At 47.7% G+C, this 288358-nt stretch overlaps 1 protein-coding gene, 1 long non-coding RNA gene and 1 pseudogene across 4 annotated transcripts; 2 read left to right on the top strand and 1 right to left on the bottom strand.

Annotated features, from left to right (window-relative positions):
- Positions 1-47524: 47524 nt before the first annotated feature.
- LOC144783116 (uncharacterized) lies at positions 47525-177926 on the bottom strand. Of its 2 annotated transcripts, none has more exons than XR_013601410.1 (4): positions 177849-177926; positions 118444-118521; positions 71545-71619; positions 47525-48358 (listed from the first exon to the last, which is right to left on the bottom strand). It is a non-coding gene; the product is annotated as an uncharacterized LOC144783116 (long non-coding RNA). The 2 variants fall into 2 exon arrangements; XR_013601411.1 differs by having other exon boundaries at positions 177855-177923.
- Positions 177927-178053: 127 nt separating this feature from the next.
- On the top strand, positions 178054-275631 carry LOC144783115 (F-box only protein 17-like). Of its 2 annotated transcripts, none has more exons than XM_078662261.1 (3): positions 178054-178626; positions 206550-206664; positions 272966-275631. In XM_078662261.1, the coding sequence occupies exons 1-3, from the start codon at positions 178431-178433 to the stop codon at positions 273063-273065; spliced, it is 411 nt and encodes a 136-aa protein (XP_078518387.1). In that variant the 5' UTR covers positions 178054-178430; the 3' UTR covers positions 273066-275631. The 2 variants fall into 2 exon arrangements, with proteins under 2 accessions (XP_078518387.1, XP_078518388.1); XM_078662262.1 differs by lacking the exon at positions 272966-275631 and adding an exon at positions 262856-263008 and having other exon boundaries at positions 178083-178626.
- Positions 182670-185662, top strand: LOC144782137 (elongation factor 2 pseudogene; annotated as a pseudogene).
- Positions 275632-288358: the final 12727 nt, after the last annotated feature.

The following is a 288358-nucleotide window of genomic DNA, read 5'->3' as shown; positions in this document are numbered from 1 at the left end:
CTGGAGAACTCTAGCCTTGCAAGGATGAGCCACTTCCCTGCATCCTGCACATCATGGATTGTCTGGTCCAGACAAGCCGAGGTCCTCCGTGACTGCCAATAACATTCCATGACCCTCAGAGCATGCATGTACCTTTAAAGGCAATACACCACATTTATGGACCCAAGGGTCACACCTGCAGAAAAAAACATCCTTTTACCAAAAGCCAGAGTCCTTTTGGATTCCCTATTTGGAGTTGTCAGGAAGGAATTGGGATTGACCACACTAGTTGAGGCCTGCACAGTTAGACTTGCTGGTTTGGGATGCTTCGCTAGGAAGACCAGATCACTAGGAGCAGGCTACTTCACAAGATACAGGCCGATTGATAGGAGGGCAAGAACAAGGCTTGGGCCGTGCTGCAATAGATGTGGTCACCATTAAATAGGAAAAGGGATCAGAAGACATAAGACCTGGTTGGGGGATTTCTGTCAGAATGTTTTTGTGTCACTGGACTGAAGCTGCAGATATAGCACCTCAGCAGTCCCTGACCATTTACTTCAAAAAAGGCACCTTCTTCCATTGGTGTCCCATGTGGCGAGTCAAGCTTTGTTTTAGGGAATGTGTCTAACCCACTTTCATTTTGGCAATCCAAGTATAATTCATCATCAGTATAATGAGAAGGGGAAAGAAAACCTTCACCCTCCTCTTCCTCATCATCTTCATCATTAGTTCTGGGGGACCCTGTGTATTTCTTGTACAGGGCCAGTCAGAGTCAAATAGAGAGTGGACCCTCTGTTGAGAGTTGCATCATGGCATAGACACCAGGTTAGAATTAAGCTGCATACTTGCTGTATTTTTGCGATTTAGTTGCATGACATTGGTAGAGCTCAGGTAAACTTGGGTTCGGGGAACGCCATGTTCATCGACACAGAATCATCCATTGGCACTGGTGGAGTCAATATCAGTACTGTTGCTGTTGGAACCAGTGTGAATCTTAGTGACGTTACCAACCACAGGGGCAGTCCAACAGACCTGAACCAGGGACAGTCAGTATATACACCTAACAAATGGTTCAAAAGAAAAATTGTTTAAAACATACAATTCAACACATCAATATCCAAATTACAAACATTAGTGAATCAAAAGATAAAGTAGAAATAGAAGGAGAAGAGGAAGAAGCCCCTAAATCAAGAAAATTATATATCAAAAATTATTATTTATTACATATGATAAAAACAGCCAGAACAATTACGCTCAAGACAAAATGCTGGTATACAAACAAAATATCCATGGTATATATGGATCTTAGTGACAGCATTAAAATGTAGCATGGTTGGTGCATGCCTTGTAAATGGTCAGAAACGGAGAGACTACATAGGAGAGGGCCCACTGATGGTAATCAGGCTGGAGGCTCGTGGAACTCCCTGTGGCCCAAAGGTGCATCACAGGGGGCCGAAATCACACCACAGATGCCCAGCATGGCCTTCTTGAAGGCTGCTATCTGCTGCGCGGTCGACGATGGCCAGGAGAACTTGGGGAGTATCAGGACGAAGCCAAGAATTCAGTTCAGAAACCGGGGAAGTAGAAGGAGTGCAATGTTTATCTTGATGCCCATATGCCTTATTTTTCGACCTATAGTCCCAGATGAGGTTGAGTTCTGCATCTTCTTTCAATGTTTTTGTTTGGACTTCGAATTTGACTTACTTGAAGACTTGGAATGGGAAGTGGCTTGTGTGACTTGGAGTGGTAGCAAGAACTGAGTTTTGACCAGAAATTCTTCTTGTGTTCATGGATGCATAGCTTCACCTCCTGATCCAGACTCACCTTCAGGTGGATAAGGGCGTGAAGTTACAAAACTTAAAAAGTCATTACTGGTGTCCAAGCACACCTTCTGAACATCCATGAACTGAAATCATCTTCTGTGCAGTTTTGGCACAGTTTGAAGCCTATAGTTTTCAGTGGGGGCATGGGTCTCCAGCACGCTGCCTTTAAATTTGGAGACATTCTAGGAACACCAACAGTCGAGTGCAGAACTCCAGATCCATGTAAGGAGGCACAGAAAGAAAAAAACCTGAAAACAGCGTACAGTGGTGGCACTTATATGCAGCTCCATCAAGTCTAGAGTGTAATGAAACCCAGTGCTTTATTTGCCTATGGTTGCAGGTGGGGCCCACAGCACTCATTTTTGGAGACCGGAACTTGTTTTTCCTCATGAGATTTTGTCCCGGAGAGAAAAAAACAAAGAAGGGCAAAAGAAAGAGGAATAGAAAGATGGAAAAACAGAGAAAAGGGGAGAAAGCAAGAATAAAAATGAACCTGCAAAAAAGAGGCCAAGGGGCAGGGAGTGTCTGGTGGTGGATGACATAGGCATGAGGTAGAATCAAGACTGGGGAGCCTTGGTACTTGGTATTCGTAGAACTGGTCATGGGTTTCTGAGCAAATATTTCATCCCCAGCACAATTTGTTTTACAGCCTAAACGGAGCAACAGGCTGCCACCTACCGGTGCATGGGAGCACTGCTGCTGAAATCCCCAGATCCAGTCTGTTTCCTTGGGGAAATTATAAATGCAAGGACTCGGCTAGAAGAATCCATCAGAAATATTCAGATTAACAAGCGATTGAAAGGATATGTAACTCTCAGAGCCCGTCTCCTTGTTCTTCTTTCACCCCTTTCTTTCCTACTTTTTTCTGTCTCCCTTTCTCTCGTTTTCAGTAAATAACGTGATGTGGGTTTAGCTAAGCAAATGTGTCATAATGTCTCAGGACACTGTTGTATAAACTGCAACTGGCTAACCTTGTACCAGAAATGCTAATGTATTTGCATAAAAAATAAATATTATGTATGTTGCTTCACAGTGCATTAAGGCAATATCAGTTATACCCACTCTAACTAGGTTGGCTCTCTGTACACTACGAGTTCACATTATACTCTTTTCAATACATTGTACTAGGATTGTTATTCACCATGTACTTGTGTGATTTGTGTTAATTTACTTTGATTTTTTTTTTAAATAATTTTTATTGCGGAACTGATACACCCCCACAACCACAACCCACAACCCGGGGGTCGGGCGGCAATTTAGACACAACGTATACATGTAGGCCCAACAAAGGCCCAATGCGGATAGTTATCGCCCTGTAGTCAGTTACGCTTTCACTTTAGTATACGTAAGAAAAAACCTAAGGTAGAACAACCCATGAAATCAAAGCAGCCTCCCTCCCCCCCCTCCCCCAATGCAGCATGGCCCACACAACAAGTCAAGGGCATGACGACACAGATATGGGATCCAGTGTTCATGATGTGAGCAGCATGTGTCGTCTGTGCATCAGCCCCCCCTCCTCCCCCGCCATTAGTGCAGCAGCAGATCAACTGTACGTGTAGGAGGAATCTACCTGGAGTGTGAAGGAGTACATGGTTAGTCTATTATATTACAGGGACGTAGGAAGTTCTGCAGCGTTACTGTCCGTGTCGCTGGGGGAATTGTGATCCCGAAGGGCTTGCACCAATGTATCCCATGCCTGCACAGCGTCCAGCGCCTTTTCATTCTGTTGTCGCCTCACCAGCTGATAACGCAGGGTGCTCTCTCCCTCTGCCCATTTAAGGAACTCAGTGCGCCATTTAGTGCCCGTCGGACCAACTCGTGCCTTCCAGCGCCGCGTTATTTCCCGTTTCGCCAGGATAAGTCCCATATCTATAAACTCGCTGGTTACCCGCGTCTTAGGGGTATGCAGGAACCAGTGCAGAAGCGCCACTGCAATGTCAAACTGGAGGGTACATCCCGTTACCTCCTTAAGGGTGTCCCCAACTGTCGTCCAGTAAGAGGCCAATGCAGAACAAGACCACAACATGTGGGCCAGGTCCGCTCCGATCGTCCGACATCTAGGGCAAGCCGCGGTGTCAGAGGCAAAGTATTTCCGAATTTTCTCCGGGGTGAGATATGCACGGTGCAAAATATAAAAGTGAACCAGTTGGAACCTAGCGTTCCGCGAGCTCTTCCAGGCCCGACGCAGCAGCTGGGCCCATGTGGTCTCCGGGATGGGCTTCCCTATGTCCGTTTCCCATTTATCCTTAAGCGCCTCCAATGGAGTCATCTGCTCCTGGGTCATCCTAGAATATAAGCACGTCACGGCTTTAACCGTTCCGGCTGCCATCATCACATATTGGCACGTCAAGGATAACGGTGGCTCCTCCATCCCAGACCACCAATGCGTCTGTAGCGCCCTTGTGACTGCCGCATGCAGCAGGAAGTCCCCTCTGGAGATGTCGAAGCGATCCAATAGCGTCTGGAAGGGTAGGAGCGTTCCATCCTCATACAGGTCCCCCATGACCTGAATACCCGCCTCCTCCCAGGTGCTTAACTGGGACCAATAGCCGCCGTGGGGGAGCTCAGCATTCCCAGTGGGATCTCGGGGGCGTATGGGTGGACTATACCCAACCTGCGCTGAACACGATTCCAACACAGTCTAATGGTGCGTTCCTCCTGCGTGAGGTCCCTCACCATCAGTCTCTGCCGCAACGCAATATAGGAGAGGACGTGCCGGGGGACACAGAGGCCTCTCTTCTCCTCCGGTCCCCGGAATTCCCTCGCCAACTCCTGAGTGTAAACCTGTAGCTGGGCAGCTAAGTAATACGTCTCAAAATCTGGGACCGCCAGCCCCCCCTCCGCCTTTGGCCTCATAAGGGTCTGAAGAGCCACCCTGCGGCGGCCCGACCCCCAAAGGAACGCGATCACGAGTGATTTCAAGTGTCTGAATTCAGCTGGCGGGATCCATATCGGTAACGTTCTGAAGTAATAAAGGAGTCAGGGGAGCGCCACCATCTTGAGCAGCGCAATTCGTCCCGCCACCGACAACGGTAGGGTAGCCCAGAAGGACATGCTGCCCTTCAATGCCCGGATACAACGGGATACGTTGCCCTCCAGGACATCGGCGGAGGAGTGGTAAACATGGACTCCCAAGTATTTGAAGCAGCTGGGCGCCCATCGAATCTCCCTAGTCGTGTTAGGCCGGGGTTCTCCGGTACGCACCGGAAACAAGCAAGTTTTCGACCAGTTCACTCGCAGGCCCGACAGCGCCCCGAAAGACGCGAGTACTGCATCGGCGGCGGCCAATGCCTCCCCAGCATCTTCCAAAAATAACAGTAGGTCATCCGCATAGAGGGAAATGAACTGCTGCCCCGTCACGGTACGTAGTCCTCCGTAGTTGGCACCGGTGCGAAACGACATCGCCAGGGGCTCCACTGCCAGTGCGAACAGCAGAGGAGATAGCGAACAGCCCTGTCTCGTGCCGCGCTCTACCGAGTATTGCCGGGAGATCAACGGACCCGATTTCACTCTCGCCACCGCCGAGGCATAAGGCACCGCAGTCCAGCGCAAGAAACCTTCCCCCAATCCGAACGCACCTAGCACCCTATGGAGGTAGTCCCATTCCAGGCTATCAAAAGCCTTCTCCAGGTCTATCGAGAGAATCATGGGCTGGGAGGCCTCTACATGACTATCCTCAAGCAGATGAAGCAAACGGCGGATGTTCATGGTGGTGTTACGCTTGGGGATAAACCCCGCCTGGTCGTCGTGTACCAAGGAGCCCATGTGGCCCAGCAACCTCGACGCCAGTATGCTACTCAGTATCTTATAATCTACTGTGAGCATCGATAGCAGTCTATAGGACGCCGGGTCATTAGTCTCCCTGCCTGGTTTGGGCAGAGGCACCACTAGGGCCTCCCTCATCGATCCCGGGAGGTATCCCCGGTGCATCGCCTCTTTGTATACCAGCAGCAAGCGCGGGGCGAGGAGGTCCATGTAGGCGGCATAAAACTCAACCGGGAGTCCGTCGAGGCCCGGGGTTTTGTTGTGTGCCATCCGCTTGATGGCGCTGCGGATCTCCCCCAGCTCCACCTCCCTCCCCAATGCCTTGGCACTCTCGGGCTCCAGGACAGGGATAGGCAATCCCTGCAAGAAAGTGTCTATGAGGTCAACATCCACGTCCGTCCTACTTTGGTATAGTACCTCGTAGTAGTTCGTGAAGCAGTCCATGATCTCCGGCTGGGTGTAGACCTCCATTCCCGCCGCATCGTGCATGGCCACCGTGGGAGAGGAACGCCTCGTGGGATTAGACAGCCAGGCCAAGAGCGCCCCCGACTTATCACCCTCCGCTAACGATCTGGTGAGGAATGCCTTGTAATCAAAGCTACGCAGCCTTTCAACCTCCACCGCCACCGCCTCTCTCGCGGCCGCCATCTGCTCCCCGAGTTCCGGTCTGCCGGGGCGCCTCAGCTCCAGGTCTCGAAGGGTCCGGTCAGCCTTTTCTAGGTCCTCCAATAGGACCCGGCACACTCCCACCCTCGCAGCTATGCAGTAGCCCCTTACAACCACCTTGAAGGCATCCCATTCGGTGGCCCTAGCATCAGTCGAACCCTCGTTGTCCCCGAAGTAAATGCTAATCCTGTCCTCCAGTTCAGTCCGAAATACCTGATCCTCTAATAGCTCGGGCCTCAATCTCCACGTAGGGACGCGTGGTGCACCCGGGAGCCACCTAAGGTCGGCCAGCAGGGGGTTGTGGTCGGAGATAGTCCTCGTTAGGTACTCTGATCTCACAGCCGCTTACATTACGTCCGCCGATCCCAACAGAGCGTCCAGTCGCACATGTAACTCGTGCAGTCCAGAGTAATGAGAATAGTCCCGGGTATGTGGGTGTTGGGCGCGCCATATGTCTGTCAGCCCCCATTCAGCCTGCCAGTCCAGTCTGCCCTTAGCCACTCGATATGTAGGCGAGGTCCCCAGGGGGGGATGAGATCTATCAAGATCCACATCCACCACCGAATTGAAGTCGCCCCCAATCAAGAGCGGTCCCGTCATGTAGTGGGCCAGCGATCCGGAGAGCGCCACAAAGAAGGCTAGTTGGTCCGTATTGGGCGCATAGACACAGCAAATGTTCAGCTCTCGTCCCCCCAATTTACCCGCAATGGCGACAAATCTCCCCTCTGGGTCAATCGTGTGTTTCGTCACCTGCAGTGGAACCCCAGCCCGCACCCAAATCAGCGCCCCCTATCATAAGCCGATTATGTGGTGTAATATAACTGTCCCCTCCATCTACGCTGCAGGGCTAAACCCTCCGCTTTCGTGAGGTGCGTTTCCTGAAGCAGCGCAATCTGGACACCCCTGCGCCTCAGGTAAGCGTGCACTTTATGGCGTCTGGTCATAGTGTGTAGCCCGCGCACATTCCAAGTAATGCATTTCAGGTTGGAAAATTCAGCCATTATCCCACTGCTTTCCTGTTTGTCCCCCCCCCCGTTTCCCCCAATCCAGAGAAAATACCATAATCGCTCTGCACCAATGGCGTCCCTCCCCTGAAACCGAAACAACAGAACCCCCAACCATAACGCCCCCCCTCTCCCCCAGAATAGGACCCAGAGATTGCCCCTCAGTTCCCATCCAAACTGTGTTTCAAAACCAGAAAACTAACCTGTCGGTAGTCACCGCAGGTGTGCCTTATGGGCAAAGGAAGGGGCAGAGCACCGACGGGAGGGCCCTCCCGCACTCAGGCCACCTGGTGGCAATCGAGCCCGTATTACTGGCACAGGCCCTGGGCTTAACCCCAATCCACGGAACAGTCAATCATTCAGCAGTGTCAGTAGGGGTTGTATCAGTCCATACCGCACAGTTCTCCCAGCGCCGCCAGGAATGACTCACCCAAGCTCACCCTCGGCCATCAAGCAGTTCTTCCGCTGTGTTTGGGGTGACCACTGGGAGGGTCACGCTGTCAGCCTGAGAGTCCTCCGTGTCCGAGTGTTCTCCACCACCTCTCATCTCCGGTTCCTCGGTCAGTGGTTCTCCCTGGGAACCCGAGATGCTGGACAGCATCTCAAGCACTCCACGCCGTTCCGCCGTAGTCACCACATTAGAAGGTCGGCCAAAACCACCTCGACGGTTGCGGACCCTCTTAGATCTCCGTGGAAGTCCAACCTCTGCAGTGGTTTGGAAAGAAGAGGCAGGGCCGTCCTTGCCAGCCCTGTAGAGCTCCAGCCAGCTGCACACCTCGTCAGGGGTGTCGAAGAATTTGGTCCTGCCATCCAGGATGAAGCGGAGCCTCGTGGGAAGAGCAAGGAATACTGGAGACCCTCGTTGCGCAGTTCACGTTTGATTGCCAGGAAGGAGGTCCGTTGACGCTGAGTCTCATAGGTGTAGTCCGGGAAAATGTTCACCTTGCTGTTGTCCACCTGGTAGGGCCCATTTTTCCTGGCGTTGTGGAGGAGCAGGTCCCTATCGCGAAAATGCAGCAATCTCGCCACCACTGGTCCCTGCTGAGGCGGTCTGGCCGGAACTCTGTGCGCCCGCTCCAGAGTGTAAAAGGAGGATAGCCCCTCAGGCGCCACCACCGTTTTGAGCCAGGTTTCAAGATAGGATACCATGTCACCATCCTCGACTTTTTCTGGCAGGCCCACCACCCGGATGTTGTTCCTTCTGTTGCGTCCCTCTGCCTCCTCAGCCCTCCTCTCCAGAGTATCTATTCTCGTCAGCGCATCTTTCATGACGACTGCCAACGTCTTCTGCGCCGGTTCCAGGGTCCCAACCGAGTCTTCCACCTCTTAGACTCTGTCCGAGAGCTTGCCATGGTCAGCCCTGAGCAATCCCAAGCCCGACACCATCTGGGCGATGTCCTGCTGGAGTGCCGACCTCGTGTCCGTTATGGCCGCCAAGATATTGTCCAATTGCCGCTGAAGACTCGGGTCAGTCGGCACCTCCGGGTCCATCTGGTCACCCCTGTCCGGCAGTTCGGTGTCGGAGGTGGCCTGCGCGTTTCCCTTGGCGCCCTTCGGTTTGCCCATGGCTGCCCCAAGCACCAGCCACGAGAAGTCTGGCTTTCCAAGGAATGTCCCCACGCAACACCCAGGCGGCTCCGCGCCGGTCCACGATCCCAATCCAGCCCCCGCTCGAGTTCCCAGTCAGCGCCAACTACTCGGCCAAAGGCGACCCAGCCGGGCCCGGTCCAGGTCAAGCAATCAGCGGGCAGCCCGGTCGGATCTCGTCGATCAGGACCAGGGACACTTTGGCAATCGACCTCTCGTTACGCCATGTTCAAGGCCACCTTCATGACCACATGGTTCGGGGCTCTCTGTGCGCGTGGACGTCTTCGCCCCAACCAACCTCGCAGAAGTCAGGGGCCTCGCCAAGAAGAAAGACAGCCACAGAGGGAAGACGGGCCCTTCACTGGGCTCTCTGCACAGCTAATTATTACTTGCGCCTCCAGCAGCCACCGCCGCCATCTTAGGGCTCAGGCCTTCCTCTCCGCCCCGCCGGTTCGCGCTCTTCTGGTGGCCAGCACGAGCCCACCACGCGCTCACTCCTTTGCTCCTCAGGGCCGGTCCGTGTTGTAGGCCCCCGGCGGGTGCAGAGTAGCAGGCAGTAGAATCCCAGTTCCAGTGAGGGTGCAGGAGAGTTCCCCCGTCTCCGCCGTGCCCCGGGGGGACCCACCGGGTGAGCACCGCAGTTAGCGAGGTCCGCTAAGCGTTGGAGGCCGCCGGCAATTCAGGCGACCGGCTCTCTTTGTGCCTCGTCAGGAGCAGGGGGCGGCGAGTAGGACCCCCCGGTTCCGCGACCCGCGAGGGCCGCCCAGCACCTCACGATCTCCGGGCCGGGGCGGACGCCATGATGGAGTTAGCGTCACTCGCTCCCCGGCCGCCCGGCCAGGTCCCCTCTCTGCGCCTCTCGCAGCACCGCAGCGCTCCAGCCGCGGATCACCACGTAGCGCCCCCTCACCGACCCCCGGTGTAGGATCGGGGGAGCCCATGGAGCCGATATATCAGGATGAATGCGGCTCGATCGCGGAGCCGAGCACTCAGGTGACCTCCGCCATCGGCGCCCTAGCCACGCCCCTCCAGACTCTTAATTTTTTTTTTATTTTTTTTTTTTGTTGCAAAACACATATAGTACAGTTAAACATCATCAGTCACTTGATCACACACAATCGTGAACAGACTCTTAATTTACTTTGATGACATTCTTATATTGTACTGTGCATCCAGAGAGTGCAGTGATTTGAAGTGCCTTTTTATGTGCTCATGTTTGTAGCTCTATCCTTGAGGGAAAGCAAAAACCTGTTGTTAGACCTGTCCCCTACAGACTTTATGGGGGAACACCGCCCTGGGTCAGACCACTCCATTGCTGATGGTCTGTCCAGGTTCTTTCGCCTTAGTGAAGAGAACCTCCAAGAGGTTGGGTAGTTCTCAGCAGGGCGAGGACACATTTTAGACCGGTCAGCCTTAGGATGGCCTTCCTCCAAACTTTTTACCTTCTCCCCTCCTGTTTTGCTGAATTCGTTTTTATTGGCCTTAGGACTTTATGAACTTTACCACTGATAATCGGTGCTTGTGCTCACTCCCTAAAACTTGGTAAAATTGTCTCATACCTGCTTGGCATATTTAATCTACTTATAAGTCTCTTGTGAAGGGGTATTCTATACACCCAGGGCTGGTAAATTAAATGCTACTAGTGGGCCTGCAGCACTAATTGTGATACCCACTTAAGTAGTCCCTTAAAACATGTCTGCCTTTGCAGCCTGTATGCCATGTTAAACTGCCAATTCAACCTGGCAAAATAAACCCCTTGCTAGGCCCAACAATCCTTTTTACTATATATGTTGCACCTATGGTAGGCCCTAAACAGACAATAGGTCAGGGTGCATTGAATTTAAAATGTAGGGAAAACTCACAAATTATTTTTCACTACTGTGAGACCTACCATTCCCATAGGATAACATTGGGTCTCCTTATTACATTTAATAAGTGATAATATTTGTTTGGAAGCAGGTAGAAATACCTTGACTTTAGTCTTCCAGTTCCATCATTATCTGCTTATTAGACCATGGGAGTAAAACTGCTTTGCCTGTCCTTTTACAACTGTTGTGACACCTGGGCATACCTTCACCAAGTGTTTGGAGAACTTTTTGTCTAAGTTGTCCGTACCAGCCACATTTTGTGATTTGATCCAGTGGCCCCAGTTTCTCTTTGACAGACCCTGTTCTAGGGTCATGGGCAATCTAGGACTACTGGACCTCAGCCATGCAGCCAGGGAAGACTTTTTAAGTTATGTAGATTTCCAGAGTACATTATCACCCCGGAGGGTATCCTGGTGCTAAGCAGGTGTAAGTGTAGTCAAACCTAAGGCCTAGTGCAGGGGTCTCCAACCGGTCGATCGCGAGCTACCGGTAGCTCGCCAACAACCTACCAGTAGCACTCGGTGTGATCCTCACTTTTGTACCCTGTCCTTGTCATTATGTTTATTTTTAGGCCTTTTTGTCTCTTATCTGTTCTTGCCGGTGTTACGTCAGCTCTCAGACTGCTGCCATTGGCTATTAAGTTAGCTAGGGCGGGAAGAAGTGGGTGATGTCAGATTGCTTACAGAGAGTCGGAGACTTAAAATGCACAATATAATTTGTACACGCTGTGGCCTTGGCGCTGGCTGCGTGCGTGATTCAATCAAGCGGAGATTCACTCAGTCCTGCTGTGGCCTCCTTGATACCACGGGCATGTCACAGCATGACCATCAACCAGCAGTACCAACACATGAATTGGAGGGGGGGTGCTTTGCCATTTATTTATGGCAAGGCGCGCTTTTCCTCCCATGAACACGCAGAGTGTTTGCTGTGGACAATGGTGACAGCAGCCTACATTTCTCATTCCTGGTGCCGCTGCTGCTATGCTCAAGTCAAGTAGCACCTTTCCACCGTGTGGGACAGAGAAACTTGTGCTCTTTGGAGACGCATGGATTAGGCGTTGGAAGATGTATGTTTTAAAATGTTGTTTTTAGTCTTCCCCCAAGCGCTGGCAGACAATGATTGCCACCCAGTGAAACACTGACCTGAGCCCTCATGTGGGAGGTGGAGTGTGCGTAGGCTGTAGGGCACAGCAGAGGCACCCCCACATGGTCGCACCACCCGAATCCCAATAACTTCAGACCACACAAGTTTTTGTTTTATGGAAGAATTGAGGCCGCAGTTTATTAGGCATTTCCAACTTACAAGCGATCCTTTACACACCATTATTTTTGTCTGGCGAGCCTGTGTCCTTACCCCATCAGCTCTGCACTGTGCCCTACATCCAGTGCAGCTGTCTTCGCCAAGGTGACCTATCACCGTCCTTAACCCCATTTGCTCTGCACTGTGCCCTACATTCAGTGCAGCTATCTTTGCCCAGGTAACCCATCACCTGTGGACACACCCTTTCCTTTCACTCCCGGCAAGCTTCTGCTTCCAGCCCGACCGGGTAACCTTTTACCTCCGGTTGCCACGCACTACTTGGGTAAGTGTCTGCTTTAACCCAACCGGACAGCCCCTTTTGCTTCCGGTGTGCACTCACTCCCGGGTAACCATCGGGTTCCCACCCGGCCGGGTGACCTTTCACTTCCGGTGTCCACACATTCCTTCCGGGTAACCGTTTGTTCCCACCCCCGCCCGGTTCCTCTTCACTTCCGGTGTGTACCCTCTTTGTTACCTGGGCAAGCCGATGTGCTTCCCGCCCGTCCAAACTGATTTCCTGTTCCCCCACCCATCTCTGCGAGGTGACCCGGTAACCGGTATCCCCACTTCCTCATGCCACAGGCTCTGCCCTCTGTTGGGTGATTAATCGTTTACTTCCGAACCACTATACTATACTTGCGACCCACTCCATTCGGATGGTGCCTTTAAATTTGTTCTAGTGGCTGTTAATTCTTTTTCTAAATTTCTTTGGGTGTGGCCAAAGCGATCAGTTGATGTTCAAACTGTTTTTAAAGATTTACAAGTTTTTGTCGGTACATATGCAGTAGCAGAATTCCATTCGGCCCACGGCCCAGTTTTTGCCTCTAAAACTTACTGGGATACTATGGGCACCCTGGGTGTTCCACTCCCTATCATCCTGATGGAAATTAGATAGTGGAAAGGAAAAATTGTGACTTAAAGCTCTCCTTAACAGCTAAAGTATTAGGTTCAGGCCGTAGTTGGATCCATCACCTGTACAGAGTCCAGAGAACATTAAATAATCTGCCGGGAAGGTTTTTGGGTGACAGGACCCCGTACAAGATTCTCTTTGGGGTTCAGATGTGTGTTCCACATTTGGACTCCTAACAGAACAACTCTGACAGAGTGGCTGGCAATGCACCCTTTGTCATTAATGGACGTTTTGCTGTCTTTCAGGAATTACAAGATTTCTGAGATGAGCACTCCAATTTGAATTCTAAACGTCCTGCCACTGACAACATGAAACAGCAACCAGTGACTTCTGGCTAGATTCCTAAAATTGGGGGCCTAGTCCGAGACACGATTACAGACAAGAAAGAATTTGACCTGTTCTATCATGCATGGGTGCTTGTCTTTGCTGATAAAGGTACTCAAACTATGATTTTACCACAGCTCGCTGGTTGTAAGCACAACAGACTTGTTATAATAGATGTGATTAAGCTCCACCATGTGGCCAGTCCTACACAGCAGGTTACAGGGGTTTTGGGGTAGTTCCTTCACACCTCTACCTACTCTGCACAAAATCCCTTAACATGCTTTAAGCAGGCCAAATCTTTCTGTACCCAGGCTGGGGTCTACAGAAGCTGAACGCTCCATCATACAGGCTAATAATGATGACAGAGGATGTGTTTCTGATGAGAGTTTACAATTTTCCAGTACTACTCCTTGAAATGAAGTGATATATTATCAAACACCTTTTGAGGTATTCACCTGCTCTCCTTTGCCCTATGAGGTTCCTGGTTTTCCTTAAAATGCCTCCAATATGGCCGATCCTTCTCTCGGGCTATTCGTCCCTTTTCTGTTTTCTTCCTCTATTTCTCGTACGCTGTCCTCACATCCGGTTCGCCGCAGAGACTGCTTCTGCGACTCTAACTACGCGAACAACGGGTTTCTTGCGCGCCGTGCTCTTTCTAGACACTGGTGAGTTATCTACCACATCTCTTTTTTTAGTTATCGCACGTCTAGTTGGTATCACAACCTTCCCTCATTGCCTGGATTGTCTTTTCAGTTTGATTGTGTTCACCGAGAACATCCAGCATCGCGATTCTTGATATAGCGGTTAGGTAAGCCCCAGTTTGTTAGTGCATGTACTTCACTTTCGGAAGCTTGAAGCTATCAGTTAATTTACCTACACGCTCCTCTATTTTAGCTTCCCCATTGACTACGCTGGCCGTCGATTGTTATACCGGCATTTATTTATGAGCGCTTTGCTCATATGGGTAAGACACCTCACCCTCATGTACTCTTTACGTCTTGCATGACACTCAAGGAACTATTTATAGCTTTCGTCCACTTCTAAGCTATACTTGGCACTACCATACCTCGCATGCCACTTTAGGGATGTTAAGGTTTTCTTGATTCACCCCTTTCTCACGAATTTACTTTCCGTCTCTGATTCACTTAATTTCTTTCTTCGATCTACGTCTTCCTCTGCCCCTTTGAGCTCATCCATGTTTGCATCTATCGAATTTTGACTCAATTACTGTATTGTTTCTTTAGATTCCCCTGATGAAGGGCTGTCCCCGTAGCCCGAAATGCATTGGGATTTTTTAAGCTGAACTGTTTTTGAAGATTTGTTTGAACACTTCACGTTTTGGATTTTGTGAACTTTGAACATTATCCTTGAACATTTTGATTTCCTATAAAGACTCTACGTTGTTTACTTTCTTGTATTTTGTATCACTATGGTTAACAACTGATTGATTGGTTTAACCCTATGTTCAATTGCCCAAGATTTAGCTATATACACTCAGCTTGAGTGATAAGGCAGTGCATTAGGTTTCTCAGATCATCGTCTGACGAATTCTTTCATTGTATGATTACAGGCTTGCAGGGCCTGTCTCCTTTTGCACGCAACTGTATATATTGTCTAAAATAGTATTTATTGTATTATCTTTTAGTCGAATATTGTGTACTCGAGTGCATATAGGTTGCTTTCTGTCCTTAATGTGGTTATTTTATTGACATTGATGATTTTTCTTCTGATTCTTCACATACCTCTATTAGTGGTACACATGCTGTTTTCCTTTAGATGAAACAGACTTATCTGGTTTCTCCATGGTCCTATTGTTGGATTTTTATTTCATTACATTTCCTTTTTCTCTGGATTGGATTCATTACAGTTTTCTTTTTGCTTTTGAATGGACACTGCCTTCCAAATTGTGTTTCACCTGAACTTATACCTGAAGTGCTTATGTCCTCTTCACGTAAGGTCTGAAGAGACTTGTCCCTGGTGAACGTTACTTCAATTCCTTTATGTGATGTTATTGTTTGGGATAAAGTTCAATGTGACATTTTTGGACCAACTGAAACTTTGGAAATTCCATATTTTTGAAATTGCTATGAGTGACTTTCTCTTTCCAGGTTCTGTTTCCAATGAGTGGAATATTGAGACTGTTTCTAATATCGTATCTAAATTGGAATCGTACACTGTATTTGAAAATGAGGATTTTTATTTGAATTCTGCAAATTATGGTGACATATTTTGTTACCAGCATTATATAGATCACCATTTACACAGAGCTAGTACTCCACGTGCTGTTTTTAACTATTCACAGTGGGAACACTGTTTGACACCACCTGTGGTAGTCCTAAAACATATGTGAAAGAAAATCCCTTATTTTTCTGGTAATGTCCCTACAAATCCGGTTTCTTATTATTTTAAACTTACATATTTGCCTGCGAAGTAAAATATGCTCATGCTAAAAAAGTTAATCTATTTCAATTCATTTATTTCACTACTAGCCATGCATGGTTATCAGGGATCCAAAACCAGCCCAGGCAAAGTGCTCGGCCGCACCCAGAGGGGTTGGGGGGGACGGCAGAGCTGTTTGCCAGGGCTGGTTTCGGACAATGTTTACCGAAAGCAGGGCAACCCCCCGTGTATTAATTCACAAATCTCAGGAGTGATTAATACATATAACATAGGAAAATTATGTCAGCAGTGGTTAGAACATTTCATCTTGTCCACAGTGAAAGATCATTTATCACTTCTTATTGATAATATGAGTTTGCAGGATGTTCCGTTTGTTCCCAGAACACCTAGTTTTATGTTTTAAATCTCTTTATTGAAATTTCAACATACGCAAGAAATAATCATGCAGGTTTAGTCATCATGCCATTAACATTGCTAAGCATATGACCTGGAAGGGTCAAGCCGGGTCCGCTTGTACGACACTGAGTCCGTAGCAACGTAGGATAACCTTACATGAAATAAAATTAGGAGACAAAAATAAAAAAACATTGTACACCCCCATCTCTCCTCCCCACCGCTCACCCGAGTTCCCTGTCCACCACCTAGGCTGTCTAAACAATATTAGGTCTCAATCATTGCTCCATCCGTGGTACATCAGAGAGGCGCAGTAAGCGGAGATATCGGGGACAAGTAACTTCCCGAAATTCCAAGGCTAATAGAGATAGAAAGGGTTGCCACAATCGGTATATTTGGATCCTTCTCCCGCTATCGTCAATGTCAGTTTCTCCATGCCAAGTACATGCCACAGGCGGTGTAGCCAGCCCGTGAATGTTGGAACATGAGGAGTACGCCAGTGTGTAAGTATATTTTGCATCGCCGAACCCAATGCAATTGCTATTTGTCGGCCTCTACGGGAGCGCAATGGTAAGTCGGGGATTTGGAAGGCCCAAGAGACCATATGCCGGGAAACGTGGAATTTCTGTATCGAAGTGTTTATCCACTTCGTCTATCACTTATTTCCAGTAAGGCTGGATGTGATCACACTCCCATAACAGGTATACTAAAGTGCCTACTTGTTTGCAGCCCCACCAATATGTCGTCTCTCGGGTATGGTCCATTGAGTAGAGACGCTCTGGAGTATAATACCAGTAGGTCACTACCTTTGTGAGGGTTTCAGTGAGCCCCATGTGGTAAGCTGAGTGGCGGGCCCTATAGTATATCCCCTCCCACTGTTTGTGGCTGAGTGTCCTGCCTCATTCCCTTTCCCGGAGCTGTAAGTGTAAGCATGTCTGGCCTGCAGCATGTTATATAAGTCTGATATGAGCTATTTTTCTGACGTGCATGTAATAAGCTACCTCTCATAGGGAAGGAGATGTTTGTCAGCCAAGGAACGGACCTGATCATCAAGTGCCCAGTGCCGTACTTGCAAATACCGAAGTCTCTCTATTTCAGGTAACCCATATTCCTGTTTGAATTGATGGAACGGAATAACTCCATCCTCGGCATACATATGGTATAGGAGGTGGCACCCAGTGGGCCGCCATCTTGCAAAGGGTACTGCGTCCATACCCAGGGTGAAATCAGGATTATCTATCAGCGGAGTGAGCGGAGACGGGAAAGTGGTAAGTTCGTGCTTGATATTGGCTCGATCCCATACCTCTAGGGGGACTCGTGTAATGTATGATGCAAATAAATTAGCTGGCTATGGTGTTTGCGTAGAAAGGGGATTTCCTGTAGGGGTCAGGCGGCTACCGCCTGGTCTTGGAATAACCAGTGTTTCTCCAACTCCCAACAACTCCACTCAACCAGCTGGTGCAGTTGGGCTGCCTGGAAGTAGAGTTGTAGATCAGGGTGCCTGAGTCTACATTATTCCGGGGGGAGTGTCACTAGCCTCTGCTTCAGGCGTGGCTTCCGGCCATTCCAAATGAACTGGACAAGATCTGATTGTGTCTGCTGTATCCAGCCTGGAGGTGGCCAAAGAGGGATAGTATGAAATAAATAGAGGATCTGGGGTGAAATGGTCATCTTGACTGCTTCTACTTTACCTAGCCATGAGAGAGGGTTGTGCTTCCACTGTCCCAAATTTCGCCGGATTTTCGGACTCAGGTGTCTCTAAATTGATTACCTGACATTAGGTACACTCCAGATTTGGTTACGGGGTTACCCTTGTGAGTCCCTAGTATATGGCACCTTAGGTACCAAGGGCATAGGTACCCCAGAGGCCAGGGGATGAAGCATGTATTATGCCACCCGTGAGAAGCCTTCCAAAATGGCACCACAGGTCTGCACTTGCAGCCTGGGTAAGGTGGTGTAAGCAGCCCTTACTTAGATATAGTATACCTATTTCTACATATATATATATACATATATATATATATATATATACATATATATATATATATATATATATATATATATATATATATATATTGTCTAGCAAAGAGCCCTTGAGCTTCGAGAGGGCACACAACACCGATTCGCACCTTCCAGCAGTGCATGCCTCGCTGTAACTCTCGAAGCTCAAGGGCTCTTTGCTAGACAATATTTACTACACGGCTGCCCTGGCCGTGGGGAGGGGCACCAGTTTCTCCTCGGACGAAGCAGTCATATGGGAAACGGCTTTGGAGAAGAACCTTCTTTTCCCTTAAGCACACTGACTCGATGGCGATAATATTTGGTTTCTGGACTGTCCTGCCTACTCAAGGTTTGAAAAACAAGCGCAAATACCACAGGGGGACTGAGCCTACTACAGGTATCAATTAACTCTGTGCACTATTGGACTTCAGATACCAGCATGCCAACCGGCATCCAGAAGGCCACACCCACTCAGGGCGTTTTTAGTTCAATAAATGATGAACAATTCAAGCACAGAGTCGTCATTCCCTCAGCGAAAGCGAATCCATGAATACGGGGCGTTCTGCCTCGAAACGCGTCGGATCAGTATCAATTTTTCAAGGAATGCCAGGAATCAAGTTACAGCGAGGCATGCACTGCTGGAAGGTGCGAATCGGTGTTGTGTGCCCTCTCGAAGCTCAAGGGCTCTTTGCTAGACAATATATATATATATATATATATATATATATATATATATGTAGAAATAGGTATACTATATCTAAGTAAGGGCTGCTTACACCACCTTACCCAGGCTGCAAGTGCAGACCTGTGGTGCCATTTTGGAAGGCTTCTCAGGGGTGGCATAATACATGCTTCATCCTCTGGTAGGCCTCTGGGGTACCTATGCCCTTGGTACCCAAGGTGCCATATACTAGGGACTCACAAGGGTAACCCAGTAACCAATCTGGAGTGCACCTAATGTCAGGTAATCAATTTAGAGAGAGAACAGCTAGGCTGTAGTCCTGATTAGCAGGGCCACAGCCAGACTAAAGTCGGAAACCAGTGAAACACAGCAAAAAGTGGGGGTAACCAAAGGAAGCAGATCCTACTCTCCTACAGGATAGGAATATGAAAATAGGTGTCCTGCAAGCCCAACACTACCATCAAATCTCCTGGGTCCAGTGCAGACAATACTCGAGCCAAAGTGAGCATCTTGAACTCCTCCTTTTTGAGGAAGAGGTTGAGGATTCACAAATCTAAGATAGGGCAAAGCCCTTGGTTATTTTTGGGGATCAGAAAGTAGCGGGAAAGCAACCACTACCTACTTCCAACACTGGAACCCTCTCTATGGCTCCCTTGACCATTAAAGCTGTGCCTTCCTCATGGAACAAGGACAAATGATCCTCAGTCAGCTGATCATGAGTGGGAGGCAAAGGGGAGGGGAGGATTCAAATGGAAGGGAGTGGCACCTTTGAATAATTTGTAACACCCACCTGTCCGATGTTATGGAAAGCCAGTGGTGGTGGTGATGATGGCCAATTCTGCCACAAACTGGCTGCCCTTGATCCTGTAGGGAAAGATTAGGAGAGCGTAGAGGCTGTGGCTGCAGGGGGATTGGTGGCCGTGGCAGGACTCTGGCTACCAGACCCCAAGGGTTGGTATGAACCTCGTCCCTGCTCAGACTGGGCAGATTGTATGGGGTGGTGGCTGGAGTAGGATTGGTGCAGTTAAAAACCCCTTCCATATCCACGAAAGGGGAGACAGGCAGACTGGGGTTGACTGGGGTGCAACTGAGAGGCCCAAGGGCTTGGCTGTAGCCTGAGAGTCCTTAAAGCGATCTAGCGCCGAGTCTGCCTTGTTTCCAAAGAGACAGTTGCCATCAAAGGGCATATCCACGAGGGAAGCCTGGACATTGCCTGAGAAGCCAGATGTTCTCGTCATTGAAACCGCTCTGCCCCGTGAGTCGGTCGTATCTAAACCACACCTAATGGGAAACTTTGCTGCATCTCTCCCATCTTTAACTGCTTAGGAGAGCCTCCTAAAGGACCTGTGGCAGCACTTGCGCAACCATGTCCCACAGAGTGTGGGAGTAGCAACACAATAAGCAAGCAGTGTTTACCAACCACAATGCAAGGCTGGTGGAAGAAAACATTTTCCCCAAGCTGTCCAGCCTCTTGGATTCCTTGTCCGGGGATGCAGGAGGGAATGTGCCATGGGATATAGAGGTTAGACTACCAAGCTCTCAGGGGTGGGTACTTGTGTAGGAAGCTTGGGTCCCCAGGTGTGGGGCGATAGAGGGCAATTGTCCTGTCTACAGGAGCCCCTATACTGGGCTCTGACCAAGTTCCCAGTAGGACAACAGTCAGTGCTTTATTAAAAGGAGCAAGGGTTCTGAAGATGAAGTTTCAGGCTGCAACACTACAGTCAAGATGTTAGTCTCGACTGCCACCAAGGGCAACTCGAGATCCAGGACCTCTGCTGCCCTCTTCACCGCCATGGAATAAGACACTCCCTCCTTTGAAGCCATAGTCGGGGAGAAAGCATACCGGTGCCAAGGGATGTGTTCAGACTACTGGCATCTCCGAGTTCCTCACACCAGTCCATATCACCATATAACTGGTATTCTTAAGGGTCCAGTGACCCCACCCACTCTTCACCCATGCCTAGCCCTTCAGAAAATGGCCCAGGCTCCAACCTAGGATGTAGGGGTCCTGTCAGTGCCGGCTACGGCGTTGGGTCGACACGGCTCCGTGTTGGATATAGAAAAGGGGCTGGCACCACTGGTGGGCACCAGCCACGCAGGGAGCATCAGCACCAGGCAAGGTCAAGGTGGCACTGGTCCGAATCCATGACCAGATCCATTGGGCCTGTCAGAGCAGTTGGCACAGATTCCGATGGGGCACACTCCGACCCCACAGGGCTCGAAGGCACGCTGCAGGTCCGGCCAATCAAATACTTGGTGCATGGCCTCATAAATTTCTTTAACTTGAGCAGGGTAAACTCCAACTCCTGGAAAGTGTGTGAGAGGCTTGGATTTGGCCCAGGCAATGATTCCCAAGAACCATATCTCGAACATCTATGCTACTTTGTTGCATCAGCTGACAGGAATTCAAAGTATGCTTTTTTTTTTGTTTTTTTTTTGTCCTCATCTTGCGATATCTGTATGATTACGGAGTATCAGGTGTCTACCTCTGGATTCTTTCCGAAACTGCCCCTCGTTCTCTCTTGCCTGGGGAGTTTTTTTCTACCTCTTTTTGGTTTAGAGGAGTTTCCTTTGCCCGTTACATACCATTATCTCTGGTTTGGAGCGAGGGGAGCTAGTCAGCTTGACTACTCGGCAAGTACCATACTTGTCCACCAGAAGATGTATCGCGTTAATCATTGGACTGATATTTAGATCTTATGTGGGGTTTAAGAAACTTTCGAAACTTTCCCAGAACTGGTATCTCTTGCATGCCTTCCCTTTCCGATCAAGTTTATTTATTCTTATGGCTGAATTCAGCCATTCTGCATGAGTTGGGCTAGAGGACCCTATCCATTTTATACAAATTTCTTGCAAGAGCTATTAATACGAAAAGGAGATTTTCTTGCCCTTTAGTGAGCCCCCCTTTGTATCCTGGGTCTATAATCCCAAAGAGGACAAGAGTTGTACTTACGATTAGTTGCTTGGTCAAGATCGTACTCAGGGTCTTACCAACTTGGTCCCAAAATTCTTCCAGTTGGGGGCAGTTTTTGAACATATGGATGTCGTCTGCTCTTTCTTCTCCACATTTTGGACACTTCTTTATTCCTGCGTTCTTAAATTTGGAGAGCTTTCTTGGTGTCCAGTATGCTCTGTGGATTGTGTACAGGTGATTCCTTTTTAAGGCCGCGGATTTCAGAGTTGACCAGCATTTCGACACAGATTTTTCCCAAATTAGGTCTAAGTCTGCTATTGGTAGATCTTTCCCCCAAATTTGTATTTCAGTGTTGGGGTTTGTGTCATTGGCCTTTATCAGAGCCCAGTACCATTTCGCTACTTCTTTTGGTATTTGTGTTGTTACAACCATTTCCTTTTCCATTTTGTCACTATCATTGTTTATGTTGGGTAAAGTCTTTGACCAACTTAGAATTTGATAGAATTTGAATTTTGATAACGTGTTGTTTGTCAACTCTTGTAGCTCTGACCATGTTTTTAGATTCGATCCATTTAGTATTTGCCCCCAGTAATTTATATTGGCCCTTTTTAATGGAAGAGCAAGATTCCGATGGGGCACACTCCGACCCCACAGGGCTCGAAGGCACGCTGCAGGTCCGGCCAATCAAATACTTGGTGCATGGCCTCATAAATTTCTTTAACTTGAGCAGGGTAAACTCCAACTCCTGGAAAGTGTGTGAGAGGCTTGGATTTGGCCCAGGCAATGATTCCCAAGAACCATATCTCGAACATCTATGCTACTTTGTTGCATCAGCTGACAGGAATTCAAAGTATGCTTCGACTTCTTTTGGTTCTTATGCTTCTTTCCCGAATGTCCCGAGGACTGGCAACGGGAAGAAGACCAATGGAGAGTTCTGCAAAATCCCTCTCGATCGGGATCTCTGAAGAGTTGCGCAACACAGTGGCACCTGCTGGGCTGCTAGCAGCTTCAGGGATGACTCCCTCAAAGCCTTCGGTGCCATGGCCAGGCAGTCCAAGCACGACTTGGAGTCGTCTCACTGGAGACATCACAGACACACTAGGTGTGGCTTGTAACTGACATGAGGCGATGACAATCACCACACAGTTTAAACCCTTTCTTCCTTGACAACCTCCCTCGATACACCATGAGGAAGCATTTCCTCAAAAAAGACAAGTCAAATGTTGAAAAAAGTGTGTCAAAAACCAAGAGGGGTGGCATTTCCCCAGATCATCAAGAACTGGTGCAGAAAGAAAATAACTGATGTCAGTGCGCCGAGGTGGTGCCTATGTAGGTGATGCAGACGTCAATTCCAGTGCGAACGCCGTTGGGTGTAGCCAATTGATGCCACCTATTGGCATGCAGGGGTACTGCTCACCCAAAAATCTTCCAGATCCAGTCTGACGCCTGGGAAATTCAAAGGTAAGGAATCTGTGGCTAGATCTCGTCTTTACCAGATAATGTATTATCGAAGGTAAGTAACTTGTTATTCATGTTCCTTTATAGCTGTGGAGCTAGATGTCTAGCAGATCAAGTTTTCACACTGAAGAATGAAAAGAGACATAAATGTGCCCCTCAAAAAAACGTACAGGCTTAAAACAAGTTCATGAAAAAGTCTTCGCCCATCAATTAGGATTGAAACAGAGGAAGGTTTACACAGTACAAAATGAGAGGCATTTGGATTATAGGAGAACATATGAAGGTCCAGAGTATGGTGACTTGGCTCCTGTCACCTTTTTCTGCCCCGTATTTTGGTGTCCTGGCATATACTGCCTCGTTAAAGGAACCAATACAAATGATAACGTGTATAGACAATAACGTACTGTGTAATCATTATAACATATGAGTCTTTCTATGATAACACGCTATTACTATTCAGATTTTCTAAATCTGTTTGATTTTAACACTTCTTCTCGATTGGATGTGTTGCAATCTTTCCTTTCTTGCAAAGTGCTAAAGTTGAATGATTCTGATGCATCTTTCCCTCAGAATCTACTTAAGGGGTGAACATGCGAGACCTATACAATAATGATTTGCACATTTTCTTAGGGCATTTTATCACACGATAATATGTGTGTCTTTATAATATATCTAAGGTTCATATACACAGGCAGGCCACTCGCACATGCCGACCTACTTGGGTGGACGACCAGCGCTTCCGCGCACAGTGGGCATGCCAAAGGCAAGCCTGTCTGCACCAGGACATTGATAAGTGCCAGAGCCCCTGGTTGTTTGCCCTGCTATACCAGACAGGATCTTCTGGACATTGGTCAGAGCTGCAAGTTCGAGGGCTATGAGCATTTTTAATGCAACATGACCACTAGTAAGTTTAAACGCCCTCGATGTTGTTTTCTTTTGGGACCAGCTCTTAAGGATAGCCTGGATCAGATAGGTTCGACCCCTGTTAGTTATCGCCCACAACTGTCGGGGAGTCTTGGCATCCCCTCAGTTGTATACTTCTGAATGTCAGATCATTGGTAACGAATAAACAGAAGCTCACTAATTGTATATGCTCTCACTCAACCGATCTTGTATTTCTCACTGAAACTTGGTTGGATACTTCCACTGACCTCCACTTGGTAATTACTAAACTAGATGGATACAAATATCTTGAGTAGATAGGCATGACAGAAGGGTGGAGTGGGGGGGGGGATTGCAGTGGCTTATCGCAGTCCTTTTAAATTCTCCTAGTACGGCCCCTCATTTCTGCGATAAAGCCCTGCTATTCACCTACAGCTTCAATGAGGTCTCTACTTTTCATGGAGCAATAGTCTATGGCCCACTTAGTTCTCGCAGGTGTTTTTTTTCTCGGCTGTGCGAAACTTTGTGGAATCTAGTATTAAGTTTCCTAACTTTTTGTTTGAAATCGTTTTTTTTTCCAGATGAAGGGTAAAACATAGGTCTAGACGTACACATGGTTAAGCCCACAACACATTTAGGGCCGGCCGCGTTTCATCAAAGTGTCTCCAATAATGTGAAAAGGGGCCAGCAAACTATTTAGAACACAGCATGTCGCCTACAACCCATGGTGGGCCGGCCCCGTGTCACAGTACATATAGTAATATTAGCTTGTCGTGGGAAGTCTCAGGACCTTTTTTTTTTTTAAACCAATAACATTGAGAACACGGGCAAGGGGCCCATATAAAGTGGACAGCAGTGAGTGGACAGGATAAGGTCGAGAAAAGAGAAAATAGCAGAGTTAAGAAGTGTACAGCAACGAAAGGGGCCGGGCAGGTGGACGGGAAGAGGAGCGCGCAGTGGTGTATGGTGTTGAGAGCTAAGGCTCCAAGGCATGTCAAGGGGAGTGACGCGCAAGGATGTTCCGATTACATGAGGAGCCTGTTGGGATCTGGCGGGAGTATAGCATCTTCGAAGAGTCGCAGCGCTCTAAGCTTGGAGGGAAGATTGGCACATGTTCTATTTTACAGAGGTGTTTTACTAAGGGGCGCCAAACAGCGGTGAAGCGAGTCGCATGATTGCAGTCGCGCTGTAAAGTGTTCCATGGTTATCACATGCCATAGGCGCATGAACCAAGAGGCAATTGGGGGAGTCTCCGCTTTTTTCCAATACTGTGCTATACGTTGTTTAGCCGCCCCAAGCATGTGAAGTGCTATAAGGCAATCACTGCGGGTGAACGCTTTGAGGTCACCAGGTTTAATGCCCAAAAGGATCGTGGTTGCGGACTCAGGCAAGGGGAAGCCCAGTCCCTCCTTGATATGACTAAGGACTTCTTTCCAGAGCAGGGTAAGGAATGGACAATCCCACCAAATGTGAATGAAGTCTCCAGATGCATTCGAACACCTCCAGCACAAGGGGGATGTAGTAGGGAACATTTTGTGCAATCGAGTGGGCGTGTAATACCATTGTGTCACAATTTTGTATGCATTTTCCCTCTGCGAGATGCTACGATAGACCCTAGGGATTTTCCGCCACAGGCGATTCCACTGCGTAGATGTGATTTCTGTTGTTGATGTCAGCTGACATTGGCGTTGATATGGGTATGTAGTTGACACTGGAGGGTGCTGTAGGATCTGGTATGTCCGAGAAATAAGGCCCTTCGATTCGTCGAAGGAACGGACCAGCCGCTCAAATGGAGTGAATGGTCATACAGCAGCTTGTTGCATTTCTGGTCAGGACACCTAATGCCGCAGCTGTGCATATTGTATTTCCGCTCCCAGTGGAAGACGAAATTCCTCCCTGCACTGGGCGAATGTCTTAAGTGTTCCCCCCTCGTACAAGTCTCCAATCACTCTGCATCCCCCATGTGACCATTTGGTGAATGTTTGTGGGAGGAGGGCCGGAGGGAATAGTTGGTTACTTGCAATGGGAGTATGGGGGAGGGAAAGGTCGTTAGTCCCTTATGCACAAATACTTTGTCCCATATATCTAGGACCGTTTTAGTAGACACTGCGATATAGGCACTGTGGGAGCGTGCTGTACAATGGAGCCACGTAAGATCCCAGATGGTGCGCCCAGTTACCATCCTGTCCATATGGAACCAGATCTTCTCCCCTTCAGTGGTTGTCCACTCCGAGACGAAGCGGAGGTGCGAGGCCCAATAGTACTCCAGAAGGTTGGGACATGCCAGGCCCTCCTGTCTCGTGGTTTCATAAGGATCTTGTGGGAGAACCGTGGCTTACGGCCGCCCAATATAAAGTTAATGAGATCTCGTTGGAGGCCCTGAATCTGGTGTTACGGAATAGGGGCGGGAAGACATTGGAATAGGTACAAGATTTATCGGAGTATCGACATTTTGACGGCGTTGAGCCTACCCAACCAGTAGATAGTTAGGGGTTTCCACCCCCTAAGTCATCCAAGACCGTTCTCTTGCATTCCCGCCAGTTTACCTGGGTCCATGTGTCCAAGGAGGAGGTCAGTTGAAGCCCCAAGTATCGGATATGATCCGTGCCCCATTGATAGGGTGCGAGCATCTTCAAGACTGGTATCTCCCTTTCCGGGATCGTGAGGTTTAAAGCCCAAGATTTGCCATGGTTAATTTTAAGGCCTGAGGCCCGCTCAAAGGACTGTAGCGTAGTGTGAAGCGCCGGAAGAGATATATGTGGAAGTGATAGTGTGAGGATAAGGTCGTCTGCGAAGAGTGCTACCTTGTTCTGTCTACTTCCAAGAAAGAAGCCATGTATGTCCGCAATCTGCCTAATCATCTCTTCTAAAGGCTCGATCACCAGGGCAAACAGCAGAGGGGACAAGGGGCAACCCTGCTGCGTACCCCTATGTATGGAAAAGGATTCTGTAAGCTGCCCATTGACCCGAACCCTAGCTTGCGGGGAGAGCTAAGGGGCCATGACTATCGAAATCATGATATGGCATAGTCCGATCTTTTGCAACACCGTGCGAAGAAAACCCCAGTACACCCGGTCAAACGCCTTCTCCGCGTCAAGCAACAAAAGACAGGCCGGTATTTTCCAATGGTGTGCTTTCCCCACCAGGTGCGCGATTCTATGCACATTGTCTGCCCCTTGTCTATTGCGAATGGACCCAACTTGGTCCGGCTCCACAAGGCCAGGCATGTGGGGATATAGGCGTTTAGCAAGCATTTTGGTGTAGATTTTGAGTCCGTGTTCAGCAAAGCTGTGGGGCGATAGGATGCACATTGCGTGGGATCTTTTCCCGATTTGGGGATGAGCGCTATTTCTGCTATACCCATAGAGGGCGACGACCTTCTGTGTCCAAGAAGGATTTTATATAACGCAAGAGGTATGGCTGGAGTTGCGCTATGAACATGCGATAAAAGACCAGTGGTAGGCCGTCCGGGCCCGGTGTCTTCCCGAGGGAAAGGTCTTTCAACGCTGCCATAATTTCCTCTGCAGTGAGAGGAGCTTCCAGTTGTTTGGTGTGGTGTGGGTGTATTGGGGTCCAGGGGAATTGAGTCAAAACGTCATCTATGTGGGCTTGGGAGGGCGCTTCCGCTATATAGAGGCACAAAAGGGGGTGGTGATGGACGGAGCATCTGAACCAATCAAACACTCACACCCAGTAAACAGATCTGGGTTTAATCCATCACCGTTCTTTAGCCCACTCTGCCACCCCAGTTCAGACATGGCCATATGAAAATCAGTCTGACCCTGTGCCTCATGGGAACAGTCCAGCCCGAACTGCCAAGCCATGCCTTCCCCGGACCGGATTCAAGCTTCCTAGGACCGGTTGCTAGCACTACAGCCGTCTTCAGCCAGGGTTGCTTGAATCCAGTGGCAAAGTGAGCAAGGGACTCACGTCTGAGCATACCCTGCCAACTTATGGCGGCCAAAGCGGTACAAAAGCGGGTGGTGATGGACGGAGCATCTGAACCAATCAAACACTCACACCCAGTCAACAGATCTGGGTTTAATCAATCACCGTTCTTTAGCCCACTCTGCCACCCCAGTTCAGACATGGCCATATGCAAATCAGTCTGACCCTATGCCTCATGGGAACAGTCCAGCCCGAACTGCCAAGCCATGCCTTCCCTGGACCGGATTCAAGCTTCCTCGGACCGGTTTCTGGCATTACAGCCTTCTTCAGCCAGGCTTGCTTGAATCCAGTGGCAAAGTGAGCAAGGGACTCACGTCTGAGCATACCCTGCCAACGTATGGCGGCCAAAGCGGTACAAAAGCGGGTGGTGATGGACGGAGCATCTGAACCAATCAAACACTCGCACCCAGTCAACAGATCTGGGTTTAATCCATCACCATTCTTTAGCCCACTCTGCCACCCCAGTTCATACATGGCCATATGCAAATCAGTCTGACCCTGTGCCTCATGGGAACAGTCCAGCCCGAACTGCCCAGCCATGCCTTCCCTGGACCGGATTCAAGCTTCCTCGGACCGGTTTCTGGCATTACAGCCGTCTTCAGCCAGGCTTGCTTGAATCCAGTGGCAAAGTGAGCAAGGGACTCACGTCTGAGCATACCCTGCCAACTTATGGCGGCCAAAGCGGTACAAAAGGGGGTGGTGATGGACGGAGCATCTGAACCAATCAAACACTCACACCCAGTCAACAGATCTGGGTTTAATCCATCACCGTTTTTTAGCCCACTCTGCCACCCCAGTTCAGACATGGCCATATGCAAATCAGTCTGACCCTGTGCCTCATGGGAACAGTCCAGCCCGAACTGCCAAGCCATGCCTTCCCAACAAGCTTGATTCGGGTCCAGGGAAGACATGGCATTGGCAGTTTGGGCTGGACTGTTCCCATGAGGCACAGGGTCAGACTGATTTGCATATGGCCATGTCTGAACTGGGGTGGCGGAGTGAGCTAAAGAACGGGGATGGATTAAACCCAGATCAGTTGACTGGGGGGTGAGTGTTTGTATTGTCAACGCTCCGTCCATCACCCCCTTTGGTTTTTCTTTGTTCGCCCTAAGTTGGCAGGGTATGCTCAGACATGAGTCCCTTGCTCACTTTGCCACTGGATTCAAGCAAGCCCGGCTGAAGACGGCTGGAATGCCAGAAACCGGTCCTGGGAAGCTTGATTCCGGTCCAGGGAAGACATGGCTTGGCAGTTCGGGCTGGACTGTTCCCATGAGGCACAGGGTCAGACTGATTTGCATATGGCCATGTCTGAACTGGGGTGGCGGAGTGAGCTAAAGAACGGTGATGGATTAAACCCAGATCAGTTGACTGGGGGTGAGTGTTTGTATTGTCAACGCTCCGTCCATCACCCCCTTTGGTTTTCCTCCGCTATATAGAGGGCAGTATAATAGGTCCTAAAGGACCTGCTCCGTGGTGACCCTTTCTCCATCCGTCAATTGAATGTTTGCTATGTAGGCCTTTGCTGCACATGCTCGCAGGTGCTTCGCCAACAATCTGCCCACTTTGTCCCCCCTTAAAGTATTGCTGTTTTAAGGTTAGCAGGGACCGCTCAGCTTTATTGGTGCGCAGGGAACGGAATTGACCCCGGAGGGTTGCGAGTTGCCACCGATATGCGAGCGAGGAATGGCTCTGGTCCCGTTTCTCCAGTTTTTTAATGTCCTTGGCGAGGCTATCCTCCAGGCTGCGGGCTTCCCGTGCAATCGATATAGATGTGATGTGGCCGTGGAGTGTAGCCTTGAAGGCATCCCACACCACAGGGAAAGGGGTCTCGGGTTGATCATTACTCGCAAAGTAGGAGTCAATGGCAGCTCGTATGCTTTCAACATCAGCTGGGTCCCGCAGGATATGCGGCGGCAGGCTCCACTGGGGAGGACCGGTGGGGCAAGCGGACGGATCCTGCAGGAGAAGCTCAACATGGGCATGGTCGGACAGCGATATGACGGACATAGACACCGCTAACGTGTCCCTTACAAGGGCGAGGGAGATATAAAGATAATCAATGCGCTAATACGAACGGTGGACGTGAGAATAGTACGAGTAATCCCACACCTCAGGAGAGTGGTATCACCATGAATCCATCAAACCAAGGTCAGTTATCTGCTTTCGGAGTACAGAGGACATGGCCCCCGACCCGTTCAGAGGCTTCACTACGGTCCATCGCAGGGTCCCAGACCAGGTTAAAATCTCCCCCGAAGAACAATGAGGGATCGCCCCGTGGCACATGTTCCCGCAGGATCATTCGGATGTAGGAGTCCTGCATCTGATTTGGCGCGTAGACATTATTTATTATTTATTTGTGTATTTTATATAGCGCGCAGCTACCCCAACGGGGTGTCCCGGCGCTCATGCTCAGACGACTAGATCAGACCAGAAGAGGCAATTTAACAGAAGAGGAAGGTTTTTAAGGATTTACGAAAAACCAATTCATCTTGAATCAGGCCAAGGGAGATCGGAAGTTTATTCCACCGGGTGGAAGCACATACTTGAAATGTCTTTCCCCCTGTGCGCACTTTTTTAAATCTGGGGATGACGAGTAGCAGTTTGGAATTGGAACGCAAGTGTCAAGATCTACTGTAGGGTAGAAGGCACGATGAAAGATAGGCGGATCCGAGGCCTTTTGTAGCCCGGTAAGCCAACATCATGGCTTTAAACTCGACCCTTTAATGGACAGGAAACCAATGTAACTTTCGCAGATAAGGGGAAATGTGTTCTCGGAGAGAAATGCCACTGACTAGCCGAGCTGGGGCATTGTGGACTATCTGGAGTCTGTGGCATAAGCCTGATGATAAGCCAAGATACAGGCCATTGGCGTAATCCAAGTGAGAAGTTATCAGGGCCTGTACTATTGTTTTCCTGGTGTTACTGGGTAAGTAATTAATAAACTTTTTTATCATTCTGATTTTTGAACAACAAGCTGCCGAAACCGTGTGGATTTGATTATGAAAGGAGAGACACTTGTCCCATCTATCACCCAGGTTTCTGACAGAGTCCTTGGGGAGAGGAGCAGGGCTCAGATCCACAGGCCACCAGATATTGGAATCCAAGGGAGAGGCTTTATTGAAAAAGAGAACCTCAGTCTTTCCCGCGTGGAGTCTCAGGAAATTCAGATCCATCCAGTTTGCAATGTCTCCGAGACAGTTTTTCAGGGGGTCAAACGTGTCCATATTGGAATCATCATACGAGAAGAGAAGCTGGATGTCGTCAGCGTATGATGTCATCTTAACTCCCGTCTGGGATATTAACTCGGCCAGGGGGGAAAAATAGACATTAAAGAGAAGTGGGCTCAATGAGGAGCCCTGCGGCACTCCCCATTTGAGTGGGCGACTGGGAGATGTGAAGGGAGGGGTATACACTTGTTGTGTATGGTTGGTCAAGAAGGAAGCGATCCAATTAAGGGCTGTACCCTGAAGGCCTATAGCTCGAAGGCGGTTGAGCAGGATCGGGTGAGAGACGGTGTCGAATGCTGCGGAAAGATCCAGCAGCACCAACACCGCCCTCGATCCTCTGTCCAGCGTCCACCGCACGGAGTCGGCCATCTCTATCAGGGCCGACTCGTTGCTATAGCCAGACCGAAATCCATGTTGGGTATTATGAAGTAGGCCATTAGATTCGATGAAGCTTGTGAGCTGTTGATGCGCGAGTCTTTCAAGAATCTTAGCCGGAGCTGGAAGTAAAGAAATGGGTCGATAGTTAGCCGGGTTCTCAGGGACAGCATTGACTTTCTTCAAGACAGGGACCAAGAGGGCATATTCCATGCCTCAGAATAATTGCCGGTGCTCAAGGAGGAATTCCAGATGCTGTTAAAGTAAGGGTTAAGAAATGCTGCTAAAATTTTTAATTGTTTAGCCGGCCAAGGGTCATTGGGTGATCCTGACTTGCATTTCAGTAGTTCCTGAAGGGAACGGTCTACTGGAATTTCCTGAAAGTCTGCAAAGACAGGGAGTGAAGTCTGGGAGACAGCTTCCGTGGAGTCATGACTATCTTTGTTAGAAAAAGAGTTATAGATTAAGGCTATTTTCTCTTCGAAGAAATCGGAGAGCTGAGTGCAGAGAGTCTGAGACACCGGAGGACGGCGATTATGAGCCTGAGGATCAGTAAAGGTTTTAACCGTATTGAAAATCTTCCTGGAAGAACCGTGAGCCTTGTTAATTCTTTCCGTTAGATAACATCTTTTATGATTTATGATCATTTTTCTGTAATCTTTAAGAGATGCTCTGTATTTAAGTTTACTTTCTGCCGAATAAGTCTGTCTCCAACGACGTTCTAAAGATTTACAGACAGACTTGCATTTTCGAAGGTCATCTGAGTACCAGGGTGCGGCAGGGGCTGAACGATGGGTTTTAATGGGGCGGAGAGGGGCAATGGAGTCCATGGCTGAAATCACCCATTTGTTGAGATGATCTATACGTTATTCCAGTTCCATAGCTCCTGGAGGATCAACAGAGGGAAGATGTTCCAGTAGGCATTCCGGGGAGATCTTGCTCCAATTTCTGCCATACTCCTTGGCTAATATCGTGGGTCTATCCTGGTGGGACGTGAGAATAGAGAATGGAATAATGTAGTGATCAGACCATACCACTGGGCTTGGGTCCCTAACTGTGATGGTCAAGAGATTAGAACAGATAAGGTCCAGCGTGTGTCCAGCTCTATGTGTGGGAAGAGTGACCAATTGAATTAATCCACAATCGGTCAGGGTGGATAAGAAATTCTTGCTGGGTGAGCAGAATTCATCTTCCGCATGAAGATTAAAATCACCTAGCAGAGTGAAATTTACGTAGCGAGAGCTGGATTGAAGGATGAAATCCGTAAGGCTGGGTAAGTGCGACGGGCTGGATTTAGGAGGGGGGTATACCAGTAAGCCTGAGCAAGTGATAGAGGCGGTTAATTTAATACAGAAGGGGAGTGCCGCTATAGAATCAATTTGTTCATAAGGAAATGAGGAAATTGTCCAGCGGGATTTATAGATAATAGCAATCCCGCCACCCTGTTTGCCACTCTGATGGTTAGCACATAAGATGTTGTATCCCGCAGGAATGGCTAGACTCAATGCTGGGTTATTTTCTTCACCTAGCCATGTTTCAGTTAAAAAGAGTAAATCCCAATCGTTATCACTGAGAGTCTGAAAAATGTCTAGGGAGTGTTTCACTAAGGAGCGGCTGTTAATAAGGCCGGCATTAAAAGTGAGTGTCATTTGAGGGGTCTGGGATGCAGTTTGGGCGATCGGCAAAGGGCATGTTTGTACAGAGATATTATTATTCCGCCGAGAGTCACAGGCTTTACACGGGTGGTTGCTGACAAACAATTCAGGAAAAAATTACTGAAGATGGAGGCACCCCAAGGGTATGAGAGACAGTAATTCCTGCTGACTGTAAATGATGTTACCATGGGGACTGAAACCGGCAGCGTTTATGGCCCCGGTCGCGGAAAAGTTGCAGACGGGCGCAGAAGGGCTTGCCTTAGGCGCGCCCGCTGCGCGGCCGGATGGAAGTGACCATTTGAAGCGGATGAGGGTGGGAGGGGACAGGCTGCTGCACCGCTACCCGACTAATTCCCCCAAGATGGCGGCTAGAATCGTGAATAACCCCGTGACAGCACCTAAATCGGCTGCGGGGGGGCCAGAGAAGAGGAAAGCAGGCAAACACTCCAGTGAGCGCTGGTAAATGCAAATAAAGTGTACAAGTAATAAAAACAATCAAAGTTAAAAGCGTCCTCTATACTTCCCGGCTTTTCGCCTCAGGAAGGGTGGTCTAAGCAAAGTGTGGCGTGCTAGATGACGCGCTATTTATGCGCGACTGAGGGTGGGAGGGGACAGGCTGCTGCACCGCTACCCGACTAATTCCCCCAAGATGGCGGCTACAATCGTGAATAACCCCGTGACAGCACCTAAATCAGCTGCGGGGGGGCCAGAGAAGAGGAAAGCAGGCAAACACTCCAGCGAGCGCTGGTAAATGCAAATAAAGTGTACAAGTAATAAAAACAATCAAAGTTAAAAGCGTCCTCTATACTTCCCGGCTTTTCGCCTCAGGAAGGGGGGTCTAAGCAAAAAAATAGGCGTTTCCCAATCCAGACCCTTGCTCTGACAAAACGTCCATCTGGGCTGTGAAAGACTTTGGGGTCCCCCTGCCTGATACCATTTCTGCATAAAATAAAATAGCTACTCCAGCCGTTTTAGTGGTCGCTGTGGCCCAAAATTGAAGGGGATATTTAGGGTGTGCCATGCGAGGGGTATCTATTTTCACCAGCTGGGTTTCTTGAAGAAAAATAATGTCTAGACTGTGTTGGAGTAGATAGCGCCACAATTGCTGCCGCGTATTGGGAGAGTTAAGCCACCCAACATTGAGGGATAATACCTTTAAAGGGTTAGGGAGGGCCATAAGTATACCTGATCCCAAGTTAGTCCCTCATGCCACTGTAGAAAGCAGGTCAGGGCAAGGCAAGGGGGTTCAGGAGTGGGTCTTCCCTGCCCTTCCCATCCGCAAGACCTGGAAGACTAGAAAAAGGAATAGAGAAGATTCAGGCAAGTAGGAAAATAGAAGAGAGAAGGGTAGATAACCAACATCGGCCAACCGGGCCACATTGTTCTGTTCCAGTTGCGGGCCAGCCTGCACCCTGAAGTTTGGATGGACCCAGAGACGTCACTCTCTCAGGAACAGATGGGGGTGGGTCGTCTGCTGCTCTCAAATTCATCCAGGTGGGGCGCTCGGGCACCGGCTGCATTGCGGTGGAGGAGTCGGGGTAGTGCCTTGAACACAGCAGCACATATCAAGTTGGACCAGGATGAGCTATGCTCCCAGAGGCAGGACCCAAGGTCCGATATGGGCACAGGAGCTGTCCATCAGGGGAGTGGAGCGTCAAGCCTGCTTCTGATTTGTCCCCCTCCAAGGACCGAATGTGTTCAATAATGTCCTGTTTCGCCTGTGAAAAAGGTTTGCTCATCAAGGGGTGGTGAGCGTCTGCGCCTGCGCACGGTGGACCAGGTCGGCTTGGCAAGTACCCGCGGAGGCGGAGTAAGGGTGGGGCTGGTGGGCCAGGAGGAAGGAAGTCTGAGTAGTTGAGCCGCTTCTCTGTAGGACCGCATCACTCTGCGTTTGGACTCCCATGAAAAGATAAGGGCGAATGGGTGGCCCCACTGATAGGAAATGGCCATGCTCCGCAACTTGTCTGTCACAGGTTTAACGTCATGGCGGCGTCGCAGGGTATTAGGTGCTAGGTCCTGAAAGATCTGGATCTTGTGCCCATCGTATGTGAGATCCTGCTTGGCTCTCGCCGTCCGAAGGATAGCTTCCTTTTCTGTGAAGAAGTGGACCCTGGTTAAAATGTCCGGAAGGACACCAGGCCTGCCTGCGGGCCTGGAGACCCGGTGAGCCCGGTCCAAAGCCAGCGGGGCAGCGTCGTCGCCCCCCAGACCTCGTGGAGTAGCTGTGCCACATAAGTGATAATGTCTTTCCCCTCCGCCCCGAGAGGGACACCCTGAATGCGGAGGTTGTTCCGGCGACTTTGATTTTCCAGGTCCTCCTGCTTTAGTTGCAAGTCTATGTAATGATCCTCCAGGGCGGCCAGGCGTTGCCAGAGTTGCTCCTGTTCCTCTGTGCGGGCGTCAACCGTCTTTTTCAGCCCGTCCACTCGTTCACCTAGGTCCGTAACTTCCTTCCTGAGTTCCCAAACACAGGAATGCACCTCAGCGCGTAGAAAGCCGATCTCAGTCTTCAGCTCAGACAAGAAGGATGCCATAAATGCTTGTGTTACGGGCGGCGAGTCTCCTCCAACCTGTGGGGCCACCTCAGCGAGGGCAGACGGGCCCGCCTTACCCCATATTGCTGCCACAGAGTTGTCTTTGGAGGAGGGCACTGGAGCGTCTTTGCCTCTATTGGTGAGCGTCATTATTGAGTCGTAACCATCCCGCTTGACGCCGGTTCGGAAGGGCTGCGAGGGTCGGTAAGATTGCTTGCAAGGGCGTCCAACAGCCAGAGGCACTCACCGCACTTCTGATGTGCTTATCCCCAGCAGAGACAGCGGTAGTTGGGATGGTAGTCGCCCGATCCCTCTTAATGGCTTGTGGAGCACCTGCACAGTGCGGTCGCTAGCGTCCAGAGCCAGCTCACCTCTCGCAACCCACACAGACCAGTAGTTGGGGGGACCAGCGTAGAAGGCAGTAGAAGAGTGTGAGAAGTTGGCCTGGTATATGATGTCCACAATTCTGTGGGCACCTTGTATCAGGCCAAACAATCCCTTATGGTGGTGGTTGTAAGTCAACCTTATAGACAAGCTATCCTAGGGGTAGCATGGACTAAGCAGCCTTAAAGGCTTAACTCCAAAGGACATGTGAAGCCAGCTGTTGTACCATATGCAATCCTGTAATATCAAATGAAAGGACACCACACAAGTTATATATTATCAAAATATATGTATTTATTCTTAGAATAATCCCCACTACTCTTCATGAGCAATGAAGCACAAGCGTTTAAATAAAAGCACAGTTAAACATAGAAAAGTTGCACGTTTTGGATGAGGCTGGTGGCCACTCAAACCATATATCAAAAAAGTGGTATAACAATCACTAATCGATCTGGGGTAAGGCCTAGGGCCTTGGGAATCGCTGGGACTACGATGCACTAACCACAGTTAGGACGGGAGTAGCCCACGGGATTCGGGAGCAGTGCGGGAAGCACGGCTTTCACCAATGTAAAGTCAATGGTGCGTAAAAGTTACAATGTTATTGCAAAAGGAGTCTTCCGACTGGACTAGGACTACCAAACATTAGACTTAGGCACTAGAGGTGTGTACCAGTGTGGGAACACTGGCGCTAGTAAGTTACCTCACCCACAGGACGCAGGTGCACAGGTGCCAACCTGTGTCGGGTTTCGTCAAGCAGTTCGATGGTGCCTGAGGATGAAGATGCTGCAGGCGTCCAGAAGAGAAGTGTCCGGTGCGATCCAAGGGTGGATCGAAGTTGAAGGGTACCTGAAAGCAGAGGGGACAGAGTCTGGGTCACTAGCCAGTGACCAGGAAGGAACCAGGAAGGAACCAGGCAATGTCGGGCGCAGTCAGGTCGATGTCGGGTGCCTTGTCTCCGCTGCCACGTGGACTCTGGGGCACCGAGGATGTCCTGGAGTGAATCACGAGCTGTCCCACGAAGGCTCTCGCTGTTGGCGGTGTCGGCTTCACGATCGGAGTCAACAAGCCTTGGCAAAGGCAACCCACGCAGGATTCGAAGAAGGCTTAACACTCGGACCATTAAGGTCTGAGCGGGTGCTCCTTTTCAGGGGAGCGAGTGCCAATCTGGAGCAACCAGATCAGCTGTTCAAGTTTGAAGGTTCGTCGGTTCTGTGGCCACTAGCCAAGGGGCAAGCGACCGGATCAACGAGTCGAGCAGGAAAATGCAAAAGGGCCCCACGCAGCACTCGTCGAGTGTGGAGGGGTGAGCTTCGGTGCACAAGCTGCTCGGGGCTGGAGCTTCTCAGACTCCAATGCACAGCTTCGAGGGAACCTCGGGTGCTGCACGGTCAGCGCTTCGTTGTTTATTCAAGATGGCCGCTCCCACGCTTCAGGTCGCCTCCACGGGTCCCAGCTCTGCATGGACTGTGGATCGGGCTGTTGGAAGGCAGGAAAGCTGACTCTTGTCGATCTCTGTCGCTCGAGTTCCGGCAGGAACTGCAACAAAGCAAACGTCGAGGTGCTGGATGGTGCCTGTTTGCACAGGGTGGTCACTCCTTGACCACAAGGGAGATTCTTCAGTCTTCCACGTCGAGTGGGATGTCGAAGGGTCCAGAGTTTCGTTTCAAAGTTTCAGTCAGGATAATCTGATTTGCATTGGCACTGCTCCCACCTATATTCCAAATCTGGGGGCTGGATTACCTGCTAGGTCCCTCCTATGGGTGGGACCTGGGAAGGGGGTGGTTACACCCCTTTCCCTTTGTCCAGTTTCACGCCAGGACTGGGGCTGGATGGCCCCAGAACCAGTTTGACTGGAATCTGCCCAGGGACACCTTGTGCGCCCCAGGCAGTGTCTAGTCTCATTCAATCCTCCCTGCTACGATCCACTATCTCCTGTCTGGGGTGGTGTGACACCTCCCTGTGACAGGAAACTCTTTGTCCAGGAGTCCTCTGCCAAGTTTCAGTCAGCAGCAGGAGGTCGGACATGTGTCTGTGGCAGCAGCATCCATTTTGTGATGCTGGGGCTCTGGTTAGGATTAACCGCGTTTTCAGTAAAGTAACATGTCTTCTCCCTCTAGAAGGGTGGAATGCTACCCCCGTTGCCAGAACTGGCAAGGGGGTAGTATTAAAAAATGTATGACACCAAACACGACCTGTTTTGATAAAGCCAAACCAAAGTTAGCAATAACCGCGAGGATTATACTGCACTTAAGAGTATATGGTATGGCAGTATCACTGGAACAGCAGTAAGGAAATGGTTCCGAACACTGCAGACAGGCTCCGCTCATGCTAGAGCACCATCTCACATAAAACCAAGCACTCTGCCTCCAGGATTGTTCAGGCCTGCCATAGGAATGATTTATAGGTATATATGTGTCCAGATATAGGTTTAGACATAGGTATACTATATCTAAGCAGGGGGTGATTACACCACCTTGCCCCAGCTGTGTGAACAGCCAGTTGTGTCGATTTAAGTACCAGCCCCTGGTAGGCCTTGGATGCACCTATGCCTATGGCACCTATAGTGCACTGTATAGGGGCTGACAAGGTGTCCAGTACCAAATTGGTTATGCACCTAGGGTGCATGGAGTCCATTTTAAGAGAGAGCAGATAGCCTGGGGACCTGGTTAGCAGGATCCCAGGCCAACTAAGTCGAAAACCAGCTAAACACAAGGCAAAAAATCTAGGGTAACCATAGTCAGGTATCCACCTTCCTACAAAGAGCTTTCCCAGTCGGTTCCACCCAGCCCTGTGCGGTCACTTATCAAATATCTGCACCACAAGGTCGCCAAGGGGGGTCACCGTCTCTTTGCAACAGGCCACCCGTGGGTCTTCAGGCCCCCACACCAGTTTCAAGCGGGTAAGGCAGCGCAATACAGAGGGCTTAGGCTCTCAGGAAATCGTGGCAACTCAGAGTCTGGCTGCGGCTCTTATGTCCGGCTTCTCCTGCCTAGCCCACCGGCATCCCCCGCCTAGCCCACAGTGTCCCTTTAGTGCTTGCGGTGGTCCTGTAGGGGCAAGCGGTCGGGCCCTCCAAGCGCAGTACGACGCCCAAACCAGGCTCCACACCCGACTCACCTCAGCTCGAGAGGGTCCAAGAGGGGTGACCCAGTCCTGCAGTAGTTAAAGTTCCACACAGGGACCCCCGGCCGCGGCTCAGCTTGGTGGGATCAGCACAGGCCGGACAGGCCTCAGGTAGATCCCTTCACAGGGGCTTCTTCAGGCTGCTTCAGGGGGGTGGTCGGGTGAGGGGGCCGGGTGAGTGGCTACGCTGCTGGTCGCCTCGCAGGGACAGTGGTAGGTGCACCTGTGCCAGGTCAGGCCCTCCGCAGTCTCCGGCCGTGTGGCCCAGCACGTCGTGGCCTGGCGTGGCCTCCCCACAGGAACGACTTCAGGCTGAGGTAGAAGAGTAGCTGGGGATGCAGGCAAGGTGTGTGGCCTCAGCGATGAATGCCTCTCAGGGGCAGCGGTAGGCACGCCGAGGTCAGTCCCACAGTACCCGGCCGTGCAGTCTGATGCGGCGCGGCCCAGTGTAGCAGGTACAGGTCAAGAAGCTTTCAGGCACGCCTCCACTTGGGGAGATCTTCGTAGTGTTCAGGGAGGCGGCCAGGTATCCAGGCAAGGGGCGCGGCCACATTGCAGCCTTCCTCGCAGGGATTGCGACCCAGCTCCCCTTCGTAGTCAGCAGCAGGGGCCCTGCGCGTCAAAGCCAGAGCGCCAAGGTCGGTCCCACAGTACCCGGCCGTGCAGTCTGATGCGCGCAGCCCGGTGTAGCAGGTACAGGTCAAGAAGGCTTCAGGCACGCCTCCACTTGGGGAGATCTTCGTAGTGCTTCAGGGAGGCGGCCAGGTATCTAGGCAAGGCGCGCGGCCACATAGCAGCCTTCCTCGCAGGGATTGCGACCCAGCTCCCCTTCGTAGTCAGCAGCAGGGGCCTTGCGCGTCAAAGCCAGAGCGTGTTATGACCATGCCGAATCTGGGCCTTCCCCCGCTGGGACTCCCCCACAGACCGCCTCCTGCCAGCGCCAGTCACTCTGCAGCGCCACTTACAGCAATAGCTTCAAGCCGCCTATACTGCGCCATGCTTGCCATCCACTCCAGGCTATCTCCGCCGCGATCAGGTCCGCGCCCGCTCTCAAGATGGCGGACAGTCAGTGCAGCCGGAGGATCCCCAGGCAGCTCTCGGCACCTCCGGTATGTCTGCCGCTGCTGATGCGCCCCGGCGCCTTTGCCAGGGCAGCACGGTACTGATGAGGTTCGATGAGGGGCAATGCAGCGCTCGATGCTCCCGCGGGAGACCCAGGCCAGAGTGTCACAAGATAGCAGCTGCCCCGTTCGGCGGTGGGGAGCCTGGGCTGTGCGGCCATTTTACCGCAGCAGGTGCAGCCTCAGCGTCGTTGGAGGTCGTTTTCGGGCATGCTGCGCGGGGTTCTCAATGTCCAGGCCAGGAGATCAGCCAGCAGGGCCCGCCGCGCCCACGACAGCTCAGGGGACAGTCTGCTAAGGTGGGTCCAAAAAACAGGCGTAGCGCAGAGGGTCCACGAGGCGCAGGGGCCCAAGGGGGAGGCGCAGGAAAGTGATGCGGCAAGGAGCGTCCCCTCCCCCTACACCACACCTGCGCTATGCTTCGTTTCTGTCGGGGACCAGTGGGGGGCAACACGGGTCCGGCGGGGGAGGGCAAAGTACTGCACCAGTTCGTGGGCCCACCTGACCAAGGAATTGCCACTTCCAGGCCCAGTCGCCGCCGGAGCGCTGGTTACTCCTCTAGGTACCCACTTCTCGCCTCATGCCAGCTCCAGGGGGCAGGGGGAGGCCCAGGCCACCAGCCACAGCCGTTCAAGGCCCCTCGATGCTCCTCAAGTCAGGTGAGAGGGCAGCGTCGGAAGTCCCACACAGGACCCTCCGCTTTCTTGGGGGCACGCGCTCCGCAGGCCGAGTCTACTGCCCGCAGCACCGAGCGGCCCGGGACAGCCACGGACAAGATGGCCGCCGCCTCCAGACGTTAGCTTCAAACAGCAGGGGTCTCGCACTCTCGGCCGGGTCAATCCAGGTCGGGTCCTGCCCAAATCCAGGTGCCCCCAGCCACTCCACTGCACCGGTGATCAGGCTGCCGGTCTGGCAATGAGGCAGGGGGCCGTGCAGTAGGTCGGGGAACTTTAGGGGCTCTGCAGCCAAAATGGCGGCCCACGTCCGATCCGGGAGGGCCAGATGTCTACTCTCCTGCACCAGTTGGACCCCGAGCTAACTCTCTCCCCCGGAGGCACCCCAGTCACTCTGCAGCTGCCCCCATGGTCGCACAGCATTCAGTGGGTCCGGAGAGCCCCAGGACAACTCTCCTCAGGCACAAGGGAGGCCCAGGGCCGAGCGCCTTAAGATGGTGGCCGTCGTAGTCCAGGTCGGAAGGCCAGGGTGCAACGGCTGCTCCGCCACGTCTCGTCCGCTCTCCTCTCGTCCACAGATGCCCCCCACCGATGCGCCCCGTGCTACGGCGCAGACGGGTCCCCAGCTCCTCTGTAAAGGCTTCAAGAAGCAGTGAGTGTCCGGAGCTCCCGCGGCATGCGTCCTATTGCATGCCCAGCAAGACCATGCCCCAAGTTTCCTAACTTTTACTTTATTAGGAGACTTCAACTTTCATTTAGAAAAGTTTGAGTACCAAAACACAGCTCAGTTGCTCGGTTGTTTATAGAGCTCTGATTTGGATCAATTAGTGAACTATCCTACACATACAGCCAATCACACACTGAGAGGCATTTTTACGAATAACAGGGAGCTGTGTTTTGATAAAGTAATTCTCCTGGTCTGGACGGACCACTATGCTGTCTTGTTTAACTTGAAAATCCCCAATAGTGATAATGGCACTTCTAATTCCTGAAAATTACTAATGAACGCCTTTGGTGGAAAGTGGATGGCATAGCTTTTGGTTGGCTACTGAATCAACAAAAACTTGACCTTAATGGTAATATTGATGTTGGTACTGACCATTTCACTAATAGGCTACATTCGAAACCATTAAGATGGCACCGTTAAATACTGTTAAACATTTTTGGAAAATTCCCACTGCTCCATGGTAGCTGAAAAACGTAAACAAAATCGTGGGGCTCTTTAAAGAAAATTGAGGATTGACTTCGAAGAGGAGAAAAAAGTGCAATATAAAGCAGCATTGGCGGAGTATAATATTTCCGATTCAAGGTGCCAGGGATATATGATGAATTCTCTATAAGTTCTAAAAGGTCATATTAATATATGGGAGTTGTCCCTTTTTCCCTTCTCAAGGCAGTCAATCCAGCCAATCATCGCTGAATCACTTTACTCCCTTTTCTGCGGAAAGGACCCTGGGTCTTCTTGGAACCATTAAATCAGGGTCTCCGTTTGATCCTTGCCTTCCCTCAGTTTTGCAATTGGCATCGGGAACAGTGGCTAAACAGCTTACCATTTTACTGAATCAAGTGCTAATATAAAGGTATTTTTCCACCTAAGTGGAAGCTGGTATCAATTTGCCCACTGTTGAAACAACCTACCTTGGATCCTAACGACACTAAATGTTATCAACTTATATCCAGCCTACCTTGGTCTGCTAAAATCCTGGAAAAGGCACTTAACTCGGAATTAATGTCATTCATTGATACCCAGTACATCTTGGATCCTTCTCAACATAGGTTTAGGCTTCTAAGAGCACTGAATCATCATTTCTGGTTGTTACTGAGGAGCTTCATAGCCAGGTGGACTCAGGTGGATGGGCTGACCAAATTCTCCTTGACCTTTCAGCCTCATTTAACATTGTGAACCATTCTGTGTTAATCAATCGGCTTGGGCGGAACAGGGTGAAGGGCACAAGTTCTTTTCTTTCGGGTAGGGACCACAGTGTGGCTCTTGGAGACTATCTCTGGTTTGTTCACCTTGACTTGTGGGGTACCTTAGGGTACACAGATGACACTCATTGTAGTGCATCTCATCGAATGTAAATGTAGTAGTTACCAAATGCAAAGAATGCATGCTTAACAGTTATCTGGGAGCAAGACCACTATCTAAAATTGAATTCCGAAAAGAGTGATGTTATTCTTTTTGGTTCTAATCTTTCCTTCTGGAAGACCTCGTGGTGGTTTTCATTAATTGGCAATCTCTCATGTCCAGTCCAGAAAGCAAAAAATCTTGGAGTGTGGTTTGATGGAGGTTTGCTTTTCAGATCATATGAATAAGATCATATCTTCCTGGTTCCATCTCCTTAGTATCCTGAGGAAGGCGTTGCCTTTCATTCCAACAGACCTGCAGAAGACTGTTATTGTTGCATTCGTTCTATCTAGAATAGACTATTGCAACTCCCTTTATCTAGGCATACAAAAAAAGTTCCAGGCAAAACTTCAGTCAATTCAGAATGCAGCTGCTCACTTGATTTTTAAAATCCCCAAGTTCAGCTTGACCTTCAAGGGCATTTGTGACCTGCATTGGTTACCAGTGACCGATAGGATAAACTTTAAAGCCCTCTGAATTTTTCACAAGGCCTTGTACACTGGAGGTACTCCATATTTTCAGCAGTCCTTCTCTTGGCATGTGCAAAATCGCAATTTAAGATCTAGCAATGATAAATTAGTAGAGGTCCCCAAAATCAAGAGATCAACATTGGGAGAAAGTATTATTCCTTTTTTGGCCTGCAGGTTGTGGAATTCCTTACCCATTGTTTTCAGATCGCAATCCAGTATATCTTCTTTCAGAAACTTTTTAAAGACCTGGCTCTTCTCTGTACATTATCAGTAGATTTATTTTAGTCCTCTCCAGCAGGAATGCTCAGAGCGAACACGCCCTGGCACTTGCGCACTTTAAATTTTTTTTAATGTAATATATGTAGGATCCGGTCTTGGAACAGTGCAAACAAAACTTGTATGCTGTTGTCTACATTTTTGTCGTCTAGATAATTTCACATGGATATGATTTTTTTTTTAATTTCAATCATTGCATTATTTGACCTGTACTGGACTTTGGTGTAAGCTATATGGATCATATGGGAGAAAAATTCCCTGTTTCTTCACTGAGAGTTATTTTCAGCTCTCCTTGCACCTATTACCCAATTTACCACCCTTAATTTAGTGTGCATGTTTCTGCATTTATAAGGGAAAAACAGTTTGTCTTTCTTTCTCTCACTCCTCTACAAACTTGATTTTATCAACTATGGGAACTAGGGCAAAAAGCACAGATTTTCTTCCTCTTGTCCACTTAATTTCATGGATTACTGGTTTGCCAGCACCACTATTTTCTTTTAAGTTCTGTCTAATGTCATTACATGACGGGACTATGCAAAATCTTGACAAATATCTCCTTACTACAAATAATGAACCAAGAATTGAACACAGATACAACCTGCTATTCAACACATATCACTACTGTTCAATAATCCATTGGTGTCCCGCACTCTTTTTAGGTCGAGCTGGAGTTAGCATCCGAAGGATGCGTCCAGCTGGAGACCTAATGTTGCCTGTCTCGGGGGAAGGAGGGACAAAAGGGTGTTACAAGCGTTTCTACCAGATTTGGGTGCGCGCGTTCCGTCCCGCGCCGTGCACATGCGCGCGCATATACACAGACAGACACACACGCATACCACACACACGCATACACACAGATCCAAGACACATACACACACGCTCACACACATACACAGCCCCCCGCCGCCGCACGCGCGCACACACACATGCCCCCCGCCCTCGCAGCTCAGCAACAAGGCGAAGCCCCACTCACCGGCTTCCTTCGTGCGGCGGCTCTCCTCTCATCGGCAGCTGTAGGGCCCGGCAGCAGGACTCTTCTTCCCTCCTTCGGCACCGGGGCGCAGGGTAGGCTCCCGCCCTCCTACTTCCTGTTTCCGGTTGTCGCGCCCGGCCTGCCTGACTTCCTGGTCGCAGGCCGGCGGCGATGTTCGCATTCAGGTATGGACTAGCTGTACTGGCTAATGTTATGTAATGTTCTGTAAAATGTTGACTATGCCATTGTTTCCTGTCGCTCAGTGCAGCCCCATGCAAGGCCATGTCCAGCACGTGCTTAGCATTAAGTTGTGGGGGACGCGTGACCCGGTCTTTCCTCCCTTGCTCTGCGGATGGGCCGTGTAGATACATGACTGAAACATGCCAACAAGGAGCGCACCACTCTTTGCCGCCGACACACTACACATACCCACGCCACAAGTCAGTCTGACAAAAAGTTTGTAGCCCGCGGTAGGGCAATACAGTTTGGACGAACCTCCACTTGGAGCTCGCCTTCATGGTTTTACTCAGTTTAATTCACCCACGTCCCTCCCGGTTGAACTGAGCTGGAACACGTCCCTGCAGGACAGGATCTGTGACATTCAGCCCCCCCAATGCCGACCTAATCAGTGCAAAGCAGAAATATGACACAAGTTAATGTAGTTACATGGAACGTGTGCAGTATACACACCCCGTCACGCAGATACTAGATTTATGCCTACCTACGTCGCAGTGCCACCGATCTAGTTTTGCTGGGTAGAAGTGCAGGTACTTCCCTTTAAAATTAAAGAAGTACGTGTACTCGGGGCATGAAAGTACCTGCCTGTGTAAAGCCCTCCGCGTGCCCTATACAAGGGCCTTCGTTATAGCGCCATATCCCGATTTCGGTGGTGACCGGACTTCTCACCCGAGTTAGGATTGCAGAAAATAGGGTTAACGTCCATGCACATTTCGCCAGTTAAAACCTGACCGAATATGTCCTCAAAAAAAGTTCAGAATGTGAGAAAGCGTGGACACCGTTTTGGAAACTCTAATTTCTTGAATAATTCTCCATTCGTCATGGTCAACCCTATAATAGTGTGGTACTACTGCACCTAGGATTTAATGTACTCCACAGGATGAGTAATTCCGGATATTAACAATTCCGTTAAGTAGTATATGCAGTACTGCTTCTGTGAGGTCGCCTGGCGTGGCATTTTCTAGTCAAATTATTATTTATTTATTTAAAGGATGTTGTGTTACTCTGATAAAATACGTCTTTGTAAAGGTAAAAGACCCTGTAGTGGGTTACCTATTTGGTTTGTTTTACTGTGTTCTTATGTAGTACTTGCTATTAGAATACTATGTATGTAATATAGAATGTGTTGATTTGAATGTGCGATATGGAGCCTTCTCCGGTTTGGGGTTTGTTGGGCTGAGACAGTTGCTGATTGGACTTCGAGCTGAGGAGACGCTCCTTGTCATGGGTGAGTCTCACAAGTAATGACTTAGTGAATAATTACAAACCCTAATATTCAAATTTCACTAAAGGTGGTTGCTTCGTGTTGGGATTTTAAATCGTACCGCTCTTTGACCTGTGTTTCTGGGTAGCTGGATTTTTAGGGTAGGCCAGGGAACCCTTCATAGACGCAGTGTTATACTGAAGGAACTAAAACAGATGATTCAAGCAGAGTGCCAGAGCTAATAAATAACCACCGGGCTCTCCTCGACATGCTACAGTACCCACGAACCCCATTTTCAAAAGGACTGAGGAACAGTCCGCTTGTCTCTCTGAATTATTTGGTAATCTGTTGGCAGGGTCAGGCGCAAACCAGCTTGCGAGCTGGCAAGGAGCAGTCGGTGGGCCAGTTAAGTGCAACTGTGGTTAGGGTAGTGTTCTCCGCTGCATCAATATTAGAACGAACACCAATTCTAATGAATTTGCAAACTAAAAATAGATGGGACATGTGCCCTTCTTTTTGGAAAGTGGAACTTTTAGTACGGTGTAGGATGTTATAATAAACAACCATTTGCAATGCAATAGGTCTCGCATTTACGCGAGTTTAAGTTATTGACTTTGCAAATAACAATGACTCTTATTTTTGTTTTTAAAACATAAATAAAAGGCATTGTCATTTACAATGCCAATAGCTTAAACTTGTGTAAATGCGAGACCTATTGCATTGCAAATGCTTGTTTTTAAGGGTATTGTCCAACAGGAAGTGGGTGCTGGACCTTAGAGCCTACTACTATAATATATTTATATACATTTATTGGGGGAAACCGTGGTGTTTAACTGTGATTTAATTTCAGTATTCCTGTTGTTAACCAGCATTCAAACAATTATTTCTTCAAACACTAAATGGTAGTAATGGAAATTAAAAAATAAACATACAGGTGCATTGTGTTAGCTGCGGAGTAAGGAAGTGAGTGGAAAATAAATTCAGGTTTTGGTGCTTACTATTGAGGACCATTTCTTGAGCCATTGACAGGTCGGACAAGGCAAGATAATTGATGGAAGACAGAAAGAAGTGGTGGAGAAAGCCTGACATACTGGAAATTAAATTTTGGGAGCAATGGGGACACGCGAGTTAAGGAAGAAGCAGATGTAACAGAGAAAGACAGATTGTAGAGGTTAAGTTGGGAGGGACAGGATAAAGGATGATTGCAGTCAGGATGGGGGCAAAAAAAACACAGTTAAAATGTACTTGGTATATGCTTTTATTTAAAAATGCTCACTTTCTGAACGTGATTCAATGTGGACGACTATGGAGAAACAAGTTCCTGCAAATAACAATGATTATTATTTGTCAACAGGCTTAATTATAAACTAGCCGTCTGTGAAAAACACAAGTATGTCATGTATGAGCATCTAGTGACATGATGTGCTCTTGGAAAAGAAAAACAGCAAGTGCTCACTTTCCAAAATGTCCTCAAGTGGTTAAAGGACAATAATCCAGATCTTATGAAGACAAAGCGTTACTGGCAGCACTCTTGTCAGCTCTTAGCAACATCTAAGAATCCTACAATGCCATCCAAAACTCAAAAAGTGCGTTGAAAAGGCACCACTCCCCTCAAATGGACCTTGGAGCAGTTAATTCATGGTCACAGTATTGCACTTCTATCACTTCTTCTTTTGAACATGAGCACAGTCATATTTCCCTCTCACGACTTTCAGCTTGACCCCAGGCAGATCCTGAGTCCGACCTCCCTCAACTAGTACAATGTTGTGTTCCTGCAGGTTGTGACCCTCGCCAGGAATGAAAACAATCACTTCTTTCCCATTGCTGAGCCGTACCCGGGCACACTTGCGGTTAGCAGAGTTGGGTTTCTTCGGTTTGCGGATCATGGTTTTCAGAACAACTCCTTTCAGCTGGGGGCAGCCAAATGTCGGGCCAAGCTTTGGCTGTGGAACTTTTGGCCTGCCCTTGCGGTGCATCTGGTTCAGTGTAGCCATGGACCGGGCCTCTTGGTAGGTCACTGCCTGGTGCAATAAACCGGTTCTTGCCATGAAGGCCTGCGACACCATGGATGCACCTGTAGGGAAATAAATATACATCACTTATTTTGAACGGATTCTCAGCGGACATTATAATGATTCCTCAATATCCCAATTAGACACTCTGTTATAGCTATGCTGGTGAAACCCTCTAAGCAGTGGCTCTCCAACAAAGTAGGACTGCCCATAAGCAAAGATTTTTCAAAAACATAATTACTTCTTGGCATAATGCACCAGTGTGCTAGTCACTTCAGCTGGTGTTTGAGTCCAAAACGAGTTTTCCCCATGCAATTTCCTGCAGGTATTTTCGACATGGCTACAGACCGAACCGCTGAACGGAATTACACCAAATTAGGCAGAAAGCTAGATCTTGGCCAATAAAGAGTGCTTTTTGTAATCTGGTGTAAATCCGTTCAGTGGTTTTTAAGTAATAAGAATAAAAAAACATTATGTATATCCAGGGGGAGGAACCGACAGATCTCATGGTGAGATCTGATTGGCTGCCACCACTTCATCCAGGAAGTGGCGACAGCCATCTTGGAACTCGGCCTGAACCCCAAGAAAAACATTAGAAAATAAAGATAAAAGGGCAGGGTATGAATAACCTGACCCTGTAGGCCTGGCAGTTGGGACTCCAGATAGCCACAATCTCTTGCGCTCTTATTTAGGTTTCGCCTAGGCAGCACTTGTGCGGTCTCTTTGAGATGTGCTGTATTCAGGCATGGACTTTAAGCTCAGCCCACTTTCCGCAATCTTTTCAATTGACTCCTGTTACTATCCTGTGTAAATGATGGCTTTTGATTCGTTAATAGGCTTAGTAGTCCCTCCTTTTTTTTTCCTGCTGTAACCTCCCTTGAGGACTGCCCGTTACATGTGTTGTTACTCAGTATGTTTTATTTACTGTTCATGAGCATTATTTTCTTAATCACTTTTTCCTATCTGCTGTTGCAGGCACAACAGGCTTTCTGCTCTCCACTTCAGCAAACCAGAGTCCACATGTTTTTGTGGCTCAGCGTGGCACCCGATAATGGACACCGCGATTTATCTTTTACAGACACAAGCTCCCTTCCAGTCCCACACTGGCTGCCTCGTTTTATGCTTCCTCAGATTATTTATTAGTTGCTTTCGCTTTAGGCATGCCGACCCCCTCACCCCTCCCACAATACTGCTTGCCCACCCCCAGGACCCCTCTGAGATCACTTCTCTTTTTTAGTTAAATTAAAATGAATACCCTCTCAGGGGTTTACAATGTGTGTGTCATGGCACCCCAGTGCGCTGTAAAGAGTAGCCAGGGGTGCCGAACTAAGCACACTGTTTGGGAATCAGATACGCTTGGTCACGTAAACAAGCTAAATCTGCAGTAAAATGCTCCCTCCGCTTCCCTTCCCTCCCCTCCCCGCTCTAAAGCAGGCAATTGGTCCAAGGCGGGTGCATGTCCCGCCTTCTCGGTCCCCTGGCCTAGGCTGCGCGGGAGTGAGCAGCAGCGCCATCTGTTTCCAATTATCTAATTGGAAACATATGGCGGTCAGCGCTGGTCATCTTGCTTTTTGGGGTTACTTGAAGGTATGGCAGGCATTCAACCTCTTCTCTGCGGTGCAGTCTGTTGTTGTGCACATTTTCTGCACAAATTGATTTATCACTTTCTTACTGCCAGAGCCTTTCTTCTGGGATGTGGAAGGAGGCCCCCCACACAATACCACTCAGTGCCACATAATTACATGCCACATAATTGCACTCTACTGAATGAAACATACACTCTCGACACAACACCCCTCAGTGCCACATAATTACACTCTACTGAATACAACATACACTCCCCCTAATACCACTCAGTACCACATAATTACACGTCACCCAATTACACTCTACTCAATGCAACATAAATACACTCCACATAATACCACAGTGCCACATATATGCCACATAATTACACTGCACTCAATGCAACATACACTCTAAATAATACTACTCAGTGCCACATAATTAGATGCCACATAAAACACTCCACTGAATGCAACACACTCCACACAATACCACTCAGTGCTACACAATTACACTGCACTCAATGCAACATACACTCCACACAATACCACTCAGTGCTACATAATTACACACCACATAATTACAGTCTACTCAATGCAACATACATACACTCCATATAATACCACTTAGTGATACATAATTACACGACACAATTACACTCTACTGAATACAACAAACACTCCCCATAATACCACTCAGTGCCACATAATTACACGCCTCATATAATTACACTCTACTCAATGCAACAAATACACCCCACATACCACTCAGTTCCACATAATTACAAGACATACAAAGATACTCTACTCAATGCAACATAAATACACTCCACATAATACCACTCAGTGTGACAGTTACACACCACATAATTATACTCTACTCAATTCAACATAAATACACTTCATATACTACCAGTCAGTGCCACATACTTATATGCCACATATTGACTCTACTCAATGCTACATAAATAGACACCATAATACCACTCAGAACCACATAATTACACTTTACTCAATGAAACATGCACTCCTCAAAATACCACTCAGTGCCACATAATTACACGCCATATAATTGCACTCAATTCAATGCAACATAAATACACTCCACATAAATGCACTCTATCCCAGACACCACCAATCAACATAAATGCACTCCACACCATGACACAATTTCACTAAACATAATTTCTCTCAACACCACAGTTACAGGCCACACAATCCAACTCCACACATTTCCAATACACACCACATATTTACACATCAAACAACATATTTCAACTCCACAACCCACAACGTACCTCCAATCCACACCATATAGTGTCACCACCTGAGCACCAAACATCATTCACCACCACCATTTTGTATCAGTGCACCACCTAAGCATCACGTCAGTCTGCCCTTGGAATCTGGCATCTGTTGATGCTCCCCTAGTGTCTGTCCGCTGTTCGTGTTCTAATTAAATTACTGTTTTTTCAACCTCCACTCCCCCGTTATTAATGTCCCGCTCCCCCACAACAACAAAAATGTATAACAAATAAGCATGAGAAGAGGCAGGAAGAAGTTGCCAGCAGTGCAAGTACAAACAAAACTATAAGACATTTATGTTAAAATCTTTTTTTAGTCCGGTTTTTCAGTTTTATATAATGTCGTCTTCGTTTGTATAAAGGTAACAAAAATGCTTAACACTTTTTATTATAACTTTTCAACATAATGAACAGCAGCCACAATGCTCTACAACATAGCCATAAGTTTTGGCTAAACACATAAGGTCCCAAAGGCGAGACCCATTGGCTATGCCAATTCTTGGTATTACTTGCTATGGCTACTATCAACAAGCATGATTTGCAGTGGGCGGGGCTTTAAACTGATTCACTGCACAAGTGTGAATCCCAGACTTCCTATGAGCAAATCTGGTTGATATATTACGGCAGTCCTGCCGTGAGGACTGCACCACCAACTAAATGGAATATCAGGCCACTGATTTAAACTGTTCTTATCTAGGAGTGGCACTTGCAGGAATACGTAATTAGAAAACTGGTGTCACACTGGGAGGGCCAAGAAATATTTTTTACTAACTGGTAGAACGGCGCACACCTACTGAAAGGTAAAAAGAAAAAGGGAGCACTACATGTCACAGCATGCTAGTTGAATTCCTGTGCGGCCCACCGGAGGGCGGGACTTGTAATAAGCATGCAGTCTCAGAACAGAATTGCAGTTTGAATGCCAGTTTCCTGTCTTGAACATTAAAGTGCCGTTTTTGAAAAGAGTTCACCTGCAAGTGAGTGTGTCTTCGTCCTATGGGCAAATCTGATATTTTTTCCAAAACTTGCGGTCTGCCTGCCTCCACCAAATCACAGGTGGTGCTTGGGTAAGCGCTGCCACTAGGTACCTATAATTGTCACTGCGCCTTGTTCAAAAAGAGACTGTGCACTCCAAGTGGGAGACAATCCTAATTTTATTGCATTCCACTTCCATGGTAAGAGAGACGCATTTCAGCATTTGCTGCATTTTTCAATCTTTAAGTTCAAATCGCCATTTTGAGTGCATAATTTACACAAATCTCGGTCTTCAACAACATGGAAGAAATATTTAATCGTTAAAGTTCAACACCATGACCGCGATATTAAACGTAATGTTTCTCAAATATCCAAGGTTACATTATTAGCATTTAAAATGTTCAAAATCACTTCAAAGCACATCAAAACGTTAGCTCATTGTGGAAAGCGGCATAACCTTTTCATCCATTGACAACTTAGTTAGTAGCCAATATACATGCGTTAGCCACCACATCTACTTTTTGGACATTCCAAGATGAAATGGAAAGAGATCAGATTGTGCACAGGACAAAAAGTTTAAAGGATTTAAGGAAAGTTATCGTTGACCAAGAAACTTACTTTAGAAAAAGGCATTGAAATTGTGCATCGCTTTGACAAAACCAATAAGGGAATAAAAGAACTGGAGAACAAAACTAAATAGCATACAATTGTTCAGTCAAGTGAATAGAATGGTACAGGCAATAGGCAAACTCAAAAAAAGGAACGTACAAAAATGGTGAGGCTGCAGGAGGTAGTAAGAAATGCATGTGTTACAGATGTGGATTAAGTGGCCACACGAACAATGTTAGTGAAAAGCGCACACTGTTACTCAAATGAAACTGTGTTTCTCGATATGTGTGCTATGTTGAGAAATATGCCTGCGGAGCATATGGAATACAACTAAAAAAGTGGCCTAGTTCCAGGGTGGCAACTAGGACTACAACACGCACTACGAATTGTACAGTATGAACTTTAAACGTAAATTTAATGATAATTCTTCTGTTTATTTTCACACAATGTACATTTCAACATCAAATATTTGCTTATTCTGATTTGCAAGAAAACAAACTACATTATAACAAGGTTGTAGTACAACAGACTTTTCTGTATGACAAATTGCAGAACCCAATGCATTTCGGGACAATTAGTCCCTTCATCAGGGGTATTCTGTAAGAAGGAAAGGAAAACAATTCAAATAATGCACATTTATACTGTACAATTGGTAGTGCGTGTTGTAGTCCTAGTTGCCACCCCGGAACTAGTTTTTTTAAGAGGCCACAAGGCCACAGTCAACATATGTCCCACCATAAGACAACTTTGTAGAAAATGCATGCGAAGGAACGTTATGTGAAAGTCTGCAAGGTTAAAATATTAAGGGGTAGGGGTGTCCGTGGTAACACACAAATTGTGGCTATAAAGAAATATAATGATCTGGAAGAAGAATCATACTTGAGGCTCGTGAAGTGAGGCAGTTTGACATAAAGGGCTTGTCTTGCACCATGAAAACAGATTGGGTGGAGGTGCCTGTTATAGTAAATTCAGGTGCCTGATAAAACGTTCATTGGGGTGATCAAATGAAAAACATTTATTGACTAAGTGTTACTTCACCTGGATATGAGATTGAAATATATCGAAATAAGCCTATCAATATCTTGGGGTAGATTATGAGGAGAATAGCATTAACTCCCTAGTTTAAGCAGCTCGTATGGGATCAGTTGTATTGGGCTGGTTCCAAAAAGGGGATCTCATGATCATGCTGGATCTCAATGATCCAAGGAAGAGTTAAATAAGCTAGGTAGGGCAGGTGTAATAAAAGTGATGGAATGCTTAGAATGGTTGTGCCTATAGTTTAGCTCACGAACCACATAGCAGAGAAATCAGACTGTGCAGATTTACAAGACTTCAATGTAATTAGGCAGAATGCCACCCTTTGTTAAACATCAGGGAAATCTGGTCCACGATAAGTGGTGCAGAATTATGTAGCATGCTAAACCTATCATTCCGCAAACCTTCAAATAGCTTTTCATGATCAATCAAAAATGGTAAGATCTTTTACTATGCAAGAGGGTGATTTCAGGTACAAACGCATGCCTTTGGGGGTAATATCGGCAGCTACAGTCCTCCAGAGATTTAGGCACTCATTTTTAAGGTGTGTCAGACATTTCGTCTTTTCAACACAATATTTTAGTTTATTGGAAATGGAGTAAAGAACATGATATGACACTAATAAGATTTTTTTTTTCAAATCTTTTGATTGAAAACAGGCTTGACATTCAAGAATGGTACATTATTATATACAGTGGCAACAAGGGTTGTGAAATAGCAAAACAGAACAAAAATCACAGTTCGAGCGTATTAAAATCTCATGCAACAAACCGTCTCTCGCCCTCAGAGGCTCACAGATACCTCCCCTGTAGGTGTTCCATTAGTCCCATATCTCAGTCTACTTGGCGGGCACCCCCTAGCTTCATATATGGTTCTTTTTTTTTGCCATACACTGCTGTATAACATTTTAGGACCCTATTGTAATTTTCCCAATTCATGCCCTTATATAGGTATAAATCACCATATCCTTATATAGGCATAGAAATCGTAACCATATTTAGAAATAGCTCATGCAGTCCACATACGGCAGGGCTACTTCCACTTGTTCCGAAAATCCACAACGATTTCTTGGAAAACTTGACTTCAGCAGCTAGGGACTTCCCCTTGCTCGAATACTGACTTGTCCTAGAACTCATGGGGTTTTCAAAGAACTGAGACTCTTTGATGACGTTAGTATGTCCACCTTTACGTCAAACTCGGTACCTTCTAGGTATAAATATGCCCACACTTGCCATAGCAAACACACGGTGGTTTGGAGCAGTTCGACTATCTACTTGCTCGACGCACCCTGCTACTGCAAGTGCTGAAGGAAGCAGACCCTCCAGCAGACGCACTGAGAAAGACGCCGTCTTTTCTCCTGCCAAGAAATCCAGCTCCAGTGTTTCCAAGCTACCCTTGCCGGTTGTTGGGAAATCGAGTCCTGACACTGACCGTCTTCATTCTACACCAAGATACGGAGCTGATTAAACCCTTAGAGAAATCTTGGATAGATTCTTGGCAAAAGAATATTACATTTATGCTACACCTCACTTACTCCTTCCCTCGTACTAAGCTTAGGTTAGATACACCGGGGTAGGCGTATTTTAGACGCACCAGTCGAGTACTTTTTAGCCTCTGTTATTTATGTATGTATTCATCTATGGTCTAGGAACCATACAATGCTCTTACAGTATTATTTTATTCTACTCTTTCTACTGTATGCATTATATTTTGCACCCAGTAGTACGATTGTAGCAGTTTATTTCTTATGCTTGAGAAAGAAGACTGATCAATAAATACCTTTGTTTTGAAAACGCACGTCTCTCTACTTCTCTGCAACTCTGTTGAAACGAAGCATGCACGAATAACTGAGTAAAATATCTATCTATTGTTTCCACGACTCTGAAGATCAGTTTTATCTTGGGGAAACAAAGTTGTCATGTTTATGCGATTGTCAGAAACTAAATCCCTTCTTGTGAACTCGAGAAAGTTTCTAGTGACCTCTGAGCTAGCTGGCACTCACAATTAAGTCCAATATGTATGTATGTATGTATGTATGTATGTATAAATCGTTTTATAACGCGCTCTGTTACTTGGGAGTATCCTGGCGCGATGGGAAAGAGCAAGAGGAGAACAAACAGGAATCAGCTTATGTCACACTCTTAAACAGATGGGTTTTGAGATTTTTCTTGAACTGGGCTAAACATTGACTGGAACGCAGGTGAAAGGGAAGGGCATTCCAGGCTCGGGCTGCTACTACTGCAATGGACTGGCCTCCTAGCCTGGTTCGCTTAAACCGGGGGAGGGTCATTTTAAACAGAGAGGATGATCTAAGAACTCTTGTAGGGGCATAGAGAGTAAATCTCTTCTTCAAATATGCAGGTCCTTGGTCGTTAATAACAAAACAACCAGTTACTGGGAGGCACAGCTAGACACCGCTCTGACCGAACAAGAAAGACACACCCTCTGGATGGCCCTTTAAAAAAATATGATCTCCCCGGTGCTAGCCCAGACAAAATTCTGGCTGCTGCACAAAATCTACTGGACCCCGGCTCGCTTAGCGTCCATGGTTCTGAGGGAACACAACCGATAGTGGAACTGTGACACAGAGCAGGGGGACCTGGCACACCTCATCTTCCACTGCACAAAGGTCAAAAAATTATGGGACAAAATATTTACCTTCATAAACAAAGCCTTAGGGTGCACACTTAAAGAAAGGTTTGCCTCAATCACCACCGCATTTATAACATCTGATCTAGACACGCAACACAACAGACACCTCATTGACCTCCTGCTAACAGCAGCAATTAAAATAGTACTCACCAATTGGAAGGACACCTCCAAAGCCACCTTCAAGGAGTGGCTCAACTGGGTGACATTCTTGAGAGGTGCCGACCTCACAACCCTACGTAATACACCATGGAGAAACCCCAACAGGGGTATGTGGGCTTCCCTGGACAGGTTCTAGACCCGTATGAACCACCTTGAAGGTGCTGGTCCGTACCAGTGGCATAGCCCTGCACCTCTCCTCCAATTAGAGCAGGACACCCCCTTCCCCCTAGAATCTTCCCTCTCTCCCCCCTCTTTACTTTATCCCAGAGTAGACAATTGAACAGGGGGCCGATCAAGCTCATAATTTGCTACAACCCGACCAACCTTACGGACATCCCCAGCACAAAGCGTCACCGAGTATATGTTATATGTTTTACAATAGTTTTAGCAGGGACGTTCAAGCCTATGTAAACCATGCTACCAGCACCTATGTCAAATGGAATGTCACCCTGTATGGACAAAGCGAAGATGACTACATGTTAATTGTCATATGTGTATGTCTAAAAACCCAATAAAAATATTTTTTTTTAAATAAAAAATAAAATCAACATAGAATTGGCTACCCCCAATTGGCATAAGCTTGCTTTCTTACAAGTCCCGAGTATATGGTACCAAGAGCACCCAGGGCATGCAAGACAGATTATAGGCGCTGAAAGCGTACACGTTTACGTTTTAAACAGTGAAACACTGGACTCTAACTTATCATATTGTTGCTACAAGCACATAGCATGAAGAATTGTACATTTACGACCTGCATCGATCAGCCTTGGGATCCCATTCCGTGTGCGGACGGCTGGCTCTATTCTAGCGGTGGATTACCATCCTTGCACAGAAATAGCTGCCGCCTCTCTGCGGTCCCACTCACCCTTCTTTTTACATGCTTCAACTGCTACATAACAGCTGTCCTTCAGTATTTGCCAAGGTTTGCATATGAATTTTATCTTTTTAATGTGAAATAACTTTGAATTAAGAAGCTTGCAAAATAGCATGTAGAGTTACCACTTTTCACCAGTTCACTACACAAGTAGTTTACTGCCCTAGACTTTTGTGTGACCCAATAGAGCATACTGGATGTTGTAGTTGTTTGAATTTTTAGACCCAATTGGATTACCATCTCCCAAATCATTGATTTCTAGATGGAAAGTTCAGGACTGGATATCGTGCTGCCTTCATTCGATTTCTTGCCATTACCATTCTTTATTTTAGAGTTGTAGCAAGGGATTGTTTTTATTTAAGACTGCTTCTCCAGCAAGTCCTTCACAGCCACCTCCATTGCCTTGTTTACCTTGTCTGTATTCTTGACTTTTAATGGCGGATTTATGGACCTTGGGTCAAAACATCTCATCTTTATGGCCATTACCAAGGGAAATCTAAGTAGTGGTGGTGTTTGTGCCGTGTGCGCCTTCCAAACATTTGCGGTTGCATTAAGTTGTTTGCGTGTGTAACAGAGATTGTTCTTGTTTTAATCAGTGCTCCATTCCTTACCTTCTCGTCCTTGTTGTTTGTAAATTTGCCTGTTCACCGTCTATATTTTCTATCCTATTTCTCCACATATTTACTATCCACATAATTCCTCTGCACACCTTTCCATATAATTCCATTACACACATCCGCACCAGACAAGTACACGCCACACAATTTCACAACTAATAATTGCAATCCAAACCACATAATTCCACTACACACCACACACACACACTCCATAACACATAGGTAAAAGACATTGCAATTTACAATGCCAATAGCTCCAACTCAAGCAAATGCAAGACCTATTGGATTCCAATGCTTGTTGTAAATTAGTGTCAAGTTTCTTTTGTGTTGTGTGGCTTTCTTATTTCATCGTGTGCTACTGTTAAATGCTTTCCACTAAGGGCCTAATTACAAGTTCGGCGGTCTGATGGACCGCTGAACCCGTGGTAGCGGTGTGGCCACCACCACACCTGTGGTCCGACCGCTGTATTCAGAGTTTGGCAGTCGGACCGCCACAGGACCATTGCGGATCATAGATCCCACTGCAGTGTTTAGAGGCCTTAATATGCTGGCGGTACCGATGCGGCACTGGCAAGCATATTATGAGTTGCTTCACTGCAACCCTAACTACTTACAGGGACCCGTGTGCAGGGGGCGCACATGTTGTGCCCACTGCATGTGTGCACCCCAAATTCCTGCACAGGAAGACAAGCACAACATGGTGCTTTTCTTCCTGTGCAGGAACGTGCTGCAGCGCTCTCAAGGCATTGCCTTTCTATGTCTCTGCTTTGAGCCTTAGAAAGTCATAGTCGCAGTACAGCCAGTCAGGATTCAACTCTTAATCCGGCGGGCTACGTGTTTGGCGGTCTCGCAGCGTGGTGGCCTGCTGTGAGACCGCCAAACTTATAATCAGGCCCTAAGTTCCTTTGTTAAAGCCTTGCTGCTCGAAAGCCATAGCTATCCAGGCTTTAGATTAAGGTTGTTCAAACAAGCCTGACTGGACCCAAGACAGTTTTTGCAAGTGTATTCCAATGTAAGGCAACACAGCCGTACCATATAATATACCAAAATTCTCACACCAGGTATTTCCGGGACATTCAATTTTGGCAGGTTTATTTTTATACATTATAAACATATTAAGATTATTGGCGTACTGTACAGTTATTATGCTTCCTCTTTATCACTCACTTATATAAAACAGCACATCTTCTCCTGATAACATTTACTTGCATACAATGTAATATGAAAGTACAGTACATGTTATAAATCAATCCTGGGTTCGTGAAAAAATTTCTGTCCAAGACATTCTTTGTAGGTGCATAAACTTAGAAACAAATGTTATGACTATTTAGCTCTGGTGGTTCCCCCTCATGTGTGGAAAATATCATGTTCCCTCCATAAAGCAATATACAACCGGACTGGATTTTCTATTTGAGGAGTGAAACCATAGCAGGTTACCATCAATTCCAGGCAATTCTCTAGATTGTTGGACTCAACAGTGTATGGTTAGTAAAATCGATATTTAAAGAAGGCTTAATAAGTCTAATCTGCAACTCAGACTTCCAGCAATGATTTTTAAAATGTTTCACTACACAAGTCTTTTGTACAAACCCTAGCACTAACTAGGTGGCTATCCTTGTGTTTTGGAACTAAATGTTTTAAGGTATGAAACACGGTTCAGCACAGAAGAGGTACCTTACAACAAAATTTACATTTTCTTTATGAATATTTTAAGTAAAATATTTTATATTTTTTCTTATATGCTTAAAATGAGTGTTGTGCTTTTGTTTTTCATTTCCTTATTCCATATTTGTTGATGTTCTCTGGAAAACAATCTTAAATTAAATCTACTGGAAGAATTTCATCAGTATTTTAATCCTATGCGTTTTCTTCTGTTTGCGGTGTTGGATAACAACTTGACAGAGTATAAATACACTCCAAATCTAGCAGCTTTTAGCTTTCATCGACCACTTAAGACCATGGACTCTAGGGACACGGTGAGTAAAACCTCTAGTCCAGTAAAATGTAATTTTTGTCTTTATGCAGAGAACATATTTCCTCTGCCTGATCCTTTCAATATTGCCTTTTTGTAGCTTGCATAATGGAGGCTCCTTAAGAACAGAAATCTTTGAAAACTAACCACTGGGTTCATCAGTCTTTTACTTTAAATTTTGTTAGTGAAACAACTCTTTTTTAATAAAATTGACAATACTGAAAGGAAATTCTATCAATGCTTTTAACAGTTAAACAATGTAGGGGCATTTATATGAAATACTGAAGAATTATCATGTAAATTCGTAAAAAAGGCACAAACGCTTTCCATTAATGATTCTTATTACTTTTGTGATTGGGCATTTTTTTTAAATTATTTCTTGGCTTGGAATATTATGAGTGAAAATACAAATCATCTCTTGGTTGGCCTTCAATCCTGAACCAGATGTAGTTTGACCATTTTTATCATACGGTTAAAAGACTTGTTCAGTAATGTTAAACCATCAAATTATAAAATATGCATCATGTATGTACAGAGTAATTTTAAAACAGCAAGTAGTTTCGGATACTTCCATAAAACATTTGAGTGAGTAAAACTACTGCGGAAGGTTTTCTTAACTATGATTTTTTTGCATAAATATAAAGCTGTAAAAACTGGTTACAATATAGTATAAAAGGACAGATGCTGCCCAGTCTTTAAAACTGATGCAAATATGAATTCACTCACAGAATGCTTTAACATTTTCAGCTGTACATTTGGATTCCTTAATAAAATACACTTTATTAATATTATTTAGTTTTCTAAGCAGTCGTGCACCACCCCAGTAGACCTTGCGGACACCGAGGGGGTCTCCGGTCCACAGGTTAAGAACCACCGTTCTAAGTGATTCTCAGATATTTTGGTGTCCTGACTAGTCAAATTGTAAACTTAATTTATGGAACAGTGTAACATCAAACATTTTACGCTGGGCTCATATTTAGTGTTTAATGCCCAGTAAGGTGACAAAATAGTGTTGTTATACGGTCTTATAACTTTGTTAAATATGGATTCAAAAACGTTGGTTAACGTTTTGGCAATTCAGGTGTCTACATGGATACACCTGGAACAAAACAGGTGGCAGGTATACTAAAATTTATCCAGGTTAAAGGATTAAACTTCAGATAAATGTTCTTAGAGGTGAATGAAATGCTGATACTCTGTTCCTTATCCTCTGGGAATGCTGGTTGTTGGAGGAGATCTAGATGTACATTTTTGTGTTATGTTGAAGATTGTGTTATTTATTAATTTGAGTTTATGATTCAGACCAGTTGTTCTTAACCTGTGGTCCGGCCACTCCTGGTAATCTCCGAAGCCTACTCAGGGGGGTATGCAATAGCTTACAAAATTAAATAACAGATTAATAATGTGCTTATAAATAAAAGAGTAAAATTGACAATTTTAATACGTTCTGTAAATATGAAGGAATTTGAAATTACAGGCTAAAATGTAACTTGGTATCCTCAGATGGATTCTCGGGAGCAGTGCAAGTGGATCAAATGGACTGTAGTATGGACAACGGGTGGCTTCAACTGAATTTCAAAAAAGCTCCAACCTTCCCATCAAAATGTATATTGTTTTTAATATTTGTTTTTGAATTAAGTAAAATATTTTATCATTTGAGTGTTTGTTTGACCATTGCATGTTTTCGATATTTGTGTATCATTTTGTCATCTAAATTGCTTAGGGCAGGGATGGAGCACTGCAGGACTTGAAAAATCTACTCACCCACTTGCTATGGCGAATCAAATTTGATCAGGTCGAGCTACAATTAGGACCTACTCACCCGTTCTGGCGAGTTGACAAAGAAAAGGTGTTCTGTTCAGTAGGAAAGTGAAGGAGCAATAAAAATGCCTTTAAATCTTGTTTTCATCTGGTCATATTTGCTCAGTGTTGAGAGACAGAGGTCAGAAGTGAGTTTACAATTACTTTTCCTTCTCTGACTGCCGAGTTCCAGGATTTTGTAAAGTGACTGTCTGCCAGCTGTACAAAGTGTGAAGTGAAAGGCTGTAGGACAGTGGTCTTCAAACTTGTTAATGCAGCGAGCCCCCAGTGTAAAAAATAAAATTAAAAAAAACTTTGCCCTCTACCCCCTTCTGGAATGTTTAAATATGTCCAGACTTATTTAAAAATTGCAGTTAAGTATCCCCTTTTAAAACTGAAATCAAATACATGTTTGCGGAACAAACTATTGTGGTTAGCTGGGCCTTACTAACGTGTAGAAGTATTCACAGTGTAATTATCAGAAATGGAGAGGGTTGAAGAATATTTGGAACGCCTTTACATTTGACACATACTACTAGCCAGATATAAATGAGAAACAAGGTTAATGATGGCCCATTACAGAGAGGCTTACTACCGCTCTTAAAAACAAAACATCAGCCTAATGCTTCTTTCAATGAGAGCCCCCCACACTGGATCAGTTAAGGCCCGCTCCCTATGTTGAAGACCCCTGCTGTAGGGTTTTTCATAACACACGTTTCAAAATATATTTCAGTAGTTGTGAAAGCCCATTTTTGGTACTTGTGTGTGATGGAAAAAATATTTTAAAAGAATGAAAAACAAATCAGAACACTTCACTTGGTGATATGCAAATGATAAATGTGTTTTCAGAAACCCAATTTTCACATATTGTTTATACGCTATATAGTTTTTACAGTAACGCAACAAAGTAGTGGAAATGTTTTGGGCCATTTCTTGGAAAATGTACTGTTTATAGAGGATAGTGCACTACCACATCATGCTTTAGTAATAGTGAATGCTTACACATGAACTGAGAAACACTCCTGCACCTGCCCGGATGGCAATGCTTTTAGTAAACGGAGAGGCAAGTCGGGGATCATGTGTACCCTATATGTGGGCTAGATTCTTATTACACATTGAGCAAACATTTAGTCTATTTAATCAAACAAAAGAATTTTGTACAGCAAAAATGCTGAAAGCACATATTCGAAGGTGCACTTCTATGTGAGAATGGCGAATAATACCTTCTATAACATAAAATATTTGCCAATGATCACACAATTTGAGGCTGTTTACAGGTCAAGTACATTACAGTTAGGTCAAGTAGATTATTCAAGTTACTCGGCTAGCAGGTCTATCAACATTTTTAGAACTCTGAAGCCTGCACTGGCACTTATTTTTCCATATTAAATATTTACTGAGTGCAAGAGAGGGGAAAAAACTCACAGATTGGTAAGAAAGCACAAGAAAAAGACTGCAAAACCATCACAAACAGAAAGCAGGACTCTGAAAGGGCGAGAAAAAGAGGCAGGCAGTGCCTGGTTGTGGATTGAAGACTACTGGCCTTTGTATACAGCATGCCAACATTGAACTGCACCGGTTGCAGACTTCTTAGCAGAGCTTCGGCATCAGCACTCTTTCTTTCACAAATTAAGCACTGGTCCCCAGATCTCATTAATGATTCAGTGGGGGTACCCGGATTCTCGTAACGCTTAAGTGAGGTTCCACGTAAGTCACAAACACTAATCTAGACAAACTCACTGCTGGGCTGTGGTTACACCGCTGCACATGATGTGTAGGGAGAAATGCTGTGATCTTAGATTGTATAGACTTTAGACATTTGCAAAAATCTTGTCACCTATCATATCTGAGGGAAGTTGCGCCATCGGACATTTTTAGGGCTCGTGGCGTTAACCGCGCGAAGCGCGGTCTCGCCAGAGCCCCTATTGTCAGCGAGTCTGCTTTCCAGGAGAGGGGACAGGAGCTGGCCGCGCGCTTGGAATTGAGCGGGCCCCGCGCACGTGAACGCGCTCGCTGTGCCCAGCTCCTGTCTCCTCTCCTGGAAAGCTGTACCACACAGCCACACCTCCCCCCTGCACGCATGCACACACACACGAGCACACCTACACACAAGCACACGCACCAATGCATACAGACACCCCCGCCGTCGCACACATACCCACACACACACACACACCAGCGCACCATACACACATGCGCACCCCCCGCCCCCCAAGCCCCACTTACCGCCACTCCGGACTAATGCATCATCCGCTTGGCTCTCCCTCGGGCATGGGAGCCCCGCGTCACCAGCACTGCTTTTCTGGCCAGCCACTCCTTGGGCGTGGGCTTCCGAAGACGGAAGTCCCGCCCCACGGCAAGTTTCGTTTTTGCCCACGGTTTCGTTTTTGCTTACGTCTTAACTTCCTTGCAAGACAAAATCACTAACAATCAAAATAGGTTTTTAGGGCGAGGCCTCCGCCCACGTAAGTGGGAGGAGTTTCGAGATCCTAATGTTAAAGAAGAGAAAAAAAAAGTATCTCCTAGGGCTTTGGCGAGACAAATTCCACACATTCCTTAGTGTGTTCTGTCATCTGGCCAGTGATTCGTCTTCCTTGTGTTGTCGTTTTAATAGGCTTGAAGTGATAGGGTAAATGTAGTTTTCATCCGCCATGTTGGGCATTTTTCGTTCGTGCTCGCGCAAAGAAGTACATTAATTATAATTAGGAGCTGTCAGGGTGCCTCCGTAAGTGAATCCAGATGGCCGGGCGCGTTCACCATTCAGCAGCGCTCAGCGCGCAGCTGCTCCATGCCAGGCCGGGAAAGGGCTTCATTAGCCTCACTCATCCGGCGCTGAGACAGTCCCCCTCCCTCTTCTGTATCGGCGAAACAGGACAACTGGGGGGGGGGGGGGTTGCCTAAAATATCCTGTTAAACGAGGTTGCTGAACTTGTAATAAACTGCGTTTTGCTGGACCCATAAAGGAAATGCAGTTGTTTACTATTCCATGGGTGAGTGTGTTGAAAAACATGGATGTAGGTTCGTTGTTATAAAAAATCCTGCTTGTGCAAGACTAATGTTTACTTGTTTTTATATGGTGTCTGGTGCCCTGGGGTTTAGATTTGCATCGATATAAATACTATTTGGAATTCCCTACCAATTCGGACTCCGTGATTATCGGCATTGACCAGAATGGAATGGAAGATGGAGGCCGCCTGCTCTAACTCAAACCCAAGGCACCCCAAGTCATCTTACCACCCTAACACTTAATCCTCCTATTATGTTGACATGGGTACCGGAAGCCCACTTGGCTGGGAGAGGCTCGTTAATGGTCTCTGGCATCTCCAAGACTGACCGCGCGGCCGGCCCGAAGCCTCACAGTAGCGCTCCAATGGAAAGCGCCTGCTTCAAAGCGCCCGCTCTTTCTGAAATGTTGGCCCCATAAACTCGCTTGGTGTCACATGTTTGGGGTAATAATATATGGCTGTAGTTTGTAAAGGCAATGCCTTGTTTACAGCACAGACCATCAAAGCCCCCCCCCCCCCCAAACCCCCTCGGGGGACTCCCCACTCCACTGATGCCAGCAATAAACAGATTGTATGATCGGCTCTCCCCCGTTTTGTGTTTGTGGCTGCAGCGCTTGACAATGCTGATCCCAGACGCTATCGGGGGCACCGCACCACAACAGAGGCGCTTGTTATGGGGGCGGGGGCGTAGGGTCAGCTGTCTGAGACGAATGGGGAATCGAAAGGGGGCGTCTCTGTTCCAGTCATGAGACCGAGCCTGAGGGGCTTCACCTTTAATGTCGTAGATCGCGGTCACTGGTACATTCACCCTCTGTGACCTCCGTCGAGAACCAATGGCATCCTTTACAGCCCGACACGTCACTAATAAGAGGCCCCATTCGCATGGATCTTTAACTTGTACACGTTCAACCCTGTTGCCTCGTGAATATACAAAGATTGCAGCAACATTAACCAACTGAGCTATCTTACCCGGATACGAGGGTGTGATCTGCAAATTAAACACGGAGTTTAGAGAATGTACAGTCGCTCACCTAGGTTTGTCCATTGGATTCTTCCCTGAGACCTGCAGGCTACACCCATACCTCAGCAGCAGGAGCATTAACCCTCTGGACTGTTTTACCAGCTAGTGCGCTTCCATTTGTTTTCGGGCATAGCCGCCTGCGTGTGATGGGACTACGGGCAGTGCAGAGTGCAGAATCAGAGTGCAGAATCAGAGTGCAGAATCAGAGTGCAGAATCAGAGTGCAGAATCAGAGTGCAGAATCAGAGTGCAGTTTGAGAGTGCAGAGTGCAGATTGAGAGTGGAGAGTGCAGTTTGAGAGTGCAGATTGAGAGTGCAGTGTGAGAGTGCAGTTTGAGAGTGCAGTTTGAGAGTGTAGTTTGAGAGTGCAGAATGAGAGTTGAGAGTGCAGATTGAGAGTGCAGTTTGAGAGTGCAGATTGAGAGTGCAGTTTGAGAGTGCAGTTTGAGAGAGCAGAGAGCAGTTTGAGAGTGGAGAGTGCATATTGAGAGTGCAGTTTGAGAGTGCAGTTTGAGAGTGCAGTATGAGACTTGAGAGTGCAGATTGAGAGTGCAGATTGATAGTGCAGTTTGAGAGTGCAGAATGAGAGTGCAGAGTGCAGATTGCAGTTTGAGAGTGCAGTTTGAGAGTGCAGATTGCAGTTTGAGAGTGCAGTTTGAGAGTGCAGTTTGAGAGTGCAGAGTGCAGTTTGAGAGTGGAGAGTGCAGTTTGAGAGTGCAGTTTGAGAGTGCAGTTTGAGAGTGCAGTTTGAGAGTGCAGTTTGAGAGTGCAGTTTGAGAGTGTAGTTTGAGAGTGCAGTATGAGTTGAGAGTGCATTTTGAGAGTGCAGTTTGAGAGTGCAGTATGAGACTTGAGAGTGCAGATTGAGAGTGCAGATTGATAGTGCAGATTGAGAGTGCAGAGTGCAGATTGCAGTTTGAGAGTGCAGTTTGAGAGTGCAGAGTGCAGATTGAGAGTGGAGAGTGCAGTTTGAGAGTGCAGATTGAGAGTGCAGTTTGAGAGTGCATATTGAGAGTGCAGAGTGGCAGTGAGTGCAGACTGAGTGCAGAGTGACAGTGAGTGCAGACTGAGTGCAGAGTGACAGTGAGTGCAGACTGAGTGCAGAGTGACAGTGAGTGCAGACTGAGTGCAGAGTGACAGTGAGTGCAGACTGAGTGCAGAGTGACAGTGAGTGCAGACTGAGTGCAGAGTGACAGTGAGTGCAGAGTGACAGTGAGTGCAGAGTGACAGTGAGTGCAGAGTGAGTGCAGAGTGACAGTGAGTGCAGAGTGACAGTGAGTGCAGAGTGACAGTGAGTGCAGAGTGACAATGAGTGCAGAGTGACAGTGATTGCAGAGTGACAGCAGAGTGACAGTGAGGGCAGAGTGACAGTGAGGGCAGAGTGACTGTAGAGTGAGTGCAGAGTGAGTGCAGAGTGACAGTGAGACACACAAACCACACACCTCAGTCTCTCAACACCACACACTTGTCACCACTCAACACAACACACTCACCACCACACTCACTCCCCAGGCTCACCCCCACAGACTCACCACCACACAGAAAACAACACACACAACAACACACCCCCAGCCGTCAATGAATGCTTTCACCATGCACAAACACCAACAACCATCATCCATCTGTGCACGCTTTTACCAAGCACACACCCACCAGCCGTCAGTGCACCCTTCCACCAGGCACACACACCTCCAGCCGGCAGTGCACTTTTCCACCAAGCAATCGCAGTATGGTACACTTTACTTTTAAACATATTCATATAAAGCACAGCATGCCACCATTGGTAAAATTACAATTCAACCAAGATACTTCCACTACACACCACATGCACACACTCCATAACACATGGCAAAAAGACATTGGCATTTACAATGCCATTAGCTCAAACTCAAATAAATCCGAGCCCGATTGCATTTCTAATGCTTGTTTTTAAATGCCAACTTTCTTGGACTCTTCTCCCCCAGATTAAGAAAGAACAATTCAGACCTCGCCTAAGCCAAATTTGGTTGACACCCCCGTAATATTCAAATCCTATAGTTTAAACCCAGGCCGATGTCTGCTGCCGGCGGATAATATATACGGAGATGTCGTCTGCATGCAGCGTCCCTTCCTGCTCCGGTAATCCGACCAACGATCCATTTATCTCCACATTTCCCCGTTATCATTTGAGCCGCAAATGCCACATAAATAGCAAACAGCAAAAGGTGACTCTCTGCCCGCTTGTCTGGTGTCTCGAGCTGCGCCGCAATCATCAGTAATGTCCCTGTTCATTGCCTCTTGAGGCGGATGGTCAGGCCCATTTAGAGACTAAGAAAGGAGATGGTGTGTCAGCGGGAAGTTCTATGCGGTCGTTAGTGTGAGAGAGAGAAAAATTTGCCAGTGGGAAATGGAAGATGCGCTTTGTGTCTGGGGCCCTTCTCACCTGCCTGTTCCTGTCCGGCCTCTTGGCCCCTTTGATCTGCCCAGGAGATCTGTCACTGCTCTGGGCACACCCCTGGGCTCATTGAAGTAATTACACCGCATGCCCCCAACGGCGCAGGCCTCCGGCGTTGTGTTGGCTTTTAGCATATCACGGCCTTGTCCACCTGTTGCAAGGACCCTGCCCGCTCACACCGCTGCGTGCACAGGGGCGGCCATTATGTTACTGGTTCCACAGTTACATTGTCCGGCCACACGAAGGTACCATCACCCTTCCCAGCGCAAAACACCGACCATTTGTTCACGTTTTAAGATTTTGCAGCGGGCCTGACATACTTAAATATAACTTAACATCAAACTCTCTCTAATCATACTAACATGGCCTTTCCATGTATTTTGAATGTAATCAGAACTCATTAATGCAGCCCTTAAAAGCTTGTTAGTGCTTTCTTTAATTTAGCATAGAAGGTATATTCTGATAAAGGAAAAATACCAACTGGGGGCGAATTTGTTAAACTTTTGTACAACCAGGACGCTAAAATATTGGTCATGGTTGATAGGGTGTTGGTAGTGGAATTTTGTATGTGCCATTAGGATCGATTGAGGAGCTTTACCAAACTTCAGATGGTTTTTAATCTTTAAGTAATAGTAGCAGCTGAGATCCGCTCTTGCGCCGCTCAGCCATTAGGTTGGGTGGGGAGTTTTGTTTTCAGCAGAACCCTTAGTTATAGGAAAGTCGGAGGAACTTCTGGGTTTTTCTAGTGATGAAATTATGTAATTTAGGGGCATTGTAAAAGAAGGTTATTTCACGTACAGCAAATGTAGGGGCACACGCTTGTCTTTGTTACATCTTCATGTACTTGTCATCTGGGACACGTTGAGGAGTTGTTTGTATTGCAAGGTTTCCATGCATACTAAGCGAAATTCATAGAAAAGCACAAAAATACTAGTTACTGCTTAGATTTAATTGCAAAAAAGTGTCACTCGATAGGTAGTGAATGCCACTTATATGCACACTGAAACCACCAAAATGTCACACATAAGCAAGCAGTCTAAAAACTTGGCAGCTATGCTGGTCAGGGTGATATAAGAATTAAACACACTTACTGCAGTGTTTGATTGGTTTATTGTCTATCCAACCACGTGCTGCTTGCTACAGAGGAATAAGTGTCACTAGTACCTTCTCCAATACTTATTTAATTTGCTTTTAGCGCGTCATGCTCGTGAGCATAAGTAAACTGGGCACTAGGTTAGTGCCCTTCCGTGTCTGGTGTTTGGCAGCAGATATAAGATATTCTTTCAGTTTCTCGTTGCTCAAATGGGAGCAATTCTTGATATTTATGTTTCCCTCATCTTCATTGCTTTATTTTGCTTGCGAGAAAGTGTCACTCATACTCGTTGAAATGTCACTCGTAATTACACTGAAATTACGAAAATGTCACACATAGTAATTTGAAACCTTGGCAGCTATGTGTTTATATAGAACCAGAAAGGCAGCTGCCGCCCAAAACACTAACAGCACAGCTCCAAACAGCAGAGTTCCCATTTTGTTTTCTTATTGCAGATTTATTTAGCGCGAATTCGACCAGAGGGTATTGGAGTGTTTTGCATGCGCACCAGTTATGTTATACAAAGACACATTCATTGTTCGTATGATCAGGGAGTTAAGTGATTGGCCCAGAATCACAGGATGCTAGGAACGTAGCTCCCCAGCTCCTAAGTCGGCAGCTCTGGCCATTAGGCCACACCCTCTCCTCATTACCCTATCCAACAACTTGTTCTGATCACTACAGGTTCTTCCTCCTCCCATTCACCAAAACAACTTGACATACTCCGCCCCAATCTCACCCAGGGACAGTGCAACAGACAAAAAACAGGCACCACCACTCCAGCAAATGCACACCTCAACTACCCCAGCGACCTCCGCCACTGCGACTTGAGCATTCGCTGCAGACACTTCAAAGCAAATAATACTTGGGTGAGGGGGTGCGTAGCAGAGACGTTAATTTACCAAAATGTGAGGTGTAGAGGAAGTGACAGCACACGCCATTTGACCTTTACTTTCACTCAAAATATCAATTGAGGAGAGGGCTTGGGCAAAAAACTATTTTTGTAAATGGAGCGCATTAGCAATAGCCAGGCCCAATGAAAAGATATGATTGTGTGTCTGCTGCAATTTTCGCATAATCATAGACTTGCTGCATTTGCCACATAATCGACCATCTGCTGAATAATCTGCAATTTTAGCAAAATAAAAGAATTTTCTAGCGTAAATTGTTCAGAAATTACTAAAAGTGCAGTGCTATTTCCAAACACATACACTGCCTGCACACACACTTACTATGTGCACGCTGCACAATGCTTCACTCTTCACCCTCACACCTCCTCGCCCTCAAACACCCTCACCCTCAAACCCCCTCACCCTCTCAAACTTACACACCCTCACTCACCCTTACACCCTCAAACGCCCTCACCCTCACACCCTCACCCTCACACACCCCCTCACCCTCACACACCCCCTCACCCTCACACACCCTCACCCTCACACACCCTCATCCCCCCTACACCCTCACACCCCCCACACCCTCACACCCCCTCTCACCCTCACACACCTTCACACACCCTCACACACCCTCACTCACCCTCACCAGCATAGCATAACAAAACATAGCATAACAAAACATAGCATAACAACACACAGCATAGCATAACAAAACACAGCACAGCATAATACAAAAGCACAGGATAGCAAAAGATAGCATAGCATAATTATTGCCAACTCTCCTTATAATTGAGCAACATATGACAGTTTGCAAATCATCTTTATACACCAATTCAGAGTTTTCGGAAAATGTATGCAACGCATTGTCATACACAATGCCAATAACTCAAACTTTAATGCTGCGAGCCCTATTGCATTGTAAATGCTTGTTTTAATTACCATGTGTTTCTTTATATGCACGTGGGGGGACCTTAAGTTAAGTCAGTCCTTTGGTTTTTTAATTTGGAAAATGATTTTGAAATGAAGGAGAAGAGCAACTCGTTAGGAGTACCCGATAGCAGCAGGGTTTGAATCTCTGGTGCAAAATAAATAAATACACAAATAAACTGAATACCTTAAAGACACATGCAGCAAATCACTAAACTGTCCAGAGTACAGGAAATGTTTCCATAACCAACATTGCTGTTCAAGGGGGCAAGGGAGTAAGTCACAGAATTACTTAAAATTCACAACAAGACACTTACTCCACTTCCACGAAGCCGCTAGTAATCCAAGTAAACCGGCACCAGACATTTTGTTTGTTCTGTATCCAAATTCTACTGTTAGGATTCAAGAACAAAGCATAAGAGACAAAAAACAAAAGAAATTAGCAAATTGGGAGACACCACATAGTTCACTCTAAATATATAAGCTTAGTACACATAACACAACCTAATCTCTTCCCATTCTAACAAAGGGGAATTGCACTGAGGCCTTCCCGTTTACAATTCCCTTGGTGACAGAAAATTTAAACATACAAGGCACAACACATATTTATTGCCCGTTACACAGTAAAACGAGTGACATTAGTGCAGCCAAAAACAAATCATGGCCCAAATGTAGTTATGATAAGATAGTCTCAGCAGGGCACTGATAGGAATGAGTATGAATACTAAAATCTGCAAGGCAAGGAAGTGAATAGGAGAAAATGAATGTATAGTGCCAGAAGGTATAGTGCTAGAGAAAGCAAACGAGAATGTTAGTGAGGTACCAGTAACAAGTGCACAGAGTAATAGTCTGCTTTGATCTACAAAGCGTGTGCTGTGAGAATGACAAAAACTGCATTCAAGTGCATGAGGAAACTACTGTGGAAACTAGAAAAAGTGAATTGAAATGAATGAGGCAACACGCATAAAAATAGTTGCAGATCTTTTCCCACTCTGCAACTTTCTACATGGTGTCTCAAAGATCACTGAACGAGCTCTTCATGCAGAGTTACTAGAGAAAAGAGACACAGCGACAGTTTGAAATAAAGAAAGATGGAAAGGAATTGAGAGAGCAAGAGGACTGAAGAAGGGGCTGGGAAAGAAGAATAGGCGTGAAGTGGATAGTGGGCAATAACTGAAAGCAATGCAACAGTCTAATAAGAAAGATTCAGATTTGGGAGAGAGACAATGAACAGAAGAGAGATACATGACCAAAAGGACAGAAAGAAGAGACAGGGAAAAGAGGTAAAGGGTGGAGAGAAAGTTATTCACATAGCTAGCCTGTCTGCTTTCAGACACCAATATCAAAGGTTCTACATTTGTTATAAAACAAATTTCCACGTCTCATTTTAATCAGGCAGCCTTTGAATTTCCTCTTGGCAGACCCCATCCAATTCATCCTAAGTCTTAATCATTAATTGGTAGGAAGGAGCAGACAAGTGAAGGTGGACAGCAAGGGACGCACCTTGAGGCAAGTCAGACTACAAGGGTCCCTAAACCCTTATTCCATGGGGCACTGAAGACCCTACGTTGGGGCGTTACATCCAGCCCAATCTGGCTTTCGTGCAGCCTATAGCACAGAGACAGCGCTGGTAGAGGTTACAGAGGCAATTAGGGGGTGTTTGGACAGTGGCGGCAGAGCGGTCCTGATTTTATTGGACCTCTCTGCCGCGTTTGACACTGTTCCGCACGCACTTCTCTTGGCACGGCTGGCCGATATCGGCATAGTGAGTTCTGCACTGGAATGGGTGAAATCCTTTCTTTCAGATAGGTCTCAGCAGGTCTGGATTCCTCCTTACTCATCCTCGACTAAACCTCTTACTACAGGAGTACCCCAGGGCTCTACTCTGAGCCCCCTCCTTTTTAATGTATATCTCACTCCTCTTATTTTTTTAGATGAACAAATGGGAGCAAAAATAATAGCGTATGCGGATGACACGCAACTCCTGTTTACGTGGCCAGATGCGAATACTAATATTGAGACCGTGCGTTCATGCCTCTCCGCTGTGTTCAACTGGTTAGCAGCAGCACAGCTGAAGTGCAATGAAGATAAAACAGAAATTTTGCTGTATGGCCAGTTCTCGCCTAACTTCAGAGAAACTCTGTGGCCTTCCGATTTTCCCCAGCCAGGCTCCGTCAATATTCCTGCTAAAAACTTAGGAGTCTGGTTCGGTGAGGATCTGCGATTCGAGGCACACATAAAAAGACTCACTGGGGTGTGCTTCGGGTCCCTAAAAGCCATGAGGAAGATCTTTCCTTATTTACCGTCTTCAGCAAGGGAGTCGGTTGCGAGGGCCCTTATTTTATCACGGCTCGATTATGCCAACTCTTTGCTGTGCGGATCTCCGGCTTTTTTAATCGCAAGGCTTCAGATTATTCAAAATGCGACTGTTCGCCTACTGTGCAATGTGCCATATAGAGAAAGTACTCGGACTCACATGAAGGAGCTACACTGGCTGCCAGTAGTGCAGAGGATAACATTTAAAATTCTTACCATAGCCTTTAAAGCAATTCATGATCTTGGCCCTTCTTATTTGAGGGAAAGATTTACCCGCTATGTCCCTACTCGGGCCTTACGTTCAGCTGACTGTAACTTTTTAAAAATACCCCGATTTCAGCGAGTTCGTTTAGGAGGCCAATCACTTGCTGTCACCGCGGCTAGGACTTGGAATACCCTCCCCCTTTCCCTGAGATTAACTGAAAATTTGGCGATATTTAAGAAGGCTCTAAAAACTTATCTTTTCAGAACGGCCTATTAAAATACTAATGGCAAAAAAGAAAATTAGATCTCTACTCTTTTTCCCTCCGGCCACTTGCTTGTTTCTTTTTTACGCGCCAGGACACTCTGGTAGTATATGAGCGCGCTACAAAACAGCTAAAATAAAAATAAAATAAATAAAATATGAACGATTTTAGTTTTGAGGTAGAAACAGGTCACCCTACCACCGAGGCAATTCTTAGTACAACACTGCCTCACCAGGAGCCCGTTTGTTCATCCTGAAGAATGTTGCGGACTCAGTAGAGCCACAAGGCAGAAAAACAGTAACAGTAGTGATGAGGTGATAGTTCACCTTATACCCACATTTTCATCTTTTAATATCAAGTGGTTTATCCAATGAAAAAATCAAATTTAGGATGCAACATTGTTTTTTAATTAACTGTTTACACAGGCCCATTCTCATTTAGAAGTGCCTCCCTGTCTTCAGGTATAGTCCCGCTCTTCATCAAACCGGGTTTTGGAGAGCGAGGGCTGTCCGATGATGAAGCATGATTCTTGGTGGTGTGTGAGGACAACCAGTTAAATTGTTGGCATGGTCAAGGCATGGCTGGACATACAAAGAGGGACACTGTAAAGTAACTGAACATAATTCTCGGGTAGCTTATTTTCTGTGCACAGCAAGAAAGCAGGTCTTCCAGAGCAGCAGTCCAGCAGAGTAGCAGCCCTTCAGCAGCTCAGCAGTCCTTCTTCTTGGCAGTGTATCCTCAGGTCTAGAAGCGCATCTAGTTGGTAGGGTCTGAAGTCCAGGTCTTATACCCAGTGGTGCCTTTGAAGTGGAAGGAGACCTCAAAGAAGGGTTTAAAGTGCACGGAGGTCCTCCTTTCCTGCCCTGGCTCCAGACTCACTACAGGGGGGTTATGCAGCCCTTTGTGTGGGGGACAGGACCCAGTCTATTCAAGTATAAGTGTAAGGCTCCTTCCTCCATCCTGCTAGGAAGGCCCAACAAGTCACGCCTAAGCTTTCTTTTTGTGTGGCTGTCTAGGGGGCATAAACAAAGTCCAGAACAGACTGATCAGAGACAGGTTGCAGGTACACAGGGCTAAGAGTAGGAAAATGTAACTTTCTAAAAGTGGCAATGATAAATTCAACTTAACCATTAAAGAGGATTCATCATTACAAATCCATAGGTATTAAACATGACAGATCTACTCCCTCTCAATTAGGAATGACAGCTTATTAAGTGTAATAAGGAGCCCCAAACTTTATCCTACGAGAGGGCTGGAGCTTGCAGTAGTGAAAAATCAGATTTGGGAGTTTTTCACTACCAGGACATGCAAACCTTAAAAGTACTTTTGATTACACAGCACCCTGCCCTATGGGCACCTAGGGCCTACCTAGGGGTGACATATGTAATAAAGGGGGAGTTTAAGGCTTGGCAAGAGGTTTTTAGTGCCAAATCGACATGGCAGCCTAAACTGCACACACAGGCTCTACAGTGGCAGGCCTGAGACATGTTTAAAGGGCTACTTGAGTGGATGGCCCAATCAGTGCTGCAGGCCACTAGTAGCATTTAATTAACAGGCCCTGTCACATGCAGTGCACTTCACTAGGGATTTCTCTGTAAATTAAATATGCCAATAGTGGATACGTCAATCAAACCAGGTTTCAGGGAGAGAGCATAAGCCCTTTAGCACTGATTAGCAGTGGTAAAGTGCACATAGTCCTAACACCAACAAAAACTAAGTCCGCAAAAAGGAGAGGAGGAAGGCAAAATGTTAGGGGGTGACCATGCAGAATGAGCCATTTTCAACAATAAGCATAAATTATTTGGAGTTACAGATTCCCTTTTTCTACTTACTAGATTCAGAGACCAAGCAAGTGTGAAATTGCCACCTGCTTTCAGGCCTGCTGACTCTCATTCATGACTTCAAGCTTTAATCTCCTGTCCTTACTTCTCTCAGGGTGTTTGAGGATTAAGAAAAGTGAGATCCCAACATCTGGAAAGTTTGACAGACCCATTTTAGTTATCGCCGGACATTGATCGATTAATTTAGAGTTGCCTTATGGTTAGGTTTCTGTTTATTAGAGAGAGGAATCAAAATGGTTGACTGGCTATTTTGTTCAGATAATGGGATCTGATTGGTTCACTGACATGTTAGGAAAGTAGGTGTTATGGGAAATTTCGTTTTTTGTATTCAAACTGTTCATAGGCTGCTGTTAAATTGTAGTAAAGGAAGGCAAGCATAAACCTAACCTTCGTGTACTTAAAATAATTGAAACGTTTGCGGCGTTAGCTCGAAAAAAACTTGTTCTATAAAGTGAGCTGTGCCACAATCTTGTTGGGGTGCGGAGAACGTGAAAGTAAATGCTGTAGGATGTAATGTTTTTTATTTTACTAACACACAAATGTAAATACCTGTAAATAAACTAAATATATTAGCACATAGGTAAGCACTTGGAAAGCAAAATGAAGCACACTTTTTTGTAATTTTTAAGTGTGGTGGAAACAAAGATTTTAATAGGATTAAAATTATTTGGAAATGTGCAAATAACAAAAAGTTGTTGGAACCTAATTTTCATACATCTTCCTTTGTATGTTACATAGATCTCGGTATTTGGGTGATGGAGGGGCCCCTCACCACATTCAGCATTTTGACCCATGGTTTTGTACTCGCCACTGGGTGGCAGCCACTTTAGGAAAATGACATGTTTTTTCCATCTTCGGAGAATCCGGAAAGTCTGCAGGTTCCTGACCACTGAGGCCCTTACACTTGTCATCATGACCCTGGTTACCTCTCGCCTCGACTATGCCAACGTTCTTTACGTTGGCATCCCGGCATATCAGCTCCACCAATTGCAACTGGTTCAGAACCAAGCAGCGAGACTGACTTTCCACCAACCTCAACATCAACATGTCTCCCACTTGCTGAAGAACCTTCATTGGCTCCCGGTGACCAAACGCTGTATTTTCAAACTTGGCTGCACCATCTTTAAGTCACTATCTGGCCAGGGCCCTGCCTTTATCACTTCTAGGATTCATCGGTATGTTCCCTCCTGTAACCTTCGCTCTTCCCACCATAACCTTCTTTCCGTCCCCTCTTTCAAACGGAAAAAACATGGGGGCCTTAGGTTCTCATTTCTGGCACCCAGGGTATGGAATCTCTTCTCACATGAACTTAGGTCAACTTCCAGTTATACCCTATTCAGGAAATCCTTGAAAACTCACCTGTTTCGTCAAGCCTATGAATAACAATATTATCAACTCATACCGGCCCAAAATCCATCTATGGCGCCGGTATATAGATGACATTTTAATGATCTGGAATGGAGCTTCCGACACCCTTCTTCCCTTTGTTGATTGGCTCAATACCGCACAGGAACACCTCAAATTCACCAGCGATTACAAATCTAATGATCTACCATTCCTTGACGTCACTATTCATGTAGAAGACGGCGCCCTTGGAACATCGCTTTTCCGTAAACCAACGGAACGTAACACCTTGCTACATTACTCCAGCCACCACCCGAGAGGCCTACGTGATGGACTTCCTTATGGCCAGTTCTTGCGAATTCGCCGGAACTGTAAATGGCGAAAAGATTACTTCCGGGAGGCAGAGATATTGGTCAACAAACTTATCAACAGAGGCTATCCACGACGGTTGGTGACTAAAGCGAAAAAACGGGCTTGGTACAATCACCGTGAAGACCTACTGCTTCCAAAAAACAACCAAAAATCCATGACAAGAATCCCTTTCGTCTCTGTCTTCAGCCCAGACAGCAATAACATCGCCAAAATTATCAAGAAAAACTGGCCAATTTTACGCTCTGATGAAAAATTCCATGAACCACCCTTATTTTCATACCAAAAGGGCAAAAACATCTCCAACCATCTGGTCCATGCCATCACCTGGCCCGCCCCAGAAGCCAAAAAGCACACCATCACAGCCGCTTGGGGGCTTACTCCAGTGATCGGACACTTCAAATGTCAGTCCTGCAGTGTGTGCGAGTTGACCATCGAAACCAAAGAATTCACCTACAACGGACAAACACCCCCCCTCACTCACCATTCTAATTGCAAAACCCAAAATGTCATCTATGCCATTCGTTGCCCCTGCGACCTCATCTACATTGGTCAAACCACCCAAATGGTAAAACAACGGATAATCCAACATAAGAGTAGGATCAACTGTAAAGTCCTTACTGCTCCCTTGGTCACACATTTCATAGAAATGTCCCATGTTGATACAGATCTCAGATGGATGGTCATTGAACAAGCATTGGAAATGCAATAGGTCTCGCATTAGAAAAGTTGGAGTTATTGGTCTTGTAAATAACATTTTATTTATTTGTTAGTTTTTAAAATTGCTAAATTGATGGCTTTGTCATTTACAATGCCAATAGTTATAACTTTCGCGAATGTGACACCTATAGCATTTGGAATGCAACATGTTTTGTATTTACGTGACTTAGATGGCAGCTCTGGTCGTTAGGCCACATCTCTAGAGAGCAGGAGAGTGCAGCAGGGGAGAGAAGCACAGCAATGCAATAGGTCTCGCATTAGGAAAGTTTGAGCTATTGGTATTGTAAAGGACACATTTTTTATTTCTGTGCTTGTTTTGAAAATAGCGAATTAATAGCTTTGTTATTTACAATGCCAATAGTTTTATCTTTCGCAAATGTGACACCTATTGTAACACAATATGTGTTGTGAGGGTGAGTGAGGGTGAGGGTGAGGGGTTGAGGGTGTGTGAGGTCGAGGGTGAGTGAGGTTGAGGGTGAGTGAGGGTGAGTGAGGGTGAGGGGTTGAGGGTGAGTGAGGGTGAGGGGTTGAGGGTGAGTGAGGGTGAGGGGTGGGTGAGGGTGAGTGAGGGTGAGGGGTTGAGGGTGAGTGAGGGTGAGGGGTTGAGGGTGAGTGAGGGTGAGTGAGGGTGAGGGGTTGAGGGTGAGTGAGGGTGAGGGTGAGTGAGGGTGAGGGTGAGTGAGGGTGAGGGGTTGAGGGTGAGTGAGGGTGAGTGAGGGGTTGAGGGTGAGGGGTTGAGGGTGAGTGAGGGTTAGGGGTTGAGGGTGGGTGAGGGGTTGAGGGTGAGTGAGGGTTAGGGGTTGAGGGTGAGTGAGGGTTAGGGGTTGAGGGTGAGTGAGGGTGAGTGAGGGTGAGGGGTTGAGGGTGAGTGAGGGTGAGTGAGGGTGAGTGAGGGTGAGGGTGAGTGAGGGTGAGGGTGAGTGAGGGTGAGTGAGGGTGAGGGTGAGTGAGGGTGAGTGAGGGTGAGGGTGAGGGAGGGTGAGGGGTTGAGGGTGAGTGAGGGTGAGGGTGAGGGGTTGAGGGTGAGTGAGGGTGAGTGAGGGTGAGGGGTTGAGGGTGGGTGAGGGTGGGTGAGGGTGAGTGAGGGTGAGTGAGGGTGAGGGGTTGAGGGTGAGTGAGGGTGAGTGAGGGTGAGTGAGGGTGAGTGAGGGTGAGTGAGGGTGAGTGAGGGTGAGTGAGGGTGAGTGAGGGTGAGTGAGGGTGAGTGAGGGTGAGTGAGGGTGAGTGAGGGTGAGTGAGGGTGAGGGGTTGAGGGTGAGTTAGGGTGAGGGTGAGTGAGGGTGAGGGGTTGAGGGTGAGTGAGGGTGAGGGTGAGTGAGGGTGAGTGAGGGTGAGGGTGAGTGAGGGTGAGTGAGGGTGAGTGAGTGAGGGTGAGTGAGTGAGGGTGAGTGAGTGAGGGTGAGGGGTTGAGGGTGAGTGAGGGTGAGTGGTTGAGGGTGAGGGGTTGAGGGTGAGTGAGGGTGAGTGAGGGTGAGTGTGAGTGAGGGTGAGTGAGTGAGTGAGTGAGGGTGAGGGGTTGAGGGTGAGTGAGGGTGAGGGGTTGAGGGTGAGTGAGGGTGAGGGGTTGAGGGTGAGGGGTGAGGGGTTGAGGGTGGGTGAGGGTGAGTGAGGGTGAGGGGTTGAGGGTGAGTGAGGGTGAGGGGTTGAGGGTGAGTGAGGGTGAGGGGTTGAGGGTGAGGGGTTGAGGGTGAGTGAGGGTGAGTGAGGGTGAGTGAGGGGTTGAGGGTGAGGGGTTGAGGGTGAGTGAGGGTGAGGGGTTGAGGGTGAGTGAGGGTGAGGGGTTGAGGGTGAGTGAGGGTGAGGGGTTGAGGGTGAGTGAGGGTGAGTGAGGGGTTGAGGGTGAGGGGTTGAGGGTGAGTGAGAGTGAGGGTGAGGGGTTGAGGGTGGGTGAGGGGTTGAGGGTGAGTGAGGGTGAGGGGTTGAGGGTGAGTGAGGGTGAGTGAGGGTGAGTGAGGGTGAGTGAGGGTGAGGGGTTGGGGGTGAGTGAGGGTGAGTGAGGGTGGGTGAGGGTGAGTGAGGGTGAGGGTGAGTGGTTGAGGGTGAGTGAGGGTGAGGGGTTGAGGGTGAGTGAGGGTGAGGGGTTGAGGGTGAGTGAGGGTGAGGGTGAGTGAGGGTACATGCTTTTCACTTTCTTCAAAGGTTGTCCGTGCATCAAGGGTAGTTGACTGAACTTTAAGTATAATAATTGTACGTACTATTCAGTGGCATTGAGCTCACACCCTCAAATGGTCTTCGGTAGTATTGTTTCCTGTAGAATTCTATTTCCTGCTTATAAAGCGCATGTCTCGGTCAGTATCAGCAAAGTGGTATGTGCATGTGAAAGTCGGAGAGTTGGAGGCGGTTAAGGAAATGCAGAACATTCTGCAAAAGTAATGGGAAACCATTTTTATCTTGAAACTGTTTTAAACCGACAGTCTTTTATTCCTAATCATAGATGAGTGGGAGTAATACAGGGACTGGAGCAGCAGCGCCTCAGTTTGGATTGGTGTGGCAGGCAGGAGAAAGTCAGGAGAGGGAGGAGAGGGAGGAGGGGGAACTGCTTGCAAAATGAAATTAAAAGCGGCCGGCCGGGAAATGCTCTCGGTAGCATTCGTTTGAAGTGTGAAGCAGGGGGCGGGAGCAGCCTTTGATGTGCGGATAATTAGGGGAGGAGCAGCCAGGAGATCCAAGCTGGGGAACAGATGGCTGGCGATTTGGTGCTGTGCACGCGCATTTTAGGTCAATGCGCTTGCGCATTGACCTAAAAGCCACGGGCACAGCACCAAATCGCCACAGTTAGGTAAGCTTTGTTTATAGCCCGATAGTCTCGCTTCTCTCAATGCGCATGCGCATTGATAGGTCACGAGACCTAAAAACCCACATTACCCATCAGGGGGGGCAACATGGCCTCTCTTCTAGGAAGAGCTGAGTGCAAATGGATTTCACGTGTTGACTCGGTCCACCATGGGCTGAACACTCTTGATGAGTGGACTAATACCATTACTATTTAATCTCACTCCTCTGAGAATGCTTACCCATATATCCTGATGTTATTAATCGTCCGGTTTCAGACCAGATGCCCAGCTAGGCACTTACCTTGTGTTACCTCCATCACTGCATAAGTGTTATTCCACCCCCTTTAACTTGATGTCAATTAACCCACCGGTTTTAGACCACATGCCTAGCTGGACACCAACCTCATGTAAACACCTCATACCGTATGTTTTATCAGCTGACTATTCATCAAATGCCTAATGTATGTCACTCTGCATGAAATGTAATGCTGTTACGAGTACTGGATTGATGGTTCACAATCATTTACAATAATGAATCATCTGCTTCCGATACTCCCACCCTCCTCTTGTAATTTAACATTTGTCATGCCGCATGAACTTAAATACGTTAATGAGTAGGGCGATGTTGATACATAGCCCTTTATAATAAAGGATGACTCGCTTCAGATATTCTCTCCACCTCGTCGGCCTCGCCGCCGAGCTCTGCCCTGCTTCACTAAGGCTACTTCCTGTTTGTCCTGGTTGCCAAGCAACCACCCAGGCACGCCCCAATCCCGCCCTTTTCTCCAAACCACGCCCTGCGCCTCCCGCGCACTCGGTTCTCATATCTTCGACTGAGGACACCGAGCCCCTGTTAGCTCCGGCATTAACTGCCAGTCTGTCGTGATCCAACAGAGCCCTCATCGCCCTGAGCTGCCTTGATTTCTACAGGTACGCATGAGTTTCGCCTACCCCGGGCGATCTCTCCCCGATCCGTTCTGAACTGCTCTCCCGCCATTGCCGGTGTTTGACCCTCGCTACTTTGTCTCCCCGCAGGCGCTCCACTACTCCTCCGCTGATCTGACTCGACTACTTGCACGATCAGGTATTTCTCTCCTTGCGATTAGCACTCTGGCCGCACTGAGACGGCTTGCCCCACCCTGTGCGTCTAAACGTAACTCTCTGCCCCCTCCATTTACTCCCTTGCAGCCATCTACTCCTGAGCCTTCGCCAGGACGCCCAGCCCATGAGAACTCCACCTGGCTGACGTTGTAAGTTTCGGTACCCCGCGCTTCTGCCCTCTCGCACTTCCCCCCTCTCGCACTTCCCCCACCATACTTACTCAGCAATCGCCACCTAGCGACGCGACACTATAATCGCATTCCTGTAAAGTCACTAGTCACATTAAGTTTAAACACATCTTCCCCAGCTCCCCATTGTCTGTTGCCTTAGCCATCACCAGGACACCCGCCTGGCTGACGATATACGGTTTCGCGCTCACGCCTTCACCGTACTTGCTTAGCGATTACCACCTAGCTACGCGACACTATATTTGTTCTCCTGGTAAGCCTCTAGTCACTTTAAAATTACCTGTAACCTGCTAGTCCAAAAGGAGCGCCACACCAGCACTGTCCCCACCCTGGCAGCGCCACACTCCCCAGCCTTCCCCTGCGCCCATCTCATTTGCCCCCTTCTCCCCCTCACAGCACTGTCCACATCGACAACCCCGTCCTGATGATGATCCCAACTCACAGGGATCGAAACGCCGTCGACCTTACAGCATAATCATAAGACGCATATCAAGCTTGGTGCTCCTGTTAAGTTGTTTTGAATCATGTTCTAAGTGACTACAACTTGATCTTATTTTGGAGCCACCATTGTTTTATTATTTGTCACTATGCGCCGATCACGCTGCTCACTTTAGCACTTGCACCTTCACAGTCACCTACTGTATATATCACCACTTACCAAGTGCCACTGGGTTGTCACATGATTCCTTCTGTACAGTGCGTTTTAACTGTATTACCCTATGAAAAAAAAACCCTGTTTACTATTGGTGAATAATACCTTTTTCAAAGAACTCTAGTGACTCCTTGTTTGTTATTTCTTGTAATGCTAATTGCATACATTGTGTAAATTGTCTCCTAAATAATACCTGTTGGGAATTGTTTATATTTACATTATACACCCATCCCAACCTGGTTTATGGGTCCCCTCCTGTTACTCTTACACATATTACGAGCAGCTGCATAGCTGCGAGAGTTGTACCTCAGTGTACCTTACTCAGAGTGCCTTAAGAAATAAGGCTTCCATCTGTGTACGACCCCTTGGCCTACACAAGATGTCCAAGGAGTCCCTTACTTATTCAGAAGAATACATCCAGTCACGGCTGACCGATCCCTCATTACTGTCGGGAACGCTACAGTCCGCGACTACATCCACTGCCCCTAACACCTCCCGTGCCCTCCTGGACAAACTAGAAAAACTGAAGAAGAAACAGATCAGGACTGATCTGCACGCTCGGATGCTGACGGACTATCTACGCTCAGGCGTCATCCCCCTAGGACTTCAAATCCGCAACACCCCTGCCATCTTCACACAGGACCCCAAGTTTAGAACCAACTTTAGCTATTTAGCGACAACTTGCTCCAGTCACTGGATGGTCCTTGGCATTGACACAGCTATTGAACATAGCCGATCGGAACTACAAGAAATCGACGAATTGGAGAAACTTATCTTGGCAGACACCACCATAACTGATGCCAAGAACCTCTTAGAGAAGATCAACGGTACCATCTCTACCTTTAACACCTTTGAAGTCAACAAGAAAGTGAACAAAATAGAGAAAGACATCAAAAACTACAAAGTAGAGAATACATATCCGTATCTCAACGAGGAGTTCTTCAATACTCAACAAAACCCCCCCAGAACACACAACTGGGGAAGATATAGAAACAACCAACGAGTTACCTTCTCGGTTTCCTCTAATAGCTCTGCAGACGACACAGACGCTTCTACGTCTGCTTCCACCTCTGGACCCCAACCCCTCTTGCCACCTGGTTTTTTAGCACGAGGCCGAGGACGCGGGCAACCGCCACCACAAAACCGCCCAACCAGGGCCAGACAATACCAACCACCGGTACCAGGCAACCGCCAAACACGCAATCGATATTACCAATGGGGCCCTCCACAATAACTGAGGATGCGGTAGCCACCAGTACTTCAAGAATGGATGACCAAGCCGCCAATATCACTGGAATGACCATTCCCATTTTCAATCTGTCCAACCACATTCTAACACATGAGGAAACTACCCTTCTGTCTCGAGGTCTTTCATTTGTACCTACTGTTAGAACTAACTTTTTGGAACTACAATCAAACCTTCTAAAATTCTTTAGAAGAATCCGGTTGAAACATTTCTTCGCTGACAAAGCTGATTATAGAACGGACCAAATCTCTCCTTTCCGTTTACCCTCCACCTTCAATCCCCCTTCCAACCAAATGACACCTGAAATTCTGGCATTTGAACGACTAGTCATGAAGGAAGTAATGGACCTCAAACTTACACCACGGTTCATTCCTTACAACCTCCCGTTGATTGAAAAAGAAGCTCTCAACTCCCTTCAAAACAACACCGAGATCGTCATCAAACCCGCCGACAAGGGGGGCGGCATCGTCATTCTAAGTAACATCCAATATGACCAAGAGATTGAACGCCAACTCACCAACATTGAGCATTATCGCATTCTCTCGAAAGACCCCTTAACTGACATTAGACAAAAGATTCTTTCAATCACAACCGGAGCCAGAGACTGTAACATCATAAGCAAAAAAGAATTTGAATATCTGAATATTCCACACCCGAGGACACCAGTCCTATACGTCCTCCCTAAAATACACAAGGATGCCAGGAATCCTCCTGGACGCCCCATCGTGTCGGGGTGTGGCTTCATACTGGAACCCCTGGGAAAATACTTGGACTCGATCATCAAGGAGTTCGTACCTGTCACCGACACATACATACGGGACACTATGGACCTTATTAATACCATAGAAGACCAAACCTTTGATCCCAATAACCAATTATTGGTGAGCATGAACATCGAGTCCCTTTACACCAACATCCCCCATCGTGAAGGTCTCGAAGTTATAAAGAACCTCCTACTCTCCAGGCCACAACCAACTAAAATCCCTACCGAATTTGTAATGGATCTCCTTCGTGTGGCTCTACAAAACAACTATTTCCTGTACAAAAGTAACTATTATTTGCAAATCAAGGAAGTATCTATGGGCGCTTGCTTCGCCCCGAACTTTGCTATTTTATTTGTACACGATATGGAGAAATCCTTGATCTTGAGCCCCATCAACCCATACCGGCCCAAAATCCATCTATGGCGCCGGTATATAGATGACATTTTAATGATCTGGAATGGAGCTTCCGACGCCCTTCTTCCCTTTGTTGATTGGCTCAATACCGCACAGGAACACCTCAAATTCACCAGCGATTACAAATCTAATGATCTACCATTCCTTGACGTCACTATTCATGTAGAAGACGGTGCCCTTGGAACATCGCTCTTCCGTAAACCAACGGAACGTAACACCTTGCTACATTACTCCAGCCACCACCCGAGAGGCCTACGTGATGGACTTCCTTATGGCCAGTTCTTGCGAATTCGCCGGAACTGTAAATGGCGAAAAGATTACTTCCGGGAGGCAGAGATATTGGTCAACAAACTTACCAACAGAGGCTATCCACGACGGTTGGTGACTAAAGCGAAAAAACGGGCTTGGTACAATCACCGTGAAGACCTACTGCTTCCAAAAAACAACCAAAAATCCATGACAAGAATCCCTTTCGTCTCTGTCTTCAGCCCAGACAGCAATAAAATCGCCAAAATTATCAAGAAAAACTGGCCAATTTTACGCTCTGATGAAAAATTCCATGAACCACCCTTATTTTCATACCAAAAGGGCAAAAACATCTCCAACCATCTGGTCCATGCCATCACCTGGCCCGCCCCAGAAGCCAAAAAGCACACCATCACAGCCGCTTGGGGGCTTACTCCAGTGATCGGACACTTCAAATGTCAGTCCTGCAGTGTGTGCGAGTTGACCATCGAAACCAAAGAATTCACCTACAACGGACAAACACACCCCCTCACTCACCATTCTAATTGCAAAACCCAAAATGTCATCTATGCCATTCGTTGCCCCTGCGACCTCATCTACATTGGTCAAACCACCCAAATGGTAAAACAACGGATAATCCAACATAAGAGTAGGATCAACTGTAAAGTCCTTACTGCTCCCTTGGTCACACATTTCATAGAAATGTCCCATGTTGATACAGATCTCAGATGGATGGTCATTGAAAAACCCACATTACCCATCAGGGGGGGCAACATGGCCTCTCTTCTAGGAAGAGCTGAGTGCAAATGGATTTCACGTGTTGACTCGGTCAACCATGGGCTGAACACTCTTGATGAGTGGACTAATACCATTACTATTTAATCTCACTCCTCTGAGAATGCTTACCCATATATCCTGATTTTATTAATCGTCCGGTTTCAGACCAGATGCCCAGCTAGGCACTTACCTTGTGTTACCTCCATCACTGCATAAGTGTTATTCCACCCCCTTTAACTTGATGTCAATTAACCCACCGGTTTTAGACCACATGCCTAGCTGGACACCAACCTCATGTAAACACCTCATACCGTATGTTTTATCAGCTGACTATTCATCAAATGCCTAATGTATGTCACTCTGCATGAAATGTAATGCTGTTACGAGTACTGGATTGATGGTTCACAATCATTTACAATAATGAATCATCTGCTTCCGATACTCCCACCCTCCTCTTGTAATTTAACATTTGTCATGCCGGATGAACTTAAATACGTTAATGAGTAGGGCGATGTTGATACATAGCCCTTTATAATAAAGGATGACTCGCTTCAGATATTCTCTCCACCTCGTCGGCCTCGCCGCCGAGCTCTGCCCTGCTTCACTAAGGCTACTTCCTGTTTGTCATGGTTGCCACGCAACCACCCAGGCACGCCCCAATCCCGCCCTTTTCTCCAAACCACGCCCCGCGCCTCCCGCGCACTCGGTTCTCATATCTTCGACTGAGGACACCGAGCCCCTGTTAGCTCCGGATTAACTGCCAGTCTGTCGTGATCCAACAGAGCCCTCATCACCCTGAGCTGCCTTGATTTCTACAGGTACGCATGAGTTTCGCCTACCCCGGGCGATCTCTCCCCGATCCGTTCTGAACTGCTTTCCCGCCATTGCCGGTGTTTGACCCTCGCTACTTTGTCTCCCCGCAGGCGCTCCACTACTCCTCCGCTGATCTGACTCGACTACTTGCACGATCAGGTATTTCTCTCCTTGCGATTAGCACTCTGGCCGCACTGAGACGGCTTGCCCCACCCTGTGCGTCTAAACGTAACTCTCTGCCCCCTCCATTTACTCCCTTGCAGCCATCTACTCCTGAGCCTTCGCCAGGACGCCCAGCCCATGAGAACTCCACCTGGCTGACGTTGTAAGTTTCGGTACCCCGCGCTTCTGCCCTCTCGCACTTCCCCCACCATACTTACTCAGCAATCGCCACCTAGCGACGCGACACTATAATCGCATTCCTGTAAAGTCACTAGTCACATTAAGTTTAAACACATCTTCCCCAGCTCCCCATTGTCTGTTGCCTTAGCCATCACCAGGACACCCGCCTGGCTGACGATATACGGTTTCGCGCTCACGCCTTCACCGTACTTGCTTAGCGATTACCACCTAGCCACGCGACACTATATTTGTTCTCCTGGTAAGCCTCTAGTCACTTTAAAATTACCTGTAACCTGCTAGTCCAAAAGGAGCGCCACACCAGCACTGTCCCCACCCTGGCAGCGCCACACTCCCCAGCCTTCCCCTGCGCCCATCTCATTTGCCCCCTTCTCCCCCTCACAGCACTGTCCACATCGACAACCCCGTCCTGATGATGATCCCAACTCACAGGGATTGAAACGCCGTCGACCTTACAGCATAATCATAAGACGCATATCAAGCTTGGTGCTCCTGTTAAATTGTTTTGAATCATGTTCTAAGTGACTACAACTTGATCTTATTTTGGAGCCACCATTGTTTTATTATTTGTCACTATGCGCCGATCACGCTGCTCACTTTAGCACTTGCACCGTCACAGTCACCTACTGTATATATCACCACTTACCAAGTGCCACTGGGTTGTCACATGATTCCTTCTGTACAGTGCGTTTTAACTGTATTACCCTATGAAAAAAAAACCCTGTTTACTATTGGTGAATAATACCTTTTTCAAAGAACTCTAGTGACTCCTTGTTTGTTATTTCTTGTAATGCTAATTGCATACATTGTGTAAATTGTCTCCTAAATAATACCTGTTGGGAATTGTTTCTATTTATATGAATAACAACTGCACACTGTCTCCCATCATCGCCCTCCCGCTCCTAGCGCCATGAAACCGCTTGGTGTCTGTGCGCTGTATAAATAATGTTTACATTACATTACATTACAATATGGCAGAGCTAAGGGCTCTCAGCAGAGGTCCAAGTCCATTGGAAGGCAGGTGTGGAGATTTCTAGTCATTTATGGGTCGCTGGTCACTTTTTATGAGGGGTTTCCATTGGATTTTACTGCTGCTCTTGCTGTGGCAATTCATAAGTGTTAATGAAAAGCTGTGTTTCCAGCGTAAGTGCTCCTGTTCCTGCTGGGGAAACTTGCATGGTTGTCAACTGCTGCTATTGCACCTGCATTTTCTTTGATTCGCTGAAGAACCGTTTCTGCTGTGTTGGCTTTTCTATTCTGTCTGGACACATTTCAAGGTGTTATACTTGTGAACTGGATGGGTAGTATTCCTCCAGGCACACATGCTCCAAGATGAGGCATAGAGACCACAGTTCTTACTCATCTTCCTCTGTGTTACCTATGGAAGATTCTCTGTCACAGGATAATTTTGAACTAATTGATTAATATCTGGCCATAGGATGATCTTTGCAACTTCAAACTTTGAATGAGGATACTGTGCAGGCAATCGTGGGCAAACCACGGTTTGTTTTGCCTCTTCCTCCTCCTGCTGCTGCTAAACCCAGATGGGAAAGGGATCCAGGAGCTTTGGTTTATTAAATTAAAGATTATCTAGCACACTTGGCAAGTACATAAGAGGACGGTCACTTCCTGAGCTTTTAACTCACATTCAAGGTAACTGGGGTCTTTCAGAGTTCCTATGGTCTCAAAGCCACAGTCTCTTGTACAACAGGTGGAGAAGTCCTTCAGCTGTACAGCCTGTCAGTGATCCTGCACACTCTCCTGTTCAACATTAATTCGAGAATTCTGAAGGAGAGGGTAAAGTTTGAGAAGCGGATTGTTCAAACGGTCTGGTAGATATTGTAGCCCTTGTTGGAGTACGTGAGGGAATTGCTTGACATGCTGAAAAATGAATTAATTTTGCCAACTCGGGCTGGTCACGTTAATGTGGTGACAGAGGATGCTAACCCCCTTGTCCTTTTGATAAGAAAGATGTGTCTGCCTTAGCGAGGGTTGATTCTTCAGCAGTATTCTCTCTAGGGGCAGGACCTAGACTATTCATGCAACCCGTTTCTGCTTCAGTACTTTCAGTCACTTTTCATCGGTCTGGAATAGGGTTAAGTCTTCCGGACACTTTCAGCTGCTATCAGACATGACTTTGTATTGCCTGAAAGCTGCTGCTCTTACAGTGGGGTATATATTTGCATTATGCAGAGCACTTGTACACTATTTAATCAAATCATCGCTGTCACTGCACCATCAAATGAATAGGGCAAACACAAAGAGATTACGGACGGAGCGCTGAAACTTTTCAGATACTCACCCCAGTCACTATTATATCTGGGTTGAATGCGTCATCGCTCTTTAGCTCACTTAGCCACCCCAGTTCAGACTTAGCCATATGCAAATCCATCTTGACCCTGTTCCCCCATAGGAACAGTTCAGCCCGAACTGCCAAGCCAGGTCTTCCCTTGAAGGATACAAGTATCCTGGGACTGATTTGGGGTAACACTCCTCATCAGCCAGGCTAACTTGAATCCAGTGGCAAAGTGAGCAGGGGACCCACTTCTGGGCATACCCTGCCAACTTAGGGTAATAAAAGCAAACACAAGAAGATGATGGACGGAGCGCTGAAACTTTTCAGACACTCACTCCCAGTCACTATTAGACCCGGGTTGAATCCATCATCATTCTCTAGATCACTTCTCCACGCCAGTTCAGACCCAGCCCTTATTCAAATCAGTCTTGACCCTGTTCCTCACGAATAGGAGCACCTTGTTTAAGATCGATATTGAGAATTGTTAAATCAAATTTATTTGAAACAAGATATTTTCTTTGTGAATAAGGAAAATAAACCTATGAATCTCATGTTAAAACTTACTAATGCAGGCTTTCTTATAACTATTGCCGAGGGGAACACTTGTACATATAACAATTGTCCCCAGGTCACTGGGTTGCCCCTTAATCTAGAATATAGCTCTTTCAGTGCTGTCAGCTGTGGCCAGACATACAATACTGGAGGGAGAGCCAAAATGGGGAGATTTCTCAAAGTCTTTGTTTTTCAAACTCCCTTTCTAGGTCAGCTACTTTTGGTCAGAAGTCGGTGTTGTTGGTTAAACAAGTGGCAGAAATCAAAAGGTTGATAGTGCCCATTGGTCCTAAACCTCAACAAGTGTGCTGGAGACATTTCAATCTCAGGGGTAGTATGCTCAACACTCTAAGGGCAGATTCCACTGAGCTATCAGATTGTGGTAGAATCTCCAATGAGAAGTCAAAAGGTCACTCTTCCTTCACACCAAAATAGAAGCAAGTATGACTATTTGGAGCCTACTCAGTAGAACAGATGACTTCAGGGGCTTGTCTCTTAGCATTTGTTCAGGAGGAATTTGATTTAAAAACATTGGTGTAGGAGGTGGTCCATGATGGCTACGCCTCAAGTTCTGTGAATATTTCCCTGGATTTGAGGAGCATAATACAACCCTGAACTGGGAATCCACTAACAAGTGAAGCCTTATAGAAGGAGGTGGCAGACCACTTTGTCAAGATAGCAATCATTCTATTTTCAAATCATATTTTATTTTATTAAACAATAATAGAAATGATAACAGAGATGATAGCGGCAAGAAAGCATCAAAAGAATTACAGTCATGTTACAAAAATACCGCAACCAGACATGGGTTATTACACAAAACAATACGTATACAGTAAAGGAAAATAAAGTACCATCCTTGCATTCTCATATTTGTACATAGTTCCGTAGAGCCCTCCGTCTAAATCAAGTCATATAACACCATTTATGTTTCATCATTCCTGCTTCACGATTCTAATGTTGTCAAGCCCGTTTTATTTTTTATTTTCAATGGAAAAGTGTGCCACAGGGTTTACTCCCACTTCTTTCTAGTCCCAAAATCTGGAGAGCTTTTCATACAATCACCAACATAAAGGATGCAAGCCTCTTCATCAGGAGGGTGATTTTGCAGATGATTTACCTGTAGGAAACCACACCTATAATTGCCGTTCATGCAAAATATGAGTCATGATTTGATTATCCCCTCGGCACTTATGAGATCAACCCTGAGAGACTCAACAAAGTTCTTAGCCCTCTGGTGGGTGCCCTTCACAAGAGATGTTGAGGTGTGCCCATACCAGGTAAACACAGACTCTTACCTTGTTTCTTGTCACACTGATCAGCAGTGCAGAGTTCTCAAGCCATTTCGCAGGTTTAGGTATAAGAAGAAATTAAACCTTGTTTCTTGCCATCAAGCTGAGGTTCAAGAGGCCGTATTTGAAACAGCTGAAGGGCATGCATTTCTTGTTCCTACCTGGTGTGTGACGTTTAGAGCTACTCTGAAAGCTATCCTGAGACTGGAAGGAGTTTTGTCTATCAATGTTCATGCTTGCAGGGAAACATGAAGCCTGCACTTCTGTAATGCATAGGATCAGATTTGGCCTCGCGTCTAGATGTACAGTTTATTTCTGACAAATAGAATATTGTGTCTTGTCACTAAGCGCTCATCATTACGGAACTCTTTTCTTGAAACTCTCTATCCAGTGAAGGCCAACATGTGAAGGGTTAGGCAGGTTGAGTTTTGCCCTCTAATTCCTTTGGCCAGACAAAGGTCACAAGGGGATACTGTACGTTGTGTCTCATTCCAGGACTCAGTAGATCTTTCAATCAGAGGGAGTTGAAGTAGTATGGGCAGGATGCAGTCCTTTTCTGTCCAGATCCTGGAAAAGGCAATCTTGTGTGGAATGACAATCAGGTCCTGAAATTTCAGATCAACAGGTAGGGAGCTGTAGATTTGCCTCAATGGCACTTTCAGCGAACTCAATGTTGACTTTGATGGCTCCTCTTTATTTGAGCCACAATTCTCATCTCTTGGAGATAAGAATGTGCAGGTTGACCCTCAGAGTCAGGTATTCTTATCCTCGGTGGACTTCTCTCTCAGTCTGGCGGTCTTTCATATCAAAAGACATTGGGGAATCCATTGATGGACATGTCTGCCTCCAAACAGAACGTTCTGCTTCCAACATTTCACGGAGGTGCTTTGACTGGACTGGACTCTGATTACATACTCTTTTCTTTCAGTGACATCAGAGTTTGCAGTTTGCCTTTCCCTGTTACTTTTTCCACCTATAGTACCCTAGAAAAATCAGGAGGAGGGGGTCTTCTGTCATTCCAGTGATTCCCTTTCAGCCTCTAAGGTCTTAGTTCCCTCTTCAAGAGAAGGCAGTCAGGCACAAATGCCATTTTCCTTTGCCACCCCTGTTCTTCAGCTATCCGTCCTGTTTTTGATCGATGGCTTGGAGGCTGAAGGCTTTGGTTTATTGAACAAGGTGGCAGGTGTCCTTCTAGGCTGAAGATATAATCACAACAGCAAATCTTTTTCCAAGCCTCACACAAGGTATTGAAAAACATCTTCTTATGACCTAGCCTTTGAAAATGTTGGATTTCTTTCTAGAAGGTTTTCTGCTGGGGTTAGCCACATCATCTTTACATGCTGTCAGGAGACCCCTGGGGAGCGGGACCCGCTGACCTGTCCTGATACTGCCATGTTGCGGCTCCATGTACAGGACATGGAGGGCTCCTTTAATTCTTCCTGGAAGCGACGGGAGTAGAAGCCAGGAGGAGTGATGTCAGCCTCTGCCGTCCTATCGGAGGACAGTGGAAGGCCACAGTACCTTCCACTGACCAGTGGTTTCTTTGTGTTTTTTTTGTTTTTTTAAATCGTTCCACGATGTTACTGAGGAGAGTGGAACTCCAAGAACCCCAACCAGCACTTCCCGGAAGCGCCCGAGGAAAGAACCACTTTCCACAGAACAGAATTCTTTTCTTTCTTTTGTCCATTGTCAATAAAGACGATTTCAAACGTTTAAAGAAGCTTCCGCTACTGTTCTTTGGGACCAAGTATCCTCATAGTACCTATATCCCCCACGGGTACACAACAAATTTGGTGGAGAATGCTGGCAATCTCCGTCTGATAAAAGATGGAAAATCTTATTATCCAAATGAGAGAGGGACAAAGCAAACTAGAATGTGCCGTAAAGAAGTACGCCAACCAAGTGGAGATGGACCGGGCTGTGTTCACCTCCGCGATCTAGACCCAGACTGACAACCTGACCAAATTGGCTGAAGGACAATCTCAGCTGATGTTATCTTTGGGGCAAGAGAGGGGGACTGCTCTACCAGGAACAGTGGTCCCCCTGCAGAATCTACGATCCAGACCCATGCTGACAACCTGACCAAATTGGCTGAAGGACAATCCCAGCTGCGGATAGCTTTGGGGCAAGGGAGGGGGACTGCACTATCGGGAACAGTGGCCCCCCTGGAGAAGTATGTGCTGGGGGACGACCCAGTCTCCTGCTTTCTGAATCTTGAAAGGGCCGCAAGGGCCAGCGTTTGGCCAGCAGACCGATGGCCGTTCTATCTGGCACGCCTACTCACTGGTGAGGCTCAGACGGCATAACAAATGGCCAACAGGGACGGAACAGCTGCCTATGGCCATGTAAAACAGTTCATATTGGACCGTTTGGGTGTCGACGATGAGGCACACCGTCTTAAGTTCAGGCAAGAACAGGGTGCACCAGGTGACACCCCAAAAACACTGTTTTATTATTTAAAGGATGCCGCAGATCGTTGGCTAAAGCCCTTGGAGTCTACCCGTGAAGAGATCATGGGTAAGATCTCTCGAACAATACCTCGAGGCACTGCCTTATGGGACCCAAAGATGGTTGCGCCAACATATGGGTCGACTCTGGAACATGCAATAGAGATGGCCACTTCTTACATCAGGGCACAGTGCCGAAACATGGTAAAAGAACCAGGGAAAAACCTAAGGCCTCTCCAACACGGGAAAGCAGCAAAACATTTATAATAATGAAGCCTCCATTTAAGCCCCATAAACCGCGATACGGGAGACCAGACACCCTAACTTCCTCTGGCCCCCTGTGTTTTGAGTGCGGTGAGTGGGGGCACATCGCCAAGTTCGGTAGAAGGAGGAAGAAGAAAACAGAATAAGAGCTGATGGATGTGAGCTATCTGCCCCAGTCCATTCTGTACGACCAAGAAACGGGTTCAGTGTTTTATGCGAGTTTGAGCCTGAATGGTCATCCAGTAACCGCCCTCTTAGACTCGGGTTGTAGGCATTCAGTAGTAAGAAAGGAACTCATTCCCCAGTCTTACCTGCTTCCTGGGAGGTCTGCTAGTATCAGGTGTGTACATGATGACATAAGGGATTATTCGGTAGCCAGAGTTAGTCTCCGTACCAAGCTAGGCATAGAAACCCTGAAAGAAGTAGGGGTCTTTTCTTACCTTCCTGAGCCCCTTATAATAGGCATATAAAACCCCTGTTTTTCTATCCTTACGTTAGGGAAACTGAAGACCAGTACTGAGGCTGGAAATCCCCATAATAACTTAATAACCTCAGAACCTTGAGCCATAGACTCACACTTTAGGACTGCCCAATTGAACGACGGTAGCCTTAGCAACGCATGGCAGAGCGCCAGAGAAACACTTAACTCCCCGCGACAAACATATCCTTGCTTCAAATAGCAAAATGGCTTTTTATATCAAGTGGCCAAGGAAGGTGAGGAGCCCCAGTTGTTGGTGCCAACCGGTTTCTGAGACCAAGTCCTTTTCTTTGCTCATGCCCATCTCCTTGCGGGGCATTGTGGAGCAGAGAAAACGGCACAGTCAATATTGCAGAGCTTCTTCTGGCCAGGGGTCCACGCCCAGATAAGAAAATATTGTCAAGAGTGCCAGATTTGTCAAAAGAGAAACCCCTATGTCCTTCAGAGCGTTCCATTCCCATCATCGGCAAGCCTTTTGACAGAATTGGTATGGACCTCATAGGTCCCCTCCCCAGATCCACCCGGGGTTACCAATATGTTCTTGTAATAGTGGACTACTCTACCAGATATCCAGAAGCCCTTCCCTTGCGTTCAGCTACGTCCACCACTATTGCACAGCGACTAATAGAAGTCTTCAAGGATGAGGTTCCACCGTAACATCATTACAGATCAAGGAATCCCCTTTGTATCTAGATTAATGAAGCAGGTCTGTAGACAATTATTTATGTATTTATTTATTCAAAGTTTTATATAGCGCGAACAAGATCCTTACAGATATCAGAGCGCTTCACAGATACAGGGGTAGGTGCAACAGGAATGAACAAGATAATGGGAGCAGCATAGTAATCACTAACATAGTAGGATAACAATAATGTACAGAAACATATCAAAATACAATCAGGTAAACAAATAATATAAGACGTCACAAGTCATTGCTCCCACTACAGAAGGGTTTAGGTAAAGCCTTGGATGTGTGGATGGCTTATACCAATTTCTTAGGATAGAGAAAGCACTGGGTGGGGGCATCGGGAGGGTGAGACAATACACCAAAGTGTCACATATATTGGTCGGTAGTAAGAGAGTAGCGTAGTAGTGACATCATAAAGTAGGAGTATAGTGCCAAAGAACAAGGTGATCAGTGATACAGAGCGATGCAGAGTCTCAGATCCAGTATCTATAAAGTTCAGGAGATCTTGGCCAGAAGGATTGTTTTCACCTCTTTCTTGAAGAGTGCAGTGGAGGAGATAAGCCTGGTTTCCGGAGGGAGCGCATTCCAGATCCTGGGTGCCATTCCTGAGAAGGAGCGCTTGTATGTTTTTTCTTTCCGGAATCTGCGAGGTTTCAGGAGTAGATTTTTTGTACTACGATTGGATCTCGACCCTCCTGATATAGACAACTTTTGCGCGAGGTAGTTGGGTGCCTTGTGGTGCACGGCCGAGTGTGTCATTACTGCAATTTTTAGCTGTATTCTGGCTTCAAAAGGCAGCCATTTTAGAGATTTTAAGTCTGGGGATATATGCGAATGTTTTCTTGAGCCAGTAATGAGTCTCGCGGCAGCGTTCAGGGAGGCTCTTAGGGGTGCTGTTGTGGATAGCGGGAGTCCGCTGAGGGCCACAATTCCGTAGTCTATGCAAGGGATGACTAAAGCTTGTACAGCAGTTTGGAAGTCTTTGGCAGGGAGGAAGGGTTTAAGTTTCCTCAGTGTGTTGATTTGAAAATTAGCCCCTTTTGTGGCTTTGCTAACGTGCTGTTGCATGTTAAGCTTGGCGTCGACTGTGATGCCTAGGGATTTCGCTGAGTCCACGATAGTAGGTTGGACATTGAGTGCTGTTAGGTTATTGAGCCAAGTTTGGGTGGTGGAAGTTTTCGCCGGGGGTGAGATGAGTAGGAACTCAGTTTTCAGCGCATTTAGTTTGAGGTGATTATCGGCCAACCAAGATTGAGTGTTGCTAAGTGTGGAATTCAGAAGTTTGATACCTTCCGGGGATTGTAGCTTTAGGTAAAGTTGTTGAACATTGGATGCTTGGAGCAAGGTGGCGAGCGGTTCCATGACGAGGTTGAACAGTGTGGGGGAGAGGGAAGATCCTTGTGGAACACCTAGATCTGCAGGCACCGGCTTAACATAAGACACATGAAAACATCAGCGTACCACCGCCAGACGGACGGCCTTGTAGAAGGCTACAATGGCAGTCTCAAGCGCACCCCCCCCTTAAGAAATGTTAAACGGGGATTGGAGGAACTGGGAACAATTGCTACCATTGGCCCTATTCATACTCAGAAGTCAGGTACAACGCAGACTTGGGGTTTCCCCATTCGAGCTCTTCTTTGGGCGGAAACCCTGCACACTTCAGGAGACCACCAAGAAAGTTGGGAAAAGGATGAGGCCCAGTCCTGGTTAGACTACGCCAATCAAATAAAATCACGTCTCCATAAACTAAGAACCCTAGCACATGACTCCTTGGAGAGGTCTCAAGGGAAACAAAATACTTCTATGACAAGGGGAAAAAGTGGAGAGAACTATGTATAGGGGAGTGGGCTTTGGTTTTACTTCCCTCCTCAACTCACAAGTTAAGGAAGGAATGGCAAGGTCCTTTTCAGGTCCTGAGGAAGATGGGTACAACCACGTACATCCTTCCCCCAAGTAAGACCCAAATGAACCATACAGATTTCTTGAGGAAGGGGCTAGACCCTCCGCCTAGAAAAACCCATAGTGTTTCCACTGTAGAAATCCCATCCCATACTGTTAATGACATCGTCATCAACACTGATTTGATGGACAGCGAGGAAAAAGAAGTACATACCCTCATTCTCGCCTACAAGGATATATTTTCTGACCAGCCCGGAAGGACACATTTGGCTGTGCATTCGATCCCAACCGAAGAAGGAGTCGTAGTTAAACAAAAACCTTACAGGGTCCCTGAGGCACGTCGTATCGCCCTTCAGAACGAGGTTTCCCAGATGATAAAGTCAGGGGTTATAGTAGGATCCAGTAGTAACTGGTGTTCTCCTGTGGGGCTGGTACCGAAACCGGATGGTAGCATCAGGTTCTGTATCTACTTCAGAGCGGTAAACCGGACATCAAAACAAGATGGCTATCCCATTCCCAGAGTTGATGAATTAAAAGAACGCCTAGGTGAAGCCCGTTACATCTCTCTGATCAACCTCACCAAAGGCTACTGGCAAATTCCCCTGAACCCCGAAGATCAAGAGAAAACCACCTTTGCCACACCTGATGGCCAGTACCACTTCAGATTCCTTCCTTTCGGGTTACACAGGGCTCCAGCCAGTTTTCAGAGACTGATGGATACACTGCTAGTACCCCACCTGTCCTACTCCTGAGCCTACTTCGACGATATCATCCTGTATAGCAAAACATGGAAAGTGCCATCTTTTCGGAGCTCAGAGCCGCTTGATTGCACATTAACGTGAAAAAGTCCAGATTCACCTTCCAAAAAGTGAAATACCTGGGACACATTTTGGGAGAGGGCCTGATAGAACCACAGACTTAAAAAGTGAAAGCTATACAGGACACACCATTCCCCACTACTAAACATGAGCCGAGAGCCTTTTTGGGTTTAGTAGGTTATTACAGGCGCTTCATCCCACAGTTTTCTGACATTGCCGTCCCCCTCACGGATCTGCTGAAGAAGACAAACTCCGCTTCACGTCTATGCCCCACCCCTCGGTCCCTGAGAGTGGGGCCTTCTAGAAACTGAAGAACGCCCCAACCACTTCCCCTGTGTTGGTGACACCTGATTTCCAGAAGCCATTTATACTCCAGCCAGATGCATCCAGGGTGGGCATAGGAGCAGTACTGTCCCAGGAAGACTGCAAGGGTTCTAAAGGACCAGTCCTCTACATCAGTAGAACACTATTTCCTAGAGAAAGGGTCTATCCCACAATAGAAAAGGAGTGCCAAGCTGTGAAATGGGAGATAGAGAAACTGCAGTACTATCTTGAGGGCAGGCCCTTTGTTCTGTATACTGACCATGCCCCTCTGAACTGGCTCCAGCAGAACAGGGGCTGCAACGACTGGGTGCTCCGTTGGTTCTTGGCCCTCCAGCCCTTTCAGCAGGTCCATTTCTACCACTAGGCAGGCCTAGGCGGCCGCCTAGGGTGGCCAAAGGGGGAGAGCGACCGCGGCAAAAAAATTAAACCTCAACAGTCAGGAAGCACTTACAGATATAAATGAAGCAGGTGCGTGCCGGAGTTGAAGCTAAAATTCAATAACGCATTAATCAGCGCAAAATATTCTTCAGCTCGGTTGAGGCTGGGCAAGGGGTGCTTTCTCCCCATATCTGATCTAATATAAAAAAATTAGCTGCTGTCCTCCCTTGCATCCATGACTTTCTCGAGTGCAATCCCTATCCCAGTGAAGTACCCGTAAGGCCAGGCCAGGTAACGTTGCACCTTCAATTCCACCGTCGACGTGACGTCACGTTCGGCGCCACAGGTGGAGGCTGCGTGCGCGCAGCCGGCAAGAGGCAGAGAGAGAGAGAGTCCCCGCTGCGGTCTGCAGGCTTGCCTATCAGGTACCAGGGAGGCCAGGGTGGGATCCGGGTCGGCAGCGGCAGGCAGGTAGATGTAAAAAAAAATATATAGGGGGCTAAAGGCCTGGTCAGTGAGTTATAACCTGGCCCAGGCTAAGTATTAATAATAAGTAAGCAAGCAGATGCAGTAAGTTGAGCGCCGCGGTCGTGTTTGTCTGGAGCCAAGAGGGGTTTGAAGTGCGTGCAGGGCAGGCTCATTCCAGGCATGTCACTAAACCATAGCTGCCAAAACTCTAAAGCAAGAAGAGTTGTCCACAGGTGCAAGAGGAGCCCTTGGGGTATGTATCATAAGTTCCCAGGATGCACGGAAATCTCTGTCTGGGGCAGGTTTTTAGGCATACCTCTGGGAACGTTTGCAAATAGAAAAGTACTTTAAGCTTGAGATGTAAATATCTGCCCATATTTTTATGTTATTATTATGACTAACATGTGGTTCAATCAGTTATGATGATAAAAGAGCTATAATAGAGTTAATATATTAGGATTACAGTAATTGCAGAGATAATTAGAAATCATTCTATACCTGGGATGGCTGATTTCTTGTTAATGCTATGTGTGATGTGACGTGCATAATTTCAGTGTAATTATGAGTGACATTTCAGGGACTATGAGCGACACTTTCTGGCAAGCAACTTAAAGATGAGGGAAGCACATAAATATCAGAAAATGCAGTAATTTCAGCAACGAGAAATACTAAGAAGATTTTAAATGTACGTCAGGTCATAAGTGTTCTAGGTGATCTGATCTTCCTCCAGGCAGCCGTAGCGCTGTGTGTCTGGCCTCTGCCATTGACTCTGCAGCAGCAGGCTAAGGGCTGCCTCGTGCCACCTCCCATGGCAATCATTTTCGGTTTGGCACAGGTGCCCATGAATTCAGGCAGCTTGGCCGAGTTTTCTCCTGGCAGCTGCATCCTCAGATCCTGCAACTCTGCCTGGGACAACACCTGGTTGCCCTCTGCCCTCGGAAATCCACCCACTCCTACTGACCAGGCACGCAAACTGGGCATCATCCTCGACTCCTTCCTCTCCATGAACCGTCAGATCAACGCCGTCGCCTCCACCAGCTTCAACTGCCTCTGCATCCTCCGTAAAACCTTCAAGTAGACCCCCCCCCCCGACTGCAGAAAGACCGTCACACAAGCACTCATAACTAGCAGACTGGGAAATGGCAACGCCTTGCACGCCAGAATGAACAAAACCCTACTACATAGACTCCAGAACACCGCTGCCAGACTCACCCTCGGAACTGCGCTTCAGGAACACATGACCCAGCACCCGCGAGACCTCCACTGGCTCCCCGTCGAGAAAAGGGTCACGTTCAAACTCCTCATCCATGCCTACAAATCCCTCTACAACATCGGACCCAAATACCTCAACGAGAGAGTATCCTTCCACATACCCTAGAGAAGCCTCCGCTCCTCCAACCTTACCCTGGCAGAGGTCCCCCGCATCCGCAGAAACAGAACGGTAGGGAGAGCTTTCTCCTTCATCGCAGCCAAGACCTGGAACAAGTTCTCCGTGAACATCAGACGCTCGCCAACATTGCACACCTTCAGGAAGGACCTCAAGATATGGCTTTTTAACTGATCCGGAGCTTATCCCCCCCAGCGCCTGGAGACCTTCACGGGTGAGTAGTGCGCTTTATAAACCCCTGATTGATTGAAAGATACGAAAATCGGATGTGGAAGGTCAAGAGAATTGGCTACCTACCTACCATCATTTGTGTAGCATGGAGCAAAACCTGGCTTTTCCAATGTCCTCACGTGAACAGGGATTGCTGCTTTGTGTTCCAAATAAATATGTGCACTCCCTGCGCAAGGAGCTTAAATAGGATAAGATTCCTGATAAAAGGCCTCCAGATATTGGTCTTGAAATCCTATACAAACCCCGGAAGTCACAGAAAGCAGTAACCAAGTAGTAAAAAGGCAACCGCAAACTCTCATACAACAGCAGTATTAGTCTCAAATCCTTGTGTTCTGAACTCTAGTGGTAGAGTACATAAAGCCTGAATAGTAAACCAAACACCACATCCCACTTTTCTCTCAAAATAAACAAGACTAGGGCACTTCCAAACTTGCTTTTGGGATGTGCCATTGATGCATCGTGATCTCGGCTGAGATGTTGTCACAATCCAGGAATGCAGAGAAAATGGTCTGCCACTGGCTTTCTACCTGTAAACAGTAAGAGACGTATGCAGCCGACCTGTGGAGTAACCGGGGCTGCTGTCTCACCAGTGCAACTGTTGTGCTCCTTGGCAAATTAGATAGTTAGGTGTGTCGCTTTCGTATGGCAATGTAGGTGCACAAGGGCTGATTCTGTGACGTGCTTAGTTTGTGTAAACTAGCTGGGGGGCATAGAAAGGTGGGCGGTGCAAGTAGGAGAGGGTGAAAATATTACAGCGAAAACTGCAAGGTTAGGAAAGAATGCCCCAGTAAACAAATGAGGTATTTGCGCAAACAAGGCTCAGGATTATGTCAGTTGATCCAATTAAAGTTAATTACAGCAGCGAGCGAGGCAGGGACACCGATCTCTGCCGCCAGCTCTTCATTCAGACTTATGGCTAGGTCATAGTAAACTAACAGCACAGCCCTCCATCTGCGCCCACCTGGCTTCACTGTGAGGTAGGAGTAAGCTGGAGACCCGTGACTGATTGGAAGGGAGGGGGAGGAAGAGCAGAGAGAGTGTAGTATTGAAGAATGGACGCTCCAAGCCAGGTAGTTTACCACGTAGATTTATTGAGGTGGTAAATTAGATGCATGGACAGGTAAAGTCAGAGTCCAAGTAGGAGCCCCACCAGGAGCAGCTTCCCTGCTGCTCAGCCCTTCATCCAACTGATTCACGCACTCACACATTCCAAACACTAACATTCCATCAGGCAGTCATTCTGGCTGAGCAGCAGGATATCACAGAGAGTGAGGTGGAGGAGGAAGAAGAAAAGGGGGGGGGGGACAGGACAATGAAAGCACGAGCGCAAAACTGACAGAAAGTACTCATAACAAGCATTGGAAATGCAATAGGTCTCGCATATCCTTGAGTTTAAGTTATTGGCGTTGTAAATGATAATGTATTTTACCTACGTATTATGGAGTGTATGTATGTATGTGGTGGCGAGGGAAGGGAGAGGAGGTAATTGGGTGTCTAGAATGTGAATCCTGAACAGTGCATGAAAAAGACCTTGGTTGTGTAATTGTAGGTGTAAGCTTTCCATTTAAAAGAGGATGCCAGGAGTCTGAACAAAATGGACGTTGCTGTGATTCTGGGTGTTAAGAGACCAAGTGCAAAGATCCCTAGGTTCGCACCTCCTCATGGGCAGGGAGTATTTGCACTTCAAACCTTCTCACACAGAACACCTAAGGGAGGCGGAGACTAGGGCTCTGAGAGGTTACCCACAGAGTGCCTTGGTGCACTTCCTGCTTACCCCAAAGGCGGGCACGCAGGCAGACTTCAGCAATAGGGTGGGACACGCATATACATATGTGCGCGTTTATAAAGAAGTACCCAGAGGCCATATCCCCATGTGACTAAAGCCAATGGCTTGCAGGAACATCACATCAACTGAGCAGGCTTCTAGGACAAGACCACAATTTTATTACTGTGGAAATGGGATCGAAAATCATCTCCCAATGCAGTGTCGAAAAAAGCTACACTGCAATACTTCTGGTAAAGAAATAGGTTTGATTTAGTGGAAATCTGCCTCCATCCAAAGGAACTAAGAGGAAAAAATACCATAGAGGTGTGCAATAAAGCAAGTAATAGAGAATGAGCATGAAATGGTAGCCATTCAAGTGCTGGTGAACCCAAATCCCCCTGGTAAGTAGGCGAGCCCCCAGAGGAGCCAGCAGATCTGTGAACACCCTAGGACTTTATATGAGTGCAAAGGGGACGGGTAGGGTTGTCTCTAAAACTCGAGGCAAAACCACAAGCCAACTTAAGTAGGAGAGACGAAATGGAGAAAACAGGCTGGCACCCACACAGCCTTAAGACTGCACACCACTGCTGTCGTACCCCAATTGAGCTCTATTGCCAAGTCAACACCTGGAGGCAACTTTCAAGCTCATATCGATTGACTCCTGTGACTGGTCAGACCACCATGCCATCACCTTCCTGCTACCTGGCACCCACAGGACAAGGACACCACAACCGGTGCTCCCAAAACGCTGGGCCAGAAACACCAATAACCTAGACCTCAACGAACTTGAGATTCTCTGCATATCCGACCTTCCCCCCCCTCCACATCACCTCGGTCAGTGACCTAAATGATTACTACTCTGCTACAATGTCGAATATCTTGGATGACCTAGCCCCTCTTAAACTAAAAAGAACTCAAGTCAAAGATAGAAACCCATGGTTCACTGGTTCCCTCAACAACGAGAGGAGATCCCTCTGACAAACCGAAAGAATCTGGAGACAACACCCCTCGGCAGATCACCTAAAACTTCTTCGCCAGGCCAGAAATACTTACAACAAGAATATCGTCAACTCAAAAAAGAGTTTTTCAGAGTGGAATTAGGAAATGCCCAGAACAGACCACGCAAACTCTTTGAGTTGGTCAAACTCCAATCGAACAAACTGTCCAAAACATCGAAAGAAACCCCCAAGTCTCATCTCCTCTGAGGATTTCTCCTAGTTTTTCGCAAACAAAATCAAAACCTTAGATATCGAACTCAAGGCTGCCTCATTCCCCCCTCCAATCCTCGACCTTCCAACTCTTCTCCCCCTGCCGCCATGGTTCTCACCGAAGAATCTAGCACACTGGTCCGAATTCACACCTTACGATGAAGACGCGGTCGCAAAAATCCTTTCTACCCTGAACCCTAATGACCATTTCAACGACCCGCTCCATTTAAACTGTCTCGCGACCGTTGTCAAATACATTATTCCCAGCTGGACTGCGATAATCAACGCCTCTCTCCGACAGGGATCAATTCCGACCTCACTGAAAGCTGGCCAAGTCCTCCCCATTCTGAAAAAAAAGTCATTGGACTCAGCGTCCCCAGACAACTTTAGACCAATTTCCAACATTCCTCTCTTGGCCAAAGTGCTGGAAAAGTGTGTACAAACACAGCTTAGCCACCACATCAACAACTTCCATCTACTCGACGACTGCCAATCCAGCTTCCGACCGTGACACAGCACTGAAACAACCATGCTCCACATTGTCGATGACGCTCTTCAAGCCCTTGACCAAGACAAAACCTGTCTCCTAATCCTCCTTGATCTATCCTCGGCCTTCGACACGGTCAACCACGAGATGCTACTCGAACGCCTCAAACTGAGGATGGGATTAGATGGCACAGTCCTTGACTGGTTTAGTTCCTACCTCCAAAACCGTTCTCAGAGATTCCTAATCAATGGCGATCTGTCCGCTCCTTCCGTGGTCACAGTGGGAGTCCCTCAAGGATCAACGTTGTCCTCCACCCTCTTCAATCTCTATTTAGAACCCCTTGCCGAAGTCCTTCGCACTACAAATATCTCCTTCCATATGTACGCTGACACTCAGATCTATATAAAAATCTCTTCTCTTGCGGAGATCCTCACCTTAAATGAGGCCCTGAAGCTGACCGTCAGATGGCTCTCCTCCAACCAACTCAAACTCAATGCTAAGAAAACTGAGTTCCTTTTAATCTCCCCGCCCAAGAGCAACCCTGAGATCCAGTCATGGATTAAAGCCATCACAGCCTTAAACTGTTCCCCAACCATTGTGGATTCGGCCAAATCATTGGGAATTACCTTGGACTATAACCTGAACATGCGAGACCACATCAACGCAATGGCCAAATCTGCCAGATTCCACCTGAGCTACCTATGGAAACTGAAACCTTTTCTTGACCCTCCTGACTTAAAACTAGCAGTCCAATCACTAGTTATCTCTCGACTGGAATATGGTTGCTCCACCCTCTCCGGCGTACCCAAGATCTCGCTGGCTCCCTTAAAAGCCTGCCTCAACGCAGCCGCCAGACTACTTACAGGCTCCAGAAAATTCGATCATAGCACTCCTCACCTGAAAGCTTTGAAATGGCTTCCCTTCGAGGCTAGGATCCACCTCAAGCTGGCATGCATCACGCACAAGGCCTTACACTCTAACTCCCCTGCGTATCTTGCACAGAAGCTGGTGATATCCGGTGGAAGCAGAAACCTACGATCGACCAATGCCCTCCTCCTCCGATCTGCACGCTTTAGGAAAATAAAAACCTACAATCGGGCTTTCGCTGGGACTGCGCCAAGAATATGGAACTCCCTCCCCCCTGATATCAGAAGAATCCCTTCCCTGGCACGCTTAAAAAAAGAGGCTAAATCCTTCCTCATGGGTAAATTCCTTGAATAAACCCGGTCCACAACTACCTGAGAGACTATTGCCTCATCCTGCGACCCTGTACAGGACTCGTGTGATATCCTGCCCATTGTATGACTCTGTCTCTGTAAAATGCCCTGATGTATATTTTTCCCCTATCCCTATTGTACTGTACTTATGTGATATCCTGCCTCCCCTATGACCCCTCGACCCTGTAAGCTCTCTGATGTACAGGTCTTCTCCTTCTGTATTACCCTATTAATATGTAAAGCGCTCTGATACCCTCACGGGTCAAGTTCGCGCTCTATAAAACCTTAAAATAAATAAATAAATAAGTTGCAGGGCATAGTGAGAACGTTACGGAAGCCTTCAGTAAACAGGAAAGAGGGACAACATGAGAAATTCAAGAACATACATGCAGGTACTTGCATGCCCATCTGTTGGGACGGCAAAATAATAGGAAGCGTTTGGGCCAGTCCTGATCTCTTACAGTACGGGCTCCTGAGTTTTAAAAGTATTTCTTATGGTTGCAAGATTCCCATCTCTGGGATGGTACAGCCTTGAGGCGAGCAAAAGACATGCAAAGTTAAGGTTAATTCTACATTGATCACGGTAATCTGTCATTTGTCACAAAAAATTAAAGTTAGCCTGACGAAAACAAGCGGACAAAATTTCATTTTAGAGAAAGGTAACAAGCATTTACAATGCAAAGGTCTCGCCTTTGCAAACGTTAGAGCTATTGGCATTGTAAATGACATTTTATGTATGTGTTGGTTTTGAAAACTGATAAATAAATGGCATTGTCACTTACAATGGCAATAGCTGAGCATTAATGTGTAAAACTTGTAAACTTGGGAATTTATAGAGCGCAGTTGTTGCCCGAAGGCGTCCAAGCGCTGGGATAACCGTGACCTACAGAGAACAAGGAAGGGGAAAAACAACGGTTTTAGCAAGCGGATGTGAATAGACGAGTCTTCAGTTGCTTGCGAAACATAGTAAGGTTCTGAGTGGCTCTGGGATGAAATGGCAGAGTGTTCCAGGCCTTGGCTGCGTTGTACATGAACGTCCTTCCGCCGGTTCTAGATCTTTTTATTCTTGGGACTACTGCTAAAAGAGTCTGTCTGGAACGAAGACTACGATTTGGGATGTAATGGGTGACCAGATCACGGGCAATGATAGGTCCTATGTCCCAGAAGGCTTGATGGGCTATACATAGCGCCTTGAACAGAACTCTCTGCCGGACCGGTAGCCAATGAAGGCTAGTCAGTCCGGTCCTCACCGAGTGTCTACGAGGGATTTTTAGTAGAAGGCAAGCTGCGCAGTTCTGTACAGTCTGCAGCCTACGAAGGGTATATTCTGGTGCGCCCAGATAAAGTGCGTTATTAAAATCAAGGCGTGAGTGAATAAGGCCTTGAATGGCAGCCTGTTTGGCTTCCATGGGAAGGAGGGGAAAGATTTTATTTAGCACTCTCAAAATGCCAAAACAGGTGGCTGACAGTTTTGTGGCTTGGACATTGAAAGATAGTGAACTGTCCAGCCACACACCGAGGCTTTTGATGGTGTTTTTTGGGGTTGAGGGGGGTCCTAGGCATGAGGGCCATAGGGAAGGGGGAAATGCCGGCTCTGATGGTCCTAGGAGCATCAGCTCAGTTTTTTCTCCGTTCAGTTTCAGGGATGACGACATCCAGTTCCTCACTTCCTTCAGGCATTCTCTGAGCCCGCCTGGCGCAGTTCGAGATGCCTCCTGCGCCAGTGAGACCACCAGCTGCGTGTCGTCCGCATATGAGATGATTTTGACTCCAAATGGGCGGACGACACTAGCCAGCGGTCTCATATATAGGTTGAATAGAGCAGGGCTCAGAGAGGAGCCCTGAGGTATGTGTGCATGCTCACACTGCTCACTTCTCACTAGTGGAGAAGTTACGGCATGAGGTCATGCCAGGTGAGCGTTGTAGGTTAAGGGGAATCCTTTAAAGAGAGTCATTTTCTCTCTGGATTTCCCTTCTCTTTTTGAAACTAAGGAGCGGCAACATTGTCTTGGTCATTGTCTTGGTGTCACCAGGGCTTTAAGTCGAAGTTTTTCCAATATTATATGCAACCCATAGTTGCTGCTTATTTATCTTACCACTATTGACAAAGTCAATAGTCTCAACTTGTTGTAGATATGTTACTTTTATCATATATCTGGATGTAATTATAGAAACAGCAAAATACAGGCCGGGCGGCACACTATACTATTAAGGACAGACTTTTAGTTTACAAGTTTTTAAGCCACGCCCTTAATTTTATTGGCCACGCCCTTTTGAGAGACCCCCAGTTTTTTTCATCCCACTTAAAGCCCAGCCTACATGATTTACTTCTTGCCCCTACCCCCCAGAGAAGGCTATTTCTCTGTTCTGATTACTTCGTCCAACCGTCACACGCTGCTGCACTCACGCCCGTACATGCACACTCCTCTGGGTTCTTCTCCTCAGTGTGACCGCTCGCCGGTATGATCTCTGTCTCGGGCGGAGCGGCCTCGGAGAAGGAGAGGCACAAAGAGGCACGGAGAGGGAGAGAAACAGTGAAGAGGGCATGGGAGGAAGAAACAGAGACGAGGGGGCAAAGGAAGAAAGGACAGCGAGGAGGGGAGAGAACGGGAAAGGCAGAGAAAGTAGGCATTTATGGGTCATTAAATTTAAAGGGGAGACTGGAGGAAACTCAGACAACACTGAATTTAAAGAAAGAGAGGGACGTGAGGTGGAGTGGAAAGAGAGAAAGAGGCAGAGGGTGCACAGGGGACAGTTTGGAGAGGCAGAGAAAAGGGTCAGTGCAGGGGGAGACCGAGAAAGCGAGAGGCAGTAAACCGGCATTGAGAGAGGAAAACGAGGGGCGCCTGTGTGTGTGTGGGGGGGGGGCACAGAGAATAGAGGGGGAGAGGGCAGTGAGGAGAGTAAGAGTGAGGCATGAGGAGGGAGAGGTACGTTACGGAGGGTGGCAGGCAGGGAGACGGGGAGCAGAGTAACGAAGGCGAGGCACAGAAAAGAGAAGAGGGCAAAGCAGGGAGAGGGAGAAAGGGGCAAAGTGCGACGGCAACATCGGGAGGGCAATGGAATGAATGAGGGAAGGGAAGAACGACAAGGGTGAGAGGAAAGGACCGGCGAGAAAAACAGACTGGTGAGAGAAATGTGGAGGGGGTCGAATGATGGAGGAAGAGAGAAGCAAGGAGAAGAGAGAAGCAAGGAGAAGAGAGGGCAAGAGAGAAGCAAGGAGAAGAGAGGGCACGAGAGAAGCAAGGAGAAGAGACGGCACGTTTTTCATTATGGTTCTCGAAGCACTTTATGAAATAATTTCCATTCGTTTAATTCAGTTCTGTGGGCGTGGCCTGAGACAAAGAGTCACAAAATGTTTTCATGTAGGTTTCTTTTAAAGGTTTCCTTCATTTTGGTAGAGTCAATACATCCTGGAATATTTACTGCTAACGGTACAATAACTTGTACTGTATTACTCTTTCATGTGCTTTTGGTTGTGTTTGTTCTAAGATGAAAGGAGAGCTTACCAAATAATTGATACCTTTAAAAGAAAATATTGCATGGAAACGAAATGTCTGTATACCTGCTGCAAGTACACAGCGAAGCTGCTGATGGAATATGCAAGTAATGCTATACACTGAGAATCAAGTGATGCTTTGTGCCTGCGCTGCTGTTTGTTTACCCGTGTCACTGGTGCGCTCAACCTAGCGCCTAGATTCGTACACATGGCGGGTGTTGTTATTTGTGTGTGGGTGTGTGTGTGTTTGTTTGTGCCATTTTTAAAGCGCGCAAATACCCGGAGGTGTCTCGGCGCTCAGAATACAGAACCATCGCAGAGGTGATAAGTTATGATGAGAAGAGCCATGTTTTTAGTTTTTTTCTGAAACTGAGGAGGGTTGGGGCAGTTTTAATGTGGAGGGGCAGTGTGTTCCAAAGTTTGGATGATGAGATAGTGAAACACCTGTCACCCCAGTTGACCCTTTCTGTTCGCGGGACTTTGAGCAGATGTGCAGAGGAGGAGCGAAGTGTTCTTGAGTGCTCAAGCGGACAGAAAGCTGCTCTGAGGAACTGTGGACCCACATTGTTGACTGCTTTGTAGGTGATGCACAGAGCCTTAAATATTGTCCGGCTCCTAACAGGGAGCCAGTGAAGTTGACGGATGTGAGGAGAGATGGATGTGAATTTGGGGACGTTCAAAAGGACTCTAGCCGAGGCGTTCTGGACTAATTGCAGTCGGTTGATGATTTTTTTCTGGGCGTTCAAGAGAAGGGCGTTACAATAATCAGTTTTGGAGAAGACCAGGGTGCTGATTAGAGTTTTACCGGCCGAGGATGGAAGGTAAGGGAGGAGATTTTTTATTCTTTTCAGGATATAGAAAGATGAGGAGACCACTGAATTGACGTGATGATGAAATGTCATTTTGTCATCGAATATGACTCCAAGGTTGCGAACCTTGGTGACTGGTTGAGGGGGGTCTCCTAACTCCGATGGCCACCAACGAGGGGACCAAATAGGGTCCAGCTTCCCGAATGTCATCACCTCTGTTTTGTCAGAGTTTAGTTTGAGACAGTTTGATGACATCCAGGAACTGATAGCCCTCATTCCATTTTGGAAGTTTGCTGCCACTGATGTACCGTTACTGTGTACGGAAAGCACAAGTTGTGTATCATCAGCGTAGGTTGTCAGGGCAATTCCATAGGATTTTATTACTCTCGCTAAGTCCGAAACATAAATGTTGAATAGTGTCGGACTTAGCGAGGAGCCCTGTGGGACGCCTCAATGGAGGGTGAAAGTCTGGGAAGTGAAGTGGGCCATTTTTACTGTTTGGGGATGATCAGCTAGGAAGGATGCGAGGAGTTCTTTCGCTTTGTTTTGAACTCCTATGGCTGAGACACGGTCGATCAGGATGGCATGATCGACCGTGTCAAAGGCTGCAGAAAGATCTAATAGTATCAATACCGCGGCTCCTCCTTTGTCCAGGGTCATTCTGATTTCGTCTGCAGCTTTTAGTAGCGCGGTCTCAGTTCCATGACCCTGTCTGAAACCGAATTGGGTCTCGTCCAGTAGGTTGTTATTGTCTATAAAGTTGGATAGTTGCATGTTCATAGCTTTTTCAAAAATCTTTGCTGGAAAAGGGAGACAAGCAATGGGTCGGTAACTGGCAGGAAGGAGGGGGTCGAGAGTGGTTTTTTTTTTTAGGAGCGGCTTGATGATAGCCTCCTTCCAGACTGAAGGGTAAATGCCCGTTGTGAACATGGCGTTGCAGATGGACGTCAAAGCGGGGGAAATGGCTTCGGGGATCAGATTAAGAATGGCAGGAGGGCAAGGGTCTAAAGGTGATCCTGATTTAGTGCCCAAAACGAGTCGATGGACTTGTTCCTCCATGACAGCTTCAAAGACCGAGAGGCTGGATATGTTGTTATGGGGAGAATGACTAGATGTGGTAGTAGGGGGGGCGCGGGTGAAGGCTGAGAAAATATCTGTGACTTTCTCTTTGAAAAAGTTTGCAAGAGAATCGCAGAGGGATTGGGTTCCATTGAAGCGGGGGGCAGGGGGGTTGGAGAGGTGAGTGACCACCTGGAACAGTTCTTTTGAGGAGTTTTTTGCCTGGTTGATTTGGGAAGTGTAGTAGGATATTGTTTCTGCAGTGATGAGATCTTTGTATTTGGAGAGGGCGCTTTTGTAGACAGTTTTTTCTGTGGCGTTGTAGTGGCGGCGCCAACGTCTTTCCAGATTTCTACAGAGTTGTCTCTGCAGTCGAAGGGATTCTGTAAACCATGGGGCTGAGGGGGATGTTCTGGTACGATAGGAGGTTTTAGGGGGAGCTAGAATTTGACAAGCCTTGTTTAGGCTGTAAAGGTAGTTGGAGGAGGCTAGAGAGGGATCCTGTTCGGTAGTAGTGATACTGTCAAGCAGCAAAGCGGAAAGGTGAGGAGGGTCGATATTTTTCCAGTTTCTGAAAATAATAGGAGAAGAGGATGAGGGGAAAGAAGGAAGAGCAGTCAATTTTAAGGAAAAACAGACTGATGAATGGTCCGTCCATATGAGGGGGATCACCTTTAAAACAGCAATGTGTGGGTTGCTGGTGAATAGCCCATCTAGAGTATGACCGGCTTTATGGGTGGGCTGAGTGACAATTTGCTGTAGGCCGGCAGCTGCTAGGTCATTAGTTAGCACCGCGGTATCAGGGTCAGATAAGGTCTCAAGATGAAAGTTGAAATCGCCCAGTATGGTAAAATGTGGCGCACCTGCGGAGACCTCGATTATATTATTGAGATTATTAAGAAATTTCGATCTGGACCCTGGTGGGCGGTAGAGGAGAATGCCTGTAAATGATTGGTTATCAGAGATGCTGATGGAGAAAGAGAGAGCCTCACACTCGCTGTAGTTAGAGTCGGTAAACTTGACTTTAAGATGGTTTTTGTACAGGATGGCTATTCCCCCCCCCCCCCCCTTCGTTTTGTTCTGTCTAGCCTACATACGCAGTAATTTTCAGGAGTGGCCGCTTTGAAATTTGGGCCTGAGGAGTCATCGCCCCACGTTTCGGTAATGAATAAAAGGTCTATGTTGTGTGACTCAATAAAGTCTAAAATTTCAACTTTGTGTTTTGGGACCGAACGTACATTGATAAGTGCTGCTAGGACCTTGGGGGTGGGGGTAGTTGAGTGGATGGGGATAGTGCAGAATGGACATTTGTGAGGACCTATATTAGGATCGGTGTAAAGTAGATGCGGTAGAGGATGCGATGTGTGTGTGTCTCTGTGTGTGTGTGTGTGTCTCTGTGTGTGTGTGTGTCTCTGTGTGTGTGTCTCTGTGTGTGTGTCTCTGTGTGTGTGTCTGTGTGTGTGTGTGTCTGTGTGTGTGTGTGTCTGTGTGTGTGTGTCTGTGTGTGTGTGTCTGTGTGTGTGTGTGTCTGTGTGTATGTGTGTGTGTGTGTGTGTCTGTGTGTCACTCTGTGTGTGTCTCTCTGTGTGTGTCTGTGTGTCACTCTGTGTGTGTCTCTCTGTGTGTGTCTGTGTGTCACTCTGTGTGTGTCTCTGTCTGTGTGTGGCTCTGTGTGCGTGTGTGGCTCTCTGCGTGTGTGGCTCTCTGCGTGTGTGGCTCTCTGCGTGTGTGGCTCTCTGCGTGTGTGGCTCTCTGCGTGTGTGGCTCTCTGCGTGTGTGGCTCTCTGCGTGTGTGGCTCTCTGCGTGTGTGGCTCTCTGCGTGTGTGGCTCTCTGCGTGTGTGGCTCTCTGCGTGTGTGGCTCTCTGCGTGCGTTTGTGTGCAAATGCAATAGGTCTCGCATTTGCGAGAGATTAAGCTATTGGCTTTTTAAATGACAATGCCATTTATTTATCTGTTTTCAAAACAAACACATAAATAAAAAGTTTGTCATTTACAATGCCAATAGCTCTAACTTTTGCAAAGGCATGACTGTTGCATTGTAAATGCTTGTTCATACACTTTCGCCACTTCGTGCACTTGGTGGAGTCGAAATCGAGTGTAAGATAATTGTTTCTCTCCGTCAGTTGCTCACTTTTGTCCGAGCCACTGCCTGGTTTGTGGCCGAGTCCAAACACGCTGTTGCGCAATAGGTTTATCCTTGTTTACATGACCTGTGTGCAGCCGTCCGTAACTGTTCCGTCCTCCCTGGAAATGCAGATATCGATGATTTGCCAACATCCTGACGCTCTCTCCAAATACATATTTTATACCACGGTCTCTGCACACGCAGCGCACCTCTCAACCTTCCTTCCTCTGTTGGTCCTGCTCAGACCGACCGACCAGGGGCGTGACGCAGGCCTCTGCGGTGTAGGAAGGCAACATTTCAGGGGCCCCAAACCTTCAGAGGTGGCCCTTTAAGCCCAAAGCCAATGACCATCTGTGAGAGATGGGAGACTCAGGACCCGTCATCTTATTCTGTAAGGGTGGGGTGGGGGGAGGTAACCAATCATCTTGCGTTATGCCACTGGTTCCGATTAATCTCTTATTCAACCTCCGAGGTCTCTTATTCTGAGCGGGCAGCATCTGCGGCGCCACCCCCACCCCTCCTTACCATAGGCACCCCCGATCTGTCAAACGTATTCCTTAGCTATGCCTCGGCTCCACGGGGAACCCCCCTTCAAAGAGACCAGGCCAAAGCTTAAGCAACCCCATACGCCTATATCGCTTAAAAACAGGCCTCTCAAGGACCATCACTCCCAGCTCATCATTCATGAACACGGTCCCTTTCTTTTCCGTTAACCTATCATACTCGGACAACACGCCTTTCACTTCTGGCCTGGGCCTGAACACACCCGCTTTGTTCACGTCAATGGCTCTTCCATTCCCAAGGCAGTTTTAAGCGCCGTACACCTCGGTGTCAGGCAGCCTGACCCCGCCCAGGTCGCTGCACACACGGAGCACTGTGCATAGCGCATTTCTATACTGCCCATACTGTTAGAATGTTATTGACCTTTTACATACTACACTTCAGGTAGTATTGTCCTTTACGCAAATTCAGCGACACTAGAAGGATGGAAGACTGATGCGGCCATTCCAGGGTTCAAACGTGTATCCTTGGGTTTAGACACGTTGGTGCCTCTTGAGCTATTATCAGCTTTACTGGGTGTAAATGGCATATGCAAGAGACCTCCACAGTGCTGTTCAATAGTTGCCCCCAGCGTTCAGTCTGTGCCCTTAGCCACCCATTGTGTTCTGCACCCTCTGGACCGGCCACACTGAAGTTAATCATAACAGCTAGTGCTGTGGCACTATGAGACAATTCAGATTTTCAGGTTGTGACACACACGTGAATGATTCTATCCCAGCCCTGCCAGCCTTTCAGAGCTACGGGCCTGCTGAGAAATTCTCTACAAACCCGGTCCTGTCCACGACCGCTTCCACGCTCACACCAAATGGAGGACCTACAACCGAGACAATCACGGCCTGCTAGCGCTCGTGGTCTTCAAACACAGACCAAAACAGACCTTTCCCCAAGTGGTCACTAAAGACTGGGAGACCCAGTGGGTCTCTCTGCACCCGTCCTGGATTGCCACTTGGGAGAGGGGTGGGCCAGCAGTGACCTTTGGGAAAGAAGTGATTCAGTCTGCTGGGCCCGGAAGTCCTGCGTTTCCCGCTCTTCCTGCCACCCTGGCCGGCAAAGGGGCGTGCGCCGAGCTAGTGTTTGGGTGGAAAAACGCAGGGCAGGGGCGAATGTGTTTAACATGTTTTTCACCAAAAAAAGTGGGAACACCACAAGTTCCATGTTATGTAGTTGCATACCCTCACTCCATGCATAGATACAGCCGCATAATGCTCTCACCAACCAGTTACCAAGCACGGCCCAAATTTACTACAGTTTGTCTGTAATGCAACCGGTGCTCATGTAAAGCGCGCTCGGATACCTTCGGGTGGAGTTTGCGCTATAAAATAAGCGCTGCCATTTGTCTTTAAACCCAGTCCTCTTCAGATTGGGGGGGGCGTGTTTTTTACTTTCTTTCTAGGACGTGAACAACAATCAAAACACGCCCCCCAATCCGAAAAGGACTGGGCTTAGATCCAAAGAAGAACGTCACTGGGACCTCTTCTCCAATGGCTGGCTACCGTTTAGGAGGCCAGCCAAATGTAGAAGAGGGGCGGGGTTACCCTCGCTACTCAAAGACATTAAATCTCGCGAGCTCGAGTGCGCATGTGCGCATACGACGCCACGCGAGACCTAAAAATGACAATGCATTCTTCACAAAAATACATTTTCATGGAAAAGATAGCGGGAACAATAACAAGAGAAGGACGGCGACACAGGAAAGGGCATACCCTGCTCACGGCAAGAACCAGGAATCTTTTACCTCTTGCTCGGGCAGCTTGTCAGGAATGAAGAAGAGCCTATGCTTCCAGCTGCAGACACCAGTCCCGTACTGTAGAGGACGTGGCTTCACGGTCAGAGTTTCCGACTTTGGTGCTGAGAAACCCGGTTTGAGTATCGGCAGCCATTGTGTGATTCTGGGTAAATCACAATATTACTGTTTTAAAAGAGACAATTACTGAAATGTGTGAGTGGAGAATGAACCCCCTCATCTGATCCTGAACTCAAAATGCCTACATCTGCTAAAAGCACCACCGAGGACGAACAACCATATGGCGTAACAGCCAGAGCTGCTGCCTTTCGAGCTAAGGAGCAGGGTTCGAGTCTCTATGTCGACTCAACATCCGATTCTGGGCGAATCACTCGATTTGCTGTCAAATGTAAACAAGTAGTTTAAGTGGGGCAGTGCCAAATGTAAACAAATAGTTTAAGTGGAGCTCATATAAAGCGCTCCAATACTATAAGCCACTGTAAATAAATTAAATGTTGGTGGGAGTGCAAAGAAGTTGAGAGAGGCGAGAGGTGTTCTTGGAACAGCGTGGGAAGTGGGAGATTAAGTAAATTGCAAGCGGCCAGGAGAGAGCGGAAATAACAAAGTAGTGCACTAATTCAATTCATATGGGCAATAATGACAGGATCCATGTAGCAGGGGCAATCTCCAGGGCGAAACAAAAAAGCCCATAGACGGGACAAATGAATTCTATTTACTAACGAAAAGAAAGAAATTTGAAAACCAGATGGACGTGTTAAAAAGTCAATAGACTGAATACCACAGGTCTCTAAGCGAGACCTAAAAAGAGCTCATGCCTGCAGTTCTCCCTGAGATCAGAACCAGTCCACGGCCGGGGCAGCTGCAAGGAGCAGGCTGCATCACAACCCTCCCTCTCGTTGGCCTGACTGCGCTGCTCTGGTGTGAGGCAGCCAAGACAGACTGGAGCCCTTGCCTAATAGGAAGGGAGGAGAGGGAGAGCAGAGAGGGGCATGGAGGAGCCGGGAAAAGAAAAGAGAATAAAAGTGAAACCAGTGCAGCGTTCGTGAAACGGGCACAGTGCTGATAAATTACATACATAATTATTAAACAAGCATTTAAAATTCAATAGGTCTCGCAATAGCGAGCTATTGACATTGTAAATAGCAATGCCTTTATAAATGTTAAAAGGTATTGTAATTTTCAATACCAATAGGTCAAACTTTGGCTTACCAATGCGCGCTTGTCTGATTGGTTCATTGGAAGCAGACCACAATTATGACTCCCAGAATGCACCCTCAGTACAAATAATCCCAGGCTTGGGGACATAGTGCTGTGATGACATGGAGTGAGGTTGTACGCCCAAACAAGTGCTGGCTTAAATAAGCACATAGCATAACATAGCATTACGTGGCATGGTGTACTACGGTAAAACATCAAGGTACAACATAAGCATAACACAACAGCAATGCATAACATAGAACAGAGTACTGCAAAACGGCCTACTGTCGCATGGCATAAACACCACAACACAGCAACACATAACATACTAAAGCACAACAAAAGAATATAGGGCAGTGTAACACAGAAACACAGCATAACACAGCAAAAGAGAACACAACGACAAACCACAATTTAGCATAACATAGTAACAGGCAGCAGAATAAATTGTAGGATAATTAACAACAGCAAACACACAGCCAAAGCACTAAGATAACATCGCAAAGCATACCATACTTGAGCGTTAAATATGCATAATACTACCTACCAGCTCACACACGTGCACCCAAGCATAATTTAAGACAACGTAACACGGCAAATCAAAACATGGCTCGCACAATGCAGTACAAGACAATAGATGGTGACCGCTCCTTTCTAGCAGTCTCAGCCGTTCCATTGGGAATATGCGTTCACTTTCCTGCCTTTAATGGGCATACGCGGAAGCGGCAAAGGGAAACGTGTGCCCAGAAGCCTTTGCACAAACGCATTTGGGTTTTGGGGACTTAACTTGAAATAAACTGACTTGGATCCCATGGCAAATACTGGACCTTGTTATCAAGAAAGGCCCACTTCAGAAGTTTCTGGGTAAATCATTAGAATGAATAAGGAAACGGGGTGCAGGTGTGCTCTCCCTTATAACACATTCCTAGCGCTTTGATCATGTCGTCACCGGTATAGTGCACACCCCATAAAAAATACCTAACAGAGTGATACTTCTGAAAGGGATGAAAGGCTGGGACAGACTAATCTGACTCGCTCTTTCATCCGTCTCCTCATGTCATGCTTTTCGTGCAGCGCACACACCATAAAACAAGCAGCCAGCTAACAAACCATAGAATCCCAGAAGCAACTTCTGTGGTCCATTCAGCAATGGGAATGTGAGTGCAGCGAAGGAGGTAAGTTACACGAAACCCTAATGTATCCCAAAAGTGGCCTGCTTGCCTCAAGCATTCGGTGAAGTGAATTAAGTCTGAATAAGGCACACAGTTAAACACAGAGCTATAGTATGACAGTAACACTGCATACATGCAGAAAAGCGTGTGCTTGAAACCTCACAAAAGCAGGACATCTGAAAAGGTCAGAGCAAATGCCAGCACGTGGCAGTGAAAGGTGGCATTTCCACGCCCAAGACTAAATTCAATCACTTCATGTCATCTCAAAATCTCACACGAATAACAACAATGGAGGTAATGGAAACAAGCTCCCAAGCTCACTGGCTGCGTTGCAAGATGAAGACACTGGGCATAACTCGCAAAAGGGCCTGCCAGCTGGGCTGCGCACTCGCCCTACACGGCACGCTAGAGCCACTCAACCCCATAATTATCAGGAGGATTAAAAATGGTTACTCACGTAATCGTGAAAGGCTTTGGCCTCCCTCGAATGTTCACAAGTGCCTCGCCTTTCTGGGGCTGCACAGTACAAAACACGCTGTAGCAAGAAAGGAGAAAAGGGGAGATCACGTTACTAATTATTACTTGCCCAGAAAAAAAAAGCAAACAATTATCAGCAAAAGCAGGAACACAGCACATTAAATGATTGCAGCTCCTCCTTGGGGCTTCGAGGAGTTGACAAAACTATAAAACAGCCTGGCCTGCTCTAAGCCGTGGTGAATTTAAGGCAGCATTATGAACCAATGACAACTGTCTTTGTTGCACTAAAAAACTGAAATAGAACAATTAAAACAGCGTCTCTAAAGCAGTGTTCCCCAAAGTCGGTCCTGGAGGGCCGGATCCAGGGTAAATCTTTAGCATTTAGCTAAATGCAGATATCTTTAAATACAAGATATCTTCAAATCCGACATGGATCCGGCCCTCCGGGACCGACTTTGGAGCACCCTGCTCTAGAGCATAAGCTGATCCAATTCAGCTTTGAGATCACTGGTGGGCGGTATACAGTAAAATTTGAATAACTTTACATACTAACCAGTCCTGCAGCATAAACATACGCGCAAGACAGCAAGCTGCCCCCGCAAATTTTCATAATGGTTTGTTAAAATCAAATAACTCATCTACTCTGACCTGTAGCACCCAGGTAGCTAAAAGGGGAACTTAACCAATAAAGGTTCAACTTAGACAATAGGGTGATAAAAAGTGGAGGCTCGTAATTTATAAACAAGCATTCCAAAGCCAAAAGTTCGGAAGTTGGAGGACAGTATTTTTGCCTGGTCAATGCTGGTTTTGTTTTATCGTGGATTTAGCAAAAAGTTATTGTTATATAGTGTATGTAACACGAGATAGCACGAGATGTCCTCGTGTCTATCTCGTGTATGTAGTTGTTGTTGGTGCACATGCCGCTGCATCTTTTGAAGGTGGGAGTTGGAAAAGTGTCATAACGATCTTAACTTGATTAAGAGAGCGGTGTCTCTAATAAACTCCTAAGAAACCTCATCTTGGCTTCGGTACCTTTCCTACGCTTCCTACACTGGCGACGAGGGTAAAAGGAATAATATGGACATCTAACCGACTTCCAAAAGATTACAAAAAACAAAAGGATTTTCATCTAAAAAAAAAAAAAAGTATAATAATTTTTGGAGCCCTGAGATTGGGACCTACGGTGCCTGAGATTCATCGTAAGGAATCGTTGGAGAAGATCGCGGAGACCTGCGGGGAACATTTCTACCTTTTTGAGGTATTTAATTCAAAAGAGTACCTCGTAGTCTCCAGCGCGAGGTTTGCTGTTGCCGCGGGCTTGCTGCGCGTGGTTCCTGGCGCGAGGTTTTTGGCGGATGCAAGTACTTCCAATTCCTCTCGAAATAGGCGCCTAGCAACAAGCGTATGACGTCAAACGCTTGCGAAACAAGCCCCATCTGCTTTAGAAAGAACGTAAAAACTATGGCGGCCATTTTGGGAAAGTAAATCTCGATCAACATAATTTCTCCGTGTTTTTCTTCAACTACACATTTAATGGAACACGGAAATTGAGACTTTGACGATAAAACATCGGAACAAGGTATCTATTGGATGTTGGTTTCTATTAGTCTATCATTTTATTAAATAAAAAAAAAAAAAAAATCAAATATTAATAATAATAAGCAACTATTTGGTTACATTACCTAGTTTATCCTACTACATTAAACAATGAGTGGCATTGTTCCTCCTCCCTCATTTTTGTCAAACAAAGGTGACCCACCTATGGATTGAGAAATATGGGAACCAGTTTTTTTAGCTTATGTGGAGGTTTTGGAAGGGACAGAATGTGAAGCCGAGAGGAAATTCTCACTTTTAAAGCACTGTCTTGGGGGAATTGGTTTAAAAGAATTCCTCACTCTTCCTGCTTTGATCAATCCTGGTGATAAGAATGTGTATGACCGTGCAGCAGAGCAGCTTAAAATAAGATTTGGCAAGAAAAAGAACATTGTAATGGAGAGATTTATTTTCTACTCTCGTAAACAACTTGCAGATGAATCTATTGAGGATTTTGTATCGTCTCTCAGATCGCTTGCTGTCACTTGCGACTTCGAACATATAACTTATGAACAAGTATTGAGAGATCAAATACTAATGAGAACAAATAATAAAAAAAGTTCAGGAAAGACTTTGGACAACATCAGACATGTCCTTAAATGCAGCAATTGATATTGCAAGGTCGATTGAACACTCCGAGAAATTCGTAAAGGAAATAAGAGGAAATGAAAAAGGAGATGTTTTCAGTGTTTCCAAAGAAGGGGAAAAATTTAAGAAAACTTTTGTTCAGAAGCACGATTCTTATAATAACAAGAATGATTCCAGATTTAAATATCAAAAAAATGAAAAAAAGAACGCTCAATGGGTTTGTTTCAGATGTGGAAGTTCGAACCACTTAGCAAATTCTAAATCTTGCTCAGCACTTGATAAAGTATGCTTAAAATGTAATAAGAAAGGGCATTTAACAAGATTTTGCAAATCTACCACTAGAAAAGTGAATATTGTTCAAGATGTAGATGAGTATGAATTACAAAATGAGAATGATATCAACACTGTTATAAATATTTGTGGTAATGAAGGTGTAAGTAAGTTTCCATCTTGTGAAGTGATCATAGATGGAAAGATGATAAATATATTTGTTGACACTTGTGCATGGTATACCCTACTAGGCTTAGACATTGTAGAAAAGAATTGGCCAAACAAAAATTTACTCGAATCTGACATATCACCAGGAGGATATACAGGACACAAAATTGATTTAGTTGGTTTTTTTTGGGGAAAAATCACTTTTGCAAGTGAGTCTACTTATGGAAAAATATATGTTGCAAAGTCTGGGCAATCTTTATTGGGATGGCCACACCAAGATCAACTGGGTATTAAGATAGATCCTAGAGCCAATCCTCCTGTATATTCCATCATAAGTACTAATGATTCTGACAAGGATCTAATGCTTGGTAAGTTGAGATCTGAATTTTCAAATGTATTTAGTGGAAAACTTGGTCAATATCAGGGTTTTAAACACACTATTAAGCTGAATGATGGTGTGATACCTGTTCGACACAAGGTCAGAAATGTCCCTCTGACATATAGAGATAAACTTAAAATTTTACTCAAGGATTTATGTGACAAAGACATAATTGAGCCCATCGAGTCATCACCTTGGGTCTCTCCGATTGTTATTTCAGTTAAATCCAACAACGAATTGAGATTATGTGTAGACCTTCGCAGCTTAAATAACTCCATTTGGATTGATGCCCATCCCTTGCCAAATCTCCATGAGATGGTCTCAACATTAGGAGGTGCTAAAGTTTTTTCATGCATCGATTTAGCAAGCGCCTACCACCAAGTAGTTTTGGACGATGAATCCAAAAACCTGACGGCCTTTATTACCCCTGAAGGTCTTTTCAGATATAAACGTATGCCTTTCGGGTTGGCTAGTGCTGCCTCGGTTTTTCAAAGGCTTATGAAAGAGACACTTGATGGGTTGACAGGGGCAATCGCCTTTCAAGATGATATACTTGTTTTTGGGAAAAATGTTGAAGAACATGATAATAATTTAAGAAATGTGATATCTGCACTATCAGTTAAAGGTCTTACCTTGCGTCTTGATAAATGTAAAATCAGAGAAAAGGAGGTAGAATACCTAGGACATTCCATCAGTGGTGCTGGTATTAAACCAAAACAGAAGCACATTGAGAGCATTATTAAGGCTCCTGTGCCAATTTCAAAGGAACAATTGGTAGCATTTTTAAGGCTAATGGAGTTTTATGCTAAATTTATTCCCAATTTTTCATCAAAAGTAGATATTTTTAGACCTCTTTTAAAGAAGAATGCAAGGTTTACATGGTCTGATATGATGACTGAAGCATTTCAAAGTCTCAAATCTTTTATTGTGAATGCACCGTGTTTGAAACCTTTTGTTGTAGGGAAAAGGTGTACCATTATGGTTGACGCAAGTAGCACAGGGCTAGGTTCTGTTCTCATGCAGAATGATTGTGGGAAAGAATGGATAATTGCCTATGCTTCAAGAGCGTTGAAGGATGCTGAAAAACATTATTCAGTGATCGAGAGAGAGTTATTGGCTTCAGTTTGGGCAGCTGAACATTTTAAAACATTTTTGTGGGGGACAAAATTCACAATAAAAACTGACCACAAGCCTCTTATCTATATGATGGCACCTGGTGGAGGCCGTACCATGTCAGCACGCCTGGCTAGACTAGCTTCCAGATTGCAAACTTTCCAATTTGAAATGATGTACGTAAAAGGGAAAACTAATGTTCATGCAGATTGCATGTCCAGACTACATTCCTTTGGTGATGTGTCTGGTGACGATGATGAGTGTGAGGTTGCTTTTACTGCTCAAGACGTTTTGATGGTATATGGGGAAAAATTTGATTTAAGTAAGGAAGCCTGGACAAGAGAAATGGAAAGAAGCACTGAATTAACTGAAGTTAAGAACTACATCCTGCAAGGGTGGCCGGAGCAAAGGAATTTTTCAGGTGAAATGATGAGTTATGCTAAGGTGCAAGATGAGTTAGCAATTGAAAATGGTTTGCTTATGAGAGGTGATAAGTTTATTCCCCCTCCTTCATTGAGGAATACCATTATTAGTATTGCTCATGAAGGACATTTGGGGATCTCGTTTACTAGGAGGCGAATAAAAGATTTTTTTGGGTGGCCAGGCGTAGATGGTTGCGTGGAACATTATGTTCAGAAATGCATTGAGTGCGCTAATAGTGACAAGTCTGCTGTCCCTTTGCGTCCTGCACCTTGTCCTGTCGAGTATCCTTTTGGTCCTTGGCGGAAATTAGGACTTGATTTTATTGGACCGTTTACTGTTTTGCCTGAGCAAGGAAGGTTTGGCATTGTTTTGATAGATTATTTCTCGAAATGGCCAGAGGTCAAAATGGTAAAGGACATTACAGCTAAGAATGTAATAGAGTTTTTAGATGAAACTTTTTGCAGGGAAGGGATCCCAGAAGAGTTAGTGACTGACAACGGACCGCAATTTATCAGTAAGGAGTTTGAGTGTTTTCTTACTAAATGTGGGATAAAGCATAATAAAATCGCTGTTTTCCATCCAGAAGCCAATGGGCAAGTTGAGAGATTTAACAGAGTGGTTAAGGAGGCTATACAACTTTCAGTTAAAGGTAATCTAAACTGGCGTAACGCTCTTCAGTCCATGTTGTTGTCTTACAGGACGTCACCGAATTCTGTCACTATGGTCAGTCCATTTGAACTTTTAAGAGGTAGGAAACCCAGTACTCGATTGACTCCGTGGTGGTTAAAAAAGAATTTGAGTGAACACTGTAGTTTTTCAAAGGTCGACTATGATTTGGTTCGTAATAGAGTGTGTGCATATAAAGACGAGATGAAAAAAAGGATGGAGAAGAAGCGAGGTTCAGTGAGCAAACATGTAATTTCTGTTGGTGATTTGGTACGTATCAAGAGAAAGGAAGGAGTGTTGAAAGGGGGGCAAATTTGGTCGCATCCTAAAGAAGTTATTGAGGTCTTTAAGCATGCGGTTAGAATTGATGATGGAAGTGTATGGAATTTGAACAGGGTTTCTATATTCAAGGGTAGAGAGAATGTTAAATTAGATGGTGATGGTAATGTTTTTTTGGATGTTGAGTCCGGGAATGAAAGATGTTTTCCAAATGATAATCTTCCAGATGGGGATGCTACATTTTCTGGTAATCTTCCAGATGGAGATTCTACATTTTCTCATCCTATTGTGTTTTCAAAAAAATGTTCAAGAATTCATCGTCTTCCTGAAAAGTACAAAGACTTTGTAATGAGTTAGTATTATTGTGAGCTGCATTTGTTGTATAGATCAATATCTCATGTGCACAGAATGTTTATGATGTATTTTCTTTCAGTGTTAAATTAGTACATTTATGTTTTTTTTTTTTTCTTTTTGTTTTTTTTATTACAGGAAGGGAGGTGTGTTATATAGTGTATGTAACACGAGATAGCACGAGATGTCCTCGTGTCTATCTCGTGTATGTAGTTGTTGTTGGTGCACATGCTGCTGCATCTTTTGAAGGTGGGAGTTGGAAAAGTGTCATAACGATCTTAACTTGATTAAGAGAGCGGTGTCTCTAATAAACTCCTAAGAAACCTCATCTTGGCTTCGGTACCTTTCCTACGCTTCCTACACTTATTTCTGAGCATCTTTTCTGCCCTCGCCAGTATAATTGTTTTTTTGTTTTTTTTACGACGACTGAAAGCAAAATTGTTTTTGGGTCGCACAAAGCACACATTGCCATAAATGTCTCTGGTATTATAGGAAACTCTTGGTGTGAGTGTGCTTATTGTCCAAAAGCAGATGCCATCAGTCACAGTGAAGTTGGCCAATGACTTAAGTGGGCTGACTTACTGCTCCATGCTATAGCGGTTTGAAGAAAAAATGTGCATGACAACAAACCAATGGATGGCGGTGACTAGCTGAAATCTCCTACGTATGTGCATGTATATATATCTTTTTTTTAAATAAGGTAGTTCCTAATGCCATTCCATAAAAAAGTGTCCAGATCAAATGGCAACAACTGAATAGCAGTCTTTCACAGCCAAATGATAAATGCCTTGGTAGGTGGTTGGTTGTGCGGGGGAAAAAGAGGCGATGAGGGTACGCTCTTTGGGTGGAGGCTAAGATAAAGGTAGCAGAAGCGTGCCCTTTCTTGCATGACAAGTCGCAGCCCTCTCCTCCTTTGGGGACCGGTGTAAACCCACTCCTGCCCCCCCCCCCTAAAACTCTCATATGAACCACTTCAAAAATTAAATTAATGGAGGGCATGGGTCAAGCCATTAGCAGTAGAAATGGACCAATCACTATTTCTGAGCCACATACCATATGGCCATGAAATATTAACCTGCAGCGCCTAACAAACGATAACGGTAAGTAAAAGAGTAACTACAAATACACTGTATTCCTCTGTACCCCAGAAAAGCTTTCTATACAGAACTGCAGCTGGTACAGATTGTGCAATCGCAACCAAAACTGTAAGCTTTACACCTTCTAATGGGCCGAAACGGTTCAGAAACAACACTGATGATCAAAATGGTGTTTACCCCACCTGGCCTTCATTCAATTAGCCTAAACGATCAAAAATGGTCTGTTTAGGATGTGTGATGCATGCATCAGCACCTGTACGACAACCAGCTGCACACACAGTTAGGGAGCATAACTATCCCCTTCAATTACACAATATAGAAAACAGGTCATATGTGGTTTTCCAGCCAAACACCCAAACAAGTTTAAGTCAGAACACGTATGATGAACAGATCTGTGACCCTGAATAGCCAAAGAGATATCCCAATCAATCAGGTGGTATTCATCAAGCACTGCTTGTCACCCCGGAGGGTCTTCAGGCGCTTGCTTCTGGTCTCAGTTAACAGCCAGGTTTTGAATCCCTTCCTGAACTCGGCCAGTGATGGTGAGAGCATTGAGAGTCAAGACCACCCCTCCAATATACACAGATAAAGGAAGCCAAGATCTCCCATAGTACTCCACCTGGTAGAGGAGGCCAATATCTCCCCCAATACACCATCTGACAGAGGAGGCCAATATCTCCCACAGTATACCACCCCGTAGAGGAGGCCCAACATATCCCACTGCACACCATCCAGCAGATGAGGCCAATATATATCCCACAGTACACCATCCGGCAGACAAGGCCAATATATCCCACAGTTTACCACCTGGCAGAGACCGAACATATCCTACAGTACATCATCTAGCAGACAAGGCCAATATGGCCCAGAGTACACCACCCAGCAGAGTTGGCCACACATATCCCAAACTACACCAGCTGAAGAGGCCATGCTCTCCCCCAGTACACCACCAGCATAGAAGGCCAATGGGCCCCGGTGGTCAAGTTCTCCTCGCTCAGTACCTGCCTGGCAGAGAAAGCCGATATCTGCCCCAATAGACTTCATAGCAGTGGGAGACAAGAACTCCCAACTCCAAATACACACATGGGGAAGGAAGCCAAGATCTCCACCAGTACACCACCAAGCAAAAAGATCTCATCTAGTACACTGGCAAAAGGAGCCAATACCAACACATCAGACAGATGGAGCGCATGGTCTCCCCCAATAAACCAAGGTCAGGACAGCAGCAAAAATTAGCAGGAACCAAGACCTCCAACCAACAAAGGAGCAGACGACTAACGGCAAAGAGGGCATTAACAACGCCGGTTTCGGTTAAACAACCCAACGGGAGTTGAGGTCCTAAAGAATTAAGGGCGGCAAGGGGGAGCTGATGTGAATACAGAGAGGTACTGTTCTGTACCCCTCACTACACACATACACCCACAAGGAGGGCGGTCTAAACACAGGGATAACAATGGAGCCTGAGCGTCTTCGGCCACGGGGGTAAAAGCATCAGAACGAAGAGCACAGGAAGACATACACGCTGCTGTGCCTGAAAGGTGTCGAAACCAGGCCTAAAACAACTACTACCCCCACTTCAGAAAACCAGCAGCTTCAACATCGTACACCCCCCCCTACAAATAAAAACACATCCAATGGAGCAGGAATGAAATAACCCATTTAACTAAAATCCAGGCAATGCACAAAAATACACTGAGTCTGGGGCAACAAAACCAAGCCCTCACAAAAAAGGTGCAATAAAAGGGCTTGATAGCGCGGAAACAGGGCGCTCGGTAACTCCTCTAATAATATAAATACGCAAGATGGGCCCCCAACTTTGAGACTTGTAAGGACGTCGCCACCAAACAACACAGGGCTGCGAACAATAAAAGCACTGTGGGTAAAACAAAAAAACAGTGTATACAATCACCCAATAAAACAAGGAGAAATGCAACACCAAGAACTACAACCAACCACACACCCAAGAGAATTAATTCCAAAACTGCCCGGTACCGCGGGGGCTAACACTCTCCCTAACCTAGGGGCTTCAATAATAAACATGCCACCTGGTGTGACGGGTTGTAGGGGACATTGCAAGAATGACGGACTGAGGAAGGCTACAACAACGACTCGCAGCGTACGGGTCAAATTGTGCCCCCCTCCCCCATGCTTGGGGCTCAGAAACAGTGTTCCATGGAGGAGGTGAGAAACCCCGTTCACGCCAGTGGAGACCCTCAATCCAGGGGCCGTCAACACGTACATGTACACGTATAGGATCTGTACATGCCCCCCTCCAAGCAAGCATTGAACAATGCCGCCCCCTCCATCCAGGGGGGTAGCAGAGGCACCAACGGGGTCCAAGAAGTGAGCAGGCCCCCCTCCAGCCATGAAGGAAACACTGCCCATCCATCCAGGGGGTGAAGTCCCGTCCATTCACAGGGGTGTTCAATGGGCGCTGCACACGAGGGGTGAACAATCAGATCTCGGTTGAGGTGCCCTATTCCTGCCCGTCCGAAGGCACCGCCGAGCCGGACATGGTGCTGGCGTGGCTCCTGCTGAATTAAGCCTCCAGCTCCGCTCGGCCTCGATCCTCTGTGCTCGATTATTCCCTGCCTGGCTGTCAGAGCGGCCTCCTGGGCCCGGACCCCATCCTCTCTCCCGGAGCTTTCGCTGCTCTGCCCGGCACAGCAACACTTCGACACCCGGCAGCGGCGGCGGCTCTAGGACACCCGCTCCAGCGCGCACAGGATGTGGGTTGAGCCAAGCAGGGGACGCTGATACTTCAGTCAGCCAATGGGCGACCGGTGACCGACGTGCGCTATCCCGAGGGCTCGAGAACGTGTCAATCAAGAAAGTAGTTGAATCTGGTGGTGTAGTCCAGGGAAAAGAAGGAGGGAAGGCCTGAAAAGGGAGAGGAAGGCAGAGGGAAAGAGGAGAAATGAAACGAATGGAACCCATGGAGAACGAGGAAGGATGATAAACAAGCTGAGAATCGCGAAACATCGCGGTAGGAGCGCACGAGACGAGACGCAGTGCCGTGAGCGTGCACATCAGCTGTAGCGGCGCAAGCTGAAAATCGCCGGAGAAGACACGCCGACCTCCGAGTCTGCCTGCTGCGGAGAGCCCAGTGAGTGGGGTTGGGGGGGTTGAGTGGGGGGGGGCAGAGAGGGAGGCGATGTGTGTGTGTGTGTCTGTGTGTGTGTGTGTGTGTGCGTGTGTGTGTGTGTGTGAACAGCATGCCATCTCTTGTCTCACTGTAAGCAGTGAAATAATGCTGGTTTGCCTGCGGGACAGGAGATGTGCGAGCGCGTGTGCCTGTAAGTGCGCGTCCACGGTCCGAATCGCTGCGCGTGCCCCGGGTTGTCTCCCTTGAGAGCCAACTCAACAGCAATAGGTCTCCAGCGAGACCTAACACCGCCTTGCCATTGTGCCGTGAGTGCTGTGTTGGTAAGGGGCAACCGCTTTTAAAGTTAGAACAGCATAGCGCTCTATACGAAAAAGTGGCCGCCATTGTCCTGTGTGGGCGCGCTGCAAATACAAAAAGCTGCCGCCATTGTCCCCATTAGTCAATAAACACCATTGTGCTAACCCACTTATAATGCAAACCGCGTAACAAACCAAGAAAAAGGTCTAGTCGGTATAGGACGTAACAAATGCAGACAAGGCAATACCAGCAAGGGACTAACAATCCCATTTATGAATCAGAAGCCAGGATATATGAAGGACAATGACACAAGCCAATGACAAATATGGGCAGACAGTGGGAGGGGCTTCGAGTGCATACTCCAATACAGCATGCCTCGCAAAGCAAGCAGCGCATGCACGCTGCCCATAGACTCGACCTAAAAAAGTTGCAGAGTTATGCCAATGTTCTCCTTTGAGCAGTATAACCCACTGCTAAGGAGACCAATTGCCAGAAAGGCATACCAACTCCTGGACTAAGAATGTGCAAATTTAACAGTGGCCTAGCAGCTCTTCTATGGTGCTTTGAATTAATGAAAACTGGACCATTTTCTATTGTTAATGGTTTTTATAGAGGAACATACGCTACAAAAATGTATCGTAGTGTCAAAAAGTAATACATAATTGATACCAGAAACATAGCAAGCTAGAGAATAAACAACCTAGACAGCAAGTCTCGAAATGTACACTGTGTATCATTGGAAACCAGCAAAATGCTTCGCTTGAACGTGTAATATGGTTATGCTTATCTAGTTGAACCAATGTCTGCCTTGTCATTGTTTGAAAGTGCTGTCATCTATTTAACAGATTTTCATAGAACCCAAATATAAGCTACGATCATAATCTATACAGAACACCACAGTATCCGAAATAACATGCTCCCTCTATGAAAAACAGGGGTGCTGATTATGTAAACATACACTAGTGTGATTACCTGAGTCCATCCAGACAACTACAGATCTACAAGGCACATTAAGGTAGAACTGAATAAAAAGGCGAAAGTTAACCCTAAAAGAGGGAATAGATATTATCTGACAATCAGCAGATATACAGCACACTTATTGGTGAAAATTGCACTTTCTTTGCGGTATGGCACATCGGGTTATAATTCCCTGCTCTCTCCTACACTTTGATCAATCTTTTGGAATGAAGGAATCCCAGGGACAGATGGGGATGATGATTCACAGTGATACCAGACACTATCTTTGGATGTGCATGGGGTGAGGCTGACCTATGTGACATACTTTAATATTTGTCTGCACCTCTATTTCATGCCTAAGAAAACTGAACTGTGAATACTGTATTTCCCATTCTATGCACCAAACCTCAGGTGAAGCAAGTGAGGCTTACGAACACAGCAGCAGACCACGGTCAAGCACCTTCACTCTTAGTTTAAAAAAATTCAGAGTGCAACAACTTCCGACATCTGCTGCTGAAAGATGCCTATTTACAATAAGAGTTCAAAACCAAAGGAAGGTGCACTACATAGAAGTTAGGACAAGTAAACGCTTCGAAAGTTCTTCTTTTTATAGAATTCTTTGAAAAGAACACAGACACATGCGTTTCGTTCCCCAGTGCCACGGGAACTTCGTCAGGGCTTCTAATACATAAAGGTTCAGTAACCTGAGGGATGATTTATTTCATAATCACTCATGGGTAAGTAAATGAAGATACACGACAAATTCACGACGTACCTAGTTCAATGGTGAAACTTTATAAAATTCAAAAAGGAATTCCGAGGGGAGGAGCTTAGCGCGCATCCAAGATGGTCGCGTGAGCACAGGGCTCCCAACACCCTCGCCGCCTCCCGCATATATCCTGTCACTAATCCGGTTACAGAAGATGGGTTATTAAGGACACGACCCTGCTGACATAAAGCTCTTTTCGGAATTCGATTTGGATGCCGGGAACCGGACTCACTCCGCTCTGAAAGTTGACGGCCTACACCGAGGAACAACCTGGGACTCGGGTCCCCGAGGTACGCGGGTGGTAATCGAACAACAACGGTCAGTGGAGGTTTTCCTGTGCCCTCAAGGTACTTTCGGTTTCGTTTTTGGACCTTCTCTACTGTACCCAGTCTTCATCTGACTTCAGTGGCCCATGGTCTGCTCCTGGCTCATACGCTTCCCCAGTGCGCCCCGTGTTTAGACTCTCTTGAGGTTGACTTGTGAGAAGCCATTCATACCAGGTCTCAGGGGGCTTTCAGGGGCGCGTCGCTCAGTATGGCGGGAAAGCCTGAAAGTGAGAAACGGACGACCAAAGTCACGCACCGTGGGGGCGCCATTCAATCAAATAGTATGGACCGATACACTCGCCCTAAAGGTTCCCCCAGTGGCGCTGGCCCAACACCGGACGAGACCGGCGATGGCTCCGCGACGACGGAGGAGTTGACCTTACGAGACGTCATGAGCACCATTGCGGAGTTGAAGACTTCCATGGGCCAGCAATATGAGACATTGGCTTTGAAGCTGGACACGGTGGCTATCGATGTTAACTTGATCAGAACCGACCTGGCGAAGACCAATGAACGGGTCAAGTCTTTGGACATCAAAACCGTCAGGCTCACAACTGATATGTCCGATCTCCATACCGAGGTTCGTAATCTACGCTACTCTACTGACTTGTTCGCCCGCCGGCTGGAGGAGTTCGAGGGTCGGGCAAGGCGCAACAACGTCCGTATCATCAGGGTTCCGGAGAAGTCCTCCGAAATGACTACAGATCTCCCCGTGGAGGACCCGATATTGAATCATCTGGCCCCCCAAGGGCCTCAGTAACTTTTTTGCAATCGAATGCGCCCACAGAGTTCCGGGTGGGGAAGCCTGGCGCTCCGCCACGACCCATAATAACCAGAATTTTCGATTTTAGGGATAGAGACGCTATCCTGCAGGCCTCGCGGACTACTGGTCCCACGAAAATTGAGAACGCTACGATTGGCTTTTACCCAGACTTTACTCAAGCCGTGCAGAAGCAGAGGATGGGATTTATGGGGGTCAAGCGGAGAATGCGAGACATTGGAGTGAAATATTCTATGCTCTTTCCTGCCCGACTTCGCATCGAATACAACAACCGGACGCTTTTCTTTGACCGACTTGAGGTCGTCAGCGACTGGCTTGATACTTTGCCGACACAGCGAGATCGCATGGAGCACTCGGGGGGCGCAGAAGGTGGCCCGCAGGAACAGGAGTGAGGAGTGACGACCGGCACGTGCAGTATATGGATTTCGCAGCAGTGGTTTGATGACCTTTTTTTTATGTTTATGCATATATTCGTTATACCCAGAGGCGGCAGGGGAGACAGGACTCTCCCTCCTTCAGGGGTTTTCTTTCTTTTTGTAGACTAGTTTCATGATAGGGCGACAGGCACACTGCAAGTTGGGGTGGCTCTTTGGTCTAACGCAGGGGTGCAGGGTGGGGGGGATGTGTTCAAGGGGCTTTCCTGGGGGTGGAGAGGGGAACTTTGTTTGCTCTTGTTTGGTTTAGAGGCAATGTGTTACGACATATTCTGATCTTGGTGTCCGGTCCGCTGGGGGGGGAGACCGCCTTCAACTTCGGGATGGGGGGTAGGGGGTTGAGGGTATTAAGTTGGAATGTCAATGGTCTGGGGGACAGGATAAAACGGGGTATAGTATTGCAGTTTTTGAAACGTCTCTCCCCCGAGTGTTGTTGCAGGAAACGCATCTGATAGGGAACACATTCCACACAATGAATCGACGAGGGTATCGTCTGGTTGCGCACTCTGGATTCACTACTGGGTCGAGGGGGGCGGGGATTCTAGTTAGGAACTCCCTCCCGTTGGAAATAGATGGAACGACTCTGGACGACAGGGGACGGTATGCAGCTATCACGGGCAGATGGGAGGGGGAAGACGATTTCCATACTTTCTGTGTATGTCCCGCCCGGCTTACAAACTACAACATTTGCTGACCTGGGGGAGGTAGTGTTCGGTCTCCCCGAGGGTATTTTAGTTATGGGTGGAGACTTCAACTCGGTGGTTTGTGGTAGAGAGGACCGTAACCCCCCTAGAGACCTTTTGAGATCGCAGTCTTGGCTGGGCAACTTCCTGGAGACACTGGGTCTTGTGGATTGTTGGAGGATGATGCACCCTGGACAGGCACAATACACCTTTCACTCGGGGGCACACGGGAGCCTCGCTAGACTTGATTATGTTCTTATGCCAGTGGCACAGGCCGTCTCGGTGAGAGAGGTTAGACACCTAGCCAGGGGTATTTCGGATCACTCCCCACTGTGGCTCTCCATTGATATTCAGCTGGGGGCGGAGGGTCGAGTGGCCCCGATTAATCCCTGGCACCTCCGCAATCCTAAAACCCGGGCGGGTGTGGTTAAGTCTATTGATCATTACTTCACGGAGAATGTGGGGTGAGTATCCTCCTCCATTTCGTTATGGGAGGCCTTCAAGGCTGTGGTCCGAGGTCAAGCTTTGTCGTTGATTGCTGATGCAAAGAAGCGGAAGAATGAGGATGTGATACGGCTGGAGGCTGAAATGATTTAATTGGAGAGAGAGTTGGAGTCTGGTGCCACACAGGATAGACTACATGCTCTGAACCTCAAACAGTCGGATTACCGAGCTTTAGTGACTGACGCTGCCAAGGCTATGAGTCGTGAGCAGCAGGGGCGGCTGTATGATGTGGGAGATAAAGCGGGGAAGTTGATTGCCTGGTTAGATAAGAAGGAAAGATCGAATCGTGTTCTGCCTGTGATAGAGAATGCTGATGGAATGCGAGTGGTGGACCCGGTGGAGATAGTGGAGGGTTTTGCGTGTCATTTCCAAAAAGTTTATGCGCCAGTCTCAGACAGACCGGAGGAGGACTCGCATCTGTTGCTTAGAGATATCGCTCTGCCTTGTTTGTCGGATTCAGACAAAGAGCTTATGGAGTCGGAATTTTCCGACGAGGAAGTATTGCTCGCTATCCGCTCCATCCGCTCGGGAAAGGCCGGAGGCCCAAATGGTATCCCCATTGAGCTGTATAAGTTACGTCTGGACAAAATGGCACCGTATCTCCGCGAGATGTTCCTGGAGTCGCGTGATGTCGGATCACTTCCCCGTGACCAGCGGCTTGCGTCTATTGTTGTGATCCATAAGGAGGGGAAACCCCGGGATCTATGTACATCTTACAGACCAATATCACTTTTGAACGCCGAGCCCAAAATCTTGGCAAAATTATTGGCGAACCGACTGATAAAGGTGATCGGCGACCTGATACACCCGGATCAGTCTGGGTTTATTCCTCACCGTAATACCGCGCTCAACCTGCGTCGTCTTCGTGGCGTCTTGGCTAGGGCGGAGTCCTTACGTGAACCGGCCATCTTGGTGTCCTTGGATGCCACGATGGCTTTCGATATGGTGGAATGGCCATATTTGTGGGCTGCCCTCGCGAAGTTTGGCTTCGGCCCTGGATTCATCGGGTGGGTTAAACTCCTTTATGAGGAGCCACTGGCCCAGGTGGTGGTTCATGGCAGGGTCTCGAAGTCCTTTGTTCTCGGGAGGGGTACGCGACAGGGATGCCCTTTATCTCCTCTGCTTTTCGCGCTTGCTTTAGAACCCCTGGCGGCTTGGCTGCGATGGGAACCATCGCTTAAGGGTATCAGGTGGACCCCCGACTTTGAAGACCGCATATCGTTATATGCAGATGATATCCTACTGTACCTCACTTCCCCACGGAAGTCGTTGGGAGTGTTATTTGATGTCCTTCGCTCGTTTGGGACAAACTCCGGTCTAGTAATTAATTGGGCTAAATCCACTGTCTATGCTCTTACTGGTGACGTACCCCGCATATGCCCGATACAGATCTCGCAGATTGGATTTAAATAGCTGGGTATTTTTATATCATTAGACCCCACGGTGCGATATGAACGCAACCTGCTCCCTCCGCTTCTTCGACTTAAATCTGACGTAGCGGCCTGGGGTGGCCTGCCGTTGTCCCCGATTGGGAGGGCGGCTTTTTTCAAGATGATGTCCCTACCCCGATTCCTGTACGCCCTTCAGAATACGCTTGATCTCGTACCTGCCAGATACTTTCGTGAGATAGAGAGCCTGCAGAGACAACTAGTATGGGGCGGGCGTCCTCGCATTGCCTTAGCGAAACTGACTCTGCCCTGGTACGACGGGGGCATCGCGCTGCCGGATCTCAGGCGCTACTATTGGGTGTCCCAATTGAGTGCAATTAATCATGCCATGTATGGCCCAACGCCAAATCCCGCATTTGAAATGGACAAATGGCAGTTGCCGGGAGGGAACTATAACAGGGCGTTATACTCCAAATCGGCTAGCAGGGGTCTACCGGGACCCACCGGGGTGGCAGTACGGGTATGGGGTAGTGCGAACGCCGCCATGGGGTGGTCAGACAGATTGACCAGAGCGACCCCGCTCTACGCAGACGAGAGATTGGGAAGCCTATGGACAATGAAAGGCTTCGAGAAATGGGACCTCATTGGCATCAGTAGGGTAGGGCTCTGGGTCAAAGATAGGATAAAGTCCTTCGCAGAGCTGCAGTCGGAATATGCGCTTAGTGATAGGGAACATTTCCGTTATATGCAGATCCGTCACGCACTTCACTCTGTCTTCCCAGCCGGAACCGTTATCCCGGAATCCTCTCCCCTTGAAGATAGGGTGCTTGATGGCCATATTCCGGATAGCACTATATCTTTAATATATAAAAAGCTGATTAACGATCGAACGGATTTACTACTGCAGCTCCGGGAGGCTTGGACCGGTGATGGACTGGAGTTGGATGATGAAGACTGGCAGGCTGCGATATCCTCTCCCAAGGAGGTTGCGATTCCGGCCCATCTCCGGCTGGTGCAACTAAAGATTTTACATCGGATTTATATAACGGGGCCCCGTCTGCTGCGTATGGGTTTTTCTGTAGATGGTATGTGCAAGCTTGGCTGTGGTTTGCTTGGTACCTTCCTTCATATTATATGGGAGTGTCCTGCGGTGGCTATGTTCTGGAACCGTGTGCATGTGGTCATGGAAGAGGTCACGGGAGTCTTGTTGCTGCCTGAAGCTCGACGCTGTTTACTGAATGTGTGGGAGCCGAATTACTATTCAGTGGCACAGACGCAATGGGTTACCCTTGGGAACATGGTGGCTAAAAGGGACATAGCACAATTGTGGGGGTCCCACAGAGCACCTGCGATTTCAGCTTGGGAAGAAAACATGGACTGGTGCATGTTCAGGGAAAAAACTGTATATGTTGCACATGGCAAGCCTGGGAAGTGGGGAAGAATCTGGAACCAATGGAATTCATACAGTGGGGAGATTTGTACCCCTCCGTTTGTAGATGTCCCGGAGATGCCGCAGTCCCCATAGCCTGACGTTCCTTGTACGGTACAGATTTTTGCTGAAACATGATCATTTTCCCTCCCCACCCCCATCCCACCTTTCCTTCCATTATTGTTACAACACACAGTGGCTGATACGGCTCTCCCCACGGAACGGACACATACTACATTGCCTCTTTGTTTAGTTAGTTTTGGTTGTTTTATTGTTCGTTTGTCTGTCTTTAAATAGTAAAACCTTGGCCTTATCCTGCACTACAACATATGAACCGTGAGAACAGTATGCTAAATCGCTGCTGGGCCTCCGAGCTGTCGGCTGAATAGCTGTGTATATGTGAAATACTAAGATTCTGTTTCGTTTTAGCGACGGCCGGCCCCCGTGGTTGTAGGCCCGCAAATGTAATACTGCGGCTGAAAATAAAGGTTTTCACAAAAAAAAAAAAGGGAATCCCGACTCTTAAGGATTTATCGAGATTGGCGCTTATTTAGCAGCTGACAGCGAAATCAAATAATAGTGCCCACGAGCTGATTTGCAATTATCAAGTGCACCCAGACCAGTGCGGCCTGTCACCAATAACTTGGCCTTGTGATAGGTTTATTTCAGGCAAGGGCGTCTTACATAGTTAGTAGTGGTGATCGCTACGATTCTGGTGAAAACCGTCAGATCAAGTCCAATTAGGTTATTTAGGGTACTAATAGGGGGAGGTCCCGGTAAGTGGCGAATTCGGCCTCCAAGGCAGTAGAAATCAGAGCTTCCGTAGTAAGAAGACGAGCAGCATGGTGGCTTACACAAGCTGCTCATCTTGAAGCAAGTGAGGCTTTCAGGATTCATCTGAAAGCTAACAAGAACTTTGCATAGATAAATTAAACAATGAGAAAGTGCTTAAATAGCAGATAAATACAAGATGGGAGCTTTCCCCATCATCTCCTCTCAAGACACTAATTCCTTGTTGTGCATGCCCAAACAGAGTACCTGGTATGCATGTTTTTTTTATTTTGACCCCAGCCTTGAACCGATCTAGCATATGCGTAGATGGGTAAACCTACATTTGATAGAGGCCAGTCCTGGCTCAGGATTGGCACACCCAATCATGCCCTCCACCGTGGTAGAGGCCTACGGTCCTCATTATGGGTTTGTGCATGCAGTATGGTGGTGGCAACTTAATGTGTTTTTGAGCAATATTAACATGACCAGACCTTTTAATCTGTGTAACAAGAGTCAAGGCATTCAGGTCCACTTGCACTATTCCTTGTGACTACTAATAAACCTGGATCCTAGTGCAAGATCCAGAGAGCTTGGAAAGATATGTTGTGTGTGGTAAGCATGGTAGACACAGAATAACTGAATAAATCGGAGTGGTACAGGCTTGTGGTTGCATTTTGGAAGCCTCTGACCTGATCACGTACACAAGGCAGAGGTGAGGTTACCTTCCCAGACAGTGACAATGTATCGCCGACATTCCTGAGGCTGGAGGGTGGGTACCGAGACATCACCTGGAATCTGATCTTGAAAAAAAAATGGGACACAGGTGGAGGAATATCTGATTACTAGTGTGGACAAGAGCAGTTAAACGTGGGTGCTGCAGGTCAATCAGAGACTTGCTAATAGCTTAACTTGGTGTTCCGACTTGAATCGGTCATGGAGACTGAAGCGGAGGATTCGCAGCACTGCTGAAATGTGTCCAATCAGAGCCACTCATGGGTCCTCCCACAGCAGCTGTAGTGTTTGTCTATGTATGCCCAAACGGTCTGCGCTGCTGAAGTAGTTCCAAATGCTGACATGTGTCACTTGTTTTAGTGCCTGAAGTAACTCTCCACATAGCTGTAGCACTTTCCCACTTGTGTCTGAGCTGTTTGCTCTTTAGAAGAAACCTCAGAAGTTGTGGAGCTCACCCAATTATGGTGAAAGGACCTAGACTGTGGCTAGCTCTTGGTACTTGTCAACTGTGTGCATACACACTACTGTGCAGGACGTGAAAGCTGCTCCTCTGAGAAACTTGCAAGTGTGCTGAAGCAACTGAATGGCAGCCAGCGTCACTATCCACAAAAGGTCAAATCTGATCCAGCTGTGGCTGCTCAAAAGCACCTCAAAGCAACACTTTCGCCAACCCTGTACTGGAGCCTGCAAAACAACTGTTCCAGCACCTTATTCCAGGGAGGCCCAAATTACTTGCCCCCATATTCACCCATCCAGAAGAAGGAAGCCTGAATGAGAACATGGAGCCCAAGTGTGATCCATGCCTGCCTACTAGAAGCAGATCAGCCGTCTGGATTGACCACGGCCAGCAAGGAGAAATATGGACTGAGGAGCGGGAGGTTGATGTCAGGACTGCGGCAACCCAAGAATCAGGGTGGGAGAATGAGAGCCATTACTTCCAAAGACTGAGAAACAAGAGAGAAAAGGGCTGCATTTGCACTAATACCCACCGGAGCAACGAGCAGCACAAGAGTAAAGCAGAGAAGGTGTAAGGAGACAGAGTGAGAAAGGGGGATAGGTTTACCAGAGAGTAATAACCTTATGCACATAACACAGATATTAGAGATTTTTTGTGTTAGTTTGCGGTATTTAGTTTTTGTGGTGTAATAAACTAGTTTTCCTTTTATTGAGAAAAACACTGGCTCAGCCAATAACAATGTTTTGTTGCACTACATCACAGGACATGAGGATGTATAAATATATAAGCAAAAACATCATACTTAAATATACAGTGAAGGAGTGAAAAACGCAGGTGGTTGGAACAGTCAGATAACCCTCGTTATTGAAAGTCAGCGTGAGAGGTGGGTCCATTAGTCTATTGATGCCTAGGTTGGTTGGCTTGGTCAGAGAAGTATTGGTCGAGGAGCAGGAGTTTCAGGTCCTTTTTGAAGCAGGGGAAGGAGGTGTTGCATCCGAAGTCCGTAGGGAGTGTGTTCCATATCCTGGGAACATTACCAGAGAAAGAACAACATGGGGTTGCCTTTCTTTTCAATTTCGGGAGGATGAGAAACAGTGAGTTGGTGCTTCTCAGAGTTCTGGATTTTCCTGCTTTTACCAGTTTGCTGTTCAGGTAATTGGGGGATTGGGCGTGGAGGGCCTTGTGTGTAATGCATGCTAGTTTGTAAATACATCTACCTTCCATGGGAAGCCAGTTGAGTGCGTTGAGGGTTGGTGAGATGTGTTCAAATCTTTTACCGCCAGTTACGAGTCGGGCCGCCATATTAAGGACTGACCTTACTGGGGCTAGGTGAGCTTTTGGAGCACCAGTTAGAATGGCGTTCTCTTAGTCCAGTTTATAAAGGACTAGGGATTGTACAATTGTCTTAAGATCATCCTGGGCAATGAAAGGTTTAATTTTCTTGGTGTTTTAGAGAGCAAAGTGCACCTTTTGCAGAGTTCTTGATGTGGTCTTTCATTGACAGGTTCTTATCCAGGGTAATGCCGAGTGATTTTACAGAGTCAGATAGGATGAGGGGGCAGTTTAGGGCATCAAGCTTCTTGAGCCAGTCTTGGATTGGTCAGTGGTTACTTTTCGGAGAGAACAGTATTAATTCAGTTTTGTCTGGGTTCAGCTTTAAATGGTTTGCGTTAAACCAGGTTTGAATCTTGGTTAGCGTGGCATTGAGGTGTTGGACATCCTTGGATGATTTGATTTTGTGGTATGTTTGAGTCATCTGCAGAAAGATGGTATTGAATCCCTGCTTGCTTCAAAATAATTGCAAGGGGTTCCATGAAGAGATTGAAGAGGGATGGTGAGCGGTTCGATCCTTGCGGGACTCCAAGTTTGACTCGGGTTGGTGCAGAGAGGCAGGAGTTGATTTTAATTTGTTGCGAACGGTGTTGGAGGAAGGACGGGAACCATTCTAGTACTGTGCCATTAATGACAGAACGCCTCTTCAGAGTCTCAAGTAAAGCTGGGTGGTTTATTGTGTCGAAAGCCGCTGATAAGTCAATAAGGATGAGGAGACAGGCCTCACCTTTATCTAAGGCTCTGTGGATATCGTCTGAAATATTGAGCATCGATGTTTCAGCGCTACAGCCTTTCCTAAAACCCGACTGAAAGGTGTCCAGCAGGTTGAAGCTGTCAATATGTTTGTTGAGTTGTTGGAGAACGCATTTCTCTAATGTTTTAGCTAGGAACGGAAGGTTTGAGATAGGTTTGAGGTTATTGAGTTCGTTGGGGTCGGCCCCTGGTTTGAGTATAGGGGCGATTTGTCCTAGTTGTAGGGAGTCTGGGACGCAACATGTGGTGGGAGAGCAGTTGATGATTTTAGTCCAGAAAGGGGCAATGATGTGGTTGAGATTTTTTATTATTGTGGACGGGAGGGGATCCAAAGTGTGGGAACAGACTTTAAGCTGGCAATTATATTCAAGACTTCGATTTCTGACATGAGTTCGAAGTTTGACCAATTATCGCCATTTTTCAGCTGGAAGCGGTTGTCCGTGGTATGATTTTGACCTGTTTGGTCAGGAGTAGTTAAAAGGGGGCAGCTTTCGGGGGAGGGAGGCTTTGGGGTTTGGATGAAGGATTGCTCCATTTTTTTAACTTTATCTGTGAAGAAGCTGGCGATTTCTTCGCATCGATCCTTGGTGGCTATTATATCTTGTGGTGGTGTGATGTTTGTTTGACTTTTTATAATGTTGAAGAGTTCTCTAGGTCTATTCTTTGCCTGGTCAAGTTGGGTGCGGAAAAATGTGGCCTTTTCTCTAAAGATGTGTTTTTTAGGTCGAGTCTAGAGCAGCGCATGCGCTGCTGCTCGACTTTTAGTAAGGAGTTTTTCAAAGTCCTACCCACAAGCTTTTCCTGGCCTGAAGCTTGCGTGCACGCGCGCAGCCGCCATCTGCCTTTCTTATCTCTTTATCTCTTGACATTTGTTCAGGCTCGCAGGACAATGGCAAAAGTCAGCAACTGGCAGGTACATGGCAAAGAAAGAGAACGGGCGCTGGATTTGTCAAACATATTGAAAGTGATTGCAGCTTCTCTCGCGCTCCATGGAGGAAGCAGTCCTGCTACTTGCCTCCTTCGGTTTTTTCCGCCAGAGCCCCTCCTAATAGCTTCTTAAGGCTTGAGCGATTTCATCCCTGATTAACAATTTCTGGTTGTCTACTGAGTATCTTTAAAGGAATGAACACTACACGAAGCGCTCTGCGCATTCATTTCTTTTCACCATTATAAGAAGTTGTTTACAGCTATAAAATAGAACAAAACACCCCCATCGTATATTATTAATAGGATTCGCGGTTTTAAGGAATTTACTCTCTAATCTGTCTGCATTTATCCATATTTATTAAATGTTTTACGTGCATTTATCCATAGTTATTTTATTTTTTCTGAAAAAGTGAAGCTACCGTTTCTATATTTCCACTTCTATTTAACTCACAATGGCACTTTTACCCGAGGGTACCCTTTGGGCATAAGTGTTATAAGAAGCCAGACACAGTGCATCACTGGTATACAAAAATTAGCAGCTGTGTAAAGCTTCACTAGAAAACCCTTTTAAGTCCCTTCTCTGACAGTGGACACAGCCTTTGGTCTTGCAGTGATGACTTACCACATTGAAAATTACCCAAAAGAAAGCTCATACTCAATTTCTTTCCACTTTTTAAAAATAAATACATACAGAGAAACAGGTGGTGTTCTGACTGCATCTGTAAAAACAAATCAGCAAAAACAGTAATCGGGTGCATTAATAATAAGTACTTCCTAAATAACTAAGGAGTTTCATAACCTGGTAGAGGGAGGAAGATTAAGTTCCAGTTTTTAAATTTAATTTAATGTTATATTTTATTTTGGGGTTTTGTAAAGGGCTTTTAATGGCCTCAGATTGTCTAAAACCAGGAAGCTCATAGAGACTTATTCCTTACTACAATGGTCACAAGAACACTCTTCGCCCAAAGTCTTGCAAGATCTCTAGCCTTTTGTTTCTTCTGTTGAAATAGGTTCTATATAGAATACATTAAAAAAGTTTAGTGTAGAAGAATCTAAAAAATGTGCAGTTTCTAAATTACTGTACACAAATTCAAAACCTGTTTACGTAAGTCCCTATGGAAACTGACTTTGTGGTTTAAAATTAGGGCTCCAGGTTTTATGTTTTATCTCTTTCTCTACCTCTCCCTCTACAACCCTCTCTCTCTCTCTCTCTACCTCTGTACACCCCTCTCTCTGTACACCCCTCTCTCTCTGTACACCTCTCTCTCTCTCTCTACCCACCTCTCTCTACAACCCTCTGACTCTACCTCTCTCTACACCCCTCTCTATACCCCTCCCCTCTCTCTACCTCTCCCTACCTCTTTCTCTCTCTCTACACACACCCCTCCCTCTCTCTCTCTACACACCTCTCCCTCCCTCTACACACCTCCCTCTCTCTCTCTCTACACACCTCCCTCTCCATCTCTCTACACACCTTCCCCCTCTCTCTCTCTACACACCTCTCTCTCTCTCTCTCTACCCACCTCTCTCTACCCACACCTATCTACACACCTCTCTCTACCCCTCCCTCTACCCACCTCTCTACCCACCTCTCTACCCACCTCTTTCTCGCTCTACACCCCCTCACTCTCTCTCTCCACACCTCACTCTCTCTCTCTACACACCTCCCTCTCTCTCTCTCTACACACCTCTCTACACACCTCTCTCTCTCTCTACACACCTCTCTACACATCTCCCTCTCGCTCTCTACACACCTCCCTCACTCTACACACCTCTCTCTCGCTCTACACACCTCCCTCTCTCTACACCTCTCTCTCTCTCTCTACACCTCTCTCTCTCTCTCTACACACCTCTCTCTCTCTCTCTCTACACACCTCTCTCTCTCTACACACCTCTCTCTCTACACACACCCCTCTCTCTCTCTCTACACACCTCTCTCTCTCTCTCTCTCTACACACCTCTCTCTCTCTCTCTCTCCACCTCTCTCTCTCTCTCTCTTCTCTCTCTCTCTTCTCTCTCTTTCTCTCTCTCTCTCTCTCTCTCTCTCTCTACACACCTCTCTCTCTCTACACACCTCTCTCTCTCTACACACCTCTCTCTCTCTCTCTACACACCTCTCTCTCTCTACCTCTAAGTAGCAGCTGAAGCCTGATAGCACTGCTTGTCCTTTAAAAAAAATTGTCATAGCCAATAAGTCTCGCCTTTGGGGCCTTATAAGTGTTTATGTTGTTGGACCAAGGATATTGTGCTGCATAATTAAATACTTATAATGTCCCAAAAGTGACACCTATTGGCTATGCCAATGCAGGTTATATACCTGACGGGTTGACCTAAGTTGCTCTAGGTGGAGAGTTGAAGGTTTTAGTCTCCAATCCCTTTCCGATTGTCTGAGTTGTCTTTCATTATTATGATCTACATTGAACCAGGATTTAGATTTGGTAGATCTCACATTTTTGAGTTTGAGTGGAGCTACTTGAGCTAACACCTCTGTCATTGCGAAATTAAAGTGGACTGTGGGGTCATCGGCCGTCATATTGGAATGTTGGGCATGAATCCTGGATTCCAGTTCGGTTATAGGGACTCCTTTGATGTTCCTGGTCCAGTGCTTTGGTTTGTCAGATCGTATTGGTTGGTTTCCGACACGTGAGCCGCTATTAAATAGTATGAGGTGGTGGTCGGACAAGTCAATGGGAGAAATCGATCTCAGCGAGACCAGCTCATTTTTGGTGATGATCGTATCCAGTGTTGCTCCTTTTATGTGTGTTGGTTCATTGTAAAGTTGTTTGAGGTTGGTTATTTCAAGCAGGTTGGAGAGGTTCTGTGTAGTGGTGTCTTCTGGGTTGTTCCAGTGAAGATTGAAGTCACCCAGGAACACGTCTACTGTGTTTGTTAGGGAGAAGTGAGTTATTAGGTCGGTTAGTTCTTCAGTGAAGATGGCACGTTCACCAGGAGGATGGTAGATGGTGTGAAATTTGATGGGCGTGGTGCCTTTGTTTGTAAGTTCAACACCTAGGTACTCGAGAGTCTGGTATTCAGTGGATTTTAATCTGGTAAGCTGTATTCCTTCTTTGTGAATGATAGCTAGGCCGCCACCTTTTTCGATCAGTCTGTCGTGTCTGATGATGATGTAGCCTGGAGGGGTGAGGTGGTCTAGAATGGGGGTAGAATGGTAATTGAGCCAGGATTCTGTGAGGAATGAGATGTCTAATTCTTCCGCAAGTATAACTTCCGTAATAACTGTGGCTTGCTGTACTGCTGATCTTCAGTTGAGGAGCATACACAATAGAAGACGGGGAGCCTCAATGTTGGTGTGTTCTGTATGTATAGACGTGTATAGAGCAGGGGATCTTGGTGAGCTGGCAGGTCTAGGGATTCTATTTGTGCTCACTATAACAGAGATTGCAAAATAGGCCGTGTTCTGGCTTATTGCGAGTTATGATTAGTTGATCTCTTCTGCTTCTCGTTCTGAGATAGGGCAGAGAGTTTGGCTAGGTCGATGAGCCTGATTCCTCATAGGGTTGGTGGGCCATGGTGTACTAGGCGGGGTCATGGACGAGGTTGTCTGGGGGGGAAGGTGTGAGGCTACCCGGATTGTGTGAGCAAGGTGGTTTAAATCGGTTGGGGAGGTCTTGTTGTAGGTGCAGGATATCTGCCGCTAGGGGGGGGGGGGTCTATTTTCTGCTCCATTCGGGTCAGTAACTGGGTATATTGGGCATAATGCCTTCATCTGTGGCAGTGTATGACTAGAGTCAGTAGAAAGAGAGATTAGTAGGTGGTGGGATTGAGAGGCATCATTAGGATTAGGAGTGGGGATAGATAGGACATGAGGAGTCGGGTCGTTGTGGCTTCTGGTAAAGGGGTTAGGCGGAGGTGTAGTGGGTCTTGGTTCCAGGACTGAGCAATGGTTAGGAGGGGGTCCGTGTCCAGGGGATCGGCAGTGGGATTGGGAGAATGGGCTGTTTGGGCATGTGGCGGTCGGTCGGGGGAGGGCGAGTGTGCCGTGGTTTGAAGGGGGTCAGTGTCCAAGGGCTTATTGGTGGTGTTGGATATGGAGATGATTTGAGTAGTTGGAGTAGGGGCAGGAGTGGAATTGTGGATAGTTTGCGAAGGTAGAATCGGGACACCTGAAGTCAGGGTGGGGGGATATCTGTAGTGAGTTCAGTAACGGAAGGATTGTCAATTGAGTCCGATCTGTTTAGCTTAGGTTCCACCATGTGGTATTTATTAACAGTGCATTTGCTGGACCTGATGGTATCGATTGGAGCCATTGTAATGGGTGTTAGACCGCGGAGTGTGACGATAGGGGTAGTGAGGTTATAATTAGTGATGGTGGATGTCCATGAGTTGAGATGTGGGTCGTCTGGGGTGGTAGATTGGATTGTTTCAGGGTTTGATGTCGGGGTGAGGAGGGATAGAGGAGATTGGGTTTGATGGTCCTGAAGAGTTGGAGAGGAGAGTAATGTTGAAGTGTCAATAAAATGGTGAGGTGCGGGTCCGTGGCCTGTATGAGAATGTTTCCTGTTCTGAAGATGGAGATTGTGAGTTCCCCGTAAAAATAACTTTGGATAATACCCGCTTGCTGTCGCTGTTGTCCAGGAAGCCCATATCGGGAGGAGACTGTGTTTTTTTCCCCGCCAGACCCGCGGAGATAGCTGCCCTCGCCAAAAGACCTCAGCTGCTCCAGCCCTCCTCCTCAAAGTCGCGGACCGCGTACTGCTGCCTACAACATCCAGAAGGCAGCGCTGTCCCGCGAGAGGAGTGGAGGGGGCAGAGCCTACCATCACACATAATCCGAGTGGGGCTACCACGGCGCGGGGACGCCATAAAAATAACTTTGGATAATACCTGCTTGCTGTCGCTGTTGTCCAGGAAGCCCACATCGGGAGGAGACTGTGTTTTTTTTCCCAGCCAGACCCGCGGAGATAGCTGCCCTCGCCAAAAGACCTCAGCTGCTCCAGCCCTCCCCCACAAAGTCGCGGACTGCATACAACATCCAGAAGGCAGTGCGGTCCCGCGAGAGGAGTGGAGGGGGCGGAGCCTACCATCGCACATAATCGAAGTGGGGCTACCGCGGCGCGGGACGCCGTAAAAATAACTTTGAATAATACCTGCTTGCGGTCGCTGTTGTCCAGGAAGCCCATATCGGGAGGAGACTGTGTTTTTTTCCCAGCCAGACCCGCGGAGATAGCTGCCCTCACCAAAAGACCTCAGCTGCTCCAGCCCTCCTCCACAAAGTCGTGGACCGCGTACTGCTGCCTACAACATCCAGAAGGCAGCGCGGTCCCGCGAGAGGAGTGGAGGGGGCGGAGCCTACCATCGCACATAATCCGAGTGGGGCTACCGCGGCGCGGGACGCGCGCGGGCGAAGCCCGGGCCAAGGGCAGGCCCGCCCTAGCCCGTCACAGTCCGGAAAAGGCTTGGCTGGGCCTGGTCCCTTGGTTGTTTGACCGGGTGAATTTTATTATTGATTGTTATTGAGCTTTTAGCGATTTCTTTTTTGTATGTTTCTTGATTCCCTCCTTGTAATTTAGTTTAATTTAATTTAATAATGGGTAAAAGGAAACTACTGAGCCCAGGTGGCATAAGGCCGAATACTGATACTCAGCAAACTCAGCAAACCCTATTAAGTTATTTAACAGGTGCGGTAGGTGCCCTAGACAAGCAGATTTCATTAGTGGAGGAATCCATTCAATCAATCAATCAATTAGCAATTTGTATAGCGCAATACTCACCCAGTAGGGTCTCAAGGCGCTGGGGGGAGGGGTCCGTTACTGCTCGAAAAGCCAGGTCTTGAGTTGTTTCCTGAAGGAGAGGTGGTCCTGGGTCAGCCGTAGGTGGATGGGGAGGGAGTTCCATGTCTTGGCCGCCAGGTAGGAGAAGGATCTTCCTCCAGCGGTGGCTCTGCGAATGCGTGGTACGGCGGCGAGGGCGAGGCTGGCCGATCGTAGCTGGTGGGTGGGTGTGTAGAAAGTGAGGCAGCTGTTGAAGTAAGGCCCATGTCGTGGAGAGCCTTGTGTGCGTGGGTGAGGAGTCTGAACGTGATCCTCTTGTTAACGGGGAGCCAGAGCATGTCTCTCAGGTGGGTCGTGATGTGGCTGTGGCGAGGGATGTCCAGGAGGAGTTGTGCGGAGGCGTTCTGTATGCGCTGGAGTCTTTTCTGTAGTTTGGCGGTGGTTCCCGCGTAGAGGGTGTTCCCGTAGTCCAGTCGGCTGGTGCCGAGTGCCTGGGTGACTGTCTTCCTGGTTTCGGTGGGGATCCATCGGAAGATCTTACGGAGCATGCGCAGGGTGTTGAAGCACGATGACCATACGGCGTTGATGTGTCTGGTCATCGAGAGGGAGGAGTCCAGGATGAAGCCCAGGTTTCGTGCGTGGTCCGTTGGCTTGGGGGTGGTGCCCAGGGCAGGGGGCCACCAGGAGTCGTCCCAGGAGGAGGGCGATGATCCCAGGATGAGGACTTCCGTCTTGTCTGAGTTCAGTTTCAGGCGGCTGTTCTTCATCCACTCGGCGACGTCTTTTATCCCTTTGTGTAGGCTGGCTCTGGCGGTGGCGGGGTTGTTGGTGAGGGAGAGGATCAGCTGGGTGTCGTCGGCGAAGGAGATGATGTTGAGGTTGTGTTGGCGTGCGATGGATGCGTGGGGGCTCATGTAGAATTTGAAGAGGGTGGGGCTGAGTGAGGATCCTTGTGGTACGCCGCATATGACTTCGGTGGCCTCGGATCTGAACGGGGGGAGGCGGACTCTCTGGGTTCTTCCGGCGAGGAACGAGATGATCCACTCCAGGGCCTTCCCTTGGATTCCGATGTTGTTGAGGCGCTGTACTAGGGTGCGGTGGCAGACAGTGTCGAACGCCGCAGATAGGTCCAGGAGGATGAGGGCCGCTGAAGGGACTTCCTCGAGGCTTAGTCAGGAGGCGCCCTACTATGTTGACAACACCCAACCAAAGTCTGGGGAAAACAATGACAATCCATCAAATGGTTTTATTCAACCTGAATCTGATGAGCTCTTAATGTTTAGCAACGATTTCCCTACACAACCTCCTCAAAAGAAGCTGAAAAAGCCAAGATCTGGCAGTAAACAAGAACCCCAGAAAGATATTACACCGGTCATAGTGCATTCTTCACCTAAAACAAAAAAAAACAGTGATGTGCACATCCCAGGGGAAGAAACATGTAGATCTACATAAAAACGAATCAAAACAAAAGTTTAGAACAACAACGAAAGTTACATCTCAATTTGATTGCCAGCCAGAGCTACAGAATTTGATGTGTTTGGTGGAGAGACTGGATCTATATGTTAGGGTTAGGCTGGACCAACTATCAACAAGAATGGAAAACATAGATCTTTTAACCATTAAGCTTAAAGAATTGGATTTAATTCCTAAAAGTAATAATAACCCTAACATACTCATTCAGTAAAATCATATCCTTTAATTACAAAGGGTAGTTCACCTAATAGGACAGTATACGCTGTAGGACTTACCACACAGACTGAGCAACAACCCAAAAAGGCAGTAGAGAAAGGGGCCCACTCCTTACCGAAATCACACCCTAATATGAAGAGGAATATCCTAAAAACTCCACAGTATAGTATACCGCAGGCACAATCACCCCTCACTCTGCACCCTCACAAACAAACCTACCATACAACCAGTTCACACTCTGACACACCAGCTTCGGATTTCTATCTAGATCTTCCCCCAGAAGCCACCCCTTACATTATTGCCCTGGGAAATATGCCCGTTAGTCAAGCTCCTAATGAGGGAACGTGGTTGTCTCTTAAGAACAAATCACTTCACTGGTTGGGTAATAGGATAGGTTTACAGAGACAACTATTCCAGGAGTTTAAAATGGTTAGACGAGTGCAGTGGGTGGGATCGCAGGAGAGGGTCTTGTCAGGAGACTGCGTAGTATTGACATTTGGCTCACCATTATTGGTAAATGTAATCTTGCAAAAAGGAGCAAATCATACAGTTGATGCCATAGGGATAAATATACTACCACTGGGATTCTTCTATCCACCTAGAAGAAATAACTATCCCCTGACACAATGGGGAAAGACCCCTATCCCTCAGTGGCAGTCACAACACATACCAATTTGTAATAGATTTAACGCTCTTTCAGGGCTAGATGATAATGAATGACTGGACCTGGATGACAACATAAAAGGGGACCTATTATCAGAGAGTAACAGCGTGGTCTGTAACCATACAGCAACATTGGCAATAGGGAACTTTAATGAATCCCTAAATTCCCTCATTCGTAGCTCTCCTACTTTAGATTCTATATCAAATTGAAACAGTGGGCCGTTACTTGAACGAGGAAGCGCTGAAAATGGACCAAATGGACCAGATAGTGAACAAAATAAATGTAGAGCTATGTAGTCTCAGCCCTTGGGTTCACAGCCTGAATTAAAAGATCTGCATCTCCATATTGTTTTTTGGAACATAGCAGGACTACTTTCAAAATTTAATAACGAGATTTGGTTGGAACTTGGCTTAGCTCCCCAATCCACTTAGTGGGATATAAGACCTACTTCTCTGAGGCGATACCATCTAACTCGGGAAGATGTAAGGGGGGATTATTAACGTATATATCAATTACTCTGGATCTTGAGGAGGTAGTCCCACTGAGGATGGAAAGCAATAACCAGATCTTGATGTTAAATGTAAATAAGGCGTCTATTTACTCTTTAGTGAATTTTAATAATTTTAGTTCAATTGAGGTTTTAAATAAGGTTTCCTTTTTATTACAAGAATTACGAACAAAATATATGAACAAATTGTTTGCACTGATTTGGGGCGGTGATTTTAATTTAGCTCTGTGCACCAAGAGTGGTACTAATAATTGCGGTATTCAGGACGAGGGAGAGAACAATTTAACGCACTTTATACATACGAATGCAGGCAATCGAATGAATGAGATTATGTTTGGTATGGAGTTAGGGTACGCAAATGAGTTGGTTACCCCGTCAATTGCTTTCTCCCCAACATTTAACGGGAGAGCATTAAAAAGTACAATAGATTTCATTCTTGCTCCATACACCACAGCTTTGACCATTCAAAAGATTGAGACAATTAACAATGCAGTAAGTGATAATTTCCCTATCAGCCTCACAATATGTGTATCTACCCATATAGAAGAACCAAACTACTTGAGCCTACTGGATCAGCAGAACTTGAAATTTGATAGACTCAATGGCTTTACATTAAGATGGGGAAATGTAGATCAAGAACTGATAACGGCTAAAGTAGTCAAACACGCCTTGCCTTCTATTGAAATTTGTCTCGATCCCACCGCTACTTCTGAACAAATACTGTCGAGTTATAATGTCATCACTAAAATCATAAAAGAAGAGCTATTCTGAAAACAATCAATAAATAGAAATACTAAAAAGGGTTGGTTTAATTCAGAATGCACAAAAGCTTATTCGAAATTAAAAAACGCCCTAGGTAACGATAGTCGGGTTAAGGTAGAGGTTACCAGACTTAGAAAGGCATATGCTGTGGATCGGAACAATTAGATAAGAAATGGCTTATAAGAGCTGCTCCATAAAGGACTGTTCTACCTTTTGGAGAATAGTTAAATCTCCTTTCCTTATTGAATCAAGTGACATACCAAAGCTAGATGTTGTTATAGACGCTAAAACATGGCTGAACCACTTCTCTAAAATATTCAGCCAAGAACCAGTTATAAACACAGAGCTTTCTAATGATAAGGGCAAGGAATTGTTCCCAAAACAAACGGAATATCCAATACAATTAGACTTCACCCATAAGGAGGTAGTAAACGCCCTAAAAGCTTCAAAATTAGGGAAAGCACCAGGGAAAGCACCAGGGCTTGATGGGGTCCCAGTGAACATTTTTAAATATAAAATGGATCTATGGTCCCCCATCCTTACAAGAGTGCTCGAAGCCGTAAAAAACGTTGGATTAATTGAATCTTGGTCCACTTCAATTTTGGTTCCAATTTTCAACAAGCATTTACAATGCAATAGGTCTCGCAGCATTAAAGTTTGAGTTACTGGCATTGTAAATGACAATGCTTTGCATTAAAAAAATTTTTTATTTGCAATTGGTATATAAACATTGTTTGTGAATGGTTAGCTGTTGCTTTTGCTAAGCAAAGTTGGCAGTAATATAGAGTGCTAGTCTTGCTTGTTATAAGCATGCTGATTTAAAGCGCTCTGATACCTGCGGGGAAAGTTTGCACTGTATAAAAGTGAAAACTAATAAATAAATTAAAAAAGCCTACCTGAACCACGTCCGTTCTTATTCTGCGATGCCACATATCTTTGGGTCCCTGTACTTATTAATTGCACCCGGCTGTGGGAAACCTCCATGGCAGGAACAACGCGTTGCTGGGCAAACACGGGCAATGTAGCCACTGTCCTGTGGCTGCACCGCGGGGTAACAGTGTAGGGCCAGGAAGGGAGGCAGTTGGTAGTGCTGTGCCATAGCAGTGTAGTTCTCTGTGTATGCTGGGCATGGGGGGGGGCTTGTGCCTGCTTCCTGATCTTGGGCAGGCGACAGGTAAAAACAAGTACAGGTGGGGTATGGAATCACCAAGGGGGGAGGTAAAACGAGTGGAGGAATCAACTATGGTGGCAGGTTTGTCGAAGCAACAGCAGGGACTTGTAGGGGTTGAAGCAACATCGGGGACGGAAGTAACACAAAGGAAGCATGTGAGGGGAAAGCAACATGAAGAATGCGTTCCTAACTTTCCCAAAAAAGCATGCATATACATTATTAGTAAACACAGTTTATTGAAGACAGATACCAATTCAGTTATTTATCCAGCCTAGGGAGGTTTGATAATTAAATCATAGGGTTTCAAATCCGTACAGCGGGGTTGCAAGTTTACAACTTTGCAACCTCTCATGTAACCAACCTCTGAACGCTCGTTGAAGAAAATATGCCTTTACGTTTTGCTTGTTATAGTGAGTTGCATTTCTGTCTTTTATAATTCCATGTATAGAAATTGAATTTTACATGGGTAATTGTCCAGTGGCTTCTCAGTGCCATATACCTGCATATAACTGGTATTCACGGAACTTGACATGTAGGCTTGGTTAAAAGGGGAGAACTAGTAGGTCTGGGGTGGGGCAAGAAGGTTGGTGGGAGGTTTATCTAAGGAGAGGCACATAGGATAAGTCATGTATTAATTCACTGTTTAGCGTAGTTCTATAAAACAATGTGAGGACATTAGTATTGTTTGAAAGGTCACGACGGGTCACAGATTCAAGCAAGAGTCTGCTATTGATTGTGTCCTGGGCCTCTCTGGCTACATTTGTCGTCTCCTTTCTGATTCCTATCACACTTGATGCCAAGCTCCTGTCGGGGCCCGCCTTGTTCTCCAATGCTAACACAATCACACCCCCCTGCTATTAGCAGATCTTCCAAGCGGCGCAGGGCTGGCCTTATGCGCCTTATAAACACTGCAGTATCACTTTCACTGCCGCCTTTCTTGTCCCTGTACTTTTGCGGTGGAGTGAGACAATCTGATAGTCTGGCCTGCTGATGAGTGACTGGATCATAGCTGCCATGGTTTCAGACTGCTATGTGTGACATGTTCATAATTTCAGTGCAAATATGGGTGACATTTCAACGACTATGAGTGACACTTTTTTCGTGATCAAAATCAAGCAACGGAGACGAGGAAACATATAAATTATCAGAAATTACACCCATTGGGGCACTGAGAAAATTCAAGAAGATTTTAAAACTGCTGCAAAGCACCAGAAATGGAAGGGCACTTAGATGGGAATATGTGAAGCACTCTGCTTCTAAGCACCTCATGCTACTGACCCCCAGGACCCCCCCCAAGTCCTGGGGCACCACTTCCGCCATATCCTGCCACTCGCACTTCTAAGAGAACACCCAGGCTGCAGGCACAGAGAGCAGGTGCAGTTTGTGCTACTGGTGTAAATGTGCGAAGCGCTCCGCTTCTAAGCACGTCATGGCACTGACCCCTGGCATCTTCAACCCTTCCTGAGTTCTGAGGAGCTCCCTTTATCCTATTATGCCTCTCACACTGCTAAGGGGACACAGAGGCTGCAGACACTCAAAACGAACTCATATAGGGTCATGCTACATGTGTGAACGTGTGTGCCGCTCTGCCTTTTAAAACATACCACTGCTAACCTGGACCTCTAGCCCTCCTTGGGTTCTGTGGCGCTCTCTCTGTCTTACTGTGCCTTAAGCACGTGACAGATGAGCGGCCTACATTTAAAATTAAGAGTCCGTGAACACAGCTGACTAGTGGACACCGTCACACACAGGCACCGATATTGATTTGGCAAGAAGTAGCGCTAAGCAACTGAGGCATACATGTCACTGACAGCCAACAGCATTATTTAAACAAGCATTGGAAATGCAATAGGGCTCGCATTAGGAAAGTTTGAGCTATTTGTCTTACAAATGAATTTTTTTTTATTTATGTGTTATTTTTTAAAATAGCTAAATTAATAGCTTTGTCATTTACAATGCCAATAGTTATAACTTTCGCAAATGTGACACCTATAGCATTTGTAATGCAACATGTTTTGTATTTACGTGACTTAGATGTATTGATATTACAAATAACAATGGCTTTTAATTTTTTTACATAATTAATACTTAAATAAATTTATTTAATTTGTAATGGCAATAGCTTAAACTTTTGTAAATAACTTTTGTGAAGATTATGTTCAGTATTTTTTATTGCGACGAAAATCCAAGAACAGAAGTGAAATATTAACATCTTTTTGTGATTTGTAATAAAGCGTGAAAGCTTGAAAACAGTTTGAAACATTGAAAGAACATATTTGAACCAGTGATGCTGTTGTTGCGCTGAGTGATGCTGTGGTTGCGCTGAGTGATGCTGTGGTGGTGCTGAGTGATGCTGTGATTGCGCTGAGTGATGCTGTGGTTGCGCTGAGTGGTGTGTGCATCGGTGGAGCTTAGTGGGTGCATTGGTGGAGCTGTGTGGTGGGTGCATTGGTGGAGCTTAGTTGGCGCATCGGTGGAGCTGTGTGGTGGGTGCATCGGTGGAGCTGTGTGGTGGGTGCCTCGGCGGAGTTGTGTGGTGGGTGCATCGGCGGTGGTGGGTGCATCAGTGGAGCTGTGTGGTGGGTGCTTCGGTGGAGCTGTGTGGTGGGTGCATCTGTGGAGCTGTGTGGTGGGTGCATCTGTGGAGCTGTGTGGTGGGTGCATCTGTGGAGCTGTGTGGTGGGTGCCTCGGAGGAGCTGTGTGGTGGGTGCCTTGGTGGAGCTGTATGGTGGGTGCCTCAGTGAAGCTGTGTGGTGAGTTCATCGGTGGAGCTGTGTGGTGGGTGCATCAGTGGAGCTGTGTCAGTGGAGCTGTGTGGTGTGTGCATCGGTGGAGCTGGGTGGTGGGTGCATCGGTGGAGCTGTGTCGGTGGAGCTGTGTGGTGGGTGCATCGGTGGAGCTGTGTGGTGGGTGCATCGGTGGAGCTGTGTGGTGGGTGGAGCTGTGTGGTGGGTGCATCGGTGGAGCTGGGTGGTGGGTGCATCGGTGGAGCTGGGTGGTGGGTGCATCGGTGGAGCTGTGTCGGTGGAGCTGTGTGGTGGGTGCATCGGTGGAGCTGTGTGGTGGGTGCCTCGGAGGAGCTGTGTGGTGGGTGCATCTGTGGAGCTGTGTGGTGGGTGCCTTGGTGGAGCTGTATGGTGGGTGCCTCGGTGAAGCTGTTTGGTGGGTGCCTCGGTGGAGCTGTGTGGTGGGTGCATCAGTGGAGCTGTGTGATGGGTGCATCGGTAGGGCTGTGTGGTGGGTGCCTCGGTGGAGCTGTTTGGTGGGTGCCTCGGTGGAGCTGTGTGGTGGGTGCATCGGTGGAGCTGTGTGGTGGGTGCATCGGTAGGGCTGTGGTGTGGGTGCCTCGGTGGAGCTGTGTGGTGGGTGCCTCAGTGGAGCTGTGTGGTGGGTGCATCGGTGGAGCTGTGTGGTGGGTGCATCGGTAGGGCTGTGTGGTGGGTGCATCGGTGGAGCTGTGTGGTGGGTGCATTGGTGGAGCTGTGTCGGTGGAGCTGTGTGGTGGGTGCATCAGTGGAGCTGTGTGGTGGGTGCCTCGGAGGAGCTGTGTGGTGGGTGCATCTGTGGAGCTGTGTGGTGGGTGCATCTGTGGAGCTGTGTGGTGGGTGCATCTGTGGAGCTGTGTGGTGGGTGCATCGGTAGGGCTGTGTGGTGGGTGCCTTGGTGGAGCTGTGTGGTGGGTGCCTCAGTGGAGCTGTGTGGTGGGTGCATCGGTGGAGCTGTGTCGGTGGAGCTGTGTGGTGGGTGCATCAGTGGAGCTGTGTGGTGGGTGCATCGGTAGGGCTGTGTGGTGGGTGCCTCGGTGGAGCTGTTTGGTGGGTGCCTCGGTGGAGCTGTGTGGTGGGTGCCTCAGTGGAGCTGTGTGGTGGGTGCATCGGTGGAGCTGTGTGGTGGGTGCATCAGTGGAGCTGTGTGGTGGGTGCATCGGTGGAGCTGTGTGGTGGGTGCATCGGTGGAGCTGTGTCGGTGGAGCTGTGTGGTGGGTGCATCAGTGGAGCTGTGTGGTGGGTGCATCGGTAGGGCTGTGTGGTGGGTGCCTCGGTGGAGCTGTTTGGTGGGTGCCTCGGTGGAGCTGTGTGGTGGGTGCCTCAGTGGAGCTGTGTGGTGGGTGCATCGGTGGAGCTGTGTCGGTGGAGCTGTGTGGTGGGTGCATCAGTGGAGCTATGTGGTGGGTGCATCGGTAGGGCTGTGTGGTGGGTGCCTCGGTGGAGCTGTTTGGTGGGTGCCTCGGTGGAGCGGTGTGGTGGGTGCATCGGTGGAGCTGTGTGGTGGGTGCATCGGTGGAGCTGTGTGGTGGGTGAATCGGTAGGGCTGTGTGGTGGGTGCCTCGTGGAGCTGTGTGGTGGGTGCCTCAGTGCAGCTGTGTGGTGGGTGCATCGGTGGAGCTGTGTCAGTGGAGCTGTGTGGTGGGTGCATCAGTGGAGCTGTGTGGTGGGTGCCTCGGAGGAGCTGTGTGGTGGGTGCATCAGTGGAGCTGTGTGGTGGGTGCATCTGTGGAGCTGTGTGGTGGGTGCATCTGTGGGTATGCAACAAGTGAAATGGACTCAGCGAGACTCCTGTGGTCCCCATGAGACCTACGGTAGGGACCGAGAGACTCCTTACAGTCAGAGGAGAGAGGTGGTTTAAGGGCTACCATGGGAGGCCAGTGAAGTGAGGAAACGAGGAACACCCCACTGACATTTAGGCTATTGAAGGGAAATGAGTGACACTTTGTATGAGACTATTACAGTGCGAATGAGGGACACAAGTATTTGAGGTGAGCGAGCGAGAGTAAGTGAAAAAATAGCGCTGCAAGAGACCACCGCTGTGGAGAGTGAGAGAGACCCAGCTGAGCTATTTTAATTGAATGACGGACAATGAGTGCGACAGGTACCGCGTAAGGGACCACTCCTTTGGAGAGTGAGTGGGACTCTCGTTTACGGGTATGCAACAAGTGAAATGGACTCAGCGAGACTCCTGTGGTCTCCGTGAGACCTACGGTAGGGACTGAGAGACTCCTTACAGTCAGAGGAGAGAGGTGGTTTAAGGGGGAGACTGCATTCAACCATGGATCTGTATGAGGAGTGAGGGACACTCTGGCGTCTATGATGTAGGTGATGGAGTGAGACCGAGACCCCATTGAACTATAGGAGGTGTTTGATGATGACTGAGAGAGACGCGCACTGCCTGAGGTGAGTGATGGGGCGCGTGAGAGGGAGACTCCAATGATGTGAGTGACGTATAACTAAGGAGACTCCATTGAAGCGTGACACCTCTGACGTGGATTTGGGTGGGACTCCTCAGCAGTTTTGACGAAGCTATGGAGTTTGCTCACTTGAACCAAATGTGCACAACGATGGGGAACCAGTGACACTCTTGATGAGTTTGAGGTGAGTGATAGGTAATGGGTGAGACTTCACAACAGTATAAGAAACGACTTGTTTAGGAAGTGACTGAGATTTTACCGGGGTGCGTGTGGCAGTAGCGCCTGACAGTCAGTCTCGTGGACGGATATGAAGTCACTGCGAGTGTTTATTCTACCGAGGTCGATAAATCGAGCCGCCGCTCTAATTGTGAGTCAAAAGCGTGTGTCACCTGCTTAAGGAAATGAAGCGCTTTGAAAGTACTGCGTGCTAATTACAGCATGTGTCCTCAATTAGTTTAACCCAAGGCTTCTGTAATCTCACATTGATCCGTGACTGCCCTCTGCAACTATTCCGATCCTGCAAGTCGGCAACTCGGGACCTTGACACCAGTGACCAGGTGCTCATCTTGTTTTTGTTGCAGATTTTATATAGCGCGAACTCGACCCAAAGGTATTGGAGCGCTTTACATAATCACCGATTACGTTACACACAGGGCACAAGTCCTAACAAGGAAGCAAAGCAAACAGCCGGAGAAGAGAGAAAACGGCAGGAATCGAAGTAAAGAGGAGGATGCAAGGAGAGGTACAGAGGGAGTTAGCATAAAAGGAGACACGGCCGGCGGCCGTGAAACTGAAAGTACGGCCGGCAGGCCGTGAATAATTAGGGGATGAGCGCACGCTGAGAAGCTGCCTTTGATGTGGTAATGCGAGGCAGGCAGGCAGGCGGCTGGTGGCATTGTGCACGTGCTTTTTAGGGCTTGCGCTTGCGCAATGACCTAAAAAGCACATGCACTTCAAGAAATCGCCAGTGGAATCGTGCTTGGGTAAACGCTGTTTAAGCCCCTATAGAGCTTCGCCAGCTATGCGCATGCGCACAGCAGGCGAGCCCTAAAAATTACCCCTCCGCTCACTGACACAAAAAATATTATATCACTGGCTTAGTCTAATTAAAATGAGTCCGTAAATGCTGTGAGACTTAACTTATGCCACGAGGAGGCAGGCTCTCTCCACTCCGGGACTCCTGAATAGCACTGTTTATGGAGCAGCACATTCTGTGCTCACCCTGAAGCATAACTGCCAGTGTTCACAGAATGGGGGGGCCAGAGATGAATGAGCCCTCGGACTCTGCAGCTGTGTATTCTCAAGTCAAGAGGTGGTACAGGCAAGCAGTGTGAGTACGTGAGAGAGTTATGTATGGGCACTGGCAGGGAGGCAGTGTGACTGCCGTCGGGGACTGCAAGAGTGCAAGGCAGGCTCTGCCCGTTGCCCCTGCTGTGAATTCTGTCTGTCCTGGCAGCCACTGAATACATCTTACCTTTCAGCGAGTGGACAGACGACTCCCACGACGTCCACTGCCCTGTCCCTCGGCCGGGCTCGGCAATACTGAATTCACAGCAGGCAGCAGCCATCAAAAGCCCCACAGCGCGGGTGCCCAGGCCCTATGAGCACCCCACAACAGAGACAGCAGAGACATGCCAGTGCCACCGTAAACCAGTGAGGCCCCATGGCGCCGACCTGCCTTTAAAGCTTCCTGGGGCGGTCTAGTAGCATGTGACGTGAGGTTCCCTGCGGTGGCACCGGCCAAATGTAGCAAACAAACCTGCCTGGGCCCAGCCCCTTAGTCAGCTTGTCTGAATTATAACTGCGCTGCGTCCCAGAATCATGACATTAAATTACATTGTAGTACTGTGAGGCTGCCTGCGGCGCTTTAGCTTCCCTGGGAGTCCCCATGCCTGCAGGAGCAGCGCTCACAAGGCACAGGCAGGGAGCTGCCACCTACCACACACAGTGGATTGTCTCGTAGGCCAACGTCTCCTGGTGCCACTGGGCTAGTGGACAATCTGGCCACATGCCAGGCTCAGTGAAGCGAAGGCTTTACGCACAAAAGGTGACACACAAAAGGTGACACCTAAGATCAGCCATTTATTCTGGCTGACAAAAGCGAACAGGCTACCTGGGACGATGGGTTGTGGGGGGTAAACACAGTGATGGGCTTATCCCGCGACGATGGGTTGTGGGGGGTAAACACAGTGATGGGCTTATCCTGCGAACTCCCGCTGGGCGGCGGCGTCGATCCCCCCCGAACCCTGCTCAGGGCAGTAGAAGTCCAGGGCCCAGAGACGAACTCTGATCCCACGGTGACCTCCATGGCTGCGGTTGGGAGCAGCTGCTTGGCAAATTCTAATTTGCTATTCACCACCACATACCTGCCAATAATCGGAGCGCATAGAGGTATTTGTAGGGCAGGGCCATTGAAATTATGCGTTTTTACGGCTGCGGCGCTTCCGCATAATTATGAATTTGCTGTCTTTGCCACATTGTCCATAATCTGCTGTACAATCCGCAGAGTTTTAACAAAACAATGTTGATCACACACTCAACCTTGTCCTGCCTGAAAAAAAGCGTACAAGTCTGGCTCTCATGTAAGAAGCTGTAATGCCCACGAGACACGTTTGCGCTATCTAAAAGTGCAAAAATAAAGTAAATACAAGGGACAAAGCTGCGTAATCGCTCTGCAGCCAATCAAGTGCCGGTCGGCGGCAGTACAGCCAATGGCAAGGTTAGGAAGAAAGAGGGGGCGGGCAGACAGAGTCGAGGGCATGACTCACTGTAGGAGGAGGAAGAGAAAAGCACGCCGAGCCTGCGGCCGCCAAGAGTGACCCGCTACGGAGGGAGAGGGACATGCAAGAAGCGCACGGTAAGTGTGGGGGGAGGGAAGGGGGGGGTTCTTTATGTATGTGTGTGCGCGCACGGCGGCGGGGGGATGTTCTTTATGTGGGTGTGTGTGTGTGTATGCGCGGCGGCGGGGGGGTTCTCTATGTGTGTGTGCGTGCGTGCGTGTGTTTATGCGCGGCGGGGGTGTGTGCGTGTGCGTGCGTGTGTCTGCTTCCAAAGAACCATGGGAGACAGGAAGCCCGCGCGCGACCTGATCCGTTTACGCGCGCGTGCACATCACTGGTCTCCTGTCTCCCTTGACTCCTTGAAAGCAGAAATGATTGCAATAGAGTCTCGCAGCGACGATCGCTTTGCGATCCGTTCGTAGTACGAGACCTAAAAAGGGCGACCGAAATAGCCCAACATGTTATCGGCCCATCTCACTCCTGGGCTCGCTCGGAAAGGTTGCTGGTCGCATCCTTCTAGAGCGACTCCGAGAGTGGACAGCTGACCACAAAATAATCTCAGATCTGCAATATGGGTTTCGGGAAGGGATTGGGCACAATGGACCAGGCCCTGAATTTAACACTCCTTATGGGAAAGTATGTTGATGCTAAAGGGGGCTATCTGCATATGGTATATGTTGATTTGACCGCAGCTTTTGACTGTGTCAGTCATTCAAAACTGTGGTCAATCATCGCAGAAATGGGAGTAGATTTACCATTGGTGAATTTTTTACGTGAGCTTTATATGGGAGCAACAGCAAGAGTCAGGTATGGCCTCGGAGGAGAACTTACCGAATCCTTTCGGATAGAGAGGGGGTCAGACAAGGGTGTGTTCTGGCCCCCTTTTTATTCACACTTTATACCAATGGGCTTGAAGTATCGATGTTGGAAGGAAGTCAAGATTTAGCAACAATCTGTCGTCGCCCAATCCTGCGTTATTCATACGCTGACGACAAAGTGATTCTTGCAAGAACTCCCCTCCAGCTCCAGAAGGTTCTAAATAAATATTGCAGTTTTATGAATAGTCTGGATCTTAAAGTAAACATAAAGAAGACTTATGTCATGCACGCAGGTCTTAGACCAAACAAAATTAAAGACATATTTGTCAATACCATCACATTAGAACGTACTACCTCATACCCTTACTTAGGGATTCTAATAGACAATAAGACGAAGTGGTCACAGGCCATTAATTCGAGGAAGTTGTTATTCCTGAGGGCCACCACTGCTTTAGGGGCGTTTGCCCAGAAGTTAGGGAAGAGATCTCCGCCGGAAATGTTAAAGATCTATAAGGCCAAATGTATTAGCGTTGCAACCTATGGTTCAGGGGTCTGGAGGTATGTTAATGTCGATGAATTGCAGAAGGTGGAGAACACCTTCTTGAGGTACCTCCTCGAAGTCCCCAAAAGTACCACAACGTATGGGTGCCATCTTGAACTAGGGCTGGATTATATATCGCATACTGGGCACATCCAACCAATCATGCTATGGCACCGGATCTGGTCCACAGACCAATGTGAGCTAACACGTTGCCTTGTTCAGGACTGTTTGTCACTTGATAACAGAGACAAGATCAGATGGTTAGCATACGTCAAAACTTTCTTTGTTGATCTAGGTCTTGAAAGATTTTTTACTGACCCAACAACCATATCCGAGATCACGAAAAAAGAATTAAAAAAGGCTTGTTAAATGCATTTAGGTCAGTTGCGTCTTGTAACTGAGATAGGAAAAAGTTCTGTACAGCATCTTTTGTCGATCCAGACTACTTTTTCTGTACAACCATACTTAACATACAACTTGAACCAGTACGAAAAAATTTTGCTGGCACGTTTTAGGTTTAAAATTTTTCACCGTTTAATTTCCTTTCCCCAACAGAATGACTGGTCCACGAATGTATCTGTTTGCCCGTGTGATACCATTTCTGCACATTCCTCGATCCACATATTGTTTTTTTGCAAATGTTATATTGCCCCACGCAGACGATGGATCGTTCCTTTACTTAGAGTTTTGGGTTTACGAGGTTGTCGCCCAGCTTTTTTAGTTCTTCCGTATATGGAAAGCGAACTACATGCCAAACCTATAGCTCGCTTTCTGATATTTTGTGTTAAACACCGTCCTAATCTTAGTTAATGAATTCGCAAATGTACTGCATGTTTGCACTGAATTTATATGCCCAACTAATTGATAAATTTGCAAATGTATATTTTGTTCTATACTGATTTTATATTTTGTAAAGATACTAGTCTATTTTATTTACTTTTATGGTTTTTCTACAAATTTTGGAAACCGAATAAAGATAATTTGATTGATTGATTGAGTTCCCCTTTAAAGTTAGTGGAGATTTTTTCCTGACATACTCACAAAATCTGTAGAACGGGAGGCGAAGATGGCGGCTGTGTAGAACGGCCGGGAAAGCAGCTCGACTGAGGAGATGCTGGTTTGATGGATAGTACCTAGAACACCCGAAACTACGGACCGCGGGGCACGGCTTTGAGCCTGCGAGATCACAAGGACGATATGGTATGAAATCTGCAAAGATACGGAGATACAGAGACACATCTTAACCGGCAGTAAAGTAGTGTGTTTCGATTTGCGCTTAGCCTGTCAAAGGGAATATTGACTGTGCCGATGCGACTTGCCTGCTGCGGGCCGCTCAAACGGCTGCTGCTAGAAGTGCTGCAGGCGGCAAGGAGGCGGAGAAGTGCTTCGGGCATCGGTTTGCTGGCAAAGGCACTCACGACGGAAACACTGCGGACCCTGCAGGCAAGGCGGGGTCTACAGCGGAGGCTGAGGAGGAGGAGGCGGACCGAGGCGGAGGCGCCGCAGCAATCAGAGAGCCAGCAAGGGCGCCCTCACCGCACTGGGAGCACAGCTCTGAGCACTCTGGAGCTCCCTACAGACTGTAACCTGGAGGGGGAGAGCCGGGGAGACAGCACGAGCACGAGCGGTAAGGTGCAGTTTGGGCTTACTGAAAGAAGGAGAGAAATTATGGCCCCCAAAATTACTGCGAGCTCCAAGGCTGCCGCTAAAAGGAAAGCTGCAGCAGAGTTAGCTGCTTTATCTGCAGATAAGGATCTAGAGCGCAACAGGAGGAAGAAGCAAGATTCCCCTGTAAGAAAATTAGCACAGCAACAAGGGGGCAGTAAAGCTCTCCCAGGCCACCACCCCGATATCCAATATTTTTCAAAAACTAGTCAAAAATAAGGACTCCAATGACCCCAATGACTCTATTGGTCCGAATAATGAGGATATCCAGGCTATGGCAGGGGTTAATGACGGGGGCAATGATGGGGGGACCCCCAAAAATACTGTGGTAGCACCCAGAAACGAAACAGAAACAGAAACAGACACAGCTATGTACCATGATCAAACTGGAGACATAGAGGGGTGTAAGAAAGCAGACATAGGCTTACCAGGAGGTGCAACAGGAGAGGCAGAGGACATTCTGCTAGCTGCACCCCATGGGCTAGAAGAAATACTGGGGGAAGGGAACGGGGGTGATTCAAGCGACAAGAAAGAAGTCCCTAGCGAGGCGTTCTTCTCAGTATCGGAGGGTGGCGAATGGTCGGAGGAAGAGGAGGACAGCCTGGATCAAGAAATCAGTGGGTCCGACACTGATAGCGATCTGGATCAGGGCGGTGGCAGTCCTCCAATAACTGCAGTAAAAGTCACCTCAGGCTCGAAAATCCACCTCCAAAATAAAGAACAGCAGATGTCTAAAACTGCCAGACCGGTTCAAGATAGCCCAGGGGGGGACGCGTCACAAATGTCTCTCCTGGAGGTTATACATCAGGAAATAATCTCTCATAGGGAAGAAGCTCGACAGGAAAGCCGCAAATCTCAGGCTGCAGCCAGGAAAATGCAAGGTGCGGTCAGAAAACTGACAAAAGCGTGTGTGAGCCTGGGGGAACGGGTGAATAACTTGGAAGAGCGGGTTGTTTCAGCGGAAGCAGAGTCAGCAGCAGCATCCAACACGGCAGATATACAAGGAACGCAAATAACGGATATACAGTGGAAATTGGAGGCGCTGGAGAATAGGTCACGACAGAATAACCTGCGCATTCTGGGAATTCCCGAAGGATCAGAGGACTCAGATATGAAAGCATTCGTGGTCAAACTATTTGAACATGCCTTTACAGATCTGAAAGATTGGGATTGGTCTAGGGAGGTTCAGAGGGCACATCGTATACCTTTTAAGATTCATAAAAATGCTAAAGAGGGGGACAAACCAAGGGCAATTCTGATTTTTCTGGGAAACTTCAACCTGAGGCAAGCAATCTCAGAGAGAGCGAGGCCCGATAAAAAAAAAAAGTTGTTGACGGTTATTCCTTTTTTGTGCGCCCTGACTTTTGTCATGTCACGGTAGAGAGACGCTGGAGGTTACGGCAGATGATCAAACCGTTTCAGGATAAGGGCATGCAGGCGTATTTGATTAATCCTGCCCAATTGAAAATAATTAAAGATGGAAGAGTATTATATTTCTCCTCTGAGATCAAGGCCAAAGAATTTTTGCAGCTATAGGATATTTAGAATTGTGTGGTAATGCATAGTAATGTTTAAACAGTACTTAGTAATATATGGAATTTGGTTTGGTATGGTATAATTACTTGTTGTACATCTGGGGAGCATTTTGTAAAACTTCACAATAGGTACTCGTAGGGGTGTTGCAGTGTGCAGTATACATGGTGGTGGGTGATAGGGCTATAGGGATGTAAAGATGGGTTACAGGTTTGTAATCTCCGCAATTCGGGCTGCGAACCATCACATTGCACAGACCTTAAGTCTGAGCGCCTCTAAGAAAGGGGGGGGGGGGGAGCTCTGGCTGGGAGTGGGGAGAGGGGCAGCAGGGCAGGGAGGGGGAGGGTGGGGAAAAATGGGTAAAAAATAAGAAAATGTTTGAGATGGAAAGGTGTATAACTAATGCTAGGTCTAGAACTATATGTATGGATAACAGACAATGTGGGGAAAAGAAATATGGTTATTATGTCAGACATTAGGATTTGCACTATAAATGTAGGGGGATTAAATGATTGGAAAAAACGACAAAGGATGTCCCATTGGGTTAGATCTAATAATGTAGACATTCTTTGTATCCAGGAAACCCATATACCCTGGGATAAAAGGAAGCTTCTGGATATGTATGGGTATACGATGATAGGGTGCTCATCACAAACATCGGTGATTAGAGGTGTGGCTATTTTGGCAAAATGCAATTTGGGGGGGGTGAAACGTAGCAAATCTGATGGGTCTGGTAGATGGGCCATAGTGGAACTCCAGATGGGGATCACGCTTTGTGTAATTTATGGCCCAAATGAAGATGAGCCAACAGTTTATGATAAGCTGGAGGAAGAATTGGCTAATTGGGCAACCCCTATGATAGTGTGTGGTGATATGAACATTACAGCCGACTGGAAACAGGGAGGCAGGTATATAGGGCGTAAACGGAAGGTAAAGAGAGCTCTTGACTCTCTAATACAGTCACATGGTTTGGCTGATGTGTGGGGAGAAAAAATGCCCGGGGATCCAGGATATACATATTTCTCACACCCCGCACAGAAATATTCTAAATTAGACTATTTCTTTTTGACAAAGGGAGAAATCTGTAAGGTTAGAATCGTCAAACTACCTAGAATTATTTCGGATCACAATCCCTTGATATTGACGTATAAGACCCCCAATATCCAAAGAAAAATGTCAAAGTGGACTTTCGAAAAGAAACTTCTAAATGATGAAAGGTTTGTTAAACATATTAAACAGTGGGCAAAAGGGTTCTTCGAAATTAACAGATATAGCGCGTCTAGAAACAGCGTATGGGAATCTTTTAAGGCCTCATTAAGGGGGGAGACTATTAGCTGCGCAGCCAAATTAAGAAAAGAGGATAGAAGCAATATGGAAAAATGCACTCTAGAGTTAGCAGAAGCTGAGAAAAGCCATATAGTGGAGATAGTTTCAGGTCAGGATAGCTCAGGAACAGCTAGAACTATGGCTTTGATCAAAGGGGAGATTTTAAAAATAATTACACAGAAAGAGATCTGCAACTATCAAACATATAGAGCAAGACGATATGAGACAGGCGAGCAAGCTGGTAGGGTCTTAGCCCTTCGCATTAGGCAAGAAACAAATAAAAATAAAATTGCGAAGATCAAATATAATGGAGTCGAATATACAGATCCTAAAGCAATAATGGAGGTATTCCAGAAATTTTATCAAAAATTATATGACCAGGAGACTGGGGTGGTAGCGCCCTCATATGACTACGGGCCACCATGTCCAAGGGTGGGAGAGGGGGATAAGATGCAATTGGACCTAGATATAACATCAGAGGAGATTAAGATTGCCTTATACGAATTAGCAGCGGGTAAAGCCGTAGGTCCAGACGGGCTACCACTAGAAGTTTATAGGGCTCTGGAAGAGGAAATCCTCCCTATGCTTGTAGACCTTTTTAATGGAATCATTTGCTCTGGGAAGATCCCCGACACATGGAAACAAACTAACATCGTAATATTCCATAAGAAGGGGAAGCCGGAGGAAAATCCCGGTTCATATCGGCCTATTTCCCTGATAAATTCGGATGCAAAACTTTATTCGAAAGTTTGGGCTAAAAGATTAGGGAGGGTTATTGGTCAACTTGTCTCACCCTGGCAGCATGGGTTTGTTCCGGGAAGGGGTACAACCGAACACACGGCGCGGGCAATCTCGCTATTTGACGCAATTGCTGCTACGGGGAGAGATATGGCCATGATCCTTTTAGACGCCGAAAAGGCCTTTGACCGTGTGGTCTGGGATTTTATGTGGGAGGTTTTGGCTAGAAGGGGCTTTGGAGAGAAATGTAGGAATGCAATTAAAGCTATGTACATGGATCCTGTAGCCAGAATCACGGCAATGGGTTTGCAATCAGAAGAAGTGGTGATCAGGAGAGGAACTCGACAGGGATGTCCCTGCTCCCCAATACTCTTTTCACTCTTTATCGATCCTTTTATTAGAAAAATTCTTGCTTCTGATATCATATCCCCAGTTATAATCAATGGTTATAGTACTAAATTATTGGCATATGCGGATGACCTGGCAATCACTACCACGGATCCGCAAATGGCAATGATTGAACTTGCTCAACTCGCGCATGAGTTTGGATTATGTTCTGGTTATAGGCTTAATGCTGAAAAAACAATAATAATCGCCACAAAAAATATACATAGAAGAGACCCAAGATATGTGGATTCTGCGGTTTACCTTGGGGTAAGAATCAATGCTAATGTGGGGAAAATTGTTCAGGAGAATTATCTCCCTTTACTTGCCTCAATAGATAGAGAACTCAGAAGAATAGATGTCTTACATTTATCTTTGATCGGAAGAGTGAATGTATTGAAAATGTCAATGTTTCCGAAATTGCTGTATCTATTCCGTGCCATACCCTTACTGGTAGAAGAGTGCCTGCTAAAAAAAATGGAAGCTGTTTTTTCACAATTTGTGTGGCAATATGGAAAAATTCGGAGATCCTTGGCTCGACTTTCTGCACCATTAGAGGGAGGAGGGCTGTCTGCACCTAATCTGAGGCTGTACCATTGGGTTTGTTTAATGTTGCAAATGAAATACTTAGTGAAATATGATGTCCAAGAGACTCCACCTGGCTCTTATAGAATTCCGTCAATATATGAACTAATAGTAGGAGAAAGGGCTCGGGGTCTCTTAACACGAGAGATTAACATTTCATATTTCAAAAGGAGTAAAAGCAAAGTAATGCTAAGTGCATGGGGCACGTGGAGGGCAATATTGAAATTTCTGAAAGTCCCGAAGATCAATGGTACAACTGACTTATGGAGCTCAAAACCCTTCTCCCATCTTGGACAGAATAGAAATAGCAGCACATGGAAGATGCTAGGTATCAGATGCCTGGGGGACGTCATGTGTAGGGATGAATTACTAGGGTTTGATCTCCTACAACAGAAATTTGGTATTCCTGCCAATCATTGGTTTTTATATAATCAACTTAAGCAAACGATCAATTCATTTAGACCGAGATTAGCAATACAGGAGCTAAATCCTCTTGTGAAGTATGTAATAAATGGTGGCAAGAGGATCAAAATAGGGTATAGCCATCTCCTGAAGGGGCTGGGTGACGATATCGGACAAATAGAATCTGCATGGGCCCAAAGATTAGGGGATCCAAACATAGATGTAGATTATGCTCTTGCATTGAATAAAAGGGTATTAAGAGCAACTAATTTAAAAGCACAGCATTATAAGATGGTCTTTAACCTGTATTATACCCCCGCAAAGTTGTTTCAATGGGGCTTAAGAGACAACGATAAATGCCCCAGGTGTAATCAAGGCCCGGCGGATTTACTGCATATTTTTTATTCCTGTCAGAATCTTACACCTGTTTTAACAGAAATGGAAACATTTTTATCGGGGCTGCTAGAGCACCAAATATCTCTATCCCCAACCACTGTCCTGCTCGGCAGGGATGAAAACTTAGTAATTGAACATGAAGCTGAAGCTTTTATTTTTTTATCAGTAGCTGTTTTTAGAATCTTAATAGCCGCGGCTTGGAAAGACCCGACACCGCCCTCCTTTCATATGTGGTTAACTAGGCTGATGGGGATCCATAACATAGAGGAATGCCTATACAGCTTTAAGGGTAAAAGGAGGAAAGATTATGGTAAAAAGATCTGGGCTCCCCTTAGGAACTGGAGAGAGCTGAGATGAATAGACGTTTTGAGCTGAAGGGAGAACGATCCTCCTACACTGTCAGGACAGCAACTTTTTTGCATATTTCATGATTCTGATGTAGATACAGAAATTGATATATATTAACTGTCTGATTTTATCACACGCTATCTAGTTTAAGTACATATGTGTAAATGCCTGATTGTATCACATGATATCCAGTTTGTATTTGTAACCTTGTTTTATATTCCGATCCATCTCAATAAAAAAAAAAAGAAAAAAAAAAAAAGGAGATTTTTTCGCCATAGGGAAGGTTTACTGACTTGGCGACTTGAAAGTAAAGAAGGAAGGTGTTTTTCCACTGAGTTGGGCGATTTGTATAAAGGATGAAGTTAGTTTTCATCTTGCCATTAGTCGCGGTGTGGTAATTGTCTACTATAAGTGTTTCTGGGTGCTGTTTTAAGGTTCTGTGCTTTAGGTTCTTTTTTGCATTATTGGTCATATTTTCTGGGTAATTTATGGACCACGAGTTGGGTCCGTAGCGCCCGAATTTAGAGTACCGGGTGTGGTTTGGCGGGGTCATATTTAATGACTGAGGGTTCGTCTCAATATGAATCGTGGGAGGAGAAGTTAGTTGTGCATTTGCGTCTTTTAGCGGTCTAAATAATGAGGGAAATGCCAATTCCTGATTAAGCAAAACACACAAGGTGATGGACGGAATGTTGCACATTGACAAAACATTCACCCCCAATCACAGATCTGGGTTTAATCCATCATTATTTTGCTCACCATGCCACCCCAGTTCAGACATGGCCATATGCAAATCAGTCTTGACCCTGTGCCTCATGGGAACAGTCCAGGCCGAACTGCCAAGCCATGTCTTCCTTGGACCGGAATCAAGCATCCTAGGATCAGTTTCTGGCTCTCAGCCATCATCAGGCAGGATAGCTTGACTCCAGTGGCGTAATGAGCATGGGACCCACGTCTGGGCATACCCTTCCCACATAGGGCGAACAGCAAAACACACAAGGTGATGGACTGAATGTTGCACATTGACAAAACCTTCACCCCCAGTCACAGATCTGGGTTTAATTCATCATTATTTTGCTTCCAGTCCAGGGAGGACCTGGCTAGGCAATTCGGTCTGGACTGTTCACATGGGGCACAGGGTCAAGACTGATTTGCATATGGCTGGGTTCAAACTGGAATGGCATGGTGAGCAAAAAAACTATGGATTTAGGCCCAGATCTCTGTACTGGAGTGAATGTATGACATTGTTCTGCATTCTGTCCATCAACTGTTTATTTTATTTATTTTCAAAGTTTTATATAGCACGAACAAGATCCTTACAGATATCAGAGCGCTTTACATAAATATGGGATTTAAATACAAAAAAATACTTAACGCGTTTTGTGCAAAGAAGAGCAGCAAGTTATCAAAAGAGAACAATGCAAGGTAACAAAGGTGAATAGGTGGTCAGGCCAGTCACTGAAGTGAAAGGAGAAATGACGAGTCTCAAGATTTCCTCAACCTATATTCATGTGAATTTAGCCAAAAGGATCGATTTAACTTATTTTTTGAAGGATGCCATGGATGAGAAGTCTGGTTTCTGGAGGGAGGGCATTCCAGATCCTGGGTGCCATCCCTGAGAAGGAGCGTTTATATGTTTTTTTCTTGTGGAATCTTTGTGGTTTCAAAAGGAGAGTTTCTGCGCTTCTTGTGGCTCTTGAGCCACCCGAAATTGTCAATTTCTGAGCGAGGTAACTGGGCGAATTGTGGTGTATAGCCTTATGTGTAATGCGCGCAATTTTCAGGTGTATTCTAACTTCATATGGCAGCCAATTCAGGGATTTTAAGTCAGGAGAGATGTGTGAGCGTTTTTTTGATCCAGTGATGAGTCTCGCTACAGCATTAATAGAGGCTCTTAGGGGTGCTGTTGTCGATAAGGGGAGGCCGCAGAGGGAGACACTTCCATAATCTATTCGAGGGATAACTAAGGCTTGGACTGCGGTCCTGAAGTCATTGGCTGGGAGGAAGGGTTTCAGCTTCCTCAAGATATTGATTTGGAAATTAGCTCCCTTTGTTGCATTGCTGATATGATGTTGCATATTGAGATTGCAGTTGAGGGTTATGCCTAAGGATTTTGCTGAATCCACGATGATAGGTTGAACGTTGAGTGCAGTGAGATGTTTAAGCCAAACCTGAGCGATGGGGACTTTTGGCGGGAAGTGCTATTAGGAGGAATTCAGTTTTTACAGCGTTAAGTTTGAGATGATTCTCGGCAAGCCATGTATGTGTGTTCCTAAGCGTTGAGTTGAGTAGTTTGATGTCTTCAGGGGATTGTATTTTAAGGTAGAGTTGGGTATCGTCTGCATACATGTGAAATTGCACATTAGATGCTTGAAGCAGTGCGGTGAGTAGTTCCATGACTAGATTGAACAATGTTCGGGATAGGGAGGATCCTTGTGGGACACCTAGTGTTTCTGGAACGGGTGTGGACATAGTGTTGTTAATCTTGAATTTCTGAGTCCGGTTATGAAGAAAGGAGGTAAACCACTTGAGTACTGTCCCTGAAAGACCCATTCTGATATTCAACAGATCGAGTAAGTTCTCGTGTTTGCCCGTGTCGAAGGCTGATGAGAGGTCGAGTAGGATGAGCAGGCAAGTACTGTTCTGATCAATAATTTGAAGCGCTTCATCAATTATGTGTGTCATAGCTGATTCCGTGCTGTGGCCTGCTCGGAAGCCTGATTGGTGTGAGTTGAGGAGGTCAAAGTACTCGATGTGTTTTGTCAGTTGGAGGTTAACACATTTTCCTAACAATTTGGCCAAGGTAGGGCTATTGGAGATAGGGCGATAGTCGTTTAGGTCAGTAGGGTCAGCTGTGGGTTTCTTTAGTATGGGCGATACTTGTCCCACTTTCAGGGAGTCCGTGATGCATCCTTGTTGAAATGAACTGTTAATGATTTTGGTCCAGAGCGGGAGAAGCAATGGGATAAAGTCCTTTACAGCGTTTGCAGGTAGAGGGTCAGAGAGGTGATTGGAAGGCTTCAGGGTACTAAGAATCTTGCCTATAGTTTCTTCCGTGTAAATATCAAAGGACGACCATGTAGCCTTGTTTTTTAGTTCAATGGGTGTTTTGCTGATGGGGCTGGAGTATAGGCTAAGATCAGTGAGAAGATCTTTCCTGATGTTATCTGTCTTTAGGTTAAAGAAAGTAGAGAATTCTTCACAGGACGGTAGAGTGCTAGTTGTGTTATGTAGTCGTTGAGGTTCTTCCTTGGATTGAGTTTTGATTAACTCGAATAGTTTTATTGGCCGTTTTTTTTGCTTGGTCTAGTTGGTGGCTAAAGAAATCTGCTTTCGAGCGTTTGATTTTTCTAAAGTAAGCGTTTCTCTTTTTCTTTAGTGTTTTAAGGTGCATAGCCGAAGGGGCTGATCTCCAATTGCATTCCGCCAGTCTCATAGCTCGTCTATCTTCGTTAAGCAGCCCGTCGTACCATGGTTTTGAGTTTTTAGAGAGGATTCTTTTTGACTGAAGGGGGCAACTTTGTTGACTATCGTGGTCATTGACTTGAGGTAGTGGTCAGTGAGAACCTGAACGTCGGAGGCGCCGGTACGGGGTAGGAGAAGATTGTAACTGGGAGAAGGTAAAGAGTTGAGATTGAGTTTCTTCAGGTCTCTTTTCCAGACCTTGAGTTTGGTGGATTGAACCGGGCTGAGTTTCACGTTTTCATTGATGAAGAATGTGATAATGTGGTGGTCAGACTAGTCACAGGGTTGGATTGAGTCGAGTTGGGTGGAGTCGCCTTTGGAGGGGATTAGATCCAGGATAGAGCCTTTGTCATGAGTAGGGCTGTTGCAGATTTGGGTGAGGTCTAGAGCGCTGAGGACGTTTTTGAGACTATTGACCACAGAGTCGTTGTGATCCTTCCAATGAAGGTTGAAATCCCCAAGGAATATTTGTGTGTTTTGTTGACCAGAGTTCGTTGTGATCATGTCCATGAGGTGTTCAGTGAAGGTGAGGTTATCCCCTGGTGGGTGGTAGATAATATGCAGAGAGCATACTGGATTGCCCTCGCTGTTGACGGCGAGGCAGATGTGTTCACAGGAGGAGAATGTAGTCGAGATGGCTCTAGTTACTGAGAGGTTGCTCCGGTGAATACATGCGATTCCACCCCCTGTCTTGCCAGTCCTATCCAATCTGATGATGTGATTGTTAGGGGGTACTAGAATGTCAATGAGTGGTGAGGAAGATTCTCTTAACCAGGTTTCGGTGAGTATGGTCAGGTCAAGGTCAAGTGCGATAATGAGGTCGGCTATGTCAGATGCGTGTCTAGGGCAGATCTACAGTTTCGTAGTGTGCATTTGAGCCGCGGAGTGACGAGGGAGGAGGAGGGGTCCAAAGTGAGGGTGACTTTTTAAAGATTATTGGAGACGGTACCTCTATTGTTTTGTGTGGGGGACCTGAGCGGTGTGGGGTGGATAGTAGGGATGGGAAGGTGTGTGGTGACTATGTGGGTCTTGGGAGCGGGATCATAAGAGTGTAGGAGGGAGCGTATAAGGTACCCCGAAAGTGGATTGATGCTTCGCAGAGGGCGGGTGGCAGAATTACGGGCGTGAATTGAGGTCCAGTAAGGAGGGTTGTGTTTGTGTGAGAGTATTGGATGGGTGGGGGGCTTGCAGGATGAGAGGGTACGGGGGTGAGGGGTGCCTGGGTTGATTTGAAAACAACTCTTTGAAAGTATGTAGATCCTCTTTAATTTGGAGACGGGTAGACATAATCTTGTCCAGAGTGGTGTTTGGAACGGTAGTGGTGGGGGTGGTAGACCGTGGTATAAGTTGGGGAGATTTGGCTCGGTGTGGGATCTGATGAAGGCGTGGGAAGAGTAAGGAGAGGTGATGAGTAGAGTGTTGGGTATGTATTAGGCATGGATGTAGAGGTGGTTGGAGTGGAAGAGGAGGTGTGATAGGTGTGTCTATAGTGGGTGTGTGAGTGACTACAATACTGGGGTGGAGGGGAAGGATGTGCAGTTATGAGGCAGTTCCAAGGTAGGGGGGAAGGATGGTGATGGAGGAGGGGGGACTAGGGGTGAGAGGGATGGCGATGGAAAAGGGGGGGGACTAGGGATGGGAGGGGATATGGTCGTTCCGGGGGATCTAACAGATTGAATAAGGGGCGAGTTTGTTGCTACATTAGTGTAAGTAGGAAGTAAGTAAGGATTAGGTGAAGAGAGGAGACGTGTGTTGTAGGGTGGGGTAGAAGGGTTGAGGGAGGCGTGCGGCTCTGAGCACCTAGGTGGCAAGGGGGTGGAATAATGGGTTGGCATTGTAGTGTCTTGGGTGCTAGGAGTGGGGGTCAGTTGGGAAGGAGTAGGTGGATTGGAGACATGCTCTTTAATAATGGGAAATATGTTATCGAATAGCTAAAGACTACGGTCCGTGGACTGAGTGAGAATAGTACCGTTGTTGTAAATAGTGATGATTGTTTAGGTCGAGGGACCGTCGCACTGCGTAGCAGTGGGCGGAGCCTGAAGATTTTATGTTTTTTAGTTAGGGGGCTTGGAACCCGCCCCTCTTCTTCATTGGCTGGCCTAGTAATGCTGGCCAGCCATTGGAGTAGAGGGGCGTCACTCCCTTTAAGCCTCGTCGTTTTCGGGGGCGTGTTTTTTTGCCTTCTTTCTACCTGTGATGTCATCCGTCACTCAAACCTAAAAACACGCCCCCGATTCCGAAAATGTCTGAGCTTTGAGGCAGCCTTTTCTGCCCGAAGCTCGCCATGATGGTGGACGCGACTCCCTAGCGCCGGGAGAAACTCTGCAGCAACACAGACAGCAGAACAACTCATAGCATTCACAGCACTCTTCAAGATCCAAAGCTCACAACTTGAGAGGAAGGCACCACGACGAGGAACATCGCCTCGACCTGCATTGTCCGCCCCGGAGCCCCCCCCTACGAAACCTAAGGTACTGTGTAAAGGCGTGCTCTGCGCGTCGCGCTCCAGACTGCTGTGTCCGCGAAGCACGCACCCCCCTGTGATAGCTTTTGTTTTGCTTAGTTGTCCGCATCGTACGAGGGAGACGTCCCCCTGACCTCCCACCCTCGCTGTACGGGTCTTCCAGCCGCCGTACGCCCCGTATTCCTTGCTGCCTCAGACGCGCCGCACGCTGGTTACGCAAGACGCGTGAGGTTTGGCGAGGCCCGGCTGGCGATCCCAGTGCGAGTCGCATTGAGTTAGGCTCTCAACGCCCTTTGTGCCTCAGGAGCCTCGGGTACGCTCCGCATCTGTGATTGTGGCCCTGGTAGGAGTCGCACACCTGCCGTACGTCGACAATATTGGAGAGAAGTGACAGAGGTGGGGGGGGGGGGTAGATAGAGAGGTGTGACAGAGGGAAGGACAGAGATTTACTGTTGGCTGGTAATTGCACCGATCTCGCAAGGCTGGGAAGGTGAGCATCGGCCACAGTCCTATGAAGCACCTCCTTTGTCTGCTCCCGTGGCTCCTCCTTGGCAGGTCATCGTCCTATACAACCCCCGCAGAGCTGCCAGCCTTCAAGCCTCGGGTCCCTGAGCAGCGCCAGACATTTACATGCTCCTAATGTGATTGCACACACCGCGCAGCGCCGCAGACGGGCCCCCGCCCGGGGCGCTCTCCTCCGCTGCCTTTGTACTGTCAGACTCGGTAAATGTTGACAAAGCAATCCAGGCAAAAATCCATCGTGTCATTCAGAGCTGCCCCTCCGCCTCCTCACCTAATCCACCGCCCCAACCCCAGAGTCTGCCATGGCTCACCTTCCCTGCCAGGCTCCCCTTATCCCTGCTCCGTTGGTCCTCACAAACCCACCGTCCGCGCCTCCGCGTCACCTCTCCTCCCCCCCTTATGCCCCCTCTCGCCCTCGGTACTGTGGCATGCCAATGTACTTTTAGTGTCTTTCCCTCTCCGGTGCCACCTGTGGGTGAGCGGGGGTGTGTGTGGCTCTGGGTGTGTGTGTGGCTCTGGGTGTGTGTGTGTGGCTCTAGGTGTGTGTGTGTGTGTGTGTGTGGCTCTGGGTGTGTGTGTATGCAGAAACGGATGGATTTGTGTGTGTGTGTGTGTGTGTGTGTGTAAGTGCGTGCCACTGTATGTGGGTGCGCATGGGTGCATGTGTGAATGCACGGCTGTGTGTGTGTGTCCATGGGTGTCTGTGTGAATGCGTGTTTTCTAACCATGGTGTGTGTGTGTGTCTGCATAACTGCATGGACGGCTGTGTGTGTGTGCATGGGTGTATGTGTGAATGCATGCTTTCTTACCATGGTGTGAAGTATACATAAATGCTTGTTTTCTGTCACGCAATGTTTTTCTGTGGTTTTGCAGTACAAGGTACTGGTAGATGCAGTGACTGTCCTTACTGATGCATTGATTTTCAATACTGTAAACCAGTGGCTTGCAGGACTCCGTTTTATGTATTACAGCATACTCTGCTTCCTGTCTCTTTGTAGAATCTCGGTATATTAATAAACGTGATTGAGGGTTTGCAGGACTGATAATTTTGGGTGGATGTGGTGTGGGTCAGCAACCTTTCCTGGGCCTGAAGAAGTAAAGAATGTGGTAGTCATGTTCTGTTGTGCTGCTAGGAGTGGTGCAGTGTGGATTGAGTGGGATAAATGGTCAGATGTTGCAAACTTACTGGTCATCTCAACTGAGTGTAAGCTGCATTATCTGTTACCAATTCTGCTTGCTACACTCGGGGAGAAATAGGGCCTTTTTGTTTTCATCCAAAACGTTTGAGTTGTAAATGCTTTTTTTGTCGTTTTGGAATTCTGATGGATCGCTTAATAGGTGACTGGTCTTGAGTTTTTGTGCATGGCATATGTCATATTCAATCTAATATGTGTTAGAGACTTGTCTTTTTTATTTTGAGTTTTTTGGTTCCTGAGCCAAATTGTGATCCGGTGATTGTGCCCGCCGTTTTCGTGCCTCTGTTTCCTTGCTTGTGATAGGGTGATTGTGCCCGCCGTTTTCGCGCCTCTGTTTCCCTGCTTGTGATCCGGTGATTGTGCCCGCCGTTTTCGTGCCTCCGTTTCCCCACTTGTTGTATGTTGAGCTCTTCCACTGAATAGCTGCGGATTCAGCATCTGTTATGTGCTTGCTCCACTGGCGGCGCTTGCTCCCCTGCCCCCTGGCTGTGCTTGCTCCCCTGCCCCCTGGCTGTGCTTGCGGGCGAGCGATTAAGCTATTGGCAATGTAAATGAGAATGCCATTTATGATTAAAAAAAATAAAAAATGTCATGAGCAATGCCAATAGCTCTACCTTTAATAATGCCGAGACCATTTCATTGTAAATGCTTGTTTTTCATTTGTCACACCGAGTGGGGCGGGTATGCTCAGACGTGAGTCCCGTGCTCTCCACACCACTGGAGTCAAGCTAGCCTGGCTGATGTCGGCTGATAGCCAGAAACTGGTCCTAGGGTGCTTGATTCCGGTCCAGGGAAGACATGGCTTGGCAGTTCGGGCTGGACTGTTCCCAGGAGGCACAGGGTCAAGGCTGATTTGCATATGGCCATGTCTGAACTGGGTTGGTGTGGTGAGCAAAAAAACGATGGATTTAGGCCCACATCTCTGTACTGGAGTGAATGTATGACATTGTTCTGCATTCTGTCCATCACCTGTTGTTTCCAGGGAAGACATGGCTTGGCAGTTCGGGCTGGACTGCCCATGAGGCACAGGGTCAAGGCTGATTTACATATGGCCATGTTTGAACTGGGTTGGTGTGGTGAGCAAAAAAACGATGGATTTAGGCTCAGATCTCTGTACTGGGGTGAATGTATGACATTGTTCTGCATTCCGTCCATCAACTGTTGTTTTTGCAATTACTGATTTAGCCTCTTTTTTAGTAGCACTGCTGGTTAAAGGCAGTACCAATCCACAGTCCTGTATCATACGCCAGCAGATCAAGGAAGTCTTTATATCTTAATTTTTAGGTCCCATGATGATGGAGCTTTAAGTTTGACCACCCACACAGGCACTGGAGATCCGAGGGACCTGTAGCCTAAGCTAGCAGAAGTAAGGTAGCCTCCATTTCTTCTTGTGGTCACCAGATGGAGCTCTAGGCTTACTCAGAAGATCGGGGTCTCCTGGCTAGGATGGTGGAGACAACGAAAGGTAGGTGGTGGGGGGAAGAGTTGTTTTCCCAAAATGCCTGAGGATGAAAAGAAGTTGGAAGCCTGGCTCACCTTGATATTTTCCATGGGGGTCCTCGTTTCCCCACTTGGACATTCATGTCCTATGTTCAGTCTGCTGGTTCTGGGTCCTTTCTGCACGCGTTTAGCATCGCTAAAAGCGAACATTTTAAACGTGTGTGCTGCATAATGAATGTGTGCGGCATCCTTTCTTCCCAATCAATTTGCAACACAACACCCATTCGAAAAAACCTCTCCACAGCTCATTTTCTAAGACACTTCCCATTGGACCACTAAAGCAATACATACTGCCCTTATTTGTTTCATAGCCTCGTCAAAAGAAGCCGACTGAATGCGGGCACTGTACAATCTTATCACCAAATAGCTACAAATTAAGCTAACCATTCATTCTCAAAGAACAACGGAACAATATCCCATACAGCCTCCCGACTTACTCTCACCGAATGACTCCTTCAGTTCCCACAAAAGACACTCAGGGCGCCGCCATCATCATTGCAGGCACCAATAGCCAATCAACCTCATAGGGGGCGGAGCGACAATTCTACAGTGGGACGATTGGATCGCCTTGCTTTACGTGTAGGCCAGCCTACTTTTCGACCGCCCCAACTTCCTTTACATTTATGATTGGCTGCGCGTTTCAGCATGACCTTTATCGGGCGAGTGTGACGGCGGTGCGTAGGGTCATGGCTTTCGAAAAATGTTTTGAAAGTAGATCTATTTAGAATAGTATAGATTTCACACGAGATACAGAAAATGTGGTTTATCGTCCAATTTCGGTTCCGCGCAGCTCTTTAACTCGGTTCCAACTTTATTTTATACTAGTTTAAGTGGTCAAATTACGCGAGTTATCGAGGCATGCCGAATCAGTTTTTATTCTTTCAAATGTATCCCGTTTTATGTAACTCGTTGATTTAGTAGAATAACCTCTGGTTCCAAAACGAGCCTGCGACTTGTCAGTTAAAGCGTTTTGCCAATTTCACTGGCATAGATTTACCCTAACAACTTGGCGGATTAGAATGGGTGGCAGCAGCAGTGAACCTGTCGCACAGGTGACAATACCAGAACAGTCGTTTAGATGCGCCATGCACGAACAAGACTCCCCCTTTTCGTTCCACGACTCCTCCTCCCCGTTCTACGGCTACTCCTTCCCGTTCTTATTTGGTTTACATCTGGCACGGAATCGGAATTTGCTGTTAAACCCGAATGCATCCGGTAAGTGACATGTGTACCATCCAACTCGTCTACCATACTCCTTGTTGAAAGTGGCATTCCTGGGTCTTCAGAAGGTGGCCTTTCGGCACTGCTAGCCCAGCAGGTTTGAGTGACTTCTGTGTTTAGTATTTGGCATGCAAATATAGAAGTATGAGTACTCACTATCCCAGGGTACGTGCTTGGTACTCAGATGCGCCGGTATTCTTTTAAAACTATTGGACCTCTGCCCTTAAAGCACTGTCTGGGAGAGAGAGGTACTTAAAGCATTGCTGTTAGAGAGTGGGTTACTACGGCTGAGTGTGCCAGTGTGTACTGTATATGAGCAAATAACGGCGGCCGGCACAAGTAACCGAGGTAGGATGGGGCAGGGCGCGGCAGGTGAGGGAGACGACAGAATAGGTATTATTTATTAATACCTATTCCGTCGTCTGTCGACCCCTCCCCCCTCCTTACCGCCCCACCGCGTTTACCTGTGCCGGGATTATTCTGGTGGAGTGAGACTGTGGGACAATACTGGAGAAGTGATACTAGTGCTGGGCAGCAAGAATGAGACTGGCACTGTTGATTGGGCGAGACTATGGGAACTATAACTAGTGACATAAGGGCATCGTTGGGTTGTAGGAATAGGACACTGCAGAGCAAGCCTGGAAAACATCTTCTTGCTTACTCGCAATGGCCAGTCATTTTTAGGTCGAGCATGAACTGCTCTGGAAGACATGCTGTAATGTAGACTGTGGATTGTAGCACCTCCTACCTTTTCTATTTGTTCTTTTTCATGCTCTTCATACATGCCTACTGATACAGCTGGTTACCAACCTGCTTAAAACTATCACAATGCATTCATCTGGGCCCATAAACACATTCACTCATATATCGGCTAGTCCACACCACGGGGGTCAATTTAAGGCTTAAATTACAGACTCATTTGCTCATCCATTTTTAGGTCTCTCCTACGCAGCGCACATGCACTGCTTAGGAGGGCCTTTAGCCGTCGCTCTGCTAATTTACGAGCACACACTCGTGCTTGTGGCGGCATCCACCTTGCGGGAGCGAGAACGGGCGCAGTGCTTGAAAATGAGCAGACTGCGCACACATGCACTCACCTCCTGAACCCCCTCTCTCTCACAACAATTGCAAACTCTTTTTTCCACTTCACCATCAAAGGCAGTGTGAGACCCCACCCGCCCCCGCCGACCCCCTCTTTCCCGCCTCTTGATGGTCTTTGTTTATGCTCTTCATTTCCCTGTCATGCCCTTGTTTAACAAAAACTCCTTATCTGAGCCCGCTGATTAGATATTCAGACTTTATGGTGGGGATGAGCCAGAACCGGTTTGTACTCAACAGCACAGCAGCTGGGAGTGCTTTATTGCCTTCCTGCCTCCGACACGTCATCACGGTCTGAAGAACTTGCTTCAAGAATGCAGTGGTGCACACCTGCAAGCCATAACAATCACCCCTACGTGTGTGAAAATGGCACACCTACGCCTCTTTTCTGATAACAGGAGTCTATGATGCATGGATGTTAGTACAATAGACATAATACAGACAGTGGTCGGAGTGGGCAGGGTCTAATGGGAACGAGGTTCCCAATTTTCTTTAATTTTGCACTAACAGTTCCTGTACTTCTTGTTGTCGTGCCCCAAAATTCGCTGAGCCCGCCTCATTACACCCATCATAGTTTCCATACTTTGTATGCACTTCAACCTCTGAATAGCGAAGGTCACCAAAAATGGTGATCATCCCTTCCCTGTGAAACGTAGGCTTGGAGATGGTTTGCATACATTTTGCACTTTTGAACAAATGAAGCATGTACACCTTTGCACAGTGTTTCTGCTTGGTTCATAGGGAATAGAGCAAATGTGGGCGTAACCAGGGCCACTGGAGTCATACAACTCAGCGACCCCTGCATTTTTTTGCATAGTTATTGATTTGCCACATAATCCATCATCTGATGCATAATATGGGGATTTAAAAAAAAAAGTGGTTCTAACTCAAACAGATCAAAATTTACTAAAAATGCGGCAACGTGTTTGCGCATAGTGGAAGGCCCTTCGCAAAAGTTAACTGGTCATCTCTCTATTTGGTTGTTCAACTGGTACTAATAATGTGATTTTTTTTAACCCAGACTGTAATACTTTGTGTAATAATTACAAAATAAGGCAAAACAAAAGGGGATGATGGACGGAGCGCTTGAGCAAATCAAACACTCACCCCCAGTCAACTGATCTGGGTTTAATCCACCACCATTCTTTAGCCCTCTCAGCCACCCCATTTCAGACATGGCTATATGCAAATCAGTCTGACCCTGTGCCTCATGGAAACAGTACAGCCCGAACTGCCAAGCCATGTCTTGCATAGACCGGAAACAAGCATCCTGGGACCGGTTTCGGATTCATAATCCTCATCAGCCAGGCTATCTTGAATCCAGTGGCCAAGTGAGCAAGGGATTCACGTTGTAACTGGGGTGGCCGAGTGAGCTAAAGAATGGTGATGGATTAAACCCAGATCAGTTCACTGGGGGTGAGTGTTTGATTTGCTCAAACGCTTCGTCCATCATCCCCTTTTGTATCGCTTTGTTCGCCCTAAGTGTGGCAGGGTATGCTCAGACGTGAGTCTCTTGCTCACTTGGCCACTGGATTCAAGATAGCCTGGCTGATGAGGATTATGAATCCGAAACCGGTCCCAGGATGCTTGTTTCCGGTCCAGGGAAGACATGGCTTGGCAGTTCGGGCTGGACTGTTCCCATAAGGCACAGGGTCAGACTGATTTGCATATAGCCATGTCTGAACTGGGGTGGCCGAGTGAGCTAAAGAATGGTGATGGATTAAACCCAGATCAGTTGACTGGGGGTGAGTGTTTGATTTGCTCAAACGCTCCGTCCATCATCCCCTTTTGTATCGCATAATTACAAAATAATACATAAAACTGTAAAACAATGGGCTGCATTATGTCGCAAAATTAGCGTTTTTCATGCCACATAATTTAGATGTCCCTGCCGGATAGTTTCAGTGGCCCTGGGCGTAGCACAAGTCCTTGCAGCCCATGTGGTCCACCCCATCAGAGACCCCTCAACCCTTTCAGGGGGTCAGCATTCACCCCAACGTTCATAAATAACTGTGTAAAATGGGAGATTCAGGGGCCCTTCATCCCATTCTGCAAGGCTGGGGGGTATGACATTAGTGTATTTTAAGAGTAAATCTTTTAATGTGTCTGTTTTTGACTTTCCTCATTTTAACCACAGGACTCTTGGGTTCCGGCTCTCTGTGCACTGCTGGGAGGGAGTTCTGACTAACAATGGAATCTATGCATGGAACTTATGCATAGTTCTTTGTAGTCAGTGATTTAATACATTCATGTATTTGTGACCAATATATTTTGCGTAAATCAGAGCAGGAAGTGCTTAACACACAGATTTCTCTCAAAGGATTCGGACCTAGTGACCTGCAGGATACAAAGAAATCTCAATCACAAACAAAAATTGTAAATGACAATGCCTTTTATTTATGTTTTAGTTTTAAAAACATAAATAAAAGGCATGGTCATTTACAATGCTAATAGCTTAAACTCACGTAAATGTGAGCCAATAGGTCTCACCTTTGGGACCTTATAAGTGTTTAGTTATCCAGCACAATATTCTTGGTGCAACAACATCAGCTGTTGCATGGCTAAATACTTATAAGGTCCGAAAGGCGAGACCTATTGGCTATGCCAGTGCTTGTTCTAGTCTATTATTGATCCAAAGCCTTCTCCTTTACTGATGGATCTAATTGGTGAATTGAACTAAGTTCATTCACCTGACTATCTTATTAAATGACCAGAGACTCGGGAAAGTTAAGATTTCGTTTTTTATCTAATTAATCATGAGCAAAACAAATTACAGTGATAACTCTATCATAACCGAGGTGTTGGCCTAACGGCTAGGGCGGTCGACCTTGAATCTGGGGAACTGGGTTTGAGTCTCGGCAATGATGCTGAACATCCTGTGATTCTGGGCAAATCACTTAATCTCCCTGTGCCTAACAAAAATGAATGTGTGTCGCTCTTCCGCCTGTCTGTCCCGCGAGCGAGGCAGGCAGTCCAACCCGCCTTCCTTCTCCGTTCCCGGTCTGAGGAGAATCCACCGCCATCCGCCAAAATGGTGAACTTCACCGTAGACCAGATCCGGGCCATCATGGACAAGAAGGCTAACATCCGAAACATGTCAGTGATAGCACACGTGGACCATGGGAAATCCACACTCACTGACTCCCTTGTCAGCAAAGCTGGAATCATCGCTTCTGCAAGGGCAGGAGAGACTCGTTTCACCGACACCAGAAAGGACGAGCAAGAAAGATGCATCACCATCAAGTCAACAGCCATTTCTCTGTTTTATGCCCTGTCAGAAAAAGACTTGGCTTTCATCAAGCAGTCTAAAGACGGTACTGGTTTCCTCATCAACCTGATCGACTCCCCAGGACACGTTGACTTCTCCTCTGAAGTCACAGCTGCCCTTCGTGTCACAGACGGAGCTCTGGTCGTCGTGGACTGTGTCTCTGGGGTTTGTGTACAGACTGAAACTGTCCTGCGTCAGGCCATCGCCGAGAGGATTAGACCAGTATTGATGATGAACAAAATGGACCGTGCTCTGCTCGAGCTGCAGCTGGAAGCTGAGGAGCTGTACCAGACTTTCCAGCGCATTGTGGAGAACGTCAACGTTATCATCTCCACTTATGGCGAAGGGGAGGCTGGCCCTATGGGCAACATAATGATTGATCCAGTTCTTGGCACTGTCGGCTTCGGTTCTGGCCTGCACGGCTGGGCTTTCACCTTGAAACAGTTTGCAGAGATGTATGTCACAAAGTTTGCTGCCAAGGGTGATCCCAGCTTGGTGCCCCAGAGCGTGCCAAGAAGGTCGAAGATATGATGAAGAAACTTTGGGGAGACAGGTATTTTGATCCTGCAAACGACAAGTTCAGCAAGACCGCAACCAACGCAGATGGAAAGAAACTGCCCAGGTCCTTCTGCCAGCTGGTGCTGGACCCCATCTTCAAGGTGTTTGATGCCATCATGAACTTCAAGAAAGAAGAGACCGCCAAACTGATCGAGAAACTGGAGATCAAGCTGGACAGTGAGGATAAGGACAAGGATGGCAAGCAGCTGCTGAAGGCGGTCATGAGGCGCTGGCTGCCAGCCGGAGAAGCTCTGCTCCAGATGATCACCATCCACCTGCCCTCCCCGGTCACTGCCCAGAAGTACCGCTGCGAGCTCCTGTACGAGGGCCCCCCCGACGACGAGGCTGCCATGGGTATCAAGACCTGTGATCCCAAAGGCCCCCTGATGATGTACATCTCCAAGATGGTGCCCACCACTGACAAGGGTCGCTTCTATGCTTTTGGACGAGTCTTCTCTGGTGTGGTGTCCACTGGCCTGAAGGTCCGAATCATGGGGCCCAACTACACCCCCGGCAAGAAGGAAGACTTGTACCTGAAGCCCATCCAGAGGACCATCCTTATGATGGGGCGCTACGTGGAGCCCATCGAGGACGTGCCTTGCGGAAACATCGTGGGTCTGGTCGGCGTGGACCAGTACCTGGTGAAGACTGGCACCATCACCACCTTCGAGCACGCCCACAACCTGAGGGTGATGAAGTTCAGCGTCAGCCCTGTCGTGCGCGTGGCCGTGGAAGCTAAGAACCCTGCCGACCTGCCCAAGCTGGTGGAAGGGCTGAAGCGCCTGACCAAGTCTGACCCTATGGTGCAGTGCATCATTGAGGAGTCCGGGGAGCACATCATTGCCGGCGCCGGGGAGCTGCATCTGGAGATCTGCCTGAAGGATCTGGAGGAGGACCACGCCTGCATCCCCATCAAGAAATCTGACCCTGTGGTGTCCTACCGCGAGACGGTGGCCGAAGAGTCCAGCGTGCTCTGCCTCTCAAAGTCTCCCAACAAGCACAACCGCCTGTACATGAAGGCGCGCCCCTTCCCAGACGGCCTGGCCGAGGACATCGACAAGGGGGACGTGGCTGCCCGCCAGGAGCTGAAGACCCGTGCCCGCTACTTGGCTGAGAAATACGAGTGGGACGTCACCGAGGCCCGTAAGATCTGGTGCTTCGGCCCCGACGGCACCGGGCCCAACATCCTGGCCGACATCACCAAAGGAGTGCAGTACCTGAACGAAATCAAGGACAGCGTGGTGGCCGGATTCCAGTGGGCCACCAAAGAGGGTGCTCTATGTGAGGAGAACATACGCGCTGTTCGCTTCGATGTCCACGATGTGACCCTGCACACTGATGCTATCCACAGAGGTGGCGGCCAGATCATTCCCACAGCCAGGAGGTGCCTCTACGCCTGTGTCCTTACTGCGCAGCCCAGACTCATGGAGCCCATTTATCTGGTGGAAATTCAGTGTCCCGAGCAAGTGGTTGACGGAATCTACGGTGTCTTGAACAGGAAGCGTGGCCATGTGTTTGAGGAATCCCAGGTGATGGGCACCCCAATCTTCGTGGTCAAAGCGTACCTACCTGTAAACGAGTCTTTTGGTTTTACAGCAGACTTGAGGTCTAACACAGCTGGTCAAGCTTTCCCCCAGTGTGTGTTCGACCACTGGCAGATTCTGCCTGGTGACCCATTTGATGCCACTGCCCGCCCATCCCAGGTTGTGGCTGAGACAAGAAAACGTAAGGGACTTAAGGAGGGAATCCCAGCACTGGATAACTTCCTGGACAAATTGTAGAACAGAAGCGGTCCTCCCAGCACCAACCAAACCAACTGTCATTGGACTCTTGAAGATTTAGCCATGGTAACGTGGGAGAAGCTGGCGCATTGTTAGACTGTAGTGACATCTCTTTGCCTTGCACTTGAAGCAGAGCAACTTGATCTCCAGAGTACATTCGTATTCAGCCTTATAGGTTTATCTGTGTTGCACATTATTTTTGGGGGCTCCACGCGGTGCCGTTAACTAAAACATTTCCACTTAACCACACGACTAAGTCGCCTGGTTCATATTTATTTGCGACTCAAAGGAACACAGGTGCTTTTTAGGAAGAAACACTTTAGGAGGGATGATGCCTATGAGGTAGCATCTTGAGGGCCAACTGACAGAGAATTACTATGCCAGTTGGCTATAAAGGCTTGCGGGTACAGGGACTCCTGGTTTCTTTGGGGCGGGAGAGCTCGTTGGGAGCAGAAAGTTGGAAGGCAGGATCTTGTTCAGTGTGGTTGTCAGCATGATAATCAAATGTGTTAGTGCCATTTAACCAATAAATCTGATCTGAAAAAAAAAAATAAAAAAAAATGTGTGTGTCCTCATGTAACGTAACTGGTGCTTTGTAAAGCGCTCTGATCGATTTGGGTCAAGTTCGCGCTATATAAAACTTTGCAAAAAAAAGACCATCATTCTTTTCATATTCTATTTTAAAATAAGATTTCACAACGGCTAGTAACTCAGGATAGAGAGAGAAAGTACATTGACACAATACACAAAATTATATTTACCTAGGATGGTGTGAAAATCAGACCACTCTGCCAAGAGTTAATGGGTCCCTTAGAAAGTTCAGGTGACAAGTTCTTCAGGACCGGATAGATGACCTCTTCTGGATTCAACGCCTGCGTCTCACCCCTCTCTGATACTAATTTCCTCCTCGAATCTTCTGAGATCTTCTTCTTATTTTTAATTACCTCCTCGATTCTTCCGCAATCTTCTAATTATTTGGCTGTAAAATTCTAAGTCTGCTTCTTCAAGCATTCGGACAGCATCTCGGTCTCTCAGTGTTCTGGCTGCAACTGCCTTAACTAATGTAAAAAACGACCTCAATTATACTTTCTTAATGGCATGGACCATCCACACTTGTTTCAACTTTATTAATCTCCTATTTCTGATTGGACGAGCTGAGGGGATGATCATCACACCATGCTTAGTTTGAGAAAGTCAAAAACATTAAAGATTGTACTGTGTACTCGTAGCAACATTTTTTATATCAATACTATTATTTTTTAACCGCTGTTTGAACGGGGCGTGCTAGGTGGGAAGGAGGAAGCTACTCTCCTGTTGAAGTATAGACTGTTTTACAAGTGTCAACCTTATCACCTGACCCTGCCTGCACAGAAATTGCAAACCGGTGGTTTGCTCACTCTTTTGAGACCTTTTCTTTTGCTTAAACAATTTATATTCGATATTCCAGTAACTTTTATCAAGGCTATTAGAATACTTTGAATGTGTCAATATTTATTTTCACATGGCTTTTTGCTAATTCATATTGTGTATATACATAGTATTAAACCTGAAATAAAATTTCTTAAGTGAAACAAGGTTATGCAAATCAGTCATTAGATTGACATATAATCATTGAATTTGTCGAGAATCCCAATGCATTTCAAGGCTATTAGAATACTTTGAATGTGTCAATATTTATTTTCACATGGCTTTTTGCTAATTCATATTGTGTATATACATAGTATTAAACCTGAAATAAAATTTCTTTAAGTGAAACAAGGTTATGCAAATCAGTCATTAGATTGACATATAATCATTGAATTTGTCGAGAATCCCAATGCATTTCGGGATAGAAGGATCCCTTCTTCAGGGGAACTGAAAAAATATGAAACAAAAAGTTTGTCAACATTACATGATCATTACAAAGTGGTTCAGAGAATTGTGATATTTACAAATGCGAGAAGACATCATTTCTGTCATAGTCATCGTGCCTTATGTGAAGCAACGAAACCTTCATCAAAAGAAGTGCAGATGTAGAATTCGAAATGAGAGATCCATCTGAGGACACTAGTCAACGTGCTTACCAACAAAGAAATCTCCTACTGCCATATGCTTCTACAACACTGTGTAACACTTGTAGAAAATCAAGTCAATCAAAGAGTATGTAAATAAGAATGCGGCAATTCAGCAATGATAGGTCTTTATATCACGGATTTTCTAGCCTTTTTTCATGTTCACTATAAGTAGTTTACCTACGAACTCAAAAACTCGACCTGTTCAGTGGAACATGAAATCAGTGTCTGAAGTTGGGTCACTCTTGTGGAGTGGTGTGGCTCACTGGTTAGAGGCGGCAGACCCGGAAGCAGAGAACGGCCCGGGACCAGGGTTCAATTCCCGACGCGGCAGGGTCGTGGACCTGGATCAGCGGACTCGACAATTCTCGCCTCGGTGCCTACTCTAACCAGGGATCACACTCGGCAACTCTGGGCATTAAGCTTGCCTCATCTCTACAACGGCCCCCCACAGACGCCGGGGATGCCTGGTTTCACCTTGGAGATACCCAGAAGGGACCATCTCACAGGGAAAGCCAGGACTGGTTCCCCAGCGGTCTTCAGCGCCGGGACGCCACGGGCAGCTGTGCGCTTTACAAGTCCAACACATTTACATTTACATTTACCTAAGCGGTCATGAAATGCAAATGATAGTTCTAAATCAACTATAAGGGTCTTGAAGTACCAAAACCAGAAGCTTTAAACATAATATCGTTACCTTGAGTGCCACGAAATGTCACTCTGCCGCGATGTGGTTGTCAAATCGATTCCCCCCGCAACAAGAGTACCAAATGTATTCACTAAGAAAACTAATGTACAGGTATCAGGATTATCTTCCCAACTCTAAAGCTGAAAGATTACCTGCAGTAACACCAACCGGCCTGTTTAAATAAAGTACCTCTCCTCGTTTGAACGGTGACAAATATTCCGCTCCTGCCGAACAAATGCAGACGTTAAGTCTCAATCTGAATATAGCCAAGTGAAAAACGGAAATGTAACCCAAGAAAATTCATTCATATACCTTCACAAAGTTGTTGAACTTAGGTTCGTGCCTCCACAAGATCCTGTACTACCTGAATGTAACCCAACGCCTCGGAATCAAATACTTCCGTGTTTGGTGCCAAACCCAATAAACGGACTAAAATCACCTATACAAACTGGTTGCAATGTAGCGGCCATATTACAACAATGAACCGCAACGTTATGCTGAACGACTCATCTTAACCGACTACCCGTACATACAGTGATAAGTACAGAGATGTATGGTAAATGACCCGCGATCTTAAAACTGCCTCAACCTAGCGAAGTATTCACCGATAAAGATCTACAATACTTCCAGTGCTGTAATGACAGTATTGCAAAGATACACCCAGTGTTCACGAAAAGGATCTGACGTGGTACAGAAATGTAATAAGAAAAATTTGATGCTGTAAACAACGTGAGTGGAATTACAATCTGCTTGGTTTCTGATTTTGATGATTTTGCCCCTGTTTGTGGATGTAAGATGGAAGTACCAACAATTATGTTATTACAATTAATACAATTCATGCATCTTCTCATCCCTGGATGCCTAGTAGAAGGTTGCTCTGTTATTGTCTTTTTTCTTGTAACCATCTCTTTAAGGTTCCTGCTTCTGGTGTAAGCAAACAACGGTCGATCTTTGAAAAATCCCTTAAAATCTTCCTCTGTCTGAAGTAATTCCCAGCCTTTATGCACTATGTTCTTGATTTGTGCAGATTGAGTGGAGTATTTTGTCACGCAAACCATTCCTTCTTGCTTCGGTATATCTTTGGTTCGTAACAATTCTGTTCTAGATATGCCTCGCATCCTCGTCTCCGCCAGCTCAATGGTTTTAGAAAGATATCCTCGAGCTGTGAATCTTTGTTTCTTGTTCTGTAATTCATCAATTAATGCTGGTTCAGTAGATGAAATGCGTTTAGCTCGTAAGAATTGTGAGTGTGGCAGGTTTTGGAGTAAGGCCCTGGGGTGAAAACTAGTGAAAATCAAAGTGTTGTTACGATCCGTCGTTTGTGGTACACTTCGGTTTCCAATTTATGTTCCTTTACGGATACCATAACATCCAAAAATGGGATTTGAATGTGGTCGATGAGGAATGTGAATTGGATCCTGCTGTTTTTGGTGTTGAGTTGTGCAATTTGATCTCTCAGAACTGTTTCTGATTCATTCCATAACAAAAAAATGTCATCAATGAACCTCTTGAGGAAAATAGTATGCTCCCGCCAAGTTGCATCTGTCAAAATGAAATCCTTCTCAAATTTAGCCATGAAGGTATTTGCAAAAAACAGGAGCTCCTGCAAACCCCATGGAAGTTCCACTGGTTAGTAGAAAGTACTCTTCATTCCATCGGAAGTATGAGTGGCGTAGACAAAACTGTAATAGTCCAGTACAAATACTTTGTGAGCTGCTATTTCTGTAGATTGCAGTAACGCCCATTCACAAGCTTCCAAGCCTTCATCTACGGGTATCGATGTATATAAAGAAGTTGCATCAATGGTACATAGAATGACATTGTGTGAACCTAAAGTTACTTCTTGTAAAAGCTGTAGAAAGTGAGATGTATCCTTCAAGTATGTGGTCCAGCTTTGTACAAAAGGCTGTAGGAATTCATCAATGTATTGCCCAAGAGGCTCAAAAACTGATCCACACCCACTGACAATTGGTCTGAATGGAGGGTTTTGAAGATTTTTATGAATCTTCGGTAGCATGTAGATTCGTGGACATCTTGGAAATGCCGTTGTTAGAATTTCTTTTGTGTTGAGATTGATCCATCCCATTTCTACTGCCTTATCCAGAATCAATTCCAATGTATGTTTAATTTCCTTTACTGGATCCTGTGCCAATTTTAGATATGTTGTCTCATCACTGATATGTTCTGTCACTTTTGCTTCATAGAATTCAGTGTCCATAATCACCAAGGCACCGCCTTTATCCGGCGATTGAATGGTAATTGAAGAATCATTAGCTAGTTCCTTTATAATGTTTTCCTCATGCTTATTGGTATTTTTCCGGATATTTTTATTCCATTTGATTTTTCGAAGATCTTGTTTGACCAGTATTTCAAAAGTGTCAAGAAGTTTATGTGATACAGGCGGCATTAAAGTACTGGGTAGTTTAAATTCTTTGAATTTAGTTGTCTCTTTTTGTGGAAACTCTGGCATAGTTGGTACTATGTTCTTGAAGAAATGATGCAAACGTAATGTTCGCATGAATTTAAATAGACTTATTTCCGTGTCAAAGCAATTACTCCTGTATGTAGGTACAAAGCTAGTCCCTTTTTCCAGTATCTGTAGTTGTTGTTTATCAGAGTTTTTGATGATATGTTTATGACTAGGGTTTGCCCTTGCTCCGTAGGTTTGAGCTGACTGGTTCTTTTCCCGCGACGAGTATTTTCGATTCCATTGCTTCTGATGGTTTTCCTGTTACTGGACCCTTGGCTAAAAAAACAGGTTGTTGCTGTGGAATGGCTTCACTACCAGAAGCTTGTGCTCCGTTTCCTTCCATGGACACTGATGGAGTTGCCACCCTAGGTGGTTGTGGAGAAGTAGTCAGTTCTTGGTCGGAGACAACACTTTCCTGTGAGGATGTGACCACTCTTGGGGAGGTCTACGTTGAGCGTACACCTCGGCCCAAGTGTACACCTCATTTAATTTATAATCAATGGTATCTTGTTTGTATTTCCTGAGTTTTCGGTCCTGTGTGTCTTTTCCATATTTGTCCAATTTGTCATTGAGCTCTTTCAAAATGACATCCCATTCTTCTGTTTCGATTTGCCTAGTTAGTTTGTTTGTCAGTAACTTGATTGCTTCTTCTAATTCCTTGATAGTTTTTGCTAATTCCTCTACCAATAATAGGATCAGATCTAGCGAGCACCTGTTGAGGATTGCATACCACTTTTCCATGAAATGTTTATTGAATTGAAATTTTAAATTTAAAAAGCATAGGTTTGATGAGTAAGCGTAAACCTCTGGGGATCCTTTGTACCTTGTGGTATTGAATGAGAGTAGATGCGTGTAATTTTTGATTAAGTACTCTTTTGGATAGAAATTCCAGTTGTCGCAATTGTTGAGGAACTGAACCACTTTGTTTACTGAAGGTTTGTATGTCTGAAATGAATGAATAGATGTCAGCAACTTGGGCTGAAGTGTACGTCTTGGTATCAGCCTTGTTGTCAGTAATATTTGAAATTGATTCGAACTGCATTTTGTTGGGTGGTGCAACAGTACCGTTAGCTACTCAAGACAAAAACATTAAAGATTGTACTGTGCACTCGTAGCTAAAAACTTTATATCAATACCATTATTTCTTAACCGCTGTTTGAACGGGGCATGCTAGGTGGGAAGGAGGAAGCTACTCTCCTGTGGAAGTATAGACTGTTTTACAAGTGTCAACCTGATCACCTGACCCTGCCTGCACAGCAATTGCAAACCGGTGGTTTGCTCACTCTTTTGAGACCTTTTCTTTTGCTTAAACAATTTATATTTGATATTCCAGTAACTTTTATCAAGGCAATTATAATACTTTGAATTTGTCAATATTTATTTTCACATGGCTTTTTGCTCATTCATATTGTGTATATACATAGTATTAAACATGAAATAAAATGTCTTGAGTGAAACAAGGTTATGCAAATCAGTCCTTACATTGACATATAATCATTGAATTTGTCGAGAATCCCAATGCATTTCGGGATCGAAGGATCCCTTCTTCAGGGGAACTGAAAAAATATGAAACAAAATGTTTGTCAACATTACATGATCAATACAAAGTGGTTCAGAGAATTGTGATATTTACAAATGCGAGAAGACATCATTTCTGTCAGTCATCGTGCCTTATGTGAAGCAAAGAAACCTTCACCAAAAGAAGTGCAGATGTAGAATTCGAAAGGAGAGATCCATATGAGCACACTAGTCAACGTGCTTACCAACAAAGAAATCTCCTACTGCCGCATGCTTCTACAACACTGTGTAACACTTGTAAAAAATCAAGTCAATAAAAGAGTCCTGTAAATAAGAATGCGGCAATTCAGCTACGATAGGTCTTTATATCACAGATTTTCTAGCCTTTTTCATGTTCACTATAAGTAGTTTACCTACGAACTCAAAAACTCTACCTGTTCAGGGGAACATGAAATCGGTGTCTGAAGTTGGGTCACTCTTAACACCTTAACACCTCTTAACCCTGCAATAACACCTCTTTTTATAAAGATGGTTTTTGCATTGTGTGTTTGTAAGCCACCCTTTCAGAAGTGGCGGCGTTTTTGTGTTTTAAACATTTCTGTGGGTCTCTGCCTGGTTGAAGATTGACTGGCTGGATTTGAAAGCGACTGGATCTGGGGAATGTCTTCACCCAGGGGAGGAGGTGAGACAGCAGGGGCTGACCTGCATTTGGAGTGTCAGGGAGGAGTAGGCCTAGAGGTGAAGAGGCCTGGACTTGTGCTATAAAACAATTTTCCCATCTCCTGCTGAGTGATTGAGAATCATCCAGACCCCCACTAATTAAAGGAAGAAGGTGTCACTGGTAGAGAGGCACCCTGAACTGGTTTGAGCAGGGGTCAGTGCTCCCTTTAACACAAAGACTTCAAAGCCATTGAGGGGTATAACTATACGATCTGAAGCCCCTAAACTTTGGAGAATGACTTGATCAAGTGTGAACAAGACTGGAGCTACTTTGTGGATCAAGAGGAACCTTTGCCAAGGAAGAAGTAACTATAGAGACTGCTGGATAGGACTGCTCTTGCTGTGTGATCTGGGGATGGCCTGCAGTTTGCTGTTTAACTAAGGGAAGGCTGTAGGGACTTTGCTGTGTGCCGTGTCCCCTTGCTTGAAGGACTTTGCTGTGTCCTGAAGTATCTATCCCCAAGGGCCCGAGTTGAGCTGGCTCCCTGTTTGGAAACACAAGAAAACAAAAGTTTCCAGAGAAGGCTCTCAGATACGTCGTGGGTGCATGTGCTCTGTCTAGCCTGAGACCTTCGCAAGCTGTGCCCTGTGATCTGGGGCACCGGGAACTCCAACCGAGACTCTGATACGCGGAGTGCGTGTGCTCTGTCTAGCCTGAGCCCTTCGAGAGGATCATCCTGTGAATGTGTGTACCGGGGAGCCAAGTAAGTCTCGGCGACGTAGTGTGTGCGTGCATGTACTTGGGGGCAGCCTGAGACTTTTCTGTAGATTGGCTGTGATAGTGCACACCAGAAGAGCAAGTGTGTCCCAGTGACTCAGAGTGCATGTCCTTTCTACTGCTTGAAACCTGCGCAAGAGGTGCCTTGTGATTGTGGGCACCAGGAGATCAAGTGTGTCTCAGCGACTGTGCGTGCGTGTGCCGTGGTCAGCCTGAGACCCTTGTGAGGAGTTGTCTGGTGATTTTGCACCCGGAGGTTCCGTGAGTCTGATTGACTCTGAGTGCGGATGTAGTGTGCAGCCTGGGATCTTCCCATTGCCCGTAAAGTCAGAGTGCATCAGAGGCCAAAGTCCCGGGACAAGGAAAGGAGAGTGGGTTCGCGCCCCCCAGGTAACATGTGTTGATTCCTGGGGCGGGGTGCGGGCTCAGAGGGAGATGCTCTTGGCCTCTCTCTCTGTCCTCCAGTGCGAGCCTCTACTTCGGCTTAGATAGAGGCCTGTGTGCCAAGGGAGTGGCAGCACCGGGGCCTGAGTGCGAAGCTGCATTTACTGTGTTCTATCTTACCCATGGGGGGGGGTAGTACCTGTGGCCGGAGACTCGCCGCAAACCAGCACGAGTGGTGGAGAGAACACCGGAGGCACCGTGAACGGTCCCGGAGTAACTTATGTATTGCATTACTTCTGCATAGTGGAGTATCTGACGATCGTATGACGCATTGATTTATTTCTGCACAACGGACTGTCTGTTTTATGTATTGTCCATTGCATTAGTTTGCCTAACAAACTGCCTGATAGGTGTGTTATGCATTGCATTAGGTTTGCATAACTAACTGCCTGATAGATGTGTTACGCTTTGTCTTAAGTAGTGCATCACGATCTGCCGGATTGTCGTATTACACATGGTATTAGTGTTGCATACCCAACTGCTGGATATATGTGTTTTGCATCGCATTAGTTTCGCATAACGAAGTGCCTGATAACTGTATTACACGTTGCATTGCTTTTTCCCAACAGAGTAGCTGAAAGGGGACTGTACGCACTGCATTACAGGGGCATTACAGTTTACCACGCTGTTGCGCTATGCATTGCATTAGAGTGACAGTAATTATCGCCAGATAACCGTTTTACGATCTGCATTATTCTTATGTTGTAAAATGCCTGACTATTGCATAACGAACTGCAAATTACGACATTAGGATTACGTATAAGTGTTTAGTTTAGCTCAATAATAATAAGCTAGGGGGAACATCACCCCGACTCATATGTTGGCTTAGTATTGTGTGGTTGCGTCGTATATCTTTTTATAAACATATACTTGATTTATATGAAACTCGTGTGGAGTCTATTTGTGGTGTTATTATTGGCTTGCTGCAAGCGTAACTGCAAATTCTTTACACATTGGCCTTGAAGATAAGCCTGGCTGCTCGTGCCAAGTTACCAAGGGGGTGGAGCGGGGGCTATCTCTAGAGGTGACCTGTCTTTTTCTCTAACATTGGGGCCCATGGTTCTCTGATTGGCCTACGGTAACTACCTCAGCCCTAAAAAAAATAATTTTGATTTTGGGTGTCATTTGCTTTGACTAGTATTCTGCATTGCTACGTTGTTGTTTAAACATTCCACAGTCTGGAACTGAGTTTTCCACGTACTAGCCGGACGTGACTTTCTGTTTCCAGCCGGTGGTGGCAATTTGATGTGGTTATTTAAATTCCCAATAAACATGGCGTAGCGCTGTTCTCACTGAAGTTTTTCTGTACAACATACTATGTTTGAACTGCCTAACTCAGAGGTGAGGTTTTTCATTGTTTGCATTATTAGTTTGGTAGTGCTTCCATGAGCTACTCACAATACTTTCACCTCATTCCCGTCCCTGGTCGGGTGGAGGGAGAGGGGGCTGTTTTTCTTCATGCCCTCCAGTCCCCTTTGTTGACAATGTCTTTAATACATTTGTAGTTCTTGACATGCGGGGAGACTCATCCCACAGGATGCTTTTATGGACGGGGGATATATGCAGTTTTTACCATCTTTTTACTTTACTCCCGCTATATTTGGGGTTAGGATGAACCATCATTGCAGACTTTTTTAATATGGGAAGTGGATGCATTTTTTACCTTCTTGCTACTTCACTTCTGCTATACTTGGGGTTTCGATGGACTGTGAACAGTACACCAGGATCTGGGCTGTGGCTTAAGAACAACTGCAGTTGAACATGGGATCCATGACATTTATCGTTCGTTCCTGTTCGTTACGGTTAGACACGTACCAAGTTACTTTCATTCCTTCTATAAAATAGCCCACGCTGGTGCTTGCTTTTCCATTGCCCAGGCTATAAGTTGTTTTCTTGTTTTTCAGATCCTGGATGTTAACAAGCCCAAATAAATGCCCTATAGAACAGCATGGTCTGACTTCCTGAGTGAGATATTTGTATTTGTTTATATAAGACCTCATGTTTGCATACATTCTAGCATGCGCTTGCTCGTATCTGACACTTGACTCTATGAGCTTGATTCTTTATTAGATTGAATTACTGTGCAATTTAATGGGCACAGTACTTATTTTTAGGGCTCGTGCCCTGCGTTGCACTGCGCAGCAGTGCTCGCGCAGGGCAGAGTCCTTTTGTCTGGGGTTCTGACATGGACCCTGGATTTGTACACACTCGTTCGTGTATTTTACTTCTGTGGCCTGCTATTGACCTTTGCCTGCGTGTTTGTTTTTAAAATAGCACACAATAGGCCAAAGGCGGGCGCATTTCTCCACCCATGGCCTATTGGTGTCTATTACACGTATTCCTGCCATATGGTTTCAATTATCGGGCCCAGACACGGGCGCGATAATTGAAACCATATGGCGCACGCACCACTTGCAGCTTCGTTTATAAAAGCGATCGCCATATGCTGTTCCAGCGCACATCTTCACCCCCTCCCACACTACTTCTTGAGGAAAAGCTGCAGGGCAGAGTACCAGCGGAAGATGCATCGCGCAGAGTGTAATTTCTGAAAACGTAAATTGAAAATAATCTTTTGTAGCTGGAATGCCCGGGTGCATTTTCGAAAATGGCAGCATACTCGTACGTTTTAAAGGCGTTTTACATCTTCATATGTAGCCTGCAAGCAGGAAGAGTGTCTATGCGACTCTGGGTGGATGTACGGAAGGATTTTGCAGTCGTAAGCCCCAGAATTCGCAAAATCACTGGGTTTTGGACAGTGAAAACTCGGTTTGTTTTGCGCAAAACACATTTTACGAATGGTAAACGTTTTTCCCTCTTGTTACAACTGCCAGCTCTAAAAGCAACAGTCCCTTTAAATGCAGGGCACCCCTCCTCATCTTCACACGGGCTTGCAGGAGGTGGGGAGTGCACCTACTTGTGGCCAGCTTCCTCACCCTGCCCTTGTTCCTCATGATGCTGGTCCCCGGCACGGCTCTGCTGACAGCTCCCGGATCTGAGGGTTTTTCCTCCTTCTCTCCCCCCCCCCCCCCTCGTTCTCCTCTTCCCCTTCTCTCGCTCTGGACCTGCTATCGCACATGCGCACCGCGGTGACGTCAACAACTAGGGAAACAAGCATTTACAATGCAATGGTCTCGGCATTATTAAAGGTAGAGCTATTGGCATTGTTCATGACATTTTTTTTTCTTCTTAAAACATAAGTAAATTGTATTGTCATTTACAATGGCAATAGGTGAGCATTAAAGAGTAGTAGAGAGTATTCGCAGACACAGAGCCACACACACACAGAGCCGCGCACACACACACAGACAGAGCCGCGCACACACACACAGAGCCATGCACACACACACAGAGCCATGCACACACACACAGAGCCATGCACACAAAGACAGAGCCATGCACACACAGACAGAGCCACACACAGACAGAGCCACACAGACAGAGCCACGCACACACAGACAGACAGAGCCACGCACACACAGACAGACAGAGCCACGCACGCACGCACACACAGACAGACAGAGCCACCCACACACAGACAGACAGAGCCACGCACACACAGACAGACAGAGCCACGCACACACAGACAGAGCCACGCACACACAGACAGAGCCACGCACACACAGGCAGACAGAGCCACGCACACACAGGCAGACAGAGCCACGCACACACAGGCAGACAGAGCCACGCACGCACAGACAGACAGAGCCACGCACACACAGACAGACAGAGCCACGCACACCCAGACAGACAGAGCCACGCACACCCAGACAGACAGAGCCACGCACAGACAGACAGAGCCATGCACACACACACAGACAGAGCCATGCACACACACACAGACAGAGCCATGCACACACACACAGACAGCCACACACACACACGCAGCCACGCGCACACACACGCAGCCACGCGCACACACACACAGACAGAGCCACACACACACAGACAGAGCCACGCACACACACACACACACACACACACACAGACAGAGCCACGCACACACACAGACAGAGCCACGCACACACACACACACACACACAGATCCACGCAGTTTCCTTCCGCCCCCTTATACAGCACCGACTGTCATACATTAGCTTTGGCATCTTTGGAAGGTAACAAAGTATGCAAATAACTATTTACAGTTTGACGAAGCCAGACCTATTTCCGAACAATAAATAGATTTAGGAGTACGGGAAATGAAAAGTAAATGATAAACTAGATATTAAAATATCGGCAAGTTTCCTCGGCAAGACATTTACTATATCAATAATTTAAACAGTTGAATAACAGTACAGGCCATTTTTTGCTTTCCAAAAGTGCTATATGAAAATTTGGTGCAGCTGAATAAGTATTTGACTAAATCATTACTTATAAGATATTCCAAATAAGTTATCTATAAGGAGAGTTTCAAGACTATATGTACTGCAGCCCGAGTCGGCGTTTACTACCAGTGACCTTGACTGGACTAAGTGAAATGGAATTTTACCTTTTGGAATATGCACCCAGAGATGTGGAGGTATTAAATACACTGTAGGCTTGGGGTGAGGCTTCACATTCATTTGAATGTCGGTACTTACAGGAAAGTTTAAGTTCTAAATGAAGGCCAGATTTGTAAACTCTGTAATTAAGACCTATAAATTATGAGCCATATTCTATTGTATGTCCAGCCCCGGTGGAAATAAAAAGGATATAATCCTGGGCTATGGTTTAAAAAAAAAAAAAGAAATTGGCCACTTCGCAATTATAGTATAATACTGGTATAGGCCATATTTATTTCTTTTGTAAATGCTTAAGACCTTTTTTTTTTATTTAAAATCTTTTTTATTTGAGAATACAAATAATACAAAAAGTACCAAAGAAGAAGAAGGCACAGAATAATGCATGGATGAATATAAAAGGTACTGTCATGTAAACAATATGGTCAGAGTACTTGGCACATAGGGAAAAGGCGCAGCATTTCACTTCTAGATAATTCCCAATTGAAGAATATTGTACATAACAGCCATGCCAAATATTTAATTCTGTGGATAGGAAATAAGATAAGAGATAGAGATAAGAGAGGAGCTGAGGAAAGAGAGGAGAGAGGGAAGAAGGAGAGAAGGTGGATAGCAGCAACATGTCAAAAAGCAATAAGCTTGAACGAGGACAGCAAGGACGCAGCTCTAGAATGAATGTACACTTTGGTGCCAGAGACGGGCCATGGAGTAAGATTCATGCTGCCAAGGTAGATAGTCTAAGGTGGATCGTAACAAAGCTCTAGTGAATCTAGTAAGCTCCAAAGTTTGATATGAGGTTTTCTCCAAGGAGAGGAATAAAGGTCGTCATTATCTGCTCCCCTCAATGAAGACAGCCATTCCTGCCAAACCTTGAATGAAACTTCGGACGCACTCTTCCATTTACTTAGCACTACCTTACATGCAAGCATGAGTATGAGGTCCAGTAGATGTCTATCATGATCATTCGTCACTCTCGGGTCAATTGCACCCAAAAGTACGTATACGAAGTCTCTGGGCGGCTGAAAGTGGAAGGTTCGGTGAATGTAGTTATACATTTTATCCCAGAACGTTTGAAGTAGCGGGCAGTGCGCCAGGTCACCCACGTGGGATTTGCAGTTCCAGCAGAGAGGGCTATCGAGGAGCTTGAGCTTAAGAAGTTTTTCTGGAGTCCACTATGATCTGTTTATTAACCTAAGTTTTGTCTGAGAGAGTATCGGAGATATTTTGTTGTAGAAAGGAGTGAGGTGTATCTTATCCCAGTCGAAAGCTAAGTTGGAGGGGTTAGGTTCAGCTTCCCAGTCTCGTTCGCACTTTCTATGGGCTTTCTGGGGCAAAGGAGAGAGGATTTTGTAAACTTTCGACACCATATGACCCATCAACATGAGTTGGAGTAATTTACTGCAAAGTGTAGGAGCGTGTGGCGTGATGGCTCTGGCAGAGACGAGGGCTTTGAGGCGTGGGAACCTATACAAATCGAGTGGTTTGAGATCAAAACGTGTTAGTAAGGTGGCAAAAGGTAGGGGAGTGGAACCTTCATAAATATCTTGCAGTGAGTTCAGACCCTTCTCGGACCAGTGTTCCCAAAAGAGGTATTTGCCTTCATCTTTGAGAGCCGGGTTCAACCAGAGTGAGGTTAGGTTGCATTTGGAGAATTTTACTTTAACTTTACAGTGTCTCTCGAGGTTAAGAAGGGCTCTTTTAGTGTTAAGAAATATATACTTGGAGTGAGGAAAGCTGTGGCATCCTTAGTCATTACAGCAGAGAGTGGTAAGTTGTTGATGATAGACTTTTCAACTTGGACCCATATGGGAGTGTAACCCTGCTGAGCATGGAACCAATTTGTTCCTTGTTAGCACAGATAGGCCGTCTGGTAGCATCTAAAGTTTGGTAAGCCTACTCCCCCTTTATCTTTCGGTAGTTGGAGTTTTCGTAAGGAGATTCGTGGCTTCTTGTCCTGCCACAAAAAAACATTAAAAAGCTTGTGTATCTTGGTAAGGAAATCATCACAGAATAACATGGGCAACATGCTTATTAGATAGTTGACGAGGGGCGTGATCATCATTTTCAGGGTTTCTACCCTGCCCCACCAGGACAAAAATTTCGGGGACTAGCCATCCAACAGTGAGGATATCTTTTTATATAGAGAAAGCTCATTGATTTTAAGAGTGTTGATTAAGTCTTTCTCAAAGTCAATACCTAGGTATTTAAAACTCTTTGATTGCCAGCAAAGACCGGAACCACCCAAAATGCTCTTGTCTCCTATATTGTTAAGCAGTTTTACCTCCGTCTTGTCTTTATTGAGTTTATATCCGGACACTACTGCAAAGTCAGCAATAGAGGACATCAAAGCCGGAATTGCCACTTCTGCGTTCTCAGAAACTATCAGAATATCGTCGGCGTAAGCCGAAATTTTGGCTGTGAAGCCCTCAAAATCAATTCTTTTAATAAGTTCATTGTTCCACAGAAAGGGTTCGATTGCTAAAAGAAAAAGTGATTGAGAAAGGGGGCAGCCTTGTCTTGTGCCATGTTTTAGTTCGAATTAGTTCGACAGCCACCCTCCGGCTCTCACCCTCGCTGAAGGATTAGAGTATAAGGCCATCACCATGCGGATGAAGTCGGAACCCAGATTGAATTTATGTAGAGTTGCCTCCAGGTAGGCCCAGTCGACCTTGTCAAAGGCCTTTTCGGCGTCCAAGGTCACCGCCACCGTGGGGGAGGTAGTCAATTTTGCTCTCTCTAAGATGTGCGCGAGGGTTCGCATATTGTCGCTTGATAGCCTGTTTTTAAGAAAACCTACTTGTGACGGATGGATCCGCTGGGGCAAGAGCTTTTGAATCCTTTTTGCTAAAATCATGGCGTAGATCTTACAGTCGAGGTTAATCAAGGATATCGGCCTACAGTTCTTCGGGGATGTCGGGTCCTTCCCTTCTTTCGGGATAACCGCAATGATGGCCTCTGCAAGGGTACCGAGTACTTGACCAGTTGTGGTAAAGTGTTCGTATAAGTCCTTGAGTGGTTCTATCAGGGCAGACGAGAAGTTCTTATAGAACGTAGCGCTGAACCCGTCAGGGCCCGGGGCTTTCCCAGTTTTGAGAGATTTAATGGCCTGGGTGATGTCGTCTAAGGATATGGGGCGGTTGAGTTCGGATTGGTCATGTAAAGGGAGAGAGGGGAGCTTACTGGTATCCAGATACTTCCCTACTTTGGAGCCATCGATTTCTAAGTTTTTACAGTAGAGGTCATTATAAAAATCTTTAAAGATGTCAGCCATTTTGTTGGGGTTCGAGTGGGTTTCGCCTAATTTATCAACAATGCTCTTAATAGTTGTTTGCTGTGATTTGAATTTCAAGTAGGAGGCAAGGCTCTTACCCGCCTTATTGGTATGACACAGCCTGAAATTGTTATGATGCTGAAGCCAAATTCCTGCTCTTTCGCTAACTATCTTGTTATATTCGTATTTTTTGTTCATCAGATCATTGAGAACCAAGGGATCTTTAGAGGTTATGTGTCGTTTTACTAGTTCTGATATCTCCCCTTCTAACCTTGTTAGGGTTGAGTTAGCATCCTTATTCATGGCTGCACGTATTTTAATTAAAGCCCCTCTGATTGTTGTTTTAAGGGCCTCCCATCTTGTAAGGTCTTTACGAAGGAACACATCTTAAGTAACTGCATTGATGAAAAGTTGCATCAGTATCTAGTAGACCTGGGTCCACTTTCTCCCCAAGAATTGGGAAAGAAGGCAGACCATTGGGTAAAAACAAGGGTAACTAGGACGTCCACTGGGGGTGACCAAAAGGAAGGGGTCACAAAGCCTCCCCAGAAGAGATAGTGAACCCCTTAAGGAGAAAAGTAAGGAGTCCCAGGTAGCCCCCCAAAAACCTATCCAGGAGGATGGGCCAAAAGACACCTCACAAGCCAAACCAGGGTACCAAGGTAAGAATTTGGATCCCAACAGAGTATGGTGTCACAACTGTCAGAAGACAGGACACCACACCAAGGACCCTAGCTGTCCTAAGAACAAGGTCCCTAGTACAACTCCAGGGGTGACTAGTGTAGTCCCAGGGGTTGCCAGTGGAACATGGGAGGATATGTCCTCAGAAGAGGAAGTACTCCTAGCCTTCAACTGGGGAATGGGGCAAGAGGGCGAGCTTGAGATCCCAGAGGGGAGTAGACACTTCCACCACCTACTGGTGAATGGAGTCCCAGTCACTGCCCTGAGAGATACTTGTGCCAGTCACACTGTGGTACATGACAGGTTGGTACTACCTCACCAGTATGTCCCAGGAGAAACAAGAAGAGTAAGGGTTGTCCCAGGGGGAGTCACTGTTAGGCCTGTGGCTGTAGTGCCCCTAGTCGTATCTGGGCCCCTTAGATGGAGAAAGGTGGTAGTCAGTAAAGACCTCTCCCTTGATTGTCTCCTGGGGAATGACCACTTAGAGGTGGATCTGAGCCAAAGAGAGGCACTAGCTCAATGCCAGGCCTCAACCAAGAAACCTAGGGGGGGTGCCACCTGCAGTCAGTGCAGCTGAGCCCCAAAAGAGAAAAAAGGACAGGATAGGAAAGGTGGGCAACTGTTAGCCACAGTTCCAGAGGACCAGGGGGATTCTATCCCAGTGAGGGAAAACTCTGAACCTGGCCTTAGTAAGGCCCCCCCTAGCCAACACAAAGCCCTGACTAGTCAGGCAACTGCCCAGCCTGAGTTGGTGGCTCCTCAGTTGGCAGAACAATGGGGGGAGGAAGGGTGCTCACTACCCAGTGTGGTGACCCCCCACCCTAAAACAACCGGCAACAGACAGGACCCAAAGAGACCTGTAAAATAGCCCCTTCACTTGCCAGTCAGGAGCTAAAGGTGTAGTTCTGGGCACTGACAGCGGTCCGGAGCCTCTGCTGGGTGTTAGCCTTTATGGCAGACCTATCCATGGCATGGTGGCCTAACCCCCTGCCAAATAGTAAGCTAGGCCCCCTGACCCTATTGGTCATGGTGGGGTTGCTCAAACTGTGGGTAGCCTCTGTGGGTAAGCTGGGCCTTGCCCTGGCTAACTTAGACTTTACAGAGGTAGGCACATCTGGGCCCAAAATAAAAAGATGGGACAAAGACAAAAAAGAGCAGGGAGAGGAGCTTTGGGAAGTAGGTCCTGAAAATGATAAAGTAGGCCAACTCCCCAAAGGGACTGACCTGGACAGAAAGAAGTAAGACAGAGTAGGCCCTGCAACTTTCAAACCACTTCCCCAACTCTTCCTCGCCTGAAAGACTAGAGAGACTCTCCCAGCATTGGCTGAGTCTCCTAGCCTTTAGGCTGGGGGGGCTTGTGTGAGAGAGTGAGTTCCTGTTGCAGTACCCCCCACTTTTTGCCTGATACCTGATGCACTTTTCCTAGGTGTGCCCTGGGTCCCTGCCAATCAGGTACCCAGGGCCTGTGTTTCTTCCCTAAAAACTATTTTAACACTTATTGTGCCACCCTTAGGGGCCCTTTACCTTGACACCCACACACTGCCTTTGCAGGCTGAGCGTCTAGGTGCAGAACTAAACAGAGTCGACATGGCACACATCCCTGTGTACCATACCCACAACCCCACTGCCCTGGCATACATCAGCCACCCCTCTAGCTGGGTGCCCTATGCCAGTGGTGTGGGCACTGGTGCATGAGCTCTGTGCCCCTACAGTACCCAGGGCCATTCCTGGGCACTGTAAGTACAGTGATGCCATTAAGAGTATATGGTGCTGGGAGGTTGTCATTACGAACTCCACAGCACCATAATGGCTACACTAAACACTGACAAGTTTGATATCAAACTTCTCAGCACATCAAACCCATACTGATGCCAGTGGGGGGTTTAATGTAAAATGCACTACAGAGGGCATCCTAGAGATGCCCCCTGAAACCTAACCTACAATCCACGTCTGGGCTGAGTGGCTGCAGAGGCTGCCACACAGCAGACATGTTGCTGGACCCCTGGGTGGAGAGCCCCCGCTCTCCTGGGCCTTCAACAATGCACATCCTGGGCGAGGTGCTATGTCTCCTCCCCCAGGATTGACAGGGGGAAGCTTCAAAGGCATGCCGCCTCTGAGAGCTTCTCCAGACCATTTGCTGTACCCAGTAACTGGTCCCCACCCATTCTACCCCCACTCTGGCCGGAAAAACTACGTCAGGAAGGGGGGTGTGCCAACCTTTGCCAACTCCACCCCTCAGGTGGAGGAGGCGAGGTGAAGCACGACCCCGGGCTCCGGCCATCTTGTAGATGGGGAGCCCTGCCCAATTCCAGCTAGGCTCCTGCCCCCCGAGAGGAGCAGGCTAGGGGGTGTACTCGCCCCAGGACAGGGACCCATTGGTACCTGCCCTTGCCCTACCTGTAACACCCCTAAATTTTGTATTTAGGGGCTCCCTGAACCTTCCTTCCTCAGATACCGAAACAGGAAAGAGGAACAAGAAACAAGAAGACCTGCCGTGCAGCTGCTAAGAAGAGGAAGACACCAACTGATTTGGTCCCAGCCCTACCGGCCTGTCGACCCTCGAACCTGCTCCTGCTAAACCCCGGCGTCTCCAGTGGTCAGCAACCTAAAAAACCCCGGAGGACCTGACTGCCTTGTGTCTCTGACTATCTGGGTCTCCCACGAGCAGTGGTACTGCTCAAAGCAAGTAACAAGCCCTGGCATCAGCCTGGAACCGCGAACCCTTCACATTCTGCACCCGCCAAGCCTGGCCTGTGCTGGAGTGAACCAAGACCCTGAGGGCATTCCCCCCGGCGATTCTGACTCGGAATCCAGTGCCCAAGGACCCTCCTCAACGACCCAGACGGCGTCTGCAGCTTCAGGAAAAAGGACCCCTCCGACCGGGACCAGCAGGGGGTAAGATATCCCGACCTCAAAAGACACCCCGGCGCCCCACGGCCCCCTGTCCCCAACTCCTGGGTGCCTACCTATCCTACAAGATCCCAACTTACCCCTCAAAGTGTTGGTCGCTCCTGAAGATCCACCGTCCCCGATCCCTGCAGCCTTTGTTCCCTTTTCAAGATCCTCATTGGATAATATTGAGTGCCAGACGGCTCAAAAGCACCCTGCACCCAGCCGCCCGAGTGCCCCTGGCAGTGCAACCTGTACCCTATTCTACTTCCTCATTTGCCATGAGCAAGTGACAAGGAGCCCAGCTCCCACAGCCGGGTGGCCTGCTAGCCAGCAGCCACCAACCGACGGCCCCCTGCCTCTCATTGGATAACATTCGGCCTAACTGAAATATTCTTTACAAATCTTACAAAATACTGAAATGCAATTACCTACCTGTTTTAAGTTAAGACCCCCAGTGCTGGCCCCAGGAGACCAGTGCTGGATTACAAAAGTAACGCGATCGTACTTTCCCTGCAACCTGAATTTTCTCCCTTTGAATAACATTGTCAGATTTACATTGAAAAGTTTCTAAGTGTGAACTTTTAAAACCGCTTTATATTCATGAAAATTCACCACAGTAACTAAAACGTTTTTGCTAATCTGGTTTCAGCTTACACCCCAGGACTGAATCTAGGATCTGGTCCTGGGACTACTAAAGTAATCTGTATAGTAATCAACTGTACTTACATGTGGAAAACTCATTGAGCTCAATGCTATAGTGTGTTTTAGGATTGCGTTGCTTACTGTCAATACTGTATTAATTGTGTGCACAAACTTCATTGCTCCTTTGCAAAGTAATTACATGAGAGTACTCATAACGAGAAACGTATATTTTTATAACTGTTCTAAAAATAAAACAACTAAATCTGTGGATATAAAAACAATTGGCCTGGAGTTCAGTCCTTGAGTGTGTGAAACCTTTTGCTGACTGAGTGTGTACAACAAATGCTTTACACTGTCCTCAGGTACTGCCTTACTGCTCAACCAAGCTACCACTTTGGAGAGTAAGGTCAGTTCTGACTTTTACCTCGGTTATAGCTCTGGGCTTGGTGGACTCTATACACGCTGTACTTCATTCTAGTCCAGTATATATAGAGCCACTTTCTCACATATGTATGCATATTTTTCATATTTCTATTTACAGTCCTTTTATGGCAGTCCTCTGTTTTCCATACATTATTTGTAAACCATCTTCTTTGTCCACTTATGCCTATCTGTTTTCAGAAGGATTATCTCACTGGGAAGTCGATAACGGTGGAAACGGATGGGAAGTCGTTGAAACCGATTGCTGCAGAGTTGGAGCAAGTTCACAGTCGAAGGCTTTTGCATCTTCTTTTGAGTAAGTGTTCAGCCTGAGCCGTAATTCAGGCTTCGGCTGTGATCGACCAGCATATTGGATACAACAGCTACACCTTTACTTTAAGCTTCCCTTTTGAATCTCTATTTGTATGCGATATGCTCATCATTTGCTTCGCTTTAGTTTTTGTCTGCATTGAAATTCCTGGATGCTAAAAAAAAATTAACCCATCTCTATATCCCGACTTAAATATGCTTTTGTCCAGTTGTGGAGATTGCAACTGTCTTCTCTCGGCTCATTTGCTACTCGCGGGACCGGTCTCTTGAGCTGTTAATACTTAAAGTAATCTACTGTTTGAGGGCATAAGAGTATCTTAGTCTGCCATTCTAAAAACATACAGCCTGATTCATCAAGCCGAATTGCGCTCGCAAAGGGCCAGATTCTGAGAATCTGGCCCTTTGCGAGCGCAATTTATGCATTTGGGATTCATCATCCCAAATGCAAAAATCGGTAATTGCTAATTCGCTAAATTGCGAGGAATTACATTTAAGGAATCTCTATTTGAGATTCCTTAAATGCAATTCATGAAGCATTTTAAAATTGCGAAAATGCAATTTTGGGCCGCTATTTACCGAGAGGTCAGACCTCTCGGTTAAATAGCAAAAACTTAGAAAAATGCTTTTAAAAGCATTTTTTTAAGTTGCATGTTGCACACACACATGTCCCTTGGACATGTGTGTGCGCAACACCTGTTTCAATTTGCATTTCAGGGGTGCTACAGGGTGTCCTTTGGACACCCCTGGCACCCTTTCAATCGCTATCTTATTTGCGAGTAGCAAATTGCTAATCGCAAATAAGGAATACTCCCCATTCATTCCTATGGGCCTGGCCCATAGGAATGAATGGGGAGTTATTCCTTATTTGCGATTAGCAATTTGCTACTCGCAAATAAGGAATGTGTAGGAATCACTATTTATTTAGCAATTCCTACATGAATACCGTTCTGCGAGTCCTTAATAGCGAATCGCTATGATTCGCTATTAGGGGCTCGCAAAACGGCCCGTTGATGAATAAGGCTGATAGACTTTATTTTGTCTTCAACTTTACTTTTGCTGATTTCTCCCTGTGTCACTTTTTAGGACTTGACTGCGCAAGCTGTCCGGTTGCAAAATATCTATTGTTAACCTCTACCGCGCTAGCGGGTTTTCCCGCTGTGCGCTGAAATTTGAAAATCGCGCATTTTGTGACAAAGCCAGCTCGTCATGCGCGTAGCGCAGGTAACGCCCATGACGAGCTGGCTTTGTCATTAGCGCTGAAGGGGTTAAGTTACAGAGGGCTTGGTGTCTAACCGTTGCTTACCATTGGTTTACTTTGTTGTAGTTCTCATTAGCTTTCTTCTTATTTGATGTCTTGCCTACCTCTATTGTGTTTGTTTTTCTCCTGGAGCATATCCTCTTTACCATTCTTTTGATTGGACCACTTGTATCGTTACAACCTGTATTCAGGGAACTACTTTTTTTTTTTTTTTTTTCAGCACTCCATGGGAACACGTTTTCTTCTCTCTCCCTCATGTGTTGAAATACCCCCCCATGCTTTCTGTATTGCTGCCTGTCTGACCCCCAGCTTGTCTGCTCCATCTCAGACCTCGTCAACAACTGTTTCCTCTGCTGCTAATTAGCTACTTTTCTCTAATTTTACACCTCTGCTTCTGTCCTTTTTTCTCTCGCTTTCTTCTGTAACATGCCTCATACACTGTCTCCAGTTAGATGCTGAAAGAAAAAAGCTGATGTGTAGGAATATGATGGTGGAGATGTAGGTTTTCCAAGCATGGCGGCGAAAATACCAATGCAGCTGATCAGCATTTAAGCTCAGGCACCAAAGGGCTTTCTATCCAAAAGAAACAAACTGGTAGATATCAAATCTTGAGTGGCTGTAGCCAAAACTCAGCACTACCTGGCAGAGGGACCCCTGGTGGACCCTGAAGCAATCTGACTCCCCTGGACTGGTGGCAGCAGTGCCCTGCAAACTGCAGACAAAACAACGTGCTGAATCCGAAGAAGAGCTGGTCATCGGGCTTGCAGAGAAATCTCCCAAATTTAAGTGGTGCACTGCATTCTGAGAGTATTAATCCGGCTTGCACCCATGTTTTGAGCTGCTACCACAATTCCCTGGATCTCCAGGCATTGAAGTTCCTTTGGATTACTTTTATGGCAACCAAGGCTTGTGCCCGCCAGCATGGCAATCCACCCTTTAAGGCGACCCTACAACAAGAGAGCACATCACAGAATTGGCGACTGACGTTGGCAACAACCATGCTCTTGTGTACTTGGATCGTCTTCCTGGTGGCTTCGTCCCTGTGTTCTAAACTTTATAGCTCTGACCAAGCCCAGAAAACTCAAGTTTGGTCTCAAATCCACCAAATGGTTTGATGAGGAACTTGCTGAGCTGAAATGCCACACCCAACACCTGGAAAGGAAGTGGTGTAAGTCACAGACAAAGAAAATAAAATCTGCTCCAAAAGACCGAGTAGAGGTTAACGCAACGCATTCAAGAGCCGAAAAGTACTAGCACTTAGAACACAGTTACAAGGCACATAGCAGACAAAGAGGTAGTCTTTTATCTACCTGAAACTATCCAACGGAGATGCCCTAAAAATTGATCTTTGCTCATCCGAACAACACTGTAAAAGAATGTCTTGATTGCTTCGAGTGAGGATTACTAAAATCCTTTAATCTATTGTCCGCTCCCCTTAACTACTACTTTACCACCATATCCCTAAGCGGGCTGCACTCTCCCATCACATTGATGGAATGGCTTAAGTTCTGATTCTGGACACCAAACAAAAAGCGCCCAAATCAAGGGACCATGCTCTGTTTTATTTTTTAAACAATTCGCCATACCACCCCCCCCCCCAAAATCACAACAGACATACCAAATAGTATTAATGTCCCCATTTTATCTGGCATAGTTGCTGGCCCCCAGAAACACACCTACATCACCCCACATTCCCCTCTACAAAAACTGACAGTAGCTCACAATTGCGTGGGCTGTTTGTTTCTAGAGCACACTTTCCCCAATGTCTGGTGCACACATGCTAAGAGTTTCCTGTAGAGGGTGACTAAGAGATGAATTCTACAACGATTTCCCATCTCCGTTGTGCTTTACAGTCCAGTGTTCAAAATCTCACTTCTGTTGTTGTCAAACTTAACAACTGTCTATCATTTCAATTCAATATAGCAGCGAATGTGGGCCAAGCAGCATGGCCGACAGGACGTGAGCTCCTCCAGCTCCGTCCCGAAGACCAGCATCATCCTATCACTGATCCTGCCCGGGCTCCCCTGGTCGCTGGACAGGCTTGTCGAGTGGAGCTGTGACCCCGCTGGGTCCCATGAGCCTGAAAAAACGGGCCCACGACCTGCGCTCCGCTGCAAACGCCGACATGGGTGCTCCTTGAGGGCGGAGTCGGCGTGCTGAATCACGCTACACCGGGGTCTGGGCCTGCATGGTGAGGCCGGACTACGAGTGCGCTACCCGGGGCTCCTGACCTGGACGAGCCCCCTGGTGCCCGCCGAGAATCTGCCTGTGACTCCCGCGCGGTGAGTGGAAGACTGGGGAGCGCCAGCTCTGCGACCCTGCTGCTGCGTGGTGCGGAGGAAGCCTGGACGGAGGCGCCGTCCATCTTGAACATCGGCCCTGAGTCGGAGCTCTGGACCCCCCCCCCCCCCCTTTTTCTCCTACCGTTGCCGGGTGCTGCGTCCCGGACCCGAAGTGGCGGCACACCTGGTGGGGGAGGCCGCGAGTGCCACCTGCACTTGCCCTGCTTTGCGGCGCCTGGTGACTGCGGGAGCCCCTGAGCAGCTGAGTGCCTGGCTGGACCCGACGCCATTGCGGATCCTTGCACGGACTGGGGGCCTGCTTCCCTCCCCCTGCCGAGCCCCAACCTGTCTACTCCTTTGGCTCCTTGCTGTCCTGCTGCCTCCGGGGGGGACTCTAGGACAGCGTCGCTGGGCCCACTGTTGGACGGGGCCCCACCCCCCCCACACGCCCGCCATCTTGGGGCCTGTGCCGAGCTGCCTCTGGGGAGTCAAGAGTCAAAAATACTTTATTCGATTAGTTAAAATCATAAAAGTATACTACAAACACATAAAAAAGACATATAAAAGCACATAAATGTGTATAAATGAATAATAAAATTGAAATTACATTTCATACAAATTTCAGCAAATGCAGTGCAAGGAAGTCATATACGTTTAAAATGAAGTTAAAAAATGTTTAAAATACATCCTATTTAAAAACTATATTGGACAGGATTATTATACAAGTCTGCAGGGATAGATTGTATAATATGTGACACTTGTATTTACATGGTTCAATCGGGTATTGTGTGGCACAATGATCTAGATCGTTTTGCTCTCATTGCTGCAACCAAAAAACTTGCGACTCCGTACATCACAATAGGGGTCTCCATAGTTTGTAAAAACAACAGTGCCGGTTTCACTTGCACGAATCCCCTGTTTCTCAATAGTGGTAAGATATATTTTTTCCTCCCCTCCGCAAAAAAGGGACAGAAAAATATAAAATGGGACTGGTCTTGGTCGGAAAAGCAGTCGCATTTACATGGGACGTGGTCCCTTGGCTTGTTCCATTTCAAGTATTCTCCCAGAAGGAGGTGCATCTGGTTGAAACGAAATTTGGTAAGAAGCCATCGATGGTAGGGCCTATTCACTACCCTTAAGTATGGCTGGATGTTCATGGTCGATACTACAATATAGTGAGCCCTAACAGTGGTTTTCTCTAATTCCTGGGCTTCACGCAACATGTTTCTAGACTCTAAAAATTGTGTCTTAATCCATGTGACATCTTCTTTGCACAGACTCTCCGGGCTACTATACAAGTCAACACGGCCCAGACGAGTAGCAACCAACTTAATGTAGCTCAGCCATTTAATATCGTAGGCTCTGTCTCTCCCCATGCAATCCATGATAATCTTTCGATTTAACGTCAAATTCGGGTTCAACCACAATTTCACCCATAGAAGTAGGGGGGCCAGGTTAAGAGTATCTTCAATAAATCCCTGCCCTAGTTCTGTCAACACCGAAAAAATGGGTGTAGACCGTGGTAAGCCCAATAATGAACGCATGGATCTATTCTCCTCCTTCTGTATCAGTGCCAGATCCCTGAATCCCCAGATTCCAGCCCCATATCTAGCCAGCGCCAAAGTTTTGGCTCTATACAACTTGAGGATAGCTTCCGTTGGTTTGCCCCCCAGTCTTTTAGCAAAGCTCTGTATTGCTCCGAAAGACCGCCGAATAGCCATTGCTTTGTTAACAACCTGTGGGGTCCATGTACCCGTGTCGTCAAAAATGACTCCGAGGTATGTAAATGTTTTAACTTTGGTTAAAATTGCTCCATTGCATCGCAGGGTTTTAGTGGTGTTCTTTCCTTTCCCTAAGGACATAACGTGCGATTTACCCATATTTACAACCAGGTCTAGTTTGTTCATAAAAGCTCCAAATGAATCAAGGAGCAGTTGTAGACCATTAGGGGTTCTGGCAATGAGGACCGTGTCATCGGCGTACATCAGTACAGGCAGCGGTAACCCACCCATATTCGGTATATCTAGGGTAGCAGTTTTTAAAACAGAGTACAGGGAATTAATATACAGGGAAAATAACATGGGGGCCAAAATGCACCCCTGTCTCACCCCTCTTGCTGATCTAAACCCAGTAGTGCACTTGCCTACTGTGGTCATTCGGACCGAAGCCGTCAGGTCGGTATGTAGAAAAGCTAAGAAGTTAATCAAAGCAGGGTCCAGACCCAACTCAGAAAGAATTGTCCACAGCTTCGACCTATTAACTAGGTCGAACGCTGTGGACAGATCCATAAAAGCTAGGTGGATTGACCCACTAGAGGCAGCAGTATATTTGGAAACGGTCATGTACAAATTCAGACACTGCTCCTCGGTACCCCTCCCTGTTCTAAATCCATATTGTGTATCACATAAAATTGCATTATCCTTTTCCCACAGATTAATTTTATTTAATATAACTTTGCCCAGTATTTTGAATGAGGAATCAAGTAGCGATATAGGTCTATAACACCTGGGGTCGCCCCTTTGCCCCTTCTTAAAAATTGGTATGATCACCGAATGTGACCAAGTGGTAGGGGTATCAGACAAGTTCATGCATGCTAAATTAAAAACATTCGCAAGTATTATAGACCATATAAGTGGATGAGCTTTATACATATCGGCGGGGACCCCATCCGGGCCTGGGGCTTTCCCGCCGGCAGTGTTTTCAATTGCATTTAGTACTTCTTTTACCGAAACCCTTAGTGGTGTGTCTGAGGGAGAAAAATCTAAAGGAGTAAAAGGGGTAGTAGGAGTCTTGCTTCCATAGATGTTTTCAAAGTGATCTAACCATTGATTCTCAGTGATATTGGCCTCTAATATCTCATTCCCAGTACCACTTAACAAAGGAGAATTCACTATTTTCCAAAAATGGGCACTGTCCCTTAAAGTGAGGTTATCATAAAGTGCTTCCCAGGCCTTATCTTTTAATTCTCTTTTGCGAGCCTCGGTCGCACACCTATATTCTTTCCTCAATTGGGACACTACAGTTAGATTACGAGGCTTACATTTAAGGGCTTCTAGAAGTTTATTATGCGCCTTTGAGCAATCAGCATTGAACCATCCCTGTGCCATCCGTGGCTTAACAGATGATTTGATAGTAAGGGTCTCTGCAACATTTTTGCATATGGTTCCAAAAGCTTTTATGACATTTCCTCCTGTAGACAGAGGGTTCCTGCATATGTTAAATTCATCACTTAATTCATTGCAAAGTTTAGTAAAAAATTCCTCAACATCGATTTTAGACCATTTAACCCGTCTACCTTGGTCGTGGGTCTTGACTACAGTAGAGTAGGTTAACTGTTGGTCGCAATTAATTATGGTAGGGTTTATGTTAATCAGCTCCATAACGACCGGATTATGGTCACTAAATGCAGTAATGATGGCATTATATGAGATGACATTTATGAGAATTCTAGGAGACACAAAGATATAATCAATAATGGTGTTGCTACCTCTCGCGCTATAGGTCACCACTCTGTCTATTGGATTCGCAAAAGCGGGTTCAGACATATCCATATCAATCAGCATCTCTTCTAGAGCACCCCCCTTTACAGTATGTTCAAAATGCGGATGTGTCAAATAGTCATCATCATAGGAACTACCATGGTAACAGTTATGTTGACAGAGATGTATGTTAAAATCACCAAACACAATATAATAAACCAAAGTAGTTTGACTCTTCTTATAATTGTTTAAAAATTCAGTCAACATTAGGATATTTTCGCCTCCTTGTAACCCTTCTGTTGAGTTATAAAAATTTACGTATAGGAGTTTTTCCCCCGTGTTCAGCGAGGCCTCTAAGATGAGACAGTTAGGGGAGTTAATATCTATGACTTTCATCGCCCCAAGGTGACTTACTGAAATTAGCAGTGCAAGACCGCCCTTACTTCTACCTCTGATAGACTTTTGAGCTGCTTTAAAATGGGATACATAACCATCTACCCAAAAGTTACATTCTGTGTCCCAAGTTTCTTGGAGTGCGATCACTTCATGTTGCTTAATAATTCCCAGCCATTCTTTATCATCTCTTTTGGATTGTAGACCAGAGATGTTCCAAGTCATTAGCTTCATATTTCTGCAAGCCCCTTTTGACCCGGAGGGTTCCTGCAACCCCCTCTTGGTGCCCAGTCAGATGTTAGTATCCAGGTTTCCAAGAGCATCAAAACGATTACTTAGCTCCAGGCCAGGAGATGAAGCCACATGGCGGTTGCAATCTAAGGACAGGTGTGAGCTAAGGGGTAGAGTAGCCCAGTTAGCTAAAGGCGCTTGTTGTCTTGGAATATTTTGAGTATTTTGCCTGTGAACAAAGTCCCGGGTAGATTGTTGTGTTGGGCGAGGATAGAAAAAACCCAGTGGAACTGCACGTATTTGCCCTTGGCTAATATCAGTTGCATCCCAGAAAAGTCTTGAACAAACATGTGGTGTCCTGAAATTAATAATAACACAATCCTCAGGGAAACATTTGGCTGTCCGGCCCAGCCAGGTAACTCTTCTTGCCAGACTAACATGATCAGAAACGTCACTAGCACCTGTGCAGTTCTTGTCACACCAGCTTGCAGTTCTTGTCACACCAGCTGCCTCTGGGGAGTTTGCGGCGGTTGGAGGCGAAGAACACCCCTGTTCCTCTCGGCCCAGATCTGCGGAGCCTGGGGGATCCCCTGGTGGACTGCCAACAGTGAGTACTGGGGGTGAGGTGACGCTGCAGCCCGTGTTCCCACTGGCCTTGCCCATTGCTCCCTAGGTGGAATCCCATATCCTGACCCCCGTTGACGGGTGGTGGACGAGTGCTGCCCCTGCGTTGTTTGGCCTCCCGGCCCCCTTGACCCACTGGTATCGCGTTGCCTGTGTGACGCGGGGGGCGCCTGTCATCCCTGACTTAGACCGGTTCGGGGGGGGCCCTCCTTGATCGGCTGGACTGGGGGTGCGCACTTTGGATCACACGGACTTGAGCTGCTCACCATGACGGGCCGCTCGGGTCGGGGTTCGAAGACCTCCCAACCCAATACAATCGTCCAATACACCACCCCCCGCCATCAACCGCAGAGGATCACGCGGCAGACGGGCCCTGACGACAGGGGTGGGGATCCGCCAGAACCGACCAGAGCTGAACTCCTAAAGGCTATTCAGGGTTCCCATGCAGCCCTGGAACACCAGATTGAGACAGTCTCAATAGATGTCAACCTCCTGAGAACGGACCTTCGCAACGTCGCGGACAAGGTCTCGGATGCGGAAGGCAATATCACTCAGCTGCAGGGGGAGGTCGCTTCCCTACAAAAGTCACTTGCCCAGCTCTCCTCTACTACCCGGGCACTAGAAAGGCGCGCTGAGGATGCGGAGGGACGGGCGCGTCGGAGCAACATACGAGTACTGGGAGTACCGGAACGACTGGAGGCGGGGAACCCTGAGCGCTTCCTAGAGACCTGGATCGGTGAGCGCCTGTGTCCGACTGGATTGTCCAACGTCTTCATTGTGGAACGGGCGCACAGAGCCTTGGTGCCCCCTCCGCGACCGGGAGAGGCTCCTAGAGCCATCATTGCAAAAATTCTGAATTACAAGGACCGCGATTGTATCCTCAAGGCGGCGAGGGAGACGGGGCCCCACATGATAGAGAACTGTCGCATCTCCATATACCCGGATTATACCCAACAAGTGCAGGAGCAGAGGAAATCCTACTTGGGGGTTAAACAAAAACTCCGTGATATGCAGCTTCAGTACATGCTCCTGTATCCTGCCAAGCTGAAGGTGCTTGCCCAGGGCCGGGCACATTTCTTTGAGACGCCTGCGGAGGTCTGGGAATGGCTGGAGATCAGAGGGGATGACTTGCCCCCGGGAGAACGAGGGGGCTCACGTGACACTTGGGGTACCAGGCCACAGAGACGGCGTCGTGGTAGGAGAAATCGTCGCTCCAGGTCCCGGAGCTCCCCTGAGGCTCGACCCACGGTGGGTCCAGATGGAGCCATCCTCATGAATACCTCGCCGACGAGGGCTGGCTCGAGCCCGTCGGGGGCGGCTGCTCCTGGCGACATCCTGGTGCCGGACACTTTGCAGGACATACTGCTGGACACGGCCTCTACGGCCCCGGTGGTCCCCGAGACTGCCGCATCGGCGCAGGAGTCGGAATGATCCTTGCTTAAACTACTGTGGCGCTTTTATGTGTTTACTCTCGGGTGAGCGGGGCTCCTCTCACCTGTGATCCTATGGCCTGTAGCAGTTCAACATTGTCACCGGGACCTTCCGAACTCTGGTCGGTACCTTGAGATTCAATTTGGGTCATGTGTGCTATGGGGGGTCTAAAGTGGAATTCACTATTGTCGTGTTTACCTTACTGTTGCGACTGGGGTGATGCCAGGGTGTTCTACTCAGATACCTTGGTCTCTCGGGGAGCTGGGTGGTTGGGTGGGTGGGGTTGTATTGCTTTGTGTGAGTGAGTGTGGGATGTGTGGTATGGGGTGGCTGTGCACGTCCTGGCACTGGCGGGGGAAGGGCGGGGTGGCGTTTTTAGTTGTTGCTATCCTATTGCTCGTGGGTGGTGGGGAGGAGGGTGTTCTTGCAAAAGTTTCATGTTTTGGGGTTGTTGGGGGGTGGGGTTGTGATTGTGAAACGGATGACACTGACATTATGTGCGTATTGCTTCCGATTTGTGGGAAGCTTGACCTCAAAGCTGCATCCCTAGAGTTAAAAGTGACATGGGTCGCTTGGAGGTGGTCCGAATTGCGCCTCCACTGTAGCCCGTTTGGGCGTACGCATTGGCCATGGGATTTAAGTTTTTAACATGGAATGTGCGTGGCTTGGGCACATGCACCAAGAGACACAGGGTCCTCACCTTCCTTAAACGCCATGGGGTTTCGATTGCTTGCTTACAGGAGACACACCTGGATGATGAAGGCGCACAACGCCTAGCTAGAAAGTGGAGGGGCCAGGTTTTCCATTCCTCATACTCTACATATGCTAGGGGGTTCTTATTTGGGTGGCCCCAGGGATACCCTGTGCTGTTCAATATATTGACGCGGATATTGAAGGCAGGTACATATTGGCGAGAATCAAATTAGATGACAAAGACCTCCTACTTCTGAATACATATGCCCCGAATATTGATGATCCGGCGTTCTTTTCCCAGATGCAAGATGTTGTGGCTCCAGGTTTAGACGCGCCCCTCCTTTGGTTCGGGGACTTTAATTGCGTCTTGCACCATGAGCTGGACCGTCACCCATCCAGAGTGGGCACTAAGCCCCGCATGACGGCGCGCTTACGAGAAGTGATGCACAATCTTGGGGCAACGGACGTGTGGCGTACTTGCCACCCCACACAGAAGCTTTACACATGCTATACTCCGACACACGGTACACACAGTCGGCTAGACCGGGTCCTCGGAGCTAACCTTCCTTCCTCACTCATATTGACGGTCACACACCAAGCCCGATATCTGTCGGATCATGCCCCGGTTACGTGCGTGGCGCAATGGCCTGATCGAACATCGCGACCACGCACGTGGCGACTGCCGCCTGATCTGCTCCAGGATCAGGTGGCCAGGGATCATGTAGCAACGTCGCTCTCTGGCTACTTGGAACTCAATTGGACGGGGAATGACCTGTCCTACTCCACCCGATGGGAGGCTCTTAAGGCAGTCGTACGTGGAGCATGTATGGGCTTATCATACGGGGTCAGGAAGCAGTTGCTCTCTGACTTGCGAACCGCGGAGGATGCACTCCTGCGCGCCCAATCCCAGCCTGACCCGAATGCGTTAGATCAACAGGCGGAGGGTCTTGCCCTGGTATCCATCCACAACATATTAACGCGACTTGATAAATTTACGCTAGGCCAATATAGGCAACGTCTACACCGTGAAGGGGACAAGTCGGGCCGATTATTGGCCTGGATTCTTCGTCGGGAGTTCACGCCTGAACGAATCGTGGCCCTACGGAACCCCAGTGGCACTATGGTCCACTCGGAGGCGGATGTTCTTACAGTCCTTCGCAGTCATCTGCAAATTGTGTATGCCACTGACCCGTCCATATCGGCGGACGCCTACCAATCGTATCTTGAGGGCCTCCACCTACAGACCCTACCGGAAACTGTTGCGAAGGAACTCGATATCAAGCTGACGCTGGGTGAGATTACCGCGGCGATAGCCGCCCTCCCCCGAGCCAGGACACCTGGTGGAGATGGATACCCGGCTGAGTTTTACCAGGCCTTTGGAGATATCCTGGCCCCCCCACTCTTACAAGTCTATAACGAGGCTCTGCGTACTAGCAACCTCCCACCTTCCATGAATCAGGGTGAGGTGTGTATGATCTTGAAGCCGGGTGGTGAAAAAACGGACCCCGCAGCTTATCGGCCTATCACATTGATCAACTCGGATGCAAAAATCCTTACTAAAATGCTGGCCAATCGCCTGGCCCCGCACATGTCCCACCTCGTTCATCCCGACCAGTGCGGCTTCATACCGGGCCGCAATACGGCGATGAATCTGCGCCGCCTAAACCACATACTGCATGAGGTACGAGGACGTGAGGGTCCCTACGTGCTGGTCTCTGTTGACCTGGCCAAAGCCTTTGATACGGTGCATTGGGATTATCTTTTCCACGTGCTCCTGAAAATGGGGTTCGGCCCTGGATTTTACAACTGGATCCGGATAACTCTACAAGGCGCCCCGAGCCTCGGTGCGACTGGGGTCGGCCCGATCCGATGAATGGTTATTGGGGAGAGGTACCCGACAGGGTTGCCCCCTCTCCCCCCTCTTATTCGCTCTTGCCATTGCGCCCCTCGCAGTTGTTGCCCGTAGGGACCTGCAGGACTGGGGCATAGTGGTGGGGGATACTACGAATGTTATCTCGCTTTACGCGGATGATGCGCTCTTTTACTTGACTTCCCCGGTGGAGGCCCTCCCCGTCTTAATGAGGCTATTGGACCATTTTGGTGCGGCCTCTGGGCTGCGTATGAATGTCAACAAGTCTCTGGTGTTTCCTCTGACGGACGCTGTCCCGGTCCCAGACGTGGATCACCAATATTCCGGCCTCAGATGTGAACGGGTGGCGTTTCGGTACTTGGGTATTCAAGTGGCGGCTTCTGACGACGCCCTCCTGGCGCACAATATAGACAAAATCCTCGCAGCCCTCGGTAAATCCATTGCCTTCTGGAATACACTTCCCCTCTCCCTCATGGGGCGGCTGGCAGTCGCCAAGATGGTGATGCTTCCCAGAGTCCTTTATGTGTTGCAGAATACTCTGTGTCCGTTGCCGCCCCGAGTGTTCCGTACCCTGAACTCGCTTCTCACCTCCCTACTCTGGGCGGGTGGACGAAGCAGGGTCGCGCTGCACACGGTAACGAGGTGCTGGGACGAAGGTGGTCTCGAGGCCCCAAGGTTTGACTTGTACTACTATGCGGCACAGCTTCTCCCGGCCGCCCGGTGGTTTGCTGACCACGAGAACTGGGAGCTGGCACTACTTGCAGGCGTGGCTACTGCAAAGGACCTACAGGATGCCTTGATGCAGGGTCGGGGCCCCGACGATTCCCTGCCCTATGTGGTGAGGCACACGGCCAACATTTGGCAGCGCTTCGTTGAGAAGATTCTGCGACGCGCGCCGTTCCATAGGGAGCTCCCACTTTGGATCCTGGCCCCGGTGCTCGCACTGGAGTAGAATATGTCTTTTAGGGAATGGCGCTCGGGCGGCTGCGAGACCCTGGCGGATCTCTACCCAGATGACTCCTTTGTGTCTTTTGAGAGGGCCAGGGACTCCTTTAATCTTGTGGAGGGCCAATACCTACACTATGGAAGTCTTAGGGAGGTGGCCAGGACGACGTGGCCCCCATTCCCAGAGGCACCCCAGCTCACTCATACGCTGGACGTCATCTTGTCGTGTGGGAGAGGTAGGCGCCTGATCTCCCTCCTTTACTCCGCCATGCGCCGAGACTCGACTCCCCCGTTCGCGCCGGCCTGGGCGGCATGGGAGGCGGATCTGGGAATAGAATTGGACCCGGCCCAGAGGAAGCGGATTGGATTGTTGACTCGCAAAGTGTCTTGCAATGCCCGCTTTAAACTTATACACTTTAATTTTGTTCACCGTGCTTACATGACACCTGTCTCCCTCCACCGTATATCGTCAGATAGACGTCACAATTGCCCTAGGTGTGGGATGGCGAGGGCGGGGTTCTTACACCTAGCGTGGGAATGTCCATTGGTCCAGGATTTTTGGCGCAGGGTGGTGGTATTCATTACCCGTACCACCCATCTTAGATTGCAGCTGGACCCACTTCCCTGCCTGCTAGCATTAGTGCCTAAGCCAAAAAAGAAAGGTCTGTCTTATAAACTGCTGCAACTTCTGTTGGTGTTGGCAAGGAGACGGGTGGCCATTACCTGGATGGGTCAGAGGGCGCCTAAATTTCCTCATTGGCTGCGAGATGTCAAGGAATGGACCTTGGCGGAGGAGACACACATGCAGCGCTCTCGCAGAGACGAGAAACTCCAGGATGACTTACTCGCCTGGAGAACTATGTGTATGGAAGGGATGAGGGGGGATGACTCAGACGCCACTAGCGCAGAGCTGTTTTCCTCTGCGTCCTCGGAGTCTGGTGAGGGTGAGGGGGAGGAGGGGGGTCTAGAGTGAGGTGTCTGAGCAGGTGCAGCGCCCCCTGGTAGTCACGCCACTGTTCCTTGACAGCTATGTTTGGATTAGATGAGATTCCCTGTAGGCCACACAACATTGTAGTGACTGCGCCCTAGCTGGCCCTTGTATATTTCTCCTTCTATGTTCGGATCTGCACTAAAATGTCATCTATGGGGTAGTTCGTTATAGTTCAAGTGGTTTTGTAGTGTAGGAATGCAACACAAGAAAAATGGCGTAGACATTGACACTGTTTTATTGTTCTTTGAGGCACAATTGCGGTTTCTCCCTCTTCATATGTATGTTTACTCCTGTGCCGCCCTGCCTCCGGGATGTGGGCCATACACTGCTGTGTATTGATTCTGGGACTTCTTGTTCCTACTGTTTACATGAGAACTGAGTCGATGATTGTATATTTTGTGCCTTCTTCTTATCTTCGCCACAATAAAAACAATTTAAAAAAAAAAATTCAATATAGCAGCAGGTCATCGCAGACCAGTCTTGCTGCTCTGCTTGCGTGATTGAAAGTAAGCATTAGAACAAGCAAATCTCACTTCACAGGTGCAAATGAATGACAACCTTCGCATAAAGTAGATAAACCAAGTGAACTATTACAATAAATGGTCTGATGTTAAATGAAGGAAAAAAGTCTCAGGGGTATTGAAATCCTAGATGACGGGAGACACTAACTTTTTCCTTCCGTGATTGAGTTCCATGATCGATCACTGCATGAAGTGATGAGTTATGAGAAATGAGTTACATAGGAGTCCCTTGGCAGTAACATGTTATACACATCCCATCTGGCCTTGTGTGAGACTGGTATCCTGCTGCATTCTCCAGTCAAAGGAGGAAGCTTTGTAAAGAGAAAAATAAGGAATCATCAAGGCATTCACAAGTGAATGATCATCATCCTTTCTACTGATTACCAAATTAGACAGGAGGGTGTGCTTGTGTGACAACTTTTTCATACGCAACTCTCCTCTCGAAGTTGTATACCTACCCTCTGCTAGTAGTAAATGTTTCAGTGGAAAGTAGCCTAATGTCCTAAACACAACCTCAAAAAAAATAGGACCAAAGCAAAATGGCATTTGTCACTCTCCAGCCAAGACCATACTCTAGGTTCTAGTCATGCTGTACCCTGCCTTTTCACAGTAATTAATGAATACAGCACTCTGATCTCATCAAAAATACACTGAAGCCTGTCTAGATGATGGCAGCATTTTGTATATCAGGTGGGGCGTGCGCTCCTTACAAACTGGGGGATTAATCATCAATTCCAAGAAATTAATCCTTGCTTGAAGATTTATGTATTGCTTATATTAGTTATAGGGCAATGGGGTCATTAAGTCAGAACAACCTTGCGATGATACAGGACTTGCAAACTAATGATAACCCATAAGTTAGAAGAAGGCCACAATGAGCTATCCACAATTACATGTGGAAGAGTAAACAAGAGGTTGATGCAAAATGGCTGCGCCAACGTTTTGGTCAGGTACTTACTTGCAGGAACACTGAGTAGTGCTTGTGCTTGTCCACAATAGCATTGCACTTTTTTGTCCGGATACGTCTGTGGTGTTAGGGATTTATCCTCCACAGTTTATATGCAATACTTAGTTTTGTTGGTTTTTCAATCTTGAATAATAAAAGGTTTATACACTGTTTGTGCTACGTCTTGAATTACTTATTTATTTATGGTGCAACATAGTGCTGTTAAATGGCGCTCGGCAGTGACTGAACATTTAATGCAACATGGAATTCCTAATTTAGGAGCTGTAGTGATTTTTTAGGTCTCGCCTACGTAACGCACATGCGCAGCATAGGAGACCTTTAGCCGTCGTTCAGCTCTTTTTCGAAGCACATACTCGTGCTTTCGGCGGCACACACCTTGCGGGAGCGTGCCACAAGCACGAGTATGTGCTTCGAAAAAGAGCAGACTGCGCGCGCCGCACACTCGCAAACAGCTGCTGCTTCTTAGCGCGATCGCTTTCACTTTCTCGCAGTCTAGTTTTTTCCTTGGTGTACAGACTTGCCCTCGCGCAAGCACACTAGTTATTTTTAACTTTGAAGACTTCCAGCTCGGCACATCGCGATGCTGCGCTTAATCAGTAAGTACGCCGGTCCCGCCTTTATTTTGACATGTTCAAGGCCCGCCTCTATTTTTAGGTCGAGCTCTCTCGACCTATTGTCGTGGAGTTGGCTCTGAAGGGAGACAGGTCAGGGAACGCGCGGCGTTTCTGGTCTGTGAACGCGCTTATGCAGGCCAGCTGAAGACACGAGCACACGCATACACACAGACAGACGGACAGACAGACGCACGCGCACACACACACACACACACACACACACACACACACACACAGTCACACATACACACACACACCGCCCCCCCACCCCACTATGCCCCACTATGCCCCACTTACCGCATCAGCCGCCTTAACCGCCACTCCTGACTTCTGCTGCCACCCGCCGCCACTCCTGCTGCCACCGCTCCCGCCTCAAGACAGCCGTGAGCGTGCACATCCCGAAACCGGAAGTTCGGGAGTGTGCACGCTCATGGCTTGTTTCCCAATAGAATAGACCACCCGGACACAGATTCAAGTTCAGTGCGCGCTTCCTGCTTTCCGCGCCCGCTCCAGTAAGCAGACAGCTGGTCGATCACGAGCCTCTCCGAGACCCGGAGGCGAGCGAACCTGGCGCGCCGTGGCCCTTTCTTTCCCGTGTGTTTAAACAGGAAGGCGGACATGTTTGTTGGTTGGTGAGGCTCCGTTCCCCTGCAGGACAGTGACTGTCAGCCCCTCCCCAAGGACCTGGAGCAAAAACGACCCCAGCAGAAATCGGCTTCAACTTCGTCACATAGAAGCCCAGGAGTTACGGCGGGCACCACTTTCCCCTTCATGTCCCACCACGGTGAACACAGTTGACCCCCTCTGGATGATGCATCCGTTCAGGGACTGAACCAAGAGACAGAAAACAGTCGCCGCGGAACCACCATTTCAAGCACCGGGGAGAGCTTGGAGGCCCGCCTGGGGCGAATGGATGCCATGCACAAAGTCGAATTCTAGCAGAAAGTATGCCCGACGTTGGGATTGCACCCGCAGATGAAGAGAGAAGAAAATATAAAATTCACTAACATTGTTCGAATCCACACGGGGTGAGACATCATGGTTCATCATATAAGCTAGCATTTTATTTATATGGAAATGAGCTTGATAAACCTTCATTTGCACTTAATAACAATTTCATTTAACAAACAGAAGTTATAATGATAATTATTATTTATAAGCTGTGATGAAGTGGCACGTAGTTAAGGTTTTCGTCTATCATTGAGGTGCATAACGGGAAATGATGTTTTTTTGCATTTAAATTGTGCAACGCTGCAATAATGACGGCAGAAACGTGAGAAGTGTGCACCAATCGGGAGCAATGTAGAAAGGGAGCATGTGATCAAATAAAGGTCGAGGAAGGGAGGGAATGATTGCTTGTTGAGTTCAGCTGTGTGGGGAGCGAAAGTCCAGGCCGACGGGAGATGATGAAGGCCGCTTTTAAATATTCATGGGAGGTACGGAATGTGGCTGAAGGTTGAAGTGATGTTTGGAGCATAAGGGGCGCAACAAATGAAAGGTAGTTGGAGGGTATAGATGGGATGTTTAATTGAAGGAGTGACTGGGAGGTATGGGGAATGTACGGAGTGAGCCAAGCGGGGAGGGATTAGCACGCTATAGCGTGGTGATGTGTACGAGTGAAGGAGGGAGTGTGAGGTGAGAAATAACGAAACTTGGGTTACATGCGAGGGGAAAGGAAGGTTAAGCGAGGTGGGTAGAAAGTAGAAGGTGGTTGGAGCACGCAAGGAAAAGGGAGATAGCAGCTAGAATCATTCAGGGCGAAGGAGTATGAGCCACACGAGGAAGGACCTGTTTAAAACACGGCTCCTTAATTAGACAGAAGATTGTCCCGTGGGTACAAAAGGGAGTCACTTTAAGTACACTAAATATACTGGGGGAACAGTTCACGTGGCTTACAGGATTTGCTGGTTGAGATCATTAGATTACTTTGTGAGGGATTTGTAAAGGGGTCAGACACGCATAGTACTTGGCAATGTAGTTTCAGAAAAAATAAACTTTTACCTTTGACTAGTAATGTTACGCTACATCAGGCGGGCAACAAGAGCCAAATTTCGGGGGGGGCTGAACAATATTTCGGGAGGGAGCTAATTCAAACAACCATAGACAGAGTGGCTGTAAGAAGGGGTGACAACATAACAAAAGCCTAATTTACAAGTAAATGGTCTTAATGGTCTTTTAAAGACCTGTTAAGTACTCGGGTGCGGCTGCAATTCGATCATTGCCAGCCCGCAAAGCTGTGTCAGCCCGGGCTGACACACACGACGGGGGGGGGGCTGAAGCCCAGTGAGCCCAATGGGTGTTGCGCGCCTGCGCTACATGTAATGATGGCTTTAAGTGATAATGGCTATTGTTGTGCTTCTGATTACAGTGACCCCTGATGAAGGGCAGCTTTAGCCCGAAATGCACTGGGTTTTTTATACAATAAAATACTGTCTTCGATGAATTTGATTCATTCATGTTTTTTGGAAGAGGTTCTGATGGCCCACCTAGAACATAAGAAAACGGAAAATTGGCATTCCATTCTACGTGTGGATGTATATCAAATTGAAAAAGTTGAAACTAGGGAATCATATGTTTGGATTAATATGTTTACATGGACAAATATGGAATATATATATGATCGCCACAATGGCGCAATTCAGCTGTGCGGTTGGTTGGGGCGAGATGTCGCCCCACTTTTGAAGAATGTTCTTATCCAGGTGCCATTTGGGCAGGGCACTCACCAATCAGCACGCACTCTGTTTGAATAATGGTCAAGATTAGAGGAATCATGTGAAAATGGTGTGCATCCCACACCCCAAAAAGTCGAATGCTGCGGGACCCTGCCAGCCAAGTCAACACCGACTGTCTGCTGGTAAGTGACCGGGTGGAGTGCATATCTCAGCCGGGGCGGTGGAGCCAAGGGGTGCCTGGCACAGAATATGGGCTGAACAGACCTGTACTTGCAGCTGACCTCGGCCTGTGGGTTTGCAAAGTGAAGTTTGTCCCCGAGAGCATTCGGGCTGCTTTCAATGTTTACTTTAAGTTAGGGTGGCGGGCTCTGGCGACCCCTCACTTTGGCAATGCGCCAACTGTCAGTGCCCCTCCAGGGGCGGCCCAGTGTGTTCCCAGGCCAGCCCGCTGGATGACAGCTCCTGCCTAGGGTGTGACAGGGCGAGCCCGGCACCTGCGGGCGGGGACTGTTTACCTGCCCCCAAGCCGTGCTGCAACTATTGGGAGCACCTATCAGGCTTTCCCATCGACTCCACACGAGTTCTGTGTCTGCTACTTATTTGGACTATAATTATCAAACCGATCATTGTTTCTGCATAAAATTACCCTAAAATGAAACGGTCCTCGCTAACCCCCTCCAAAAATGAAATCCGGACTCTGTCTCTAAGGCATCCCCGCCAGTTCCGTGTAGGTGTCACTAGTACCCGCTTCAGTTTGTTAGCAGTCCCTCTCCGCTCTGTACCCTTCCCCTGTATCTATTTTCTTGGCAGAAGTTTCTGCTCTACGTATTTTCACGCAGCTCTTTAGTTAGGAAAAGGTTTGAGGCTTTTTTTACGCATACAGACTGTTAGACGGACCGGGAGGGTCGGCCGAGGATAAGGGGAGAGGTCTCCGGGGAGATCCGTCTCCAGCAATCGTACAGACAAATAACTTCCCCCCCACTGACGTACACCACACAAGGATAAGGTTCAACGTTACTTTATAAGCAATTCTTTAAGTACGGTGAGGTGGTACAAGGAGGTCTGGACTCCGGGGTCCCCTCTATTCTAGTCTCTTGGTTGGGTAAGGGGGGTAGCGGGACAGTCTCGGTACCACTCTGGGGGATGTGGTGGTAGATGAATTAGCTCACAATCCTCGAGCTCGGCGTTCTAGATGATCGGGCCGCGGTGGAGCCAGCAGGTCCCGGGATGGTTGAAGGTAGTGACGGTCCGCGGCGGAGCCAGCAGGTCCCGATGAAGATGGGTGCAGAGAGCCGCGGCAGCGCCAGCAGGCAGATCGGTAGTTCGCAAGGCAGGGCTACGGCAGCGCCAGTAGTCCGTCAAGGATGAGTTCTTCACTGCGTCTCTCGACTCCAGGATACAACTGCCTTCCTGCTCTGGAGCTGCGCCAGTTATAGGTCTGGCGCCCTTTGATGTCCGGACCCTCGCACTGGGAGGTCGGGAGGTCCGGGATGAGGGAGTCCAGACACCCAGCAGGGGGGTGGAGCCAGCGCCTGGGGGAGCTGGGGGCGATCGGCACCTGGCGGGGGAGAGCCATCGACACCTCTTTCTCCCATTGACCTGCCAAGTAGTCCGCTCACCTCCTGGGTGGATGGTGGTGCCGGGATGTCGGGGCCTGGCCAGGCCCAGGGTTAGGGTTGATCGGAGGCCACGCGGCCTCGTGGTGCCGTGTCCAAGATGGCGCCCAGGCCGGGCGAGAGGGCCGGTAGGGAATCGGGCCCACGATGTGGAGATGTTCAGGGGCAGGGGCCCTATAGGAGACGGGAAACGGGTTGTTGTTGCGTGTAACGCCTGAGGAGCGGGGCTCGGGCCTGGTCGTGCGGGGAGGGAGCAAGCCTTACACGTGGCCTGTCCAACATGCGTCCCCCCCAGCTGAAGGCGGGGAGAGTCACCCATCCTCTTGGGGACTCTCCTCGTCGAGGCGGAAAAAGCGTGACAGGCCTTCTGCGTTGGCGTGGTCTTGCCCGGGTCGATGTTCCACAGTGAAGTCCATCCCCTGCAGGGAGATGGACCAACGTAGTAGTTTCGGGTTTTCCCCCCGCATCTGCATTAGCCATTGCAGGGGTCGATGATCGGTCTGGACCCGGAAGTGGGTGCCGAAGAGATAAGGCCGGAGCTTTTTGAGGGCCCACACCACGGCGAAGGCCTCCCTCTCGATGGTGCTCCAGCGTTGTTCTCGGGCCAGGAGCCGTCTGCTGATGAAAGCCACTGGCTGGTCAAGTCCTTCGGGGTTCAGCTGGGAAAGGACTGCCCCAACGCCATGGTCGGAGGCATCTGTTTGGACGATAAATTCCCGACTGTAGTCGGGGGCCTGGAGCACCGGGGCGGAGCACATGGCGGCCTTCAGCTTCTCGAAGGCCGCTTGACAGTCTGGGGTCCAGTTGACCTTCTTGGGTTGGTTTTTGGATGTGAGTTCCGTGAGGGGCCCTACAATGCTGCCATAGTCCCTCACGAACCGCCGGTAGTAGCCTGTGAGTCCCAAGAAGGCGCGGACCTCGGTCTGGGTAATGGGGGGCTGCCACGACTGGATGGCAGCGATCTTGAGTTGCAAAGGGGCCACCAGATCGCTTCCCACCTGGTGCCCGAGATAGGTCACGGACCCCTGGCCAATTTGGCATTTGCTGGCCTTGATCGTGAGGCCAGCTCGTTGGAGGGCCTGTAGCACCTCTCGGAGGTGGTGGAGGTGGTCGGACCAGTGGCGGCTGTACACAGCGATATCGTCCAGGTAGGCGGCGCTGAATTCTTCGAGTCCTGCCAGGACCTGGTTCACTAGCCGCTGAAATGTTGCTGGGGCATTCTTCATGCCGAATGGCATGACCTTGAAGTGATAGTGGCCATCAGGAGTGGAGAATGCAGATCGTTCTTGGGCCCGGGGGGTGAGACCGATCTGCCAGTAGCCCGCTGTCAGGTCGAAGATGCTGAGCTAGCGGGCAGCTCCCATGCGGTCGATTAGTTCATCTGCTCGGGGGATGGGGTGTGCGTCTGTTCTGGTGACCGCATTCAAGCCCCGGTAGTCGACGCAGAACCGAAGCTCCGGCGTGGCGCCGGGGGCGGCCGCTTTGGGGACCAGTACCACTGGGCTGGCCCAGGGGCTGTCTGAGGGCTCGATGACCCCGAGCGTGAGCATCTTGGCCACCTCCTCTTGGATGCAGGCCCGTACCCGATCTGGTACGCGGTAGGCCCGATGGCGGACAGGGGGACTGTCTCCAGTGTCCACGTCGTGTAAGCACCAGGGGGTGACCCCTGGGGTGAGGGAGAACAGGGTGGCGAACTGCAGCAGGAGGTCTCGGCAGCCTTGGCGCTGTTCCAGGGTGAGGGCCTCCGAGAGTCGGACCCCGTCCACGGAGCCGTCCTTCTCCCGAGACCGTAGGAGGTCAGGGAGGGGTTCGGAGTCCTCCTCGGTTCCATTGTCGGTTGCCATCAAGAGGCTGAGCTCTGAGCGTACAAAGTGGGGTTTAAGTCTATTAGCGTGGAGGACCCGGAGAGGGTTTCGTGAAGATTCCATATCGATGAGATAGGTGACAGGGCTCTTGCGCTCGATTACTTTGAAGGGCCCCGTCCATTTGTCTTGCAGGGCGCATGGTTCGGTGGGAGACATTACCCACACTTGTTGGCCGGGTTCAAATTCGATGGAGGATGCATTCTGATCGTACCACCTTTTCATGTCCTCCTGACTGGCCTCCAGGTTTGCTTTTGCCATCTCTCTGAACCGTCTGGTCTGGTTGCGGAGGGTTAGGAGGTACTTGAAAACATCTGGAGGGTTCTTTAGAGGGGGCATTTCCCAGCCCTCTTTGACTAGGCTGAGCGGCCCCCGCACCGGGTGCCCATACAAGAGTTCGAACGGGCTGAAGCCGAGGGACTTCTGGGGGACTTCTCGGTAGGCAAAGAGAAGGCACGGTAGTAGCACATCCCACTGGCGACGGAGGGGCTCTTCCAACCCCCCAATCATCCCTTTGAGCGTGCGGTTGAACCGCTCAACCAGTCCGTTTCCTTGAGGGTGATAGGGGGTCGTGAATCGGTAGGTGACCCCACACTGTTGCCAGAGGGACTTCGTGTATTTTGAAATAAAGTTTGTGCCCCGGTCGCTGACGACTTTTCGGGGGAAGCCCACCCGGGAGAAGATCCCCATCAAGGCCCGGCCGACTACCGGGGCTGTCACAGTTCGCAGGGGAACAGCCTCGGGGTAGCGGGTGGCGTGGTCCACCAGTACTAGGATGAACCGATGTCCTTGTGCTGTACGGGGGTCCAGGGGTCCCACAATGTCTATCCCCACCCTCTCGAACGGGGTGGTGACCACTGGAAAAGGTTGCAGAGGTGCTTTAAGCTTGCGGCCGCTCTTCCCGCTGGCCTGGCACGTGGGGCAAGATCGGCAGTGTTGGAGTACGTCGTTCCTCATCTTGGGCCAGAAAAAGTGGGTCACCAGGCGACTGTAGGTTTTATCCTGACCCAGGTGGCCAGCCAGGGGGACATCGTGGGCCAGGTTTAGCAAGAAGTCTCTAAAGCGGAGGGGCACCACTAGTACTCGACTGGCCCCTAACTCTGCGATTCTCTGTTCGCTGTACAACAGGTCATTGTCCCAATAGACCCAATGGGTTCCGGAGGTATCCCCTGCACTCTGGGCGAGGGCTTGTTGGCGGAGTCCCTCGAGGGACGCCACTGATCCAGGCCGGGAAGGTCCTGAGGCTGAACGAGCCCCCTCGGGAGTTTGTTCTGGGGTGACGGCACGGTCGGTGTCTGGAGCGACCGGGGGAGGAGGTGCCGGCCATTCAGGTTCTTCGGGTCGGGGGATGGCACGGGCAGCCATGGACCGGGTGGTTACGCACGCCCAATCCGGGATGCCCAACATCCCTAGGTGCTCTCTCCTCTCTACGGCGGCCCACGGGGAACTCTCAAGATCATTTCCCAGGAGACAGTCTACGGGGGCATCATCTCGGACCGTCACTTCCAACATGCCGGAGACTCCTCCCCACTCGAAGGGGACGCAAGCCATCCGACATAGACTCTCCGAATTGTCGGCTGAACGGACAGGGCAGAGGACGTTCGGCAGAATCTGTTCTGGGGTCACCAGGTGACATCGGACGGCCGTTACACTGGCCCCGGTGTCACGTAGGGCTTCGGCCCGGCGTCCATTAATGTTCACCCATTGACTGTACTTCCGGGTGTTGGCGGGTAGGGGGACCCGCGGGACCATGTCTCTTCCCCCTAGGCACGCTAGAACCATGGCGGCTGGTTCCCATTCCTGGCGTTCTTGCTCACATTCCTCATGTTCTTCGTAGATTTGTTCTTCCCCCAGGGCGGCGGCAGCCATCTGGCGGGGTCTCGGAGTCTGGCTCTGTGGACAATTCGGGTCGTTGGCGTAGTGGCCGACTCGCTGGCATCGGTGACACGTGACATTGGCTCTGTATCCCGGCCGCGCCGGGGTGTTGCCCCGGTTGGCCGGGGGTGGGGTGCTGGTAGCGGGAGCGGCCGGGGCGTTGTCTCTCCCTCGTCCCTGGCCCCCTCCTCCTCCTCGGGGACGGTGCTGACCGTGGTTGTTCCGGTTCTGTTCATGGGGCCCAGTTCGGCCCACTCGGGTAATTTCCCACCGGTCAGCCTCGTGGATCAGTTAATTTACTGTCGAGGAGGTGCTGCCTGAGCTCGACGAAGCAGTTGTTCGATAGATGCTCCCATACCATGAGATTGAAGAGTTGCTCGTAAGTCGTTACGTTGCTTCCCTTGATCCACCCCTCGAAGGCCCGGCTGAAATAGTTCACGTATTCCACCCAAGTTGTGCCCGGGATCCGAGTGCAGTTTCGGAACCTCTGGCGGTACATTTCGGGTGTGAGCCCATAGCGGGTGAGGAGGGTAGCTTTCATGTGGTCATAGGAGGTCATCAGATGGTCTGGGAGCTGTAGCAGGGCATCGCGGCCCTCATTGACGAACCTCCCCCATAGACCGGCTCCCCAGTCGCTTCGATCGATCCGGTGGGAGGTCATAGCGATCTCGTAGGCCTTGAACCATTGCTGTATGTCGTCCTCTCGGAAATATTCTCGAACGACATCCTTGGGGATGTGTACCTTCCTTTCTGTCACCCCCGGGGGGCGCGGTTGCTCGGGCACTCCTAATTCTTTGTTCTGCTTGCGTAAGTCTATCTCAGCTAGTTTGCGTTCGTGTTCGTACGCCAGTCTCTTCTCTTCAAGCTCTCTTTGTCTCTGTTTCTCTTCCCGTTCTTCTCGGAGCCGCAGATGTTCCAGATTTAGTTTTTGTTCGGCTAATTTGAGTTCGCCATCCATTTTGAGCCGGGCCATCTCTAGCTCATGTAGTCGGTTTCTTTCTCGTTCTTGGATCTCATCTTGCGAGAGACCCGTTCTTCGCTCCTCGGGAGCCGTGGTGTCTTTCTCTGCTGTTGCGAGATTTTGGTCCGGGGGTCTGACGGCCCCGGTTTCTGCCCATGACTCAATGGCGTGCTTGAAATCGTCTTTAGTATTCAGACCGGTGGTAGCGATACCTAGTTCAATGCAGAATTGTTTCAACTCACGATGGCTGTATTCTTCCAATTTCTCCATCTGGAATTTTTCGGTGGATCCGCTTTCTTTGGTTGACATTGTGGTTTTGTCGTGGGGTGAGCTACTCTCTGTACGATTACGCGTTGATTCGGATCCCGTCGCTGGCCACCAATGTTAGACGGACCGGGAGGGTCGGCCGAGGATAAGGGGAGAGGTCTCCGGGGAGATCCGTCTCCAGCAATCGTACAGACAAATAACTTCCCCCCCACTGACGTACACCACACAAGGATAAGGTTCAACGTTACTTTATAAGCAATTCTTTAAGTACGGTGAGGTGGTACAAGGAGGTCTGGACTCCGGGGTCCCCTCTATTCTAGTCTCTTGGTTGGGTAAGGGGGGTAGCGGGACAGTCTCGGTACCACTCTGGGGGATGTGGTGGTAGATGAATTAGCTCACAATCCTCGAGCTCGGCGTTCTAGATGATCGGGCCGCGGCGGAGCCAGCAGGTCCCGGGATGGTTGAAGGTAGTGACGGTCCGCGGCGGAGCCAGCAGGTCCCGATGAAGATGGGTGCAGAGAGCCGCGGCAGCGCCAGCAGGCAGATCGGTAGTTCGCAAGGCAGGGCTACGGCAGCGCCAGTAGTCCGTCAAGGATGAGTTCTTCACTGCGTCTCTCGACTCCAGGATACAACTGCCTTCCTGCTCTGGAGCTGCGCCACTTATAGGTCTGCCGCCCTTTGATGTCCGGACCCTCGCACTGGGAGGTCGGGAGGTCCGGGATGAGGGAGTCCAGACACCCAGCAGGGGGGTGGAGCCAGCGCCTGGGGGAGCTGGGGGCGATCGGCACCTGGCGGGGGAGAGCCATCGACACCTCTTTCTCCCATTGACCTGCCAAGTAGTCCGCTCACCTCCTGGGTGGATGGTGGTGCCGGGATGTCGGGGCCTGGCCAGGCCCAGGGTTAGGGTTGATCGGAGGCCACGCGGCCTCGTGGTGCCGTGTCCAAGATGGCGCCCAGGCCGGGCGAGAGGGCCGGTAGGGAATCGGGCCCACGATGTGGAGATGTTCAGGGGCAGGGGCCCTATAGGAGACGGGAAACGGGTTGTTGTTGCGTGTAACGCCTGAGGAGCAGGGCTCGGGCCTGGTCGTGCGGGGAGGGAGCAAGCCTTACACGTGGCCTGTCCAACACAGACAGAATATGTATCGCATTGTATTATACTTTTTGTATAGCTCTTACTACCATTACGCTGTGCGCTGAGGATTATCCGCACGTGTTACATACAGGCTAGTGGTGTGTGTTAAATGTGTTTTCTTTGCTTTAAGCCTGTGCGAGAAGTGCTTCCACGTCATGCGCGAGGACTACCAAGGTGGGGCTATGGTGTTATGGAACGCAGAGCTTAGCTGTATCGAGGATGAGGAAGTGAGGTTCTCATTTTTTTGTAACTTACTTTATGCTGGCGGCTTCGCAGGTCCCTTTATTGTGTGATCGATCCGATTTCACTTGAGCATCAGTCGCAGTTTTAATGGCTTTGTTGAACAAAAGGGCGCTATTCCTTAATACCTTGCTTAATTACTAGATCCATTTGTTACGGGCGTACAAAATTAATATATACACCGACTTTTTAACTGCTGCAAAGATCCTGTTAATCCTATGGCATGCATAATTCGTACTGATTTTCGGTTGATTGGTTGGTATAACGCCGCTGGCCTCTGAACTTTTCATGTCTCTACAAATGTCTTCATTGGAACTGTTTTGTTATATTAAATGTCTGCATGGCAGTGAATAGTAGGTGTTTTATTTTAATTTTAAATGTAGTAGCATGAATGACTCAAATCCTCTCTCTCTAATCTTTGTACTGTGGACTTGGGCTTAGGCCTGTGTAAGATTGAACTGCATGCGTTGTCGGGGTGCAAGAAGGATCACTGTGAGAGATTCGAGTAGGATTGTGTTAGGGTTATCAATAGTATGATAATTTCAGTCTCTCTACAGTTGCTCTTTAAATTTCACACGTTATTCCACTACTTGTTTTTAAGGGTTGCTAAATATGCATTCAGCCAAGGTATTTAGGATCAAAAGTGAATGAGCTCTTGGAGGAAAAATCAATTATCTTGCCTCATGTTATGAGCCCAGTTATGTGCCAAGGACTACAGGCAATTGGAGGAGGGTTGGGGGTACTTGTGTTTTTCTTTCAATTCTGGTATATATAAGCCCACGTTACTCCTCGTTCTATTTGCTTTGAGCCTGCACAGTGATGGCAAGGTTCCTAGAAGTATGATTTTTTAAAACTGGATCTCTGTTATCGACTTGAAACCATCTTTTGAGTGCTGTCCCATTTGTAATAATGGCATATATAGCACTATTGCAATGGATCATGGTCCCATACTAGCTCTTTAACTGTGAAGTTTTGATTTGGGTTGTCTGTGGGTTATAAATTAGTAGGTTCAGCTTGAATTTAGTAATATATATATTTTTTCTGGTTAGGACTTTTTAGGTCGAGGCTACCGTCGCACTGCGAAGTAGTGGGGGCGAAGCCGAAGATTTCATGACTTCAACAGTGGGGCTTTAACCCGCCTCTCTCTTCCATTGGCTAGCTTCGTAAATGGAGGCTAGCCATTGGAAGAGATGCGTGTCACTCGGGGCTGAAGCAGATTCGTGGGCATTTCTTGCTTTTTTTTAAGCCCGCCCTTTTTTGTTCGTCATTCGGAGGGGGGGGCGTTTACTTTTTTTTTCTTTACAGGGCTGTTTTTTCGTCATTGGTAACGTCTCTGTTGCCGCTCCCGGTCCCCTCTGAAGACCCCCGCGTGGTTGTATCCTGCCCCCCTCCCGCTGTCCGTGTCTTTGTTCCCGTCCCCCCTCCCGCTGTCCGTGTCTTTGTTCCCGCCCCCCTTTCCGCTGTCCATGTCTTTGTTCCCGCCCCCCTTTCCGCTGTCCGTGTCTTTGTTCCCGCCCCCCTTTCCGCTGTCCGTGTCTTTGTTCCCGCCCCCCTTTCCGCTGTCCGTGTCTTTGTTCCCGCCCCCCTTTCCGCTGTCCGTGTCTCCGTTCCCGCCCCTCATCCCGCTGTCCGTGTCTCCGTTCCTGCACCCCCTCCCGGAGCTACTCACACAGACACCTGGAAACTTGTTTTAGTATTGTTGTCTCTGAAGCACACAGCCCCCGTCCAGGTGATTGCTGGCTGTGGGTGGAGGCTCGTCCAGAGGGCACCAGAGCAGGCTCACCTGGTGTGTTGAATAATGCACAGCGCACAGGCCCCAGCCGCTCTGGCGTTCCCTTCATCGGATTCGCATGTATGCGGGAGGGAAGATGCAGCCTCAGCAACGCACATTTCATACCCCTGTATTCATCTAAGAGAACACACTTATCGCCGTTTTGTAATTTTAGTCGGTGTGACTTGTCCTGAAATTATTACACGTGATGCTCAAGTTTATTGCGGGAGTGTATGTATGTCTGTCTGTGTGTCCTATCCGGGCGCCTCCCCCTGCTCCCGAGCCATGCGACCCTCCCCACTTCCCTCACTCAACCAAATTGGAGCCCCAAACCCGCTCGCTGAAACCTCAGCTTCCCTCCCAACCCTCCACAAACAGCCCACACTAGCCGATCGAGCCCGGCAAAACCTCCATCAACACTGCATGGCGAGCAAACCGTACCCCAACCTCCATGCGCTCGCTGCAAGGTCCGTCACGTGGCCATGGGCCCAGCCTCGGGTGCTGCCGCCCCCCTGCGCCCCGTAGAACCGCACACCCTCAGCCCGGCTAACCCAGGTCACTCCATCCATGTCACCTCTGAAGGTGACAATCTGCTCGGCACCCATCACCCTCCCCACAACCTCCCTTGCAATACCCTCTTCACCCCTCACAGACCGTGCCTGCCATGCCCGCGGCACTACCCAACCGACCTCTGAAGGATGAAAGGCATTAGCATGACTACTCCTTCCCCCCAGCCGCAAAGGTCCCCTGTGGCTATGGCCTCGCCCCTCCATCCGTCCTGCCACCAGATCCCTCGCTACCTCCTCTCCAGCTGTCCAACTTACCGCTCCTCCCCCACAGCACCCCCGTCCCAATCCGTTTCCTCCATCCTGACCACAAACCTCACGCAGCCAAAACCGCAGAAATGCGGCCCTCCAAGCGCTCCTCCTAACTTAACAACTAAACTCCTCGCTGCCTCCTCCCCAGGCTGCCTAAACACAGTGTCCCCCTTGCCCCTTTCCACATGAGCCCTCCGAGGAACCTCCTGGCAGGATATTATCCCTTAAATAATCTGGGTCCTGGGCACGGTGCACTTCATGCTGAGACGAGAGGGTGGCCGGGAACACCTTATTTAATAGCACTGATGTCTCGGATCTTTGAGCGCTTCTCTATGCATGTAGTGCAGGGACTCCCCCTTTATGCCTCACTTGGAAATATGAAACTGCCCAGGCTTTCAAAACCTGAAAGAGACGGCAAAGACAGCAGAGTGGATTGCAAGAAGGTACTGGGAACTGAGTGATTTATATGTAGGAGACGTGTTGATTTCATTTGAGGCACAGTAAACGCTCACCGCTGTTCGAGGTCAGACTGAAGAGTTTCAAATACTCCTTCGGGTCTATCTAGCGGTATGAATGATGACAGAGTGAGGTAAAACTTAAATTTTAACTCGAGTCCGTGAAATAACTTAAAGAGCACGGGCCTCAGACTTGATAGATCTGTCTGCGTGTACCTCTTTATTTACTGCCTCAATAGTTCCACCACCCACTCATCCCCTACGTGCTCCTGCCCGCCCGCCAGCATTCCTATACTGCCATTGAAACTCCCGCCGTCTGGGACACAATTCCCCCCTACAGGCGCCTCCCCCTGCTTCCGAGCCATGTGATCCTCCCCACTTCCCTCACTCATCCAAATTGGAGCCGCAAACCCGCTCGCTGAAACCTCCACTTCCCTCCCAACTCTCCACAAACAGCCCCCGCTAGCCGATCAAGCCTGGCAAAACCTCCATCAACAGTGCATGGCGAGCAAACCGTACCCCATCCAATGGTGTGGAATTTTATTAAATATCTGCTAGTTAAAGGGTCACAATACTTCAAAACTCTGTGTCCTTATAAAATAAATCCACTTATACCTTTCGTACAATCTACCGAGGTGACCAATTACGGCTGCGTTCATATTGTATCGGAGCTCTGATAATACCTCTCAGATTACACTAGGGATCATTGTATCAAGGGTTAGATGTTAGTGTTTCGCCATTTTTCAGAAATCTATGTACAGAGGTTGGAAAGCAATATTTCCAGGGTTGGAACGCACTGTGAATCTGTAAATATCTACCAATGCATGTTTGATGGTATTTGATAGCTCCACAGTGTTCTCTTTCCACACTGGAAAAGGTTGGATATTTTGACAGGACTACACCTTTTTTTCTGGGTGGGAAAAGTGGGCGTACAGTAAAAAAATGTGTACTCGCTGGAAACCCACAACCCGCACCTGCAGTGTGAGAGACAGCAGTGTGCATGAGAGACAGCATTGTGAGACAGCATTGTGTGTAAGAAAGACAGCAGTGTGTGAGAAACAGCAGTGTGTGTGTGAGAGAGACAGCAGTGTGTGTAAGAAAGACAGCAGTGTGTGAGAAACAACAGTGTGTGTGTGTGAGAGAGACAGCAGTGTGTGTGTGTGAGAGAGACAGCAGTGTGTGTGTGAGAGAGACAGCAGTGTGAGAGAGACAGCAGTGTGTGTGTTATAGGGAGAGCATGGTGTGTGAGACAGCAGTGTGAGAGAGACAGCCCCGTGGGTTCCCCTGATCCAGCGAACATGTCACCCTGCGGCTGCCGCCCTTCATCGTGAGTTCTCTTCCTCGCCCCATCTTCACTCCCGGTGGCTACCTCAGACCCGCTTCGGCAGCGCACTTCCCTCCAACAGTCTCCCGGTCTCTCTACTCAAAGAGAGCCTTTCCTGGGCACAAGGCCACAGACTTCAGAAATCTGAAAACATCTCCCATGCAGCTGGTGGGAGCAGCTGCCTTCCTGCAGGTCTGAGGCAGCGGAAAGGCCTGGGCTCCCCCTTCACCGCCGGAGGAGGGGGCCTGAGAGCGCACGTGCTCCCTGGACAAGGAGGTCACAGCTAAGAGAGGCCCTGGCAGAGAAGGCCTGACACCCCCCCCACCCCCCCCAACCCAGCTCATGAACCACTCCTCCCAGTTTCCACCTGTTGGTCGAGAGAACACCATGCCATGGCGTAGGGGGGTGTCAGACCCCCAACAGCTGAATAAGGCGGTCACGGCCCAGGCAGGCTTTGACATTTAACATCTGAGCCTCCTTTAGAATGGCATATATCCCAGAAAGTCCAGAAACTGATAACTGCCCAATTACCCCCCCCCCCCCGGCGTCCCACCCCACTCCCGTGGAGGATACCCGCACCTCTTCCTCTACCCCCTCACACTTAGTGAAGTCAAACCCCAGCACTATTGCTTTTCTTGTTAGCGGAATATGCATGCATCCTGTCGTATCTCGTCCTGCACCCCACACTTTTCTTGCACAGGCAGCGAAATGCAACGCAATAGGTCTCGCATTTCCGAGAGATTAAGCTATTGGCATTGTAAATGACAATGCCATTTATTTATCCGTTTTCAAAACCAACGCATAAATAAAAAGTTTGACATTTACAATGCCAATCGCTCTAACTTTTGCAAAGGCAAGACCGTTGCATTGTAAATGCTTGTTAATTTTACTTTGAAGACACTATAACATAATTTAGCTTGGCGCGCAGCTCTTTCACGGGCGCCACACTTTATCTTTTCGTTTCTACGTGTGCACATTTACTTTCCCTTGCTCCCCCCCCCTCCACCGCCCATTCCTGTTTTGACCTGTGCAGCCATGCGCTGCTTCTTGTTTATCTGATTCACTAACAGGGTCAAATCCGATTTTGGCGCCCACGCCTGTGTTTCCCAGTCCGACCCTGCACACCCACTGAATTAGACCAGACCGAGAAATTGACCAGAACACAATGCACGCCCCACCTCCCCGGGACTGAATCAGGCTCCAATCTATAAAGGTAACCATGGTACAATGGAGTCGTCTCCGTTTAAGTTTAAAAACTGCTGTCTCTCTCTGTGTTTAGGAAGTTATTAAAACTTGGCTTTGTACCCAGTAACCTTCAACTGAAGTCCCTCTCACTCTGCTCATACAGCGCCAAGACGCCTCCGGGCATTGGTTGCGCTATTTGAGTCACCTAATTCATTCATTCATGAGCAAATCAATAGGTTGTCTATGGGGTCAGCCAATGGCAGAATGTGTGCTACTCGGATGCCCATGACAGCCAGGGTGCATGTCTGTGGCACCACCCATGCTGGGGTGTTAGAGAGCCATCCCTGGCCTCGTAGGTGGTGTTGGGGCGCACTCATTTGGGCCTTGGTTGCTCGGCGAGACCCTCTTTAGCTGAGATTTCCTGCCTGGTGTAAGTTTGACACTTTTAAATGGCGTTTAAAGAGCGTTCATACTTTGGTTTCAAAGTGCGCTCATACTTTGGTATCAAAGTGCGTTCATACTTTGGTTTTCCTTCTAGGCAGCTAACATTTTGGCCGGCTATTGCTCCGCTGCTTTCATACGTCGGCGTGGTTACGTCCTTGTGGGTCCCTTGATTTTTGGCCCCTGCACCGGCGCTGACATGTTGCTCATGCACATTCTGCATAGCTGTGGTTTCTCTCCTCTGTCGCTTCCTTTGAAACAACAGCTGTCGCCGCAGCAGGGTTGAGAAATCCCCGTCTGTGGTTGGCAAGGGGCGGCTTCATGAAGTGAAAGCTTTTGTTCGCTTGCTGTTCATGGGGCCGCTTTCTGCTTTTAGTGGTCTGCTGGCTGAGAGAGAGGAGTTACCATGTCACGGGTCCTGGCAAGAACCCGTGCGCAGTCACTTGAACGCTTGCGCACAGGGAGCTGGTGTTGGCGGATATCGATGGCCTGCCAGCTGCTGCTGCAAGGCATACTGTGTGTGGGGTAGCACCATGCCAAAAGATCTGAGCTGCTACCAACAGCGACGCGGTTCCTCCTTGTCCCACCTTCAGCCTCCTCCCTCCGTTCTCTTTTTGCTACTTCTGATTCCCAAATCTACCTGCCTCCACTCTAGAATCTGTCTCCTTGCCACCTGACCCACAATTCTCTCTGCTGCCCAACCTCATCTGGAGTGCTAATAATAATAATTGGAACAATGTGTTTTTGCATAGCGCTTCTGTAGCACGCCTCGTGTCTAAGGACTGGAAATAGCAAGTGCTATTATCCAGGTCATGGGACTCAATTTACCAGCAAAACACACAAGATGATGGACGGAATGTTGCACATTGGCAGAACATTCACCCCCAGGCACAGATCTGGGTTTAATCCATCGTTATTTTGCTCACCGCGCCACCCCTGTTCAGACATGGCCATATGCAAATCAGTCTTGACCCTGTGCCTCATGAGAACAGTCCAGCCCGAACTGCCAAGCCATGTCTTCCCTGGACGGGAATCGAGCATCCTAGGACCGGTTTCTGGCTGTCAGCCGTCATCAGCCAGGATAGCTTGACTCCAGTGGCGTAGTGAGCACGGGACCCACGTCTGGGCATACCCTTCCCCACATAGGGGACGGGTATGCCTGACTTGTTTCTTAATTACAAAAGAGGTGGTCGGTTACAAAAACATAATCACAACAATCATTTCATCAGTCGATCGTTAATAGGTACACGCATAAACCAAGTAAATATGAAACTGAATTTAATTCAGCTATACACAGTGATATCCAGTACTTTCACAAGTATTATATTTTAGTTCATACAATACATGGCAATTGGTGGAATCATCATTCAAAGTAGTGCTCGGTGGGTGTCAAAAAGAAAGAGGGGTTTAAGATTCAGTAGGGCAGGGTGTGGTTGGGATAGATGGAGGGACAAAGAAAAGGAATTGGGTCCTGTAGACAATTCTAAATCAATCTTAGAGCATTTCCAGTCTATAATAGATCAAACTGTTCCCTATATCAACAATACACGAAGGCCATATATGGCAAATTCTATTGTAGCGTGTATGTTGAAAATATTATAGTCGACGTTTTGACCCCTATGGTAAGGGCGGGTAGTTCCTCAGTTTAGGGTCTTCATCAGGACAGTGGAGATAGTGATGATGAGCACCTACGGAAATAGATACATATATCACTCAGTGGGGTGGATTAAAAAAACTGTAAAAATGGCGTCACTCAATGGTCCATAGACTGGTGTACCTACATGTATTCAGGCGTGTAAGAACGTCCCACCGTAGTTGGAGACTTGCGCCTTTAAGGGGGGTCCTGTGAAGGAACAATTTGACATTTAGGAAGGTTTACGTTAGGCAGGTCAAGGGGGAGTACACTCACGGTGGAGAAACCCCACACTTACTAGATTCTTCTATGGACGAGAACCATAGATGGATGTATGAAGTCCCAAAATGTGTATCCATGTGTATGTATAACAATGGAAGGGTTAACCAAAAACATGAGATGCGCAAGGTGAGGGTGTGGTATAAAACGGCATAGACTTACTTGAAGACCCCTTTTCATTGTATCCAAAAGAAGGTGTTGTATCAGTCATACACCAGCTAGAGGGATTAATCAGGGAGAGGGTCTTGTTGTCCGTCACTCACACCATCTAAAAGAACCAGAAGGACGGTGTTAACTCGAGTCCTTATGTATTGATGTACAAATAGGTGAGGCTAAAGGCAGTCAATGATTCCTAACGGATCATAACAATGTCCTCAGTTCGGCTCGCAGCAAAGTTGCAGGTTGAAATGGTAACTCGAATCCCTTCGAATCCGTGAAACAGATCGGGATCTCAAGTTACAATGAAACGCACGAAGCGCGAGGACATGCTAACAGTGCTGTTGTGGAGGAATAAGCAGCACAATACAGCAGCCTCTCTGGTCGACGTACCTGTGGATCTGCTGGCGTTAGTCCTCAGCGGCAACCACCAGCGCTTCCATGGAGATGCTAGAAATGCTTATTGCAAGGGAGGGGGCGTGTCTCAGGGGGCGTGTCCGGGCCCCTCGCGGTGCCGCCGCTAACTGCTGGTCCCGCGGGTGTAGCCTCACTGCGCATGTGTGCTGACAGAGCCACTAGTCCTGACCGTGTGAATGAATGTCAGGAGCGCAATAGCGTGTGAAACGAAATCATCATAGCGGAAGGGTGCACAGAGTGAGCACCGACCTGTGCCAGCGGATTGTTTGTGATTATTAACGCACAAAAGTGCACATATGCCTTCTCAATATTTAAAAAAAGAGGCAAGCTACCCTTTGTAATCACGCCAGGAGATACTCTGCAAGGACAGTGAGTGGTATTCTCAAGTGTTGAAATAGACGTCCAGTTGTGCCAGTATACCTTATTAAAATTAGAGATTAAGGTCGGATGTACGTCCTGCTGATCTCTACAGTGATCTAACACAGTGTTCATAGATGGTATATATTAGATGTTATCGACTTTACAATTTAACATTAGCGCAGCTAACTCGGTGTTAGATATTCATGCACAATAAAGCATATCATAGCGTAACATTTTCTATGTAAAAGGCATTATCAAAAATCAAGTATCAGATGTGAGTCCCGCTAGTTGTGAGTAGGTCGCATCAAGTTCATTAAGACCATTGTCCACAGTGTCCAGAGTATGCATCCATTTACATTCTCGCAAATTGAGTATTGAATTCAAATCGCCCCCTCTTGGTCCAATCACTATTTTCTCAATCACCAGCCATTTAAAAGATTCTGGAGTATGAGCTTTGGACATAAAATGTTCGACCAAGGGGGAGCCTGGTGTCTGACATCTTATACGACTACAGTGTTGGAGAATTCGTTTCTTCACATGTTGTTTTGTTTGTCCAATATATACCAGGTCACAAGGACATATGATGGCATAGATAACATCACTTGTGTTGCAGTTAGTCATGGTTTTGAGAGTCACCTTATGGTTCCGATATTCCCATACCTTGGTTTCTAAGGAGAGTGGACAGGCTTTGCACTTCGTGCATTTAAAGTGACCAACTACTTGGGGAAGGTTCCAGATACTTTGTAGGGTAGGAGGAGCTGGAGTTTCTAGAAGCGAACATACCACTTCATCCCTGATATTATTCGCCTTTTTGAAAGCGTGCATCGGAGGTTCTTTGTGGTCAATGACATCTGATACCATCTTCCAGTGTTTATTGACTGCCTTCTTGATCAGGTTGCTTTTTGTGCAGAATGTGGTAACACAGACAATCCTGTCTGGATTGGCGAGGCGTTCTCTAGGTTGGAGAAGATCTTCTCTTGGGCTGAACCACGCCCTCTTTCTCGCCCTTGTCACCAGTCGTTTCGGGTATCCCCTTTCCATCAATCTCCCGATCAGGAGATCCGATTCCGAAAAGTAGTCTTCTTTGAGCGAGCAATTTCTCCTGACTCGGAGAAACTGGCCAAATGGTAGATTGTCACGCAGACTACGTGTATGGTGGCTCGAGTACCGTAGCAAGCTATTTCTTTCCGTGGGTTTCCGGAAGAGAGTGGTGTAAAGATGGCCATTTTGAGCTTTAATGCTGATATCCAAGAAATCAATAGAGGTTCTACTCATATTCATAGTAAATTGGATGTCTTGGGATTGTGTATTCAGCCACGTGAAGAATGAGTTCAATTCATCTTCATTTCCTGTCCACAGCATCAGCACATCATCGATATACCGTCTCCACATCCAAATGTTGTTTTCATATGGATTGCTGGATGTTAAGATGTGGTCCTGTTCGAATTCCGCCATGTATAGTATCGCCAGGTCAGGAGCAAAGGCTGCCCCCATTGCTACTCCCTTACTCTGGAAATAGAATTCATCTTGGAATACGAAAAAAATTTTCTTCATTGCCACCTCCAGGAGCTCAATGATGAAGTCCGTTGGTACCTGAGTTGGTTGGATTCTTCTGTCCAGAACTTTTCTCATTGTGGCCAATGCTGGGTCTTGAGGAATGCTTGTATATAGTGACACTATATCAAGCGTTACTAACAGTTGTTTATCCTGGTCAAATGCAACGTTATCTACTTGATTGATAATTTGCATGGTGTCCCGGACGTAGGTGGACGTCCCAGCCGCTAGTGGTTTCAAGAAAGTATCTATGTATTTACATAGTGGTTCCAACAGAGAACCACAGCCCGATACAATGGGGCGTCCCGGCGGTTTTGTCATGTTCTTGTGAATCTTTGGCAACGTATAGATCGTTGGGGTTCTAGGCTGTGCAACATTCAGATACTCATATTCCTTAGTGCTCAGAAAGCCCAAATCTTTGCCTCTTCCTGTGATCTCTTGAATCTGTCTTCTGATCTCCCTGGTAGGGTTAGTGTGGCTTACAGTGTAGCTTACCCCATCTCGAAGTTGGGAATATATTTCTTCTTTGTAGTGCTGGACGTCCTGTAGGACTATCGCCCCACCCTTGTCCGCAGGCTTGATCACAAGTAGTTTGTTGTTCCTCAAAGTTTCCAAAGCTCGTCTTTCGCCTTGAGTGATGTTATGCTGTACATAGGAGCGTGTGGTGCAAATGTTCATTACATCTCTCATAACCATACTTTCATACGCAAGAATCCTATGCGATGTCTGATGGGCTTTCGGAGTAAATGTCGAGGGGGGGTCTTAATCCAGTCACTGAGGTTGTAGTCAGGGATGGTGAGTTCAAGAAGAAATGTTTTAGTCGGATCTTGCGGAAGAAGCGAGTTAGCTCCGATCGTATGTTGAATTGGTTGGGGTGAGAGGTGGGTACGAATGACAACCCCTTGTTCAACACGCTGGACTCTTCCGGTGTCAGAACATGTTGAGAAAGATTTACTATAGGGCTGGATTCTCTCACCATCTGTACGTCTTGCGTCTCGTGCTGATTTCTCCATGGGCCTCCGCCTGGAACCGGACTTGTTTCTGTGGATTGTCTTGGGGGTGTCCGCCTTCCCACTGCCGTTGAGTATTTCCACCTCTCGCTCGAGTTGGCCATGACTGTCCTCTGCCTCTGTTCGGGTAATTGCCTCTTCCTCGGGGCGGTCGCCATGAGGTCCCCCCTAAAAAAGGCTGCCAATCTGGTTGAGGTTGGTACCACTGATCCTGGTAGCTGTCGTAGGAGACAGGTCCCGGTGTGCCAGAGTCGCTTCCTGAGCTATATGAGGAATCGGAAAAATTGGTGAATTTCCTTCTCCCTCGGTATCCACCTCTTCCCCTGTTGGTGAATCTTCCTTGGGTGTCTTGGTTGTAGTAATCTTCCGCCAGATAGGGATAGGTCTTCTTCTTGTCGTAGTTGGCGATATCCTTGCTTAGTTTGTCCAGTTTTTTGGATTGAGCTTCAATATCAAAGTCATCGAGGGTCTTTTCCAATTTCTCTAATGTGTCTCGTGCGTTGGCAAATGCGCTATGGCTCTTGATCTCTGCCTTAAGTGAGTCGATCTCTTTCATAAGGGTTTCTACCTGTGTCTTGGCTGTGTCTATGCCCAACACCATCCAGTGGCGTGAGCATGTGTTGGCCACAAAACTAAATCCCTCCTTAAATTTGGGGTTGTCCACAAATATCGCTGGTTCATTTCTAACTTGAAGTCCAGTAGGTATTATATTAGCCTGCAGATATTGGGTCAAGGCATATCCATGGAGTCTAGTACGGACCAATTTCTTCTCGAGTCTCTCCAACTTAATGATCTTTTCATTAAGTGATTGATCCAAAAGTGTGGTCTTTGTGGATAGAAAAACCTGTCCTGTTTCTCCTTCCAAAAGATTCTTAATATATTCTTCAGTATATGATAGGGTTTCACGGTCACTCATGTTTCTTAGCTTCTTGCTTAACTGGATACTGCCTTTGTGCAGTAGGTTGATTTTTTAACTGGATTTTATGGTGAGGAGAGTCCTCATCCCATCCCATATGATTTTCATATAATGCTGGAGCCTGGGCCACAACCCATTTTCTGGCATAGGTGTATTTTTTATGAATAGGAATATGATTTGAGTAGGCTGGAATAATTATCTCTTCGCCAAGTGGGCACTCCCTGACAATTTCAGGTGGCCAGTCTCGTTCAGCTAGAAGAATGTCATAACCCTTAGATAGCTTCTCCCTAAAGAGTGCTTTTATTTTACTAGTTATGTCCCCCCCCATCCGGAGCGTTACTTCATATAACTTGTGGGGTACACTAACCCTGGTGTCGGCAGTATCAACTTGAATGCATTCATTCAAGTGCACTGTCTCCAGATGATCCTTCAGGATCTTGCGAACTACGGTTACTTCTGCTGCGCTGTCTAGCATTGTTTAGGCCCATTTCCCGTTCTTGATTTGTGTCCTCAAGATCCTCGGCATGTCTGATCTTTATGCTTGCTACCTTCTTCTTGGTGAATTGAGTTTTCTTATTTTTTGGAACGTGCTGTTCGTCTTTGGACTTCACGCGTTCTTCTTTTTGTTCTGATCGTCCTCTCCTCTCGGATTTCTGCGAGGAAGTCTGAAAGGTACGAGAGGAACGAGTATCAGTATCTTGATATCTATCCGGTTTTCTTAAGTTATCCCTATTTCTGAGGTTGTACCTCTTTTCAGAGGGTTCCCGTTGGGGAGCCCTACCTCTGGACTGAGAACGCTTCTCTTTAGGAAGTGTCTGTTTAGTATTTTCCCACTTCTTCTTTTTTTTTTTTTTTTTTGTAAAACATTTTATTGTTGCATTCAGATTGATATAATCACAAGAATGTACAGTCGTCGGTGCAGCCTCAACATTCAGCTGCCATGAATAGAACACAGTAGAACAACCCTGCCCCAAAATATTGTGATCACAGAGGATATATGTGGGATTTACTTTTCCCTTTTAACTCTCTCTTCATTATATGTCTGCAATGTTATAAATTTAATGTGGATCCAAAAAATGTAATAATTTTTGTACCTTTTGATACACAAAAAAAATCACAGGAAAAAAATAAACAATATATATATCTCAATCAAATATATCCTCTGTGAAAATGATTTGCCTCTTGTTTAGTGTAGTGCTGGCTACTAAATAAATCAACCCTTCAATATAGACGGGATCCTTCTATGGACCACAATATTTTGGGGCAGGGTTGTTCTACTGTGTTCTATTCATAGCGTTTTTTCCCCCCACTGCCTGCCCTTATCATTAATACCCACCGGGAAACCCTCTTCTTTCATTCAACATTCAGCTGCCACCAACCCTTAAGTCAACTTTTGTTGCAATGAAATAACTTTCAACTCTAAGGTCATTGAATGGATGTGTGGCCTACATCAAGCATTTTATCGAAAGCGTCAGTATATGTGGTATAACGGTTAAGGCATTTGCATCATAATTCACTCATTCACCAATTCAGCCTCTTGCTCACTATAGCCCCGTGCCCCTCCTGACATCGCTCTTTGCCCCCTGTCGTCCCACCCCTACTCGGAATCATCCTCCTCTCCCGAGCTGGCCATGTCCTCTTCTTCTGGTAGTGGGTCACACAGATCCCCCCTATATGTGTTCCAGGGTGACCAGATTTTGTTCCATTTACGTGGGTTCATCCTTTGTTGATAGACCGCCCTCTCCACCATCATAAGCATGTCCATGTTTCTGCACCACTGTGCCAGGGTCGGTGTTTCGTGTGCCCCCCACTTCTGTGCTATGTCTCTCTTAGCCAGCATCATGCCTATGATCACCCATTTTCTCCCAGGTGGAGTCAAGTTGTTCGGGCCCCACACATTTAGCAAGCATACCCTCGTGTCTGGTGTGATTGGGGTTTGTAAAGCCTGTGAGATCGTGCGTGTCACTCGCCGCCAGTAATGCACCATGCTGGGGCAAGACCATAAGGTGTGGAACAATGTGCCTTCCTCCCCGCAGTGTCTGAGGCAGTACGGGTTATCTGCTCTTTGGATTTTATGTAGAGTCGTGCGAGTGTAATATACTCGGTGCAGTATTTTAAATTGAACCAGCCTATATCTCGCCGAGATGCCGGCTTCTTTAGGTGATGCCAGAGCTGCATTCCAGTTTTTCTCATCTAACTCCCCAACCTCGTTCTCCCACTTTTCTTTCAGGTTTTGCAACGGGTCGGGCAGGTTGTTGATCAATTTACGGTAGGTGAGGGAGGTGGCACTGGCCTCCATGTAGTCCGTGAGTAGTCGGTCTTCCAACGGAGCCGACTCCGGAACAACAGTGCCTGGCGCTATTGCCGCCAGCAACGCGTGTCGAATCTGCAGATATCGGTACAGTTCAGTAGGGCCCATATCATATTGTTCCCTCAGCGTTTCGAAGGAGACTACCCCATTGGTCGTCCACATGTCCCCCACCGTAGAAATCCCAATATTGTCCCACTGATCAAAACCTTTACTATGCCTCAGGGTACCCAGAGCTTTGGCATCCCATAAAGGGTGTAAGTCGTGTAATCACTCCCTTCCATTTTAGTCGTGTTTGGGCTTTATTCCATATTACTACTGTGTGTTTGGTTGGGCCAGTCAGTTTCGCTGTCAGGCCCCTGTTATAGAGTGGGGCTAAAAGGGTGTTTGTGCCTAGTTGAAGCCTGTCCGATAAGTAGGCTGGGTCATCCTGCGGACCATGCACCCACTGATTGATCACCTTAAGATGTGCTGCCCAGTAGTATAGTTCCAGATTGGGGAGAGCTATCCCTCCACTATACCAGTCTCTAATCAGTTTCGACTGGGCAATCCTAGCCGGTTTAGTGCCCCACAGTAGACCCGACAGTTGGGTTGACACTTGTCGGAAGAATGCCGGTGGGACCATCTCTGGCGTATTTTCCAGGACATATAAGAAGCGGGGCAGCGCCAGCATCTTGAAAAGTGCCGCTCTGCCTAGTAACGTCAAAGGGAGGGTTTTCCAATGACGCACGTCCGATTTCAACCTGTCGAGTAGCGGTTTAAGGTTCAAGTCTTGGAATGTCGCGTGGCCCCGTGTAATTTGGATCCCTAGGTATCTGAAGGAGACGGTCTCTAGGATCAATGGGCAATCACTACTCAGGGTCGGCGGTGTGCCGTGTATCATATAAAGTACCGATTTCGACCAATTAATCCTATATCCCGAGTACGCCCCATGCCTCTCACACAAAGCAAGCAATGCCGGAATACCCGTTGTCAGATCTGTTAGGTAAATTAGCATGTCGTCGGCATACAACGACACCCTATCTTCCCAGTCTTCTCCCCACTGTATGCCGCTCAATAACCGGGTGGACCGAATGATAGTGGCCAAAGGCTCCAGCACTAAGGCAAACTTCCCACTTCTTTTTAGGAGTAGTGAGATTATTCTTAATAAAAACTTTTTCAGGATTTTCTGTTAGTTTGTAGTGTGTTTATATAGGGACCTATATCGATACTCCTATTTCTGACCCTTGTCCGGTTATAATTCACTAATATCCATACAACGGCACAGAAACCCGTTTCAGATTAAGTCATAGCACATGCTATCACATTAAGCAAGCACTATTCCTCCAGCCCCCTAGAAAGCACACCGAGTTCTCAAAACAAACCAAACCACCAGCAGACCTGGGAAATCCCCCGCAGCTATTGTTTTGATTTCGTTCGAGAACTCCTGTAAAGAATGTAAGAACGACCAGTTCTTATGACATCCTTACTGACGTTTTATGTCCATCCTTATGTCAAACTCGGCACCTTTCAGGTATAAATATACCGACGCTGCCCTAAGCAAAGACACGGTGGTGATGAGCTTGGAGCAGCGCTACTTGCCGGAGAGCCCAGCTGATGCAGGAAGCCCACGGACGCTGCCCCTCCCTTTTGATGCGCTGAGAGAGACCTGTCTTTTCTCCTGCCGAGAAATCCAGCTTCCAGCTTGCCCTCGCGGGTAACTGGGATACCGAGCCCTGAGAAAGAGATACCAGCCCTCCTGCCTTCTAAATCCCAGGTACTGAACTGACTAACCCCTTACAGAGAATTCTTGAGTCAGATTCTTGGCAAACCAAACTTAACTTAAACTGCTACTTACTTACTTACTCCCTCCCACGTATTAGGCTTAGGTCAGGTACACCGGGGTAGGCGTAGTTAGAAGCACCAGTTGAGTATGATTAGTCAATGTATATATGTATGTATATCTTTTATCCATTTTAAAGTATCATATGGCTAAGAAACCATATCAATGCTTTTACAGTATTATTTTATAATCCTGCTTTTACTGTATGCACTTTACTTAACTATAAGTATTGGAATCATAGCGATTCATTTATCTTGTATGAGAAAAGAGACTGATCAATAAAGAACACCTTTTTATTGAACACGCCCATCTCTTCCTTTCTCTACAATCTGGTGAAACTAAGTATGCACGTATTGACTGAGTAAAATAGTTGTCTTTTGTTTTCACACGACTCTAGAGATATACTCTTGATCAGGGGGAGCAAAGTTGTCATGTTCTATGATTGTCAGAAACTAAATCCCTTCTTGTCTATCCAGGGAGGTTAAACTCCTTGCCTATTCGAGAAAGTTTCTAGGGAACTCTGAGCTAGCTGGCACACATAACTTTAAGTCTAATATCGTCAGTAGAAGACCTAGTTAACCTCTGTCCTACGTCTATACTATTGAAGATATTATTCCAATGCGCAGAGCCTATTGGGATAATAGGAACTACACTACAAGTTGAGGTTTTAATGGTTTCCCACCCAAACTATCTCTTCCTAGTTCTTTATAAGATTTTTCAATAATTCTTGCAAGCTCATATGGTTGGTCTGTTATATCTGTTTATTTTAGCTTTTGGCGGATTGCCACGGATGCTGCTTCACCTTTGATGTTGGCTAATAGTATAGCCGAGACCTGTTTGAAATCTTTTATTAATTTCATACCAAGATTTAAGGCAGGTTCTGGTCCGGATTCATTTTGAATCTGTCTCAGAATGTCTGGTATTACCGCCATGGACGGAACACCATGTGTTTTTGTGTAGATTGAAGCAAAGACTGTACCCCAAGTGTCGCAGTCCTCTACGTGTGGTGCTATCCCCATTGGTAAACAGATTGTCAGAATTCTGTGTTTCTCATGAGGTGTACTATCAGGGAATACTGCCTCAATTTGAGTAATTTTTTGAGCTAACCAGACCGGAATTTGTTCCCTCTTTGCGGGCAATTTACCAATGACTGACTGTATAGTATGTGGTGTGATTTTGTTTGTGTTCCCCTGGTGAGGGGTGTGCTGTGGAATCCTTACAGTAGGTTGGACTGTTAAGGTCAGCATGACATATTGAACCAATTGTCTATGTATTTTAATGAACTGTTTTAGTTGTACTAACAGTTCTGGACCTGTCATGTTTTCGATGTCAGGATGTGGTGTATAGCTGCCTAGTACCGGCCATGTCGCTCCTGGTCTACCTAGTGGACCGAGCCTGGTTATGTGATTTTCATGTTGTAGGGCGCCTTTAAACCAGAGCTGATGCTCTTGGTAAGTTAATGGAATTTCAACGTCCTCGTAAGGAACGTATTCCGTTGGAGGTTCCTCTAATTTGTAGTAGTGGAACTCGTGTGTCCCTCCATCTGTTGGAGGAAAGTTAATCCATGAATAGAACACTTTTGTCTGCCGATATTCATGTGCCTCTATAACAAATATTACTTTACCACCTCTCGATGATACTCCATTATTTATGAGTTTGTAACTTATAGTTTTTCTTACATTTACCGGGATGATTATAGCATCCGGGTCATTCTGTAGGAGATTTCTGTTTTCTAAAACGGCTTGAGCTGCAGCCGCAGCTACAGCTAATTCTTCGTCACTATTCATTATTTTGTTGACTGAAGAGTTTGCAGAACAAGTTTCAAGGAAAGAAAGATTAGGTGCACAATATTTTGGAACACTGTATCCTTCAACGTTGAACAAACCAAAAACTAATGCATAGGATTTTTCGTCCTACTCAGTTTTGGCGGATATTATCCTTTTACCCACTCCAGACGTATATTGGAGTATTTTACGGGAAAAAGGGGTCTGTGTGAAAAGTACGACTGAGTTGCTCTAGTATCTAGCGTTAAATTATCGCCTTGCCAAACGTTGGGCGCCATGTAGTGTAGTTCCTAGATTCCCAATAGGCTCTGCGCATTGGAATAATAAATCTTGTAGGTTAGACGTAGGACTGAGGTCGACTAGGTCTCTACCAAATCTATTAGACTTAATTGTGAGTGTCAGCTAGCTCAGAGGTCACTAGAAACTTTCTCGAATTCACAAGAAGGTATTAGTTTCTGACAACCTCATAAACATGTCAACTTTGTTTCCCAAGAATAAGAAATCAATCTCTAGAGTCGCGTAAACAATAGATAGCTATTATACTCAGTCAATCGTGCATGCTTCGTTTCACCAGCGGAGCTGAGAAAATAGAGAGACGGGCGTTTTCAATAAAAAGTATTTATTGAACAGTCTTCTTTCTCAAGCATAAGAAATGTTCTGCTACAATACTAATACTGGTTATAAAGTACAAGGCATATAATACGATAAGTATTATAAAGTAGTACTGTAAAAGCATGATATGGTGTCTAAGCCATAAAATACCTAAAATGCTTAAAATACATACAGTGATAAAATAATGACTAAAAGTACTCAACTGGTACTTCTAAAATACGCCTACCCCGGTGTACCTAACCTAAGTCTAGTACAAGGGAAGAAGTAAGTGAGGTGTAGCTTAAGTTTTGTATCTCTTGCCAAGAATCTATTCCAAGAATATTTTTAAGGGTCTAATCAGCTCAGTACCTTGGTTTTAGAATGAAGGAGGTCTTGCATCTCTCTCAGGACTCGATTTCCCAGCAACCCGCAAGGGTAGCCTGGAAACACTGGAGCTGGATTTCTCGGCAGGAGAAAAGACAGCGTCTCTCAGTGCGTCAGCTGGAGGGTCGGCTTCCTTCGGCACTTGCTGCTGCAGGGCGTCGGGCAAGTAGTTAGTCGATCTGCTCCAAACCACCGTGTGTTTGTCTGGGCAAATGTAGGCATATTTATACTTTGAAGGTGCTGAGTTTGACGTATGATTGGACATAATAACGTCATCAAAGAAAAGTCCATGATTTCCTAGATAAATTAGTATTCAGGCAAGGGGAAGTCTCTAGCTGCTGAAGGCGGATTTTTCTAAGAAATCGTTGTTGATTCTCGTAACTTAGTGGAAGTAGCCATGCTGTATTTGGGCAGCATAGGCTCAGTCTAAATATGGTAATCATTTCTATGCCTATATAAGGATCGGGTAATTTATACCTATATATGGGCATGAATCGGGAAAATTACACTAGGGTCCTAGATTCCTACACAACAACGGTTGCGGCCGTGCTGCCAGAGTGCCCGGAAGGGGCCGAGGCGAAGCTCGCTCAAGCACTCGCTGAGGGACGAGATGCAGCGCGGTATTCTATTCGATGTGGGCTGGATACAATGGACTCACTGGGCAGGGCGATGTCAACGACGGTGGTGGTTCGCCGCCACGCCTGGTTGAGGTCCGCCAACTTTTCGGCTGATGTCCAGAGCACCCTGATGGACATGCCGTTTGATGGCAGCCACCTCTTTGGTGGCAAGGCAGATCATGCGCTTGAACGCTTCAAGGACTTCAGGGCTATGGCCAAGTCCTTGGGCCTGTCGGCCCCGCATCAGCAGCAGTCTGCCTTTCGCTCCTTTCGTGGCCAAGGAAGGGGCGCCCCCACACGTCCTGCCAGCCATGGGCTGCAGCCAAACATCCAGCGCGGCGGCGGACGTGGTAACCGCTGTGGCGGTGGCCGGGGACAACGACGAGGCCAGTCCACATCCACCCCCGCAGCATCCGCCTCAAAGCCCTCCTAGTCCGAGCTTTCAGGCCTATTCGACACCAGTGGGGGGGCAGGGTTCGCCATCACCTCCCCCACTGGTGCACCATCACATCAGACAGGTGGGTGCTGCAAATCGTCCGAAGGGGCTACTCCTTCCCCTTCGAGGCGACCCCTCCAGCCATGCCACTGCAATACCACCGCGTGTCGGGGGATCACTTGAATCTTCTGCAAGAGGAAGTTACGGCCCTCTTGGCCAAGGGGGCCATTGAGCGTGTTCCTGGGCCATAAGTAGGGTGTGGTTGCTATTCCCACTACTTTCTGGTTCCCAAGAAGGGCAAAGGGGGCCTACGCCCTATGTTGGACCTCCGGAACATCAACTGCTTCTGCCGGAAGGAGAAGTTCAAAATGCTGGCTTTGGCTCAGGTCTTAGCTGCCCTAGACCCAGGAGACTGGATGGTAGCGTTGGACTTGCAGGACGCGTATTTCCACATCCCCGTCCTGCCGGCCCACCGGCGTTACCTGCGGTTCACGGTAGGCCACAAGCACTTTCAGTTTACCGTGCTCCCCTTCGGCCTTACCAGCGCCCCTTGGGTGTTAAGGAAAGTAATGGCGGTGGTCGCAGCTCCTCTGTGCAGATTAGGGGTGTCAGTTTTTCCCTATCTCGACGACTGGTTGTTGAAGGCAGGCTCGCCCCTGACAGTCGTCAGCCACCTCCAGACTACGGCCGACCTCCTGCACCTGCTGGGGTTCTCCATCAATGTGCCGAAGTCACACCTGTGCCCCTCTCAGAAGCTTCTCTTCATCGGAGCGGTTCTAGACTCTGCGCAGTTTCGGGTTTATCCTCCCGAACAGCAGGTTCGGGATATTCGGGCTCTGATTCCGATCTTTCAGGCTTTATCCCGAGTCTCGGTCAGGTTGACGCTGCGGATTCTGGGTCTGATGGCCTCCTGCATCCTTCTGGTGTATCACGCCAGGTGGCGGATGCGGGCTCTGAAGTGGGCTCTGAAGTGGGACCTGAAGTTTCAGTGGGCCCAGCATCAGGGTAACTTGTCCGACCATGTCTTGATCTCGGAGGGCACTGCAAGACAGTTGCAGTGGTGGCTCACGGACCGCGATTGGGTCAGCGGCAGATCCCTCTCTCTTCCCCAACCGGAGCACGTAGTTGTGACGGAGCTTCCCTCCTGGGCTGGGGGGGGCCACATGGGAGAGGCGGAGATCAGAGGCCTCTGGTCTCCGGCGGAGTACCGGCTCCACATCAACCTTCTGGAGCTGCGGGCGATCCGACTTGTGCTGAAAGCATTCCTCCCCTCTGTCCGGGGGAGTGTCGTGCAGGTGTTCACGGACAACACCACCGCCATGTGGTACTGCAACAACAGGGCGGGGTGGGGTCGTGGATCCTATGCCAGGAGGCTCTGCGTCTCTGGCAATGGCTGGAACATCAGGGCGTGACCCTGGTGGTTCAACACTCTCTGAACGCCAGGGTGGACAAACTCAGCTGTCGGTGAATTGAATTGAATTGAATAAAATTTATACCGCGCATACAATAACCCGAAGGCATCAAGGCGCCTACCAAAACAGATCAAAAAAGAAATCGCTACATCACTGCAGATACGCTTGCACAAAAAAGTATGTTTTTAAAGCCCTTTTGAAAGCCTGAAGAGTAGGTAGGGATCTTATTTCCAGAGGGAGAGCATTCCACCACTTGGGCGCAAGAGTGGAGAAGGCCCTGCCACCCCATTTCACTCTCCTGAAACGGGGGCAGATAGCAGGAGTCTGCCCGAGGACCGCAGATCCCTAGCGGGAATGTAGCGGGACAAGATAGATCCTATACCAGGGGGACTGTTTCTGGCCAAAGCACTATATGTTCTGCATAGGGTCTTGAAGTGAATGCGAGACTCGACAGGAAGCCAATGCAGCAGCTTTCTGGCCGCTGTGGCTGAGGTGCGCCTGGGAAGATCCAAAACAAACCTAGCAGCGGCATTCTGGACTACCTGTAAGCGCTGCAGTAGGCTCCTATTCATGCCCGCATACAGCGCATTACAGTAATCCATCCTGGAGCCGATAAGGGCAACAGCAAGCTGTTTCCTTGCCTGTAAGGATAGATAATGTCTAATCCTCCTCAGGACATGGATAATGCCCCAACAGGTGGAGATGGTTCGGCTGACCTGCTTACCCATATCAAGGGAAGGGTCAATGACAACCCCCAGATTTTTTGCGGAGGAGGTAGGGGTGGGACAGGCTCCTAATGAGTCTGGCCACCAACAGGATGACCATATGTCCTCTTTCCCTCCGAACACCATCACCTCCGTCTTCTCTCCGTTTAATTTAAGCGAGTTTAGGATCATCCATTGACCGACTGCCTCCATACAAGATCTGAAATTGGAGGCAGTCGGGACGCTAGCCTGGGAGAGAGAGACAAGGATCTGGGTGTCGTCCGCATAGGAAACTATCTCCATCCCATAAGATCTAATAAGCCTGGCAAGTGGGGTCACGTAGATGTTAAATAGGGTCGGACTGAGGGCCGACCCCTGGGGGACCCCACATTGCACAGGAAGGGATGGAGATAGGAACTCCCCCAGCTTCACTCTTTGAACTCGGTGGGTGAGGAAAGACGTGAGTAGGTCCAGGGCTGCACCTCGCAGGAACTCCCCCAGCTTCACTCTTTGAACTCGGTGGGTGAGGAAAGACGTGAGTAGGTCCAGGGCTGCACCTCGCACCCCAATCTCCCTCAGCCGTGATGTTAATACTGAGGGAGAAAGGGTATCAAAGGCCGCTGTCAGATCTAAGAGGATCAGGAGGGTGGTCTGGCCCTCATCAACGCGAGTGCGGATATTATCCAACACTATGGTGAGGGCTGACTCAGTGCTGTGTTCCCTCCTGAAACCATGTTGAGAGGAATCGAGACATTCCGAGCTCTCAACAAAAGCGGCAAGGTGCACATTGAGATGCGCCTCTAGCATCTTTGCTGGGGCTGGGAGTAATGAAATAGGCCGGAAGTTTTTTAAGACCGACGGATCCAGGGAGGACTTTTTTAAAAGAGGTTTTACCACCGCACTTTTCCATTGGGTGGGAAAGAATCCGTCTCTCATGGCTCTATTCATAACATCCACCAGAAAAGGCAGGAGAGTTTCCCTGCACTGTTTAAGAATCCTAAGGGGGCACACATCCAGCGGAGAGCCTGATTTAGTTTTATTAAGGAGGTTATCCAACATCTCCACAGAGAGGGGGGAAAGGAATCTAGGGTTCCCAAGGAAGATTTTTCAACCAAGGCGGAATCTACAGCCCCTAAAGCAGGGGGCCCACTCATAAGCGATTTTTGTAGCTCCAAGGCAGAGTAGATGTCTGATATTTTTGTCTGTGCTGTGCTGTGTGATGGATCACGAATGGCGTCTGAACTCGGATGTGGCGCAAGGCCTCTTTCAGCAGTGGGGAGAGCCTTGGTTAGATCTATTCGCCACCGAAGAGAACGTGCAATGTCATCAGTTCTGCGCGTTGGAATTTTCAAGGCGGCACTGCGGTCTGTTGTACGCCTTTCCGCCTATACCACTTCTGCCCAAAGTGCTGAAGGAGATCAGGCGCGACTGGGCCCAAGTCATCCTTGTGGCTCCGGACTGGGCACGAAGATACTGGTATGCCGAGCTACTCAGCATGTCAGTCGATCCCCCGATTCATCTGCATCTTCAGGAGGACCTTCTGTCTCAGCAGCAGGGGACGGTCCTCCACCCGAACCTGTCCAGTCTCCACCTCCATGCGTTGAGATTGAGCGGCGGTAGTTGAGGCCATTTGACTTGCCTCCTGAAGTCTGTGATGTGATTCTGGCAGCCCGGCGTCCCTCCACAAAATCGGTATATGCCTCCAGGTGATACAAATTTGTGGCATGGTGCACAGCAAAGGCTGTGCATCCACTCTCTGCCCCTCTTTCTGAGGTTCTCCTCTTTCTGCTTTCTCTTGCCCAGCAGGGCTCTGCTCTGGGCACTATCAAGGGCTACCTCTCTGCCATTTCCGCCTTTTTAAGGCTACCTGATCAGCCCTCTCTTGTCAAGTCCCCAGTTGTAAATAGGTTCTTGAAGGGCATCACGCATATGTTTCCTCCTGTTCCTTTTGTGATGCCTCAGTGGGACTTGAACCTTGTTCTTACTTATTTGATGTGCGCTCCTTTCGAGCCACTTCACAATTGCCCTCTTCGTCTTCTTACTCTTGAAACTGCTTTCCTGGTTGCCATCACCTCTGCCAGGAGAGTGAGTGAGCTCCAGGCTCTTTCCTCTAAGCCTCCTTTCCTTTCTGTCCATCCAGACAAGGTTGTGTTGAGAACACGTCCCTCTTTCCTGTCCAAGGTAGTCACAGCCTTCCACATCGGGCAGTCCATCACCTTGCCCACCTTCTTTCCGCCTCCGCATCCCTCGAAAGAGGAAGAGAGGCTCCACCATCTGGACCCAAAACGTGCGCTCTCCTTCTACCTTGATCGCACACGCCAGTTCCGGGTGGATGACCAACTCTTTGTTGGTTACGTGGGCGCTAAGAAGGGACGGGCGGTGCACAAACGGACCATCTCTCGGTGGGTCGTGTTGTGAATCAAGCCATGCTACTCTTTGGCAAGAAAGGAGCCTCCTGTTGGGCTGAGGGCCCATTCCACTCGGGCCACGGCGGCTTCTACGGCCCTGGGCCGGGGAGTCCCCTTGCAGGACATCTGTCAGGCAGCTACGTGGGCCTCGCTGCACACGTTCGCAAGACACTACTGCCTGGACAGCCAAGTCCGTGGTGATGGCTTTTTCGCCCGTTCCGTTCTCCAGGACTTTCTGGTGTGATTATTGGTTCGCAGACCCACCACCGGGGTTGGTATTGCTGGGGTATCTATTCTAAGGTAAGGAATGTAATACTAACCTGTTTCTTTCAGATGCAGAAGTTACTTAGCTTCGGTAATGATATATCTGTAAGAAACAGTAGTTAGTATTAGATTCCTTACCGCCCCACCCATCCTCCCCGTTCTGCGAACCGATATCTAGGGTTAAGGTCATCCCTTTGAGGGCCCTAGTTTCATGGCACCAGTGTTGGTTTTTATCATGGCTCTCCGTTTCTGGCGCGGAAAAGCTGTGTATAAGAACTGACGTCAGCGCGCGAGGGGGGCGTCTAAGTACTCCGACGACGTCATCACGGTGCCGACGACTGACGCGGAGCCGCTGACGGCGCCTGCCGACGCGCAGCGGTACTTCTACGCAAAACTTTCCGCATCCAGTCTGACGTCTGGGGATATTCTAAGGTAAGGAATCTAATACTAACTACTGTTTCTTACAGATATATCGTTACCAAAGGTAAGTAACTTGTGCTTCCGGTCCAGGGAAGGCATGGCTTGGCAGTTCGGGCTGGACTGTTCCCATGAGGCACAGGGTCAGACTGATTTGCATGGCCATGTCTCAACTGGGGTTGCAGAGTGGGCTAAAGCACGGTGATGGATTAAACCCAGATCTGTTGACTGGGTGTGAGTGTTTGATTGGTTCAGATGCTCCGTCCATCACCACCCCCTTTTGTACCATATCTGTAACTTGGGCATCAACCGTATTAAGGAGTTCAGTCACAATACGGATAGGTGCTATCAAATCAAAGAATTAATTCATTGTAATAGCATGGGCGTTATATATTTAATACAATGCACATGCAAGAAAATATACATTGGCAGCACTAACAGGACTTTAAAGATCAGGATCCAGGAGCATAAACGGGCCAGAGTTAATAAGGACCCAAGATCACCTATCTTTCAACATATACATGAAACTCATAGCACATCATCAGAATTTAAGTTTCATGGAATTCAGAAAGTAACTCCTAGGACCAGAGGTGGTGACTGGGAACTGAATATCAGAAAGCAAGAAGCTAGGTGGTTCAGCCACTGTAGAGCGGTGACTCCAGGATTAAATAGTGATTAGGAACTGCATTATTTCCTGGAATAAATGGGGTTGGTTAACGATACATGAATGACATGCTTACTGTCATGTTAGAAGTAGACATATGAGACCATCAAGTCAGGTGTTGAGTCTACAGATTTTGGCACGGACGTAGGATCTACCAAGAAACTTAGTTGGCTCTTCTGAATTGTAATGCAAGGTGATAATTGATTAACATAGGAGGCTCATCATAAGACTGTTTATAAGGTGCATGAACAGTATCATGACAAGAGACAGTACTTGTAATTCTAGAAATATGGAGGCACACCTATCTTTATAGGTGGAGTTCCATAGGTAGTGCGGAAGTGGGAAGCAAGTAAGGATCTGGGGAGAATAGTCACGTGACCCCCAGTGGAGTTCGAAGGAGAAACAGATTATGGTTATAACGAGTGTATTATGTCGTATGCAGGCTCTTTGCTACTAACAGTGTATAATGGGCTGAGAAGTAATCTCGATTTCATTTTTTGCAAAGTGCATAACTAAAGGAGGCAGACGAGAAATTAAACTGGTAGAAGACGTAGGGGATTGGTTTTGCCCATGAGGTGGTTTATTTCAGGCTATGCGCTGAGTACGCACCAGATAGGATGTTCGAAAAATGATTTTCATATATTACAACTAGTTAAAGATGGCATGGACAGCTTGTTATTTGAGCTTTGCTAATTACGTATGGATCTGAGAAGAAATGTGTGGTAATGAATATGGTGCCATGGGATGAAAAGTAAATTTGGTTGATCATTAGAGTGCACAATATTAGTGGAGCGGACGTGACAGATAGCAGGCAGTAGGTTAAGAAGATTGGTTCTGCCCGACTAGTGGTTTGTTTCCGGTCACACGCGTAGAATGCACCTGACATCGTTGTTTGTTTAAATAGGATATGTACGTCTTCAACAGTATAATATTTGTAACAAAATACGCTTAGAAAGAATGTATTTTGTAGAATGCACTCGTTATATTAGCGATAAATAATGGGCAATATGATGAGATTGTGATAGTGCGGAACTATAGTGGAGCGGACGTGACAGAAAGCGGGCAGAAATCGAAGAGGATCGGTTCTGCCCAATAACGTTTTGTTTTTTTCGGTCACTCTTGTAGAACGCACAGGATATTATGTTTGATCTAAGAAGATATACACATTATAATCCGTCGAATTGCAAATAATATGCTTGGAAAGAAAATTTCTCTTTTTCATGTACTTGTTATTTGAACGATTCTAATCGCGTAGCGGACTGGAAAGTTTAAGTTCCATTACTGCGCGAACTCCACTGGCTACCAGTGAGGAAAAGATCATACTTGAAGATCTGCTGTCTTACTTATACAGCACTTAAAGGAAGATGCCCCAAATACCTCCAAAAGAGAATGAACAAATACGTACCTCATAGAAACCTCAGGTCGGGGCACAAGATCTACAAATTCTACGCATAAGGCTGTGCCGCTCCGGAGGAAAATCCTTCTCGTACCTAGCGCCAAGGTACTGGAATAAGTTACCAGATTTCCTTCGCAAAATGGACATTTACAGCACGTTCAGGAAACAGCTTAAAGCCTTTCTATTCTAGTTTCATCTGCTCCCTTTCAGTCGCAGGAATTTTGCTAGTCAGTGCCGAGATGTCCCCGGGTGAGTCGAGCGCTATACAAAAACAGATAACATAACATAAGTGTCGGATGTTTCCATAGAGGATTCGGTGATGGGTCAAACAGGAGGATTTGTATTATTTCTGGTTGCACTTTAAGGGGGAGGAATCCGATGTACGATCAAGGCTTGAGAGGATTGGTGGAGCTGGAGGTTAGGATTGTTGGTACTTGAAACAGAGTAAGATGATTGGAGGATGAGGGTATAAGAATTTGGAGGTCTCTGACAAGCAACAGCGGCGGGATTTATGATGCCAGGCTGCCATGCAGGAAGGACACACGGACTGATAAGGTGAGAGGCTGCAGAGATGCGGTTAAGCTAGGAAAGATGGCTTTATTAGAGCAACATTGTGCTATGGTATTTGAATTAAGCAAGGTTTTACAGAGTTCCCATATGTATATATTATATTTTTTTATGCAGACAGGAGGTCCTTGAACTAATACGAGTACTTTGGAGAAACTTTGGATAAGATTTGGTTGAAAGTAGTATCGTTACTGAATCTTGGGGAGGTGAGTGGAGTTTATTAAATGAGGTATTGTAGATTCACATATTATGGGGAGACGAGGCCTGATCTGGCATTTGATTTATTTTCAACAGGGGATAAGGAGAATACAGGATGTCTCCGATAAATTAATCTGCGACAGGCCTTTTAAATTTGGATATAAGGTGAGGCTACAGCACCATTATACAGATGAGATTTTAAGCTCACCTTCACAAGATCGTTGAAACGGAATTTGTGATTTGTTGATTTTCATTACAGAAAGGGGTTCCTTCTCTGAGGGGTGTTCTTCCGCACAGGAAACTTGACGACTGTGGGATGAGGATACTATAATTAGAGATAAATTGTAGGTGAGTGAACCAGATTTGAGTGAACATTAAGTGAGGTCAAGATGGGAGTCGTTTAATGGAGGGTATCTGATTCAGTTTTTAATAGATAAACAGGCTGCAGACAGTAGACGGAGGAATCCTATATTACAAGAATTGCAACAGAGAGACCGCGTCAGTTTTTATACTCAGAAGTGTTTGTAATTAAGGTGAGACAATCAATTAAGCAGGCAACAGTAGATAGCAAGATTAAGGGACTATCCACCTATGTCGTATGGGTGTGGGGAGGAGCATGAGTCTAAGATTCAGACTGGGGAGTCTGGGAGGAAACTGAGAGGGGACACGTTGGCCATTATAAACTCTTTAAAGGATGTTTTAATTTTATTAGCTTGATATTTTGAATGACGGAACTGTAGAATGCAGAATGTTCATGAGATGTGCCCACCATTTGTGATTAGACTATTGCAACCATAAGAAATTAGGATTGTTAAATAGGCAGGTAAATAAGTCACACGGACCAGAATGTTATATAGGCAGACTTCCAGTAGGGCCTCTTATCAAACAGGGTATAAAAATTGTGTTGTATTAGTTATCAGTATTGTGGAAACCCTTATTGTGTATTTCTCTCTCCTTTACAGCCACTGATGATGTCCCGGTGGGGACGAAACGCGTAGGCTGTGGAGTGTACCTTGTGTTTTTGCGTTTTATGAATATCTTCTTGAAGAATTTGATGTTTTGTATAATTTGGAAAACAGAAAAGAAAAAATAATTATCATCATACAACAATAAAAGACTGCACTTGCCACAAAGGAAGCTTGCATTGGATCTCAATTTTTCATGGACTCAATAATTGATTGTTATTAATGTGATGACCTGTACGCTCCTTCCACTAGGTGGTTGTCATTATTGCAGTGGCTTGAACCTTGGGTCATAGGAAGTAGAGCGTAGATTCTTGAAAGGAATTTGAAGAGATTGAACTGTTCACAGTGTACACAAATTGTCCCTCCATCGTTAGTGTAGTATAGGATCGCTCATACAAGGCATTTCACAACGAAAGACCTACGTACCCCAAACAACGCGTGACCTGTCACCTGCCCACCCTGAAACTCAGATCTGGATCCCTCGTCGCTCCTTCTCCCATCTGGCGGCCAAGATCGGGAACGACCTCCACCTGCACCTCAAGAGTCTCCCCATCACTCCAGCAATTCAGGAAGGACCTCAAGACCTGGATGTTCAACCGATAGGAGAGCAGGCAGTTTATCAGGCAGCGTCTCGAGACCCTCACAGGTGAAGAAGCTGCACTCTAACATCCTTTATCTATGAATCGAGATTTTTAAAGTCTTACTACAGTACTGAGCAGCTGCTCTGAAAAATGCCCTTTAAAAAAGCAAACCTAGTCAAGAGAGATGTTGAGGGGCATAAATCTCTGTTTACAGGACCTTAAACAAGCCCTTTGCTAAGACATTTCTATTAACCCTGGGTTTTGGATCATCATTCATTCTATAAACTCAAACTTCATTCTACATATCATAATTTCCAAAGCAGGGCTGGGAGCAATATTGGTTCAGTTTGTAGTGGATGCTTAAGAACTATATTTTTATCCAAGTTGAAAACGTAAAGCCAGAGAAAGACTATTCACCAACCTTAGGAATTAATAATGTTCAGATGTGCATCTGAAAGAAACAGGATCCGGAAACTTTTGCGTAGCAGTACCCCTGCGCGTCGGTAGGCGTCGTCTGCAGGCGTCCCCTGCGGCTCCGCGTCGTCGGCGTCGTGCGCCGTGATGACGTCGCTGGAGTATATAAACGCCGCCTCCGCGCGCTGACGTCAGTTCTTCTTTTTTCCGCGCCAGTTAGCGCAGATCCGAAGAGCAGTACTCCGGTCTTTTGACCAAAGTTTTTTGTTAACTCTACTATTTCAGGTGCCGGTAGGATGCCCGGTTTTAAAAGTTGTGACGGGTGCGACCGCCTGATGTCGGTCACCGACCACCATCGACTCTGCCTCCGGTGTCTGGGCCCGGACCACGACGTGGAGTCCTGTGTCGACTGCCGGGCCTTGACGAGTAAGGCTAGACGGGAGCGGTCCCGCAAGCTACTCGAGCTCCGGGTGTCGGCCCCGCGTCGAGAGCGGTCCCGGTCCGGACGGAGGTCGAGGGAGCGGTCGAGAGAACGGTCGCGGAGCCGCCACGAGCGCTCCGGAAGTCGTCACCATTCCTCCGGTTCCTCAGGTAAGCGACACAAGAAGTCGGGGCGTCGTCATCGTACCCCCGACTCCCCCCGACATGCGGCCGGGGGTTCGGGTGGCCCCGGCCCCGCGTGGGTCGCCGACTGCCCCATACCCGTCGCGCCCTGGGGAAGGCGCGTCGCGCGAGGAGATTGAGGAGTTCCTCATGGCCATGAGGGCGCTGTCTCCTCCGGCGGAGCCTACGGCGCCTGCGGGCCCGTCGGTCCCGTCTGGGGGCCCGAGCGGTTCGGGTGCTCCTGCCCCGACGCCGCTGGCGGTTCCGGCCCCGGCACCGCTGGGTCCTTCAGGGTCGTTGCCGGCTGGTCAACCGGCCTCTCCGGCGCCGATTCCATCGGGGCAACCCGTGGTGCCGCCTCCGCGCGACGCCGTGACTCCGACGTCGGTTCCGGCCGGCGTCGGGGCGCCGGCGCCGAGCGGCGCCACCCCCATTTCCTCTCCGAATCCGGACACGGAGTCGGACCGGCATCGTCCGACGCCGAGTCCGGCGCCGTTGGGGCCCCTTGGCTCCGAGGAGCCGGTCTACATCGTTTAATCGACCTATGGCGATGAGGACGATTATGGAGAGGGTTGGGAGGGGTCTGAGGACCCTCTGTCACGTGACTGTCAGTACGACGTGGACTGGGCAGGTGACTTGGGTGATGCCAGTGGTCTGGACGAATCTCCTAACCCTGGTTTTGTCTCGCCTCCCACTGTGGCGTCGGAGGCTGGGGCTGCCTATTCTGTGGTGCTGATGAGGGCTGCCAAGGCCTTGAGCCTTGAGCTCCCCGTCGCTAAGGTGAAGCCTAACATCCTCACCGAGGTATTCAAACCGCAGTCATGCCCACGGGAGCCTCTGCTGCCGTTCAATGACGCCTTGACGGATGTCCTTTTGGGCACGTGGTCCAGGCCCGCTTCCGGTTCACCTGTTGATCGGAACGTTGCCAGGCGCCACCGTCCGTGTTCGGACGACCCTGCCTTCCTGTCCACCCATCCCTCCCCTGAGAGTCTGGTGATCCAGGCCTCCACTTCCCAGACCGCATTCCCGTCGGCCCCGCCCGATCGGGAATCTAAGCGGTACGACCAGTATGGCAAGAAGGTCTTCTCGTCTCTGAGTCTGGGACTGCGGTCTTGCAACACCGCACGCCTCTTGGGCCGCTACACCCACTCTCTGTGGGATACGGTCGCGGAGTGCCTGCCGCAATGCCTGCAGGAGGTACGGGACAAGCTCGGCCAGGCTTTGGTTGAGGGCCGAGACGCGGCGAGGTATTCCATAAGGTGTGGTCTTGATACGACCGACTCGCTGGGCAGAGCGATGTCCACGACGGTGGCGATTCGTCGCCATGCCTGGCTGAGATCCGCCAATTTCTCGCCGGATGTCCAAAATGCCTTGATGGACATGCCGTTCGATGGCAGTCGCCTGTTTGGCGACAAAGCGGACAACGCGCTTGAGCGCTTCAAGGACTCCAGGGTCACGGCCAAGTCATTGGGTCTCTCGACCCAGCGCCAGCAAACGGGTTCGTTTCGCTCCTTTCGTGGCCAAGGAAGGGGCGGTCCCACACGTGCTGCCAGCCACGCACCGCAGAACGCTTCTCAAGGCGGTGGCGGCCGTGGATTCCGCCGCGGTGGCGGTCGGGGACAGCGGCGAGGTCAGTCCACACCTCCCCCCGCAGCAGCCTCCAAATCCTCCTAGTCCGAGCTTTCAGGCCCATGTGACGCCAGTGGGTGGCAGGGTTCGCCATCACCACTCCCGCTGGCGCACTATCACATCGGACAGGTGGGTGCTGCAGCTCGTCCAAAGGGGCTACTCCCTCCCCTTCGAGACCACTCCTCCAGCCATGCCACCGCAGAACCACCGTGTGTCGGGGGACCACTTGACACTTCTGCAGGAGGAAGTTACGGCCCTCTTGGCCAAGGGGGCCATCGAGCGCGTTCCTGGGCCAGAAGTAGGGTGTGGTTGCTATTCCCACTACTTTCTGGTACCCAAGAAGGACAAAGGGGGCCTACGTCCTATCTTGGATCTACGGAACGTCAACGGCTTCTTCCGGAAGGAGAAGTTCAAGATGTTGACTTTGGCTCAGGTCTTGGCTGCTCTAGACCCGCAAGACTGGATGGTAGCGTTGGACTTGCAGGATGCGTATTTTCACATCCCCGTCCTGCCGGCCCACCGGCGTTACCTGCGGTTCACGGTAGGTCACGAGCACTTTCAGTTTATCGTGCTCCCATTCGGCCTTACCAGCGCCCCACGGGTGTTCACGAAAGTGATGGCGGTGGTCGCAGCTCATCTGCGCCGGTTAGGGGTTTCAGTCTTCCCCTACCTCGACGACTGGTTGTTGAAGGCGGGCTCGCCCCAAACAGTCGTCCACCACCTTCAGATGACGGCAGACCTCCTGCACGAGCTGGGGTTTTCCATCAATGTGCCGAAATCACACCTGTGTCCCTCTCAAAAGCTCCTTTTCATCGGAGCGGTTCTCGACTCGGCGCAGTTTCGGGTTTAGCCTCCGGAGCGGCGGGTCCGGGATATTCGGGCTCTGATTCCCATCTTTCAGCCGTTATCCCGGGTCTCGGTCAGGTTGACGCTGCGGCTTCTGGGGCTGATGGCCTCCTGCATCCTTCCGGTGCATCACGCCAGGTGGCGGATGCGGGCTCTGCAGTGGGACCTGAAGTTTCAGTGGGCCCAGCATCAAGGCAACCTATCCGACCATGTCCTGATCTCGGAGGGCACTGCGAGACAGTTGCAGTGGTGGCTTACGGACCGCGATTGGGTCAGAGGCAGATCCCTCTCCCTTCCCCAACCGGAGCACGTGGTTGTGACGGACGCGTCCCTCCAGGGCTGGGGAGGCCACTTGGGAGAGGCGGAGATCAGAGGCATCTGGTCTCCGGCGGAGTCCCGGCTCCATATCAACCTGTTGGAGCTGAGGGCGATTCGCCTGGCACTCTAGGCATTCCTCCCCTTTGTCAACGGGAGTGTAGTGCAGGTGTTCACAGACAACACCACCGCCATGTGGTACTGCAACAAGCAGGGCGGAGTGGGGTCGTGGACCCTTTGCCAGGAGGCCCTGCGTCTCTGGCAATGGCTGGAACGTCAGGGCGTGACTCTGACGGTTCAACACCTGGCAGGTTCTCTGAACGCCAGGGCGGACGAACTCAGCCGTCGGTGCTCGGTGGATCACGAATGGCGTCTGAACTCGGACGTGGCGAAAGGCCTCTTTCTGCAATGGGGAGAGCCTTGGTTAGATCTATTCGCCACAGAAGAGAACGCGCAATGTCATCAGTTCTGCGCGTTGGAATTTCCAAGACGGCACTCGCTCGGAGACGCCTTTCGGCGCGAGTGGAGTTGCGGTCTGTTGTACGCCTTTCCGCCTATACCACTTCTGCCCAGAGTGCTGAAGATCAGGCGCGACCGGGCCCAAGTTATCCTTGTGGCTCCGGACTGGGCTCGAAGGTACTGGTATCCCGAGCTACTCAGCATGTCAGTCGGTCCCTCGATCCGCCTGCCCCTTCAGGAGGACCTTCTGTCGCAGCAGCAGGGGACGGTCCTCCACCCGAACCTGTCCAGTCTCCACCTCCATGCGTGGAGATTGAGCGGCGACAGTTGAGGCCATTTGACTTGCCTCCTGAAGTCTGTGATGTGATTCTGGCAGCCAGGCGTCCCTCCACAAAGTCGGTATACGCCTGCCGGTGGAACAGATTTGTGGCATGGTGCACAGCAAAGGCTGTGAATCACCTTTCTGCCCCTCTCTCCGAGGTTCTCCTCTTTCTTCTCTCTCTTGCCCAGCAGGGCTCTGCTCTGGGCACTATCAAGGGCTACCTTTCTGCCCTTTCCGCCTTCTTAAGGCTACCTGATCAGCCATCTTTGTTCAAGTCCCCTATCGTAACGAGATTCTTGAAGGGCATCACGCACATGTATCCACCTGTTCCGTTCGTGATGCCTCAGTGGGACTTGAACCTGGTTCTGACTTTCTTGATGTGCGCTCCCTTTGAGCCGCTTCATTCCTGTCCTCTCCGTCTTCTCACCTTAAAGACGGCCTTCCTGGTTGCCATCACCTCTGCCAGGAGAGTGAGTGAGCTCCAGGCTCTTTCTGTGAAACCTCCTTTCTTGTCTATTCATCCTGACAAGGTGGTTCTTAGAACTAGACCTTCTTTCCTGCCCAAAGTAGCTTCTGCTTTTCACATCGGGCAGTCCATCACCTTACCCTCCTTCTTCCCGCCTCCGCATCCTTCAAAAGATGAAGAGCGGCTCCATCGTCTGGACCCAAAACGTGCGCTTTCATTTTATATGGATCGCACACGCCAGTTCCGGGTGGATGACCAACTGTTTGTTGGCTACGTGGGTGAGAAGAAGGGAAGGGCGGTACAGAAACGAACCATCTCTCGATGGGTCGTCCTGTGCATCAAAGCATGCTACTCTTTGGCTCGGAAGGAGCCTCCTGTTGGGCTGAGGGCCCATTCCACTCGGGCCACGGCGGCTACTACTGCCCTGGGCCGGGGTGTCCCCTTGCAGGACATTTGCCAGGCGGCTACGTGGGCCTCGCTGCACACCTTTGCGAGGCATTACTGCCTGGACAGTCAAGTCCGGAGGGACGGCTTCTTTGGCCGTTTGGTCCTCCAGGATTTTCTGGTGTAGGATTGTATTGGTTCGCAGACCCACCACCGGGGTTGGTATTGCTGGGGTATCTATTCTAAGGTAAGGAATCTAATACTAACCTGTTTCTTTCAGATGAACAAGTTACTTACCTTCGGTAACGATATATCTGTAAGAAACAGTAGTTAGTATTAGATTCCTTACCGCCCCACCCATCCTCCCCGTTCTGCGAACTGATACCTAGGGTTAAGGACATCCCTTTCAGGGCCCTAGTTTCAAATGGCACCAGTGTTGGTTCTCACATGGCTCTGCGTGTTCTGGCGCGGAAAAGCTGTGTGCAAAGAACTGACGTCAGCGCGCGGAGGCGGCGTCTATATACTCCAGCGACGTCATCACGGCGCACGACGCCGACGACGCGGAGCCGCAGGGGACTCCTGCAGACGACGCCTACCGACGCGCAGGGGTACTGCTACGCAAAAGTTTCCGGATCCAGACTGACGCCTGGGGATATTCTAAGGTAAGGAATCTAATACTAACTACTGTTTCTTACAGATATATCGTTACCGAAGGTAAGTAACTTGTTCTATGGGTTCAGTAAAATATTACATTGTGGGGCAATACTTTGTTGAAGCACTACATCATGTCCATTTGTGTGTATTTCTCTCGACGAGGATAGAAACCAAAGGGTTTGGGGTCCCTTTCTGTCTCTGCAATCTTATGCATTCAAGACTGAGTATTGAAAACATACTATGCAAAACAATGCAAACTTTCTCTTTTTTCTGTGTTTTCCTTCTTTCCCCAAACTTGTTGAAGGGTAATGGGAGGATCCACTAGGGGTAGGGGTAGGGATCGGGTAGCCCACAATTACAATGGTGTATAGAGTTCACTTTACCCATTACCAGGTCTATACATCCCCCCCCCACAAGTTTTCCCAGTGGTTATCAAGTGGTTGGGGGCTAGCAGCCATTTCCCATCCCCTTTCCACTAAACTGTAATGGCCAAGTGCCCATTTGTGTCGTAACCGAACTCGACAGTCACCTGGATGGATGCTCTGTCAAAGCAGTTAAGTCCTCAGTACAGCTGCAGGTCAGTGGGACACAGCAGAGCCGTCTCATTTTTTTTTTGTTTAAATAGCTTTTATTTAGTTTTCAGTGCATGGTCACAATACAAGGCAAATTATCGAGGAAATATAATAGGTCATCCTTTCAGTTTACAGTAGTAGATATAAACATCAATAATGTTTTACAGGACATTGCTTTCATGTCGCAACCATCAATTTGGAAAGGATAAAAGAAAGAAGAAATAAAACAACAGTTCCACATAATACTGCGTATCTGAGAGTGGTTCCCATCTTCACAGAGCTGTGGGTCCTCGACGGGACGGAAGAAGGTGTCGAGGAACTGAGCTAGTGGTATATTTCCCAAAACATGGGCCCATCGGGTGTAGCAGTTGTATGTCCAGTGGAGTGTTAAAGAGTAAGCTGTCATCTGGATCGGCCATAAGTGTGGCTTATAGCATATGAGTGTGTCATTCAATGACACAGCCTCGTGCGTGTGTAACATTCCAGCCCTCTTCTAATCATGTCTAGGAGACTTGTCATTTAGGGTAATCCCTTAGATTTAGGTGTAGGTATTGCGAACCGATCAGAGAACAAGAGGAGTACGTTCAACAGAGTGTATTCCAAACAATTTAACCATCGTGTCCGTTAATAAACTCGCCGGGACACCACTAACTTGATCAACTGGGGGGAGAAAACAATATGTATAAATACGGTAAATGAGAGGTCGATATAAAAGAAAGACCAAAAAAAATTATAAGCCAAAGAAAAGTCAAAAGGGTGAACAAGCAGGCAATCCGGTCATGCGTGCCTACTGGTGTATTGTGCTGATCCCAAGTGTGGGAATAATGGTGTGGGAGCGGTGACATACACAACATCTAAACTTTGGCATAGATTATGTGCATCGGGCCCTGCGCGCAGGGGATGGGTTGGAGCTATCTGTTGGTGGTATGAGAGCAGCATCTCGTAATGCGGGCATAACATGTCCTTCGTAGTCTGGGACCAGATCCCCTCCTATATTTGCGCTGCTCTCCCTCCCGTTCGTCATCCAGGTCGTGCCCAGTGAGATGGGCGCCTAGGGGACTCCCTGGGCAAGACACGCCTGTTAGAAGGATTTCAACGTGTCATCCCAGAGCTGTGCTATTGGGAAAGCTCTCAGTCCCGCCGTTTTCTCCCTGTGAAGGGCGGCACTTTCCGCAACCGTCCAGTTATTGTAGGATGCGCGCCAATGCCTGACGTGTGGTGGGTCCCTGTTTTTCCAATGTTTGGTGAGAAGTCTCTTAGCTGTGACGAGTCCCAGATCCCAAAATCTAGCAGGGACTCTGTTATGTTTGATTCTTTTATATAATCCAAGCAAGCATGCCTCCCATAACGGCAGAGCCGTCTCATGCTGTTACCAGAAGCAGGCTTTAGAGCAGACTCTTCATTTTCCTGAAGGAATTCAGGACGGTCTAGTGTTTGTGCAGGGCGGAGTTCAAAGGAGCGTCAGACAGGAACAGGTAAGAGGTTTTGGGGTTAGTTTTAAGGGGTGGGGGTGCAGGTTAGTTTTAAGGGGATGGAGGATTCGGGTTAGTATTTAGGGGCTTGGAGGGATTGTGTAACATTTTAGGGGGTGGGAGGGATCGGGTTAGTTTTTCGGGGCGGGGGCGTTTGGGTTCGTTTTTAGGGGGTTGGGGAGAATCAAGTTAGTTTTAAGGGGGTGGGGGGGCATTCTGTTAGTTTATAGGGGCTTAGAGTGTTTATGTAATTTTTAAGGGGGTGGGAGGGATTGAGTTAAGTTTAAGGGGTGGGGAGGGGGTTTGGGTTAGTTTTTAGGGGCTTGGAGAGATCGTCTACGTTTTTAGGGGGTAGGAATGGATCGAGTTAGTATTTAGGGGTGGGGAATTCAGGTTAGTTTTTAGGCGCTTGGAGGGATTGTGCTGGTTTTTAGGGGGTTGGGGGATCAGGTTAGTTTTTAGGGGGTGGTAGGGGATAGAGTTCGTTTTTAGGGGGTTGGGGAGAATAGAGTTAGTTTTTAGGGGGTTGGGAAGAATAGAGTTAGTTTTAAGGCAGTAGGATGGGATTGAGTTAGTATTTAGGGGTGTAGGGAAATATGTGGTTCAGTATGTTGTGGTTCTTTACTTAGTGGTTTAGATTGGGCCGTTGTTTTGAATTCGTGGTTTAGGCACTCGTGATTAAGAAGGTAGAGGTTTAATCATACAACCGCGGAGAACTAAACAAGACATTGCACTTTCTGTATTTGGAATTTGGCAGTGTTTGGAGGGCTGGGGACTCTGGATAACAGGCTGTAGGAGAGATGTGGGCAAGAGAATGTGATGTGCCTACCAAAAGGGTCACCCATTAGAGGCATAAAGATGGCATTAAGACTATATGACAAACTGTCTTTGGGGAGGGGGTGAGTTTTCCTTGTGCTATTATAGACCCACCCTTGGGGACAACTGACTGCCAATGAAACACCCTGCTGGACTGCACACACCAATCCTTTTTTTCCTGAATGGAAGGGGAAGCCCTCCAAAGACGTCTACTTAGGCAGTTTGTTAAGTCTAAAAATGTTATAGTTGCCATTCCAGCAGGCATGAGTTTCCTTCTATCACTGCGGTTATGTGCTTGTACTAAATATTTGTGCATCCTGTTAAATTGTATTAGTTCGGCCAATCTATTATTTACCAAGGTCTGGATTTACCAGTTCTGAAACCCTTGTGCTTATGCGTGTAGACCGATCTCCTTAAAATCTCTGTTAATGGCACAACTTGAATGATCACATAAATGTATTTCCCTCTGACTTTATTGTAATGTAGCCACACAGACCATTCACTACAAAGTGATACAGTGAAAATGTGAAAGCACTGAAAGACCCAGTTGTTTTCTGATTTTTTTTTTCTGTAGCTGGTGCACCAAGTGGCAGGTTATTGACCTATGGGAGAAAGGATATTCACAGGAACTTCTAGATTCTGAGCAACCTGAAATTTGTGTCTCCGATTGGTGAGTAAATGTCTGCGCTCAGTAATTACATACATTACAAAAAGATCTGTGTTTGAAAAGGGTGTCAGACCTTATCTTAGTGTCGTCCATCTATGCTGTGCTACGGTTTTAGGTTGTGGTTATCCACAACCCTCTTTTGAATTGTTCTAGCACATAGAGATTGATTGGGGTCTGATCTCTCTCTTCAGCGGTAGCACGCCCACCAGCTTAAAATTATTGAATTTTCATTACATATGGTTTACATTCATTTAATCAAGGTGTGTAGTCACACTCCCCATAATTGTATAGACCTTATCTAGTGACACAAAGGTCATAAGGCACACACACTGCCCTTATCTTGTTTGGGCCTAGGAAAATTGAGGGAAACCTCTCATTAGGAATGTTTTTCAGCTTTAATTCGTTTTACATGGTTTATCTTGTTGCATCATGGAGTAGTTGAATCTGGAATTGTCCTAAAGTTTCACAAAAAAATACATTTTAGATTGGGCTCTTAAAAAGCTACATGTGATTTGATTCTTTTGAAAAGCTACATGTGATCAGATTCTGTTGAAACAAAAACAACTGAACCCCGAAATGGTGCTTAACCTACTTCATCTTCAGAGCTTATATACCAGCCACAGTTTGGCTTCTGAATTTTAAGAGTGGTTTTGGCCATATATATGTGGATTGTGATTCAGGTAGAGATCTTCAGAACACTGATGACTTAGAGACGGGGATGCTTTGTGGAGTGTTATTATTTATCAATTTGCAGAGTTTTTGTGGTACATAAATGGGGGTTGAGTAGCTGGAGGTGACACCTTTTGGTTTTGTCACGGGGACCAAAAACAGTTCATGGGCAATGGCAAACTCTTCACATGGAGCTGTGTTCTGGTCAGTCACAAAGTGCATTCGAAGCAGCCACTAAGAGGTTTAAGTCCAGGACACTCCAGTGTAAAAAAAATAGAAATGTTGGGCCAGAAGAACTACAGGAAAAGTTGCAATTTTCCGGTGGAGAGGATATTTTGGGATCCTGAGTTCTCCCAGGACCAGTATGAACATGGCAGTTTAAAGAGATCCCTGAAAAAATGGCAATGATATGCCTTGGAGGAAGTTCTGTATGCATACGACACTTAGCAGGTATTTTCAAAGCCAAAAGGTTCAATGCCATTGTTTCTGAATGAAGAGCATTTCTATTTTGAACTGGTCTTGCATCAAGAAAGCAGTCATATTTTTAGGTCGCTTTAGTACCTATTGGCAACTAAGATTGCATTATGAAAGCTATTAATATTTCATCAGGAAGATGACCGTGCTACTCCCTATATAACCTTTCTAGGTACAAGGTAGCTGCTATCTTCTATGAAATTAAGTCCTCTAGAATTTGTGCCTGATAGTGGCAAACTAACTAGAATACTAGAGCTGTATGTAGTACCTAGGATCCTCTGGGACATGTTAAGCACCTTTACAACGGAAGAGTGACTTGATAAGGAAAGACCCCCTAATTAGCACAAAGCCTTGGGGAACAACTCTGGAGACTGGAGTAATGTAATGCTGGGCAGGTGTCCTCTCCCGGCACTTTCGTTGTATTATTTTTCTTAAGACTACTCCCACAGTAAGAACCAACACTGACTGATAAGGGACTGCACTGCTGCCAACTTAACGCATGGCATGAAAAACATTCAGCCAGTTTGAATGTTTGCAGCAACAGCATGACATCTGTGACTATGCACAATGAAAGGCCATTATTATTCTTACAAATGAGGTAATTATTGCCTAAGTAGATGCATGGATTTATAAAAGTATACCTCTATGACAATTTAAACAGCCGCTTATTTTCCATGTCATACTGAAGTAAATCTCACAACGAGGGCAGAACCAGGCCACTGACAACCGGAATCTCAATGACACTAAGCCTCCAGCATTTCTAGGAGCTTGACTGGACACTGTTTCTGTCAGTCATTTACCAGCCACTTGAGTTAAGTAAGAGGTCAGCCGTTTTTTACGAAGTCTAGCTGCCACTTTGCGACGGTGAGAGCAGTTTTTCTCTCCTTTATTTCAGTAACCTTGATCGAAGCTGTCGCATTTCCTTTCTTACACTGGACTTTTATTGTAAAAATAACAGCCTGCTTCCTGCACACTATCCGTTTTAAAATGATATTCTTGCGCAAGGTTGATTATCATTCCTCTGCCTCATTGAAGATCTTAAGTCCTTCAAAGTAGCTGCAGGTACCAATTTTTATCTTTCACGTACCTTCTGCAAGTGTCCCCAGTACCTTATCGCCTACCCCAAGAGCGAGTCATTAAGCAGTAGTGGTGCTCCTGCAAGAAGTTGTCGATCTTAGATCCCCATGTAGTCTGTCTTTGGTGTTTGGGGCACAAGCAGGATTTGTGTTCTTTTGAGAAGTATTGCCTTATGCACTCCAAGGCGGTCGAGGAGAGGAAAGACATATTTTTCATGGTACTGGCCAGATTCTGTTGGAAATGTTCCTACTCCAGAGCTTGTTCAGTTGGAAAGTCAGTGAAGCAACAGTATTTGAAGGAAAACCCCTCTTGTAGTATAAGATGCATCAGAAATAGTAATTCACCTAATCCCACACCATTCCTATTCTCAAGTCAGATTCAGATGCAGCATTCTCTGACTCTAGAAACAGCACCTTCAGCAAAGGTGATTCAGGTACTGGAAAAATTGCTCACAGAGTTTTGGACGCCGTAAGCCATTTCTGGTAGATGGAAGCCTTCCCAGTGCCTTGCTTCATATGGTCTACTCTGCTCCTCCCTCTTTTGCACCTTCTGGCCCTGCAGAGCCTTCAAGACCCCCACACCGAGCTTCCACCACTCCTGCTGCTAGTGGACCCCTATAAGAGTTGCATCAAAGCTGATACAGCTTTCATCGCTCTGAAGGATACGAATATGACTTCATGTTTTTTGTAGGGTTCAAAAGGAAGTAGATATCTGGTCCTAGGCAGTCTAGCAGTATGAGCTCCCTCGCTTCACCTTCACTATTCTCTTCCACCTGACATTTCATTCCAGACCATTCAACCAGCATTCCACTGTTTACATCATGACACTCCATCTGAGCAGGGCCAGCAGGATAATGCTCCAACCAGGTCACCACTATTTGATATTCTCTTCTGCCGCAGTTGATTATGGTTGGCCCGTTAGTGCAAGACTGAGATGCTCGCTTTAGACAATTGAGAATGTAGTCAAAGTGGTTAACATAACATAAATAAGACCAGCTGGCTTTTAACGTTGTTGCTGTCCGGTTGATTTGGGCTTTATTGTAAACCAGACTTGTAAAACCTAGGTCAGGGACAATCAATATTTGCCCGGCGGTATCGCCTCTTTAACCCACAAAATATTAATCAATGAAGAGGCAGGCGCTGGAGACTGGAAGGCAGGAAACAAGGTTTATTCTCTCCGGAGGAGAACACATCAGTTCGGACAGCCAGTATTGTCACGAGGTGCTCTAACCGCATCTCTGAGGCCTGGCCTCTTATACACAGTTTATGAATTTTATTGCAGGTAACACATTCTTGTAATGCTTTGAAGTATGAAAGGACATCCTCTGAATCTCCCCTTCAGGCCCGTTCCCACACACATTTACAGTTGAAGTCCCCACCCCGGTCACAATAGGTGATGATTCACGCACAGCTGGACATTCCGCCGATTCACGGAATGTGTGGGGTTGATCGGATCTCATAGGGTGGGGGCTTTGATCAATTCGAGGGAAGCTTCCTACTGTACGGGGAGGGGGGGGCAATAAACAATATCCGCAGGACCAGGTGGCGGTCTGGGAACGAGGAAGACAAAACGGGCACACAGGAAAAGGGGTTTGGATCAAAGGGCCTGGGACCATGAAAGGAATGAAGGGAGGTGTCGCGCTGGGAACAGGATAGGGTTCTGCGGCGGAGCTGCGCTGAAGAGGGGTTTATGACCCAAGGCATGTGAGAGTGGGGGGGTTGTCAGCGTGCGGGCTTTGTGAGGGCGAAGGGCTGTGCTGGGGGCCAGGAGCGTGCAGAGGGTGGTTCTGATCGAGGCACCTAAAATGGCGGGTGCGCACGACAAAAAGTGTGGCATCAGGGGAAGAGGCAAGATGGCGCAGATAATGTTTACCAAAACCGTACTAATTTTCCACAGTCCTCCCTTTAACATTTCCAAGACATCTTGCTGGCCTATTTCCTATCCATGTCTACTGTGGCGGTCATAAGTAAAGAAGTAGGAACCCAGGTGAAGGGGCTATAAACATTACATTTAAAATCTTTCGTCTTAAGAGGCGGGTCTATCGATAAACTCGTTTGCAGGAAAGTCATAGTAATGCAATATCGGACAAAAACGATTCTGTAGTGAGAGTATTGAGTACATTTCATAGATGCTTATAGTCATTCGGAATGTGAACTGATAGGTTATTACATATGTAAGTTCTGTTCATTTTTGGTTGGAGCATAATCAATACAATGGTGGTTGGGAGAGAAATGAGACGTAATAAAAACAATAATCAGGGGTGTCATTGTTCGAAGGGGAGGTCCTATCGTCATGGACCATTATTAGTGAGTTCTCAGTATTCTTTGTCGTCTTCTGTTGGCACGGTGGAGCACCGGCGGTGGAGCTATGAGTCCAGCTCTATTCTAGGTCCCGCGTTGCAGGGCATGACCTTTTCCTCGCTTTCCTGGTCAAAAAGGTCCTTTTCGCCCTGTGTCCTTTCGAGTCGATTGTCAAAGAGTTCAGGTGGAAGAAGAGAGCGTGTGAATAGTCCCTAGGGTAGGTCGGAGGGAAAAGGGGATAGAGCAGGGCCAGATCGGGAACAGACCAGGGGGACGGAAAACTTCTGGTAGGCGGGTCCATGACCGAGTTCAGAGAGCGGGGACTTTTCGGCACTCGTTGATCGTCGAGCAGGGGCATCAGGTCAGCCCTTTCCTCTCATTTTGTCGAAAACAGTGCCTCGTCCTGCAGCTCCTTACTGTCGCGGTCTCGCCTTGGCCAATGTCGTAGATGTTCCACAATCTGTAGTCAGGCCGCATGCTCCCACATCCGGTCTTTCTCTCCTCCGACAGTGGTACCCTTAAATGAGTTTGAAAAGACAGTCTTTAGAGAATTGGCAGAGGAAGGTAATCACATAAGTCTATTTCTCTCCCAGCTCCAAGCTACTGAGAAACATCCGTTACATCGGGGTTCACAACCAACATATAAATAATTGATGATGGGTTTTGCTGGATTTTCCTATGACTTTCCTTCGTAACTATTTCTTTTGGTGTTTGTTGGTATTACATTCATTGTCTTGGTACGAGATCTGATACCTATTCATTGCATTTGTTTATTACAGTTACGTCAGTTCTTCTGGCAGAGACCCACTTTCCTAGTACGAGCCCTATGAAGCTATACCGTTCTCCAGGGCTTTATATTTTACGGAAAAAGTGCAACGTGCTATCACCATGGTCTGATAGGTATCTTTCTGAGGAAGGAACATAGGCTAAACAATTTCCCATTATATCAATGCATCCTATCTTTCAGCTAAACATTTTACTTTTAACAGAGTTTATTGTAACGATTTCTTCATTTTGGTCTAATCTTAACTTTGCAAACATCGTCCTAATTCCTACAGAGTCTCTTACAACCTGACTACTTCATTAAAAAACTGGGGGGGGGGGCTCGCGATAACTATTCGATTCATCCTTGGGGTGACCGGGGTCTTATGGAAAACAACTAGGAACATAGCAAACTGGGGTGAGGGACAATTTTTTTTAAAACTCTCGTCCGGGTCAGCTGATACGAAACTGGGGGCGTTCGGGGATGCTTCGATCACTTTTACTGTTTGGGCATCGAGACAGTTCGGGACGGGGAAGGTCGTGTTACCTGAGGCATTTTTATCATAGTAGCCACTGACATGTAGTTCCCTTAATATGGGCCAGATTAGGGAACCTCAGTCGTCTTACCTGTCCTTTCCCTTTCGGTCAATTTTAGGTTTCATCAATATTTAGTAGAAAGGAGAGGCAGTAACATGGCATCAAAGAGATTTTATCTAAGACAAATTTGTGCAAATACTTGCGGTATTTGGAGCCAATTGGGTGGTGGTTTGCCAATTTGGAGTCAGTCGTTCGGGAGAGTGAGAGTGTGGAGAGAGAGAGAGAGAGAGAGAGAGAGAGAGAGAGAGAGAGAGAGATGTGCAACAATAGGCTAAATAGTACACGTGCAACATAGGGAGTGGCCGTGTATCAAGATAGGCTATTCAGCGCATTAACCAACATGAGACATCACGGGTCTGTGTTAGAATTTCGAAAGCATGCAGTTCGGGACGGACGAGCATTAGGTTGGGTACAGGGGACATGCATTGAGTAAAAGGCACCCTTGTGTCGCACTTCTTGCATTCTCGGTCCTTTGACCAGTTTAGTCAACGCTTCAGTCACACAAAAACATTCTCTCATAGTTTCAGACATACATGACATGTGCCCATTCACGCAACATGGATTAGGGGTGATCGTGTTTCATCATATCATACAACTTATTGGCTCTTTCGTTACAAGAGCAATTTGTGGGTGTGCTTAGGTGCCACCTTGCAGCGTTAGTCCGCTTCATGTATCAGACATGGCGAGGCTTCAGATCTTCACCATACCTCAGTCGTGATTCCAATGTAACCTGTAGAGGGAGGAAAAGAGGGGAAGGGAGGGGGACAACATTCGGGCATATCAAATGCATGGGTACGAAAGTCCTTTACTTACCACATACTAGTCTTATCTCCTCGGGATAGAATCCCTGGGGTTTTGGTTTCTGAAGCCGGGGGGGGGGGGGGGCAGTGTGCCCTTATAGGCCGTGTGTAGGGAAACGTTAAAAATCAGAGGCACTTAGTGTGAGGTATCTAGTTGGTAGATGTATTTAGCTATCGGGATCCTTAAATCTTTTCCAACGCTGTGATGTTCTAAGGCATATCGGCTCTTCGGCCAACTCTGTTCCCTAGTACCTTTGAGTGCCGTACCTTTATAACATTCTATCATTTACACCGCTTCACTTTACCCGTCCTCAGAAGTCGAGGTCCTTCTCCATGCGTTAGTTCCTGAGCCAGTCGCATACTTGGAGGCAGAGTATCGTGTCTTAGATTCGATCCTCCATCCGGGGCTGAGCAACCATCTTCTAATAACCTTAAAAAGAGAACAAAGCAGGGTGCATAGAAAAACTCTCCCGCCGATCCCACATTTTACAAAAAGCATGCAATACCCATTTCATAGTTTGGAAAACCTTTATTTGCACAATCGTTCAGCATGTAGATATGACAGTGCAATCGTATTTGGCCGGACACGGCAATGGCTAAAGTGCGTACAGTAGGGGGGGGCTGTTTTGTAGCATTAAAAACATGTAAAAAGGTTTATTCATTCATTTGCAGGGAACTAAAAACGTCTATCAATAGTTGGGGATTCAAGGGGCATTTATTTCATAATTGGAAGCACAGTCGAACTAGTTGCAATAAAATTTCCTATATGTATACCGTGGGCGTGTGTCATAAGCGAGGTTACGGATTAGTTACAATATCATAATAAATCGTACGTTGAAAAAAACATTTTTCACGGGGTCCTTTTACATGTTCGTCGAGTGAACCCTCCCTCTTTTTTCGTCAAGTGTACAAAGGATCATATACATATCTCGGAACATCGAGTCTTTTTAGCTAAAAACACCACGAGGTGTTCGTAAGTTCTCATTGATACCGGCGCCATTTTGGGCGGGGCCGGGTTAGTCCGGAAGTAGCATCAGGGAAAGATGTTTCCTACAACCGGCAGTTGGACCAGAGTCCTTTTAGGCAGTTCAAGAATTCATGCTAACAGAAGGGATGGCTATGTCGTGGTTATTTCGTTAGCGACCAAGGCAGTTGTTCCTCACCGGAAGCCTGCAGGGGCCGAGGGCTCCTGGGATTTTTGTAGAATCTTCAAGGCTGTGGGGATGCTGTCGGAGGTGGGGGGGCTCGTGCCCCGGTGGGCAAGCGTCCGAGTTACATCGCTGGTCAAAGTTACTCTAGCGGCCTAGACCCGCCTTCCAGGGGGCCCAGACGCCATTTTGCGGCCCTGCAGCAGCCGCCCTTTGTCGAGTCTGCAAGAGTGGAAGAGACCTTTTGGGGTGAAAAAAATGGAACTTCGTGCCGTGGGAGCAGGACATTCGGCTAGGGTGCAGCTGAGGCGCCCCCACCTGGGGGGAGCGAGGGAGACTCGTTCGCGCCGTCTCCCTCTCCCGGTGCACTCCACGCTGCTCTCTTTCATGGGCATGCACGATGGCCTCTCCACATCCCGTGCTCCACAAGTCCCATGTCCAGTGCTGCGGAAGTATGGCCACCTGCGGCGCATGTTCGGTGCTGCGCAAGTATGGGCGCAGCCGTTGCATGTTCCGTGCTGCGCAAGTATGGGCGCCGCAGTTGCAGGTTCGGTGCTGCGCAAGTATGGGCGCAGCCTGGCTGGAGGATTTCGGCACCGGGCCGGGGGCTGGGAAACCTCCTATCCAGGGAGGTGGGAGAGGCCCGTCCGCGTCGCCTCTCCCTCCCAGCCCAACCTGGACCAATTTCAGCGGAGGTATTTGTGATGGCCGGACTGGGGCTGGGAAACCTCCTATCCGAGGAGGTGGGAGAGGCCCGTCCGCGTCGCCTCTCCCTCCCAGCCCACCCCACGAAGAAGAGGATGGGACAGCCATTTCATGCCGGGCCCGTGGTGCCTCCTGGATATCCCACTTGGGATTCGATCGATGGCTGTCAGCAGGCCCCGCCCCACACGTGCTGTGTTTCACCTTCCGGATGGGCGTGACCGGTGACCTGCTGCATTTCGGGAACTGCCGGAGTGGGGGTAGGTATTTTGTTTGGACAGGCATGTCTGGGTAATGGGGGGGTTGTCTATGCAGGCCTGTAATTGCTTTCTTTCACAGAGTGGGGGGGGCAACAGAGAGTAATCAGTCCCATTGCACTCGAAGTTTGAGTTCATTAATGGAATGTATACTAATCTGTCCGAGACTACTCTGTGTATTGTTTCTGTAAGTTATCCAAAAAGGGTGGCCTTTTTTGTGTTAGGGAACAGTAGCGGTAGTACGGGGTTCGTCACCGGGTAACTTAGAGCTAGACTGGTTTTCTCATCTTAGCGTTGTTCGATCTATGAGGACTCGAACATGTCGCTGAAATCGGTCTGGCGAAATCTGTGCCATCGGGCATAATCAAACGTGGTGGTTCTATCTGGCCTGTCCATGTCAGTCTGATTCATCTTTGTCTCGCGCCTTTTCCCTTTCTGCCGACCTGTTATTCCTGTCGGCCCTCTGCTCTTACCCTCGTTCAGTAGAGTCGGGCATTGGGCTTTCCAGTGCCCGGAACATTTACAAAAAGCACATTGGTTTTGCCCTAAGTCTGGTCGTCCTGTGCGTAGTGTCGGGGGATTACTTTCGGGTCGTTGTGTCCTAGGGTTGTCCTGTCGATATATTCCTTTGCCTACTCTGACCTCGTCCCTTTTCTTTCGTTGCATTGCCTCTTTTCGCCACATACCGAGACTGTCGAGCATAATAGGCGTTGTCTTATTACTACAAAGGGCTATTTCTAACGTTTCTATTTTATCAAGATCGAAGGATCCTATCAGTGGCCACTGTTTATCTTGATTTTCTTTGGTATACCTGTGCCACAGCTTACTATAGGCTATGGTAACTAATCCATAGTTTGTGAACATGTCTTTATTAGGGGTGCCTTCCAGCGGAGCTAGATGGTCCACCTCTAATAAACGGTCCGGGCTGAACCAACTACCAACCAGTGGGGAGAAGACAGACATGACGGCTCGCAACGAGGACAAAAAGTCAGCACTGCCTATCTTATCACTGCGTGCAAAGACTAGACAGAATATTTCTATTCTACGTTGTTTGCAGGCAGTGAATACCTCATGAACCAATAACAAAACAATTAATAAACAACCAGTGGGGAGAATAAGTAGGCCCGCAAAAGGTCTGCGTCCTCTACCCTTTCACTATCTGCAAAGGGGAACCTGTTCCTTCCTGTTTGCAGACAGAGAATCTCCAGAAAACAATCCGCGAACAGTAGTTCGGGGTCAAAAACAATTAATCAGTGTGGGAGAGGGAAATCTCCCGAAAACAATCCGTGAACAAATAAACAATTCAGTGGGGGAGAAAGATAGGCACGCTGGCTGCGTTACCTATCCTTCACTGTTTGCAAAGAGAAAGAGCCTACTGTTTCTCCGTTTGCAGACAGTGAATCTCCAAATAAGTCAACAAAGAGTAATACTAGTATTTTCTGAACAATTAAACAATCATTTCGCAATTCGTCCTGTCTACACGACCTTACCCGGACCGTATAGACAGTTTCTTATCTTCCGAATCCAGCGCCCGATCGTCCTCTTTTCCTCGCGGCACTCCTGATGGTTCCCAGTCAGGACCGTAGATCACTCGAGAGAGGTCTGTTCGGAACTAGTGAAGTTCGGATGATCGGCTGCCAGACGAGGGTCTATTGGGCAAGAGCTCTCCCGATCGTTGCAGTCGTTCACTCTGTCGTCAGGACCTCTCCCACTGGATCCACAAGTCACTGATGGGCCCCACGCTTGGGACGCCAATTGTAAAACCTAGGTCAGGGACAATCAATATTTGCCCGGCGGTATCGCCTCTTTAACCCACAAAATATTAATCAATGAAGAGGCAGGCGCTGGAGACTGGAAGGCAGGAAACAAGGTTTATTCTCTCCGGAGGAGAACACATCAGTTCGGACAGCCAGTATCGTCACGAGGTGCTCTAACCGCATCTCTGAGGCCTGGCCTCTTATACACAGTTTATGAATTTTATTGCAGGTAACACATTCTTGTAATGCTTTGAAGTATGAAAGGACATCCTCTGAATCTCCCCTTCAGGCCCGTTCCCACACACCATTACAGTTGAAGTCCCCACCCCGGTCACAATAGGTGATGATTCACGCGCAGCTGGACATTCCGCCGATTCACGGAATGTGTGGGGTTGATCGGATCTCATAGGGTGGGGGCTTTGATCAATTCGAGGGAAGCTTCCTACTGTACGGGGAGGGGGGGGCAATAAACAATATCCGCAGGACCAGGTGGCGGTCTGGGAACGAGGAAGACAAAACGGGCACACAGGAAAAGGGGTTTGGATCAAAGGGCCTGGGACCATGAAAGGAATGAAGGGAGGTGTCGCGCTGGGAACAGGATAGGGTTCTGCGGCGGAGCTGCGCTGAAGAGGGGTTTATGACCCAAGGCATGTGAGAGTGGGGGGGTTGTCAGCGTGCGGGCTTTGTGAGGGCGAAGGGCTGTGCTGGGGGCCAGGAGCGTGCAGAGGGTGGTTCTGATCGAGGCACCTAAAATGGCGGGTGCGCACGACAAAAAGTGTGGCATCAGGGGAAGAGGCAAGATGGCGCAGATAATGTTTACCAAAACCGTACTAATTTTCCACAGACTAACAGTACCAGTACCAGTAGCTCTTACGGTCTCCCTAATAAGTCAACCTTGGCGGTTTCTAATACAACAATCACAAGAAACTTAACTATAACAGGTAAAAAATACACAAGACTATACACATATATGTATATACTAACAAATAACACAAAATCCTGAAGATGCATAGCACATTTCATACATTTTATAAAGGTGCTTTAAAGTGAAGAAAAAACAATTCACAGATCTGAGTGCTTGAATCTTAAAACAATAATTGCATACTCTGACCACATGAGGCCAGTCAAGCGCTTTCTATCTTAATGCTAAAACAACAAAATTGTAGCTAGTCAGAAATCTAATATTACTTGCTCTTGTTCATCCTGGGGAAACCACTTCTCTTATCTTCTAATCAGGAGATGTCCTTAAGCCTGGTAGCTAGGCAGGCAAGGAATTCGTCCTCTTCCCCATAAGTACTGAATGGGGGCCCACTATGACTTTCAGAGGGGCACGAGTAACAACTTAAATCTATGCACAAATCCCACAATTCGTACGATTTTCTAATGTCACCCCTTGACTCAATGTCTGTGCACACGTTTCTTTAACTCTAGATTTGTTCATTTATAAAAGTGAGACCAGTTAGATAGGAACTGAAACCCCGGACAGATATACCAAAAGTGCCTCAACCAACACCCTCAGTCAGACCCAGCACACAAGGCAGCAGAAGACTTACCCGTGCACTGTCTCTGCCTAGTCAGGAAAGCGGCACGAAGGTCAATCGTCGTCCGTGGTCACAGTGGTCCCTCCTCAGCTGGAACAGCTATCACTTCGGGGTCACCAAAATGTTGGAGGGAGGGTTTGTGGGACAGCTTAACTTGAGCCGGGGTGCTCAGGGATGCCCATACTAAAATTAAGGAAACAAACGTGTGAGTCACAAAAACCAAGCCAAAAGAATTACAGGTTTACTGGAAGGCGCAGCTTCAAAGAAAAAGTAATTGGATACAGAATAAAATCACTTTGTTTTCACAGATAGTCACGTTATCCGAAGACATTGTTTTTATATGATTTTCAATGGAATTCAGAGAGCATGGAAATCGTTAAAAGAGTAACACTTCAAAGAACGCAAGTTGAAGTGAGCAATTTAAAACCTCAAAGAACACTTTAAAATTCAATAATGAGCCTGGGACTATTAGCAAAGACTGGGCATTTAAAAACACATTTCTGGAATGAAGAACAAACTCTCGCAATGCAAATCGAGCCATCCCTCCTCCTCTCCCACCACCCTCCTCGATCTAGCACCCCTTCCTCCTTTTCCACCCCTCCTCTGTGCACACCTAATCCCCTCTCCTCCCTCACCACCCCCCACCTCCCACACCAAGTCCCCCCCCTCCTCTTGCATCATCACCACCCTTCCCCCGACACCTAGTCCCCCTCCCCCTCCACCCCCTCCACCCCCCTCCTCTCACACCTAATCCACCCCCTTCGCCCTCCACCATCCGCCTCCTTTCACACCTGATCCACCCCCCTCCTTTCGCACCTAATCCCCCTCCTCTCACATATTCACTCCCCCTCTCACACCTAGTCCCCCTTTCCCCTCTCTCATCACCACCCCCCTTCCTCTCACACCTGACCACCTCCTCATTTCAACCCACCCGCCCCTCACTTCGACTCCCCCCCCCCCCTCCTCCCACACCACTTCCTGTCCCCCCTCTCCCTTACCACCTCTAGCCTAACCTCCCCCTATATCACCCCCACCCGGTCACACCCTCTCATTGCTATCACACAAATGCCTTCCACTGAACCCTCTACCTCACCTCCTCTCCCTCCACCGCCCTCCCTTACCCCCACTACACCCACCCCTAACGCATACCCAACACTCTATCCACCTCCACCCCATACTCTTTCCACGCCTTTATCAGTCCTCACACCGAAGCAAGTCAAATCTCCTCAACATATACCTCGCTCTACCATCCCCACCACTACCGTCCCCAACTCCACTCTGGACATAATTATACCCACCCTTTTCCAAATTAAAGATGAGCTACAAACCTTCAAAGAACTATTTACTAATCAACCTAGACATTCCTCTCCACTTGATACCTTTTTTATACAGTGAACCCCCCCCCCACACACACACTCACCCAAACACAGCCCCCCTCACTGGACCTCTATCCCTGCCCACAACTCATCCACCCGACCCATCCGATGCATCAATCCACTGACACGCTATGACATACGTGCCCTGCTACACTCCTACGATACCACCCCCATGGCCCACACAGCCACCACACACCTCCCCATCACTACTATCCATTCCAACCCTCACAGGCCCCCCACACAAAATAATAGAGGCACCATCTCTAACAATCTTACTAAAATCACCCTCACTTTGGAACCCTCCGCCTCCCTCATCACCCCAAGGCTCCAATGCACATTACTTAACTGCAGATCTGCCCCCAGACACGCATCTGACATAGCCGACCTCATTATCGCACGGGACCTTGACCATATACTCACCGAAACCTGGCTAACAGAATCCTCCTCCCCACTCATGGACATTCTAGTTCCCCCTAACTATCACATCATCAGATTAGACAGGGCCGACAGGACAGGAGGTGGAATAGCATGTATCCACCGAAGTAATCTTTCAGTAACCAGAGCTATCTCCCCTACATTCTCCTCTTGTGAACACAGCTACCTCGACTTCAACAGTGAGGGCAATCCAGTATGTTCTCTACACACTATTTACCACCCTCCAGGAGACAACCTCACCTTTACTGAACACCTCATGGACATGATCACGATGAACTCGGGTCGACAAAATACACAAATATTCCTTGGCGATTTCAACCTCCACTGGAATGATCACAACGACGCGGTGGTCAACTATCTCAAAAACTTCCTCAACACCTTAGACCTCACCCAAATCTGCAACAGCCCCACTCATGACAAAGGCTCTATCCTTGACCTCCTCATTTCCAAAGGTGACGACACCCAACTAGACTCAATCCAACCCTGTGATTGGTCTGACCACCACATTATCACATTCTTCATCAACGAACATGTGAAACTTTGCCTAGCTCAATCCACCAAACCCAAGACCTGGAAAAGAGACCTGAAGAAGCTTAACCCCATCTCTTCACCCTCTCCCAGTTACAACCTTCTCCTACCCCCCACAGGCAACAACGATGTTCAGGCTCTCACCGATCACTACCTCAAGACAATGACCACGATAGTCAACGAAGTTGCCCCCTTTCAGTTAAAGAGAGTCTCCTCCAAAATCTCTAAACCATGGTACGACGGCCCGCTTAACGACGATAGACGAGCTTTGAGACAAGCGGAACGTATGTGGAGATCTACCCCGTCAACTATGCACCTCAATACACTTAAGAAAAAAAGAAATGCTTACTTCAGGAAAATCAAAAGATCGAAAGCTGACTAGCCATCAACTAGACCAAGAAAAAAACCGACCAAAGAAACTCTTTGAACGAATCAAATCTCAATCCAAGGACGAACCAAAACGACTACCTAACATGTCCAGCACTCTACCATCATGTGAAGAATTCTCTACCTTCTTCAATCTAAAAACAGTCAACATCAAGAAGGATCTCCTCACGGATCTAAACCTTTACTCCAGCCCCCACAGCAAAACACCCAGCAAACTAAAAAACAATGCTACTTGGTCATCCTTCGATACCTACACAGAATACTCCATAGGCAAGATCCTTAGTACCCTGAAGCCCTCCAACCACCTATCTGACCCTCTACCTGCAAACCCTGTAAAGGATCTCAGCCCTTGGCTTCTCCTGCTCTGGACCAAAATCATTAATAGCTCCCTTCAACAAGGATGCATCCCGGACTCCCTCAAAGTGGGACAAGAATCGCCCATACTAAAGAAACCTACAGCTGACCCTACTGTCCTTAATAACTATCGCCC

The sequence above is a fragment of the Lissotriton helveticus genome, chromosome 9 (genome assembly GCF_964261635.1).
Source record: "Lissotriton helveticus chromosome 9, aLisHel1.1, whole genome shotgun sequence".
NCBI lineage: Eukaryota > Metazoa > Chordata > Amphibia > Caudata > Salamandridae > Lissotriton > Lissotriton helveticus.
Note: the sequence above shows the minus strand (reverse complement) of the source record. Positions and strands in the feature narration are given on the sequence as shown.

Excerpts from the sequence above, each read along its gene's own strand:
- LOC144783115 (XM_078662261.1), top strand. The coding sequence starts at position 178,431 with ATGGGTGGCAGCAGCAGTGAACCTGTCGCACAGGTGACAATACCAGAA. Across the intron at positions 178,627-206,549 it reads GTTAAACCCGAATGCATCCG|AAGGATTATCTCACTGGGAA; the intron begins GTAAGTGACATG and ends ATCTGTTTTCAG. Across the intron at positions 206,665-272,965 it reads GCTTTTGCATCTTCTTTTGA|CTGGTGCACCAAGTGGCAGG; the intron begins GTAAGTGTTCAG and ends TTTTTTCTGTAG.